The sequence below is a fragment of the Melospiza melodia genome, chromosome 22, assembly GCF_035770615.1.
Source record: "Melospiza melodia melodia isolate bMelMel2 chromosome 22, bMelMel2.pri, whole genome shotgun sequence".
NCBI lineage: Eukaryota > Metazoa > Chordata > Aves > Passeriformes > Passerellidae > Melospiza > Melospiza melodia.
Window position 1 is genome coordinate 13349591 of NC_086215.1, and position 286113 is coordinate 13635703.

Genomic DNA, 286113 nt, shown 5'->3' on the forward strand with positions numbered 1-286113 from the left:
TCTCAGACTGTACATAAATACCACATTTGAAGCAGTTTTATCAGAGATTTTTATGAATAGCTGCCATCGTAAACTGATACAAATCTCTAAATTTTTCTTTTATTTTGATTTCATGTTGATGCGGCTATCAAAGCTCTACCACATCAAGGCAAATGTAGTCTGTTATGATCAAAGTCCATAGGATTTCTAATGTAATCACCATCCAAAACCTGAAAGAAACATTATGGGAAGGATTAGTTTGGTTTCAGACAACTGAATTAGAAACAAAATTCCCCTTGATATTCAGTAGCATTTTGGCAGGTATGTCCTAGAAGCCCTCCGGAAATCCTGGACCAGGCCAGTGGGTGATGCACCATTTCAGCACTGCGCTCAGTAATTTTATCCTCAAACAATTTTAGTTAGGGGCACTCCCAACATCTATCTCACAAATTACTGGTGGAGTCACATCCCCTGCAGCACTGCTAGGATATTGTATCATGCATCTTTTTTAGCTTATGACTGGAAAAGATAAGATCTGAAAAGAATTTGGTGGTGAGGTAGGTGATGAAATTCTGCTGCTGTGTTTGAATACATCAGGCAGGAATTGTTTTGAGTCCTGAATATGTATTCGATTTCCACAGGCTTCCAGGTGAGCGTCTTTTGCAGAGAGAGTACGAGCACTGATATGCAGATAGAGCACAATAACTATCAGTAATCCAATGACACCTAAAAAATCAGGGAATACATTATTCCATAATAGTAGATGAACTAAGAGCCGTTCATTTCTTTAATATTAGATGCCTGTGTTGTCTCAAGCCTGGTTCATATGGATAGGTAAATACAAGTTAAATAATCTCTTTCAGGATGCTTATCAACCTCTGCTGCTCTTTGCACTAAAGGTGTAATAACAGTCATAACAGCAGGGGCAAGGGCATGGACACCACTGCAGTTGTGACCTCTCTCCAGCTCCTCGGCGGTGATCTGGCAAGGGCATACTTTTATTTAACCCACACCACTGGGCATTGTTCCTTTGGTGTTTAGTTCAGGTGTGAACACAGGCAGTTGCTTGGATGGATATGCAGAACAAATGCACTTTAGTCATCACATACGATAAACTGTGGGAAAAGCAGCCAGCCGCTGTGGCACTCTTGGTAGCAGTAGCTTTATGGAAAGGGGGACACAAGGCAGTGATTTTCTGTAAGGCCCAGTAGGTAAATTCTGGGAAACAGGTAACCAGCTTAGGCCCTAATGAGACAAGCATAGATCGCGCAGGTTGTGCTACGTCTTGCTGAGGCACAAGTGGGTAGTAGCAAATGGACATGCTGGGATCTGCTTGCTGGCTCCCAAGCTGGGAGAAAGGTAACCACAAAAACAGAGAGTGGAAAAAATTATTCTATGCTTTTAGGGCACCTACATCAAACACATTGGGGAAGTAAAGTTCCAGCACAGGAAAACAGAGAGCAGCGCTACTTTCTAATCACTATTTTCTGATGGCTTGTCTGCTTGCAGGTTAGTCAGACTTGCCTGTTCACTCCTGCATGGAGAGTGATCTGCCAGAGGAACTGCCAAATTATCCTGACACCTTACAGCAGGCAGCCTGTTACCTGCACATGAAACAGGCTTTGCTTTGTGGAGAGGGTCCCGTCTGCAGAGCCCTTGCAGTGAGGCAGCACGACTACTGTGACAGCCTCCTGCTACACACCCCTGTGCTGAGGTGGGATGTGAGGCTCACAGCTGAAATGTGCCTTTCTCATCCCTTTTATGTCACAGTGCATCTGTATTTCTAGGCAGGAGCATTTTCCCTTCTTCCATTTTACCTTACAATAAAGCAAAGCAAACAAAGAGGCATCAAGGGGGAGACTACACACGTATGCTCGGGCTGTCCGGGCTCTATACCCAACGCGGTGTGACACAGCAGACGCAGCGTCCCCATTGTCTGGGTGACCCCAGCTGAGCTGGCAGGAATGGCCCAGGGCGGGGGAGAGAAGGATCAGCTGTGGGCCTGATCCCAGCTGCACCAACCAGCTTTGTGACAGGCAATAAAGGGCCAAAGAAAAGACTTTTGTCCTCGATTGCGAGAGCGACGAAGCTCCTCTCATTGGCAGGGATGACAATTAACCGCAGAGGATTCGTGCATTGTCTGGCACTCGAGATCTCCCAGCAGTTGTCCACTCCAGCATGCCCAAATAATGGGCGGCACCTTGGTTTTGCGAATGGCTCAGTCAGCTTTGTGTGCCTGTGCCAGACTGTCAGCCTGGAGGAGGCTGTGGCAGAGAGATCTCGCTGAGATATGGCTGTGCTGGAGAAAATGTATGAAAAACACTGCCAGGCCAGGCTGAAGAGTGAAGTGAGGTCTCCTTCCAGTGAACCTGGAATAAACAAACAGTGCCGGGCTGACAAGCATTTCATGAGGGCTCCATCAACCCATGTATAAAATCCTTTCTGAGAGGACATGCCAGGTAGGCTCCTTATGCTGAGACCTCTAGCTTGGAGTGAGTGTTATGGAAGAACTCTTGACCCCTGGAAAAGGGCATAACATGAGAGCAAAAAACAACACTGCAGCAGCCCTCCGTGCACTTTCCTGTAGGAGCAAGGACTTCCCACCGGCTCGGCTGGGGAAGAATGAATCCCATTCAGGGAGGGAAGCTCGGACTATTGAGGCTGCCACCAGACACCTCTTCCTGATGCTAATCCTATTCTTCTGCTGTGGATCAAGTAATTCTTGTGTGAGTATTTTTCATGGGCTAAAGAAAAAAGATATTTAACCACAACAAACCTGCTGCCAGCAAATGTCAATCTTAGCTTCTGGGGTCTAAATTATAAGCACCGGCTACCAATTTCTGGCTGTCATTTTTACTGCAGAGGTACCTCACACATTGACATGGATCTCCTGGCAGTGCCTGTGCTTTGCCATCTTCCTGAAAGCAAGCACATTCTGAAAGCAAGCGGTCCTCCAAGACACAAGAGAAACTTAATCAGGCTTAGTGCTAGAGGGCACTGATAGCTATGTTTTAAATAATCTCTTGCAATACTTGTTTGGAAGTGCAGGAAAATTCTCCTTGCAGAGAAATGGCTTTGCTAATTTGTGGAGTAGAGAAGTACTCAGAGGATTTGAGCCTTGCTCGGTCACCAGCCTGCTCCTCCTCCTCATTCAGGCGACTCGGTCATTCTAGCAGAGGCTGGAAGGGGGTAGGGTCCTCACAACATCCTGGTAAAACAGTGCAGAAGGTCAAGAGTGCCCCATATCCTTGTGAAGCAAAGTTCTGAAATACGTTTTCAAAAATCTTGTTGCAACACTTCCAGCAAACCAAATGGTTTATGTTTTGTTATTCATTTTTCCTATATGAATGCTAGCAAAAACTGTCCAAGCCATGAAGCTGATCTTCCACTGTGATAGAGAAGGGCCCTAAATGTGGATTTATTGCCCTGATATCAACCCCTAGGTTCCCAGACCCTGCCAGGGAGTCCCATGCTCAGCCTCAGAAAACAACAGGAGACTTGGCATTCTCTGAGGTGTCTCCCGACCCTGACCAGCGCAGCCCACAGGCTCCCACCCACGGCTGGTCAAAGGAGAAGGACGTGTTTCAGCACCTCTCCCCAAGGGCAGGGAATCTGAGCGGCCTTGCAAGCGCCCCAGTGACCCACACCTGATGAGTTACACGTCTGAGGGTGGAGCAAATTGTCAGCTTGACGGAGCCACTGCTGTGGATTGTCCTCAGCACGCTCCTCTGGCGCTGAGCCGCTGTGGGCATCTGCCCGCACGCCTGCTATCTTTGAAGTCTTGCAGCATATAGTTAGGGCTGATGACGAGAATTGGCAATTGCATCATTTTACACCAGGCTGCCATCCTCTCGCACAAATGTCTGTAAATATTTCCTTACCTACCAAGGCATCTTCATTTTGCCACCATTATCAGACCCAAACTCAGCCAGAGGAATTGATACCTCCATGTACACTTGTGACTTCTTCCGAGTCCAGTTGTAAGGTGCACTTGAAAATCCAAGAAATGAAGTGGCTTCCTGTAGGTTTCTTTTGCTAAAGTCCATCTTCTGTTCCCATAGCTTTTCATTCTTCATTGTCGAGCTGGTGTAAGATTAATGTAGAAATTGCTGCTGTGCCCCTGGGTGTGTGAGGTTCCTTTCTCCAGTTTCCCTTCAGTAAGCCCAGGAAATGCTGGTCAGCAAAGCTGGCATGTAAAGTTACTATTCAAATAATGAAAGAGAAGAAGGAAAGATGAACCCTATTTTGTTTCTAGCCGTGATAGACATTTAGTATATGCTACTTGCTTAGCACTGCATTAAATTTTGTTATTGCCCTTTTCATGGCACTTCTCAGGACACAGCTGGAACTGGGAGGCCAGAACAGTATCAAGAAGAACAGTTAGATACATTCATTAGAAAGATGGTTTCAGCATGGGAAGATGCTGCTTTGTAATAACAGCAGCTGGAAACACCAAAAGCTGAACTATGGTAAGCAGAACAATGTGGTAGTTAACAGGCATAAAGTATAAAGTTTTATAAAGCCTTCAATGTATGTGCCTTGTTGGAATTTACAATAATTTAAGGTGCTTATTATTCCTTCAGGCATGGAACTCATAAATATTACTCAGTGCTATTTGTCATTGGCTTCTCTGTCATGCATAAAGCAAAATTAAATACTTATCTCTATATCGTTAACGTATTAAACATTAGGATTTATGGGGTTTGAGATTTTACTTGCTCTGAGAACATTAACTTCCTGATGAAAGATCTAAATGCAAATAGAAGGAATGCCAAAATACCCTGGAACATAATTAAGGATACTGAGGTGCGAAGAAGCCCCAGGCAGAGGAATGTGCAGTTTTCTTATTTCCACTGTCATGGTGGGCTAGTTTTCTTTGTTCTACATTTTTGCACACTGCCCCAATGTGCCACCTTGTTTCTTTCTCATCAGGTGAAGAACATATTAGTTCATTCTTACATAGATTAACAGTTAAGGAGTTTTCCTGGTTTAAAACATATCCTTGCTACCTGTACTGGGAAACAACAATTCTGAAGTGTCTAGAATTTTTTAAAAACATCATTGATCACTCTTTTCATGGGAAACAAAAATTCTCTTGGTAGCTTTACTTGATTTCTTGCTTCAGTTGCTACTCAGGGTTCCTGCAAACAGGAATTGAAAGGGACAATCTTTGACCAAGTGTATATTTCTGCCGCAGAAAAGATATACTTTCTGTGCTGATGTGCATCTGTAACTAAATCTACATCCTGTTTTGTCCCCACCATTCAGAATGATCACTGCCACACTTTCTGTCCTCTTCGCACGATGCTAAGCTATGTCCCAGCAGCAATGTTGGTGGCCACTCCAAATAGACAGATAGAGCTTGCTGGCTCTGCAACATCCTGTATCTCACCCCAAAGGACTAAAGTACTTTATTCAGAAGACATTTTCTGCTCTACCTTGTTCTAGTAGATTTAAATGTCCTTAGTCATATACTTGACACTTCGCTTATGAAACTTTCTCACAGCCCTGCAGATCTCACTGCCATTACTCATTCTTGATAGAATGATAGAATGATAGAATGATAGAATCATTCCATTTATGATCCTGAGTAACTCCTCTCCCACTTATAAGTCTGCTATAACATCTTACCTTTTAAGCCAATCAACTTCTGCCATTTTTTTCTTCTCTCTATTGGCCTATTTTTAAAAATATTTTGGTTCTTGCTAATATTTGTGACTATTTCCATTTAAGTACAAGTAAGTAATGGTATTAAATGACTCGATAAAAAACCCACAAGTTAATGAGCTCAATCTTCAAACTAACAGTTGAAAAATCCAAACTGAAAACTCCCCACTGCTGATGAGAAGCAGAGAACACTGGGGGGTGTTCCACTGCCACCACTCACCCACGGTACTGCTTTGTTCTATGCTGTATGGTTGGTTCCACTTCTGTTCATCTGCCTCTTCTTGTCCTTGCTGAAGTCCGAGAGCACCAGGTGTCTTTTACTAACACATGCTAAGTACTGGAGTTACATCTTGCTGCTTGAGCACCAGCTTCATACCAATACACCAGTTGGAAAAAGAGGGCAGACACTGCAGCTTGCTTCCCCTCAAGGCAACTGGGGGGGAGGACTTGCATCATCCATGGAAAGGCAAACACGGGATAGATTTGCCACATCTGTGCAGAGGATTTGCAAAGCTTTGTGCTGTCCTCCATGGACGAGCAGCAGCCAGCGACCATTCAGTACTCAGCAGCTGGGGGAGCTTCTCTGTGTCTTGATAAAAGTGCCTTTCACAGGTGGCAGGAGTTGATTTAATCAGACTGTCCAAGGGAGCTCAAAAGAGTTTTCCTGTGTACAGATCAAAGTGCACTAGCACTGTCTTCAGAGTAGTGATGGTTGTCAGACAAACGATCTCCCAGCTTTCTCCAGGTCACTGCTGCATCTGTGACAGTCTCTTAACTCTCCAGAGAGCGTGGCACACACAGAACCCTCCAACCTCACCATGCTGCTGTTCTGAGCCTGACCTGTGACAAGAGCTTCCCAAGGCTGTGCTGACCTCCCTGTGCTCCACAAAATGCCTCTGAAAACCTCACTCTAAACTTCAGGGTTTATGCAGATTAATGTATTCACAAGTCAAATTGTGCTCCTGTTCCAGGCTGCTGTAGATGCATGTGGTGAGATTTTGAAGGCAACAAGACACAGGTGGCAGCTGACTTCAGCTCTGCTTGGTCTCTGTGCTATTTTCTAGGTTGAGGTCAAAGAGCTGTAACTTCCCTGGTTGCTTGTATTGTGCACAGATTAAGGACCTTTATTACCGATTAATAACTAAAAGAACAGTGATATCTTCACATGTCCAAAGTAAAAGATTTAAAAAAAATTAAAGAATCTCGAAAGATTAAAGAATTTGTTTTTTGTTGGAGATTATAAAATTCAAAATGAATACTAAAATGTCAGCAACAAGATTTCCAGTATACCAGTCTTTTTTAAGGAGGCCTTTCTCATTCCGTGCATTACGGATGTTTAAATGAAAGGTTACTCACAGGGTCATCATCAAGGCTCACAATGCCTCCAGCCTTACAATACACTCCACTTCAAAGGGATTGGCTGCATTCCTGAGCCTTGTACCAATAAGCACTAATAACACTGAAAAATGAAAACTGAACCAGATGTCTCCAATAGCATTGATTCTTATTAGCTGTTCACAGCTATTCTTACACCTCTGGGCATAACGAGGCAGAGCCGCGTTGGGTGTGTGGCTCTTGAGCCGGTAATGCCGTTGGAATGCTCTCACGCTGCTCTGAGCTGCATTCTTGACAGACTGTCTCCATTATGATCTTAAGAAAACTTCTTTAAAATGTCATTTAAAAATGCATCAAATACGTAAACTCTTAGTCAACCAGGATGGGATTTGACAGTAACATGTACCTAAAATTAACTGGAAAAAGTGACCAAATGGACAGCAGAAGTGATCCATACACTTATCTGTGCCTTGCTGCTGATCCCAAAGCAGTTGAGGCCACCCAGAATGAGTTTAGGGCAGGTCTGTGGCAAGAGAACAGAAGAATGGCAATCAATAGCAAAAACAAGTGTGCTGCCATGCTGTAAATACCCCAAGCAGACAGGTAACAGCCATAAGCTCTTTATAGAATCTGCTCAGTGAATGGAAGTGAAGCTGCATTGGAACAACCCACAAGAACAATGAGTATCTGTATCCTTGTCCAGAAAACCAGAGCCTAAAATGCACACCTCTTTGGGTTTGCAGAACTCACTTTCCTGCCTGGTTTTCTAGTACCCTCTTGTTCTTGGACATCATCTTTCTGCTTAGGAGGAAGGGCAGCCCTGACAGACAGGGAGTCCACAAGGAACAGATTTTAACATCATTTAATTCACATGCCACGAAGATTGCTCCTGCTGCAGAAGCAGATAATACTTTTATTCTGAAGGTTGATAGTCCAAGAACACCTTTCAGAGTGCACCAGCAACCTGTGTGACCACAGGTAAGGAGAATAGATATTTATTGTGTTCACTTGGATGCACTGATGAATAGCAAGTGGAGAATCATTCAGCTAATTGGATGAAGCTCAAGGTAGACAGACAAATTTAGGACTTAACCAGAATTAAGAAACCCTGCAATGACTTGTAAAACATGTCTGCTGGATCTTGGCTTCAGCCATCCCCACTTTTGTTTGTAAAATCCATTCCACAAGTTCTGTATTGGGGAATACTCCAAATGAGATTATTTTACACACAGCTATGTTTAATTTGCAGTGAGGGGAACACCTTGGTTTGTTTTATGTCAACATGCCTGTTTAATTGGGCTTCTGATTATTTAATGTCACTGCTGAAGAGGTAGTTTTTATGAAGCACAAAAGAAAATTTAATGAAAATTATTCACAAGCCCAACTTCTGACTAGTAAAACCAAGAGCTTAATGTAAGAGCTGAAGTCCCCATCTGCTACTTCTCTGAAAAGAGGAGCCTACATGAAGGATTTATTGTGACATTACAATGCTTGATGTCAAATAATCTAGCCAGAGGAACAATATTGCCCTAAAGAGAGCCATCAGGTCCAGTGTGACATGGGTATTTGAAAGGATTAACTGCACTTAAATCAATATGGGCAATGAAAACAGAAATAACCAATCTCTTGGCCGCTCAATTATTTAAGACTGTCTTTAGTCCCCACAGAATGGAATTAAACGCTTGTTTAAGAGGACTGACAATTAAATCTATTTCTTTAATGTCAAGATAAGAACATGGGGTCTGTGACTGCAGTACAGAATGAGGAAGTGGAGTCTCCCAGAGGGGAACGTGTGAAAAGGAGAGGTTGGGTGTGGCTGGCAAGGGGCTTTCCTGGAGGGACCCCAGCTGCTCCCCACGGGCACAGCCCTGGGTGCTGCACACACACTGGGTGCTGCACACACCCTGGTGTGGCTCTGAACCACAGAGCCACTCCAGGGATCAGCTGGCACGGGACCACATCGGGTCACCCGCTCCAGCCTCCCTGCCCAGTCACTGCCATCCTGGAGCGCATGGTGCAGGATCGTGTCCAGGTGGTTCTGGAATATCTCCAGAGAAGGGGACCCCATAACCCCTCTGAGCTCTGTTCCAGTGTTCAGTCACCCCTCTAGGAGAGAAGTTCTTTCTCGCATTCAGGTGGAACTTCCTGTGCATCTGTTTCTGTCCATTGCCTCCTGTCACTGCTCAGCACCACCAAGAAGAGCCTGAATCCATCTTTTTGGCATCCTCCTTTCAGACATTGATGAGTTCCCCTCTCAGTCATTTCTTCTCAAGGCTGAACAGGCCAACTCCCTCAGCCATTCCTCAATAAGAGAGACACTTGTGTCCTCAATCAAATCTGTGACCCTCCGCTGTCTCTGCTCTGGGAGCTCCCTGTTTCCCTTGTGCTGAGGAGCCCAGAACTGGGCACAGCGCTCCAGGTGTGCCTCAGCAGGCTGAGGAGAGCAGCAGGATGCCCTGGCTGGGCCCCGGCCACGGCAGCCCCTTGGTGTGGGGGCAGCAGGGGTCAGGGCTGGGGCTCAGCCAGGGGCCGGCGCTGCCAACCCTGCCCCTGGGCACTCGGGAGCAAAGGCTGCACCCACACACAGCGCCTTGCTCTCATCTTCCCTTCCTAGTGCTTTGCTTTAGGAGTTAAAACGCAGGCTTTAAAATTCACAAAGACTAATAACTGAGTGTTATTGCACCTGACAGTACAAATGTAAGATCATTTAATTGAAGTGGACTGACAATTTCCCAGTTATTTGACTTTTGAAAACTTTGTCAGACCTACCCCAATATTGTTTTCAAGACCTTTTTAAAATGTTTTACAGAGCAACCACTGTGACCTTTCCTGCTGATACTATTTCTCTTGAGGTGTTTGTTCATCTCAAATGCAATGAAAAAATTCCTGGTGTGAAAACTTTTAATAAGAAGTTGTATTTTCAGGCAATAAAAAAGAGGTAACAGAGCAGGATGTATGCAAAGCATTGAATGTTCAACCATCATATTGCAGATACCCTAGGCTACAGGGAAATATCAGATGCCTGCGTGCGGTCAGTTAAAGTTCCTGGCCCGAAAAGCTGAGAGATGTTCTTAAATTGGAGACAACTCATTGCACCAGAAATATGAGGAAAATAACTAGTTCTAGTCACTGTTGTCCATCATGAATTTCAGTTTTTCCAAGGCTTCTGTGAGAGGCAGGACAGATAGAAAAGTCTGGTTTTTATTTTTACGCTACTTCAGAAGACAGCAAGTCTCTGCAGAAGCACTTTCCTGCTTGCTAACCAAATTATCACAGTAATTCTCAATGTGCCATAAGGACTTCTTGCTGCTGTTGAGCTCCTAGTGATGACAGAAAAGCTCTTCCTAGATCTTCTGCCCTTTTTATGTATTTTTATCTCTCCATTAAAATATAATTTGGTATTAATTCCCTTTAGCCAGGTAAAAAGGTGCTGTCCAGAAAAGCTGATATTTTCTAAGCACTTTTTTACAAACAATTTGTGAAAATGTATTGCTGAAAATCATTACTCATAATCTTTGTCTTGGCAATTATAAGCATAATAGCTTGGAGGTATTGTTGATTAATGATTTCTGTTTCCTCTGATGTTCTTGTCCTAACTTGTCCACATTTTGGAGTCATAGACTAAGGCATAAAACCAAAAAAAAACCCCAAAAACAACAACAAACTAAAACAGTTGTCATTTTGTAATCAGACACTTAGATTAAAATCAGTAGATTTTATGGTTTATATGTGCCCTGACAGCATTGCATACAATTCTCAAATTCAACACTTGCCATTGATCCAATAGCTGCAATGCTGAGCCTTGCACTCTGCTCATTACCGGTTTTGTGTCACCTCACTAATTATTTTCATGCCATTATTTTTCTGATCATCACAAAATTATTTATTTCCTCATCTCCTGTATCATTATTACAGAGTTGTTCATTCTTCTTTAAAGCATTTGGACCACTTTGTCCTTCCTGCCCTGTTACTCTTCACACATTTCATGGCAGTTCCACCACGGCTGGCCACACATCTCTCAGCCACACATGAAGCCCTCTAAGCTGCAGTTATACTGATGCTAGCATTATTATATCTGCCTGATATGCTGGCACTCCTGATATAAGACGATTCACAATAGGTAAAGATCACAAAGATCGGCAGAACATCAGGTATCAATCAGGTGATGCTGGTCCACATGGGCAGAGCAGTCCCAACACATCTACAGCTGAAGCACTGCTGATGCTCTGACAGCTACAGGTGTGTGTTTGCCATGACAGCCTGTGCCTGCAATGACAGGGTGCACAGAGAGGAAAAGGGACCTGCCTGCAGTGACAGGGGGCACAGAGAGGAAAAGGGACCTGCCTGCAATGACAGGGTGCACAAGGACAGGGCAAGGGACCTGCCTGTAGTGACAGGGTGCACAAGGAGAGGAAAAGGGACCTGCCTGTAGTGACAGGGGGCACAGAGAGGAAAAGGGACCTGCCTGCAATGACAGGGTGCACAAGGACAGGGCAAGGGACCTGCCTGTAGTGACAGGGTGCACAGAGAGGAAAAGGGACCTGCCTGTAGTGACAGGGTGCACAGAGAGGGCAAGGACCTGCCTGCAGTGACAGGGTGCACAAGGACAGGGCAAGGGACCTGCCTGCAGTGACAGGGTGCACAGAGAGGAAAAGGGACCTGCCTGCAGTGACAGGGTGCACAAGGACAGGGCAAGGGACCTGCCTGCAGTGACAGGGTGCACAGAGAGGGCAAGGACCTGCCTGCAATGACAGGGTGCACAAGGACAGGGCAAGGGACCTGCCTGTAGTGACAGGGGGCACAGAGAGGGCAAGGACCTGCCTGCAGTGACAGGGTGCACAAGGACAGGGCAAGGGACCTGCCTGTAGTGACAGGGTGCCTGAGGAGAGGAAAGGGACCTGCCTGTAGTGACAGGGTGCAGAAGGACAGGGCAAGGGACCTGCCTGTAGTGACAGGGTGCACAGAGAGGAAAAGGGACCTGCCTGCAATGACAGGGTGCACAAGGACAGGGCAAGGGACCTGCCTGCAGTGACAGGGTGCACAAGGAGAGGAAAGGGACCTGCCTGTAGTGACAGGGGGGCACAGAGAGGAAAGGGACCTGCCTGTAGTGACAGGGTGACTGAGGAGAGGAAAGGGACCTGCCTGCAGTGACAGGGTGCACGAGGAGAGGGCAAGGACCTGCCTGCAATGACAGGGTGCACAGAGAGGAAAAGGGACCTGCCTGCAGTGACAGGGTGCACAAGGAGAGGAAAGGGACCTGCCTGTAGTGACAGGGGGGCACAGAGAGGAAAGGGACCTGCCTGCAGTGACAGGGTGCACAGAGAGGAAAAGGGACCTGCCTGCAGTGACAGGGTGCACAGAGAGGAAAAGGGACCTGCCTGCAGTGACAGGGTGCACAGAGAGGAAAAGGGACCGCCCTGCAGAGCTGAGCACTCTTCCTGAGCCACAGTGAAGGCCAGGCACAGCACCCACAAGGGAAAGGACACTCTGCTCTGGGCATCTGCTTTGCACGAGCAAGTTCAGGTGGCTAGATGAGACCTGCAGTCCCTTTTCCAATCCCTTGGAAACAGTTAAACAAAGCTCATGGTCTCATGGGCTGTTTTCTGTCATAAAATTTCAAGGTACTGATAGTCATGCTTGGCAAAATTTGCATTAAACTATGTGTTTATACAGGTTAGAGGCAGAAAAGGCAGATTTGATTTGTTTGTGGGTTTCAGAATCTCAGAAGTCAGAACTAAGGCAAAGTTTCAGAGGAGATGAACGGCTCTTTTTCCAGCATGGACTTATTCTACAAATTCACATTTGGAGTATTCACTCCGTACTAGCTTACTTCTACAGCTCCTGAAGTGTTTGAATCTTGAATATTTATGATATTTCTGGCATGATGTTGGAGCCTGTGGAGCTGAGAATGATCCTGATGCAATGAGCAGCAGACCAGCACTGAGCTGTGCAGCCATGGGAGAGGCTGGGCAGCACCAGCCCCTGCACAGCACCCTGGGCCCCCTGCGCTGATGTTCGATGCCAGCGGAGCTCCTGGGCACTGGAACACAACGGGAATCTCTCCCTCGCTCTCCTGACTTGAAGGCTGGATTTCAGCCACACTGACACAGGCTCAGAGAGTTCTGTTTCACTTTCCATCCTCTTTTACTCAACAAGAGTCATTGTTACTGCACATTGCAAGCAAACGCCATTAACAAATGCTGGCTGCAACCTAGGAAATACTTGTGCAGAGCGGGTTCCAGGCTCCTCCCCTTCCCACTCCTTGACCTGAAGGCGTTTTCTGGTTCCCCTGGTAGGAAGGCACAAGTCTCGGCAGGAGAGCCTGGGCTGGGTCGAGGAGGGATGGCTGTGGCTGTGTTTCCGTCTGTGTCCCGGTTGTTCTGACCCAGTCACCTGCAGCTGCTCTCTGCAGGGCGAGTTGGTGCCTGCCTCTTGCCACTCGCTGAGCCAGAGAACTCGCTCAGGCTGCGCTGTCACTGTTACTCACCTGACAGCAGACTGGTCTGACATGGTTCTTGTCACTCAAGTGGTGTCGAGCACAGATCCCTTTAATCCATCTAACAAGAAGTTCTCTTGTCTTCTCTCAGCGCCAAAGCTAATTACAAAGCAAACCACAAGTGTGTGGTTTCATGCAGCAATATAAGGAAAGAAAAGACAGTGTTTGCATGAGGGTGTACAAAAGAGCCAGACATAAAGTCTGTCACATTTTGCCTCCTTTCGGCCCGTTTCCTGCGCCTGAGAGAAGGCTGGGCGCAGTTTGAATGCAGCTCGGTAGCGAGAGCCTCAGCTGGGCTCGCCTCTCCTGATGCCGAGCCTTGGCGCTCTGTGCCAGGTCAATGCTCTAACTCCTGACACGGATTTTCCTCCACAGGCTTTGCTGTGAGCTGCGGCAGACTCTGCCCATGGGTTCTGTGTCCTCCTCATTCGCAGAATGGTTCAAATCATGGATCCCCTTCACAGGACCCCAAGTTTTCCACCTATAGGCACATCCCATTGCGACCACTATTCCTGCGGCAAACTGAAGCTGATGTCTTCAGTTCTCCGTGCCAGGGGTCAACTCTTATTTTTGAAGTTTCAATAGAAGAGAGATTCAGTTTTTTCCAGATGAGAAAATAGGGATGTTTTCCCCATATTAATTATTCCTGCTGGTTTTTAGCATCGTAACAAACCTGGAGCATTAGACTTTAATCCACTTCTTTGTCCAGCTGTTGACAGATGGACAATAAAATAAAATTATTCAAGACAAGAATTCATCCAATGCCAGTGCTTGTTACTTGTCTTGGTAGTTGAAATCTGTGCAAAATAATTGGAAATACAGTCATGTCTGCTTAGGCAGAAAGACAAAGAATGAGCAAGAAGTAAAATAAGAAGTCTAATCTTCCTAATTGTTCTCAGCCCAGAAAACAAAGGGCCAGGAAGGAGGGAGCTGATGGAACAGTAGGTTACTTATTCTCTTATGAAGAAATCTGACTCGGGCTGTGTGTTTTGGAAGGAGTGTGCTGGACAGGTTTGAAATCAACATTTTACTTTGTGACTATACTGTTAGTATATGGTGTGAGCACAACTATAAGTAGATGCACAAGAGCACAGGATTTGAATCAAATCTCTGTCTTTTGTAGCTATCTACTGCAGAAAATATATAATTCCTGTCTATAAGTTACAGAAATGGAAAGGATGTAAAAGAACAAGCTATAAAATCCAAGGCATAGATCAAAACTCCATTCCAAAAAGCAGCAGTGTCTTTGTGTCCTGCATTGCTCCTATGTTAAGAATGCAGTTGGCACTGCCCTGGTGCCAGCCGTGCACCTATAAAGGTTCCAGTGACCCCTGTTTGTGGGAAGGAGAGCCTGTGGCTGGAGAGCTCTCAGGGCTGAACATTCCTCCTGCAAACCACCAACTCACCTGTTTTGAAGCTGGGCCCAAGCTCCGCTCCTCACCAGCACCCCTCATCCTATTTGTTATGGAAAATGGTGAGGATGGATTAATCCACGGTGAAGTGGGCTGCTGGTAGCCCTGGGGCTGCCCCAGCTGTGGGATGGAGCTGGCACTGCTGGGGGAGGATGGCTGATGAGTTTTGCACCTTGAATCTCCATGGGCCTGGTGCTCCTGCGGGGAAGCCCATCTCAGATCTGAGACACATCTCAGCCCAGGCTGGCCAGGCAGTGCTGTTCTTGCACAATGCCCTTTATTTGGTTCATTTGTCAGGACAGAACACAATCAGGAATCCTTCAGAAATCTCACCTGATGTCTCTTCTGCATTAATGTGAACAAAATTCATGGAATCCAAAGTAAGATACTCTTTGTTAATAAAAGGCATGGCACATCAGAGTGGCATGGTATTTGTGGGCCTGTTTGGAATCAGGGGCCGTTCTGAAGGCAGCAGAGAGGCAAAGTGTGTTTGTGCATACAGTGAGAGAGAGAGGAGGGCTGTTCTGGCCTCTTTTTCCCAGAAGGAATGGAAAGCACCTGCAGCACATCACGATGGACCTCTGAGGGTCTGCTGGGGAATGGGCAGGTTCAAACTAATTCTTATTTCTAGAAGCCAATAATTCTGCTTGTTCCTATATGAAACAGAGGGAGTGACTTGAAATGTGATCCTGCTTCAAAATACACTTTAGCTCAATAAAGCAACATTTCTGAAGTGAAGTCTGTCCTGTCTGTCACTATGGCAACCTGTGCAGTGTGGTGCAGCAGAACCTGCGCTGGGGCTGCATCCCCTGCTCGTGTCTGAGGGCGATCCCCTATGGCAAAGAAGCAAACACTGCTTAACTTCTTCAAAAAGGTGTTGAGCAGGACTTCTCAGCAAACTGAGGATTGACAAACAGCTGCCTGTAAAATTACCATTTGGAAATCCTTTCTGACCATGCCACTCCCCCAGCCCCTCGCTGCTGTGACACAGGGGTGATGGCTGGCAGCTGGGCTTTGGAGCAAGTCCAAGAATTGCAGAATTGCTGCTTGCATATTTGTAAGACTACTAAGAACTTGTTAATATTGCATTATTTAATATAAAATAGCAAATTAAGCAAAAAAAACCCCAAAAACTTTTCAAGAGAGAACTTCTCGGATAAAAGGCTTTAGAGGTACCAGAGGCTCGGAAATGAGAAATCACATTCTGCCTTTTTATTCTATTTTTAAGGAAATACAGAATGATTGCATGGTCTAAAGACAGATGTTTGTAAACATTTCTGCTGGCAGCCCAGACTTGTCAGGAAAGCACCAGTTTTGTTTCACCACTTCTGACCAAAGCATATTTTTCTTAGAACATCTGCATTGAAAAGTTTATTCCAGGTTGAGAAAGGGAAAGAGAAAAGGTCTTTTTCAAAAGAGATCCTTTTTCTTTTGTGATGTCTGAGGATATTTACAGATTATTAAGTTTTGAGATTATGAAGTATTTTATGTTTTGTGTTACAGAAATTAAAACCCTTCAAGAAGTAAATTCAGGCATTTTGCTGGAAGCAAACCTCCTGACCTGCAAGTGAATGCCAGTTCTGCAGGTAGAGTTCTCAGTGATAAACATTTCTGGCACTCTTACTGAGGCTGATCTGCCGTTCACCCAGGGTCCACTCCAGAGTCTGATGAAGCAGACAGCAGCCTTTCCCTAAAGCCCCATGAGGTGAGGTCTGTCCTGTGTGCAGACAGCCCTAAAAATGAGTCCTAAATTGCAAACATATCCACTAAAACTTCTATTCCCTCCCCTGGACCAGAAGCAAAACTGCCCCTCTCAGCATCCTGGACAGGCCATCTGTGAGCAGAACATTCAGACTTCTCTTTTAAAGCATGGAGACTTAAAAATACTGCACAAATAGATGAATAACTCAGTAAATGTGCCATAACTTATAAAAGTAGCAGAAATAAGTCCATGTCTCCCATAAATAGAAAAAGACATTCTGTTTGTCTCATTCAAAAAATAACTCTTCAGAAGTTAGAAAAGAAGCATTGAATGTACAAAATGTACCATATGTAAGATTAATCCCTGCAGGTGGTTTAAGGATGTGGGTGCTTTGTTTCTAGCTTCGGGGAGCTCCTGAGCTGTGTGAATGCAAGGCTCTCAGTCGGGCTGGAAACAAAGGGTCAAATCCCTCTTGAGTCTCGGATGACCAACCCCAGACCCAGTTCTAAGCCTTGTTCTGGTCTTTTCCTACAAGTGAGGTCCAGCCTACGAGGTTTCATGCTCAGCAATGCTGTTACACAACAAATGTTGAGGTATTCTTCGCAGCATATTTGGAAATCCCATTTTAAATTTATGCTGGGAGAACATTAGCAGCAAGGTTGCTTGGAAAGCTGGTACCCATTCTCTGCTCTGAGAACACCGTGCCCTACAGATGCAGCCAATTGTGCTGAAGGTGACTTGATCAATTGCATTTAAAGTTTTTGGGTTGTCAATTATGTTTGAAAGTTTTTAAAGTTGATAGAAGAAAACAATAATATTGTTTCTAGAAAGTGGAATAAGGTCATAATTTTGCTTGTGGGTATTCTACAAACAGGAAAGAGGACACATTTACTTAATAAAAGATTCATCATGAATTAGACACCAAATATAGACAAAAATAAAGTTCATTAACACAGTCATGACTCAGCCTTCATGGTTTCAGCTGTTGCTTTCTCTTTGAAGTGGCATTTTATTAACAAAAATCAATAAGAAGATATTTGTTGCTTTCTTATTATCTCTATGACCAGTGCAATATAATCTGCTGAGATAGAGGACCAAGAGGTAAGAAAGAAGAACCCCAAATGTAGGCTCCAGAATTTCGGTGCACAAAGGCGAGGCAGGGATGCAAATTAAGTAAAAATTATTCTTACACTGAAAAGGCATCTAAAAATAATAGTGGACAAATAGTGTCCTTTAGACAATGCTCCAGAAGGTGTAACAGGATCCCTAGAGAATTATTGGAACTGTGGATAGATCACTGTGTCTCTTAGATGCTCCATAGAAGCAATTATTAAAGATTATTAATGTTCCAGTCATAATAACCACGTCCTTTCCAAGCAGGTCACTCCAACTTCCCTTCACTGATTTCTCTTTAGGCCTAGTTGTGGAATAAAGCAGGTTGTTACTGGGATGAATTTGTGGTGCAGATTACTTTGGAAAGAGCACTGTGAAATAACTGGGCAGATATTTTTATCTGCACACCGCGGGCCTGGGGCTGGCCCAGAATTCCAACTGCTGGACATTATCTTGCACAATTATGGACACAAGATTGGCTCTTGGTGCATTTCTGTGCTCAGGATTTATAGAAGACGCGTTTTCATTAAAAATGGCTGAGTGGTAAGATGGAGACAAAGACAGTGAAGGTGAACAAAAAGACCTGTATATTTATCAAAAGGTTTGGCATAAATATGGTGTTGGTAGAGGGTTTCAGCTGTTTTATGTCTCAGCAACAGTTTAGACAATAACATTCATATCACAGAATGGTGTAGATAATATCTGCAATAAAACCGTGTCTTTTATGTTCACGAGCAGACAAAGCCGGGGAAGCACATTGATAAATGAAACGGAACCTCTGCATTTCGTTGTGGAGGAGCTCCCTCTAGCTTATAGCATTAACCCCGTGTCTGTAAATCACATTTGCTCAAACTCCTACCTCCATTTTCAGGGTAGAAAAGGCTTCTGATTCTGTATTCTTGGAAGCATTTATGACATTTATAATTCGTCTGAAAAAAACAAAAACAAACGTAAAGCTGAGCTGCTAGCTGAATGGCATTAACAACAATGATGACTGTAAATTCCAGAGTTTTTAAAAAAGCAGTATGGAGAAAAAAATTGTGGTGTCGGGGGATGTGATTGTCATAAGCACCTTTCTGCCTCTTCCAACTTTATTCTCTTTTATTTTCACACATAGAAATATACATATATATCTTCATCCGCTTGGGTGAGACAACTAGCCATTTTAAAATGGCAGTGAGAAAGCTAGGGACATTTTGCTAGGTAAATTTATTTGTTAAATGAATAAAGGTGCATTAAATAACAAATTAGTCAGAAGAATCACAATTTATCCAAAAATAGTCTATTCACCTTTATTTATTGGTAAGAACAAATCATAAAAAGTAATTAAGGAATATCTTAGTCTGATTAAGGTATCACCATCACTTCTTTTGTGCAGAGTAGTTTCTTTTAGTTGCAGATTCCACACATGTTCCTCTCTTTAGGATTCATCTGTTTCTCAAGGCTGAATTAATGGGTGTAAATACTAACTACACATTTAAAAAAAGTGTAGTGAATGGTCCATTATGGAAACATTGTTTTGCTGAAATGCTAATTTGTGTAGATTAAGAAGACATTTCTGAAGAACAATATCCAAAATCTGATATGAAGCCTAAATAACTGCTGAAATGATAAGCAGGCAGAGCTACAGGAGAAGAGTTAATTAAAAATCTCCAAGGCAACTTATATTCCTTTGTCACAAAAGAAAGGCTATGCTGCTGATACGTACCTGGAAACTGAAAAATCACCAGCTGCTGTAGCTAAGCAGAGAGTAGGAAAGGATTTGCTGGTTAGCAAAGTCACAAATATTCTGCATTTTAAATGCATTTGGCCACATTGCTGCCTAAATATTGCTCCCTGGGTTTTCTATTTAACTTCAAAACTACTCATCCTAAGCTCCTTTACACACCGAAAAATTGGGTTCACTCATGTTAAAATTACCAACAAAGAATTGGCTTATTACAGACTTTGAAGAATCTGATTCAATAAGAATAAATATTAAATTCTTATTGAACACTGAAATAAAATAGATGCTTGTTTGGGATTCAAAAGCCTAATGAAAAACAAAGCTATAATACTCTTTAGGGCTGAAACTGTGTCTGTATTATTATTGCTGCTTCACCACCCCAAAGAATTAATATATGAGATTAATTTTATTTTTTAAAATTAAATATGCTATTTCGATGTGTTAGTGTGCTGAGATTTAGGAACTGAATGCTCTGAAAACTCTTCAATCAGTGTGCCAATTTATCTGCTAAACTACAGCACTGATAAGAGATAAAAGTCTAAAAAATGTTATTTGCTGCAGTTTTACTCTTTATTAGCTAATGGGAAGTAATCCTCCACGGAAACTGCTGTAATTCAAATTACATTTTGATGTATCCTAAACAGATAAGTAAAAAGAGAAAAATACTGTTTTAAAGGGAAGAATATCCCACTTTGTTCCATCATTTCTTGTTGTAAATGTCATGGATCTTCTCAAAGTGTTTAGATTGTATCATAATTAAGAAAACACAAATTAGATTAAAATGTTGTCTGATACATGCAGTGTAATTTAGGATGAGTTTTACAGGTAGAACTCCATAATCACAGCTTATTAATGATGGAAAATTAAAAGAAATAGGTCTTTTAAAAAACATTTTTTCTGTAGCGGGCAGTGTGGGTGCTCCTGTTTGGAGTATCAGCATGACAAGGAAATGTGACAAAATTCCTTGATTTACTGCCCTCATGTTATATAAAGAATTCTTGGCCTTGAACGACTCAGTGTCAAAATTGCACATCCAGTTTTGTGGACTTTTTGACTGAGTTACTTTCCTGTTAGATGCTGAAATCAGTCTCTGTCATCAAAGTTTGGAGGAAGTTAACAGGGCAAGAGTCTGATGCTTACCATCCCTCAGAATTTAGGGGAATTGTCTAATTTCAAAGCATTTAGTCTGCATGTGATCTAACAAGATTCTTTTCACCTTCTTGTTTTAAAGTGTGTCACACAATTTAAACTTAAAAACAAGTGCAGCTTGCTATGGAGGTCGGTAATCACAAATTCTTTTGAAATGGGTATGATACTTGGAACCACGTCTCATCATCCTAAGTACCAACAGATTTGAGAGTCATGCACAGGAAGAACCAAGAGGCTCTTTTCATTAAACATATGATTAATAAACTTGTGTTCCTTAATTCAGGCTCAATACAGAGTATTTGCAGCAGATTTGTAACTGTTGGCCGTCCTTAATGATCTTCTGATAAAACAGAAATTGCTCTAATGATTTCAAGAATTAATTGAAGTTTTTTTTTTTCATAAAAGGTAACTATAATTATACACTGCAATACTTTAAAAGGTCAAAAACAGAATAGAGAAGTTCGCACAAAAATGTGTGAAATGACACTGTGTCAGTGCTGTAAGGTACAGTGCCTTGCTTACATGAAAATACCTTATTTTTGAAAGATCACTGCTCTGAAAATGCTTTGCAGTTGATATGACTAGTCAAAAAAATTATTTATTTTGTAGCACATGTAGAGAGAGATGTTATAAACATGCTCACATCCAGCTTGGGTTTGCTGTGAGCTTAGAGTAATCAACACATTGGAAAATTAGAAGAAAAACATGACAACAATAGATAAAATGCTGCAGTGTGCAATCAGTTGGCTTAGACTGGAACAATTTGGCACAAACATAGTGTGTTTATTTTTTAATCCTTTTCAGTAAACATTTTCAGACTACATAAACCAATATTTTTTTTATTTAATGGCTTGCCCTGTAGTTATGCACACAAGTGACTTTATATACAAAATATAAGACATAATTGTAAAAATCCTTTCAAATTTATATTTTAAAAGAAAATTGTTCTTACCCAATTGAATATTATAATTTTATTCTGCGGGCTCCTTGTAAGGACTTCCTTTTATCTTAAAAATTCTGTTAAGACTAAACCTGCAACTTCCTGCTTCTTCTGGACTATTATTTCATCACTAAAACTATGGTGCTCCTGTGACTGAGAAACCTATAGGGAAATTCTCTTTTTCTCTACTTGCTATATTTTCCCTACTTGCTACAATAATTTTGAAGCTTCCAAAATGAATTTCTAAACTGTATATAACCCTGAAATATTTGCCCAGGAGATGACACAAATCAGGGCAAGACAGGACCTCTGAGGAGAGAGAACATGCACACATACATCCCATCAAGTGTGTTATGCATGCTTCCACAGACACAGGAAGCCTCTGTATACACAAGAGCGTGGAGAACCAGGGAGATAAAAAATAAAAAAAAAAAAACAAAAGAGACTGCAAGAGCCAGCAGGAAAGGCAGAAAGGCAATGCCACTGCTTCCCAGGCAGGGCAGGGCTCCGGGATGGGCCATCACAAGTGTCATTATAGATCACCTACTGCACAGGGATAGGGTGCTTTGCAAATGAAGAAGACAGCTAACATGAATTTTAAATTAGCTCCACAAATAATTTGCCTTACTCCGGAGTTTTGAGCTGTTTGCCGTAGGTAAATACAAATGGCCAGGCCAAGCAGGAGCACGGTGGCTCCTGTCCCTGGCTGCCTCCCCAGCCCAGAGAACAGCTGCAGGGGGGTCCTGGAGGGGGCTGTGCCTCCTCCTCTTTTCATCAATTACATGAAATCATGAGGGTAGCAGCAATAATTTTATTTCTTGGGCTTCATAACTCCTATGTACTCTGGGAGATAAATTGTTTGAACTATTTGTTTCAATTTTTTTAGTTGATAAGTGCTACCAATTTTTCTTTAAAACATATTTTTAAATATGTAAGAGCTAGAAAGGTGTGTATCAGTTAGTAGATAGCGCAAGGGGGAAGGAGACCCACAATGATACAGTGATACTGGGATATTTCACTGACTGATTTCTGGACAGCACTCTATTTGTGTGTGTTTTCCTTTTGTGTTTCGTGGTAACTAATAGGGTTCCTTTTTTCTAATTCTAAATTTTCTCTTTGGAATTAGACATTCAGCTTCTGCATTTTAACATTCAACAGCATTTTTCAAGTTGGAGTATTCATAGAAACATTCTTAAAAACCAGGCATCTAAACTCTATCACATGCCTTAAATCAGAGACCCTCTTTTCTGCTCACAAATGTTGATGTCTTCTGTAGAAATGCATTTTTATGCCATGTGCAGATATCACGTTCAGCAAAACTAGTACTGCCCCAGATTACAAAACTCATATCACTCACAGCTGAGTCCTTGTTCTTGGCTGGGTTCTTGTCCCTCTTCATTCTTTGCTCACTGAATTTTCCTCTACCTCAGCCGGGTTAAACCCTGCCCTTCCCACGCTCAGTGGCTCACCCTCAGTCTCCACAGCCTTGGGGCAGTTTGTCCAGCCGCAGCGTGTCCCTGTTTGCCTGGGATGGCGCTGGGCGAGCAGAGCGAGCTGCCCACGCACCTGGGCCAGCACAGGTGAGAGCACCAGAGAGGGGCTGCCAGGATGGGCAGGGAAGGCAGCCAGGCAAGAGCTCCCATTTGCACTTACACCCCAAGCTTAACAGATTGAAGCAGTAATAGGCAGGTTATAGATGAGCTATAAATTTCTTTGCAAACATTTGCCTTAAGGAGAAGAGACTGATTTTTCTTGCATCCTCAGAAACAGGATCTGTTGCTCCACAAAACTGTATTTGAGCTTGTGAGCTTAGTTTAAAATGGGATTATTAACAGGCAGATCCAACTTTAGAAAAATTGTTGGTTTACACAATTACTACAGGATTTAAGAAAAAGTAATGCAAAGTGCACTGACCTGTAGTCATACTTGGGTTGAAGATCTCAGCAGATGAAGGCCAGCTCCTCAAGGCAGATAATGTAAAATAACTTGCCTCAACTGTTCTTGGTTAACTCCCATTTGAAGGCACAAAGGCATCCTTTTCCTAGTCAACTAGCAGGCAGTAAAAAAAAAAATGGAATCAGCTAATGGAGAAACATGGGGGGGGAAAAGTGTCCTTAGAAGGAGCTCCTCTTATGTGGGGAATGTGAAGTGCGTTACTTTTTGTGCATTAATTTTCCAGTGTAATTTAGCAAAAGGAAGAGGTAAAAATTGTCCTCAAACATAGTGTGGCAACTGTGCCAGGCCCTCAGCAGGCTGAGTGGGCTGGATCCCTTGGGCTGGTGCTGCCCCGAGCACAGGCAGCAGCAGGAAGAGCCAGAGAGCTCCGGGAGCACTCCCAGCCCAGCTGCATCTCAGCCCTGCCTGCAGAGATGCGGCCTCAAAAGCAGAGGTTTGCCTGTGACCTCTGAGGGCTGTGACAAGCTTGGCACCTGTGCTCTGCCTCCCGCAGTGTGCCCAGTGCCACTCTGGATGGGCTAACAGGCTGCAGGGCATGAGCAAAGGAATCTCTCCTTTCTTTCCCCAAGTCCATCTGCAACCCTCAGTCTGAGGCTGAGACACAGTCTGATAACAGCTTCACTGAAAGATTTCTGGGAGCAAGGTAAGGACTGTCATTTCCCAAATGCCACTGCCATTTAGAAGAGTTTATGTATAGCAAGCATAGCGTCATCTCTTTGGGGTTTTTTTGTTTTGTTATTAAATTGCACACGAGCTAACAACTGAAATATAAATTAATTTATGCTGCACATTTGGCTTTGGAGTATCAGCATGACAGGGAACTGTATGAGCCCGTTTTCTGCTCAGTGAGAGAGCCAGCAGTGATGTTTCACTCAGTGCACTCTCTGACAGGCCGGGTGTGCACACCGAGGGACCAAGGCAGTGTCCCTGCTCTGTGCTCACCCACGGCCTGGGGAGAGGGAGCTCTGATCTGTGAGACAGCACAGCTTCCACTGCACAAACACAACCCTGGGCTTATGCAAAGCTTTTCCCACTGACATTCAGATTAGCCCAAAAACACTGTGAAAGAGCATGATAGTGTGGCCAAGGGGAAAAGCAGGAAAGCCGCCCCTTTGGAGAATGGTGAACCTTAACAAGGGATGTAAGGAAAAGCACGACATTATTTCTTAGGGAAATAATCACCATTCAGCTGCTTTTAGAGAAATGCGTGGGATTTGGTGAGGTGCTTTAATGTTCAGCCGTCAGGATGCAAAGCAGGGGTGCCCCCTCCCACACCCCAGGCACCCCTGGCCCCCTGGCCCTGCTCAGGGGCAGCAGCCGTGGTGCCCACATGGTGCCCAGCGTGCGGCTGGCCTCGAGCTCTGCTGTGCCCACCACCAATCTAACCTGACTGATCAGGGCACTTCTCCATTAAAAATATCCTCAACTACAAAGTTCAAAATAACTGTGTTGTTATTGTAAATAACAGGGTGTTTATTAATGAGTGAATGATGATGCTAATAAATTTTGATATATATAATCATTAAATAATTTGCCAGCACATTCTAAATGAAATTTCCTAAAAAATGCAATGAATGGAGCTGGAAAGAGTAGGTGTATTGAATCTCTCTTTTCCCTCGCAGTTCTGCTTAAGCAGAGTGATGAATCAGGAAAAGACACAATTTAAAGACCCTCATGGCCTTGTCTGTGCCTTACACGCCGTAAAGGACCATTGGCCAGCACTGGAAGGTGCTGCAGCTTTTCAGAAGGATGAGAATTCATTGATACAACCTTAAAGTCATAGCTCAATGCTAATTTCTGAAGAATAAAGTCAAGAAGAACCAGTATAAATTCAGAGGCACTTTAGTGTGACTGAAGCCAAGAGAAACTGATGTGTGATTTAAAGAGCTCATAAAAGCAGACAACTGGCTTTAGAATCTATGGAAAGCAATAAAGCAGTTAAAAATTCTCCCAGTTGCAATGCCTATAGATTTCCTTATCTGAAATTCTTTGGCTAAGCCCCTGGAGCAAATTGCAGGGCACGTGATGGAGTTTTGTCTTTCAGCCCGGGGCTCCGGGGCAGCTCCGGGCCCCCCTTGCTGACCCCCTCGGCACACAGTGGCTCCCCGATGGGGGAGCTCGGCTTGGCGGCAGCGTCTAGACATTCCCAGCTACTATCCTTCCTGACAGTCTCATGCCAGTGGTAATTTAAAAATTGTTTGGGATAGGCTGCGCCTCATAGACGCAGGGAGCCAGCAATAACCCCCAGTTCAGTGACCCTGGTCGGATCATCAAACAGGCCGTACAGGCAGGCGCGGTTCAGCCTTGGGTCAGGAATCATGACCTCCCCTGACCTTTTTTGTAGATTTAAAATTGTTTTGAGAAAGAGAAGAATAAAAAAAGATACAACTCCAGGCAATTCTGGAAAGCAGTCCAGCTTCCTGTACTGTACACATGCATATAAGTAACATGTTTAAACAGATGCAGCTCTGGCAGGCCTGAAAAATTAGGATTTAGGTACTTTGTGCATTTTTTTTCTAATAGAGTGCACATTGCTTCTATTTACTTTGAAAACTTTGAAGTTAAAAGAAACTGTATGAAAATATTATCTTCGCTACATTTACTAGCAAGGCAGAAAAGAAAAGCAGGTAAATTTATTTTTAGAAAAATTACAAATAAGATAAGCAAAATAGAAAAATCACTCTACGTGGGAATTTTCAGATGTGTTACAGAAAATTGTCTGGTGTATCAGCAGTGTGTACCAGATGAAAAATATTAACACTGAGATTACTAGACAAATTACCTTGTAAGAGTAATATGCATACAAACATAGGCTGGTTGGTTTTCAAAGGTTTCCTTTGTGTGCATAGTATTTGCAGTCACAACCAATAAAACAAAATATACTGGCACTCTCTTTGTGGTTTTGGTTTTGGAATTGCATAATGGTGACTAATATTTTCTCAAAACCTACTTTATAGTGTTTACTTAGCAGAATTTTCATGCACTGTACCTGGAAATTATGAAATGTACTTTGTGTGCTTCCAAAGGGTTGTGAAGGCTTAGGAAGAGGTTTACCAGTTTATGGAAAGAGAGCAGAAACTATTTCTCCTCTCTAGGCTTTCCTATGGGCTGGTACAGATCAGAAACGCGTCAGCCAGGAGAGGCAAGGGAAGAGTAAAGTTACGGGAGCTCTCCAAGAAACATAAAAATATCAAGTGGGAAAATGAACTGCATGCCCCAAAATGGCATAGGATTTTACAGGGGCAAACTCAGTTTAACAACACCAAGGACATCAATGTTTTTGCTGTTTTACAAAAGAAAAACATGTAAATTTCTGTTACATCAGTCACTGGAGAAAAGCAAATGAGAGAAGCAGGTGATTCCAGGAACTTGCCTTTTCTAGCACACTATCTGCCATGGGCCTGACTCTGCTCAGTCTACATGATGCAGGGCTCACTCAGCAAAAACCTTTGCTATCACTTTTTAATCAGTAATGGCAATTTAAAACAGTAGTTGTATGGTTTCTCTCCACCCTGTTTCAAGTGTCCCAGCTCCAGCCTTACCCTTTGCTGCCAGAGTACGTGCTCATTACGATGTGCAATGACAGTAAACCAGCCCAAGCTCACAACTCACATTGACTGAACACAGCAAAAAGTTCTGGTTCACAGGGACTCCTGGAAGCTGCAAATTATTAAAGATTACCTGAAATTATTGTTCTCTATGCACCCAAAGATAAAGTCATCCTACTTGAGGAAAGCAGCACGGGAACAGCCCACCCCAGAACTTGTGCTACAAAGGGGCTTTCCTGTCTTGAGACCTGAAGATATTGTCGTGCTTAAGTAGGAGTAAGAGGAGAAGGCAACAGAATTCTAAAGGCTAAAGAGATCATGGAATTGTGTCAGGGGACTTATACGGGGCCCGTGTCAAGCTGCAGCCCATGGGATAACCAGCACTTCCCCATAAAAGGTACAGAAATCTGAAAACCATCAGTAAAAGAGGAAAATCAGTTTTGAGCGAGATGCCTCCAAATATGAGGCCGCAGCAGCACGCAGTCAGCAGGGTTTGCAGGGCAGTGAGAAGGGAACAGCATCCCGAGCAAGAGGAGCAGCAGTGCCGCGGCAGGGCCTGGCTGGGGACACGGCCCAGCACGGGACACTCCAGCCCCACACACCCCCGGACATCTCTCCCAGCCTCTCTGTGTCTACACCTCTCATGTTATGCTGGAAGGTTTCCCCTGTGGCTGCATCAGTAGCTGACTGAAACACAAATGCTGTGAGTCTTTAGAGCACCCAAACAATAGGAGTTATGATGGCTCTGGAATCTACAGTGCTACTGGTGCTAATAATTAGTTGCTGTAATTTAAATAAAATATAAGTAGTGTAAATAATTAAATCTGCATGAAAACATCCATCAGGAGACCAAGCAACAAAAAGAAAATCGCTTCTAAAACTTAACATCAAATTGATTCAATTTTAAGGCCTGAATTTCTGCTTCCCATGGGGGCTGGTATGGGAGAGCGAGGGCAGAGCCAGCGAGATGCTATTGTGTTTCTATAGCAACGGGGGGTTTCAAGTAGCCTCTGCCATTCCCTATGATTGTTAAAATCACTACACAGTGTATAGAGTGGCCAAGAGAAGCAACAGCCAATAAATGCAGAAAATCCTTAAATCAAAGAGACACAGAAATAAGAGATGGAAACAACCTGTTAGACCATCTTGTTCATTCCCTGAGGCCCTAAGCAGCATTATTAACAGTCTCAAGAACCTTGAAAACCTCTAAAAATTCCATCCAAGACAACATGTAAAAACTTACTGAAAGAGAGAGCAATATTTCAGGAAGATATAAAAAAATCTTTCTAATCTGCTTTCAGTAGGTGTGTGCAAACCGTACTGAGCATGCTGAGATATCAGGTTCTCCAGCATTTGAGAAACGGGATGCAGGGGCGAGGTTTCATGGCATTATTCACCATAACACAAGTACTTTTGCCAAAGATAAAACATCCTATAAAAACATCCTGACAGCTATATCCCTCCAAATTCTCCCCTCCTTGCCATGGAACAGATTTCTGTACCCTAAAAACAGAAGAATTATTTTGAAGAACCTGCCTATCCATTTCAGATGGTAGTTCCAGGTGTCCCATTGTTGAGCTGCAGAATAAACTTAAAAGAGAAAGAAGATATTTTAGATAAACATTTGTGTGACAGGTATAGCCCCCCTCCTTTTCTTTTGCAGTGAGAGTGAAGGGAGGGATTAGACTGAGCCAAATTGGTGAGACTCTTGTCAGGACGACAGAAAGAATGCCTGCACATACCAAAGCATCCTGGGTGTCAGACTCTGCAAAAGCACACATATTCCACTCTAAAAAAATAATAAAAAAAAAAAATTCGTATGTATTATTCAGATGGTACAAGACTGGAGAAATGTACCTCGTCTTGTTCTCAGTATTGCAAAGCACTTTAAGACATGCTGGTGGAAGCCAGTACCCTCTCACCCATGTTTTATGCCTACCAGCCCAAATAATTGCTCTTACACAAAACTGTGCTGCTCCAGAGTAATTCACTAAGCAAATAGCATTAATATAGTTTTGCTCAGGTTAAAGGAAGATGCATCTTTTCCATAGGGATTATATGTTGTCTTCAGGCAGAGCTATGACTACAGGTATGATTTCAGCAGCAGCACAGACATATCCTGAAGGAATATAGAAATATCTGGGAATGTAGATATATCCAAAGGACTGCTACCTCCACCTTGGCATTGAATTATTGCTGTGCTACGTAACACAGTGACCCAGGCAACTGCAGGTTGTCTATAGCTACATATCTGCTGTTAAGGGGCACATGTCACCCAAAGTTCGGGAAGAGGCTAAATATTGGGAAGATGAGGTAAGGGCAGGACTGTATTTCCTTCCCATGCTTACCTGTCAATCCCAGCCTCTCCTGAACTGCTAGAGCTCAGTGACGACCCAGAGCAGCACCAGGCTCGTGCCATTTTCCAGTGGTCTACACCTCTCCAATCTCGCCTCAGATACATCCCTTTCTTTCCCAGCCTGACAAAGGCTAGCGAGGAAAAAGCAACTCATCTCTGGAGCAGGAGCTGCCAAGAGAGTTCTTCTACAGCTGCTGATCCAAGCTATTTTAATCTGTCAGCAATAGGTGAGGAGGAGGAGTAATGCTCAGCAGCTGACACAGAAGTGCTGGTATCTTTGCACATGCTTTATTCTCTTGCAACCATCTATTGGTAACACCTGGGCTCTCAAGAAAAGAAGACATCTTGTCTCATATTTTTATTTCCATGTTTTATCCCGTCTGCTGTTCTTTCCAAGTGTGAGACCCAGATCATGTTAATATTCAGGACAATTTCCTCTTTTGATAAAGATATGTGGACTTTGAAGCTAGCACAGCCTGGGATCCCATTACCAGGCTAGTTGCATTTCCAGTGGAAATGGGTCTCATTTTGTTTACAGATAAAAAATAAAAAAGAGGTATCATCTATTATCCCAAGGGCATTGTTTACATTAATTTATCAACTGCTTCCAAGGAGCAACAGAGTTCAAGAGCATTACAAAACAACGAGAACCCATCCTGGATTGAGTTACTGAAAGAATTACAGCTGACACTAAGAACTCCTTGAAATGTCTTAAGGGAAACTGCAGACAATGGGCTGTATTATTTAGCAGAATAAAGGTGATACAGGGGATGCTTGAGACCAAGAAGGCAGTGTCAGTGAGTCTACCACAAGCATCAGCTCTGGTTGTACTAGCAGGAATCCCAAACCAAGGAAAGGAGATGTTAAAGTCAAAGAAAGCCATTCTGCTGAAAGCTCAGTGATTTTTATTCTTTCTTCTCCAACATGTAGCGACATACTAGACTGACAGACATACTGTTTGCTTACTGTTTTATCAATACTTTCCTTATAATCATTAGTCCAAAAGATGAAAAAGTATTTGAGTTATTAAATAAAATCACAACATATTTCTGGTATTTCACAGGCAGAAAATGAGAATATTTGCTGGACATTATTCTCTAGAGTCCTTATAACTAGCTAAAGACACCAAGCATAGGGTGCAAAAGGTAAACGAAAATGTTTAGTTCAGGTTCTGATGTTGATTTACTCTTGGGATACTTCACAACTCTCCCATTCCAAGCAGAGGTGGTGAAATTCCTTTCCAAGACAGATTCAATATTTTCTTGACAAGTATCAAGTGGAGGCAGCACTCTGTTATCAATAGCGCTGAATGAATCTCCTGTCTGTAATTAGCTAATAAAGCATGAGAGTCTTAAGCTCTGTTAGTGGGAGAGCTTTATTGCATTGTGGGTAGCAACAGTAGGCAGAGTTTTCCCATTTCACACATACTTGTAGCTCTTGGCTTGATATTTCTGCACTTGGCCAGTTTGTGGAGCACTATATGAAATTTAGTCAGATGAGTCTTTTTACTGCCACGGTATCAGGGTAGTTCTCAGCCTCTTGAGAAAATCTACAGAGAGCAATAAAGCCATATTGTCCAACCAAGCTCAGTAATTGGGTCAAAGCACTGTTAGGGGGTTCAAAATAATTTTTCACTCAATGCTTTTTATGAGTAGTTGCTCTCTACACCGAGGGGCAGCACGTGCCTCCCTGCACCTTTCTGAGGCTGGAGAGTGCAGGCCCTTCCCCAGGAGCTGCTCAAGTCCTCGTTTCCTGCACAGCCCCACTACCCTGTGCTGGTCCTGCTTTGGGAGAACCCAGGGGTTTTCAGAAAAGTGAGAAGATATTTTACTCTCCCTTCTTATTGACACAATTATTTGACTGGGCCGTCCTGCTGAGATCAATCTCTCCTTTCCTGGGATGGGGTGTCTGTTCAATGCTTGGTTTCGTGGAGCAGAGCTGGGCTGACTGCTCAGATCTGTGCCGCTGTTGTGGTGCTGGCTACCCCCTGCCATACCCACAGAAATCCTTCCATATTCAGAGCACACGTTCTGGCATGCCATCTGATCCAAATTAGAGCTGCTCTGCACTGGGTTCCTAGCTCAGCACTGAATTCCAGCTGCGGTAAGCCACTAACGCTGTTACACCTAGTCTCTAATTTGAATGCATTTTACATTTCGATATATTATGTCTGAACGTTAAAAATGTCCACAAGAGGTGGACTTTTCCTGTTTCATCACCTGCAGTGCAGTCAGCCTACAGAAAGTCAAGGCTTTATGCAAATTGTCTTCTCTGCTGCCTGGCTGAGAAGGCAGAATCCCAGCCAGAGGGTTGAGTGGCCGCAGACATGGGACTTGTCTGCCACCAGGGACAGAGCCCTTCAGTGATGCTGCTGAGATCCCTGGGCCGTGTCCTGGGCTGGGGTCCACCTCCAACCCACCAGGATGCAGTTGTTCAGAAGTCAAAGACAGCAGCTTATGGAGGCTTTTTGAATTGTGAAAAAGTTGAAAACACTGAGGAAACACCTGGCTTGGCTGATTTACAGGTGCAAACTGATTGCCGATGTGGCTTTGGAAGCAGATTCCACACACCAGTAGATGCACTTGGTCTGACAGCTTCATGTTAGATTTTAATAACCTAATACCTGGGTGCTGCTCCACGGGAAGCGCCAGACACCAAGTCTAGGTAGGCCAGAGTTACACTGACACACAGGTGTTAAACTAACTCGCAGGTGAATTTGTGGGCAGTGTCTCAGCCTTCTGCAGTGCTTCCCTCTCCCTGCTGCCCAGAGCACACAGCTGGGAGGAGCCTGTGGTGCACATTGGCTCCTGTAAGAATAGCTCCACAAGAAGCTTGCAATGCCAGATGAAATTAAGATGGAAAGACAATCTGTACATGGACAGCTTTTCATTCAGGTCAAAAAAATATTAATGAGAAAGGAAGTTTGAAAACAAGGTCAAGAGGGACAAGAGAAACAAATGCTCATCTTAACAGAAGCCAAAAGCAACTTCGGCTTACAAATTCAGAACTTATCTTGGATTAGAATTGGTTTTAGCATAGGAAAACAATGAACTTAAGAGAACACAAACTGGCTGTTAATTGCACCATGCTTATTTTCAATTTTCCTTTCAGTTGTCCCCTGTGCCCTCAGTTAGTAGAAACCTGGTATTCTAGGCAAGGAAAATATCTGTTGAGTTGAATTTCTCCCCATCCACAGTGAGGAACTCTGGCTCCAGTTAGATCTGAAGCTGAACAGCTGAGAGTAATACTGACAGCAAATTCAGAGCCCTAATGTCCCCAGAACACTTCTTGTCTCACCTAGCATCAGGGTGGATTCACAGTGAACTTCCTGCAAGAAAAGGTGTATTAGGAATTCCAGGAAACCCTGAAATAGATGGAACAAGTGGCACACAGGAACATGACATTTAGTTTTTGTAAGTTCATAGTGGCTTATTAAAATATCCCTGTAGACTTAGAAGTCATACAGCATCAGCGGTGAATGTATTTTTGAGAAAATGTGATTTAAGTTAGAAATGTAGCAGGTGGCGAGAAGTAGCAAAGGCCAACTGCTTGCAAGGGGTGGGGACAAAGTGACAGCATGACTGGCAGTAAAGGGGCCTCTTTAGCTATAGCCTGTCCTGGAGTGTCTGGACAAGGAGGCACAGCAGGACAAGCCCAGGGAGGGCAGCCGACACCAGCAAAGAGCCCGGGTCATCCAGCGAGTCTGTGGCAGTGAGGGAGGTCCCGGGCCAAGACACAAAGTCAATCCACAGCTCAGGGTCACGTCCAGTGCAGGTAACTAGCGCCAGAGACGTGCTTTCATCTGCCTCTGCAAATTTCCTAGTACAAGATACTTTCCATGTTAGTTACATTAATTTTAAGAAACTAAAAAAGGGCAGGAAAATCACCCCCAAAATGAACAGGTTTATTTCAAAAAATTAAATGCAGCATAAATAAATAATTAATAAAGAATAAACAAAACATATGGTGACCATCCTGCCCTCAATCTTCATCCCCCTCCCCCGTCAGGGTGGAGGTCAGGAGAATGGCTGGCATAAACTGTGTGTAAAATGCTGGGGGGGTGGCTAGATCTTGCAAATCTTGGAGGGATGAGTACAATGATGGCATCGCAGAGAGAATCCTTCTTCCCACTTCTCCTCACCTGTGCCCTGTAGGCACCACCTTTTCCAGAGCTGGAGGGAGATAAAATGGCTCTCTTGCAGCACGAGGACCTCACATAGTGCTGCAGTCGAGTGCAGTGCTGAGCCTGCTGGGCACGTGGCTGACCAGCCCCAGGCAAACCCTGCTCAGTCTCTGGGCTACCCCGCCACAGAGCATCTGCAGCATCACTTGTGCAAAGACAGGAGCAGCCCCTGTGCAGCCCCCTGACAGAGCCCAGGCAAAGCTCCTGCGTCTGCTGACTGAGGAGGTGTGAGGCCAAGCACAGGAGCTGCCCATCCAGCCAGGTACCTTCTCCAATAACCTGCTCAGTGGAGAAAGCACCCAGCTCCAATGCCAGCTCATTGGAGGTTGCAGGTGATTTGATCTGTATTTCAAAAAGAAATTACAGCTGGTTTGTTCCTTCGCTCCAGCTGAATACTGCAGCTTTATGCTCAGCAGATGTGCAGAAGGGAAGACAATTTTCCATGACAGCAAAGCCAGAAGAACTACAGGAACTCTCTCCTCCCAGGCAGCTCACCATTAAGACTGACCAGTCTCAGAAGAGGGGAGCCAGCACGGCGGGTAATTCGCTGAGAGGGGGCGTGCATGGCAGCGGCAGCAGCAGCTGCTGCTTCAGCTCCTCCCAAGCTGACACTCACACTGCTGATGCACATTTTACAGGAGCAATCTTAGGGGTAGAGAGAGTGATGGAAGGTAAGAAACAAGGGGGTTAGGACGAGGTTCTGGTTTCTGTAACTGTAAGTAAGCAACTTATAAAAATAATAGCAATTTTGAATGTTTCAAGAAATTAAATCAAAGCCATAAAATTGAAATAATGAAAATGAAGTTGTTTAAATTTTACTTTAAACACTATAATGAAATTGCTGCAATGGGTAGCTTTTGTGGAATGTCTGCAAATTATTTGCATCGATCTGCTAATAATAGGATATGGAATGCTTTTCATCACCAGAGAAGCTGTAGTTATTAGTCAGCCTTAAGGTTGTTGGTTCAGTTCATTATTCTCAATTATGCTAATGGAAAAGCAGGTGTAGAGAAATGAGGCGGTTGATTTTCCCCCAATTGCTGGAACCCAGCAGCTCTAGGTACCTCCCCAGGTCTTTGCTCTTACCAGCTGGTTTTGTTCAGCTGGTCAGAATGTCCTGGACCCATGGACAGGAAATACGGATGTTTGTTTTTTTAAAAAAGTGAAATATGTTCTAAAGCAAGGCAACCACAATCAACCTAAGCAGGACCCCCACCTCACCTGCTGTTCTTCTAAACTATACTGTGGAGCTTATCTAGGCAATAGCTGAAATGAAAATATCCAAGTCAGGGAACATTTGTTTTCCTAAAATCTTCCTGTTTGCAGGCAAAATTCTTTCAGTGGAACAAGATGTTCACATGCTGTTGTGGAGCCAGGAATAAATGAGCACTCAGGCAGGTAGTCAGCAGCTCCAAACCTCCTTCGCTGTTGGTCACTAGGAAAGGTTCAGGATGTGGCTCCCTTGCCTTGTGCCATAGCTCAGGACACAGCAAACAGTGACAGGTGACTCTACATGGCACTTACAGCAAGCACAGCAAGACAGATTATGTAATGGGCTGGATTCGCTCTACTGAATAATAGCCACGTCCTTTCACCACTGGGCAAGGGGCAGACAACAAGATAATTAAAAGTAATCAATAAAAAATACGGGCAAATAAGTAATTTTATAGTGTTGCATTTCTATCAGCAGGTTACAAGGCAAGGCACTTCAGAATTTAAAACAGGTCAGAAAAAATGACAAAACCCAAAATGATGCAGAGAGAAATACATAAGTTTAGGCAGTGATGCAGAAAGAAGCATGCTGTGGCGTGTAAAGTGTCTCTCTGCCTATCAGAGGTACCTCTGGGCCCCTACAGCTGGCACAAACTGCAGTGAGAATGGTTAGGGGTGAGATGGCACCCACGGGACAAAGGCTGCAGTGAAGGTAGATAACAGACCCAACCCAACTGGAAGAAACTGCTCTCCTCTACCAAGTGTTTCAGTTGCCAAAATCTCTTGAGATTCAAAGAGCATTTGTGTGTGTATACACACATATATACACTTAATGTATTCCCACATTAGAACTTAATCTTCCGCTACAGTTTCCTTCTTAGAGCTGTTCCTATTTGCATAACTAAAATGAGGACAGGACAGTCTTTTGTGCATTTATTTTTTACTCAAGACAGGGGCACCACCTAACGGCCACTGGATCCTGGCTTGGCTTCCCTGCAGCTGGCAAGGCCTCCCCACTGAAGCTACAGCTGGCAGAGAGGAAATCCAGCTGTGCAGCCAGGTTACCAATCACCAGTCCTGCAAACCAGCAGGACTGATCAGGGCCCCTTACATCCCACGTACGCGCACACCCACAGCGCTCAGCCTGCACGCACAGCTGATCCTCAGAAAGAAAATAAAGCCTCCCTGATAGCGAGGCCCTGGCACAGAGCAGGGACAGCTCTGGCTCTGAGGGCTGGGCTGGCACAGCAGCTCCGGAGCAGCATCCCTGAGGGCCGATAGCTCTCCATCCTGAACGCTTTCAGCCCTTTTGCTTTTGTGGCTGGGCACCTGAAACACCCTTCAGCGGCATGCGCTCTTCCCTTCAGCTTTAGATAAACCGCTGGTTTACAGCATGCTCATGGGAAATTCAGAGATTGCTCATTTTCTATGGCCATTGGCAAGGCACAATTCAATTCTTGCGGGTTTGCCAGCTTGCTATACACACCTATACAGGAAAGCTTGTCCCAATTTAAAGTGCCTTTAGGAACTACGGGGAAACTTATGCAACTAACCTAACAATTACATCAGTAAAATTACATGACAAAAAGGGCACCATGAAAGACTTTGGGACACACTTTGGGACTTGGGAAGGAACATGCTTTCTGAATAATTTCTCACAATAAGCCATAAAAACTTTTAAAAAGTAATACCCCTTCTCCTTATGCTAATAGGGCAAGTCTAACTCCAGGCAAATTTTGAATTTGTGTAAATGTCACCTGTTAAGCTGGGGGGAATTCTTCACCTGTACCAAAATGCTTCTTACACAATAGTCTTTTGCCATCCACGTGCCTAGACATGCTTCAGCTTATCATCTTTGCATAGTCATCATTCTCCAATTAACTTGAGTTGTGGACAGCTACTATCAGGATCACTAACTCCTGCATGAGTCTCTCTGAAAGTTTGGTCATTTTCTAAAAATTTCAGTGGCTTTCTAAAAAGCAATCCCCCAATCAATCTCACTTATTTAGCATGATATGCTAAGGAAGCACTTTCATTTTAACATAGTCTGAAATTCATAACAAAACTTTTCATTTTATTTTTCTTATAAATATGACAAATACTATTTAACTTCTGAGTATTACATAAAAAGGTGGGAAGTTTCTGTGCCTTCCTTCTTTGTTTTCAGAGATCTACTTGTCAACCAAAAGTAAAAAATATGCCACAATTATTCCAGCAAGCAGGGGCTTCTGGAGTACGGAGCGAGTGCCAGAGACACTGCCACTAAGCGTGTCCGAGCTGCTTGCTTAGCCACAAAACCTCCTTAGTAGCCAGATGAAGATGATTACCACCCAAGCTGATGAAAGTACACTGTATCGCTTCTACCTTTTGAAAATTGCCTGGCTTTGTCAGATTTGGCAAACAGGGACCTAACCTGATTTTAGCCTTAACAAAGCAACGGTGTGGGCAACTTCCTCTCTTTTTGTAAAAGGATATGAGGAGTCTTGACTGATATGACCTTCACTGTAGTGCTTTTTTTATAGCTTTATATCACAAATTCAGTTTGGACATAATTAATTGTTTTCACTGCCAACAGGATGTAAAATCTGCATGTGTCCTACATGCACCACAGCAGCAGCAGGCAATGCTCTGCACTGCTGCAGGAATCAGCTCAGGTTAGGTCACAGCAGGTCAGTAAATAATCTGTAAAGCACTGAATAATTCAAAGGGTAATTTGGTGGTCAATGAATGTCAGACCCTTGAAATTCCATAAATCATCTCTGCAAATAATCAATAACTTCCATTAAACAATGAATTTTACAGTTTCTTCATTGCCTGTCAGTCCCGCATGAGTATGAATTTGAGGCAGGTAATTGTATATGCTCCAATAATTTTGATGATTTGCATAATAAGGAAACCAAGCTGAGTATATTCACTCACATTGAGGAAAATGTGTAACAGTGTCCTACCCAAAGATAATACAGATGGTAGGACACCATCTCATGAACACAGAGGCTCCCAGACTTTGAGATTGCCGTGGCCAGGTTCATTTGTGACACTTTGTTCTACATAAGCTTAATTTTTATTTCCCAATTTGCTTTGAAAAAAAAGGAGAATCTTAAAATCATGAACTGCCTGACTTCTATGGACTATACAATGGGTTATGTCTGCTACTTAAGAGAACTGAATCTGAATTTTAAAAGTATTTACATCTAAATATACTAACTTTATTTTGACTTCCTATGAAGATTTTCCCCAGCATACCTAATAATATGTAACAGTATCTTTTAACTAATCTTCCTTATATTGGTCCTTTAACCTTTTCAAGTGGTCATGTTCTTTTTCTGTGCTTTATTCCAAGTAAATTTGTCTCCAACAAGTAACTGCAAGGCCAGGGATATTGACGCACAGACAAGGAATGGGCAAACCACGAAAAGAAAAGCTTAGTGACATAATTTCCAGCTAAAGCAGAATGAGGGTGCCTCAGTGTCCCCAGTGGCCCAGAGCAAAGCACAGGTCCCTTCAGCCCCAGAGCCAACAGCTCTGCTGGGCACTTGCACCTGGGTAAGGCGACCTAACACTGAAGTAGAGCTCCCCCACCCAGAAACACTGACTCTCTCCCTGGGCAGCACAAAGACAATTCGTGGGCAATAGTGATCCTTACTTCTGAGGCTTGTTAATAGACTCCACAAAGCATAGCAGACAGTTATGGGTTCTTTTTTGTGGCGCTGATTTTATGTTCCCATTGCTATTATAAAACATTGAAATCTAGAGGAAACTAATATATTCATTTATTTAACCTAGAAAACTGATGAGCAGATTACCCAAGGTTACTGTACCTGCTTCAAAGATTAAACATCATTTAGAAGTCAAAGGGCAACTATTTATCGGCTGCAATGTATTTAATTCAGAGCCTTGAGCAGGATTAAATTTCTCATGGGTATTTGTGCTAATTTCAAAGGCTAGACTGACAGACAGTGTCTGAAAACAAAATTAAAGAGGGATGGATTTAAATAGAATGTTTTTCTTTCCAGAATCCAAAGTGGCCTTATTTTTCAGTTGCTGGACTGCAAAATACTTCCACGTCCTTGGAGGATCAAGGGCTATCAAAACAGACAAAAGGAAGATCTGTGATTTAGTGGCATCACAGTTCACATGGTTTATATTTCTACTAAGCTCCCTGTGCTGTTTCACAGACCATGTGGCTTGGGATTGCTTTCAGACACAAAACTATGCACGGAAGTACAGATTTAGATACAACCTAAGATACATCCACAGATATTTGGTGCTTCTGAACAATCTGTATTGAATCAAACCTGCTTATATTAAAGTATTAAATACATGTTGTCTTTAGAAATTTTCAAAGGCATCTTTGGGAAGTTGTTATGTAGAAAATGTAAGTAATTGCTTTAGACCAAAAGGACACTATGCCATCTGAACAAACAGAGCCTGCAGAGTATCTTTTAGAGTGAAGGACTATTTCACTTGTAATTACTACAGCAGCAGCATTGGATCTTATTACTCTAGCACATGCTGTCAACAAAACATATTTTTCAGTTCCTTCTTGATTAAAACAACCATTTTTGCATTTATTCAGTTATCACAATGCACTCTGAGGAAAAAAAAAGCCATGAGAGAACAGTCTGAGATAACTCAGGGAGCAGAGAAAGTGGAGAGTATCCCTTGAATCCTGAGAAAGTGCTGAATTTTTTACCTGGGAGGATCCCTCGGGTGAGCTGGAAGTCTCAGCTGCTGTGTCATGTTGTAGGTTCACCCTGGCAGCAGCTCAGCCCACAGAGACATTCACTCACACCTCTCCCCCTGTGGGATGGGGAACATAAGAGAATTGAGAGGGCAAAAGTAAGACTTGTGAGTTGAGATGGAGACACTTTAACAGTAAAGCAAAAGCTTTGTGTGCAAGCAAAGCAAAACGAGAAATTGATTCAGGACTCCTGCGGGGAGGCAGCGTCCAGCTGGCCAGGACGGGAGGGCCCCGGCACGCGCGACGGTGGCTCGGCAGGACAAGCACCACCAGCCCCACGTCCTCTCCTTCCTCGCTCTTCCCCAAGCTTCTGTTGCTGTGCCACGATGAGGGACACCCATCACTGGCCAGCTGGGGCCAGCTGTCCTGGCTGTGTCCTCTCCCACCTCTGGGGACCCCAGCCCCTTGTGGCTGGGTTGGAACTAACCGCGCTCACCAGTAACTGCACACTGCTTGGGCCGCACACTCAGATCACTGCACCGTACCAGACACTTGGAAGAAAAGTAAGGTTATCCCAGTCAAAACCAGTAAAATGAAGTACCTACAAAATTTGTTGGCCAACCATACGTAATCATAGTGAATTCTAGGAGAACAAAAGGATTTGTAAGAGAAAAGAAAAAGCATTTTGAAATTAACTAACCTCCTTTTTGAGAACCTGCAGTGAACAAGAAGATCCAGCTTTCAGCCTTGCAATGGGCATCTGAGAGGGAAGCGTTAAAAAATCTTTGGCTGGATTTGAAGATTTCTTCTAGGGAGCTATAATCAGTGCTGTGGGCACTGGTTGTAAATTAATGACCAGCAAAAGGATTTGGCTTGGAACATGAACTGTAGCAACTTATTAATTCTGTAAGCCCCTGAGCCAATGTTATGACTACTATGAGCACTTGAGGGTTTCCATTCTGTTAGGAGTCAGGCTCACCCAGCTTTATTTGCAGCGCCACTTGCCAGAGAAGGCAGAGCTCATGGATGTGTGCATCACTGGCACAGGTATCCTGCCCAATGCACTCTTTCAGGTCAAGCCACTTCCACAAGTTCATTGCACAACCTCTGACCTGATCCACTGCCAAAATCCTGGTCAGAGGGAGCTTGTTTTGTTTTTCCTTACAGTACTCATCACCTACAGAGACAACTCTGCAGGAGTAGCTCACCCAGCATGTATAGCAAACATTGCTCCAGCACTTTGGGCCTTTTCCATGAGTCTTTTGTCTAGACTGTGAGCTCCTTGGAGCCTATACCCTCAGTAGAAGCAGAGGAGACTAGATTCAGACATTGGAGTTACTCAGATTTTAGTTCCATTGCTAAAAATAAATTGCTTTGGTGCTTTTCAGTCCCTTGCAAATTTCAGAATTCCCAAATCTGGGACACAAACAGTTTAAAAGGCAGAAAACTGAAGCTAGACCCCTTTAGTTTTGCACAAGAGCTGCTAGAAGTGAGTGATTAGTCAAAACCAAAGAGCAGATCTGTGCTGATGCTGATTCCTCCTTCTGAGTAGCTCTGATCACAGCTGCAGAATTTAACATGCCTTGTAGGATGCCATACCACACTATTCACATTTTAACTTTACCAGCACCCTCCTTGATCTGTCTTCTGCTCTCTGCAGGGCACTGCTGGCTGTCACAAGGCTTTGTCATGCATAGCCACGCACCTGCAACCTGCACAAAGACAAAGCAACAGCAAATGGAATTCTCAGTGTAAAACAAGAAGCAGGACTCTTGGAGAAATAGGCAATTGCAGGGCTGCTGTACAGTACCTGCAGCGTCCCTGTTGCTCGTTCCCTGGCCGTGGTGTCAGGCACCCAGGAGAATCCTCTGCTGTGCTCCGTACTAGCACCTCTGAAATGATGTGTCTGGAGAGCTGCATGCTGGTTCAGATCACTCCAAAGCCCCCTTAGTGCTTAGTGCTGTGGGACATTAGTTCTGGATGACTAATTATTTGGTTTAAAAACAGGTCTTTTGTTTCTTGGACTATAAAGACAACATGACCACTTTCTGTACTTTTGACCCCCGGGAAAGAAAAGCCACAGATAATAGAATTAAACCCTCATTTCACTTGAGATAATATTTGTATTAGCTCCCTTAGTAAAATGTCATGTACACTGCCAAGTCTTCAGGTTATCACTTCCATAGCTGGAGTGTTTGGAGACAGGGCTTGGAAATAGGGGGTATTTGGGGGAAAGCTCTGAGAATTATAAGACCTGTAACTGTAGAACTTTTTTCCTACTCGGTCTGACATTTCCTTCAGGACTTGAGCTCAGACAAAATAACAGTTAGGATATTTTTTATTGGCCCAACACTGAAACATTATATAAGGTTTCAAGGCCACACCGATGATTTTTACCTTTTTTTTTAGGGCTCTCTGTAGACTTTGCAGGGAAAAGAATCAACACATTCAACTATGATTTCAATTGTGCTCATCTTTCAAGGGATTATTTTAAAATTTTAAGCATGAAGGAAGAGCGCGAGTTCTCCCCATCAGTACTCAGAGCTTTTTCCTTATAATTCTGAAATCAAAGCAACAATAATAAAGCTTCTTGGCCAAATATTAGTTTGAGACATTTCATTCCATTCCAGGGAAGAAATGACCACTCCCTCTCTTTTCCTGCTGCAGTCATGTTGTGTTTGGATGCCCAAATGGTTTCAGGTAAGATTAGATTTTTCCATAACATGGGAGCTAATTCTTTCACTGCCTTCACCTTTCCCCAGTATGTTATCTCTTTTGCTTTGTAAATGGCAGTACACATTCTGAAAAATAAACTGTTGGTAAAGAGGCAATTTCAACCTCTGACACAAGTGGTATGCTGAGCAAGTTGGGTGATCAGGTAACACAGAGGTTTTTAGATTGGCTTGTAATGAGGAAATGAAGATTTCCTCATTACGAGTTGAAGATCTTAGCTTGAGAAAGTACAAGCCCATTCTTTAAATATGCCCTGTATCATCAGCACTTCTTTGCTGCAGAACACCGCTCCAACCTTTCCCATGGAGGAATCTAAACTATCAGTTCTCTATACTTTTCAGGGTGTGCATGTTCGTTCAGTCAATATACAACAGTGTAATATTTTCCTTAATTCACAGCTCCCAGTTGTTTTTCCTTTCATTTTATTTCCATGCTGGAGTTGTAGAGGTAAAGCACAGGCCTGGTGTGCCTTCACCCACAAAGATGGTTTTTGCGGGCAGGGTAGGGAGCACTGCTGAAGCTAGTTGAAGGAAAACAAGGGAGAAAGAAAATATTTTCTCTGCTTTGTGCCGTATGCTTTGGTGTCTGGTTACAGAATAGTCAGTCTACAGTGACAATTTGATTCCCCATACAATGCCACAACTGAGACCTGACACAGTGTGCAGGTGGTGTTTAACCAGGGCATATGCATATACTGACCTCTTTCATTCTGCATACCCTTCACAGGTCAGTGTCTGCTGTCAGCTGCTCTAGAATGTCTGTTTGAAGCACTTGTCCAAAACCACAGAGAAAGCTGACCCATAAATAAGCTCTGGGAATGGAATGGACAAGGGCGTGAGGGAGAAAATCTGCAGAAGGCAACTAAAGCAACCTATATTGCGATGACTTATTTGCAGAATTCTGGCATTGGAACAACATGAAAAATATTGGAAATAAACAGATCCTGAAGTAACTCCTCTTTATGCTCCTGACAATGGCCAGTCCAGCAATGCCAGCCAAAAAGAATCATGACCTGGCACCGAGGAGCCGGGCCTTGTCGCTCACGGTCACAGCCAGAAGCTGTGACCCCAAACCGCAATCACGGGAGACAGGCGCTCGTCAGTCGGGACAGGAACAGCCCCAGCTTCAGGCAGTGGAAGCTGGAGCCTCTACTCAGCGCTGCTCCAGGATGCCTGTGCTTCCAAGGGTCCTGTGCACTGTGTCCCCAAAATATATTTTTCCATTGATTTGATGCACGTACGTGTGTGTGTATGAGCACAGGTGAACAGACACACACATAGATTTGTCTGGCATTATCTCAGGAATTTGGATAGATGTTTACCAGAATAATAGGCTGTGTACCACTTCAAACCTGGCACACAGCCCACCTCTGCACCCCAAAAGCAGGCGCTAGATAGAGGAGTCTGTGGTCTGGAAGGACTGCTATACAATACACCATTTTTAAGGGCATAAGAAGACTTCTGTGACTTCTTATTATACACTGTGCTATAATAACAAATACAACATTAAAGGAAAAGCATAGGATCCTTTGAACAGAAATCTTCAAAATAAGTTTAAAAACCCTATAAAACTTTCCACAACAGTTTAAAAAGATTATTTAAAAAAATAACACTATTAGTAAAGCCTTTAAAAATCCATATGAGAAGGATTCTTCAGTCAAAATCCCAGAGAGCACTTGTAGATAATTTCTAGTTGTCTTACTGTTCAAGCAGAGTTTTCCCCAAGAATTTCCACTACTCATCCTCTGTTTCCAAAAGAAAAATCTATGAATGATTGGTCTTCGGGGTTTTTTGTATTCCAAATACTTAATATTGAGCAATACACAGGATCCAGAAAAAAAGAAATCTTTTACATATCCTTTTTCAGCTTTAAAAATGCTGCAGAGGATACAAACACTATTTCTTCTCTTTAACAGGTCACTTATAATAGACAAGCTGCTTGTGATGCATTCCATGCTGGGACCAGCTATAAGCCATGCATCTGCTGGATTTGGGAATAAAGAGCTGGTCTATAAAATGTGGAATCAGAGGAGTGGCCTCAGGGGCATAATGGTGCATTACTGCTGTGAGATCAGAGTGTTTCACTGAAAGATATATATTGTTACAGGAAAAGGGGTTCCATGGTTTTTGATTCTGTCATTATTTATTGTTGCCAGTGCTCATTTTCTGTGATGCTGGATCACATGGCAGGGAGAACTGCAGAGTGCTCTGCAGCTTGTACTAGAGCTCACGTTATTTGCCATGACAAAGGAATTTTTTCTTATTAGAAAAAGTTGTGTGCAAGAACTTTAAAGCTACTGTTCATCTAAGTACTAAAAACATTAAGTCTAGGAATAGCAAGACCCCTTTACTTTTAAGAAGGTCAGAGACAGGTATTGCTCCTTACCAGCTTGATGAAGACAATCAGGATGAAGAGAGAAGAAGGATGAGCAGGACCATGATTGATCTTCCAAAACAGACAACCTCATTTAACATTACTCTCAGACACAGTTCAAGCTCTCAGCAATTTTTGATATCAACAAAGGGCAAATACCCATTCTGCTTTGCTCAGACCTTAATTAATAGAAGTCCCCAGGCCCTGGGAGGAGCTTCTTACCAGCTGGCCACTATCAGACTTAATTATTTACTGGATACACCTGGCTACTGTGACATTTACAAAGCAAAAGCCAGTGACTAAAGGTGGATACATTTTCTAGCCTTTTCCTTCTGTGTGTTATTCTCAACAGTGTAACTCATAAGTGTATCACTCCTTAGCTTTGCTGGATTAAAAAAATATTAATTAAAAGTTGCTTGAGTTAATTATTAATTGAACTAGGCTCATGAGTCATTTAAGTCCAGGAAGAGAAACGTGTCTCTTTAGAATCAGGTATCTGTATACATTCCTACAGCTGGATGTGCAGATTTCTGAATGCTGTTTGGTAGTTCCCAGGCTCTTGGAACTGCTGTGGTACCTGCCTGCTCTGAGGCTGCTCTGATAGGCTGTTCCTCCTTAATAACTTCATAGATTCAAGTAGCCTTGTCCAAAAAGACCAAGCATGGCTGAGTGACAAGCGGGGATGGGTTCCACATGTTGGGAGCTGTCATTTTCACTAGGTAAATCAAAACCACGTTTCCCTTGTTATCGTGTTATCCTATGGGAGGACAGAGTATGTTAGCATGGGACTCTGCCTCGGCTCCTGCCATAGTGCAGCTTCGTAAACCTCTGCCCTGCAGTGCTGTCACCTGTTGGAAAGGCTGTGGCTGGCTTGAAGATGCTCATCTAGAATATGTTTGGGTATTTTTTTCTGGATAAAATGCAGACAGTGGCTGCATGCACACTGGAGGGCCAAGGGTGGACCTTTCTGCTGGTAAGTGGTCCCTGTGGGTTCCAGTTGGCTGATGACTGATAAGACCAGTCCCACCTGAAGCTGATATCACTAAAAGCACCATAAGCTTTGCTCAACCTCTGCTATTTTTTGGCTTCTCAGAAGGTCCACTGATGGGTCAAGGTAGGATTTCTGAGTATGAATTCACAATTTGTGCCACTGCCCAGAGATGATTTTGGGAGTTACAAACTACGCCAGAAAAAAGCCGACAGGAAACATACAGAATAGGGTTACTAGATAGTAGCTAAATCTAAGACACTGCCTTCTTTAGTCCTTTTTCAATCACGGGCTGAATGCTTGCAATTTAAACGTTTCTATCAGGAGAAACCCTGCCCCTCCTAGCATGTATCCCAAGTCCTTAGAAGGGAGAGGTGTTAGTACAATTTCTTCTCAAACTTTTACATAGATTCAGTTGCATTCAGTTATGTTTCCTAGGCCCTAGCTTTGCCAGGGTCACTGCAGAAAAAGGTGCCTGAGCGGGATGGTGTCTCTGGAGGCACTGAGCCTGCAGATCGGGCAGCAGTGGCAGCGCTTCACCTGCTGTCATCACTGCACACCTGCACTCCCGCCCCGCAGGTGGGCACAGGGTGTGGCCATCGCCCTCTCCAGGCACCGAGGGCTGCCACGAGCAGCCGCAGACAGGCAGGTGCATCTGCAGGCTGCGTGCAATGCCCAGTACCGCGCACGTGGGGTGCTTCTGTGCCGCACATCTGGTTTGCAAAGATGATGCTTTCATTGTAGAAAGCCTTGCCACTGTCACACAAGGTGTTTTTTATTTCTTCTGAGCAGTTCTTGGCATCTACAGATGGAGTTTCTCCGTAAGATGTCAAAATGAACTTCATCTCTTAATCCCGGATCAAGGAAGGGCATCCAGAAGATTAATCTAGGAATTTTCTCTGTCGGGCTGCTCTTGGAGAGCTCCAAAACAGACCCAGAGACCCCAGTTTGCTCTGATTGTTTAGGTCTCCCATTTTTATTTTGGGCCAGGCTGTTAGGAACAAGTGTTTTAAACATCTTGAATGTGGCCTGTACTGACCCTTTTCATCCCCTGTCAGTCTGCCTCTGTAGAAGGGGGACTCAGCATCATCCTCCCACTGAGGACAGAGATTTCAGACTGAAAATTATTGTTAGAGACTGTGTGAAGGGTTAGAGGCTAAATGGGAATTTGTTTTTTATAAAACAGTTTCTCCCGCACTACTTGTCAAATGCTGACCTCAGGGTCCTATGTTTCCCACATTAGATTGATGATCTCATATATTCTGCTAAATGTGGTATCTATTCTGCTAGATATGGCATATTCATATTTCTTTTGAGTTACATTTACCTTACATTCCTGCTAGAGAAACAACAGCTGAGATTTTTGTATTGCACTGGAATTTGTTGTGTGTTTTTTGGTAAAAGTTTGTGAACCTCATTTGAAGGTATTGGGGTTTTTCCCAAATCAAACATGGATGCCTGAATATACTGCAAGATATTTCACTGTGGCCATGCATTAATATTCTGAGAAGGTAACAGGTTGGTCAATGCCTTTAATACAAATGCCATATGAGAGGATATAAAACTTAAAAATGGCATATATATGCTTGATATTAAGACAGAACCTCAGCAAGCTGGTCAGAAAATGTAATTACAGCAGGATGTAATTCAGAGAAGAGGTCTGTACCGCTGCAGACTCATCCATGGGCACATATCAGATCAGCCAGCCCTAATCCACTCCAAAAATCAGTGCTGAAATGGCCAAGTCCCTTCTGGACTTAGAACAAAGAAATTAGTTGCAGAAAGAGAACTACATCCATTTTGCAAGGATGAGTACTAGGCTATGGGTATTTATACCTTTTTGTAAAAAACTTTCTTGAGATGGTTATTCTCCTGAACAGCCAAAGCAGACATCCTTCAGACAATGGAATTTGAAACTCCAGAAACAGTTCAGGATCAATCCCCTGTTCATATACATCCTTTATTTATTTTAAAGCTGGGTTTGGGGGAATTGGTTTTGATTTGGGTTTTTTTGGTATTTTTTTTGGTTTTTGGGTTTGGTTTTTTTTTTTTTTTTTACCTTGAATTTTACAGCACTACAAGGAAAAAAACCCTCACTATTGATCCTTTAAGGTTAAGAACTCAGTGCACTTAAATTATTCTAACCCAGAAAGTTGGAAATTTATAGTCCCTCTTGAACCTTTCTGCCTCACCAGCTTCCTTGGGAGGACCCTACTACAGGCTGCACGCCAACTGCAGTAAAATTTAAAGAGGTGAGAGAGAAACTTCCCAGAAAATATAAACATTTCATGGAAATGAAATAAGTCTTCCCTTATAGGAACTCACCTCAGCAAGCTTTAGATAAATGAAAAGGTATTCAGAATTTTAAGTGGATGTAAAGCGTGGTGGTTTAGATACATTTGTTTGCGAGCAATGCAGAAGTGGCAGGTTGTCCTGGGAGGGTCTGGGGGCCATCGTGCCCCTGTCGCGGGGTCCGTGGTGGGCGTGGGTTTGTCCGTCCCTCCAGGCCAGGGCTCCGCAGGGACATCCCTGCCCCGCTGCGGCCCCCGGCATCCGCACGCCCTGACAGCAGGGAAAGCTCAGAGATGGGAACCTGGAGAAACAGCAGCGAGCAAGGCACGGGAACGCGCCCTGCGCTCGTGTTCGAGATCTCTGCTGACACAACACAGAGGGAAGGCTCACATGCCTGTGGGGAGAAATAAAGTGTGAGCACTAGGAGGGCTGTAAATTCCTCACCTCCACTTGCTGGGCACTGGCTCCAGAGGCTCACTCCTCCTGCAGCCTTCTGTGACCCACGTTTCCTCAGAAATCTCAACACATCTGTGGAGGGTCTCAGAAGCTGCTGGGAAAATGACATGATGTAGGCAAGAATGGATTTTTCAGAGGGAAACTTTTTTGGCTGGGCAGATGTTGTAAAATTCAGATCCAGCGGTGGTTTGGAAACACCAAGGGACTGATGCCCACACGGCGCTGCTCTCTGCCAAGGTCCTTGTCAGGAGAGGCCTCTCAGGCAGACCTGATGTGGCTTTTCTGGCCATCCCTCTCACGTGGCCATGCACTGAACCAGCAGCGACTTCAGCAGAGACGTGAGCTCACGCTGATCCGGTGTTAATGATGTAAAATAAAAACATGGACAACATCACAAAGCCTGGCATTTCCACGTGCTCTCACTGATTGGAATGGTTCTGAGGTCAGGTTTTCCTTTCCCAGTTGTTTCTCCAGAAATGTGTAAACTCAATTCATTTAGAAACCTAAGCCCATGCAGTATTTGTTCATAAGAAATAATTCCGTATTTGGCTCAAATTTTTCTAAAGACTTCTTATTTTTTCTATTTACATACCAGTCAACCCCAGACAAACCCTTGCTAAACAATTGAAAGCTGGCTTCATATTAACTGACATTACCAAGGGTTTTCAGAAAATTCTTTTTTAATTAGTTTTAAGAGATAATAAGAAGCCAGCTTGAAGAAAGTTGACAAAACATATGTATGGAAAGGGGACAGTGTCAGTCTTCTGCATGATAATTTGGGAAATGGCCCTAGGGAGATTCATCACAGGCCATAAATCTGTATTTTAGCCTTTTAGCCAAAAGCCCTATCTTTCTAGTCAGCTATTGGCATTTTGACAGGGCATGTAGCTGAATTTATTTAGAAATTTCTTTCTTTAGAAGTGGAGCTGGGGAGACTGCAAGAAAACTCAGTAGTTTAGTGGCAATATTTTTCACACCAATGTCTTTGAAATGGTAGCACTGGTGGTGTATGTCCGCTCTTTCAGAAAAGTTTTATTGTCCAAAATTTATTTTAGATATTTTATGTGTGAAGATGAAGCTCAAGCAAGGGCATCATTCTTGAGCCAAAAGGGGACAGGGTATGGACAGAGGAGTTTGCAGCGCCCCCATGTCCTCTCTGTGCTTCTTGCTTTAAAATGCAAGCCCTCCCTGGGCTCAGTCTGGGGCCCTGCGTGCCAGCCTGGCTGTGCCCGCTGCTCCCTGCAGCTGCCGGGGCCTTGGGGAGGCACAGGGACGGCAGCAGGTGCAATTTCACTCTTCTCTGTGACATATTACATCCAGAAGAGAAAATATTGCCTTGTAGGGAGCATAAATCAGGGGCTGCTTTCAGCTTTTAAAATGACGTAAAGTTTGTATGAATATAATTATAGCCTCTGATGCAAATAAAACAAGATGTGACAGATAAGGAAGGCTGCCACTACTAAGCTAATGTTATAAAACTTCAGTAAGTGACTAGCAGCTGGCAAGATGTTCAAAGAAGGTTTTACTCTCCCTGACACTGATATGGTGTCTAAGATATCTCTTTTTAAAGATTTTCGTTGAATTTTATATGCTTTTAAAAACAGTGATTAGCTCAGATTGCCTTGAGCTCCATCCTTTAAGCCAAATTTATTGATTCCAAAGTACCAAATAATTTTCTTCGGTCATTGAAAACAAAGGTATGCTCTCTGTGTGTTTGTTTCTTGGCAGTGATGTTGCATTTTCATATGGCAAACATATATTCTATTTTCCAAATTCAGACTAATTGAGGTTATTACCCAATGTCTCTCTGAAGCCAGTCTTACCTTAATTGTCTGAAAGACTGTATCACTCCACATATGCCACAGACTGACACCTATACACAGACGTATGTGTTCATACCCAGCAGCAATGAAGAGTTCAGCTCCTCCATACCCAAAGAAGCTCCCTACAGGGACTCTAAGACAAGAGCAGCTGTCCTGATTTGCATTTACTTTTGTATTTTTTAATAGATTGCTTTCCATATGTGTGTAGTAAAGGAGTGTTTAAATACTTAGGCAATGCTCTCTGTAAGGTGTGCAGGTTTCATAAGTAGATATAACACACACACACACACATATATATATATATTTTCCAGATAAAGATTGGACCAGGTACAGAATATCTGGAGAACTGTCCTGTCAGGAATTTGCAAGATTTAGGGGTTCTCTATAAGAAGTTACACAACTCTTCCCCATTTGACTGCTCAGATACTCACCAAGTAATCAATTACTATGACTCCTCACAAAGATAACATTCTGAGCAAGAGTAAATTACAGAGATGAAATCTCTAAGGGAGTATTTAAACAAACTATAATTACAAAAGTTTACTCTCTGTGACACTTTAAACTCCTTATCACAAAGTCTTCTACAATTTGTTACCTTAATTACAAGTTGCCAAATTTCTCTGATCTGACCTCTAAAATGATCAGAAATAAGAATGCCTGAAACAGATTCTATGTTTTTCAAAGCCAGACACTATAAGGGTCATAATAATGATTGCCATAGTGGGATGCATCATTGTCATAGAGTTTTGCACCAATGTCTTGCATCGCTTTTATTTCAATACATATTAGTTTTGTTGGCACACTTTCCCCCCCTGCAAATAGAGCCTGGTGCTGACTATACTGGTCTTCAGTATTATCTCTGTGCCCCTCTGTGACAGCCTCTTTTCGGTGGCAGGTGACATTTACATCTCAGGTGATTTACATCTCATGTGATTCCATCTTGGAAAGGTTACTGTAAGCACAGCTGCTCCTGCCCAAGCAATGTCCTCTGCAAGCTCAGAGCAACACAGAACAAAGAAGCAGGTTTTGCTCCCTGTGTAGGGGCATTTTAATTTTAACTTTCATTCTGGGATAAGCATTCTATGAGCTAATTCCACAAGGAAGCCTTCCTTCTGTCACCGGTATGCAGCAATTCCTGCAGATCTAAAGCAGATCTTTCCATACAGTGTCTGGCACATATTTCAGTGTCAGTTCTACTCTAGAAAATGTCTCTGACCTGTGAGAATGAGATCTCAGATCTACACAGGACAAGGAGAACCCAGCAGCCCACAAAGATGCTGGGATGAGTCACCCCAGAAGGGAATGAGAGTCTGGTACCACTCAGTGTAAATGTCAGCTTTTGTGCTGTCAGAGAAGAAGAGGATAGCTATAAATCTCTGATCAGAAAAAACTAGAACCTTAGACCCAAAGAGTCAGCAGGCAGCCACAGGTTTGAGGTTTCTGGTCCATTGCCTTTACCAGTGTTAAACCCAAAGCCAAACCCAGAGGACAGGTGTCTTGCCTTAGGCTGCAGAGCAGAGTGGATGCAAAAAAGGACAGGGACACAAATAGCTTGCACAGGCTAACAGGCTGCTTTAAATCTCAGGTGTAATAGGAGCTGCATTGTTAACTATTTGTCTTCCTTAGGTCATTGGAGCAAAGGCAAGGGGAACGCTACCAGATGAAAAATAGAGTACATGATGTAAGAGCTGGTCATATTATGCCCTGTACTTCAGCTTTATCTCTCACTATTGCAGGCTATTTGACTTTGCAGGCAATATGACTTTCACCAAGGCATTTGCTGTTTTGACTGTAATAGAGGTTTGCAAAATGCCCTGTTTTCAACTGCACTGAATGAGATTACTGAGTAACCTAATGTTGGCCAGTGCCAAAGAGCAGGTAACCTTCCTCACTGCCAGCTCAACATCACTCTCCCTGACTCAGCACCAACTCCGCTCTGAGATGCTATCACAGCTCTCCTGAAGCATTTAGAGTCAGAGTGACAATGGCAGCAGATCCCAGCTCTGGGCAAAGTAAAACACGGAGATCCAACGGCCATAGCACAACAGCTGGCAGCAACTCGCCCCATTGGTGCTGCCATGGCAGAAGCTCCGGGCCAGTGCTGGGAGGGCAGTGCAGCAGCTGGGGTTCCCACTACTCAGTGAACAGTTAATACAATCAATTACTTCCTAAGAATGTCTAATGAATCGCTGCGCCATTAACCTGAACAGTCACAATGTATATTCCCAACATCAGTTTTGCTTGAATAATCCCCAAGGGAATAATTAGAAGTGCATCACTTGGAAGAATGCGTTGTATGTAATGCATTACTGGATCCTAATAAATACAGTGACTCCTCAGCATACTGTCAGGGATTTAGAAAGAAGTCAGTAGATGGAGGAAGAAGAGGTCAAGAGAGAGAGCATGATGCGAATAATGCCTTGTTATGAGTTTAGAGAATTTGTGTATCTCTTTTTTGGCATCAAGATTAAAGATATGAAGCAGAGAAGGAAAGAAGTTACATAAATGGTCATATTCGTTCTTGACATGTGATTTAGTCCTCCCTGTGGCTAACCTACCAATCTAACTTGCTCCTTATTTAATGTAGACCCTGGTGTCTGCATAACCCAAACTTCAGTTACAATACTTAAGTTCCTTCCTAGTTGCAGTTAATTCCATCCTTAAAGTAACCTAAGCAAAGCTAGAGCTAGCTGACTAATTCACATAGGGAAGAAATTATACTCCAGGAAGAAATTATGCATGAGAAATGCCTAATTTGCATGAGACACAAATTACTCTGCCTCTGTCCAGGACAGGCCCTGAGTACTACCTCAAAAGCATTCAATACACCTTTGTGCCATGCCACAAAGCACAGAACATTCATCCTCTATGCAATGTCTTAAAAATCATCTAGCCCCCCCACACCTTCAATTACTACAGAAATTGCAATTAGTTGTTTTGGGAGTACATGGCATGCAAGGAAAACGTGACCAGCTTCTGCAGGTATGGATACATATGCTCTTTCCCAAAGGACACTAACCATGAACAGCACAGACATGAACTACAGACAGAGCAGGATTGTGTATTTGTATGCTACGTTTTCCCACCCTCATGAGTTACTATTGGTATTAACATTTGTTTAGTTCAATATTAAGGCCCAAGCTGAGCTCAGCCTTTGTCCCTACACAATAAGAGCTGGTAGGCACAGTAGGATGGAGCTATGACCCTAGGAGTCAGTTATTGCAAAATTAAGCTAAGCTAGCTTCTCAAAACCTCCCTTGGGTGGAAAAGCTCCCTTTACACACCTAAGACTATGAGAGGACATAAATAATTAATTGTCCTGTATCTTTCTTACTGAAGAAAAGATTTCAAGTTATGCAAGTGTAAAAACGCAGATATATATCCACCATCCACATCTTTTTCCTCATAAGGAGGAAGAGTATATTAAGTGACCTTCCACTCCAATAGGATAAGAAATCTAATGCCAGCTTAGGAAACTTAAAGTTATTAGTAGTTATATATTGCTGGCAACTTATTTTACACCAGACATCTATGAAAAAAAAAAGTCATAAAAGTGCAATTAAATGTCTGAACTGTTGCTATTTTGGAAGTTAAAGCAACACACGCTGTCCTTGCTACAGCTTATATTACTTACTTATGATTTCTGCAGTTATTTTCACCAGTTTAACCATGCTTCTTTTCCATAAATGTCTGCTGTAAATAGGTCCTTTGGGAACCTTGAAAATAACAAGATCTGTAATAAAAAAATTAATAACACTGAGAGAAAACTCAGGTTGGAAAGGCATTTTTAGAGCATATTAAAGGGTCTATTTAAAAAAATTACTTGCAAGAAACACCCCAGTGCACTGTAGCAGGTAGATCAGAACTGTCACTGCTGAGAAGTAAAAGAAGGGACACCAAGTTTTCAAGAGATTCAAATTTATGGCTGGTGGAAATACTACTAGGCTTTCCAAAGCAGCATTAAATAATAAAATACCATTGCGAATGAACAGTGTCAACAGTCATGTTTACACTATTTCTACATATCAATTCTTCTTGTGCATGAAAAGTTCTAAGGCAGCACTCCCCGATTCAATTCACAAAGAAGAAGGTAGAATACAGATTCGTTTACAGTTATGAATATTCCAATTGGAAAGTATAAGCTAAGGGAGAAAAGATAATTATATCAACACATCACAGAATATTGCTAACAAGTAGCATGCTGAATCCTGGGCTTCTATGGTTTCATAAGGCAAGAGTTTGGTGTTTCTTGTTACACAAAATTTGTCACACCTTTGTACAATTGGGACATTGGTGTGGTATACAGTAAGGCTACAAAGAGTTCTGAAGACTAGGCAGAAGAGCCTTTCCTGTCCTCAGCTGCATTTGTTCTTGCATTATGAGCAAGGATAAATGGGAGTGTGATTTTCTGTGGCCTTTTTTTATTTCTCATTATTACATTCGCTCTTATTCATCTCTTCTCTCAACAAAACCAACTTACAGTAAAATTGAACACTTTTTGTTGCCTGCCTATGGACTCACTGATATTTTCATTGCATCATTTTAAGAATGAGAGCAGCCCTAGAGCTTAGATTTCAGAAATATAATTCTAACAATTTGTAGTAAGTTTGTCCAATTTTTATGAACTACTTTTCTTTGACTAAAGGTTGCAGTTTGTCTGCAGAATTTGCTCTCCCAAACCGTTTTTTCTCCTTGCTAAAATATGTTTTCACTCCTCTCTAAGACAGAGGGCACTCAAACATCCTACATTCACAGTGTCTGCACTTCCATAGATTATACTTTGCAGTGACTCCACATGTGAATGCCAGCAACTCCTGGTGAGCATTCCAAGAATGCAATCCCAGTTTGAGCACCACTAGACTTTGCTGTGCTTTTACATCTCTTTCCTTCACTGTAAGCCTTCTGTCACCAGCAGCACCAATGCCAAAGGCACCTTATCACCAAAGTAATCTTTTCTCAAAATATGTCAGTAGAGTACTTCAAAGCTACACTTACTGTAAAAGTCATACTTGATCCCAGATATACTTCTAAGCTACATTTATTTTAAAATTCATACTTGATCCTAGATAATGTCTCATAGTATATTCACGTGTGTTTGTTGCAAATTGTCTTTTTAGATCAGTTGCTCTGTCGTGTTTTCTCTGGCAATCTGGCAACACCCACTGACCAGCAGGAACACAGCAATAAGTCATCAATGGTTTTATGAATTGTAGCTAAGAGCCATCAGTTCATCTAAGATGTAAATAGCCTTTACCAGCCTCATAAAGGCACCTCTAGCATCTGCTCTGCCCAGTGCAAACAGCTGAGGGAAACATCACAGTTCCAAGCCACTGTCACAGCACAGGGCTGGGGTACCAGCTGGCGATGGCTGCAATGTGACAGCCAGCATGTACCTGTGACAACAGCTACCCTGAGTGTTGAACAAATGCTGGAGGACACAACAGGGCCATTTCAGCAGAATGCTAGGGATCAGCAATAAACTGTAGCATGACCACTCTTCAGGCTTATGATAAGGCAGGCTAGCTAGAATTGTATTCTGCTAAACATGCCTTTCTTCCCTGTGAAACCAGCAATGAGCCTCCAAAGGGAAATTACACAGGGCAGTCGCCTCACAACAGGCAACAGTGACCAGACTCCATGTTCTGTGAGAAAGCAAGGAGAGTTACAGATCCGATCCTTTCACTGTCTCCATCCACCATCCTTAAGCAAGATTTAATAAGGACACTTTTTTTCAAGCTTACTGGATGATTCATTCCTGTAAAAACATTTCCAATTCAGTAACAGTCTGTACAGAAAAAAAGTTCTGCTGTATGGCTAAAACAAGAGCCAGACGGTAAAACATTTTTCTAGCTACACTGTGGCAGAAGTCCTTTTGTACTACTAGATAGGACTATAGAGTCCTATCTCTGTAGTTTTATCCTAGGTGGAAGGCTTGTTAAAGGGACTATATGACTGCCTTTTCTACCACAGTCCTGTCCATTGCCTGTGCATTCTGCACTGAGATCTGAGGGTACACGTCCTCCCAGTGCTTGGGGATTGTACTAGGGGCTGGTTCTTCATCACCACTTCTTTTTGAATATACCTACTGTCAGTGCTGACAAATATGTAAGTCTGCCTTCAAACAATAACTGGAAATATTACTGGGATTAGCTTGCATGTCAGTGTCACTATCCAGTCACTTAACAATCACTCAAAGAAATGATATAAAATATCACTTTTTTACATAGATGAATAATAGAGTGTTTGTCAGTCACTTCTAGGCTGACTGAGCCCCTTTGACTTGCTGAAACTAGAGTCCTTTTTTTTTTCTAAACCTCACGAGAAAATGTTGACAAAACAGGCAATTTTCTGTAATTTCTCTGCAAGCTTCTGTCAGCACAAGAGGCAGCCAGAGCCTGCTCATTTCAGATAACACCACAGGGTAACCTTTGACATCCTCCCCCTCGCTGTCGTCAGAGGCTCCTCTAAGTGCAACAGTTGTGTCTTTCAGGTTGCAGGATGCAGACCCACAATTTGGGCTCTTGTTCATTGAAGGCAGCCTTTGTTTCCCAGCTGACTAAGAAGCTCTTATAAAAGGGATAAGAAATGTAGTTAATAGCTTGAGAGTGGCCTAATCATCGGCTGCTATTACCCCTCCAATATTAGGGAGGATGACAGACCTATCAATAACAGAGCCCCAGGTGAGGTACAGCAGCTGATAAGGTGAACTTTGGCTTGATCTTTGCTCTGCAGAGCACAGCACTTATTTGAAAGAGAAGCCAGAACCTATTTTTTTTCTTCATATTGTGCTAAAAATCATTCAGCTGAGCAGCTTCTGTTGTGTTTTTCTATCTTAAACCACAGTGATTTGACCAATTTAACTTATAAGCAGAGATGAAAACTGAAGAACTCCCTATCAGATCATGGAAGCTAGAGATGCGCACTTGGGTGATGTGTCCACTCGTGTGAAAGTAAAAGGAGGCAAAATGAGAAAGCAGGTCTCCACATGCTATTCGTCTTTACACTCGCGTGGCGCAGCCTCGTGCGTGCACAGATTTGCACATGCACACGTCATACGCATACCGGCTTCCAAGCAGTTAACTTTTCCTTGAGTAAACAACACGCAAAAGCTAAACATGCAGAAAATACATCATAACATCATTTTATGGTCACAGCAAGCTAAAACACAGGCAGAAACTACAGACTAGAGCAACTGGATACACTCTTGCTTGGAAATAAGACTACCAAGTTACTTTTAGTACCACATAGTCTCAGGAGTTACCAGCACTTCCCTAAAAGAGGAGGGACTGGGAGGTATGGGAGAAGAAAGATGAAGATCCAAAGTTGATGAGAGGACTAGCAAGACAGGGCAGAGAGTGGATATGATGTTTCACTGACCTCTCCCTCACTTGCGTTCTCTGCTTTAAGTCTGGAAAGGAATGGAGAACAGGTCCTTGTTACCACAGGCTTAGCTCCATCACTCTGGAAATGAGTGTGAGTCCTTCCACTGCCTGCATTGTGCTAGGTCTGGGGCTGTAAGGAACTGGTGCTCGAGCAGCTGGTACTGGGACTAACTCACCTTCCATCAAGACATTTAGAGAAGATGCAAACCACAGAGTCCTCAGCAGGCTCCCACTATTGCATTGAATGGAGGTTAGTATTTAGAAGAGATCACAGCTAAGCAGCTTTCTTCATTGTCAAACTATGTTTACTTTGGTGGGTTTTTAAAAATCTGTTTAATCCTTTTCTTTTAAAATAAGGGAACTTTTAATATAACCAAAGTGGATACTGCTTTTAAATAGATCCAGTTTTTTGAGAATGTTTTTTTCATCAAGTATTTAACCAGAGTTTTGTTACTAATTCTGGACTTACAGTAGCTAAAGCCAATATAATACTTTCCTGAAGAAATGCTCAGAACTACTTAAGCTAATATTTCCAAAGCCAGAATTCTTTAAAAAGCTATGGGCACACTCTCAAATGGCTCAGAGCCATGTACTTCAGAGTCTGACACTGAAGCGGTTTTTTTTTCTAGGCAAGTTCTTAAACTATTGTGGCAAATCTTGCATCACTTTCCCTGACAGCAGCCTTCTTCTGAGCATAGTCCTGGCACTCTGAAAAGCATTAGAATTTATAATCCCAACACTTATGAGAGAATGCAGTGAACAGATTAGGATCTAAACCCAAGGAAACACTAGCCCAGAAGAAATAATCTCTGTGAATTCTAGCAGCACGCAGAGGTGAAGGAACCTCCCTGGCTGTGCTCAGGGGCCCTCCATGATCTCCCGTCTCAGAGGATTAGGCAGCTCCTTGCACAGAGATTGCTTGACCCTGCAAACACTAACATGGTCTGGGAGCACAGAGGGGAGCAGCTTTGGTCCGAATGTCACTGTGGTTCTGGAGGTTCAGCCTGGTCACCGCCAGGGCCTGGGGCAGGCCAGCACCACGTCCACAACACCTGTGGTCCCCCTTTTGGCAGAGCTGGCTCCCGCCATGGGGCACTGGCCTTCACTCTGCTCCACCCAGGCTGGTTCTGTCCAGGATGGCCTTGTCCCTTGAGAGCCTCAGTGGACCGGCAGCCACGCCATGGCCGTGGGCTGGCCGGACACCAACGAGGCCTGGACACAGGGTCTGGTTCGCTAGGACAAGCGAGAACCTGGCCAATCTGGCTGTGCTTTTTACGTGCACTTCCACCAGCATGCAGCTGGGTAGCTGCCACATCTTGTCAAGACCAGGATATGCACTTGGAACAACTTTCTTTGCCTGCTAAATTCTCTCTGTTCTCTGTGTGTCAGGGTCGATGTCTCCATTGTGCCATAGCAATGCCATTGGTTATATTAATCATCCTCCACCCAGAAATGACAATCCAGCATATCTCCAAATTAGCCTTTTTATTGAAATCAATAAAGGAGAAATCACATGGCACTAAACTATTTGGTGGGAGCTTTATTACAAACTCATTACTGGAAAAACCTTTTAAGAGACCTTTAACCACAACCATTGATTCCATCACAGCAAGGGTGATCTATGGAGTTAATCAGCTGAGTCACAGCAGAAAGCCCTGGCTGTGTGCTGTCCTGCCTGAGACTTGGCCACATGTCAACAAAAACTCTTTATGTGCAGTAGAGTTGTGGCCTCACAAAAGCAAGACTGACACCACCACCAATCCCCAAACAGACTGATTTTAGTGGCAGTAGTTCACCTTCCAGAAAAAAAAAAACCAAAAAACTAAAAATATGCAATTTCAGTGTCAAACTGGCTGGCAACACTCACTTTGGCCTCTGAAAGTATTTAGCCTTGGGGGATGATCTGCTTTCGCCAGCACCAGGCCTGGGGTTGCCGCAGGTTTTGGACCCACACGCCCTTTGCTAGGGTGCCCAGCTGGCTCCTTGCCCTGCCATTAGCTCATTCACACAGCCATACAGAACCTGCCCTGCATGAGCAGGTCTCAGCATACCCCCAGTGTGAGCAGTTCTCCAGAGATATGCTTTTAGGAATAGAGCAGATGTTTAAGAGGATCCATTCACAGAGTCAGTTTTTGCAGGGCTGACCCTTTCTGACCCTTTTTGACCTTATACCAGTGACATGATCAAAGTTGTAGCCCTTCATTTTTGGATAACTCTCATACCTGTACATGTGAGGAAAGTTTAACATGGCTTCTTTTCCTCAGTAACCACACATTCAAGCTCCATTTGAGTTCCTTTTTCATGGAGGTTGCTGAAATAATAGACAGGACCAGTACATACACAGAGCCCTATGTCTTGTTCCTGGCCTTGTGACAGATTTTTGACAGTAAAACACTTCAAATCAGATTGCTTCACAAGAAAGAATGAATTGAATTTTTGCAGGTATCCAGTATCTAAGAGCTTTAAAGAGCCAGCTTCTGATAACAAATGATTCCTGCAGGAGTCTGGTTTCAGTTTATTCCAAAATAGGTGTCTACTTGCAGTCATTGGCATCAAGCTGCTTCTTGAAAATACCAGGATCTAGCCTATGACGCCAAATAATTTTTTACCTTTTTTTTGTCCAAGGTGCTTCCAGAGAGATATCTCCTCATAAGTGCCTGTGCAGTTAAAACAAAACAAAAAAAAACAGGACCAAAAGAAATTCAGATGGAATGCAAAAATTGTGTAAAGAAATATGTGAGAATAAGGCACTTTTTTTGAGACACATGACACAGAATTTTCTTTTTACCTCTCAGAAAACCTCTATAACAACCACCACAATTTAGTAGTAAATTTTGAAGTAGTGCTTCCAGCTACATCTGCCCTTTACATGCAGTGCCTCGAACAGGGTGGGATAGGACAGCCCACATGCTCAGCACTTCCATGTGCCTGTCCCACGGGCCTGCTCAGTGCTGGCTCTGCTACCTGCCTTAAAGAGGCTCTGTCCATCACCAGTGATGGGCAGGGCAACCTTGCACTGGCCAAAGCACCCACCTCAGCATCAGAGATGCATCTTCCCCCTAGCTGCTCTATTAAAGCTGAGCTAAAATGTATTTCTACTTTATAGATTTTTCTCAATGAATTTTCCCATACAGGCACTAACTTCTTTTTACAGAATTTTGTGATGATACTCAAATTCATCCTAAGGAGTGTTTATTCTGTTTGCTCAAATGAAGCCTGACTGTTTCCCCTGGGAGCTTTCTGCAGGTTTCTCCCTGGGATGAAATTAACTATTTTTACATGAAAACATAATTAATTTAAAGTTCAATGGCCTTTACAATCAAAATTTGGATTAAAAGATCAATAAAGATTTTCAACACTCAAGATAGGAACAAGTTTAAGACTTACAGGCAGGTCTTATTATGACTGAGCGGCTTTTCATGTTCTGGTAAAAGAAAATCCTGCTTCCAGGCTGTTCCCTACTTTATTGTGACTGAGATGCTGAAGTCTTCAGGTAGCAACAGAAACAGTCCCTTACTCATATATCCTGTGATGAGAAGATGATTTTTTTTTTCTCAGCCATCTGTGTGCAATACTGCTTCTTTAAATTTTCTCCTTTCATATCCCCTTGCATTCAAAACTTTCAGTAAGATTATTATTTCTTCTTGACTGTGTGTCCTGGAATGTTATTAATTTAACAGTTTGATTCTGAACATCTTCAGTTCCCAGTGATCAAAGTTTCAAAGAGTTGGGTCAAAGCTGCATCAGAACTTTTAACTGTGAAGTGCTTTGGGACCCTCCAGAATAAGAGCAGATGGACCATGCCTGGTAGTATCAGATCCTGCATGTCCTTGCCTCATGTAAAACTACTAAACTTATAATAGAAAAGTACTTTTTCTTCCTACTTTTTTCTTGAACTGTTAAACTGACCTTGTTGCTCAACATCAGTGTTTGGCAAATAGGAGGTCAAATAATTTTTCAAGAGTTTCATTTCACCCCTGAAAAGATGTGACAAAAAACTAGGCATATATTGATCCAATATTCTCTCAGATACCTGGGAAATTTAGGAAAGACACAGTGGATCCCAAGACTGGAAACACAGCCCACAGAAGCATACTGTGAATCTTGTTGAGAAGTTCCTAAGCTACACATTTTACTTGAAAATTACATCCCAGTTTTCAGGTTCAAGGACAGTGGCTTCTCTGGAGATAGTCTGGGCATGTCAGGCTTTGATCCCTCAGTAAGTTCAGAGGAAAGGCGATAAAAGGCAAAGAAAGCATTTTATTCAATAGCCAAATCTACCTTATTCTCATTGTATTTCAGAGTCTACTCGACTCCATTTCAAAGTGGAAGAAAGGAGACACTACTTAAAAGTGCGCAGACTCTGATTTAATACTGGAACAGACTCATGCACCTATCATGAGAGATATATAAATGCAAAGCTTACAATAGTGCACACAGTGCACTGTAATGTGGTCTATGTTCAGATACAAATATAATAGATTTTTTTAAAAATAAAAATGAGGAGAAATATACAGATACTCTGTATTCCAAAATTCTAAATTTTGATCATTGCTTGTTTTTTTTATGATCGAGCCAATATCCAGCAAAATTAGATTTAGTGTCCTTGCTTCTTATGAAATTACACAGAGGCTGCTGCTTTATTCCTCTCCAGGACAGTAAAAAGCAATAAAATTCTTGCAGATTTCGACAGCAGGCAATTCAATAAAAGGCTATGTATATTTTATAAGTACAATAAAAACAAGCCTATAGCTGGATCATAAATGGAGGTTTGTTTGGTTGGTTTGTTTTCGGCACGCATCAATGTTGGGGTCTATTTTCAACACAGGATGGTCTTCTCAGCACACAGCCATCCCTTTTTGGGGAGAAGCAGAATGAAATTTATATTTTTATAATGTATTATTTAAGCTTTGCTCAAGGGACTTTGCAATGTGTGTCTGTTTAAAATTTAAAGGTGTTGTGGAACTGAATACCTTCCTGTTCTTGATGAGTGCTATAAAATTTTACAATTCTTTTTCTTACATTTTAAAGTGCATCTGTCTTATCATTGTGGCATTGCCTTTTTTATGAGCAAACAATAAATATTTGATACACACATCATTATTTCCCAGGCTTCCATTAATGCTCACTGGTTTTTTAATTCTTCAATAATATAATGGGGAGATCAATAGATTGTTGTATTGCTGAGCAGTAGTGCTACGATGCATTTAGAGACAGTGCCTGTCTGTTGAAATATAAAATTTTATACAAATATAAAACCAAAACTAACAACATGCAAATGACCCATCCTACATAATTACAGCTGTATAAATTTTTTCTTCTCACTTAGATAAAGAAATTTTAAAACTCTGAAGAAGCCCATTAAAGAAAAAATACCCTTCCTATTTGTCTCTGAGACAAGTTCTCCAGCACTGCAAATCAGCAAAAGGTTCATCTGAGCAGGGTCTGTGGCATTGAGGCTCAAGTCTTCTGGAGAAGGAAACTTTTCTGTATAACTACACAGAATCCACAAGTACTGGTTTGCCCTTCTGAGTAGTTTTGTAGTTAAAATCTGACTCGTATGGCAAAGTATAACCAGTGTCATCTTACTAGACGTACCAAGAATACAAACTTTCAGAATACATGAACATTGTAGGACAGACCTAAAGACATTTTTTTCAGAGTGAAAAAATCAGAGTGAAGCTAAAGAGCTGTTATCCTCAAAATTGTAGAATTTTATCATGCAAGAATTATAGAGACCTTTTGTTAACAAAGACAAGGTGATGCAGACTATCTCCATCTCAAAATCCAAACAAGTATGCTTTGGAGAGACACCTGTGTCAGCCTATCAAATCTCAAGAAAAAAATTCCCTTTCAGTTCACTTATTAGAACACTGTATTTCTTGCTATAACAGAAAAGGTATAAAACCCACTGCCTTAAAAATAAATTATTTAAATTAATCACAGCAGGGAATACAGAGGAGTTAAAGAACATGTTACAAGAAGAAAAGCATTCAAGGGAGAAAAAATATAGTCACTAAGCTTAGCTGAATGATCATTCATGAATTTGACCCAAACTTCCATAACCTCAGGAAAAAGTAAAGCATACAAACATCAGTTAATGCTGTTTCCATTTGCTTCCTTTGTAAAACATAAATTTTGATTTAACAAACTAGCCTTGACCCTGCAGCCCTGCTCCTGCAGTCAGTGTTGTCACATGAAGACTCCAGAACTGATCACATGAAGGAAATCCAAAGTGTTTTTCATGCCGCACTCATGTTTAATGCTTTGGTTTGCTGTGTGCTATTTCATCTCTCAAAACTTCCTTGCCCTACTGCTTATCATTCTTATGTTATGGTTTATTTGGTCATGTACTCTCATAATGCCTGTAAGAGAAAACTACATAATTGTGTTATGTTAAACATCTTCCCTCTCTTTTCTAATTTCTGTATTACAATTTTTATTAGAATTCCAGTCCTATTAATGTAGGAAGGATATGTACTTAATATGTGAATGCACACTACCAGAGTTGAAAATACACCAAATTCTGTTCAGATATAGTACTTGCTAAAGTGGGGATGGCTTCTGTCTAGGAGAACTCCTTAAGCTCCCATGAAACAGCTTGCTCTCCTTCCTACCCCAGGGTTTTAGCACGTTCTCTTGCTCCAGTTCAGCCACAGGAAACCTCTATGGCTTTCACTCAAGTGAGATTTTCAGGGGCACGAGCTGAGAGCTGGGACGGCTCTGTCCCACAGAACCTCTTGCTCCGGTTCTGAGAGCTTTGCCGAGGCTGCTGCCGCTGCCCAGGTGTGCTCGGGGCCGCTGCCCAGGTGTGCTCGGGGCCGCTGCCCAGGTGTGCTCGGGGCCGCTGCCCAGGTGTGCTCGGGGCTCTGCCCAGGTGTGCTCGGGGCCGCTGCCCAGGTGTGCTCGGGGCTCTGCCCAGGTGTGCTCGGGGGTCTGCCCAGGTGCGCGCGGAGCCGGCGCACACGGAGCCAGCCCGGGCTGCATCGACGGCTGCCAACCAACCGGGAAGGACGATCCAGCTGAAGTTTTTGTGATGCATTTAAAAACTGAGATATTGTCGTCCGTTTTTTAATAAAATATTAAAGATGAAGCCTAATTAATACTAATTTTTTATCAGTTTATTTGGGACATTTTCCCGCAGAAAGGGGCGGATTTCGGGCCCGGCAGGCAGGGCCGGCCTCTCTGGGGAGCGGCGCCCTCTGCCGGCCGCAGCGGGGCAGGACCGAGCCCGAGCGGTGCAAGGGTTCCGACGCGGGTGTGTTGGCCGCGTGCCCGTTGGAACGGCTTGGCGGTGGGACAAATCCCGCGCCCCAGCACACCAGGGATCTGTGCGGAACACGCGGGCCGCGCCAGCGCCCGGCGAGGACGGCGGGCTTCACTTGTACTGTCTGTGGTCCCCTCCTGGCAGTGCTCACAGCAGCGCTGAGAGTATTGGCCTGGGGAGCAGCTGCGGCACAAAGGGACAAGACAGGACAGGACGGAACAGCACATCTCGGCCCAGGGGGTTTTGGGGGGCGAACCCTTCCTACTGAGCGCTCCGGTCAAATCCATCCGCTCCCAAACGGAGCCAGCAGGGGGCGCCGCCACCGCCCCGGGTAAGCGCCCCTGCGGGCGGGGAGCGGAAGGGCTGGGCGAGCGTCACGTGACCGGGACGCGGAAGTGCCTGCAGGAAGGGGGGCAGCTGCTTCCGGTGCGGGCTGGGGCGGGCGCGGGTAGGGCCGGGCCGGGGCCGCAGCGACGGCGCCCCGCTATGAGAGAGACGCCGCGACCCGCAGGTGAGACGCTGCTGCTCGTGGACCCCGGGCGGCCGTGCTGCCGCTGGCCCCGGGCCGCGGGTCCGCGCTGGGGCGGGGCGGCGCGGCCCGCGAGGCCTTCCCGCGCCCCGCGGCCGCAGGACCCGCGCTCTCTCGGGCCGGGTCGGTGTTCCCGGTGCGACCGGGACCGGGATCCGCTCCTGCCGCAGCCTGCCGGCGGGTCCGAGCGGCCGCGGGAGGCGCTGCGGCCCGCCTGGTCCCGCGGCCGCAGCGGCTCCCCCGGGCCCCGCCGGCAGCATCGCAGGGCGCTGCGAGGGCGAGAGATCAAGGTCTGCGGGCCTGCGCGTGGAGAGGGCAAGGAGCTCCCTGCTGGCGCTTGTTAGCACTAATGGTATCCTAAAGCAAATTAAATGTGACTTGTGTGTTCTACTCAATGCTCCAACATGGAGATTGTTTTTTAAATTGTTATTAATTGAAGTAGGAAGACTTTTTTCTGTATGAGTTTGGAGTAAAACTGCAAAACAAAACAGATTGTAGAAGGAGGGAGTGAAACTCCTTTTGAAAACCAGTTTGCTTGACTTGTATGGCTTTTCTAATTGAAAATATTTCGCTTACATTTTGTCTGCATGACAACTTAAAATACAAAAAAGTCTGCTATCATCTGGAAATGTTTTTGTGGTCACATGCTGACTCCCTGCTGAATGATGGCAGTTTAGATTATCAGTAGTGGTATATGAATTCTGCAGGCATCTGTTTTTAAACTTAAGTTGAACATTTTCTGAAGGCTTATTTTTTTATAGGCAGATATTGAAAAATAGAATCTTAAATCTGAGAATATTCTGAAGGGGGGTAAGGAACTGCATTAGGATTGTTTCAAAAAATGGATGTAATATACACAAGGTATAAGATAACTTGAAATGCTTAAATAATTATGTCAAATTGTTTTAAAACAAAGTGGTAAGAAAACTTAACAATTGAACTGGCAGGTGCAGTATTCTGTTGCTCACTGGAAAAGTACTGGTAGCTGATTCAGTTGTGAAGAGGGTTGGTGGTTTGAGGAAAAGAACTTGAGGAGTACTGAAGACAGTAAATTTTAAGGTGGTCTTCTGCAATTATGTGGGTGGCAACTTCATGGACCTTGACCACTGAAACCACTTGCTGCTCCATGGCTCTTCAGAAATCCCATTGCACTCAACTTACTCATTATCAAATAGAAAAATTGCACAAGTTTAACTTACTCCAGCAGTTAATGTTGGTTTTTCATAGTGGCATTTAAACTAATGCCATTTCAAATTACAATAACATGCAAATTTATCTCAAATTCAATTTAAATTTTCAAGTATACATTTGAAAAAGTTGTATTACTGCTATAAGGGCTGTTAATCTTTTTGTAAGACATCTGGATTATGTGAGAATACACATGTGAAAATCTGGGAGCTCTTAGCTGAGATTCTGTCATGTAATTATTATGTTGTTACAAATACACAAGGAACAAGCAGGAAAAGTTCTGTGTGGCAAAGGTATCAATTTCTTGATCGACCTTTTAAATTCTGTATGATTTCTCTAAAAGGAACATTATAATCCTGCCCCTAACCCAAATATCTCAATAAGCTTGGAATTAAAATCCGTACAAGCTGTTGCTGTTCCACCTTTCAGTTAGTGAAACAATGGGGAAATATGTGAGAAGGGTCATAAACCTTACTCTTAGTGAGGTTCTGCCTGTGCTTCCAGTGTCATCCTGTGAGTTGATATGGTTGCTTTTGAAAAATTAATCTTAAGTGAAATATTCATGAGTAAAATCAGTGTTTGTTGGGTGACAAATGAGATGATTTTGTTGGCATTTGAAATATAAAATCTTTCATATGCTGGTACAAACTGTGAGACATCCTGGAGTTAGAACTCTGCTGTATCATTTCATGAAATAACGGTTTCATTAGCCTAAACTCGTGTTTGAAATGCTTAGTCTATCCCAACTGGATAGTTTACTGTTTGTAGCTCCTGCTGTAGTTGGTGAGTCCTCTTGAAGAGGAGAAACAGAGCGAAATATTCTAGCATAGCAATTTATGGCCTTAGTACAGCTTTCAGAAGAGAGAAGTGAGATGACTTGAGGGGATAAAACAGTGGCAAAAGGTCGAGTTCCATGTGAGTCTGTTAAGAAAAAAGAATAAAAATGTAGAAGAAAATGGAAAGGTCAATACTTGACCAAGGAGAATTTCTAATTTTATTTCTTATTTTTATTTTATATTTTCTTCTTACAGCACAACACTAAATTTGTAATGAAATGGAGTCTGGGTCAAGCTCCTTTCGAGTGGAATTTCCAGATTTTTCTAGCACCATTTTGCAGAAGTTAAACCAACAGCGCCAGCAAGGACAATTATGTGATGTGTCCATTGTGGTTCAGGGCCATCTCTTCAGAGCCCATAAAGCTGTTCTTGCAGCTAGTTCACCTTATTTCTGTGATCAGGTTCTCCTGAAAAACAGCAGGCGAATAGTCCTGCCTGATGTGATGAATCCCAGAGTATTTGAAAACATTCTTCTGTCTACTTATACAGGCCGGCTGGTAATGCCTGCACCAGAAATTGTTAGTTATCTGACAGCAGCAAGTTTCCTTCAGATGTGGCACGTAGTGGATAAGTGCACGGAAGTGCTTGAGGGAAACCCAACAGTTCTGTGTCAGAAGATGAATCATGGCAGTGACCATCAGTCCCCAAGCAGTAGTAGCTACAATGGCCTTGTTGAAACCTTTGAACTTGGCTCTGGAGGACAGACAGAATTCCACAAAGTGCAGGAACTAAGAGACGGTGAAAATGAAGAAGAGAGCTCTAAAGATGAACTGTCATGTCAGCTGACAGAACATGAGTACCTTCCCAGTAATTCTTCAACAGAACATGATAGACTTAGCACTGGAATGACCAGTCAGGATGGGGAAGAGGGAACTAGTGATAGTGCAGAGTACCAGTATAGCAGACCAATGTATAGCAAACCCAGTATCATGTCTCACAAGCGGTGGATCCATGTGAAACCAGAAAGGTTTGAACAAGACTGTGAAGGCGTTGATAACCCTTATGATGAACACCAAGTTTCTGAATCCATGAATACCATCCAGGCAGATCACTCAATCCAGTCTTCAGGTGTTGAAGATTTTCACATAGCTGACAAAAAGATGGAAGCAGAATTTGATGAACAGGCAGATGAAAGTAATTATGATGAACAAGTTGACTTCTATGGCTCATCTATGGAAGAATTTTCCGGTGAAAGGGCAGATGGAAATTTAAGTGCTCACAGACAGGATCTTATGATGGCAGCAGGCTATGGTGAAAGCATTGATATGGCTGCTGGGATTAAAGAAGAAACGTCTCTCACTGGATTCTCCCACGCTGATAAGCTCTATCCTTGTCAGTGTGGAAAAAGCTTTACACACAAAAGTCAGAGAGATCGGCATATGAGTATGCACCTTGGTCTTCGACCTTATGGCTGTGGTGTCTGTGGTAAGAAATTCAAAATGAAACACCATCTTGTAGGCCATATGAAAATTCATACAGGCATAAAACCGTATGAGTGTAACATCTGTGGGAAAAGATTTATGTGGCGGGACAGTTTTCATCGCCATGTGACCTCTTGTACCAAGTCCTATCAGGCTTCTAAAGCTGAGCAGAGTACTACTGAGATGAACTAAGACATTAGTGCTTACGTTTGTTTAGTAGAGTAAGAAAAATAAACTAATTATGCAAATAATGTCTGGTACTTGCTATTGTATGTTCTCAAAACAAAAGTTTTAATAAGTATGCTGGTATAAACAGATGAAATGTATTTTGCTTCCTGCAGTATTACTTCAGGTGTTTATTGTGGGAAGTGTATGTGGTTAATCTGAAATGTGCCTGCAAAATGAGGTCTGAGATGGATTGTAATCCCAGCAGTATTTAGAAGCCATCTTGTATTTCCAAGACCTCTAAATTCACAGTAAAACTCAGCTCTAAATTGACAAAAATCGTGGAAATACTTAGATGAACGAGAAATTCAGGTAGTACTCCTTAAAGGAAAAGAAAACTAAGAGGACCAAACTGGCTAACACGATTCACATTTAAATGAAGAAAAAATGAAGAGAATTCCACCTCAGGCTGAAGCATCATTGGGTAGTGTGCATCATTCAGTAGCCTTTGTTGTATTGCTTTATGAAAGGCAGTGGTAAAGGTGGTTTAGATTTCAGTTATACATCTTTTTTTTAAATTTATCTTCAGTAAAATAAGTGTCTAATTTTGTGCTGATTTCTGTTTAGAGTCTGTAATGCACTTAGAGTTTTCACTACATAAACTTAATGTATACTGAAGTATACTTTCTATTTGCTCCTCTAGGGTCTAATGCTGTACTTGACTTCATTAGATTTTAATTACTGTGTTATGAGAGCTTCTAGAAGTGTGTGTAATAAGTATGTCTTACTAAAAAATAAGACACCAACTAAAGTAAAATGTAACATTTGGAACTTAGTCAAAATAATCAAATATTTAAAGTGTAAATTTCTGTTCAAAATTTGTGGCTTACTACAGTAGCAAGTACCAAACTCTGGATTCATAAACTGACTTGTTATTGGTACAAAAACTTCTGTGAGAACTTTTATCTAGTTTTAGAAACTTGCTTTAGGAAAATTACATAGTCATTGATAGGTATTTATACTTTTAATTCTTTACTATTTGAATAGTATATAATACTGATTCTTGGTACTGAACTACTGTGACTGATGATCACAAGCAGAGTTGTTTGCTTCCTCAAAGTTGCTTGTGGAAAAAAGTAGGAAGTATGTGATTTGGATCTTCTAATGGTACTGCAGAACATGGTACCATGCTTATGTCTGAAGCTGGTATTTTTGCTGGGAGTGACACTTATTCTATGTTAAGATGAGGATCTGTGTGTGGGGCTCTCATTCATGGAGATAGATGGAGGAATGTGTATAGTGCTAAGGGATGCTGCCAGCTCTGCAGATTGAGTAAAGGCATCAGTTGAAAAGGTGACAACAGGATTTTGGGGTTGAAAGCTTAATGCAGTCCAATGCAAAAGCAATTGCTTCTTGGTAAGCAAAAGCTTCTTTGTAGCTTACTGAAATATGACAAGGAAAGAACATACATAGAATACAATAGGAAGAGGTGATAACGAAGTACAGTGCTGTCCACATGGGGAAAAAGTTAACCAGCATTAAAAACCTAAGCCTGTCTGACCCCAATTTCTGTATTAAGCACTGCTGTGTGCAGGATAATGTACTGAACAGATGACCCTGTATGGTGAAGCAAAACCACACCAAGATTATTACAGTTCAGATTCTTTTTTGAACTCCCAGTTACAAATTGTCTTAAGATACAACTGAACTGTATCCTGAATGTCTGCTGCAAGCTGAGGGTTTTCTACTCAGTGAGCTGTAATTACTGTAATTTCTTTACTGGCATTCTACTTAAAAACTTCTTTTTAAGAGGCTCTTAATTATTAATCTTCTAGTGATTCAAATATTTTTTCATATGGAATTTTGTTAAAACAGATGTTCCCAAGTACAATGAACCCATTGCTGGCAATGGGCATTAATAATCAGCACCACAGAGTTCCTGTTCTTAGCACTTAATTGAACTCTACAAATACCATGGTGGCCATGTTTAACCTTTGTGATCAAGGTACTGAAACAGGGATTTTGCTCACTAACACTGTAACCTGCTTAATGTATAGCACTTTGTATTTAAACAAAACAAAACCAAAAAAAAAAAAAAAAGAAAACCACAAAAAAAACTAACAAAAAACCCCCCAAAAACAAAAACAACTAAAAAACCAAACCATAATACTTAATAAGTATTTTTTTTAAACTTAGAAATTATATTCCCTCTATGGTTTGTTTACACACTGTTAACACTGTCCTTTTTAATACTAAAAAATACTATAATGCTTGCCTGTTTACATGAGGGTAGAGGAAAGGGTTCTCGCACTCGGTGGCCCTATTTTTCCATTCTCCAAGGCCTTACCACATACATGGTGTCATTTCTGCAAGTACCATCATCACATTTGAAGGAAGGCATTCGTTTCATAGAATGGTTTGGGTTGGAAGGAGACTTTGAAGGTCACCTACTTCCAACCCTCCTGCCATAGGCATGGACACCTTCAGCTAGGCCAGGTTGCTCAGAGCCCCATCCAACCTGGCCTTGAACATGTCCAGCGTGTTTATTCTCGTACTCATTTCAAGAATGATCTTGTATATTACATTGGTTCTCAGCCCCTTTCCAATTGTCACTTTAGTTTTGCATAAAAGGTTAAGGGTGCCTCTTCCCATTTAACCATAAAAAAGGCTGGACAGAAATACCAGTCTGAAAACTGTGGTCAAAAAAAAAAAACAAAAATGTTGAACGCAGACCATACTACAGAGCTGCCAGCAAAACTGTTTCTTTTACCAGCTTGGAATGACTTTTATATGGGATATTTCAAGGTTTAATGTTACTTCTATTTGCAGTTAGATTACTTTGAAATAAAGCTTTAAAATTAAATGTACTGCGAGAGACACTTTAAAGATTTTATAACAGGTTCAGTAGATCATATTATAGAACCATGTCCTTTTTTAATGACTTAGCATGAATAGTAACTTTTTAGTATTTGCCTCTTGCTGTTTTACCCCATATTATGGCATTGTCTTGAAAGTCCAGCAAATGTTGCTCCACTGATTTTTGTAGCACTTGGCTTTCTGCTGTTAATTTACATGAAACCAGTTGATTGCAGGAAAATAGTGATCTGACTGTCCTGAGATCAGGTTGAGAGGATTGATGATTGAAAGACAGCTTGTGACACATGTCTAAAATCCTTACTTTTGCATGTCACAGGTGAAACAGTTGTCTTGTGGTGTTTTTCTTGAACTCAGTTTATTGCCCTTTGTCCAACTTCTAATCACCAGTTCAGGTACTGGGCGGGGGGAGGGGGGAGAGATAAAAAGTCACTTAAACCATCTTTCTCAGGCTCAGCTTAAGTCTAACACCTCTTCTCCCTGCCTTTGTATTTTCAGTTTCCCTTGCTTTCACCAAGAGTTGTATTCAGTTCCTGCCATTTCCTTTAGTAAGGTGGCCGGTCACAGAGGAGGTTGGGGTCCTATGCACACTTCCTTGTCTGATGCTTTGCATTTCTTAGTGGGGTTCCTCTGGTGCTTTGGCCTGGTCAGTGTCACTATGCATAGTGACACTGGGCCACAGTCCCTTGAGGGATGTGTCTGTTCCAGCTTGGTTCTTCTGTGGAACTCAGTTATTTCAGAGGTGTACCTGCTCTGGCAGGGCTCAGCTGTAGGCCAAAGTCATCTTAGAAGTGAATCTCCTCAGGCAGGGAGCGTGCCCTTCTGTGAGTGTGTCTATACATGTTCTCAGTGACTTCTTCAGGTGTTTTCCCAAGAGCAGCTCTTCAGTTTCTCCACCTGTACCCAGGAGTATCTTCTCCATGTGTCTCCCTGCACCTCTTGCTAGCAGCTGCCTCTCTTCCTTAAATATATTTAAGCAGAATCATTATGTGCACGTCTGGTTGAGATTTTGGCTTGCATCCATTTTTTGTGCACGATGAACTTTTTTTGACAAGTGCAGGGCAGCCTGCAAACGCTAGCCATGTGTCACCCCTACAGTCCCTGCCGCTGGTGGCCAGTGCAGTTGAACATAGCAAGCCAAGATATACAGATACAGCCTCTGTCAAGCTTCTGATCTTTGCTAATGGAGTGGTCTTGTTCAAGGTATGGAAAATTATTTCTTATTTGTGGGGAGGAGGGAAGCAATCCATATATATATATATATATGTATATATATAATATGACTGCGTATGTATATGATGAATTTCATTAATCTTCCCATATGCTTCATTACCTTTGATGATGTGGCTGTTGGCTGTAGTAAAGTGAGTGTCTTCTGAAAACCAGAAATTTTGTATACCCAGATGGCTTTCAGACTTTCCTGCTGCTTCAAAGCCATTGTCCTAGTAGTGGTAAGAAGACTTAATGATACTACAGCTAAGCTCCTTTTCATTCCATTTTGTAACTATGATGTTAATTACCATGGAATCCGTGTAACTGCCATTCTGAAAAATTCAACTGTTGGCAGGGTTAAAATCTGCTTAGGTGTATACCGGACCCTTTTGAGAGAGAAAGTTCCTATTTCACACACCAGTGTTGGTTTGCAGAGTGCTTTTTTGTTGTTTCATTTTTTAAACTTTCCTTGTTAGTTTTATGGGTGAGGAGATAGACCCTAGGAGATATTGTCAGTACAGTTTTTGGTCAGCTTTTTTCATCTGAGGTGTGTCTAAGCTTGAGAAACTGTCCTGTGTCATAAGCAAGGCAGATGATCAAAGGCTGATGTGTCGAGTGTTCCAGTATAATTGATCGTGAAAGAATGGAGGCATATCAGGGTTTGTAATCTCAATACTTTTGCCTGGCTGCCAGCAAGATGACTGTCTCTGAATTATGAGAGCGCACAGCAGTACATTGTGTGTTTTGCTATAACAGAATTAGGACCTTTCTCAAAGCAACAAAGGAAAGCTGGGGTTTTTTTGTCTTTTAAATGCTTCATTGGGTAGCTTGGCTTATTTAGCTATTAGCTGTAAACTGTCAGTGGCCTAGGGGAAGATGCTGGAAAAGAAGATGGTGTATTTTTAATGTGTTTAAATTGCAAGTTCTGATTTTTGCTTGAAGCCTGTGTCTGTCGGTTGCTGCTCCTTTTTTTTATTCATGGGATTCCATATTTCTTTCAGAAATGTAACTGTTTATGCAAGTCAAGTGAATCTTCCTTAATGAGCTATAAGTTTTTATTCTAAACAAGTCATTTATAATAGTAACTTTGCATATCTTGATATTTTGTGAGATGTTATGCCTGTATTGCAGAGGTTGGATAGTTTTGTCTATAAATATTGCTGTCCTAATTGTACAGCATGGTTTTAATTTAATTTTACTGTTCAATATTTTCTTCTTATAGAAGAGTCCCATGCCCCTTTTTTTCTATAACGTTTTAATAAATGTTATCTGTCAACTTTGTAAATGTTTTCTTAAGCTTGAATGAAAGGAATGCATGTCTAGTACTAGTATTTAATATTTCACTTTGCCAAAATAAGTGCTCAAAAGTACAAATTCCAAAAGTTGTTGATATATAACTTTATTAAATATATTAAAAAGTGTATCTAGTAATGTGTCTTCTTGAAATAATGATAACATGTCAGCCTAGTCTAAGAAAACATTAAACTAAAACCTGATTTTTATGACACAGTAAGTTTGATGAATTTGTGGAATTAGACCCATTTGTTTGCTGCTTTAGGTAATTGGCTTCCATGCTAGTTCAAATTTGTGAAACAGGTTTTGCTGTAACTGTGTTTTTGCAGAATGGTGATCTCTGAAGTTACAATAGAGAATGTACATGCTGATAGGAAAATTCCAGAACACTCACTTCATAGTAGCAGCAATCACATGTCCAAAAGGCCTCTTGGTACAGTTGAAGTAGGTACAGATAACATAGATTTTTTTTTTCTTGCCTAAGTATGAAGGAAATTTCATGCTGTGAAAAGTACTAAAGATAAAGTTTCCCTTACCTTCCTGTGAGGTTTCTTTCTCTCCTTGACTAAATTTAGGTACTTATACTGAGCACTTGATTTTGTCCAGCCTCCATCTGCTCAGTCCTTGCAGAACTGTCCCAACCACTGCTTACTACGTAAGCAAAAAATGAGCTCACTCTCAGTGAAAGCATGTTCAGTTAATACCCAGAGAAGTCAATATTTATGTAAGACATTCAGTCTTCAGCAAATTCAAATGGAATATAGTACAAGAAAATTATTTTTCTATTTTGGTTACATTTACTGAACACGGAATAATGAGCCAAATGCTTTTTGCCTGTTCAGAATTAGTTGTTTGAGTGCTTTTTCTCTGAGTGAACAAATAGAGTTTGTGTTTGTGTTATTAAACTCTTGTTATTTGTGTCCTGGCCAGGATGCTTCCCAGACCACTGCTTTATTTGATCAGCATTCAATGCCTAATGTATGAAGATTCTGTTCTGTGTCTTAAAGGGAGAGGAAGACATACCTCCAGAAGACAGAATGTGGTGTCTGGTTAGACCGGGTGGATATCGCAGCAGGACCTACTGGCACCAGTCACTGACTGTTTTCAAGTAGTACATGATAACCCGTACATGAACTGTCTGGTTCATAAACTGAATCGTTGCGCTACCTGACCTACAAGCAAATGCAGTATAACAAAAAAAAAAAGTTTGCACATGCTTGCTGAAGTGATTTCTGTGAGTGACAAGGCCAGTATAGCACAGGTGAATGTCTTAATTCTTTTCTCAATAAAGGTGTCAGTTCACAGCTGGAGTGGGGGATGTCCTCCCCCAAAAGCTCCCTCGCTATTTCTGCGACTGCCCATCGGGGTATGGCTCTGGGTTCTCTTCTGGAGCTGCACACGGTGAGAGTTCTCGGAAGAGCTCTGCCCACGTACGCCCCGGCCTCAGCCAATGCTCAAAGCCTTCTGCCTTCGTGAGGAGTCGCGCTGCGAGGGCAGCTCCGCCCTACTGCGGCCGGGGGGAGCGCCCGGGCTCCGCGCCGAGAGCGGGGCGGGTTGCCGAGCGGCCCGGGGGCACCGCCCGCTGCCGGGGCGTCGCCAGGAAGCGGAACGGCCGCCAGCGGAATCAGTTCCGGGTGCGAGTGGCTGTGGGAGCGGGCGGGAAGCGGCGCTGGGAGCGGGCCGGGCCGGCCGGGATCCGCCATGTGAGAGCCCCAGACAGCCCCAGGTGAGCGGCGCGCGAGGGGCGCTCGGCCCGGGCGGCGCGGCGCTCCCCATGGGACGGGCCGTGCTCAGGAGGGGTCCCGGCGCCTGACAGGCCCCGCGGGGGCGGCCACCGCGGCCCGGCGGGCCGTGGCTCGGTTCGGCTGCCTGGAGCGGCGGCAGCGGCTTCGTCGAGGCGGCCTTCGCCCGGCCGTGCCTCGGCAGCAGCTGTCGCGTAACCCGAGTCGGTGGTTCTGGTGCAGCTTTGGCGTGCGGGGAGGGAGGGCGGACGCGCCTGTCTCGGGGTCTGCTGCTAACCCGAGCGGGGCGTAAAATCCCCGGCGCGGCGGACTGGAGAGGAACGAACCTGGCCCCGTTCGGGGAGGTGTTCATTGCCAGGAGCTGGGGGGACCTTTCAGCTGCTGCTGTTCCATCAGAGAAGGTGGAAGTTCTAGTGAAACCTCAGTCTCCGTAATGCAAAGGTCTTTCCAAATCCCGGCAGGCGTGCACAGCGCATAGAGTTGGAATTGGCTTAGAGTAAATCAGAGTTGAGAGTTAATTTGAAACAAACCTGAACAGTCTCAGAAACATTAACGTGAGTGAGCCTGGTTTCCAAGGGAAAACAAAGTGCGATAGGATTAGCTGCACTGCAGTTGTTACGTGTTGCAGAATACTCAACATCTGGATCAGAATGTGCTTGTGTTTCATTGCCGGTCCAGGGACAGCTCCAAACAGTTCCACCTGTCCCGAGTAGTGTGCTGGGAAAGTACCACGAAAATGTGTTCTTTGCAGCTTGTAAATCTACTGCAAAAAATGTTGCTGATAGCTAGAGAACATAGTCACTTCATTACTTAAAAGAAACATCGGAGCCAAAAAGTCAACAATTTGATGAAGAATGGCTGCTGTTAAAAAACAAATAACAAAACCCCACCAAAAACAAAGAAGAAAGCGGACAGATTAAAATGCACAATAGTGATGAAGTATTATCTTGATAGTAAATAAAATTGTAATATCAGGAGGTTCAAGAGTTCTCTTCCCACTCTGTGAAAGTTCCAGCTGTGTATATATCCTCACTCTCAAAATACAGGCTGGAGTTCTTTTATAATGGAAGTGGCATCTCAAAGTTGTCAGGTATTTGGAAAATGTGGCTATTTAGCATTACATAATGGGGATATTGTGAAATTTGTGCACAAAATAAAAGCTTTTGATCATTACTTGTAAGATCTTTTTGATTTGAAGTGTATGTATCATCAACATGCCCCTTTGTTTTATCTGGCAGAATATATTTGTTCATACTGGAATCATAGACACATAGAATAGTTTTATTTAGAAGGCACCTTTTGATCTTGGCTTATCTCCAGTTTGCCTCCTGGTAACTTTTTTTTTGCATTCAGAAATAGATGTGTGCCTGCAATTACTTTTGTGGCAATTTGATTTCTAGAGTCAAGATTTAGAGATTATTTCTATTGAGGTTTCTAATTCTTAGGTGGAACTGGTTTTATGCATTGATAGGTGTTTCATTTTTTCCTTTTCAATCACTTCCACACAGACAAGCAGTTTGAGGAAGACAGTTAAGAGAATGAGGGATGAAAGTGTCGCTTGGACTTCTTATCTGCTTTCTGTGGATATTTGCTCAAATAAAAGGGTCCTTTTTTCTATAAAATCCTAAATATGCAGTTCCAACAATATCTCTGCTGCGCCATGCTGACCACTGAGAATGAGTTTGCAGCATTGCTGGTACTGGCATGTGTGTATGTGTAAATACTTTTAAATTTTTGTTAGACAAATGTTTGAATTAATGAAGCTTTACTGAACTGAGTGTCAGGGGTTACTGCTTTGCTCCTCAGGCAGTTAGTGAGGTTGTGTCCCACAGCACTGCCAGAGACCTCACCTGCCAGGCAGGAGCTTTGCTTGTGGTTTCACTGCAAGTATTCAGTACTTTGGTAGAACGTGGCCTGTCTGGCTGCAGAGAAGGAATAATGATTTTCACTGGATGTTCAGTTATCTACGGATACAAGAATGTAAGAACTAAGTTTTCTAGTAACTACAGTTCAGCCTGTATTAACTGGCTTGTGTTTCTGAGGAAGTGGGCATTTCCTGCATTTTTAGGAGGTAAAGTAATAAAGTTTTAAATTGTTGTGTAGTTGTCACCTAACAGATTTTGTATTGTAGTCCTAACCAGACATGAAGCAGACTGACTTTCAAGGCTGTTTTCCAATTAATAATATGCCTCATGCACCTTTTGTGTATGCTTTCCTACAGATAATTTGGCCAAACTTCCTCTATCTTTGTTGGTTCCAATGGGCATTTTGGAGGAAGTGATGAATTAATGCAAAAACCAATTCTACATATTTGAGTAGTGCTGCTTGTATTATTAGAAATTTGTTGTACTTCACTTGTTGGGAGATTATGTAGGTTTCTTACCCTCCTTTAGTTTTGGGGTTTTTTATTGGCTGCAAAATTAAACTGTTTTTTATCAGTGGGGTAGCTTACCCTCCTTCAGGGATGGAGTTTCAGTACAGCAGCAATGCTGTGTGGCATGTTATTTAAGGCCATCCAAGAGCACTATATGTTGACTTTTAAGGGATAATTAGTATTTCACTGTTATTAGAAGTATAAACTGGTAGAATGTTCTATAATCAGTCACTCCCCTATTTTCAAAGATTATTTTAAGAGTGTCTTGGAGACCCTCCCTAGCCTGTGACATACTTGATGGCCGTTTTCCTTTGATACAGCTAGTGTTAATTAGTGTGGCTGTTGTAAATCTGAAGAGTGATGCAAATGCATCACTGAAAAGAGTAAGAGTGATGAAGACTTTTGCCCAAAAACTTCCATGATCATAGCTGATAAGGTAACATTCCTAGGTTAAAAGTCTCTTGAATTATATTTGCAGTGATGTCCTGAGTTCTCACACAGATGGTGCAAATACTATGTCCTACAAAATGCAAGGGAGGAGTGCATTGATTTATACAAATACCTGCTTATTTTCTTGCCCCTTCTCTGTATTCTGAGCATAGTGTATGGAGGGAGTATCACAGAATCATTGAAGTTGAAAAGACCTCCAAGATCATCGAGTCCAATCTTTAACATCCAGTCATTTCTTTAACACCTCCAGGGATGGTGACTCCACCACCTCCCTGGGCAGCCTGTTCCAATGCTTAACAACCCTTTCAGTGAAGAAATTCTTCCCAGTTTCCAAGCTGAATCTCCCTTGCTGCAGGTTGAGGCTGTTTCCTCTTGTCCTGCTGCTTGTTGCTGGGTAGAGGCATTTTTGGTGTCATAGAGTACTTTGGTTTGGTTTTGTCTTAACTTTCATTATGACCCTCCTGGCTTTTCTATGCATTTCTGTTCTCAGATGTGCTACAACAGTAATGGTTTGTAATGTGGGTTTTTTTCTCAAGGATTCCTTGTTGCTGAGCTAATTTAAGAAAATGCACGGGATCTTTTTTCACCTTAGTGTGAGTTAAAATGAGTATAATTTGTGTCATTCACCTGCCTGTGGGAACGGTGAATCATACTTCAGTGAGTGAAGGAAATTAAACAGGTGCAGACTTAGAAGCAGAAATTAATACTATATTGGCAGACACACAGCTTCGTGTTATAGTTATATGATGCTTCTCCGCTGCTACTGTATGATGTCAGTAAAATTAAATACCTAATGTGGTTTGTCAACATCTATTCTTGTTTTTTAAATTAAATAAGCGTTTTCATAGAACATAATTTTTAAAGGAAATTTCTTTTGAAATGTAATAAGAAATGTTATCCTTCTGATGTTCAGAGGTACTTCAATGAACACTTTTCTTTAAAAACATAGGGCAGCAACCCACTACTACTAAAGCCATTTTATGGGCTGTATTTGCTGTATAAAACCCTGATGAATAAATGTAGTGCAGATGCAAAGAGAATTTATATGATTCTTTTGAGTGTGACTGCATCATCTGCTACAAAATAGACATGAGACTCAACACAGAGCCCTTCTAGGACTTAGTGAACCGGGTGTGCAGTTTTGGCCTGTGCCTTTAGCCAGTTTCTTGGATACATAATAGCTATGAAAACTTTAAACACTTTGACCTACTTTTGAGGAAAGGTTAAGAGAGGACCTAATTGTAGACAGGTGCCAGACTCAAATTTTGCAGGGCTATGCCCTAACTTTACACTAACTCCCAGGCAGGGATGAAAGCTAAAGCAAGATAAAATGCATTACTTTTTAACAATGACTGTACCTGACACTGCTGTGACTTTACAAAATCACAGAATATTCTCATTTGGAAGGGATCCAAAAGGATAATTGAATCCAGCTCAAGTTGTCTGAGTTCTCACTACCCCCCAAAATGCTCAAGTTTATATATTGCAAATAAAACTGTCATAATTCTGAGCTATTGTGTATATGACTGTACTGAGCCTAAATAACACAGGTTCCCTCTGCATGTGCTGAAATACTGTGGAAGGTACCGAATGGGACTTCTGACTGAGCATGATTTCTTTTTCTTCTTCACCTGTGCTAATTCTGTAAGGAATGTTATGTGTATAAGTTTCATTATGACTGTCTGCTTAACTGCAGACATATTTCTTTTTTCTTTAGAGCATACAGTGGATGTGTCCAAAGTTCTTTTGTATTTTAAAGTACCTTCTTGTTCGGTTTAATGCTATATGCCTGACCCCAAAAGAGAAGAGGTTAGGGAGATGTTTCAACTTGAAGGAAGCTGTTAAAAAGCTTGGGGGAGGTTCTTATTAGCCTTTTCAAACTGTAGTGATCTTCCCAGATTCTTTCAGAAATGTTTCAGCCATAAATACTATTGTCTTGAAAGTGCTACTGCTCTGCCAGCACTGATGAATAATTGAGTATTGTTATGGTACAGTACCCTGCTGAACATTATTTTGGTTAATGTTACTAGAATTTTATCATGGAGCTGCTAAGTTGATCCTATATACAAATAAAATAAAACCTTCTTGTGTATGGGAATATAATCTATGGATTACTTTTATTTTCTAGATAGTGACATTAGGGACTTTTGTGAATAAATAAGATCATTTTTCTCCTGGCTCTTATTCACCAATAAAACATGGCGAGTGATGCCTGCTTCTCTGATGTGTGTAATGCCTAGATTTCCCCCCCAGGTCTTGCTTTCCTAAATTGATGTGAGGAAGTTGGCATGCTCTGGTACTAACCCTGCCAAAATTACTGCAGCCTCAATGCTGTCCCTGCTAGGGGGAGGGAGGCCTGCTCCAGAATGGGATGTCCATTGGTAACTGGTCACTTCTCTTCTAGCTGGAGATTTAAGGTTGTGGCTGAAATTGGAAGAAGGGTTCCCTTCTGTCGACTGCTGCTGTATTTCAAAATTCTTGTCATTTAACCCCAGTTTTCCACAGATGATTTCAAGGTTACAGGAAGCATGTACCTGCAAAGGAAGGAACTAAGGTAGAAAAGTACTCAAAAGAGTATGCTGTAGCTTGCTCTCTTTGCTTTTTAAGAGCAGCTGGGTATAGAATCTTGTTGTGCACTGCCTTTTAGACAGTGTGTACTTGACCTGTTTGCTTGCTCTCAAAGCAACACTGTATGTTCCCTTGATCCCTCTTGCAGGGCTTTTACTGCTTTTCTGCTACACTGATGAACAGACTTATAGACCTTTGACTCCATCATCCTCCCCACTTGTGGCCAGAATGTGCTGTTTACTCCTAGCATCTTAAGGAAAATAAGCTTCTTTGTTTCCCAGAAGAAAGATGAAACAACTCTGAGAACACCGATATAGAGTTACTTACAGATACATATATGCATATGAGAGATAGTAGGGCGTTCTAACAGTCATGATAGGCAAGGATCACAGTGGATTCCTATCTCCTTGGTGTCTTTCTGGTTCTCATGCTTTCTCTGGTATGTGTTTGCAGTCCATTTTCAATGCATGGCTGCATCCCAGGGACCCTGAATTCATCTAGAGATTCTATGATGAAAAGAACATAATTTTTTCCCCTCTATCATAAGCCATAAAATGTCCATCTTCTTTCTTCTCAGGTGCCTATCCTTAATTCATTTATTCTGTCTGAACCAGTGCTAGTGGTGACAATTTATATTTTAGTATTTTCTCCAGGAGTAAGTTATTCTCCATTTTGCTGGGTGAGAGCCCTTAGGGAAGTATAGGACAAGGAGGAACTCCACTGTCACAAATACTTTCTGTACATCCTAGACTAGAATGCCAAATTATTGCTGCTGGAGGCTGGTCTTTTGGTTTTTACACAGTTCCTGACTCAGGTAACTTGTCTATTCATGTCACTTCTACTCAACACAAACTCTTCCTCAATTTAGCAGAGAAGCTTAATAAGGAATGGCTGATATTGCATCTGTGCATAGCTAATAAGCCCCCTTTAATAAGCAAATTAAAGGTTGCCTATGTTGGGTTTCTAAGAAGCTTATGCTGCCCTGTCAGGCACAAGTGAAGGTGACAGATTGTGATGGGGCATTCCCTCCTCCCTGGTGATTCCTTAAGTGACTTTAAAACACTTGTAACACAAACATGTATCCAACTGCTGAAACTCCTGTGTTCTGCATGGGACTGGGATAGTTATTCTCTGTACAACAAACAGGGATGCTCAGAAAAGCAAAGTTAATCTTGTCATGTAACTACCCCACAGCTGGGATAGGTTATGTGTTTGCTGTTTGATTTTTTACTTATATCAGCTCATAACTCTGATTTGTTTTGTAGCTTTACTTGCTGAATAAAAGAACTGTCCTGCCAAAGCCATCTCTGAAGAGATTGCTGCAGTCATATCACTTCTGGTAGCCATCTTGCAGTCTTATTTCTCACCTCAGATGTAAGAGCCTAGAAAATGTCTTTTTTCTCACTTATACATCTCAGCCAAAAAAAACTCAAATGAAGTCCCATTTACCCATTTTAATGGGTAATGACACTGGTAAGTTAGAGAACATATTTAGCAAGTCTGATAACTTGATATTGAATGTTCTGTGAGAGTTTTTGCCAGTTTTCTAAGTCAAACATAATGTCAAGACAGGAAGCTGGCTTTCTTGTGTCTGCTGAAAAGAAGTTCTATTTTTGAAGGTTGTGAATGTTAGTTTTAAGTGAGGGTCAGCTGCTAGAGCTCCAGTGCTTCCTTTTAGGCTTTTAATCTTATTTCTTCTTGTCAATTTTCTCTTTAGAAACCTGAATTTTCATAATTTGTTTTAAATTGTTCCTGTGTCCCATTACAGCATGTAACATAATAGAAAAAAAATCCACTAGTATATTGTGATACATTGGATATGCTTCCTGCATCTGAAGTCAATGGATGATGTTGAGATCTGTTTGTTCAATTGGAAAAGCAGGTATGGTGGCAATATTATGTCTTTAGACTTCTGCATTAATAGGAACTAGAATAGCAATAAAAGTCTGAGGGTTCTGGGGCGCTTGATTAGTGTCCAGTCTTGGAAATGTAGGGTAATGTTGCAGATCAACATTCTCAGGCTGATAGTGTGTGTGTATATGCTTTTTACAATAGTAATCTGTGAAAAGTCCTTTTCTTTAGCTTTTGTTTGGAGCTCTATACATCTCTTTAAGGCCTCTTTGAATGTCATTTTCCTGCTGTTTAAGTACCCATGGCTTTTAAGTTAGGTTAAAATTTGAATGTCAAATTATTCTAGCTTGGAAATCACTGCTGTGTTAGATGAGCTTCAAAGTTCACACCATGGTTTGTTAAAAAAAAACAAAACTAAACTAAAATTACAAGAGAAATTGTTTTTTAAAAAATTTGAAATCCATGGGTGGCTCAAACATTTTTCTTTCAAATCTTTCAAAATAAGACTGTATTTTTTATTATATGGAGTATTTATGCTAAATGTTTTGTTGTAATGCACCTTTAACAGATCAATGGGGTGATGTGACTTAAACATTTGCAAGCATTTATTTTTGAAATGGAGAACTGCGTATTCATTCTCTGTTTTAAATATTTTAATTTTTCTTTCAGATTGCTCTTTACATCTGTAGAAATGGACAGCAGCAGTTTCATTCAGTTTGATGTGCCGGAGTACAGCAACACTGTTCTGAGCCAGTTAAACGAACTCCGCTTGCAAGGGAAACTCTGTGACATAATCGTGCACATCCAGGGTCAGCCGTTCCGAGCCCATAAAGCTGTCTTAGCTGCCAGTTCTCCATATTTCCGCGACCATTCAGCATTAAGCACCATGAGTGGCCTATCCATATCAGTTATTAAAAACCCCAATGTTTTTGAACAGTTGCTTTCTTTTTGTTACACTGGAAGGATGTCCTTGCAACTGAAGGACGTTGTCAGTTTTCTGACTGCAGCTAGCTTCCTACAGATGCAGTGTGTCATTGACAAGTGCACACAGATACTGGAGAGTATTCATTCAAAGATCAGTGTTGGTGATGTTGATTCTGTTACTGTTGGTGCCGAAGAAAATTCAGAGAATCGTAATGGCGTTAAAGACAGCAGCTACTTTGCCAACCCTATTGAGATATCTCCTCCCTATTGCTCTCAGGTGCGACAGTCAACAGCAGGCAGCGACCTTCGGATGGAAACTACTCCAGGCAAAACTCTTCGTAGCCGTCTGCAAGAAGAAGGGCATTCAGACCGAGGCAGCAGCGGGAGTATCTCTGAATATGAGATTCAGATTGAAGGTGATCATGACCAAGGAGACCTGATAGTAAGGGAAAGTCAGATTGCAGAGGTGAAAGTTAAAATGGAAAAGTCTGACAGACCAAGCTGCTCTGATAGCTCTTCCCTTGGTGATGATGGATATCACACTGAAATGGTTGATGGAGAGCAGGTGGTCGCAGTAAACGTTGGTTCCTATGGGTCTGTCTTACAACATGTTTATTCATTTACTCATGCCTCATCACAGGTGACAGGTGTGTCAGAAACCTTTGGAAGCATGAGCAATACAAGTCCTTCAAGGTCAATGCTGAGCTGTTTCAGAGGGGGTCGTGCACGCCAAAAACGAGTACCTACAGGTCACTTGCATAGTGATGTCCAGGGCTTGGTGCAAGGGGCTGACAGTGAATCCATGGTGAGTAATCCAGGATATGAAAATAGTCCACGGGAAAGAAATGCAAGAGGTCATTGGTATCCATACAATGAGAGGCTAATTTGTATTTACTGTGGCAAGTCTTTCAACCAGAAAGGGAGCCTTGATCGACACATGCGATTGCACATGGGAATAACTCCTTTTGTGTGCAAGTTTTGTGGAAAGAAATATACCCGTAAGGACCAACTTGAGTACCATATTCGTGGTCACACAGATGACAAACCCTTTCGCTGTGAGATTTGTGGAAAATGTTTTCCTTTCCAGGGTACACTAAACCAGCACTTGCGAAAAAATCACCCGGGGGTTACAGAAGTGAGAAACAGGGTTGAGTCTCCAGACAGAACAGAAGTGTTTGGGGAACAGAAAGTAGATAACGATGCTTCAGCTTCTGAAGCCATGGATTCTAGTATGGAAATCCATGCAATGTCTAACACATCTGATTAAAATCTTACATCTAAGTGAAACAGACAAGCACATTACTAATGTATTTTTAAAGTATTTTATTCTTTTAGTAATCTTCAGTACAAGTGTAACAGCCTTTTCATTTTCCTGACCTTCTGGAAATCAGTTAGAAATGGTTTTTGGAGAAGACTTCAGAAGTATTCTTTGTTTTTGAAGGAGGCTGAATTGTTTGGGGTTTGGCTTTTTTGTATTTGAAGACACTCAGAATATAAAGACAGTGTACTGGAGAAAGGCTAGGAAGAGTCTGGTGAAGTATCTCTGCTGATTGATCTGGTGAGATGCAAATGCCAGTGGAGAAAGATATTAGAATAAGATTGGCAGCTCTGCTGAATGTTCAAAGAAGCTGTAATTTCCTTTATTTCTTAAATCCTGTTGCTGGTAATGAGTTACACAGCAGTTGGGAGAGAGAATATTACAGCTTTGATTCCTCTCCTGTTACAATGAAATCTGTTCACTCTTACTAACTGGCTTTGTTAGTGAGACTGTTTATATATATAAATTTGCTTTATATATATAAAATGCTTTCACTTTCCCTTTTCTGTGTCAAAGCTAATACCATATGCCACTTTGTCAACTGTTAGGACTTCTCTCTGCTTAGGGTTTAGAACTTCGGACTTTGGAAGGATGGTTTTGGTTTCAAACAAATGTTGTTTGGTTTTCATTTTATTAAACTATTACTTTGTGTGCAAAAGTGAGCAAAGTGAATTACTTTGTTTTAATAGCTTTGCTTTATAACATATGTAAACCAAATGCCATAAATCTATTAACTATGGTTAAATTGTTGAAAGGTTTTGTTGTCTAGAATGCAAGCTGGACAACCTGTGGTGCTGACCTTTTTATATATATAGAGATAGATATATCTATATATATATATAGATATACACATATATATATATATCTATATATTAAAAAAAAATATTAGCAAACCTAAAAGTAGCATTGTGGTCTAAAATGTGTTTTTACTGGCCTCAGAATCTACCTTCATTTTGTACTGTAGAACCGTACCAGGTAATTAAACTTAACTTCATCACTCTTCATGGTTGGTTAAAACATGAGAGAGATGTAGTTTAAATCACAGTATTTCCGAGCAGTATTTTAATAGGTCTCTTCACAGAGAGCTGCTTTCAGGTGCACGTTGGCTTCCTACTTAAATTTCCGAGTGATATGCCAGCACTTGGAATTTGTACTTTTTTGTATAGAAAAACAAATACTTTATGGGAATTTTGAGCAATATGTTATTTCATGTGTGAGTATTACAGAGTTGCTATGGCTTCTCTGTTTTTACAGTGGTTTTTTCTCTATAAAGAAGCTACCAACAACTTTAAAAATACTCTAAATCTTTTTTGTTTCACCAAATACGTGTTTTTAATATGGTGCTAACTTCATTATTTAGGTCAGTATAATATATAACATGTGAAACATAATGATCAAGGGAAAAAAATCCCCAAAAACAGACAAACAAAAGCCCCCCTACACAAACCAACTTCCCCAAGATCCCAACCAAACAGAAAAAAAAGGAAAAAAAAGGAAAAAAAAAAAAAATAAAAAAAAAACCCAATCCCATACCACAAAAAACCAATGGCTTAAAAGACCTCAAAAGCATGGGCTGGCAAACACTACTGTTTAACATTCTACCTGATGAACAGAATTAATTATTAAACTAATCACATCGTTCTTTAGAATACAGGTTTTATATTATTGGGTCCTATGTTTGTTTAGCTGATACTGAAAATCTGTTTGTGAACGTGCTGTTTAACTTACAAAAATTAGAGAATAAAAGTGCATTTCTAAATTATTGGAAAGAAAAAGGTAGGTTTGCTATCTTGTAAAACTTTTTGGCCTCTGTGAAGCTGGGACGTATTTGTGCAGCGGCTTTATTAAATACACTAGTTCTTCATATTGTGACACTCTGCAATAAGAATTAATCTCTCAAACATGGATTTACAACCTCCAACTGCCGAATTGGAGCAGTTTCAGTCAAGTTAAGTGCATCATTTGCCTCTTTGTCCTAAAGCTGCCTAAATAAAGAGGCAGGGGGTGGGGAGATGTTTCTCTCCTTGAAGCAACAACAGAAATTTTGTTTCCAGTGAGGGAAGGGATAGTCTGTGTCTAAAGGCAGGTAGTCTGTATGTTTACTCACCTAAAAACATGGTGTTTCTGATACAGTTTTTCCTTGAGTGTTTGTTTTAAGTAATTAAATGCAAAAAGTGTGTTTTGGTAAATTAAGTTTGAGACATGCAAAATCCAAGAAATGTACAGTTATTCTTAACCCTTTATCTTGAACCTGTGCTGTGGTGCCTTTGGTGTGAATTTTTCCCTGGAAGGATGACTTGAGGATAGCAGGATATGGGTACAAATTTATATTTCTTGAATTTCTGTGTCACAATCTTAGCATTGTTTAAATCTAGTTCTTCGTATTTGTAAATGTATGAAAATGGTTTGAGTTTACCAAAGAGTGACTTATCCAAAATTGTCTCAGACAAAAGCAAACAAGAATACAACATCATGTTGATTGTACAGGTTCAGGTTCAAAACATTGTAACAGACTGTTAAGGGGCAGGAAATGATCCGTTTTCCTACAAGCCGTGGTTCAGCAGTGTGCAAGTCCCTCCCCGCGCGGGCAGCGTTCTTGCCTCCAAGCCATAGTCCAGCTCCGCGGTCCGGCAGCGCTCCGGGCTCTGCCGGGCACCGCCGTCACCCCTGGCCGCGGCACTGCCACTGTGCCTTGTCACATAGCGGGGTGCCAGGATCAGCACTGGCACAGACACGAGGCGGGACCGCCGGGCAAAGGCTGGAAACGCTGTACAGTGTCTCGTGTCTGTGCAGTTCTTAGCACAGGGCTGTTACACGTTTCATTTACAATAAATGCAGAAGTCAATAGAATATGTGAAGAAAATAAGTAATGAAATTATACAGGCTGGTTCATAATTGAGTCTCTTCTTAATCTACCTTTTAAATTCTAGACAAATGTGAAAACAGTGACAGTGTCCTTTCCTCTAGATGCTTAACCTATTCTGATAAACTGTGAAAATAAAGGATTTTATACCTTTGCTAATGTTTCTGGTTTAAAACTATTATTGTAGTTTTCTTTATCAGTTATCTCCCATATTACTTCTTTTAAACTTGTAAATACGTTTAGAAAATAGCTTTGTAAATACTTACCAGTGTATTACAAGTTCAGTTTGGTCACTAAGGCCTCAAGATTGGCTCTGCTTTTTGAGTGTGAAATCTTTCTGTAGCATAAAGGATACTGTCAGTTCACTGTCAGCAGGGTAGACTGTAGGCCTAAATTTAGTTTTAATGCAGTCTTCTCCAGCATAAATACATGTTTTGTGCTGAAGCCTTTGGTTTACTTTAGACAAAACAATGAGGCCTCATAATGTTTAGGCTGAATTATGGGAAGAACAACAGGAATAAAATCAAGGGCTGGGAAAATATTGAATAAGCTTTACCTTTAAATATATATATATTATTTTAATTTTTGTATTAGTTTACTGTGATTCTTTTATTGTCATTTTTCTAAACAGGTTTTACATGAAACCATTGAAAGGGACTCAAATATGCAACACCTAATCTATTTTCCAAGGGAATTTTACCCTTGAATGGTGCTTTTTGACTGGTCAGGGTTATTTATTAAATTTTATATTTGAAATATTTGGGGAATTATGTAAATTCTTTATATGAATCTCTTTATTTCATGAATTGTAAATTTCATAATACTCAGTGATCAAATTGGAAGTTTAGTAAAGTCATTCAAAATGTTCAAACTTTATAATCTGTGTGCATTTTACATATGTTTTATCAAGTGCCAGAATACTTGTATTTAATATTGTAGATTTAATACTACTTGCACATCCCTGTGGCAGCATTAACTTAAGTTATGCAAGTTTACATAAAAAAAAAAAAAAACAAACAAAACAAATAAGTAAGCCTGGGACATGTGTTCCTGTATTTCTTCAGGGGTTGTGAAGCCACGTATCACTGACTGAGCAGGTTTGCTTCCTGCTCCTGTAGCTCACTCCTGCTATGGCAGATACAGAACTGCTGGATCCCATTCCCACAGGCCAGGGATTCAGCCTTTGAACTCAGCCTGAGAACCTCTGGTTGTAGATCTAGTTAGAGGTAGAGCTCTTGCACGATTTTAACAGTGTTTGTTTCTGACTGAAAATTTGTATTTTAAAATAAATTTTATTTGTATGGTTATTTTTCAAGATAAATAGTTGAACAGTTTGAATGACTTGACTTGGTGTCATTATTTTGCAATATAAACCGGGAACCTCACACCTCCGCACTTCATCGCCACGTGAAGTAAATGAAGCTAGCTAAGCTGATGCTGTAAGAATTAGTAACTTGCCATTAAGGATTATTTTACAGCATGAACTTTAAAATATTTATTCAGATGATATTTTACTCTTGTATTCACTTTGTTTTTAGATTTGTGACATGAATATTTCTGTGCTGCTTTATTTTGTTCTGATGAATTTGTTTCTTGCTTGTAAATTGCCTTTTTTATGGTATAAAGTCAATTGGAATTGCTGTTTGTAAATTAAAATGCTTCTAGAGCAAATCTGCGGTGTCAGTGTCTAAATTTAGGTATTTAATTAGTGAGGAGTTTGCATTTTGGATGCTATTACTGGACTGTTACAAGAAGCATTTTAATACTGATCTACCAACTAGAAATCAAGTCATTAGAAACAACTACTCTGTCTGAAGTTTCTCTGTTTTGCCAGCATTAATTGCTTCATTCTGAACAGATGATCATTTGAGCTGTGTACTCCAAAACCTCATCCAACTTTCAGAGCAAAACAAAAAATCCAGCCAGATGGTGGCAGTCCATCCTTGCCATTCCAAGGCCGGTCTGTTGAGGAGGACACCCTGCTTCGTTCCTTCAGCAGCATTTGCGTTTTATGTTCTGCTGCTGACATCAGTAGGGGTGATGCTGCTCCCAGCAAGTGTAGGTACGCTCCTTCTCACCCTCGACGTTGAATTTGACAAGAGCATCCCCCCTAGAGTGCAGCTGTAGGCCATGGTTATCTTGACTGGCAGTGGGATTTGGCGGGACTGGAGCTGTGTGGGTTAGTCCCTGAGTCCCTGTTGGTGTCAGAGTATTCCAGCAAAACCTCCCTTCAAATCCCCTTCTTATAATGGTCTGAAATTTCAAGTAATGCAGAATGGGGTAAACAAGACCTGACTATTAGGAGTGGGATAAACATACTGTTGCACTGGTATCCTGGCCACTGAGATGATGAGGTGTCCGGAGCATCTCTGCTATGGAGCCAGGCTGGGAGAGCTGGGGGTGCTCATCTGGGGAAGAGAAGGGTCTGGGGAGACCTCAGAGCCCCTTCCAGCACCTAAAGGGGCTCCAGGAGAGCTGGAGAGGGACTTTTATCAGGGGCCTGGAATGCTTCCCAGTGCCAGAGGGCAGGGTTAGGTGGGATATTGGGAAGGCATTGTTCCCTGGGAGGGTGGCGAGGCCCTGGCACAGGGTGCCCAGAGCAGCTGCGGCTGCCCCATCCCTCTAGTGACCAAGGCCAGGCTGGACTGGGCTTGGAGCAGCCTGGTCCAGTGGAAGGTGTCTCTGCCCATGGCAGGGACGTGGAATGAGATGAGCTTTTAAATCCCTTCCCAAAATCATTCTGATTCTGTGAGTGTTCTGAAATACCTGAATTTCTCTCAACATAGCTGGCACATCTGAATTCAGCATCAAGGGAAAAACAGACCCAGAGATTGGATACTTGTTTAAAAAGTGCTACAAAATACCACTTTCAGCAAAGCAGAAAACAGAAGGCAAAGATTTTGTGAAAAAGTTTTATTAAGATGGCTACAGGGAAAACTTGGTTTATGTTAAAAAGAACCAGTTCTGTTCACCTGATCTTTGTGTACATGCAGACTCAGGCCTCATTGCTTAACTTTTCATAATGCAGACTTCTTGAAAACAGGTTGAGGGAAAGGTAGAATAGCCAATGAATATGGCATATGGAATTTATACTCTTCCAGCAATAATCATGGAGAGAAAATGAATCCAAATCCCATGGATGTTACATTTCATGAGCTATATGAAATAGCATAGTACATTTGTATTGTGCATGGGTTTAGGAAAAATTTAAATTTAATATTATGTCAAAAGTCAGTTGAATTATAGACAGAAACATTTCATTAAAATTTAGGGAAATTATATGGCTGATGCCATTGTCTAAAGTAACATTCCTTGTCTATGCATTCTTTTCCACCAGAGGGTGCTGGCTTATTTTTAAAAATATATTATGTAGGGGTCATTTAAGGCACTGTACATAGCAGAAGCCTAAAATAGGAACAAAAAAAGAAGTTTCCAGTCCTCATTATGACCCCTCAAGAGGAGCAGGTGCTGGGTGATTCCATTGTTAGCAGAGCAGTGTTTATACCCAGGATTTCAGAGGCTGTCCTGCTGTGCTACATGAGACCTACCTGGGCAGCGGACACCACCATTTTACAGTACTTTAAGCGTCAGTTTAGTGACTGTCAGAATCTCATAATCATTTGGATAAGAAGTTAACTGGTTTTCAGATAGTTTTTTTCCAGATTCCTGTAAAAATACTAGTAACTAATGTATATTTTCCAAAGTCTGTAGCACATGGATTGCTGTTTTAATGTTCTGGCACAGTGATACAGGACAGAGAAGAAAATATTTTGCCAGACAGTTCTGTACTTTTGCTCTAGTGGGAACTGATTCTATACATATTAGAGGAAAGTGTGTTGCTTGGCAGTACACCAATAGGATAGACTCAAATAAGAATTAAATGTTTGGAGATTCATATGAAATTAATTTTCTTTAGCCTTTCTGAGGGGCAGGGAAGTGTAGAGAGAATACCTTCTGTGTAGTGCCTTTGGCTTTGATATAGTTATTGGTGTTGTGATCATCAGGACTCATATCTCAAATCTATGTTTAAAGTTATTTTTACAATTTATTCTCAAATTGAATTTTTCTGCTCTGAAAAGCACTCTCATAGACATTTAGTCGTGATATATGAAGATGTTTAAACTGCTCTGAGTTTGATAGGTAATGAAAACCTTTGGTAACCAGTAAAATTGGGAAGACACCTTATAAATGTATTCGGGGCATCATGCAGTATCTCAAAGCTTCCTCTGCATACCCTCACTAGGCTTTTGTTCTCTAACATGCAAACCTGCAGGCCAGTCCGATGGGCTGAGTGGAATCCTGCATGTACCTGCCAGTCCACAGAGCCAATGTTTTCCTGTAGCTATGCCTACACACACTGAGGCTGAGCATTGCTTTTATAGAAGCTGTAAATCAGAGAAAGGTGCACCATCTTTTTGCCTCTTTGCTTCAAGTACCACTCTCAGTTACCAAGAAGCCCACAAAGCTCTATTTTATTGCCTTGGAAGAACACACAAGGTCACTGCGTGACCCGCAGCATCATCACCCGGACCTGAACCTGACCCCGGATTTAGTTTGGAGGTTCCGAGAGGTTCGTCGATGCACCGGGAAGGGAGAGGTGCAGCCCATGCTGCGGCGAGGGGACGCGAACGACCGGCACTTCACTGACTCTTCTCCGGGAGCGACCCGACCTGCTGCTCGGGGCCGGGCCGCGACCGGGAGGGACGCTCGGGCTGTTCGGAAGCCCTGCCCGGACCCCCGGGCTCGCCCCCTGCCCGCACCCCCGGGTTCTCCCCTGCCCGCACCCCCGGGCTCGCCCCCTGCCCGCACCCCCGGGCTCACCCCCTGCCCGCACCCCCGGGCTCGCCCCCTGCCCGCACCCCCGGGCTCGCCCCCTACCCGCACCCCGGGTTCTCCCCTGCCCGCACCCCCGGGCTCACCCCCTGCCCGCACCCCCGGGCTCGCCCCCTGCCCGCACCCCCGGGCTCGCCCCCTACCCGCACCCCGGGTTCTCCCCTGCCCGCACCCCCGGGCTCACCCCCTGCCCGCACCCCCGGGCTCACCCCCTGCCCGCCCCCCCGGGCTCACCCCCTGCCCGCACCCCCGGCTCCCGCCGCTCTCACGGAGCCGCCTGCGCAGCCGCGCTGAGACCGCCAGGGGGCGCGGGCGGGGCGGGCGCGGCCAAGGACGGCGCCGCAGCACCTGCGCTCGCGCGCTCCCGCCCCGCCCGGGCCCATTGGTGCGCGCTCCCGCGCGGGGAGCCGGTTGGCTGTCGCGCGCGTCAGTCCGCGCGCCCCCGCCCCGCCCCGCGGTCCCCAGCCGGGCCGGGCCTCGTCCCCGGCGGCGCTGAGGGTGCCTCCCTCTCACCGAGGGAGCTCGTGGGCGTTGCTGGAGGCATCAAGTCCCGAACAGGTGAGTTGCGGGCAAGCTCCGTGTGCCCGGCAGAAAAGGTGAGACAGGCCGCACAGCCCCTCGTCCCTCTGCCTTCTGCCGGCCCCGCTCCGGGCGTGTGTTGCGGGCGGAGCTCTGCGGCGACAGGCCCAGACGGGCGCTCACCCTCCAGAGGCGCCGCTAGCGGGAGGCCGGCGGCTCCCGGCTCCCCGGGGGCGGCGCGGGGCGCTGCCGCATCGTCGCCCACCTTGGCGGGTCCGGGCGCCTCCCGCGCGGGGCGCGGCAGGTGCGCGGGAGGCGGGGTGGGCGCTGGCGGGGCCGGGCGGCGCTTCCCCGTCCTGCGAGCGCCCGACCGGCCCCGCGGCCTCGCTCGGAAAGGGCCCCGGGCCCCTCCCCGCCCGGCGATGTCGCTCCGGCGCGGGGCCGGCGCTCCCCACGGCCCTGCCCGCCGGCGGGGCTCCGGGGCCGGCCCGGTGCGGTGAGGCGCGGCGGGCACGTGCAGTCGGTGCTGCGCGGCGCGAGTCCGGGCGGACCGCGGGAGCAGCCTGGGTGCGGATGTGGGGTCTGGGGGGAACAGATGGAAAACACCTAGGCTTGGCTACGTCCTCCTGTGTCTTTAGGAATAAATTTGAAAACTATTGGCATATCATGTGGATGAAACCGTGCGGATCTTGTTAAGAGCCTTTACTGCGATCTGTTTTCAATTCACTTCAGATAGTTTTTGGTCTAGCTTCTGCAGGCTTATGTCAGCCTGGGGCTTTGGCATGTAGTGGATGGAGGAATGGATGTTGAAATTTTTGGTTGTAGAAGTACATCATGCCTTTTGTCTGTGGTTTGTTGTTCTGAATCCAACTAAATGGAGCATATGTATTCTTGTCATACTAATTATTGAAAAAATTGAAACGCGTTGGTGTCTCTGAAATACAAAAGAATATTTCTTGCCTCAGAAACCTTATCTATGAATGTTGCAATTTGTCTTTTATGTATAGCTTTGATAGTCAGATATTTTTTCACTTGTTGAATATTCATGCCATGCCTGGTAGATATGCTTCATGTCTCAGAAGGACAGGAAGCTGTTGTAAAGGGCAGACCTACACACGCTTGTTTGTTCGTTTTCTGTATGTTGCCTATTCTGCATGATGTAGCACCAGTTTGAAGAAAAATGAGTACAAAACACTTTCAAACCAAGTTATTTTATTCGTTTTTCTGTTTATTTGCCTTATTTTAGTGAAGACATCTAGAAGTTCATGCGCATAGGAATTACAAGGTTTGCCCTTTATTAAAATGCCACATGATGCAGGGCAGACAACAAGCGTCATGTCTGTAATTTCACTGAAATACTTAAATGGTTGCTAACCCATTTTTAACTTGTCATTTTGATTATTCTCTGAACTAGGATCATTTGCTCATGCAAGGAGTGCCTACTGGATGAGTTTTGGGTGTGTCAAAAGAATACTGCTTTTCTAGCAAAAGATAGTTTGCTTTGATGCCAGTAGGAATTGTGTATAGTTATAGTCAAGAAGAGAGACTTTTTTAAGGGAGAGGTTCTCTAGTGATAGAACAAAAATAAAAACTGTAGTAGAGGCACAGTAGCACCAATTGACCTGCCGTTATTTTTACCTTTATCAAAGCAACATGGGCTTTAATGAGATTTTCATGTCAGTCTATATAAAAGAAGCTGTCTTTGAGATTATTTTCTTCTCATTTGATGTGTAATTTTATTAAACATTAGGTTTTATAAAAGTTGGTATAAGGCAAAAGAGGAGAAAAGGGAAGGGCTATGCCTAAAGTAAATATCCCCAAAATGAGTTACCTAAGCAGTATTTTTCTCAGGTTTGTAGCTGATCATGTTTGTTGGAAGAGCTTTGGCTTTATTTGCTGATACAGAGATAAAAGAATTACTGTATTTGGATTTGTGTCTGTTTTGCTTTGTTTAATTAAGCCTTGAGGAAAATGGTGTGAGGATGAGTAGCATTTACAATTCATAAAGCACCTTGAAAGAAGCGAGTGAAACCAATAAGTAATGTGTGTTGGCTTGGACCTTGTGTTGACTGACAGAGTGAGGGGGAGTTACAAGCACATATTTGGAGTATATGTAGCTATGAAACTTATAATACATTGCTCTTCTCTCTGTGATGTATATGTAGTTCTTTTAAGTTTGGGAATTTGTCAAGTAGCAGTGAAACTAGAACGGGGAACTAACAATGGAAGTTGTGAGGGAGACGTAAGAATAAAAATACTAGAGCACATGTTTCAGGTGAGGAGTGCACAGTTTGAGAATAATTGAGTTGTAAAATAAATGAAACTGTAATCCTGTTTCCTGGTATTTACAGGAATGTTATGCTTTTAAGCAAGAGATAAAACTGCTGAAAAACCAGAGCTAGACCCAGCAACGAACTAATGGAGATGTGCAGCAAGATGGGTTGAGAGCACGGCTGCCTTATTCCACTGTAAGTATGCAATTGTATTTAAAGTTACAGGTATTTCATATTTTCACCTATATTTGATAACCAGAGATAACAGAAGCATCTGTCAGTTCTCTTCTGTTTAGAGAACTTGAGTTGTAGTAGTATTTTACTATAATTTGCAGATATATGTTTCTTTTCCTGCAACTGAAGATTTTTTCCTTTCATGAAAATTCCCTTAAAGTAAAACTTCCCTAAACATATATCTTGGTCTTCTAAGATATTCAAGTTTGCAGACTTGCTTGAAGGGTAATGACTTTTGAAGGAGAACTTCTGCTGGAGAGATTACTGCATTTCTGTCTTGATATAGAACCTTGATGTAAAGATTTCCAGACACAGTTAAATTCCAGTCTATGCAAAGTTCTCCAAATGGTTTCTAATAATTAGAAACCCATACTGTATTTCTTGTCTTAATTTGTCTAGGTAACCAGATGGAGATCTGTCTACTATCTTTACTTAATAGAATTCACTTTATTGTACTTTTTTGGCTTATACAAGTAATTTTGATCATACTATTACTTTACTTCCTGATGCAGTAAGTAATGGTGCAGATAGAAGAATGGAGAGAAGAAAACACTTAAAAGTAAATTTGTAAATGTAATAAATGTTCATTAGAATGAGCTCAGTAATAAGTGAATATAGTAAAGATGTGGGGCGTAATCAGAATAGCATTGGACATTCAAGCCAGCATTGTCAGCTTCCTACTCTTTCATGGTTTTAGCAACTGAGGATTGTGTGAGATATTTCAAATAACTTTTGACAGCCTTTTGCTATGAAATTTTGCACACATCTTTTAAACTGGAAAACTGAGACATTGCATTCCTTATAATTTTGAAAAATAAGACAACCTTATTTTTATTCCACTTGTAGAATGTTAGCTTACCTTTTTGGTGTAGTGACTGCCACATATGTCTTTGTATCCAGGTTGCCCTATGACAGTTAATTTGAAAAGCTGGAATTTTAATTGGAGGGCAGCTTAGTGACAACAAAGGGACCAATGGCTGTCTAGTGTAACATGTGACAAATCAAATAAAGCATGTCATAAATGCATGACTTGCGCATTAGGTGTTGTTTTTAATGTACTGTTAGATATAATTCAGATCAGTTGTGTATTAAGAAAACCCAAGAGTTCAGGACTTGGATTCTGAAGTTGTTTCTTAAACTCATCACAGCAGCTGCTTCTCTGCTCACAGTCAAACTCGTTTGAGTATGTGCGCTGGAGGGGTGGAAGTAGGAGAGTTGAGAGAATTTTAGAAAGGGAAATCAACTTTGAATATACTTTTTCCAGAATTAGAATTGATCCATTGGCAGCTATTGGGAAATGATGCAAGATTCAGGTTTTTTCAGCCTGTTTACTCAGGGACGATGCATGTTATTGAGTTATTTACTTGAGTGATCTCAGTTTATGGTCAGCTGAATTAATCCACAGCCCCATTTTATTTCTGTTACATTTTCATTAGTCATCATTAAATACAGTAAGAAGTTTCTCAGAAAAAGGTGTGCATGAAACTGCTAAATTGTTCATAGTGTATTTTATCTATAGGTGGTAGTGTTGCCTAAAGCACAGTGAAATATATTAGGGTCTCCCTGGTGAAATGGATACTGAAAATACACAAGTGTTTGCTTTGGAAGATCTTTAAAAAGCTATCACATTTCTATGACTAATATTCTGTAGCCTAATTGCTTTGTTCTTAATGAACTGTTAGTAGGCAATTATTTAAACCCAGGCTTTCAAATACACTAGAATTTCTCATGTTGTCCAAATGTCCACCAAGATTTATTGTTTAATTACTTCAAAAGGTCCTTTTGAAATTAAGATATTTTTCATATAAGGCATTATGGTTACTTCGTTGGTTCTAACCATGTTTATCAGTGCCCAGGTAGGGTGCTAGTGCACTTTGATTGCTCTCACTGAACCAGTTGTCCAGCTAATTTAAGCTTAAGAAAGAATATTTATCTTTTGTTAGAATGCTGAAGTATATTTTCTTAAAAGCATGTTGCAGCTCTCAGTTCTCGATTCAGTGTTATTAGGAAGACCATAATCAACTAATGAAAGTAGTAAGTAAACAGTTATTGAAATCAACTCAGCCAGTTGACTTGTGGAGTCTGGAATGGCTGAATTAGGGGTAGTAAAAGCATATGTAGCTCAGTATTTTTCCCTTCAGTGAAAAAAAAATCAATAAGAACAGTGGTCATCAGTGGTTGCTGACATGGCGATCTTTGTATTTGCTGAAAGCAATGTGAACAGTCAGTGACTTCCTCAGATTGCTCTGCTAGCATTCAGAAATTAGAGCACTTTAGTGGACTTTGTTGTGAACAAAGTCCACAAATTAGTGGACTTGGTTGGCCAGAAGTGGTTTTCTGTGCTTAAGTGTCTCCGTGACTTTCTTGTGAGTTTGGTAACTAGTACTGCGACTGAACTTATGGGCACTTTGACTGCATTACATGCATGTTACTAACAGCAATATAAAATTTGCATTTTGCTTTTGAAGAATGTTGCTTCTGTAGCATAGATAACAAGATTCGACAAATGATGGTAAAATAATGGCTCTAAGGTTTGCTTCTGTGCTTGGTTTTGATGGTGGTATTTTTGGGGTTTTTTCCAGTTGTTTTTGCACTGTCTTCAGTTTTGCTTCAGAGAGTGCTCTGTATCTAAATGGGTTTGTCAAATTGGCAAAGAAGAACAGACAAACTCCGGTGTCTGTTGCATCCTGATTTATCCACTTTGCTTCGGACGGCCTATGAAGGAGATCTACTGCAATGTGCCTGTGAACCTTCCGTGCAAACAGATAAGGTGTTTCCTTAGTTTTGATTTTTAGCACTGTTTGTGAAATGCATCATTTTAGTGATTAACCTGAGCAAGTTGAAAGAAATTGTATGAATCAAAAGCTGTGAAAAGAAGTTGTATGTCATTTAAGTGGCTTCTTACATTTTATTGCCAACATTTTGGGCCTCTGATAATTTCTGGGATTTGAGAAATTTCTTTTTAATCTAGTTGGGGTGAAATATGGCAAGTACAGGGGAATATTATTTTTAACATCTTTATGTTGTTTGACAGCCTCTTCATACCATGGGCATAGTATTAGCTCCTGTGTTACTTTGTATGCAAAGTTATGCATTCTGCAGGTGGGGAAACACTTCAAATGATCAAGTGGACTTGACTAAAAAGGATAATTGCTTCCTATGACTTTCATAAAGGTAGCAAAACAAGTGTAGAGAGGCATTTTTTCATAGACGTGAATCTTGAAGAAGTCTTTGGACGTATGAAAAAGCAGTGCATTTTAAATGCTTGTGTTATATTTGGAACATTTTGGGGGGAGGGGGTAAGGCGAGGGGAATCTGTTTTGATCATGTCTAGAATGAAAGTTTCTAGCCTTGCAAGATTTGTGTATGTGCTGAATGTTGAAAGGCAAAAGTATATTAGTGCTTTTGGGTTTAGGTATTAAAACATTTTTGTCTCAGTTTGATATAATGAACATTGAAACTTGTGTAAAACTGAACTTGGGCATGATAAAAGTTCACATATGGGATTTTTCTTTCCCCTTTCACATTGTAATTGATTCCTCATGTCCTGGAGAACGTATTCAGAAAGGCAGGGATGGAGGCCAGAAGAATATTTTTGTGGCCTTAATTTAAATGCCACATGTTAAAGAAATTACATCTACATAATTACTTTCCACTTCAAGATTGTAAGGACTGTTAAGAAGAGCAACTCCAGACCTAGAAATACTTAGCAGTCTGTTAGTGCTCAAAATGAGTTAAACTTATCAGGAGAAAATATAAAGGAAATTGACTTTTGCCTTGTTTAGCAGAGAAGATCTTGGCATTATTTGAAGCAAAATTAGTGACTTGTTTCATGCAAGATCCTGGGGAGAATTGTTTGTTGTTGTAGGAATGAGAAGTGAAGACTTCATCTTTCGAAAGAGAGTAAAATAAGAGGATATTTTTATTCTTAGCTGTTTTATTTTCTGAGGCTTTTTCTGTTGGTGTGATCAGTGTTGTGGGAGGGAACGTGAGGACGCAGAGGGAAATGTGGCAGTTTCCCTTGCTGCGCATATGAGCAGCTACAGCTGTTGATGAAAGAGTCCATTTACAGGAATCAGTGGCAGTGCCTGCCATGGGCTCATCCATGTGTGCTGTGGGGAATGATGACACAACCATGCTGTTTGCTCAGTTAAAGAGAATCAGAGCTTGAGCTGACTTGCTAGTTCTGTAAGCAGTTTGTGATAGCCTGCAGTTTCTGAGACTTTGTCCTGCCTGGGAGGGACTTTTATATAAAACTTAATTCAACATTAATGACAAATTATACAGTTTTTTCCCCCGCCTGCATTTCTGGAGTTGAGTGGAGGTAAGGGTAAGGACTTGGCATCGCTTTAGCAATATTCAATTGTACTCCTTTGCTGGTGGTACCTGGAAAAGAAAAGAGCATCTATCTCCTAAGATAAATCTTGTTTCCTAAGTCCTTTGCTCTGAGTAGGAAAATGAAATATCTTGTATTGCTGGGTTATTTTCTGTGTGCATTTTGGGTTTTTTAATAAATTTGATTTATTCCACAAATAATTTGCTTTGCAGGAGTTTCTGTTTTCAACCAGTGCTGGCTGAGCTGAAACTTCCTGCACCGTGTGGAGAGCATGTATAAAAGGAATGACTTCATGGCCAGTGTGATGGTCACCTCTGCCACTCCAGAGGTACAGTTTGTTGGGTTTTATTAGCTCCTGTATCAAAATAGAAATTTTGGCTTGTTTCAGCTTTCACAGAAGCCCTTTCCACTACTAGTCATATACTAGTAGCATTTGTAAGAAAAAGAACCAACATGGCAAGAGAGTAATTATAGAGCACTTCATGGTTTTTGGTGTTCACAGCCATGTTTTTTTATTGTTGTTGTTAATGATTATTCATTTTGTTTAGTTTTAAATGGCACTTTTGACCTGTTACTCTGTAACTTAGAGCAGCCATGTATTGTTGGTGAGTTCAGAGCAATGTAATTTACCATCAAAATGGAGTCGGTAATTTTGAGATTAATTTAATCATTCTGCAGATAAATCTACTATATTTTCTTTTTAGGGTAGTAGCAGCTCAGATTCCCTGGAAGGGCGAAGTTCAGATTATGCCAATAAAAGCTACGATGCAGTTGTATTTGATGTGTTGAAAGTAACTCCTGAGGAGTTTGCTGTAAGTATAAATGTTATTTTTGCATTTAAGCTTGTATAATACTCAGGGTTACAGAGTACATTAAAAATATGTTAAATATTTTTTCTTAAAAAACCCCAGCTTTTAAATAAACCTCCAGTGTTTTTGAAAACAAATTTCTGACTTTATCAACTTCAATAAAATAATCCTGTCTTGGGATTTAATCATGTAGTGCTGACCTGACACAGCATATTTGTTTTACTTTGCATTTTTTTAAGTCTTTAAGGGACCCTAGCATAGGCTAGTTCTGGTTAGTAAGAAGTATGTGTATGGATTGTAGTTACTGAAGGGCAGATAGAAATACGTCATTGTTAGCTCTTCATATTACACGATGTAAAATTCTGTCTTCATTTCAGAGCCAGATAACATTGATGGATATGCCAGTATTTAAAGCTATACAGCCTGAGGTAGGTTTTCTTGAAACATCTTGGGAAATCAGTGCCTGAGAAAATGTGATGATTCAAAGAATGCTTTTTTTGTTCAAAAATGCTCACTTTCTTGCGCTGCACTAATGTTTTTCTAGGTATATTCCCTGTTAGTACTGTGAATCTTTAATCCAGCATGAGTTACTTTGGTTTGTCATCTGTTGCCAAAGGGGATAACTATGCTTTTCTGGAAGTCTTCTTGTCTTGCTTTGAGTGGAGTGTTTCTTCAGGATAAGTTTATCAAGTGTAAAAATTCTCAATTCTCCCTTCTGCTGCTGTTTTTCAATTCATATCTGATTTCAGACTTTTGATTCCTGCCTCTGACCATAATCTCAATTTTAGACTGCATCAACTGCTTTATAAGCTTCTTAATTTTAAGATTCAGAATAATAAATGCTGGGATTAAATTAGCCCAAACCCTTAAAAGTTACTCTTTTAAGATTTTAACCTTTTTAAAAAGATGCATAAGGGAACCTGAGGCCTGTTGAGGAAAAGCAGTCAAAGTTAACCAAGACGTTTGAAAATCAGTAGTAAGAACTTGAGAAATGAAGAATAAAAGTAGGTGTCAGAATATGACAAATTTGCGTAAAATATAATAAATTTATTTACTGCAAAAGGTACGAGAATCACGTGACTTCTGCTTCAGATGTTTTGACTATAAGACCATGTGTCCATTGTGGCTTGTTGTCTTCTTGTTCTAAGGTTGGAATATCATGGTTTTATGAAGGGCAGCCTGTGCGCCCCCATAATGTCAGCAGAACTGAATTTCTGAAAACATCAGTAGGGGCAGTCAAGTTTACAAGGTTTTTAGTGGAAGGTTCAGCCACCTAATCAGGTCACTAACAAAACAAGTCATCATTTATTATATTAGTTCAGAGAGATTAGCAGACTTCTATTTTGAGAAAATATAGGAAGGAAATAAAAAATTTGTCTATCTGTTGTCTGTCCTTCCTGTCAGATAATTCCTTTTTTTCCCCCAAGAGCACCAAGAGAGTTATGTAGCTGAAAACGCTTTCACGCTTCTGCAATTACATGTGTGCTCCAGGCTGTTGGGGAGAATTTTCTTTCCTGTGGGGAAGAAAATGGCAAACAAATAATGCAATAAGAAATTAACAATGCCCATAAAAAAATCAGAAAAATCTGCTAGCAAAAAATTTTCAATATGTACAAATTGATACATAGATACTTTTCTACGAGGAAGTTTTGTTTCTACAAATATCAGGACAAAACAGTTTTTTTTTTTTAATTCTAACTACCTTTGCCAAAAGCAGAGGTAGTGTCATACTCTGAGGACAACTGAACAACAAAACATACTCTGAGAACAAACTGAAAAACAAAATACATAACTATAGATGTTCATTGTTAAAGCAAATTTTGAATTTACTTTAGTTGCTATGAAACATGTGCCATAGAATTTTATAGCAAAAAATATCCCAAAACAATTGATTTGCCTTTCTTCTTTTCCTTTGTAATTGCTTCATTTTGCCTTTTGGAAATGAAATTCCCTAAAGTGCTACTCTGGCAAGTAGGTATAACTCACTGAAGAGTGATCAGAAGGAAAACTATTGTATTTCTAGCTTCTGCTAGAATATAGATCTTTGAATATGTAGCAGTTACCATGAACTATTAGTTGTTAATTATGCTTCCTGATTTTCATTTTATTGGAATCATCAATATAGTTTGTTTGCCAAAAAGAAACAGCTGTTTCTCTCCTGAATTCTGCCAACTGTAGGACTATGTTTTAAATCAAGAAATAGTCTGTGTATTTGTCATGAAACTCTCCCTTGCTATTAGGTAAGTTATTAGACTAAGAAAGTTAACATTTTCTCGTTGAAATTTAAGGTTTTATTATTTTAACATGGCCTTATGCATGGATGGAAATACCTACAATTTTAGAGTTTTGGTTGAAAAGTCTTATCTCAAACATACAAACATCCTTTAAGTGTGGTATTTGCTGAGGCTTTTTCCTGCTCTTCAACAGCTATTACTAAGAAACACATCTGCATTTTACTTTGCAGAGTTTATAAAAAGGATGAGTAGTTAACAATTCTTTGTTCTCCAGCAGAAATAATTATGCTTACATTTTAGATTTCTATGTGACTTCATTTAGATTTTTTTCCAAGTCCTGAAATTGTAATCTCCACCACAAATTTCAGGGTTTTGCACACTTGATGGGAATGTTTCCTCTGACTGTGCTCACTGAGAAAACTGCCAGCATCCCTCCATACAAAAAAAAAGAAGACAAAGTGTAATTCTCAAACACACAGGGGCATTTTGAATCACTCTCTTTTATCAACCTTCCTGTTCAGTCTGAATTTAAATCTAGTCAAATGATTTTGCCATACACAGGATTTTCCCTCTTGCAATCGCTTAATATCCTTAGGTTACTGATCTCTTCCACTTCTAACAAAGGTAAATTTTGCTGTCTCTTGTAGAATATCTGAGGTTTTTTTCCACATAAATATATGATTTTTAGTATCATATGACCAGACATGGACTTTTCGTGTGGAGAATCTGTGTCCTGACAGATGCAAATTGGCATTTTTATCTGCAGAAGTTTTAAGTGCTGGAGATGGGGATTCAAAATGTGTTTGGAGCTGGAAATGCTTTTCCTGCTGCTCACACAAGCATGTACCAATCTCTAGAGTGTGTTCCATTTATCAGCATTACAAAGAGGCAGAATTCTCTTTGGCTGACTCTGCCTTTTCATATGAAGGTGTCTAAAATTAGTAGTGTACATTTGGAAAGTTGAACAACATTTTGATTGAAATTGAGACTTGTGGTTCTAAAAACCAGAAGAGTGATATAGAATTAGTGTTAAGGAGAACTCATTTCTGTTTTTAAGGCAATTTTTAAATGTGTTTCCTAGGAACTAGCCAGCTGTGGATGGAATAAGAAAGAAAAACACACCCTTGCTCCAAATATTGTTGCCTTTACTAGGAGATTTAACCAGGTATATAATTTGATTACTGTGATGAACAGGTACTGTTTGACAGTTGTCTTTGAGTATAAAGTTAAACGGAACTACTCATGTGAATTAAAACCTGTTTTCCCAAACGAGGATTAAGATTTTTAAATTACAACTCCTGTTTTCAATTGCTTTGTCCACATTTTCATGTTGTTCCTCTAGACCACTTGTTCCTAATTATTAGTTCCTGATTTGTTTTGCTGTGGTGCAACATTAGCAATATTTTTTTTTTTTCTGGGTCTCACTTGCGCATTCAGTTATCTTGGTGTTGTCTCACTTCTCTACCTATGCTGGTAATGCTTCAGGGCAATTGCAGTGATACAGGTGAGAATTCATGGGATCAGAAATCTTTTCTTTCCTTACCCTGTTTTCTTCCTGGAGCATTGTGAGAGTGTGCAAATATTTCATCTAATAGGCTAATAAAGTCCATTTTTTTGGTAATAAATTAAAGTTGTATGTGTTTACCTTATAGGTCAGTTTTTGGGTTGTACGAGAAATATTAACAGCACAGACCTTAAAAATAAGGGCCGAAATACTGAGCCACTTTGTGAAAATAGCTAAAGTAAGTGCAGATTTCTTACACTATCATTCAAAACCTTAATTCCTTCGTGTTTGTTTCTGCACTGCTCCTGTGAGCCCTTGTTGGATTGCAGAGGGTAACAATTCTTCTTTTAGCACATCTGTTATGTTGTACTACATGATTAAGATAAAGGAAAGGAATAAGAACTGTTCTTTTCTATTTGGTTAGATGAACCTACCCAGTTCGGTGTGACTCATCTTGTACCTCTACCTACCAAGTTTAAAAGTGATTTGAGTTGTTGGTGGCTAATTGTGTGTTGACAACATCAAATGTGGTTGTAAATGTTTCTGGTTTTTGTTGCGCACCGTTTTAAAACTTAACTTTTATGAAAAGAAATTCCTTGCTTCTAAAATAGCTATTGTGAGACTTGTATTCCTGCTTGCAATATGTAGTTGCTGGTATAAAGCACTGCTGTTAAAGCTCTGTTATTTTATTGAGTTTGAGCACTGCATTTTACACTTAACTTTAAAACAAACAAATTTTAAAATATTTATCACTTTCACGACCTGCAGTCATTCTGTTTTATGTGACCCTGAGTGACACAGCACTTGGACCCAAGTCCCAAGTGTGAATTTTGTATGTGTGAAATTGCATATGTGTGTAGGTAATTAAAATAATATTTTCCATGTAGTAGAAAACAAATTTTCTATTGTGCATATTTCCAATCAATGTACTTAGCAGTTTTGTACTTTTAGAAGAAAATTTATCTGAGTAAGTTACTGGAACAAAAAAATAGTCCAAGTAATAGGAGAATGTTCGACTTGGAAGTCCTTGGTTGTTCTTAGAAATAAGAGTTGTGTTGTTTGGGGTTTTTTTTAGCCTGCACGAGGGGGAACACTGCCCTCTTTCCTTCTCTTGCTTTTTTACTTTTCTTGCTTTTCCCTCCATAAAGTCCAGATCTTCCTTAAATGCTTCTGAGCAGTGAGTAAATGGATCAGTCAGGGATGAATCCAGTCTCTTATTAAGCTTCACAAAGAAGCTACATGACACAGTTCTCATTTTTGTATTTTACATTTTTATGCTTGTTGTAGCAAGCATTATCACCTTGACAGTTTTATTCCAAAGTATTGTCTGCCTGAGATCAGTGTGTTTTGAGTAATTGTCAAAACACAGAGTAAATTCAAAATAGATTGAAGTGAGGTAAATTTTTCCTATGCAACAGATTACAAAGGTAAAAGTTGTGTTAATTCTGAGAGCATTGTCAGCATCTTCATTGTCAGCATCTTCATGTAATGTTTTTGCTTGATTAAATATTTGATTTCTAAAATTATATTACTTTTTTCAAGAGCAGTGCATCAAATACTTTTTTCCTTTTTTCTGTTCCTGAAGGAATAGCCTTAGAAAATAACAAACTGAAATCAAGTACTGTTTGTATTCTCGAAACTGAAATGCCTATTATATTGATGGGTATACTTGTAAAATTAGCAGCTCTTAAAGTGGTCTTAAGAATCTTGCACATGACAGCATTGGGATAATATTTTGTCTGCAGTCATAGATAATTTGTATTTTATTAATGAAAAAATAATGGTTTATTAATGCAACTTTTATATTAATTAATCCTGCTTCCATTTCCAATATGCTAAAAGCTATTATTCCCTTTTTTCAGAAGCTTCTAGAACTGAACAATCTTCATTCTCTTATGTCTGTGGTGTCAGCACTGCAGAGTGCACCTATCTTCAGGCTGACCAAAACTTGGGCTGTAAGTGTTGCGTTGACCCTTGTCCCTTCTGTCCTGTTTGAATTCTGAGGGTCTTTGGAATTTGTCATATTGTAAAATCTAGAGAAATATGCTTTTATGTTCTTGTTTTTGTGGTACTGTAGCAGAAGTAGTGGTCTGTTACATGTTTTGTGAAAAACAGAGTTTTGGCTGCATCTGTTTTCCTGTAAATTTCCTGTTTCCCTGTGTGTTCTAGAAGCCGCTGGTTGTATGCTCAAGAAAACTTCTGTTGATAAGTAATCTTAGAACACCCTTGTACAGAACGTGTATCAGTGTCCCCTTATAAAACATAGCATATCATTTAATACATTACCTAAAAGAAAGGAGAAAGGCATGTTACAAATATACAAGCATTGATGTTGTGATTATTGTGTGATGCATTTCAGTTTTTATTTATGTTAGAAATTAAAAGCATTGATAATTCTATTTTCAGAAATTCCATCTCTGGAAGGTAGAATTTCTTAGCCAAACTTAGAGTAAACTTAAATATTTCTTTAAAGAGGAATACACAACTATAGGTTACTTCTACTCCATGTAATGTTTAACTATACAAAGGTTTGGGTAATTCTCATCCATTCCACACATGATGGATCGATCACATTGACTGTTCAAACCTTATAAGTCTTATAGTTCAGATCTTACGTCTTGGATAGGTTTATCAAGCTTTTAAAATGCTTGCAACTATCTTATGATTTAATTGCTCAGCATGAGGTTATAATCTAATAAAAATGTAAATGTCTGATGTTTTGAGCAGCTCAATGAAACTAAAAATAAATGGGGAGAATTGGAAATAAATAGGGAAGCTGGAAATAAATAGGGAGAATTGCTCATGTGTGAAATGAAGTATGTGACTAATTTGACTTAGACCTAAAGAGGTGCCAGGCTCTTTGTAGGCAGAGTAGTTCAGAAATACAATACATTGCGGTGGCAGGGCCTCAAGCAATTCTCAGTGCTGCTAAAAAAAGCCAGCAAAATTATTTTGATATATTCATTTCTATCCTTTCTGTTATTTTTTTATTAACTAGACTTAAAAGCTAGGCAGTACAAGAACTGGAATTTTCCAGAGGAAAAGGTGTATGAAAGAATGTGCTATGGAGCAGCTGTCTGTTGTCAGAAAGGACACGTGCAAGAAGCTGGTGTACAGTGCCATAATTCTCCACTCACTCCTAACTCAACTGGCTTTTAAGACCATTTTAAAAATATTGCTGGGGTTTCTTAAAACAGCTGAAACAGAAAATGTGTTCTTATAGCTACAGTTGTGTATTTTGTTTGCTTTTCAGCACCCTATGACTAGGATTTTTGCATTCTTAAATGTTTTTTCTAGATTTCTGCAATAAGTCTTATAAATTGAAAAGATGGATTTAATAGCACAATAATTTATTTTCCATATACTTTTTTTCTGAAAAGTTTTGTCATACTTTTATTAAGGTACTGTTGAAATGGCACAGTTTGCATTTATTTAGAGGATTTTCCATTGCTCTTTGTACTCTTAAGTTTAGAGGATTTTTAGCATCTCTGCTAAGTTATGAGAATGTTGGTGACTGTATTATAACATACTTTTTCCTCTAAAAATGTAATATTGCTGAGGTTATTCAAAACTTACCTAGCGATATGAGAATCACTGACAAATTAGTCAGAAATAGTGGTCATGTTTTTTCATAGCTTAAGACCTACACTAAATGGCCTTTTTTTAAAACAGGTAGCATGTTTTCAAACATTGTGCTGCTTTGGATGATCATGATAAATTTAATCTTAACTAGACTGTGTTCTCCTTTACTCTGGGCAATTCAACAAGTTACTGACTCTTAGTTTTGTGTGGATTTGTCTTTGAAAATTTTATGATCTCCATTTTCACTGTAGCTTTTGAATCGGAAAGACAAGACCACCTTTGAGAAGTTAGACTATTTACTGTCTAAGGAAGATAATTATAAAAGGACACGAGAGTACATCAGAAGCTTAAAAATGGTTCCTACAATTCCATATTTAGGTGAGTGTGAACAATTACCTTATTTATCTGTAGTTCATTGACAGATGAGTGCTAATGTACCATGTTGTGCCCCTGAAGAACCCTGTATGTAGAAGAATGGTTCAATACATTTCACATTTGGGAAAATTAGATCAGGTTGAGATTTTTGGGCTATACATATGTTTACATACTTTTGGAAGGAGTTTTTCCCTCAGGTGCTGAATAAATATACATGTAATTCGATGTGAAAATGTATTAAAAGGGAGACCTGCAATTAAAGTGCTGTCCAGCCTTGATATTGTCTCCTTTTCTTCTGTGACGTGCACGGAGTAGCCATTTGATGAATTGGTTTTTTGGTTGGTATTTCACCTAGAAATATTTCTGCACAAAGGTTATTGTTAATGAAAGTAGTACAATATAATGAGCTATTTTCTGGCTTTATTAGTGATTTAGTCAGATGCTAAACTGCAGCTAAAAAGAATAAATGTTTTTAAATTGATGACCCTGGGTAACAAGAGATCAAAAATTCTGCTTAGCCTTCCTGTGCCACAATTGCTATCTGTATTGCTAACCCCTAATGCCTCAGTAGATTTATCTTCTGTCAACATTTGCACTCTTGCTTTAAGCACACATAAACTTGCATGTGTAACACCCAGCTGGCAGGATTTCTTCAACTCTGTCCAGTACCACATTCTTTTGCTTGAATTGAACATGGTAACTTTTACCTTCACTAGATAAACCCTACCTTGTTCCTTACACAGCTTGAGACTACTCCTGACATTATGGACTTCAGTCATTATCTGTTGCCTTCACAGTAAATCTTCAATTACCTCTCTTCCAAAAGGAAGAGTACTTGGATTTCTTGATCATGTCTTGTACAGATGCCACTTGGCATCCTTGACAACTTGCCTGGGCAGCGTTTCAGTCCTGTATCCTTTTTTTAGGGGAAGAGGGTGCACATGAAGTGTACTGCCTGCAAAATTTAAGATAGAAATGCAGGTTATGTTTTATACAGTTAATTCAGGAAGCTTTTATTTAATAAAACTGACCACCACTCCTAATGGCCATACTTTTAAAACTGTATTGAAAGCTTAGTATCAGTTACTGAAACTGCTTTGTAAATAATTTCAGATTTGAATGAATATTTAGCTTATCAAAAGAGAATATTCAGTTGAGACTTGTTTCAGTGAATAAATGTCTTCGCAAGGAAAGACAGCATTACTTACAGAACAGCTTCTTTATTTTGCGTAAATGAACAAGTAGACCAATAGATGACTTTAGGAGTAACTACTGAATATAAAACAACTGAATTGAGAATGACCAGGAGTGAGGATTTGCAGAGTTCTTGGGAATCCTCTTTGATGCTGTAGAGCCTCTTCTCTCACTGCAAGAAATATACTTGGTTGTGCGAGAAGGATTCTTATTTCATTTGTGGAAGCCTGAGATTGTTTGATATGAGCTAGAGGACGTACTGGGAAATTAAAATTGCCACTGAAGTTTTCCAGTTACTCTGGTTTATAGAATTAGCTCACAGTCTTGTGTAAGAATTGTTTTAATACTACCCAGTTATTACAAAATCACTCCAAGCCACTTTTATACAAGATTTAAAATATTTCTGAAATGAACATGTGTATTACAAGCCTAATAAAAGACTTCGGTAATGAAAGGAAAAAATCTGCATGTTTCCTTCCTAATCCAACTTGAATCTGAAATTCCTGCTGGTCTTTAGCCAGTCTCCTCGAGACTGAATTCTCCTGCATATGTTGTATCTTATTTCATACACGAGACCCTCTTCCTGCTGATGGCAAAGACTAGGCAGTATTGCTCTTCTTGTAAAGTAAGGCTTTCCCTGCATTCTGAGAGGTGCAGTTGGACATTTTGTGTAACCAGATGAATACAGGAGACAACTACTGTTACGTTTCCAACCTCAGGCTATAATATGAGAGACTAGAATTTACTGTGTTTAAAAGTACCTGTTAAACATCCAACAGTTGTTTTGTTTTCAGACAGGTCTTTCAATTTTTAAAAGGGAGAGAGAAAGAAAGAAAAAAACAAATCATGAGATTGGCAAGGCTATGATGTGAACTGTTGGAAGTGTTTAGCCACAGTGTGATTTATGAAAAAATAGCACTCACATTGTTTTGAAAATTCATGGCTGTAATTGCTTGTTATAGTGTTTTCTTGTCTTCACTGCTGGTGATCTTTTAGATTGCCTCTGTATGTCACAGAACAAACAAAGTTGGGCATGATCTTATAATCTATAGATTTGTTGCACTGTTTGCTTCTTTTCCACTTGGAATGTAACAGTGGGGGTAATTATGATAACTTTGAATGACAATTGAACAGTTTCAGGAAAGAATTTTTTGGAAATGTGTATACAAAAGAATAACTAGTTGTCTTCTCAGGTTACATCAATCTTGTGACAGCCTTTTGTCTAAATGCTATAGGTGGAGCCCCATTGTTTCATTCCTGATACATAGATAATGTATTAGTTTGACAGCATCTTCTTTACACTTCTGAAAAAGGTAGAGATATTTCAAAAATTCAGAAGAGCAATGTCAGTTTCCTATGGCACAGCTTGAAATGGAGATTTACAGGAGAATTGCAGTTGCTAGTGATCTTCTCTATAGGGCTGCAATTCTCTCTTGCATAAAGTCACCTAATGTGCTTTTGCTAATGATAGGAATGGTATCATTTTCTAATGAAGTGTATGGTATGGAATTTTTAGACTGCAGGGTTGCCGAAGATGTACATTTGGGGAGCAATGAAGTAATGTAATTGAAAGCTTTGGAAATAATTAGGGAAATGGGATAAACTAAGGCCTTTCACAGTTTGTAGTAATGTCATCTACTACAGTAGGTGGACCTAGTGCACCTATTGTGTGTGTTTTTTGTTTTTTTTTAAATAAGCATAGTGAAATCTGTGGTTCTGCCAATGTACTTGCCAATAACTTCACAGTATAAGTTCCAAATCCCTAATGTTTAATTACTTTTGATGTGCCAGGCTCTGTGTTTAAAATGATTTTATGCAAATATACTAATTTTATGTAAAAAATTTCTAAGTTCTTTTCTCACATATGGTATCTCTAGGTAATCATGGACTGACTTCTTTGCATTATCTTTTTTAATTACATGGATGAGTATCTAGGTAAATGACTCACCTTTTAGGTAAAAGGTTAAGAAATATTATTATTTTAACAAAAGACTGTCAACTTGAATGCGGGTTTAAAGCCTATTTTGAGTGTATACTATGAAGATGCATTTGCAGCCATATCTCCAGCTACAGAAGAGCAACTGTAATAGCTTTTCTAGTGGATGCCTCATCTTGAGATCTGCACAGTGGTTACCTGAACTTCTCTGTGTTCTTTCCTCAAGCCAAGCATGAAGTAGCCTTAATGCTAGTAATTGTAAGAGTACTGCAGCCAGGCTTTATAAAGGGCCAGTAGGTGCATTTAATATTTCTAATCTAAAATACAAATCTTTTCCAGAATTGAGTAGATAACCCCATGGAAGATAAAGCTTGAATACTTTTTGGAAAATGTGAATATTTCATATAACCCTCAAAAAGTTGCTCCTCCTTGGGCTGTGTGGAAATTCTGTATTTTTTTCAGGTGAAAATTGTTTTGCCTTTTTATGTTACAATATTTCAACATTTCACACACATCAACAGTGGTTGCATATCAGAGTTTGTTTGAATCAGAGGCAGACTATTGTGTAGTAATCTGAACTACAACAAGATGAAATCTCAACATGTCAAAATAACATTTGGTACTTTATTAAGGGTTACAATATTACAGGGGTAATCTAATATATTAAAAACCCTACTTTGAGTTATATACAGCACATGCTACATCACACATCATACTGTGGTAAAGATGTGATGAGGTAATAAGGGAAAAGTATGCAAACACACACAAACACTCAGTGTCATACAGGTTGACCAAAAATATGTTGAACTTCTAGAGGCTTTCACTCTGCCTCTTTTATGCATTCTTTAACTTGTATTTTTTGTAGTAGTTTGTTTGTTTGTAATGGGTGTGTTGACAATGTGTTACAGAAACCTATCTCAGAAGAATATTAGAATTACTCCAGTCTGTATTTCATAAGTATGACTGACCTCTAAATATGAGTAAATCTGTTTAATAATTTGACAGTAATAATTGTGAAATATGTTTAAAATAACTTTTTTTGCTATGAATAAGTTCTCTATATAATTTTTTATCTAAAGGCTAAGGTTATTAAATAGCTTATAAATTGGTATCCATCATTTGCCTGCAAAGTTGGATAGACCCTTTAATTTATATCCAGCCATTTCTGAATATAGAGGCTACACAGCAGGTAATCACTGAAGTCGGGTACAAAATACCATAACAGTTGTGTAGTATAACTTGTTGGCTATAGAGCACAGAATACCTATTATAAATCTGGATTAATTTCCATATGCAAGTAGCTACTTCATTTTGGTAAGAAAAAATTAATGTTTTTAATCTAAAATATTTGAATTAATGGTGAACTTTTATAAGAGCAGATTATTTAAATGCACATAGGGAAGGGAAAAGGCCAGATTTATCAGGACAATAATGGTTTGAGTATCTGCTCTCAAAACAGAATTATATAGTTCTAACTTTATTCATGGTAGTTAACAAAGATTACATAATCATTACACTAATGTACATATACCAGCTACCTAGTTCAAAGGATATGATTCCTGTGTCAAATGATTGCTTATAATAACAATAATAATAATAAAACTCTTACTGTACAGTTTGTAGTATTTCCTGTATTTGAGAATATTTATACATAACATACAAAAATACTTAAATGCGGTGGCAATATTTTTATCATCCAAACTTAATTTACAGGGAATAAAAACCAGGAAGTTTATCTACAGTTTTCATCTAAACTGCAAGTTCCAATAGGACCAAGAGGTGTTCTGAATGTTATTACAGTTCCTTTTCTTCAGCTCTTTTTCTGGGGATGATTCTTGAAAATATAATATACAAGCCCTCATACCTTATCAATAAATGTACAGTATCTTACATTCCTCATTTCTGAAAAGATAATTTCAGGTAATAAAATCATAGCTTTATGTGATTTTTAGAACAACAAAGCAAACCAAGAGAAGAGTTATTTCAGTGAAATGTGTTAGGGTTAGGTCTTATCATCATAACAACTTTCTTTAGTGAATATGATCCTCCCCGGAATTCAGCCCAGTAAACACCATCCTGATATCGACTGCGGTAGTGTCCTCCACGATACCAGACTCCATTGAGATTTGAGTGAGCACATGCATTGTACCACCATCCTCCCTTCTGGTAATGAGCACAGTTACCTGCAAAAGAAAGCTCCAGTTCAGGCTGAGAAGTAAATGAAAACTCTTAAAGCAAGCAAGCAAAGTACCAGACTTCACTGTCTGGATGGTTGGCTGGTTGATCTGGGCTTTTTTTAGTATGTTTAACATGTAGGTATCCTGTGGTACAAAGTGAACTTGGGCTTCTTCATGAACCAGCTAAGTAGTTAGGTTCTACAGATAGAACCTTTTTTGTTACTTTCTCTTGCCTGAAAAATCAGCGGGTGTTACTGAGTCAAGTAACCATTCATAGTGTATTTTACAGACCATTGTCTAGTGTAAAAACTTTTAATTTTGCTGTTAGTATATACAAGGGTTGACACATCAGTTTGTATTTCATAAGGTACTAATTGACAAATCCCTTTGTAAGTGCAATTTTTTTTTTTTCTGTATGTATGACCATAAGTATTTTTCCTTTTTCAAAAGAGATAAAAGGGGGTGGCAGGGGACAGGGATGTAAACGCAAAGATGGCAAGGCAGCTGAGAGGGACCTCCTACCTGTATATACGTCGTGGTCCCGGTCTAGCGTGGTGAACTGTTTGCCGTTGTGCCAAGTGAAAGAATCTCCCGCATTGCCGTTGTAGCGTCCCAGTCTCAGCTTGTAGTACTCACTCTCTGGCTCCAGTCTGAAGCTGGCATATTCAGCAAATACTTTTCGACCTGACCAGTCTTCCATTGTTATGAGCAGTTTGTAGTTGCCTTGATTTGTTAACCAATAAATGTTTTCTAATCCAAGCCAATATTCTCCATCTATATTACCAAATCCTTGCTGTAAAGGAAGCAAGAGAAGCAGGTTAATATCCTGCATCTGTGTTAGTGGTAAATCTGAGTGTATTCTTAAGTAGAAAACTGCACTAACTTATTTTATAGAGACTTCCTCTTCTGGAAGGGTAAACACACAAGCTCTTTTTCAAGTAGGCTCTTGGCCAGACTCTAAAACCACCCGTTTAAATTAACTTTATCAGTAAGTTCTAGAGGGTGGAAAATATTAATTGGCTCTCTTGTCCTAACCTTGTATGTTTCCCAGTTCCTGAAAAAGTTGACAGAGCCGTCCAGCCGTCTCTGAATGACAGTCCAGCCACCGGGGTCATGCCGTTGGTCACACCAGACCTGCATAAGCTGGTTTGTGTTTTCTGGTTTTACAAGATAGATGGAGCTTGTGTCATGGCCGTCTTCTAATGCTTGTAGACAGTCTCTCCAGGGCCCTGTGTCAAAACAGAAAGGCTCTGCATCAAGCTGCCACTGAGCATTTCTTTAAAGCAGGGCAGTATTTCAGTTGGTAGCTTTTTGTACTAGTTTGGTTTCACTGAATAGCATATTTGTTTTTCCTCTTATTAAAGGACGAGTATCCACCAAGTGTTTTCAAACCAATCCATTTATTGTAACATTATTTCTGGAACATTTCATAATGAGTTACTGGTAAAGGTAGATTTTGAAAAAGAAATACTTTTAAGGCAGCTGCACCGGTACTTTTACCATCAATTATATATTCAAAGAAACTAAATAGGAATGACTGCATAGATAAGTAAGAATTTACTTTAGACAACAAAACAGTAAGTTTGACCTTGATTCTGTCTTTGAGAAATTCAGCTTTTTTTATCCCCAAAAATGTCACTGGCACAGGCATTAACTGTGGAAGCAGCAACATAAATTCAGGCTGTAGGTCTTACTGCTGCCACCTTAAAAAATTACTAGGTAACATAGAAATTAAGATTTTTTTTTCTTTTTAACATAGGGTGCTTGTGAGAGAAACTTTATATAAATGACAGGATTCGATATACTTTGAATTCACAGAAATTGCAGTTAACATAGTCTTGTTTTCAGTTCAAGAGAGTCTGTAAAGAGCTTATGCTTTTTGAAAGTATCTTATATTCCTGTTTTTTTCAATAAATTTTCTCCAGTGGTATAATAGATTGTGTTAATGATTCTGAGATATTCAGAAATACCACCTGCCTTGATTCCTCAGCAGAAGAGTGAAGTCAACAAGAATCATCAAGATTAGAGATTAGAGCCCCTGGATTGATACTCCCTGCCCACTGAAGGAGTAAGGCTTGTCAGATCGTCTGACTAAAAGCCTTACTGAAGCATACAATACTATCAAGAGGAATTTCTGTTTTAAATTATTTCAGTCCTACTGTTTTTCATATTCATTGTCCAACACTACTAATGGTACTCAACAAATGCGTTAGAAATAAATTAGTTTTATAGAAATAATCTCGGTGTTTTGGAGATTAAAGCACTGAGGTTTTGGTATTTTTAACTATTTTAATCAGTAAGTCAGTGTACAAAGAGGAGTTCCAAGTCTTTGTTCTGTGGCTGCTGTGTTCTTGTTGCCTCAGTCATAATCAGAGACTGTACCTGGAGCTGTGCTTATAAGACCCTTCTCCATTTCTTTTGGGGCTGTTTAGATTTCTGTCAGTTAGATATAGATGCCATGCTCTTGTCACACCCATTGCATGGCTCTTTATGAGAGGTGGGGAAAAAAAAGTTAAACCAGAGCAATTTAAATTATTAGTACTCATTATTTTATCACAATGTGTAGTGGCACTGACTAAAAAGAAAAAGTAAGTAATTATTGAAGAACTTCTAAATAGTCAAACAGCTTTGACCTTGTCTTTGTAAAAAAATATATAGCAGTACGCAATGTAGTATTTACACTTTCTTTTATGGCACACAGCAGCAGTGCTCTACTCCACGTGAATCTTTTTTCTGAAAGTGATTTAAGATGAACTATTAGAAGTACATCAAAGTAGAATTTGCTACTACTTTTTAGTGACAAGTACTTTTTTGTCAGGTAGTAACCTTTTCAAAATTTTAGCTAGGGTATTTTCCCATGAAAAAGTGAGAGCACCCTGACTTTCAAGGGAGGTAGTTTTGATAAAATTGTCTTTAGGGAGTTGTAGAATCACAGAAAGGCTTGGGCTGGAAGGGATCTTAAAGTTTGTTTCATTCCACCTCCTTTCCACAGGCATGGACATCTTCCACTAGACCAGGCTGCTCCAAGCCCCATCCAGCCTGGTCTTTGACACTTTCAGGAATGAGGCATCTACCAAAAAAAACCAACAAAAAAACCACAACCAGAAAACAGTGTGAACAAAGTTAATAGTGAAGCTGCTGAGACTAGTAAGACTGTAATAAGACTGTAATAAGTGTGTGATAGAGAGAATAGTGGTCTACTACTTTTTGAGAAAGGGAGACTTTCAACAGATTAATAGAAGATATTTACTATTTTTCTTGTATTTCACTCCTGTTTTCATTGCACTTGTTGGCTGTGATCAGGTGCAGGCTTTGCTGCACTATCTTTGGCAATTCTGTGAAAATACTGCTTTGTAGCAAAATGATGTAGAGACTTATAGACTCAAGAGACTCAGTGCTTACTTGCTCAAGTTTCTTTCATTGTGAATATTTCCATGGAGAAACAATACAGGGGTTGTTTGGTTTTGAACATGTGGCAGTTGCATTATTGGGTAGTCCTAAAAGTTTGTTGATGTCCATTGGAATATTTTGCAAATAGCCATGAAATATATTGAGTGCAGTTCCCCTGCATTACTCTATTTCAGTTAGCTCTGAGTTCAGAAATGTCTATGACTCTTATCTTTTTTCTGAAGAAGGTACGTGTTGTCCACACAGGGAAGAGCACTGAACACATACCTGAACGGGTGTGTGTTTGGATTTTTTGTTTCAAATGGCGGACCATAGGTGAAAGTGAGTTCTTTGCCAGTTATTTTGTTATCACGTAGATCAGTTGATCTCTAATGTGATTGCACATCATCAAATCATGCTTGTGGCAGAACTCCTAAGACTCTTAATAAGGGCTGTATAATATCCTGTTATTATTCTACCACTTACTTCCTTTTGCTTCTGTCTACAGCACAAGTGTTCCATATAAAGTAAGGAGATACTTACTCCTTTTTTAATTACACAAGCACATTATCAGATGCTATATCAAAAAACTTGTAATAATTTCTTATGTTTACACAGTGTCAAACTCCTTCAGATGTCATGAATTGTAGCAGCTCAGTCTTGAGCAAAGTAAATAAGATTTAGATTACTTGAACTGTAAGATTTTTCTGAAAATCCTTTATCTTATACATGTAATATAAATGATGGGTTTGTCTTAGCAAAGTAACATGAGAAAAATATGTGGGGCTTAGAGTGTCTTCAACATTCATAGGTTTTTTTTTGCTTTCTTTCTGTGTTTCTACTACAGCATGTATGTAAAATTCACTAACTAAATAAATACTGACTACAATAAAAATGTTGCACACTGCATATTAGCATAAAATAATGTAAATGTATCAATAATATTACTTACCAGATGGTTTATCAGTTGAAGTTGGAATACTAGTAACTGCAGGCATGGTTGGTAAGGTAGGTGGCAGAACCTTTAAGTTCTGATCACTTTGAATCTCATTAGTAGATATCTGGTTATTAATGCGATTGTAAGTAGGAGGCTGGTACACTTTAATTGGTGGTTGTGGAGTTTGTGGCAGTGGCTTTATGGAGGGCATTCTTTGACAATGTTCTTCCAGCTGGGCAATTATTATTGTCTGATTGTTGGCGATTGACATCAAATGTTGATACTTGTGCTCTAAGTCTTTGTATTTGTTTGCAAGCTGCAACATGTCTGCAGTTTGGTTCAAAATCTTATTTTCAAGTTGAGAAAGTTCTAAGGCATTGTCACGTTTTCGGATAATTTCATGTAATAGCTGCATGTAGAGTTGTGTGACACGAGAATTCATATTTCTGCTCTCTTTTCTTAACAGTTTAACTTCATTAACAATTCCACCATCCACCTCTACCAGTTGCTGAAGAGTTTCTATTTGTCTCTTTTGTTTAAGAAGTTCATTGTTAAGTAACTGTAGTTCTTGTTTATTTACCCTGTTTTCAAGCAGAACTTCAGGCTCCTTAGAATTAACACAAATGGCACCTGTCACTCTCTGCTGAGGTACAATAAAGGTGTAAGTGCATTTGTCCTGTGTGTCACTGGAACGCTTATATCTATTCATATAAATGAATTCTTGAGCTTTTTCCTTGTCATTGCCTTCAAATTCCTGTGTTTCATTTGTAGTAACTCCCACAACAGTTACTAGTATTAAACAGATGAATCTTGTTGTCATCATGATCCTCTAGTTCCGGTCAAATATTCTTCTGCAAAGAATTTAGTAAAATCTGTTTTAAAATAAATTTAACAGTAATGAGTAGGAAATAAGTGTGAATTTACAAATTATCATCTCTTCTAAAACTTACAAAATAGTACATAGTAACTGTTTGTACAAATGAGGTCCAGCATCAACTTGTGTTGATTAAAGGGGACATCATGAGGAGTAGTTGTATCTTTCTGTGGTCAGAACTGTAGTTACTAGTTGCTAGTTCATCTAAAGCCTGCCAAGAACCATAAGAAAGTAAGCAATAAATACAAGGATTTTAAGATTTCTTACTTCCAGGCAAATACCACAAAAGTTTCCAGGATTGGCGTTTTCATTTAAATATTAATTACACTTTCCATTTTTTACAGTTATAAATACAACCTTTAAATGTAAACATAATGTAAGTTAATATATGTATTAACGCTGGTAAAAAATTCTAAAAATATCAAACTGTTAATTTGCAGTATTTTAGAACTGTATATACATTGCAAGACATACAGCTTAGGTGACATGTAACAATTTTACTTTATTCAGCAGTATTGAATCTCCATTGCTTTAAAAAAAAGGAAAAACTTATTTTACATTGGTCCTTAATAACTGTAAGTTAAAAACTCTACTACTCAGATATAATAGGCAGTAAAATCTGTTATTTTTCTAGACTAGTAGAATTTATAACTGAAACATTTACTGTGACTCTCACTGGAGACGGTCTCTAAACTCAGCCTAGTCATCTCACTTCAGAGGCCCTTCTTGAAAGGAGAAAAGTAGCTGCATATGTGCATGGTGGACAGTGGCAATGCATGGTGATTTAAATCAGCTGGAAGTGTCTACTGGCATACTGCAACAGTTGCCCTTCGGTGAAATTGCTTTAACTTAATTCTCCATGCAGATTCATATTCAAGGTGGACAGCTGAGGCCCTCACAATCTGTCAAAAAATAAATCAATACCAGAACTTTGTGGGCAGCAGTAGACTTGGAAATATGGGCTTAGCATTGTCACTGCTGCCAGAAATACCCTGTCACAAACCACTCTCTTATCAGCTACTTGATCAGCACTTTGATGTCATGTACTTCTAAAACCTTTTCATTGTTGATTTTTAATGCTCATGTGTATATGCAACCTAGTTTTCTTAAATAAAACGAATGAAAAATGCAGTGTTGGAGTTTTTTCAGTGCATAAAGTCAGATACTTTTAAACCAAGGTGTAGTGTTGCTGTAGCGTTATTTCTTTGCTTCTAAAATATTTCTCATGGAATAATCATTGAATATTTAAGTATCTATCACCTTACTGTTTGCTCATCTCTGGTACATTAGTTTTTTTAAATTGCATGAAATGGTGATAGTAACAGCTGTGAGCAACTGGAGTGAGTCCAGCTGAGTACACCCAGCATGGCTAGCTGGAGGCTGGCAGACATGATGAATGAATAGCAGCAGAAAGAGAGAGGTTTGTGTAGCCTCCAGGTGAGAAGGTAAAGAAAGACACATGTTCAGCTACTTAAACGGTGTTTGTAAAGAAGATAAATTCCTTTTGGAAGTGCAGTGAAAGGATATGGCGGATACAAATTACCTCAGGAAAAAAATGGGTTTTATTTGAACTTCACTGTGAGGGTGACTGAGGACTGAAGCAGTCACCCAAATAGGTGGTAGAATCTACATTCCTAAAAATATATGAAGTTTTGATTTAGGTAAGGCTATGAGCAGGCTGATCAAATGCTGAAACTGGACTTGCTCTGTAAGACGAAGATAAGGTCCCATCCAATCTAAACTGTTTTATGACTCTAGGCAGCTGCAGAGTTTTAAGAGGTTTTTTTTGGTTTTTTTTTTTTAATGTCAAGCTAGTGCTGGATATACATCCTTTATTATTCTTACTGAGAAAAGATATGGTTGTCATTTGTATTTTTCTGTTATTATGAAATAAATAAACAATAGATGTTTCTGCAAAAGATTCAAAGTGACTAGAACTTAATCCTTCTTAAAATTTTTTGCTATATACTTTTGCCTCAGTTTCTTATTTGGAATAAACTAATTTTAATTTTGCAAGTAGAAAGGAGTTGTGCTGTACAGGACTTTTCAAAAATCTTGAAAACATGTCAGATAAAAATCTGGAGTTTGACATGGTTTCTGCAAGTAAAGCAATGCTATTTGGAGTCTTGGAAAATAGGGAACATAAATTCACCCCAGACAACTTTAACTTGCATAATCAGCATTTGCACAGCAGGTCATACTTGGAAAACCTGAAAACCTGGAAGTTTTCCAGGCCTCCTGTTCCTGCACAGATGACTGGTTTCGCAAATGTTTCTTGCATATAGGTGTAAAATAGTTTTATTTTGCTGTTGGAGTTCTAATATCCTTCCCCCCCCCCACCTTATTATGTACTTATTGTGACTACTGAAAAGAAGCTCTTTTTTCCTCAGAGTTCACTTCTGTCTCTTACAGCATCTCATATGAGCATCTCTCTGCTTTGAGTATGGCTTTGGGGTGCCCATACTTTTCTGAGCTGAAGAAAGAGCAACATGTAACAGATTTTTCTCCTGATTTTTTAAAGAACTTGTGTAAGAAAGTAATGGGCCAGAGTTCATCAGCCTCATTATAACGTAGCATCTCAACGATCATCTAGTCCCACTGCCTGACCATGTGCGTGACCCCTCTCTAGGAAGCCTATTCTAGGGTTTGAGCAGTGGTTGCAGATGGCAGGCCACTAGTGAATGACATCAGCATAATTAGACTGTCCTGAAATGTTTCTCTGTCATGATCTTTCCTGCATGTCACCTTTTCTAAGATGTTCTTCTTATAAGAAAAATCAGTGGAAGGAAAGTGACATTGGATAGAGAATGCCCCAGTACAAACAGAAACAAGAATCATACTGTTATCTGCTGTCCTCCTTCCTGCAGTCTGTATATGATAACTTTGTAAGTCTCTCACTGTTTGTACTTGTTTGGTTAAAAAAAACGTGTTTAGTATCAGGCCTATTTGTTGCATATTGGGAACGACTACATGAATAAATGGCATTCCTTCCTTTCTGCAGTTGGATTAAAATGAAGTTCACAACATGGTCAATAGAGCAACTCTCAATGATTAATCTTTCATGGACAAAAAAGCTTTCTGGAATAGAGAAAGTAGGGAGGGAAGCCAGAGAAACCATTTTAAGGAAGGATTTAAGGCTTTTTTTAATACCTTCCTCTTTGAGTAGCAGAACATCAGATTCTTAGGACATTACAATTCCTTCCCAGGTAAGAGGAAGGTCATATCTGACGTCTAGGACATTAACTTCCAGTTTTCTCCTGTGCCCTGTAATTACACTCCTTGTACTTGACTGCTGACACTCCTTGTACTTGACTGCTGCCATTGCTTGCTGATCACGCAGCTCTTCCTGTTTCTCTGGCTCCTTTCCCCTTGCCCTCTGCCAGTAGCTCTTCTGCAGGCGGGACTGAGTGGAAACTATATCACTAGGGCCATATTTGTTCCCAGTGCAAAATTCCACTTGGGCAGCTGTAGACTTTTCAATCTAAAAGCACGCTTGCAGGTTTGAGGGAAATTTTCATTATTACTGGAGATACAGCATTGTTTGTCTCTTATCCTCAGGCATACTGACCAAACTTTAACACACAAGCATACAGGTGAATGAAGCACATTTAAAAAGTAATTATTTTGGTTAAACATCAAGTTGAAGTAATTTCATTATTTTATTTCTAGATTCTGTTCAAGATGCATACTCATAAAAGCATTTTTCATAGCAACTGAGTTGGGGCAAACTTGCCCTAGTGCAGATGTACCTCAGTTTTTTGTATATCTACCCTACTTGGCAGTATATTTCACTTTTTATTGAGGCAAAATACTTTTTTTTTTCTCCTGTTTGTCTTTTACCAGTATAACTGCATTTGTATGAAAATGTTTGGCAGCATTGTTGTGTGGCATATAATTGTAGCAGCTTTATACTCCTAGCCAGCACAAGTGCTTTAGTTAAAATTTTGGCTTGTATACCAGCTGTTTGCCTATATATGTATATAATTGGAAGTAGGTGGTTTGCTTATTCATTGTTTATCCAAGTAAGGATATTTCCATGATCTGGTGACAAAAAAGGAAATAAATTTTCTGAAAGGGATATTGGATGTTTCAGCACTTGATTGCTTTTTCTGTCCTTTAGAGAGAAAATGATAATAAAATCTTATTTTGGCTTTGCTTTGAAACATTTTTCTGTCCTGTATTCTATCTTGTTTATATGCAGCTTTTCATTAGCCAAAATGTGTTGCCTTTTAATTTTTACAAATATCTTGAAATTTATGTACTTCAACAGGATTTCAGTATTTTACAATATTAAATTGTAGAAATGTTCATAACGTATTGTTTAATTGCTATTGTGATCCTAAAATTTTAAAGGTAAAAATATTTCTACATGAAAAAATTACCATTTTGTAAATATTAATTTCTATTTTTAATTAGCTTGCCTTAAGAGGGAGCAGTAAAGGTATCAATGTCAGCACAATGGTCTTTTTGGGTTTCAGCTACTTACAATGTGCATAATATTGGATAATCCAACCTGCATACCTTTTTTCATTATTTGTTGGTTTTGATGCCATGCCTAGGAGGATCTCATTCTTACTAAAGAGATAGGCTGTCTCAGGTTTTATGAAATATTTTGCCTGTGGGATTCTCTGTACAAGTGAAGATCTGTCTCCATGAGATGAAAAATATTACTTAAAATAATCATAGAATCATTAAGCTTATCTGAAAATGCTGCCAGTAGCTTTTCAATGCTATGGCTGGTTTTTGTTGAATGAAATTTGTTCATAAAAGAGACACTTGCCATATTACTCTGGAAAGAAATGTGTATATGAAAGCCTGAGTGTATAGTGTCAACATTCTCATCTCGATCTCAAGTGGTTTTGCAATGTTGAGTCTTTCAGCCATTAAGAGATTGGCATTTTGTGTCTAGGAGTTTATACTATGTCCTTTTTATATCTTAGCTTTTCAGTGTCCTGCAAAAAGTAAGAGCAGGAAGACTACTGGATGGTGGCTGAGCACTGTACTTTATTATGTGTTGCTTAACATTACAAGTCAGTTTAAGGAGGAAAGGTTTTGATTCTTAAGACATTACCTGTACTATAGCATTTTGGAAAAGTACAAAAGCAAAATAATGATCTGTGTGAATCATGCGTGGAACACCTTAACTAAGACCAATATGAAAAATAATTACCTGGATGTCATACCAGAATAGAAGTTTTGTATCTTAAATTGCATCATTATGGCTTATTTCTACAGATAAGGAACATAACAGATCCCAGTAGGTAAAGGTAACAGAATTGCTTCTTGCTGCTGCTCTTGTATTTCTATGTATAGTAAACTGCAACAAAGCCAGAGAAACATAGATGTGACATTGTGATGCACTGATCCATGGACAGGCAGCTTTCAAACATGTGATCCATGGCACTCTCGCTACCCTTGGACACTGCTTTACAGAGAAGGCAATTTTCTGCGCTAAAACTCAGATGTTACAACAAGAGCATTTCTGGGGACTTGAGTAGCTATTTGGATTGCAGTATAGTTGAGTTTGCTGCAAAGATAAAAAACACTACCTGTTTCTTTTGTAGAAGTGATAGTGAGAACCTGGTATATGAAGAACACAGCAGCAAACTTTAACAAGTTAGAAAGATTTTTAGTGGCTTGTATGCTGCAGCTGAGGAACTAAGGATGCATTAATAGTTTACTGGGCTATGATAATTACTGTAAACAAGGTGATGCAGTAGCTTTTCTACATTACTTACTCTTACGCGGAATGCTCAGAAACTAAACTAAAGCAGGATTCTCCATTTAAGTCATTGCATCTTAGGGATAACAACTGTTGTTTTTACAATAATCATTGTCACTCAGCCTCCCTAAAAAGGCTCCCAGAGTATTACATACCTTAGAAGTTAATTTCAGGATTGTGGGGTTAATTTCTTTTAATATTTCACTCCATTTTCTGCGTTGGGTTTTATTTTTGTGGTGTGAGTTGGGTTTTTTTTTTTTTAATAGGTGACTTCCATTTAATTAAAGAGTGGATAGGCAAGGTCCGACACTCACCATTTATTTCCATCTCTACAAATTGCTCTGACTGAGGAAGGGCTTACAGTCTAGAGGTTGGATTGTTTAAGAGTTCATGTAGGTCCAGCATGCCAGAACTGAATGCACTGTAATTCGTCTCACACATCAAAGCCTTTCAGAATACCCAGATAGGTGAAAAACACATACATAAAAAGGATAACACACATACACTTTCGCATAACACTCATATTTTCTGAAATGGTTGCTTTGACTATGAAGAAAAAAATGATACCACACATACAAATGAGTTCATTCAGCTATGCTAAACCACTGTTAATCACTGTTTTTTGTGCTGGTCATATTTAATAAACAAGGCCAGGAGTCCTTTTGATGGGCTGTCTTTTCCTCTGTACCTCTGATATGCCATCTTCTGTGCAGAATCCTCAGGCAGTGAGGCATATAAAGGAGGCATGTTCACAAAAGGCATAGTGTTAACTAAGACAGCATTTATTCTCTTGAAGATAAACTGCTGTATTTTATTGTGAATTCATACATAATTTGATAGCTGTGCATTCTAAAGAAGAAACATGAATAGCTAGCAACACATCTTCACTGTTTAATACTTTTGTCTTTGATAATGAAAGGTATTTTTATATTAGTGCAGTTTTACATTTTTATTGCATTATAAAAGCAAATGAAGCAAGGGTGTTGAAAATGTAAAATCCTGCTATGAAAAGATCAGAAGGCTTGGTTTTGCGTTTTTTTAAAACAAATCTTGGGTTTTTGCTTCTACAGAATCCTTTGATAGCCAGTGTTTGTGGACTTACAGTTAGCTGGCATGTTCCAGGCACCAAGCCAGTAATATGATCTGGATTTCACAACACCATTGTGATAAGACAGACAAGCATGAATTTTTTGAATCTGCTTGCTTTCCTACTCCCTGTCCCTTGTCTTGGAGGTCATGCTCTGTTTTTCACTCCTTTACACGTTTTATTCCATGGAATTATGTTAAATTATCCTGTCAATTTTTACCTCTCAAAGGTAATCTTAAAACTTAGTGTGAAATTTGCTCTTTTCTAAGAGGAGGGACGTCCACTGCTGCAGAGTTTCTTTTAGAATAAGCTCACGTCTTAGCTTTTCGATGAAAAGTATTGCTGTGAAAAATCTAGTGATTTTCTTTGTTTGTTTGTTTTTGTTTTGTTAAAGGAAACAGCAATTCACAGTGAAAACACAGCACAGTAATATGTAGACCACATTTTTCCATGTATTGGAAAAAACCTTTAAAGCTGGGCTCTAAGTTTTAAAGTAAATACATAGGAAAGGGCTGACACATAGTAGCATGCAGTGCTAGTTTATGAAAACATGATACAGAACTGAATTGAAAAACTTAACTCCAAACTTAGGGGGGGAATCACTTTTGCAGTTTTGCCACTAGTTCCTTCCAGTGTAAAAAGTGCCACACTGGCATTAACTAATTAATTCCTTTAAGACACTTGAGTTAGAAGACATTCTCTTGTCAGATTTTCTGCCCACTTAAAACTGAAATTTTAGTTCAAGCACCAGTTCAGTTTTCTTAAAAGGTAATACTTTTTCTAATGAGGGGATTGGATGATTAAGCAGCACATCGGAACGAAAGTGTCTTCATGAGGTCTTGGAAAACTTTTGTTTTGAAATACTATCGGTTGCTGCAAGAAACTGCAGAAGTTTATGTATCTATTGTTGCCGTGTAACTTTCTTCAAGTTTTGGCAAAAACTTCAGTTACAAGAAGTACAAATATTCTTGATTACCAAGAATTTTAGTTGTTTGTGGATTGTTCTTTGTGCTTTACTAAAGTTCTGTCATAGATGTGGAATGTAATTACTGAAAGAAAGCACTGCTTTTGTTGTTGCTTCCCTTAACAGTGGCCTCACCTTATTTTCACTTAATCCAGTCACTACCAGAAAGTGCTCACACTGTGTGTGCTCATATGTGTGCATGCACATTGTCCGTAACAGCCTTTAAAGAGATTCATATTTTAATAAATGTGACTCATTTTACCCATGAAAAATAGCAGTTAGACCATGTAATACTTTGATGCCTACATGAATGTACTCATAAATGCTAGTTTCTTTTTAAAATTAAGTTTTTGTGAAATACTTCAAATATTTCCTTTATAGACTGTTTAAGTATCAGAAAGTTTTGTATCTCCCTAATCGGACATGAGTGTAAAAAAGACTGAATGGAGGTTTCAAAATCTTTAAGGCAGATAGTCCTTTGGAAAATAGTATGTCCTAGAAAAATTCTTGGATGGCAAGTTTAAGGAAGTGTGAAGATCAAAGAAAGGCACAAAAATACGATTTAAAAAAAAAAGTCGTACTCTTGAAAATAATACCAAGGCTCTCACTGCCTGACACATAATGTCTCAGCTATATTTACAGCTTTTATTTTAATATGTGACTGATTTTTGTTTAGGGTCGGGGGTATTTTTTTGTTCTTTTGAAGTGAATAAGCAGGCTTGCTGCTTTATCTTAGGGAGCAGTCCTACTCTGATAAGCTTGCATTGGCTCCCTCCGTGCAGCGGGAGCTGTGAGCCGCGCGTACGGAACCCGCCGCACCCGTCCGGCAGCCCCCGGCAGTGCCCGTCCTTACCGCGGCTGCTCGGCTTCCTCGCTGCGCCCCTCGGCCGCTCCCGTCAGCAGCTGCCGCCGCGGCCCGACCGCGGTGACATCGCCTCGGCGACCCGCAGCCCGCGTGCGCCGTGCTGGGACCAGACGGGACGTACTGGGGATTCTTTTCCTCTTCTGCAGTTCTTTTCCTCTTCTGCGTTTTTCTTGCTCAAGACGGTTCTGGGCTGCGTCCCGCGTCCGAAGCGGCACGTTCCCGCGGGGCGCTCGGCGCTCCCGGCCGTCCCTTCAGGCAGCCCGGAGCTGCCTCGTTTGAACCCCTCCTCTTTGTGGCAGGCTTATCCTGGCCGGGAAAGGGGAAGAGAAGGCAAAGCAGCGGCGAGCTGCCGGGCGCTGGTTGGACGGGCCAGCTGCCTCCGCCCCCGGGCAGTGGGGCTGCCGGGAGGAGCTTCGTGCCTCGGCCACCCCGGCTGAGCCCTCCCCGCCCGGGCTGCGGGACCGGCCTCGGGGGAAGCCGAGTTTCAGCCGCGAAACACGGCACATGCCGGGGTTAAGGGGAAACTGGGGAGACCGCGAGCAACGCCCGTCCGCTTTGTTAGATCAAGGGCAGTGAGGGTGGGTAATTGCACGGGACTCAGCCCCAAAATGTCGGGGGCCGGGGGGGCACTTCCTGCCTTCGGATCTCGTCACGGCGTGCTCAGGGATGTGGGGATGGATGCTCATCCCAGGCGCTCGGCAGGCGCCAGCGGAGCCAGCAGACAAGCTCTGTGTACCGCTGAGGGGCTCCTTTCTTAGTACTTCCTAGGTCATCTTTGTCAGGCAACAGCTCCAAAGAAATAGGGGACAATAAATTTGTCCAAATTCAAGCAAGCTCTTTTAAAACATTCTAATGCAGATTGTGAATTCATTATTTGGCTGAACCTCCGTGCATTTTGAATGCTTCTTCATACTTGTCCTGGTAATCTAAAGCCTGTTTCTCATTTGAGTGATGGGAATTCCTGCAATTTTCCTAAAACCTCTAAAAATTTGCTATTATAAAACTCTGCGTGTAGAACGTTTTTGGTTATTAGCTATTAGCTGTGGGTTTAAAAAAAGGTTTGTCAAATGAATGAATGAATTTAAAATCTGCCTTTATAACTTGTTGGGGATCCTACAAAGAAATTAGCAAATTAAAAGTGAAACTTTACAACATAAAAATGGCTTTTTTTATTACAGTTTAGGAAACCAAATGGTTGTTTCAGTCACTGTATATCATTGGCATCATAAGAAAGCTGTATTGTACTAATGGGGTGCATTGTAATAACGGGCTTGTTTGCAATGTGTCAGTCAGTTTTGAAGATATTTGGGTTTTGTAGAATTGGAGGAAACCAATATGAGGGCACTTGAGTTAACCAGAGGACAAATAGAGAGGTTTAAAGACACTGTATTAAAACCAGTTCTGTTCAAGTTAAAACATGAACAAGTAGTTGTTTCTATAATGACAGATTATTTCCATCGTAAAAGTGAATGTCAGAAAAACCCTCACGTCTAAACTATATTACACTATCAATTCAATATGCCTTAGGCTTTCTAAGTTTTTTGTACCTTCCCTGTATGGCCTGTGATTCCTTCAACTTACTATTGTTATGTTAATTATTTTCTATTTTAACTCAGAAGCTTATTCCTTTCTGAAGAGGGAGGATCACTGACTGGAGTGCCATTTCAGTGCTAGTTAGGAGCATAGTCTGGACGCTTGGGATTAAAGCAGTCCAAAGCTTTTCCGATTTTATTCCAGTTTTATACTGAAAAAGCTGGCTTAATAGAATCAGAAAGTGATAATTCTGTTAATTTTTGACCGATTTAGCAATATTCCCGTTAAACTTTCTTTCAACGTGAGTATGATTCACACTCCTTCCTTCCCAAGGTGCTTTTTCAGCCTAGGAGAGCGCTGCTCAAGGGAGGGAAGTGGCAGCAGGAAGAGCAAAGGGAGTGGGTTGCCATGAATGTTTGTCAGGATATTAGAGTGGTTGTTTCCTGTCGTCGTTTCCTGATCAGTTTCTCCAGTTCCTAAGTTGCTTGTAGAGCTAGATAGGTGATTCTCTAGCTAGATTACTACTTGGGTGGAGTATTTAGTTTTCATTTTAAAATGGACAGTTTTAGATTCTTTGCTTTTATAGGAAAATGCAGGTTTCTAATTTGAAGGTATGCCCCACAGCACCAAGGTTCTTGAAAAAAACTATTTCCTGAGGATGAGGTTGTTGATTTAGGCTCATATTTATAAAGTATCCATAACCACTTTTAAGCTCTTTAACGTATAGTTTAGGTCCATTGATTTTAGGGCACTTAAATAAATGCAGTTAAATGCCTAAAATTTTTACTCAGTGAAGGAGCCTAGAGACTTTTCTTGTGGTGGATTTTTAGTCATTAAGCGTTCTCTTACAGGTAATTATGTTATAAATAAAATATTTGAAAAATCAAAATTAGCCAAACTCTGTTTCTGTGACTGTCCTCTTTGCTGAACAAGAAGCATATTTTTACACAGATCAGCCTGATTAAGTACTGAGTGCTTTTTAGTCTCTTAAAAGCTGTCTAAATAACCTGTAAGCTTTTGTGTATGGCTTGTTCTAAATAGCATATGACAAAGCTTATTTCTTCAACCTGTTGCAGTTTTGTCTACAGGGAAAAAGAGAAGTTGTGCCGACTTGATAGATGACAGGGAGCTTTTATTTGGATGTGCCAGGTGTTTGTAGCATAGCTGAATTGTTTGTATAACAACAGGTGTTTGCTCCTTGGGAAGGACTGAAGAGAAAAAACAGGATTTGCCTTTGTGTGGGCATTCTGCTTGGACCAAATGGGCATACCTTTTCCTTGGATTTGTAATGCTGTGAAGTGCAGTTCACTGTTTTTTTTTAAGAAGCTTTACGCTGAATGATGTGTTTTGCAAAAGATTTCATAGTTGATTTCTCCTTCATCCTCCGAATCTCAGCAATCAGCTTGTATTAAAGTCTGTGATTAGAGAATAAAACACCCTACTAGCAGAAAGGTACTAACATCCAGTTATTTCTGGCTGTGAAGTCTGACAGTTGTCTTCAGCAGGGTAATGCAGTTGGCAAGGAGTGGTTTGAAAGACTTGGCTTTGAGAATGATTGAAAATACTATGAAACATCTGGCCATAGAAATTAACTTTGAGTCATCTGAGTGATCAGAAATTCAAGGTAAGCAGAAAGAGATAAGAATGTGCCAATCTTAAAAAGGTAAACTTTGAGAAATTAAACAGATTGTTTTTCCAGACAGGGTGCAGTTAAGTTGCCAGATTCATTTGCCACAAGATCTTTCAATCTCAAAAGTTAAAAAAGGAAAAGTGCTTTTGTAGGAATAGCAGGGAAAAGAAAAAATTGATGGATCCAGAGAAAAAACATTGTAAAGAAAAATTACCACCCAGACTTAAACCTGAAAGTGTTTATGTAAGATCTGTCTCAGGAAGTCTCTAACCACCACTTGCTGCTGACAGGAAGCAACATCTGGAAAACAGCTATTGTAACTTTGCCTTTTTCCTATAGTCTTTTTTGAAGTATTTTCTGCTTTCTGACATTGGATAGCATGTGTTTAAAAAGGTTAAAATGCATCACTCTTAAAGCATTTAATCTTCTGTAATGTATTTTTCCTAATTCATGGAAAATGTATTAGGAAATAGCTGGGCTTTGGGGGAAAATGAAAAAAAAATTGACAGTATTCTGGAGAAAATCTTATTTGTTTAGGGGGAAAACTTTGGTAGAAAGGTCCAGACAGTTTCAGAATTATTTAGCCTGTTTCAGTGGATAACAAAATGATCTGCACCAGTCAGAGATGATTCACGGTACAGCTTCTTGAATGTAATTCCAGTTGAGTTCCTGGTAACATTTTCTTTCACAAACTGGTATTTTAGTTTGAAAGTTCCTTGGGTTTTGCTGCACTTATTGATCTGATTTTCTATATTAGGCTTCATTGCTGTGGTGACAAATGTGGGATGATTAATTCCTGGGGTTGAATAGGGTGAGATTACTCAGGAAAGACTGTGGAATCAACATCAAATTTTAATTTTGTTAGTTGTTGTTGCTGAGACATAATGAACCAAAATAAGGTGCCCTCTCTAGCTCTACACTTTTATAAGGTAAATTTTGCTTATATCACATGATAAAAGAGATTGCTTGAAGTACTCACTTTATTCACAGTTAAAATTAGGGTCCATTGTCTGCTTGTATGTGCAGAGCCTTCCTGCTGCAGCAAATTAGTCCATAAAACTGCTGTACTCCAAATTCCCCTTCAATAATAGATATGCAGGTATAGGCCAGCACATTTTTCAAGCTTGTCATAGAACAGTAGAGTTGTGGCTTGAAGAGATCCCTGGAGATTATCTTATCTACCTTCTGTGGAAAGCAGGGCCATAAATTAGGTTACCCAGTGTCCAGTCAAGCCATATCTTGAGTATTTCCAGCAAGGGAAATTGCTGTCCTCCTCTGGGAAACCTATTTCAATATTTAAGTGTATTCACAGAGAAGAAATTTGCTTATATGCAGATAGAATGCTCCCCCATCACTTCTTGACCTGTTGCTGTCACTCTGGAGAGAGTATTTCCATCTTTCCCGTGACTGCTCTTGTGTACTGGAAGAGCAGTTAGGTTCCCTTCCTGCCTCTTCACTTCTCTAAGCTGAACAAATTCAATTCCTTTAGCCTTTTTTCATATGGCAAGCTTTCCAAACCTGTAATCACCTTGACGGCTGTCCATGGGACCATGTCATAAATGTGTGAAGTCTCTCTTCAGACATTTTATGATGAATACATTTCTGTATGTTACAAATTATATGATGTTGCCTTAGCAAAGGTTTGTCTTCAGGTTTTTTTAGAGTATTCCAATCCTACCAAGGTTAACCAGTATATACATTTGGTTTTGTAGAAAAATTTTCCAGTCCTTAATCCTTGGAAAATATCCAGTCTTCTTGAAACCAGCAATACCACAAAACAGTTGGCTTTTTAGCCTATGAGCTAATCTCCTAACAATGGTGTCTTTGGTTTTACAAACTGCTGACTGTAGTAGTTTGGACTTTCTACCACATAGTTAATTGATAAGTTACTGTCCCTCTGTCCTCTGCTTTGTTTAGTGTGATACAACCACGCTACTGTATGTAGGAAAATGCTTTCATAAATATACTTGACTACAAATTGGAAATATATCCTTGTCTCTTCTGGTCCTCCTGTCAAACCAGTGTCATTATTCAATTTGTGAGGAGCAAAAATGGAAAATAATTACTTTCCACAGATTCTCTTACTTTATGTGTGCCAGTTACTGCATGTCTTGCAGACTCTGCTTCCTGTGCTGAAGGAATGCTCTATGCCCAGACATCTGTGTTACACAGCAGCATATGTGCATTCAGGGGCTGTGAATATTTAGAAGTGTACATGATTGTAAATAGGGAACTAAACTGTTCATTAAAACATTTAAGGGTTTTTTTTACCTCCTTTTACACCATGTGTTTGTTCACAGTAACAGTACAATTTACCAAATAACTGTGATATTTATTATAGTACATGATCAAAATGTTACCTAAGAATGATAAATTGAAGTCCCCAGGCTTGTGTGAAATACTTCTCTATCAGCTAATTATTTTTTGTTGCAAAGTAGGGAATGTCTGACTGACAAAAATATCATACATCAACTGTTTCCTAGCTTACTTGCATTTGCAGAATTGCACAGACCCTTAACAGACCACTATGCATGAAAGTATATATCAAATATGCAGTAGTGGGGTGGTTTAACCACCTAATTTTTTGTTTGTTAGCCGTACTATTTTTCAGTATAGTTTTATAGTCATTATAAAAAAAGTTTAAAAAATTAAAAAGTAAAAAAGACGCAGTTGATCATGATGCAAGTTTTCAGTCTTTATCTGTGCAGATGTTTTTTATGATTGGTTTTGCAACAGTGTATATTTGTGAAACAATTTTAGGTGCTGCAAGTTTTGGATTACACCTCATGCCTGCAAATTGTCATAAACCCCCCAAATTCTGAATTGTTAGGAATAAATGTTGCTGCTCAGGTAAAAGAAATCTGTGGCATAGCAGAAAGCTTGAACCCAGGCTTTCTAACTTGGAGGAAAATGCCAAAAAAAACCAGATTCCTCTTTGTTTCTGTTACTGCTATTTAAAGTAATACCTGCCCAGCTTTTCTCATTAGTATAAATTTGTACGTTATTTACTTGACTGAAAGTGTTTTGTCTTTCATAGCATGTTATGTCCGTCTTTCTTAATGAGGGACAAGTTGCGTGCTGTAGTTGTTCATGAACATTTTAAAGCTTACATGCTCCAGTTCAGGTTCTTCAGAACTAAGTGAAGCTGAATAACCATTTGTTTTTTGAGGGCTTGGGAGTATTTTTCTGAAGACCTCTTTATTAGTACCCATCAACTCCAAAGTATGCTTATTTATTATCTGTCCCAGTGCTACTTTCTCAGAAGCTTTGAATATTGAATAAAGAAAATAATAGGAGAAGCTTAACTGTAAATCAAGACATAAGTATATAGACTTAGGTTTGCATCCTGCTGAACACTGCAGTTCTCCATAAATATTTTTTCAATAAAATCTAGCCTTGGAAATTGTTGTCTGGTGGGTGGAGGACTCAAGATGTGGCATTGATTGCTACATTTGAAGTTCACTTTTTTGCCATATTAATGTTTTCCTGTCTTTAAACTGTTACTAATATTACTTCTTTGTTTGAACTCTCCAGTAGAAGTTTGAAAGCTTGGTATCTCAGGTTTGGTTTTCTTTTACCAGCTTAAAAATAATTTGTCCCCGTTACACAAAGTGATTTTCATTCATAAATGTAGTCCTGGATTATTTGGCTTTGCTTTCCTTAGCATGTGTTGTTACTTCCATAGGACCATAAACTAATGTACGCTGTTGTCTGCATACAATATCCAGCTGCAAAATTAGTTCTGGTGATAATGGAGGAAAGTGAGTATCACTGGAAAATGATACTTGCCTGTGGAAGAAGCTGCCCATGAGCTCACCCTCTGGAAAATATCCTGGTGGCCTCACATCCTAGCTTTTTTCAGTGCACAGTAGCACAAATGTGAGCCAAAGTTTGAAAAGTTAGTGCTGTGTGTTTGCTTTGGCATGGGGCAGCCCTGAGGCTTTCCTTTGAGAAGCGGGTCTTGAAGTCTTTTGCTGAAGGGAATAATTTTGTCATTCCTCTGTGCAAAATGAACTGATTCTTATCTATGCCCACGATTGCATCAGATATATAGAAGAGTTTTAAATATCATTGCCAAGATTAAAAAAAAAATCATAAAACTTGATTATCCTTCTTGCTTTAAAGGAAGAGAGGGAGAGGAGCAATATGGGAAAGGGGTGGCTTGGTGTGTAATTACAAAAAATGTGTTCTTTTATATTCTAGCATATTACAATCAGTTTAATTTTTTTGACATCTGTCAGTTTGGGTTTTTTCTTCCTGCACCCCACTACCTACCAAAAGCCCATTTCCTTACACTTTTATTTGGAATTTGCAGGGCCTAGGCTAACACCTTCCATCCTTTTTGGTGCTTGTATTCCTTGTTGGTCCTCATCTGTATGTTGTCCTGGAAAATAAATTCTTTGTCCTGAGAAAAATGCTTACAACCACTACTGCAGAGTGGAAATGTGTTTATATCTTTAATATCAATGAGAGGCTACAGACTTCCTCAAAATAGCTGGAAAGTGGCCTTGACCCAGGCTGCCATAAGGCATGTTGCAGTGGAGAGGCTATGAGCAAATAGAAACTTTACAGTCATAACTCTAACTACATTTTGATGTGCCACTTGACAGGAGAGGACTGTGAAGAGCTGCTGTATGGAACCTCAGTCTAGGTATGACCTCTAGGTCATTGCAAAACCTTGGGGACTCAGGATTTGCTCAATGCTAAACTGCTACAGAGCCACTCTAATATTAGGGAAATTGGAGTTCTTCCCTCATTCTGAGGTATAAGGTGCCTGGTCTGTGCTGGCCTTGTGGAGGTGTTAGGGTCTCTCGAGTGTGTGGGATGATGGCCAAAGCAGTTCCCAGTGTGGTTGAAACCCTTGTTCAGATAAAGTTCAGAAAAGGTGAAAATAATAATTGGGTTTGGTTTTCCCTCTTTTAACGCTAAGTAAGACTGAGACGTGGAAACAAAGCAGCTCAAAAGTGCTCTTTATATTTCTCTGGTATGATAAGTGAAATTTAGTATGAGATAAAATAAACTGGTATGATTAATAGCTTATCTTCACAAGAGTGGAAAAGGACAAACAAAGAGTAGGTATTGCTGCCCTTGACAAACTTGTATAAAATTGTCTTCTAATCACATAAAGTCATACTTTTTTCCTTTTTGCCTCTCTGCTTTTTGTATGTATTTTTTTATCTAGGAAAGCAAACCCCAATTACTCCCTCTTCCTTTAAACTCATCCTTTGGCTTGAAGAATTACTCTAGCTGAGAAGTAGAATGACATTGGCATACTTTATCAGTAGGTCTAAAACTACCAACTGCTAATATAAATTACAAAAACAGAGGGGTTTTTGTTTTGTTTTGTTTTAAGAAAAGGAAGCAAATAAAACAATAATTCAAAGCATTAATAACTTTTGATTATGCATCATTCTGTCTTTCTAGAGGTAGAAATGTGTAGAGAGAAAAATGAAGATAAGTTGAGAACGGTTTTTAGAAGATACTTTTTGGGAGAAAGCAATAAATACTGCAGGTTACTGTTAAGATAAAACTGTTAAGGTAGTCAGAGTCATATGAACCTCTGGTTTATAAACTGTACTTATATTTATGAGATATATAAAAATATATAAATATGATTATATATAAAACATACAAAATAATTATACAGCTATATAAATAAATATATAAAAAACGAGATATATTTCATCAAGAGAGGATTTTTAATATGGGATGAAAATTATCTGTGTCATTGCAGAAAGTTAAACTAGACTATAAAACTTGACCTGATTTCTAAGGATCTTTTTCTTTGTTTAACCTCCAGCATGACTGGAAATTCCCATGGTTTGTATGTTGTTCAGTTGTTAATCCAGCTCTCTTCCACTCATTTACAAGGTCTAAATGTCCCTTTTGGTTTTGGTGGGATTATTAAATTACCTTTAGTCTCTGGAGCACTCTCCTATTTATCATGTCAGTGGGTCTAATGGGCATATATGGTTCTTTCATAGTCCAAATTCACAGATTGCTGCGCACTTGAGAGACAGTTATGGCCTTATGCTTTCCAGGCAAAGCATTAAACAGTTCATAACAAACTGAATTTGTTCTGGCTTGTTGTCGCCTCTTTGTCTGTCTCTTCAGTTTTCAATAACAGGTCATGTGATTTCTTCATTCATTCCTCCCTAAGCAGTGTAAGGCTTTTTCAGAATGCATGAATGAATAAGGTAAAAACCTAAAGAAATTAGATATTGCAACCTGGCTAATGCTGGACCTAACACAGTGTGATCCAATGAGCAACGTACCGGTCAAGATGGTAGAGATCTGAGGAAACAGATGTGTGGCGAGCTCAGCTTGAGTGAGAAAAAGACTTGCAAAGGATTTCCATAAAGTATTCCTAAGTCTCAGGGCAGAAAAGTTAATGGAGCTCTTCCCCACTGGTGGCAGACAAAGGAGGTATTGCACTGGTCTCTGGTCATGGGAGCCAGCAGCACTGTGTCCCCCCACTGTCAGCACCACTGCCTGGGGCAGCTCTCATTCTTTTCTTAGTGTCCTTTTTATGGTCCTGCAAATTGCTCATAGTAGGCAGTAGCCCAAGTGCAGAAAAACTTTTCTTTTTAAGGGGTGTCATGGAACTCAAGCAGTAATTATGGAAATTTTCAAAATGCAAATCCCAAGATCTCCTTTGTTTAATGGGCCCAGAGCACAGGGGGGGTAAACAGCTATGTTCATTAAAAATTATGCAACTGTTTCTGTTTGAAACACTAGATCAATTGGTTGATTGATTTGTTTGTTTCAGGAATTTATCTCTTGGATTTAATCTACATAGATTCTGCATATCCTGCTTCAGACAGCATAATGGAGAATGAACAAAGATCCAATCAAATGAACAATATTCTCCGAATAATAGCTGATCTGCAAGTATCCTGCAACTATGGTTGGTAAATGTTGTTGTGCCTATCAAGCCTTAACTAAAATTTCTTTAGCGCGAAATTGTGGAAGCAGATTCTGAGGGAACGCAAGAGGCTAATGTTGGTAGAGTTGAACACTAGTAAGTGATGTAGCTTCCACTTCTGTGTAGCTTCAGTCTTACCAGCAAATTGGGCAGATAAGCATGTATTCAAAATTGTAAGATCTATACAGAGGTTGTGTAGAGTTTACTGTTACATGTGGGGTACAAATGACATACTTTCAAGTGCAGCTATTGCCTTTGGCTTATATACTGTTTCCACCAGGGGCAATCAGAGAGATTATCTTAATATCTTCCCTTTACTTTGCAGTAGATACGATGTCTAGAGTGTGGAATGTGTTCATTTGGTTATCATTTTGTTGTTAGCATCCTGGTGATATAGTTACAAAATGAAATACAAATATTTCAGTCTACACTTGGTTGTTCAATGTGCTAAGCTTTTGCGTGTGTGTTGCTACTGGATGAAGTCAGGAAAAGGAGGGGTTGTTTCTTTTTGTTAGCAGAATTTTACTCTAAAAATAATTTCTGCAGTTCTAGCCTGCTAGTGAAGCTGTATATCAATAAATGTGCTGGTTTTGGTGTCTTAGTGAATACTCAGTGTACTCTTGGTGACTTAGCACGACTTTTCATTGGTTAAACTTGAAACAAGCTGAACAGCTTTGAGTGCAGCTAAACAATAAAATTCAGAAAATTTAAAAGCTGAAGTTTTGGAGAGCTTAAAGAAAAAGGATTGTTAGATTGTGAAAGAACAAGGTGAGATGTTAACTGTGTATGCTTAAGTATCCAGCCCTTTTTTGTCAACTTCGGTATTTCAAAGTATTTAAAGGTAAGAACTAGGCATAATTACGTATGATTCTGAACAGCTAGATCATTCAGGTACCATTTTCTTATTGTGAGTTTCATATTGTCTCTGAAAATTTTGGATGACAAAGAAACCTCCTTATTTCATTGACCCTTTCCTTTTTACAATTTTGGTAGCTTGCTGCAGTGCTTTGCATTACCTTTGAGTCCTTTGTTAAAATTAAGATTAAAATTAAAATACGGCCTTGAAACAATATTCTGCCATAATGGATGCCTTTAAAACAGTTACCTTTACAAGACCGCAAAACTTTAGTTATGTACTACAAGGCATGTTCCTGTCCATGCGCCATGTGTCAAGTGGTTTTTCTGTCATTCTGAACTGTCTTTCATTCTCCTCAGTTCATGGACATATGAGAACCACTAATACCTATGGCTAAAGGCTTTGATTTTCCCCAGAACAATGAACAAAAAATTCAAGCAGTTTTGCAGCAGAAAATTTTTTTCCACCAGCGAGATAGCATCTAATGAAATCCACCAGCTTTCATGATGATGAAATGCATCTGTATTTTCCTTAACAACTGAGAGCATCACTTTTGCTCAGTCAAGTCTTAAACACCTTTTTAGGGTCAAAGTATTAGTTCTGCCCAATTTACTTTTTAGGGAGGTTCAAATTCTGTTTCCATGAAGGTATCATAAGATCCAGAAAAAGAAATCACCTGAAAAAATTATAATTCTGAATTACATAAATGTTAATGGTTTTTGTTTGTTTGAACATCCCACAGATTATCTCACAACACTTCCCCATGTGCAGAAGTATTTGAAGTCTGTCCGTTACATTGAGGAACTTCAGAAGTTTGTAGAAGATGACAATTACAAGTAAGTACTGTTCTTTTCTTCAGGCATTGAGAAATGTAACAGAAAGATTACTTAGTCATTAGTTTTATTAAGAACTGAGCAAAAAGCCCTTGGCTGAAGATGTTTTAAGATGTTTCTGCTAAGTAAAATCCAGAATTACTGTCTTTCTTTATGACTATAAGCAAATTTACAAAGTGAAATGTACTAGTGCAAAGTAACAGTTTAGAGTAGATGAAAATCTAGTCTTTATTCTATTAATTGATGATTGTGTTCTGGGAATTTTGTTCAGTAATACTAAAGTTATCTCCAAGATGTCCAGCATTGACTCTACAGTATTATGAATAATACATTGAGGACATCTACCAATGTCAAGTTACTGTTTTTAGTAAGTTAATACTAAGTTTTGGGGGTTTAAGCATATTAAAACAATGTTTACAAAGGACTCAGAGAAGAGTTAACCCACACAGAGGTTTGAAGCAGATGCCAGAGAGCTCATTGGTCAATATGTGAACATGCTCTAGTTAAAAGTGATAATCCCTGGCCAGTAATTCGGAGAGAACTAGAAAGTTGTTATAGGCTAAGGAACTGAGGTTTTAAATAGCTCAACCAAGCTAGATGCAATGCTATACAATTAGCTGTTGACAAATAAAGTAACTATTTAAGCAGAATTTGAAGTATTCAAAGCAAACATATGTTCAGTCACACAATGCTAGTATAAAATATTTTAGCATATGTTTTAGAGAGTAGGGTGGTAATGAACTTCCTTAAAACCGGTCTTGTTACCAGTTTTGTTAAATACTTCAGTTAAGAATTTTGTCTCAGAATTTATGTGTACTTAGACCATATGCTAATAAGACAGTGATGGAAGGGTTCATTGAAATAGAACGTGGTTTGGATACCACAAAGAAACAATCTGATGGCTAAAATAATAGTGCCAAAAACCCTGGAATGTTATATAATTATTCTAACACTAGTTTATAGATGTTGATCAGTAGATAGCTGTCACAGGTGAGGTACAGCACTTGACTAATTCATCCCTACTCTCTATCAAATATAGTGTTTCTATGAAAAAATAGAGTTGTTTATACTGCTTCAGAAGAAGCTGGTGAGAGCTTACATGGAGCATTGTATGCAGTTCTGGCCATCCATGCTTGCATGCCTGAGGGTTTAAGTAAATGGTGGTGCAAAGGAATGTGTAAATTCCTTTACTCAGTCCCATGACATTGTATATGTTTCACTCACAGACACATTGTGCAAGAGATGCACACTGACCATGAGCAGTGCACAGAGTCTTTGAAAAGGTCAGGAGGTCCAAGACTTTTATTAAGGGTAGTCTGAGATTTAAACCTCAGTGTTGAAATTTAACAAATGGTCTTTCTTTACTAATTTTGCACAAGCTTCTGTGCTTCATTCAAGTTGTGAAGACAGAGAAAAATTAAACTAAGCAGTCGTTGGCAAAGGTGAAGAACTGTAGTTATTAGAGGCTTTACAACCCCTGGATTGGATTAAAGAAACTGTTCATATTGTTAAATTTGATTTTTAGATGGAGTTTCCTGATGATGCATCAGTGTTAACCCCATGTATACAATATCTTTCATGAACTGTACTATTTCCAAAAAAATGAATTAAACAAGTGTTTTCCATAAACATATGACACCATAATATAATATTTGTAAAAACTAGAAGTAATTCTATTTTAAATTTGAGTATTAATGTAACTTTAGTAGCAAGCTTGCTAATAATGCTTGAAGACATTTGATATATCTTAAAGATCATGTAATCCTTAATTTTTAAAATTTAGTTATTTGTGAGATTAATACAATCAAGTTTAGTGGTTTTCTTTCCAGGCTTCACTGTGGCAAGGAAAAACTGGAGTAAAGTCGCAAAAGGTATTAAAAAGAGGGAAAGATTTGATTCTTACCACAGGAATGTTGCTACAGCTTATATACATTGGAAAACTTTGATCTTTCTCTACCATGTTTGTTGCATCAGAATAAAACTAATTAATTAATATAACTAATTAAATATAACTAATTAATAAAATTAATTTAATTAATTCATCAAAACACATCACATCTACCCTTAAAGAAAGCTCTCATTCCTCTTCCATTTTACACTAGGTAAGAAGTTTTTGGATTTTGTTTTAAGTATTTGATTTCACATTTTCCTCTTAGTCAGTTTCCCTTTAGTTTCATAGCATTTTCTGGTCCCATGCCAGAAGAAACTGTAAGCTTTAAAAATGCAGAGAGTACTAAGCTTTTAGAGTGGGTAAGAATCTCTTCTGTCTTTTTCTTTGCAGTGACTGCACTTTTTGAGCCAGGGACAGCATTAGGGCTCTCTGCAGAAAAATGTGTGTCACCTTTGGCATGAAGAACAGAACTATCTCAGTACCAGGCTGTCAGGAAGAGACACTTAGATAGTTGTCCTAAAACATATTGGCAGAATCTCAACATGTGTTTTGCCAAATGAAAACCTCAATTACACTGGCAAGGAAAATATGGCAGCCACTTTATATAAACAAAGCTTTTCTCTACAATTTTTTTTGTGCCAGTCCAATTGCTTCCTTTAGGTTTGTGCTTGTCAGCAAGTAGGAATGCTCCAGAAAACCCCTGACAATGATGTCATATCCTAAAAATAACAGATCTTTCTTGGTCAGCCCATGTACTCTTTTCTGCAGAAGCTGCTCAGTTTTAGCAGTATGTAGTATTGTGGCACAATGCCTTATCCTCTCCTAACCAGACATACCTTGCAGCCATTCCTATAAAGTTTTTTTTTCTGACCTTTTGGCATTGTTAGGTCAGGCCTTGTATTCTCACAGTTGTTTCTTGAGTGAAACCATTTTGAAGACTGTTATTTGTCTTTCAGTATTATCTGTCGGGACAGGACAGGATCATCAGGCTGCTACCTATGCCTATAACTTGGTTCTTCAGAGCATATTAGGCAATAGAGTAATAAGATGACTTACAGAAAAATCAGTTCAAATTTAAGTTCAGATAAGGCAAGATGCTGTGGGAAAACATTCAAGAGAAATTGATTGGCAGTTAAAAGGCTATACTGACTCCTAGCAATGCTGGTGCTATAGAAGTCCTAGCTGTACCGTGTTAGTTCCAGTCCTATGGGAGCAAGTATTAAATGGCAGATGCTTAGTACTTAAAGTGAGTAGTAGTACTTAAATCAGTACTTGAAGCAGTGAACCTTGGTTGCAGTTCGTCTTCAATAAGCCTCCCAGGCAGCTGTATTCCCTGGATCTTTTCCACCAAGAGTTGTGGTGAAAGGCGGGGTGGAAAAAAACCTTCATTGTTAGTCTGAGATTCATAGTGATCCAGTGGCCATATGGTTCAGTAGCTGTAATTGTGGCTTGACTGCCTCTTCCACAGGACGCAAAAATAGAATCATAGAAGCATGGAATCACTAAGGTTGGAAAAGACCTCCAAGATCATCAAGTTCAACCTTTGACCGATCACCACCTTGTCAACTAGACGAGGTAAACTGAGTGCCACATCCAGTTGTTTCTTGAACAGCTCCAGGGATGATGATTTCACTACCTCCCTGGTCAGCCCTTTCCCAATGCCTGACAACCCCCTGTGTGACAAAATTCTCCCTGATGTCCAACCTGAACCTCCCCTGGCACAGGTTGTGATTGTTCCCCCTAGGCCTGTTGCTGGTTGCTCCCCAGCTGGCTATACCCTCCAGTCAGAGAATTGCAGAGAATTGCCTTATCTTTTGGGTCCTTTCCCAGCTTTGTTGCCCTTCTGTGGTCATGCTCCAGTACCTCAATGTCTTTCCTGTGGTAAGGCTCCCGGAGCTGAATCCAGGATTCTAGTTTTGGCCTCACCAGTACAGAGGGAGAATCACTTCCCTAGTCCTGCTGGCCGCAGTACTTTTGATAGAGGCCAAGATGCCACTGGCCTTCTTGCCCACCTGGGCATACCCAAGCTTATGCTCATCTGTTGCTGACCAGCACCCCTAGGTGCCTTTCTCCTGGACCACTCTCCAGCCACTCTTTCCCATCCTGTAGCAATGCATGGGGTTGTTGTAACTGAATTGCAGGAACCAGGACTTTGTCTTGTTGAACCTCACATCACTGATCTCAGCCCATGAATCCAGCCTGTCCAGATCCTTCTGCAGAGCATTCCTACCCCCCAGCACATCAACACTCCCACCCAGCTTACTGATCTTACCAAGAGTGCACTCAATCTTCTTGTCCAGATCATCAACAATGATATTAAATAGGACTGTGTGCAAGACTGAGCCGTGGGGAACCCCCATTAGGGACTGGCCCCAACTGGATGTGGCACCATTCCCTACCACTCTCTGGGTCCAAGTCATCCAACTTCACATCCCAGTGAAGAGTGCACCTGTCCTAGCCTTGGGCTGCAGCCTCTCCAGCAGCAGGAGAATATTGGGGGATACTGGGGGACAGTATCCTTCCAGGAGAAGGTCCCAGGAACCTACTGTTGCTTGACCTACTGTCATAGGACCTACTGTTTAAATGCTAGACAGGCAGCCCAGAGTGTTCAGATATGCCAGACCCGTCTTGTTTGGTATGCAAATAATGGTCAGAAGTGCCCTAAGGGACAGCTTTGAAGACTGGAGTGCTTTGATGCAACTAATATCATCCTTGTTTCAACAAAGATTAATAAGTTTTGTTCAGCCTCCTCATGGAGCAGCTAAACTTCTGTGAAAGACTATTCTTTGTCTTAATTTACTTGCTTGATACAAGAAGAATTGAGTAACAGTGGCTGTACTGTCCTAGCAATAGTTTCATCCTGTACTGGAGAGCATACTGCCATGAGAAAGAACTATGTTCAAGACTGACTCTCTAATTTATTTTCTGCATTATGTTAGGTTCCTCTTTTCCTGCTTGCTAGGAAGGTTACTCTAAAATGAGCTGTATGGCCCAGTAGCAGTGTTATTTAAAACGAGGTTGAAAGAGAGGTCCATCCATCTTACTTTCCAGAGCATACCTGCCCTAACATGTTCCAGAAAATATTTTGAGTATCAGGCTTAAAAAAACCAAAAATTGTTCAGTCATCTTTCTACAATCCAAGAACAAAGCCTTCACATACTCTTCTGCACTTGTTCGTGTAGAAGCTTTGTCTTAATTTCGGATGGTAGATTGGTATTTGTTAATTCAGCAAATCTCTATGCTGATTTTTTTCCTAGAGATTTTACTTTCAATTTTTGTTTGACCTTAGATTATTAATACTAACTCCTCAGTTTTGAAGTTTCAGTTTTTGTGGGCAGTTTCTAAGGCTGATATCTAGGATTTATCCTGATGTGTCTCTTAGCTGAACTCTTGCAGTATAATTTTGGAATGTTGAAATTTTGTATGTCAGCATTTAGACCATGCACTAAAACTAGGCTTCCTTACCATGGTAAAACAAAGATTTGTTTTTTGAAAAGGATTCCTGAAACAAACAAAAAAAAATCTTAATACTACTGTGATATTGGATGAATATCACAGAATAGTGACTTCTGAGATTAATTTCTGATGTTACACAGGGGCCAACACAAAACAGAGTGTCTTTATGCCTTATGAGTGGTTTATTAGGCATGCTGGAACCAAGGTAGTTTTTTATTTAAAGTAATGCTAGTGATTGACATTGAGCAGTCAGCTGTGAGAGTGTCGTTAGGTGTTTGTGGATATGGATGATGCATGTTGGTGGTAAGCACATCAGGTCTCAAAGTATGCACTGATCTATTGAAAGTATCACACTAAGCCTCTCAGGGGCCACACCAGATTCTGGCTCCAGGGTCCTCTTTGGGATACACGGAGCATGTGTGTGCATGTGTGGAACTTGTGCTGCTCCATGGAAAATGGAGTGTCAGAGGAATTGCAAAACTGAATTTAGGTGGTGGCAAACAAGCCAGGACTGATTGAAACTGTACTGACTGTCAGTATCTCTTCTTGGAAATAAAGAATGTTTTTTATTACTTCCAGCCTTGTGGAGGAGAGGGGGAATAGAGGAGAAGGTGACTCAGGAATGACATCTCGTTGTCCGAATATATTCCCTTTTCTCAACAGTTTATTTTAAATATAACATGTCAGCATGAGTATTTTATATTTACCAAAATACAATTATTTATATTTACCAAAATGCATTTGTTTGTTCTTCTTTTAATACATCTGTATTTTCATAAGTTGAAAACAGATAAATTGCATTCTAGTTTTTCTGGAAATATTGCAGAATTCTGGCATCATGGAAGTCAATGTCCAAACTGTCAGAGACTTAGAAAGGGCTAAGATTCAGAGTGCCATTTAACATAACCAAACAGATAACCAACATTATCTAGCTTCCCATATTCTGGGGAGATGACCAGCGGAGAGTGATGTAATCTTATTTGATAGCACTGGAGACTCATTTGTTGCTCTGTTGGTGAATTCCAACACAGAAGTGCAGCACAAAACACGCATGCTTTCTAAATGGTGTAACCATAGCATAGCTCTTCCTAAAACCTTGTTAAAAACATGAAGGTTTTTCTTCCTTCTGTTATGTTCCTCTTTTCTTCCTCACAAGAATAATTTTAGGCAGAAAGAGAGAGAAATAATATAGTGCAAGTAGTTGCATGGAAGTTGATCTCACTTTTGTCACTAAAGAAGGTGTAAGAATGCACTTGCCTTAAATCTTCATTAAGGACTTCATTAAGTTCTTTTGTCTTTTTTCCATACTGAAAAAGATCACATTCCATCCATGTGATCAACATTTGAATCTTGCACTGACTTGTATTATTGTAACTTTCTAGGAGAGTTATGTTACTGATTCATGGTCACAGAAATCAAGTGGACAGAAAGAAACGTAGTCTGGAAAGGAATGATTCATTACCTACTTGAAATACATTACTTTGGGTAGTTAAAAGAATCTAGTACTGTTAGAAGAATAGAAATCCAAAAACATGAAAAGGACTGTAGCTTTGTTACCTGACTTCACACTAAAACATAGTTGACAATGTTGGAATATTGTAGAGAAGGAACTGAAAGCTATTCCCAATAAAGAGTAGTAAGGAAAGTGATAGCTGAGCCATACATGATATTTTGAAATGCTGTCATAGGTTTGTCCCTCCACCCCTTTGCATGTTTTTAATGAAGTCAGAAAGCCTTTCCTTGGGGTGCACAGCAAGGTGCTGAAGCTTTCCAGCTTTCGTGTGTGTTCACTGCTGGGCAATGATAGCAGTTATTTTCTTTGGATTTATGCCTAGTCCATTAAAGTTTACTTAACATTGTAGTCCTTCATACCTTTTTGTCAGACTGGTACAGAGCAAAGGACCCATGAATGTCTAGTTAAGACTGCCTAAACTTGAGAAATGGCAGAAGTGATGTGCATTGGGAGATTGAGGTTTGTTGGAATGCTGAGAGCACAAGAGTGAGTACATAATAAAACACGTGGAGTGAGGCAGCGTGGCATATAATACTTTCTTCTAATCACTTTCTTTTACTATAAGGTGTTGGTCACTTTGCTCTATTAAGCTTCTTTTCTGTAATTCACAGTAACAAAATAGATATTTCTGTGTGCACATTTCGACATGGTAACAGGAAATTTGCTTTCATGTTTAGAGGGAATAAAATGTTAGGTTTGTATACAAATTACTAACTTTTTGAGTTTTTTTTTCCCAAGGCAAAAGACTGGATGAACTTATGTTTTTGAACTGAGAGGGAGGATTAAATAATGATTTTTCCTTCTGCTTTCATAGACTTTCCTCAGAGTTTCTTTCTTGGTTCTTACAGGTAGTGATTTACTTTTAAAAAAAATTGTTTGGTTGCATCACAGAATAAATAACTACACTTCCAAGACAGTAAAATGCTAGTTAGCACTGCCAAAATAATTACGTTTTCAATTTCTTTCAACTTTTATTGAGAATTTTTTTTTTTTTTGTTAATTTCTCTAAAAACTTGTTTTTCCAGATTATCTTTAAGAATTGAGCCAGGTAACAGCTCTCCTCGACTGGTTTCCTCCAAAGAAGATCTTGCAGGTATAAAACATCATTTGAAAATTTGAGTAAGGAAATAATTTTAATTACAGAAATCTTCTACTGAAGTATATAGGAAAACCCAAAGGTTCATCAGTAGCATGAGTCAGCAAGAAAGATTGCTGACTAGTATGAAAGCAGTTCCAGTTTAAGGGATGTCACAGAGTGTTTGCTAGTTCTGGAACAGGTGTCAGAATATGGGATTTTTTTACAAATGCTTGTGTTTTCATCATTATTTAATAAGTGAAGAAAAAAGAGCCCTCTGGCAATAAAAAAAAACCAAAAACTGTGCAGTGAATAACACAGGAAATTCTTTCTTCAGGTTTCTCTGTGATCACATACATTTGAGACAATTTCATTGTGGACAGCAGGAAGACAAAAAATTTGTAGCAACAATAGCTTCTAGAAACATCTGGAAAACTGGAGTACTATCCATAAGTTGACAAAAGCTAATCTGCTGTTTATTGCTGTGACCAGACTAAACTAAAATCAGGCTATGTGAAATGTACTTCCTGCTATATGAGCTAGTAACTCAAAAGCTGTTCTGTTTTAATCTCTTGAACCTGAATAGCCAATTTTCTGTTTCATTATGTAAAAAACCATGTGTGAATGTAAAAACCCCAAGGAGTCCAGACCACAGCTGACATGCATTTATTTAATTGGCATTCAAAATGTCTTTTCTTCTCACCAATGAAAGGCAAAGTAAATGAGAGAAAGAAAAAGGAAGACGCTAAATATAAAATAAGGAAAAGGCCCATGTGTTTTTCCTCTGCATCCCAGCTCTTCATGTTGGCTGCTGTCAAATGACCAGTTGTTTATAGGGAACCTCTTGTTGGTCCTAGTATTGTGATTGCTATTGCCAGAGTTAGATAAACATTTGGCCTGGTCTTCAGTTTCTTTAGGAAGGTGCTTTTCCTTTCCCTGCTTAATGCTCAGTATTATTAATTGCTGCATAAAGGAATAGTTCACAGGATATTTTGGGTTTTTATTAGATGAGTTCAAAAGTAGTTCGTAATGAACACTTTCTTCATACAGAAATGCATTTGGAAGTTAACTTCCCCACAGGAGCCATAAGAGTGTTGTTCTCAGTATCTGTGTCTGGAAAGGTGTTGATAAGTTACCAGGCTTCTGCTAAGCAGTGCCCACTGCATCAAGGCTATCTCTCCAAACCCAACACCCTGCCAAAAAGGCCAGTGGGCTGGGGATGGTCAAGAGGTTGGGAGGGTACATAGCCAGGACAGCTGATTAAAGCTGCCAAAAGAGATATTCTATACCATATGACACACTCATCAATAAAAGCTAAGAGAAAGGGGGGAGTGAGGTATTTATTATTAAGGTGTTTATCTTCCTAAGCACGTGCCACAATGCTTGGGTTAGGCCGTGGCTTCTTATTGCCCTCTGATGGGAACTAGATGGTAAATTTTTCTTGTGATTTCTTCTTCTTCTGCGCACAGTGCTTTTAAAAATTAATTTGCCTTTATCTCAGCCTACAAAGGTTTCGTATCTTATTTTTTTCACCTTGTCCTGTGAAGGCTGGGCAGTACTGACAGCCCATGAAAGTCAACCCACCACATCATGCCACATTTTCTTTTGCTTTTGTGAGGATTTGATTTTTCATACTGGAGACTTGAAACAAAGTCATTGCCTCTCATTTTATTACATATTTCTTACATTTATAAAGCAGACAAATAAACTCTTTTTGTTCTCTGACTTTTACTTTGTAGTACTCACGTCTGCATGCTCAACTCTTGAACTTTGATGTTAACACTTCATTTGTATGATTATGGAATATAATTTCAGTCCTAGCAGCATGGCATGTGATCATCGCCGGTACTCTGTAAGTCTTAATCAAGGGCTGAGACCTTATTAGAACTCTAATGGAAGGCAATTAAAAATACAGTTCCAAAGTTGGAAACAAGAATTTTGAACTTGTCTGATTTAGGTAAGGAATACAGCATGATACTGCAGTGAGCTCAGCTGGAGTCCACAAAAATTGATTGGGACAATGTTCAGCAGTACCTACTTCATTGAATATGGGATCCTATAGTATCTGGTAGTATTAGGAGAGGGTGAATTTTCCCTTCTGAATCTGCAGTGCCCTTAAGTGCTTCTAAGGTTGTTTTACTCAGAGTGAAAATTAATGTGATGACTAGAAACCAAGTGCTGAGTCATTCCTATTGCTCCATTCTTCTGTTAGTATTTCCTTCGAAAGCTTGACCCTTTTGTGGACTACTGTATTTATTTCTTGCTCAGCTAGAGAGTTCTCACTTACTGCCAATTAGACAATGAATGCCATCGGCATTCTGTAATACCCACAGGAATTTTTCAGTGAGCTGCACCTGTGTGACTGGAAAAATGCTGCTAAATGGAATCGAGTACATTTTACTGAAAATATATTTTACTGAAAGGAGAAGGTTTATTAAGTAAGTTAGCATGAATTAAAATTGAAATCTAACTAATCATGAAGGCATTAATTTATTGTTTATTTCACAACATTAATAAATAGGAGTATTGCCATATGTTAGTTTTGAGTAATTCTGAACAAAAATACTCAAATATTAGTAATGCAATATTTGAACATGGAGAATTAAAAATAGCACATTTACAGGTATTGCTGTCAATTTTATTTGGATTCAAATTATACCTTGAAATTAATTTCACTTTGGACATTGTATGCCATAAGTAAGTCCTTTGCAGGTGGCAGGCTACAATGATAATAGATGATCTCAAAATACTTTGGGCAGTAGTTTAATGTTTCAGTTAATGGTTTAAGGCGTGGGAGTTTGATAACAGTGATTTAAAGTTGAAGGTTCTTAGCCCATAAGGCCAGTAATCAGTTCAGTTGCCTTGATAGTACAAAGGTTAATGCATTACTAATAGCAATAGGTCTAGTTGAGTTTTGCCTGTGACATGCTGCCTTCTTAGAGATCAGCATGTGTTTCCAGAGACAGAAAAAAAGTTCAATATCATTGGTAATAATTCCAAAGCCTATGATGGGATTAAGTGCAGGGAATAGTGTCATCTTTGTGTTCTAAAATATAATTCCATGTGTTGATGATGGAAATTGATTTTACTTGCCAGCACTCCAAATTTATCTTCCACCCAGTTTTCTCTCTTTCAAAAAAATATTAACAGTTTACTGTAGCCAGAGACATTGTGGGTTTCTTTTTTTCAGTTAAGTCCTGCAGCATTTCTGTTTACAAAGTGCTGGAAAAACCATGTGTCCATTTTCCACTTCTTTTGCCAACTAGTTTTCCAGTAAATTCAAACAGGAGGCAGGCATCTGATTAAAGTGACTGTCTCACAACAAGCTATGTTTTGTATATTAGTGGCTAAAAGGGCCTCATTTAATTACCAAATGCATATATAATTGTGAATAATGCTTTCACCGGAAGATTTAATGTCTTCCATAATGCTGCAGATTCTTGTCCCTCACAAGTATCATTTAAGAAAGAGCTTTAAGCAGTTAAGTTGAATGCTTTTGGGAACCGTGTGATTCACACAACTTCCTTGGCAGCAGCTTAAGTATGTTCATTCTGCCTTGCTGTGGTTTGAGAGAGAGAGAGAGAATGTAGCTGGAGAGCTTATAGTATGCTAACTGTTCACAGTTTCTAGTTGAATTAGCTGTAAAAGACATCTCTGTTCTTGCAGTGTTAGCTGAAAGGTGCTTGTCATTTATGGTATGGCTGTTAGGTTGTTTTGGAAGGTATAACTCAATGGAATTTCCCAGAACAAAGGAAAAGATTTAATGCAATATATGGTAAATGTAAGCCTTCTAAGCAACTGAAGTTCCTCAGAATTTGCACACCAAATGTAGCTCAGTAGAGAAATGTTCTGTTATGCATAGTCTTTCTCATCATGTTATTTGGAAAAGTTCAGGGTGCAGTGCTAAGCAGAACATACAAAGTGGTTCACTCATTCTCTGAAATATAGAATATTTACTCTATCTTGAAAAAAAATATAAAAAGTTCAAATAATGGTAAAATAATTAGCATATCCAGAAAATTTCATCTAATACTAAGTGACTCAAAGACTGGTCATAACAATTCTGTGATTTTTAATGAACCCCTTCATTAAAATTAACACCTGGCATTAAATTTTAGCAACAGCCAGGCCTCTGCTGTGGGTAGCCCTTATTTTGGGGCATTTATTATCATTTGTTATGCAGTAGTCAGGGATGGACCCTTACCCCCCCCCCCCCTTTTTTTTTTCCTTTTTGTTTTTTCCCCCCAAGTAGGTCTTGGTGTAATTCTTGAGGGGAAAATAATTAGACCAGAGGTTTTCTGTTACCATCATACAAGGAATGTGGAATAATTAATCTGAAACAGGTATAATCTCTTCTTTGTTACTCAGGTAAAATTCAGCCCATATTGCCAAGTTCATTCAGCTTTGAGAGCTAGCTCATAACAAACTTTTAGAGTATATATTTTAAGTAATTAGAAGAGGGCAATTATTGGATGTAGAGTATGTGATATATAGGAGTTGAAAATCTAGAAACAGAAGGAAGAAAGATTGGGGATGTTTGCACATTTGTAACCCTCTGAACTAACTATACTACATTAGTGATATCTCTACAGCAGTTACAGCATTTTATAATAAAAAACCCCCACACCATCATTTTCCATGTAAACACTGAGTTTGACATTTAGTTTTGCCATTTGTTTTACTGGTTGCTTTGGCAACTAATAAATAGTTTGTGTTAAGTGCTTTAGCAGCCAGTCATTCTGTGGAAATGAGGATTGTCTAATCCTTGTGCAAGTTCTTGGTCATTTGCTTCATGTGCACCATGTCTGCTTTTCTTACACAGAACTTAGAGTAGAAATAGAAGAACTAAGTTTTCTTCATATAAATTTACGGACTGTGTAGAAAACTTTACTCTTTGGTTTACATTCTCTTCCTCTGTGATACTTTCATGAGAAACTTTTACAAGTCACTGGAGTATTTTTGAAACAAATCAATACCAGACAAATCAGTGGATTCACATGTTATCAACTACTAAATCCAGCTGGAATTAGTGTACTGTGGGTTTTTTCTTAACATACCAAAGCTTCACAAAAATTGTAGAAGAACATTCTGTCAAAACAAATATGAATTTTCCATTGAGGGAGTGATTGGGCTCGGTTTTTAATTTCCTCGCTTTCTATTACTTTCTGTGCCTCCTTACTAAACAAGTCTAATGTCCTAGTTCATTGATGCTTATTTTAACTACCAAGCTATTATCCTGAGGAATGTTACAAATATAGACCAGCCAGAGGACAAAGGGCTTTTCTGCCTTGTTTTTTGGAGGTTTAGTTGGTTTTGGTCTTTTGGTTTTGACTCTTTATTCACAGCAGTCACCTGAAATAGTTTCTGTAAAAAGTTGGGGGTTTTTTTGTTGTTGTTTTTTTTTTTTTTTTTTTTTTTTTTTTGATTGACTGGTTAATGTATTTGGTTGAACCCAAACTTTAGTTTCCCTGCAGCTATGCTCTCACAATGGCTGTCTTCATTGCCAATCTTGATGTCACCCAAGCCCATATACTGCCTTGTAGATCCAACTGCAAAAACTTCAGTGTTTTTACTGAAGTGTAAGTCTGGGGTTTGCACATTCCACTGGTACAGAATATGTAACACAAATGCTGACAATTAGTGATTCCATAAAAGTGTCACTTAAAATTGAAAATACCACTTCTATACAGGAAGCATTTGAAGGAAATACACTCAAGTGTGCTTACTGTGCAGTCAGAAGTACGTGTGTGTGTGAGTGTGTGTGTGTGACAGCTTTTGGGGAGCTTGGGGGAGCACGGGGAAGTTCAGTCAAGAACTCAGATTCTTATTTTTAGTTTGTTCTTGTCTGAGAAGCAGCCATAACAACATTACATGTTTTATGCATTAGGAGTCTTTTGTTGAATTGTAAAGCAATACTCTGAAAATTAAAACTGCTCTTTTACAATAGCCAGCATTCTAGGTGTATTTTTTTTTCTGTCATTCTTGATTCTGTGCACAAAATTATTCTAAAGTTATTGATTGTGTATTTTGTAAGTAGATATTTCTCTTTGCAAGTTTTAATTATCACATACTGATTAAAATGGAAACAGCAGTAAAAATTTACAGTGAATATTTAACTAGAGAGTCTGTAGATTGGAATGTCTTTATTTTTTAGAAACAGAGCTAGTAAGTTTTACTTCTTAACTGCTCAGCAAAAAATAGTGAATAGTTGAGACTGTTCTACTTTCCTGAAAAATAACTCAATTCTTCATCATATATTGTTTATTGATAGCTGTTTAGTGGAGAAAAATTGTGAACTGTAACTCCCTCACCCTACTGCTTTTTTTAAAAGCTCTGGAGACTGTAAATGTTCACATGTTTTACTGAAGGATTGCAAAAGTAACATTCATTTATAACATTTGAAGGATTATTCATGGAAAAATTATGCAAAGGAAAAAACAGTGAGATCCTTTGGGATATGTGTAAACTTTTCCAAATGTTCTTGCCACAGATCTCTGAACAGCATTTGACTTGCTCTGATGAAGTTGTCTCACGTTCCCTAATGCAAACACATTTTTAATAACATTTTAATATTTTTATACATCATTCCTGTGTATGTCAGCATAATCTTGAAAATGATGCTGAGAAATAATGAAAACCAAACTAACCCTTGTTCGTGCCAGCTGACTGGAAAATCCTGCTAAGAGTGCTTTGTCTCCATGAAAGGCAAAATAACAGAGTAACAATCATGGTAACAGTATGCACTAGGAGTGGAGCCAGAAGAGTAAAGACAAGAGTTAGCAGTAGCAGATGACTTCACTTATTGGAAAAAAGGGGCAAAATAACTCAATCCGAAATGAATTTAAGTTTTGGAATTTTGTTATCAGCAGTATCAGGCATAATTTCCCCAGCTAATTGCTCAGCAGTCTGGTATGTCCATAGACGTCCCTTGGTCTGTGCAGTTGTCATCAGTATCTCACTGCTTACCCTCTTTGGCATCCTTCGTGACATGAGCTCTCTTTGTCTCTTACTCCTTTACAGAAATGAGGTCATCTGCTCTATGCCCCATAACTCATGCTGACACTCACTACACCCCAGATTTCTTGCTGAACTAAGTGTAGCCAGCTGAAGAGAACTCTATAAACTTAATCATTCTTCTTCATAGACATTTGGCAGCAGAGCAGATATAAAGACTATGTAAAGATGTTTCAATTCAGATTCTTATTACCTTAGCACAGGGCTAACAGAGCTCAACTGTATGGATTTCCTTTTCTTGCCTTGGAGAAAAGGAGGATGCAGAACTACATTGAAAATGGTCAGTCCAGCCATAATAATACCAGCACAGATGATATTTCTGTTTTCATCTGGTCCCACAAAGCATTCTGTTTTCTGCCATCAGGAACTTCACTGAAGACACCTGACTGGGCATTTGAATAAGTCACAGAATCACAGCATAGCTGGAAGAGACCACAGTGGGTCATCTAGTCCAAGCTCCCTGTTCAAGTAGGGTCATCCTACAGCACATGGCACAGGACTGTGTCAGATGGCTCTGGAATGCCTCCAATGAAGGAAGCGCCACAAGCTCTCTCTAGGCAGTGTATTCCAGTGGTTTGTCAATCTGGGTCCATTTCCTTCTTTGACAGGACTGATGCAAGCAATTGTGATTGCCATACGTAATAGCATGGAAGCCAAGCTGGACTGTTTTCTTAAGTTTTAAGACTCTTACACATATTTCCGCAAACTCTGTCACCCTTGACATGTCACACCTTAAGCCTGGCAATATTTTTTGTGAACTGAAATTTTAGTCCCTAATATAATTTTTATATTATTCATAATATTCCCTAGTATTATATTATAATCTGAGATGTGCGGTCCTTTTAGACATGCTACGTAATTTGTTTCAGGGGGAGTATGGCAGTTTATCAAACTTTTTCTGTTAAAAGCTGTCCAGGTAATAAAAGCTCTTACTTAAATCAAGCAATTATCATCTTTACAATGATCAATCTTTAGATAATTTCATGTTGCAATGGTATTAGAGTAAATTTCAGTCCATGCTCCCTAAAGAGAGGGAGAAAAAAAGGGAGTGTAGAGTGAAAAGTCTCAAACTATTATTTCTTGCTAGATAATATCTCTTACTCTTTGTAGGTTTTGATAGTAACATTTGAACCTACCTGGAGTCAAATCCAGCCAGCTTTGATTTTTTAATAACTTGATTGTGTCAGCATTGGACTTCTTATTGTGCTTTTCTTTCTGATAAAGTAATTTTGAAGGAGTCTCATGCTTTTGTTTTGTTGCATATCAATGTTTGGAACAAAATTAATCAAACTGCTTTCAGGTCTCTGATTCTCCACTGTGAGAAACTTAAACTTTGAACTATTATGTGTTACAAAATTTAACAGTTATTTCTACATGTGGCACAATGTCTGTGTGAAGAAGGGCTGCACTGTACTGATAATCCTCTAGGGCTAGGCTTTAAGATTGCTACTATTTCACAGGTTGTGGTTTCAGTAACTTGTTAAAAATAATACTTCAGTAGCATTCAGTGAACTTAAAAGAACTTAATGTCATTGACTTGAAAAAAACTTAATGTAAATCAAGATTGAGAAGTGGCATCAGAAACACCTGAATGGCACAGCGGGAAGCAATATAAAAATGAACAAATCCTGCAACCAAATTAAGGGACAAGCCTCAGAGTGGGCATATTAACGCTGAAGTTTATGCTGAGTTTCAGATTAAACTCTTGCTGATAAATGCTCATAATTTTCAGGGAAATTCTCTTTTAGCTGCCACCGTCTTTATCCTGGGTTTCCGTTCAAATATATTTTAGGCTTCTTAGCAGGTAATAAATACCTCAATAGTCCTAAGTATTTTCCTGTTCACAAGTTGAAAAGTATCTGATGGAAAGGCACTACAAAGAAAGCATGTAGAGCAAACTCCTTTTTTGGGAACCTAGTCCATCAGAAGAACTGGAGGTTTTCAAACTAAAGAACTTGTAATAATTTCTGAAACTTCTGAAGGCATTTGTTTTGTCTCTGCATAAATTTTAATTTGTAATGAAAATCCATGGTAAAAGACTTCAGTGAAGTGTATATTCTTGCTACTAATGCAGCAGATAAGATTTTTCAGACCTAATGGTGAATTATGAATCCATAGAGTTTTTACATTAAACTAGGAAACACATAATTGCATTCATAATCATACTTCTTCTTGTCCTAATTTGTGCTTCACCTCCATGGCAGAAATGGAAGATGAACTGCTTTGGTTTTAGGGAAGAAGCTTCCAGTGTTGTGTTACAGCCCAAATGCATCAAAATTTTAGTTGTATGTGCAGCAAGAACATTGTACTGTGCCTTCTCCAACATCCCAGATGTGCGTCTTTAGGTGAATCTCTGGATGGATTTTTGTAGTTCATTGTTAAAATGACTGAAAGTCATTTTTTAAAACTGCACATGGCCATTAGGTATAAGACCTTCTCTGAAGCTGCATATGCCAGTGATTGATGCTGTGACTGTTGTGTTTCACAAATTTACAGTTGTGTGATGGTAGCAAAGATGGGCAGGCAAAAATGCTGTCCTGATGATATATATGAATGAGGCAGAAAATATGCCTAAAAACTGCTTTATCTTTGTTGTCCTACTAAATTGATGGTCTGATGAAGAATACTACTGAAGGTTCCTCTAACAAACTTGTCCATCCTCTCTGTATTGCTAAAAGAAGTTGTGTCTTTTTTGCTTGTCTTGGGGCTCCCTTCATTATTAATTAAGCAGCATAATGAACTGTTTGCTCAAATATGCAGAATATTGTTGATTAAATCTTTCCCCTTACTGCTAGGGAAAACCCTTTGCAATTTTTCCTAGTTACAATCCAGTTCGCAGTGAAATTCCAGTGTCTGGGCTATGGTGAAATAAAAAGACAAATAATTTTGAATTAATTTCTTTGTTTCCTACAACTTGACATAAGTCTATATTGCAGAGTGAGTATGGGCAGGAAAGCATCTTGCATTTATTTGGGGGGTTTTTTTGCCTCTTACTGGGACAAACTCATTACTGGTTCTCCTGTTCTTGTGTCTCATGAATCCTCAGTTCAAGACAGAAGATGATACCTTCCTTCAGGGTGCTTCAGGGTAGAGAGAGCAGCCTGTATAATAAATAGAAACAGAATGTCTCAAGTAAGGAGAGACCTCTAAGGATCATGGAGTCCAACTTCCTGCTCCTTGCAGGGCTCCGTAAAACTAAATTATATCACTAAGAGTGTTGTGATATAACCAGACTCACCGTATACTCTGACAGTTTTGGTGCCATGACCACTTCCCTGGGAAGTTTTGTCTCTCAGAACCATTTCTGTTAAAAGTTCGTGTTCATCCTGTTGTCATACTGTGCTGTGGAATGTTGGTGGTTTGGATTGGTTTTGAGGTGTTTTGGGTTTTTTTTCTGTTTTAGTTTATTACTTATTTGATGCCAGACACTTTTGTAAATATTCTGATGATGATTGTACATGGCTTTTCACATCACAAAGTTTCTTCTTGTGTCAACCTCTTAATGAGTGGTTTTGGTAAGAGTCCAGAAGCTGACTAAGCCCAGGTTGCTGGAACCTCCGAGAAGGGATTTTTGTACTATAGAGGAAAGTCTGTTCTGCTAGTACCTGGACTGTCCCAAGGAGAAACACATGGGGCAGATGGCAACTTTGATGACCACTGTTCCCACTTTCATCACAAGCACCAATGCCATAACTAAGTGTTTAAAAGCAAAATCTCAGCTGTTTGCTGTGAAGCCAAGAAGAGCCTGGCATTTACTGAGGATGATGATAGTCCGTGTTTTCCACTGTATTGCAAAGGTCACTGCCTGCCTTTTGTGAACAGCATCGAGGAGCTGGAACAAAACTGTGTTTTCTGTGAGGCCTCATAAAATCTGTAAATTGAGAGGAAGAATGATCACAGTGAGACATCTCTAGAGCTCATAGATCTTTGAGAAGTAATGCATCTGTCCATCCATTGGGTATATGAAGAGCCCTTCGTTTTTCTTACATGCTCAAGCTGTGAGTCAGTATGAGCAGATTGTTTACAGTTTATTCACAACATGAAGTTGTGAACAGAATTCAAAACACATGTGAATGTTCCTGTTCACACCTGAAGTACAAACCGACTTTATGGCTCTGCATGTTACACTTTGGCACATCCAGCTGTTGTAAGGATGCCGAGAGTTTTTGTACTTCATTGTTAAAAGTATGAGCAAAACTATTTTTAAAATTACTCCAGGGAGTTCAAGATTATGGAGATGAATTTATGACAAAAATGGATGGTGTAACCCTAATGGGCAAGAAACAGTGCTTCAGAAATGGTGCCATTTGGTTATCTGTAAAAATTAATTTTAATCAGTTCCTTAACATGCCATTGAAATTTTTGGGATTTGCATCAGTCCAGTGTTAAATAATCTCTGTCTTTTAGGTCCATCTGACATGTCAGCAATTATGAAATTCAGCAGGAGACCCACATGTCCTGATGCCTCAGTTGCAGCAAGTCTACCTACACCTCCTGTACCAAGGCACCGGAAGAGTCACAGCCTAGGAAACAAGTGTGTAATCCCAGCTGTCTCATGCTCAGGCAGTTACATGCATGTGTCACAAAAATTTAAGATAGTAGCAGAGAACATGCTAGTATTTGTCCTTTCCATTTCTTGTATTGCAAAAGTGTTTCAGGCTCTAGTACGTATTCCCCAGGTTTTCTCTTGACACTTTTGTCATTTTGGCTGACTCTATTCTCTGCTAGCGCCAGACACTGGCAAGACTTGAAAGCTGGTTATCCACTTTGGTCTGTGGATTCCTGGTGTGTCTCCTTTTTCTAGGTTTCTGCTTTTGCTGCCACCAAGGATGTTCACGTTTTGTACGGAGAAGTCAAAACACTTACAACTTCCCAGCTACAGAAATTTAATAATTATTACTGACAAAGAGAAGTAAAATCTGAAATGCATTTTGATAGTAAAGGAGCATATGTACAGTACGTGGTAGCGTATAATTGCCTGCTCCTTAATAACCTGCTGATGAGGCAGAGGCTTAGTGGAAATAATGTGAGCCAAGGGTTGCTGTTAGATGACATAAGAGGGGTTTCACGTTTTTCTCTTCTTCCATGTTCCAGTATGATGTGTCAGTTGAGCGTCGTGGAGAGCAAAAGCGCCACCTTCCCGACGGAGCGGCCACGGCACCTGCTGGACGACAGTGTCCTGGAGTGTCACAGCCCCGCGCGCGGCCACGCGCCCAGCGCGCGCCTTGCCAACGGCCTCTCCGTCGGTACGTCTGACACCCCTGCTCCCATGCCCGAAAGTGGAGAATTAGGGAGATCATTAGTTCCCTTGCAAAGACTGATTGTTTTCATGGATGGAAGTAGATCAGAACTGCTACCTGGTCAATGTAACATCAGCTTTCCTTGATTATCCACTGATGCTTTTGGTAAAAGCGGCATGAAAGAAGATTGGTTTTGTAGATGCTAGGTGTGTGACACAAAGTGTTTATCAGCTTTTACCAGGGGAAAGTGGATATGTATTTTAAAAGCTACCTTTACACAAATAAAGCTTTAATTTTAACTATATGTTTTAGAAGATGGGGGATTTGTTTGGTACAACTGTCTAAGACTTATAAAGAAACGTAAAATGAACACATTATAGTATTATCATTAATAAAGAAATTCTTATAATATCAAAAAAGTGATCAAGAAGCTGTGTTCTAAGCAAGAGAAGGCTACCTTACAAGAGACTCAGGCAATTTCTACAATAAGAAATTGACTGTGAAAGATAGCACTTACTTGACCAAGAGCTGGACACTGAGATGATCTTTTCACTTCTGAAAATAAAGGAACAGCTCAGTGTGTTAAACTGAGCATTAGAAGAGCAGTCCTGGGCAAATTAAAACTGTGAGCTAAATGGCTGTGCCAGAAAAGGAGGGACAAATGGGTGATGGGCTCGAAGGAGAGATAGGAACTTTAGTTATGAATACCATCATATATGTATATATTTTAATAATTCCTAGCAGCAGCAAACAGCTGACATATCCTCTATTAGAGGTGTGTTTGCTTCTTGAAAATAAAACGTGATACCATATCTAATAACTTCAATTGACTTATGGATATTGTGCTAGAAATAGTCTTACAAAGGAGATGGATTTTATGTACCTGAAGTTCTCAGGTTCTGAAGTAGAGGCATGATGAAAATAAAAGTAATAGTATTAAAACACAGCAATAACATGAATTAAGAGTGAGATTCTATAAATGGAGAGGCTCATGTAAGCCTCTTCCAACTGAAGATTTTACCATGAACTCTAAACACTTCTTCAAAACATGATTTGAGTAAGCGGTGTCCACAGTACTATACAAAAAAGTATTCTGGTGATCCACATACATTGGCTTTGTATTTTCCCATGGGTGGTTTTCTTACTCCTTCTCTGTACTACTCTCTTTCTAGATAGCAGTGAAAGCTCAGAATTTAGTGAGGAGCTGCCATCAGGGCTTGAAAGGTGAGTGAGTCTTCATGTACACTCACTGAGCACTCTACAGACTTAGCTAAGAAATTCACAAATGATCCCTAACATAGGTAAGCCCTAAATCAATAGTTATTTTTATCAAATTATTGATTAGTTAGGAAAAGGCAAACATTTTGAAATAAAGCACTGTAAAGGTATTGGACCTGAAAAGATTAGGAGCTATCTCTGTCATATTTACCAAACCCTTAAGAACACCCCTCATCAGATATTTGCATTCACAAACAGGGGTCGTTTATATGCCACGCTGGGTCCTAACTGGAGGGTACCACTCAGGAATTCTCCTCGGAGTCGAAGCTGTGTCTACAGGTACAGTTCAGGGTCTGCCTCTTTAATTGTATGGTGCTAAACTTCAATTTGGGTCTTTACGCTTTCCTAGTAATGTATTTTGGGTCCAAATATCCTTATATGACCATGACAATTTACGAAGTCTCCCCCTCCTGCTTATAAGAACTCCTGTTAATGGCAAAGCAGGGTTATGGCTCATTCAGATGAAATGCAGTTTAGCTGTTCATTTAACTAACGTTGTCTGGCTTCCATTTTGCAGAAAACTAGGCTTTACTTAGAGTTTTATGAAACCTCTGTGGAAGCAGGTTTGTCATCAAGGCCATCTTTGACTCCCATTACAAGTGATGATGTTAGAAGGATACCTTCCTGACCCTTTCCAACAATCTATTTCCTGATTTACCAGACAGCTACCCATAGTATCTGTCTGTGTCTGTGTGGTCTGTTGATTTTGGTCAGTAAAAGGGTATGACCTTGGACCTCAAGTAAGAGAGGGAACATCCACAAGCCATATCTAGCAGGTGCTCACAATGTTGCTAGTCAAATAAGAAGTGGACCTACTAGAAGCAGGCCTAAGAGAGGTGACGCTGAAAATTTTTTTAATTAAGAAAATAGGGCCCAGAATCAGTATTCTGCAAACACTGTGATTTAGTTGCATTTTAAATCCAGTCAGATTTTATTTTGTTTAAATTAATTTGCTTTAGCCATTGTAGAAGTAAGTTATCAATATAATGTATAAATTACAGCTGCCTTACTAAATTATATTGCTTTCTTATCATCTTTATTCTGCTGAAATACATTGAGGAATGCTTTGTCTCTCCAGCCCAACAGGTGCATGCAGCTGCACAGCAGGTGGTCCCACAGGAGTCATTACCATGGAAGGGCCTTTAAGAAGAAAAACACTGCTCAAAGAAGGCAAGAAACCTACTGTAAGTTATTCTAATTATAATTATTCCTATGGTCCTAATTCATTAGTGGCTGGTTTAATTTTCAGAATTATATTAAACCTGCAGCTTGATACCACACAAAGTAATGGTTTTATCAATTGTAATTTTCTGATCAAAGTTATAACCAGGTTGTAACAAGGTTGTAACCTTTGTGTGTCATTTGATATACATCAGTTTGAGTGAAGCAATTGTGTAACTAGCAAGTAGTGTGGTGAGGGCAGAAATAAATCTTGTGGCACTGCCAGGTGACCCAGAGCATCCTGATATTTTCCAGCTAAATAAGCCTGACAAAGGCAGATATTGCAAGATGGACAATGTCTGCATTACATTTCTGTGACAGGAAGTAGATTAATATATATTAATGAGCTTGTAGATTACAGAACTTGCAGTGGCACTCATAAAAGACTGAAGAGGGAGATCTTCAGTACGGAATTTTCAAGGGACGGTACAAATTCAATTGAATATATTTCTACAATATATTTTGGTGCTTTTGAGATACAGCATTAAGATGGAAAGGCTGCAGGGCAGTCCCCATAGCACCAAAGTCATGGTAATTCATAGTTAACCTGAATTCAAGGTTTCACATGGTTCTAGTCCTATGCATTTGATAATGTATTTGCTTTCTGTAGGGTTGATTGATGTATTTCACATGCAACCCACTGCAGTTCAGAGCGAAAAGATTTGAAGAACTGAATTGCAGAGTCCACTCAATAATTTTTTTTAATCAAAAGTCTAAGATCTGTACAGCAGAAGGCTGCACACTATTCTTCTCTAAACAATCATTACTGATATTTTCATGAGATACCCAACAAAGAAGGCTTGTATTCACAGCCAGCCATTAAGCTTTAGGTAGCTGAGCTGATTTACACCGGGAGACACTCTTTATCTCCATTCCCTGCTTCTAGAATTAACTTTGGTAGCACTTGGACTTGCCTGTGAATAAATTTTTGAAATGTCAGAGATATGCAGAGTTTTTCCTAATTTTTTTCCTTTTTCATTCAGCTCTCCTCATGGACTAGATACTGGGTCATGCTTTCAGGATCAACTCTTCTGTACTTTGGAGCAAAAGCTTTAAGAGGCACTGAAAGAAAACATGTAAGCTTTAAATTTATTCTAAAACCAAAAATTGAATACTCATCAGTAGATCTGGAATGGCATCCAAAGTGTACTTTCTGTTCCAGGCTAAGCCATATTTCTGCACAACTTCTACAGTCAAAAGTTAATCTCTGCTGCAGTCTCAGCTATGACCGATTTGTCTCTCTTTTCCAGTATAAATCTACACCTGGGAAAAAAGTCTCCATTGCAGGCTGGATGGTGGCATTGCCTGATGACCCAGAGCATCCTGATATTTTCCAGCTAAATAACCCTGACAAAGGTAGATATTGCAAGATGGACAATGTCTGCATTACATTTCTGTGACAAGAAGTAGATTAATATCTATTAATGAGCTTGTAGATTACAGAACTTGCAGTGGCACTCATAAAAGACTGAAGAAGGAGACCTTCAATACAGAATTTTCCTGGGAAGGTACAAATTAAATGGAACATACTTCTACAATATGCCGTGGTTCTCCTGTGCTGCCTGCAGAGATTCATTTCTTTTGACAGTTACTGTAAATTTCACAGAAATTCCTCAGCTAATATGAGATTGCAGCCCATCCGTGTATCTCCATACATTGATCTACAAGTCTCTGAATAGCTTCCTTAAAATCAGTCAATATCAAATCTTGACTTACACTGAGGTCAATTAAAATATCAAACCATTTACTAAAATAAGTCTGCTAAGTAATTATTACTTTTTAATAATTTATTTTGCAGTGCCATAACTCATTTCCCTTCATTAAACTTCAAAAAATAAGAAAACTCCTGGAGTTATTTTGCACTTTGAGTGGCTGCTTATAGGTTCTTGAGGCTTTCTTCAGTTTCCACGTTTTCAGCTTTGGTGCTGGGTATGGAGTCCCATCTACTCTATGAAGTGCATCATCTGGGAGTTAACTAAAATGCACAAAATATTTGATTGCAGGAAACAATTTGCAGTAGGACATTGAAGAAAACTAAGTTTACAGAAGCCTTGATGAGAAGAAAGCCAGGATTAAATTAGATCTGACCTGCGGTGTATGAATGATGCACAGTCCCCAGTTGTGGTATAACCAGAAACACTTACTAAAAGTGTATATAGTTTTATAATATTTTCAGTATCAGATTAGAATATCATGTTTCTGGATAGCCAATACGGTAACTGTTGACACGTCTGTTAACCAATAATATAAGGAATTGCATTCCTAGTATACACGTCAGCCTTTTTCCTTTAAATCAAGTGCTTGTATAACAATTTTTTCTGATAACTACTGAGGTTCTGCTCCCTGTTACATTTTAGAAACTTTGTTACATCTCTCCTGCCTTGACTGAATAGTTCTTGTTCTTCTTAACCAAGCAGGCTTTGTTCTCTTATTACTAAGCGTTCTTTGTTTTCTTGCTGCACACCGACCTACATGGTCTTTTCTGTGGCTGTAATTCAGCCTTTCTGCCTATGAGACCACATATGTTCTCATACTTGCTTCACCCAAGAATTGCTGGGTAACATGGCTCACATGGGCTCTCTTATATTAGCAGCATCATGTTTGAGCATTTGAGGTGCAAATTAATTTAAGAGTTTAATTCAGGACTTTGGCTTCTGCACAGAAATCGGAGTCCTTTGAAACTATATGTCTGTCTGTAAATTCTGAGTCTTTCATTTTCTTATTTTTGTAGGCAATGTTTACAAGTTTCAGACTGGTTCAAGGTTTCATGCAATACTATGGCATAAACATCTGGATGACGCGTGCAAAAGCAACAAGCCTCAGGTAAGGCATTTCTACCCACTTTTTTCTATTTTCCAGAAAATCCTTACTAGAAAAGCTCTTTCAATCTGTGTGCACACACCTTCCTGTGGGGACAGACATAATTCCTCATTCTGTACGCTGATCAATTTTTTTCAGTGGGAGAAAGAAAGATTATGTAAAATTAGAGAATTCCCATCAAATCAGGTTTTGTGCAGGTCTAGCTATTGGTTTGGTCACCTTAGGAGCATATAACCTCTACTCTCTTTAGATAACCTCATCTCTTCTTTAGAAGGGACTGTCTCATGGAAAATGAAAGCAACCATACTAGGATGGACTCAATGATCTTAGAGATTTTTCCCAAATGTAATCATTCAATTTACAATCTCTTCTAGGTACCTGCTAATCTAATGTCATTCGAATAATTTCCTCTCCTACCTGCTGTGACTTCAAGTGCCAAACTGAAGAAACAGGTTATTGTTCTCTAAGGAGGAAGAGGAGAATGGTTTTCCTGACATGAGCCAGCCACAGATATTTCAGCACTTTCCCATGTAACTTGAAAGTGATTCTGACACAGCTTTTAAAAGCAGAAAGTGAATGTTATCCCTAGGACCAGATAAAGTCTCATGCACTGAGTGAAAGCAGACAAGTTAGATGGACAGAAGATTAATCCTCACTCCTGCAGGATTCTAGAGCCCTCAACTGTTTGTGGTCAGAGACTGCATGAACTGATATTTGGCCGCAAACTGAGCATTATATCTTCTGCCTGTTCTTTTTCAAATGGTTCTTTTTATTGTTAAGCTGCTTTGTGTGACTGAAGAATATTTGGCCCATGTTGGGTTTCAGTTCTTTCTAATGCACAGAATGATTGACAGTGTTAACTTGCTCCAAAGTGTCAATTAGAATAGAAAATTGTGGAACAACATTTTTATAATCTAAGTGCACCGAGTTGCTTGGCAATGTGGCTGCCTCAAATTTTCTATCAAATCTCTGGACAATATGCTGTTCATATTTGAGCTATTTGGGAAAAATGTATTTTGGCATAGGACAGTTGGATTTCTTTTTTATTCAGTTATTTTGCTCAGGAATACACTGGTAGTAGATTTAAGGCTGTTTCAATTTATGTTGTGCTGAAGTTTGTTTTTCATTCTTTTACCAATGGCATAGATGCTCATAAATTTGGTGTTTTGGTTCAGTCTGAACATTGTTCATTTCAAATCCCTTAGCATAGGGAAGCAGGTAATCAGGTGTTTTATATCATGTGGTCCTGGCTCCTCAGAATGACTCCATATCATTGTTTCTGTTCTGTCCTTCTGTGGATGACTTGGCTCCATTCAATTCCAGTATGTGTTGTGACTTCAGGACATTAGTACTGGTACATGGTACTGCTATTATGAAATCATGGTGGCAGTGAAAGACTGTCAAGTAGTGGAGCAAGTACAAAGAAGTCTCCACATCAATATCCAGAGAATAAATGAACAACAAAAGAAGTGTAACTGGACCTTCTCCTCTGAAGGAACGCTCTCTGTGCTGTATTCCTGCTGTACCCTGGCACTCCTGCAGTCAGAATCGTTTTCTGTTCATATGTTAAATTCATCACTTTTTCAAACTCTTTTGCTATATAGCATCATTATTTCGACTTCATCAATCACCAGAAAACCTCTTCTGACTTTCCTAAGATTGCGTAGAGGAGAAATTTGCAAGTCAGCCTCTAACTTACAAACCAGGAACACCATGAAAGTCAGTTTAAGTGAACAGAACCTCTACTAGAACAAGCTCCCTGGCATTAGCAGTATGTATTCTGTGGACTTCATGATTTTCTGCATTTTAATTTTGAAACTTCTCTAACAACAAGGAGAAAAAGCCAACTGTTTTTTAAATGAAGGTCAAAAGTAAATTTATTTTTCTTTTAAGAGTTCATGTTACAATCCTGAAAGCCTAATATATACCAGGTTTTCAAGAAAAACAGTTCCTGATAACAACTGTATTTAGATCCTGGGAAGTATATGTAAAGTTGACAAAATTTATTTGATAACTGAGGAACTCTATGAAAAGAGTGGTAATAAAAATATATTTGTATTGTTTTTCTCTTTCTTTGCTAACTTAAGACAACTTTGAACTAGGAAATACATGGTTATCTGCAAGAGCAGAGCATCGAACACCATTAGAGATGGTATAGAAGCTTTTGAATGTGGTAACATCCTGTCAGCAGTAAATGACTTCAGACTGTTAGGCTATGATGTAGTCTGAATTACTCTACACGTGTGGATTTTTGTGATTAGTCATCAATATGAGATTTACGATCTTTTCTGCATAGCACAATTGTGAAATTGCTGCAGAGTATTGAGAAATTCAGATTGATGGCAGTGAAAGAATACTAGTAAAACATCTTACACCAATTTTGAAATAGCCTTTAAATAATAAACAGTTCCTAGCTGCTGATTAGAGGTGTTATGATGCCATTTGGTACCATTTGCTATTACCAGGTACTGCTATGGTTAATTGAAAGCTGCTAGTGAAGAACAAAAGGTTGCCTATCACTACTAATTGTTACTGCATTTCCACCAAAAAATCACAAACCATACAAGTTCTCCTCCATCAAAGAGAACAACTACGATAGTTATGTAAAAGTAAACATTATAACAAAATTGCCATTTTCAGAATTGTGAAGATAAAATAACTATAGGTAATATTATTCGTTTATTTAATGTATTAATTTATTGAATTGATTTTTCTTTTTATTATTTATTTATTATTTATTTATTTAATTAATTAATTTTAATGTAATTTAGTGCCAAAATGCATATTTTTCCAAATAGCACTATAACGAGGCAAAGAAACTAGTTTTCAAAGTGAGATTGACTTGTCACACTATAATGTGAATCAATTTCAACATTTTGGTTTGTTTTGTGTGGAAGCTGTTGCACTATTTTTTGCTGTATTTTCCAGCAGTCCACTGCATGCCATTTGTGTAAAGGATTCTTTCTAAAATTCTTGTGAACTGTCTCACCTGTAAGAACTCTGGTGTTGGAATCTCGGTTTTTGGCAAAGTATTTTGTTACCTCAGTCTTGTATCGAGTTGCTGCATTTTTCAGTTTGTTACATTGATAATAATGATTGTTTTGCTAATTAAATACTTTAATGTAAAGAACGTTTGTTTACTACAACAGTAATAGCATTTGGTTGTAAGTTTAAAAATGTGCGGGGTATGTATGCTGTTGACAATAAAATATTCTGAAAAAGGGGAGGTACAGAAGGAATGTTTTAGCTCAAAGGCAGCATGCATGTTTTATTTGTGAACGAATGGTAATATAATTGAACAGACTTTATAGAGCAGAGAGTCTAGCCATTTAGTAGTATAAATACAACAGAATCAACATTTCTAGGATAAAATTGAAAAAGCCTCCAAATTTGTAGCTTTTTCAAGTGAGATTTTGGAAGTCCAAAGAAGTAGAGACAAATTTAAATTTCTTTGCACTTCAAATTTAACTCAGCAGGTTTGCAGATGACACCAGAGTGATGCAGTGGCCACACCTGAAGACTGGGGCCTGGACAAGCTTGATGAGAGGCTCGGGCTGACATAATTCTAATGAAAAGATCAAGAGAAACTCTGCTGAGAAGGACTTGGGGGTGCTGGTGTATGAGAGGCTGGACATGTTCTGGCCATGCATGCTGGCGGCTCAGAAGCCAGCCATGTTCTGGGCTGCATCAAAAGCAGTGTGGGCAGCAGAGGACAGAGGTGATTCTGCCCCTCCACTCAGCTCTTGTGAGACCCCACGTGGAGTGCTTCATCCAGCTCTCAAGTTCGTGGTTTAGGAAAGATGTGAACCTGTTGCAGTGGGTCCAGAGAAGAGCCACAAGAATAATCTGAGGGCTGGAGCACCTCAGCTAAGAGGAAAGGCTGAGACAGATGGAATTGTTTAGCCCAGAGAAGATGTGCCAAGGAGATGTTATTGCCACCTCTCAGTACTTGAAGGGGACTTAGAAGAAAGATGGGGACAGATTTTTTTAAGTGAGGCCTGTAGTGATTGGAGAACGGATTGTAGTTTAAAACTAAAAGAAGGTTGATTCAGACTAGATATAGGGAAGAATTTTTTTGCGGTGAGGGTAATGCATTTGATTTGTGAACTGGATCAGTGTATCTAGGAAAGACACTTTCAAATGGGAAAAAAAATGTGGTCCACACAGGGTGGTTGAGGCCTCAGTCTACTATTTTCTACAGGTATTTGCACATGGTTGGGAAGCACCTAATAGCACTGTTTACATGTCTTTGCAGGAAACTGGTGTGACATACCTCTTAACAAGGATACATCCCTTTGGAGATACACAGCTTTGGCTCTGCAATTTTAAATGTAAGAATTACATTTTAAAGCATTTCATTGTAATAAGCATTTTATTCTGTGTTCTCCCCAGAAATAAAGACACTCTCTGTGGAAGATCTCTATAACTGGAACAAAGGTCCATAACTTACAGCCTTTGGCAGCAGAAAAGAAAATCCCACCAGAGAATTCCTACGAATGCCAACCTTGTATTTTATTGTAGAAATGATTCAGCTATCATGTCTATCTCTAAAAGTAGACAGGACTCCATTTTTTGAGTTTTTATCATTGGGTAATTATCAATTTCCCTGTACTTTTTTGAAATTGACTTGCATTTTGAAAATATAATGGCCAGTTTGTGTTTCTCCATTTTACACAAGTTAATTTGACAGTTAGGCATCGGGGTCGAATCCGGAGACCTCCTGATGTCCTTCTTTTGCACTTGTGCCGTCTATGCCGTTCATTTCCAGGATGTGGCGTGTGGGAGCGTTCCCCCCGGCGCACAGCATGTGCACCTGGGTAATCAGCGCTCCGGGGCCGTTGGCGTCCGGATCTGCGGCGGGATGGGCAGGTTCTGCTCCCCAAAATGCGCCGCCGGCACGGACCGCCGGCCCTGGCGCTGACGCGCGTTAGGGTTGCCCCATTCGCGGTCTTACATGGGGCCTCCGTCACCGATGCCTCGGGGAACCTGGGAAAATGGCGGGAGAGGCCAGAGGCGTGGCGGGCAAGGCCGCGGCCCGCCCCGGGGGTCCCCCCGGCCGAAGCCAATTCCCCGTCGCTCGCCGAACGAGACCTTTGGAGCCGCGCTCCGGTGGGGCCGCTCGCCGACCGTCGGTGCCGATGCCGTGCACAGCAAGCCGCGCAGAGGCACCACCACGGTTCGAAGCGACGAGCAGCCGCCCCAAGCGCGAGCGGCCCCACCTGGACCACGCCGGGCGGGGGCTCGTCCTGAAGTAGGGCCGGGGCGGGGGTTCGCGGGGTCTCCGTGGCCATAGCCGCCGCCGCGGCCGCCGCCTTCCCGGGCGGGAGGTGAGGGGACGGAGCGCTCCCGCCAGCCCCGGGCCGTAGAAGCGTGTTGCGGTTGCTTCTGTCGGTACCGCAGAGGGAGCCAGGTACGCGACGCGAGGGTTCCAGTAGCGCCGACCCAGCTCCGCGCGGCTTTCGCGGCGGTGCTCGCACGGGACTCCGGCGGCGGCGGGGCGCTGCGCACCCAGCGCGGGAAAGGGCGGGTCCCGCGGGACGGGAAGCCGGACGCGCTCAACCTGCCCGCCCCGTAGTGGAGCTCGGGCAGCGGCACCTGCTCGGGGTCCTGTGACTGGCAGCGCTCGCGGGAGAGGCGCGACAGATTCGAGATTTTATTTCCACTCAAGAAATAGTAGGATGGTGATCAGCTGTAGCATTATTTTTCACTAGTGGGGTTAACCGCTTAAAGGTAAGTTAAAGGTACCTATTAATTGTCCAAACCAGGTTTTCTGAGTTTCTGTCTGAATTCGTACTAAGGGTGGAGATTAACTTTAGATTTGAAGAATGCAAAACTCCTCCAAAGCATAGTTCCAGTGTATGTTGTGAGTTAATTGGAGTAGGCAGCTCAAGCCTCACCCTTCTTCTTGCACTGGGATGGGGGTAGAATCAGAAGGGTGAACGTGGCAAATCCTATGGGTTTTCCCAGAAATAAAGACAGTTTAAAAGGTAAAGCAAAGCAGAATGCAAAACGGAATGCGTCATCTATCCATTATGTCCCCTTAGCAGGCACGTTTCTAGCCATTTCCAGGAAGGCAGGACGTGGTCAGGTTTAGCGCTGACTTGGGAAACCATGTGCTGTCATGTTGCGTGTTTCCCCCTTTCTACTTCTTCACACAGCTTAGATGGTTGAGCATAGCATCATATGGTGTGGAATAGGCCTTTGGTTGGTTTGGTTCAGAAGTCCCAGCTGTGTTCCATGCAAACTTTTTGTGCCATCCACCTCCTGGGATAGAAGCCAAAGAAGAAACAGAAATTGCTTTGACTCTGCGTGAGTACTGTTCAGTGATAGCTAAACATCAGTGTGTTTGAGGCACTTTGTTTGGTAACAAAACACAGCACTCTGCTAGCTACTAGGAAGAAAATTATCTCAGTCCCAGCTAAAAAAGAACAGTGTGAAAGAAAAAATTTGAAATAACAGTCTTTTAAATGTCATGCAGTTTTTGTTTTGCCCAATCTGTTTGATTTTCAAAGGACACAAAGTTTAACTGTTTACAATAGGAGGAGTTTGGCTTAGGGATGTACAGCAGATTATAATGGAGAAGTTTCTGAGTGTATATGCGGAAGTGTGGGGTTTGTCAGTTCTAATGTCACAAAATAAGTACAACAAGTGTATATTGTTGTACAACAACTGTATGACAGCACTGTATATTGTTCTGGCTTACTGTCTTTGTATTTAGAATAGAAATAGACACTTTTAATTTTTTTAGAGTAGTATTTTATTAGTGGAAAAATACTGCCTTCAGTTTAATCCTTTAAACAATATGCTTTGGACTTTGGATCTTATAAAAGAGGAAGGACATCTGGTGTGTCAAAGAACCTTTCTGAAAAAAGTAAGCTATCAAAAGATTAACAACAGGCAATTGAGATAACGATGGTAAGTTATTGTTCATATTTGTTAATATTAACACTGTGTTAATTACATACTGATCTGTGGTTTTGCCTTTGACAAAAATCATAAACTAAAGGATAGAGAATAATATTTTTCAAAATGGTAAGTTTTGTAAGGCTGTTTTTCTAGTGGGGGTCTAGTTAGACCCTGAATAAACAAGGATTAGGTTGTTTATTGTTCTTATACTGCTGAAGCTAATACTTCATGTTAGCAACTCAAACTCTGCAGTCACCTCTTGTCCTTTGCCCTCTATCCTTACCCTAGATTGGGAGATAAAGTAATAAGATGAGAGTTATAAAAAACTTAATACAATGTATTCATTGTCAAGATACTGAAATGAGCAGCATAAATAGTTGTCAGCTGTCTGCAAGTGAACAAAACAAATTACAAAGGAAGGCCACAATGCATAGAGGATGTGAGGGAGATTAATTATTACTCAGGAATGATTCTTGAACTAAATTAGCAATTGGTACCAGCTTTTAGTTAGGACGGTGCTAGTTGTGGAGGGTTTTAGAAAGATGATGGAAAAGACGGTCTGAAAATAGAAGTTGGACAGCAAAGGTAAACACAACATCCAATTTGAAGGCAATACAAAAAAAATGTAATTTCAAAATTCTAAAAAGACAAGATATTGAAAGAACCTGTAATGGGAGATTAATAAATGTGTTTGTGAGCATAGTGGTACAGTGTGGCTAAAGCATGAGTGATTCCTTGGTTTAGGACGGGGAAAAAAAGATTATTTAAATATATGAAAGTTTGTAAGTGTACTCTTGATCCTGTGCAAGGTTTTAGAGTAAATTTTAGCAAGACTGTGACCACTGAAATAAGGAGAGACATGATTCATTTGAGCAGCTCAATCTAGTGAAAGATGTCTCACCTACAGCAAGGGGATTGGGACTAGATATTTTAAAGTCCTGTCCAACCCAAGCCATTCCATGATTCTAACCGTGACAAGAGCTCTTTATTATGACCTTGCTGCAGAAGAAAACATTGTGTAACTTGCCTGACTGACTGGGCAGATATGTCAATTGTAGGCTGATGACAAGCTAAGATTTATTGATGCAATATGTTGCATCTCCAAAAAATGAAATCCTAGCACACATTAAGAAAGAAAATTTCCAACAATGATGAGGGCATATTAACTTGCCACTTGCAAATGGATAAGGTACAGGCATTTCTGGTCTCTTGTACTAGAGAGTAATGGAAACGGGGCCAGCTGCAGAGAAACACTGGGTGAAGGAAAACTGTTTCTTATGATATGGTTTTACCTTTCATTCAACTCTTTTGTTGAATGAAAAGCTAATGAAAATGAAGATGAGGAGGTGATATTACTACAATCTGTCAGGATGGTGGAGAGTAAGAAAGTCTGTTTACAGTTAAGTGGAATACAGCAAAGTAGCCATTGATACCATTAGCTAAATTTAGTATTAAAGCAAATCTGCATAATTTGTGACATGCTTACTTGCATATTAATTGGAATTAAAAAATGCAAAATCAAAATGAATTGTTACTATAAAAGAAGAGCATTTAAATATGCTGAAAGCATACCTTTAAAGTTAAAATTTGCCATTTCACCCTTTTTATAGTGAGGAAGTATAAATGTAGTGTTCTTAATTATACTGACGTATTTTATGACTACATATTTGTGCTGGTTATTTCAGGCGAGCAAAATTAATGAGTTATGTTGCGGAAACCATGAATTTCACTCCTCAAATTGTACGTATTTCTTTTCTTTAAGATTCAGTGTTCTGATGTGTCTTTGACCTCTCGATTTTGCTCTTTTTCTTAGCTTCTAGAACTCGCTGTTGTTTCAGCACTCTCTCACAGTTCCTAACCAGAATTTGTATCTACATGTTCTAACTAGGCCTTATAGCATGTCATGAAAAAAATGTTTGTCCAAGAAATGCAAGTATATATAGTGTATTTTTCTAGTTCTTTTCTTCTTCTTAAGTATGTGTGTGAACTGGGTTTATATCAGCATGCAAGATTAATTTTCAGAAGAAAACTTAAGTAGCCTTAAAAAATCCATGCAAAATGTTTGATTTCCTTCAGCAACTCCGTACTCACTTGTAATTTAAATTAAGTTCTTGCAACACAACTGTGTTTCTTTGCTCAAGAGAAGGAAAACTTGTTTTTCTGGTAGGTGTGGCTGCTGTTACTGACATTAGAAGAGCAACGGCTATGGGAAATAAAATGTGCCAGGAAGTATCTTAGGTATTGTACCAGTGTTTCTCCTCACAGTATTGTTCTGTATTGAACAATTATTACCATTTATCTTAAAAGTATTTATCTGTTTAAAATAAACAATTAGTAGATTATTTTATCAAAAAATGAATGGAGGACTGAACAGAACCTCACTCTGCTATCTACTTTAAAAGGTACTTTTTCCTTTCCGCTGTTCGCTGTTCAAAATGCAATTGAAAAGACATTTTTTTTTCTTGTTAGTTATTTATTGCTAGAAAAAGGAGAAGAAAGAACAGGTACAGGTAATAAATTTATTTTGTTATTTACTGTTGATGTGTTTTGATATTTCTTTAATTAAAAAATATTTATTCTATAAGATAGATCAATATTTTAAGTCATAAATAGATAAAAACAAGGGGGAAAATGTTAAATGTGACCTTCTCTTTGTAAGAATGCTAAAATATATAACATCTTTGGAATAAGAAGGCTTGGGGAAAACCTGTACTTTAGAGCGTGTCATAAAAAGACTTTAAAAGTTTGACTTGTTTTCAGTCACAAATCTCCAGCTAGAAGTCATACAGCAATGGCAGATTCTTACTATGTATTTGTTGTTCTGTTCTCATTTTAAGGACTTATGGGGATACTATCTTCATTTCAGAGACAGAAGAGTCAGTGCTTTCTGCTGCTTCTTTTCTGCTTTGTGCCTAGTGATGCAGTGAGATTTTTGGTGCCCCTATAACTATTCTCTTCTGCAGAGAAACACTTGGTATCTCTGCAGAAGAGAGATTTCTTGGTAGCTAGCAAAGTCTGCTGTAAATCACATCGGCCTTGGCATATGGGACATTTTCAGGGGTATGTTGTGACTGTGGTTCTCCCTAATTCACTTTTTCATGAAATAGCAATTGTTAAAGTACACTACATTATTTTGAGGGCACAGGCAATTATTTTTTGCCTGCTAGAAACATTTTTGTCATCTTTTGCAATAGCATCAGTTCATTCCATCCTGTCATTTTACTCCACACTTCCTGCTGGCAGTTGGGGAAACTCTCTTCTACCAATGCAGTTTTCTAATCTGACATGAATTTATTTAATCTGGGACACTTTTTTTCCCCAAGAATCTCTGTGGTACAAGCAGGCCTTTGAGGAGACTTGCTGTCACTTTTCTATTTATGGATCATATTTGAATACCTAAAGGTGAATTTGTAGAAAACACTTTCATCTAGGCTCCACTTGCAGAAATTAGTGCTTGAGAGTGCCATAAACTCCCATTCAGGCATTAACACTTGCTAGCACAAATGCTGCTAAAGACTTTGGTCGCCCAGTTACTCAGGACTGCCTACCTGTACCTGCAGCAGCAAGAGTTTTAAGCCCGAACCCCCAAATCATGCCAGGAGCTAAGACAGCATTGATCCATTGTAAAGAGACCCAGATCTCTAGTAAGCATTAATATGAGATGACCTTTCCTGCAACTCCTGCCTCGTACCAGGGTTACGTGGGGTAGAGTGGCAAACTGAGTTTTATACCTGCATTGATTTCACCTGTCTTTGCTGCATTGTATGAATTGACTTTCCTCTGTGTGTATGGTTTCTTCTGTAGTGATCTGCAAGTTAGGGAATTCATACATTAGGGATTATGTCTGGACCATCATGTGTAATCCCCAATTAGCATATTTATTATGAACTTGATTAATTCTATATACATTTAATTTATCTGCCTCTAGCTTGTCTGTGAGAAGTCCGGTTGAGTTTGGTTTTTTAAAACATAATTTACATACAACAATGCCTCAGTGGAAAAAAAAAAGTTTTGCTTTGCTTTAAGAATTACTGCCTAGTTATTAAATTGGATATTCTAAATTCTGGATTCTTGAAAAAAAAAATTCTCCTTGTATTGCTGTATATAGACCTGTTATATTCTTCTACAGAACGCTCCATGCAGAGAAAATTCTCCACACATCTGACAAATAGAGGCATTCAGAGTGTCACATATCATACATACCATTAAATGCATGTTCTGTAACTAGATTTTCATAAAAGCACAGTAGCTGGGTCTCTGAGTAAGTCAGTGCACCATGATAGAGACTTACCCTCATCTTGTTTGTGAAATTCTTGAGCAATGATTGTGAGTATTATCTCATACTGCCTTTTCTTTTCTGCAGATAAGGCAGCATAAATTACAAGGATAAAGAAATTTGCATGGACATTTAGATCCGTTCAAAATGATGTGTGCTGGGAAAAAATCTTACTTTGCTGCTGCTGTGTGCATTATGACTGTAACTTCAATGCTTGCAGTTTCTTATCTGAAGTTACAGAGACCTTCTCATCAGCCAAAAGTAATTCAAGAAGGTAGAAGATGTAGAGGGAAAATTGCCATTAGCACAATAACAGCATTAGAAGGTAACAAAACTTTTATTATATCCCCATACTTTGATGACAGAGAAAGCAAAGTCACTCGTCTGATTGGGATAGTTCATCATGAAGATGTAAAACAACTGTACTGCTGGTTCTGCTGTCAGGCCAATGGACAGATATATGTATCAAAAGCAAAAATTGATGTTCACTCAGATAGATTTGGATTCCCTTATGGTGCAACAGATATAGTTTGTTTGGAACCTAAAAATTGTGATCCAACACATGTATCAATTCATCAGTCTCCATATGGAAATATTGACCATCTGCCGAGGTTTGAAATTAAAAATCGCAAGCCTGAGACCTCTTCTGTTGACTTCACCGTGTGCATTTCTGCCATGTTTGGTAACTACAACAATGTCTTGCAGTTTATACAGAGTATGGAAATGTATAAGATTCTTGGAGTACAGAAAGTGGTGATCTATAAGAACAACTGCAGCCATCTGATGGAGAAAGTCTTGAAGTTTTATGTAGAAGAAGGAACTGTTGAGGTAATTCCCTGGCCAATAAACTCACACCTCAGGGTTTCTTCTTCATGGCGCTTCATGCAAGACGGGACACACATTGGCTACTATGGACAAATCACAGCTCTAAATGACTGTATATACCGTAACATGGAAAGGAGCAAGTTTGTGGTCCTTAATGATGCTGATGAAATAATTCTTCCCCTTAAACACCCAGACTGGAAAACAATGATGAACAGTCTTCAGGAAGAAAACCCAGGGGCTAGTGTTTTCCTCTTTGAGAACCATATCTTCCCAGAAGCCGTATCTTCTCACACGTTCAACATTTCATCTTGGAATACTGTGCCGGGAGTTAACATATTACAGCATGTATACAGAGAGCCTGACAGGAAAAATGTAATGAATCCCAGGAAAATGATAGTTGATCCACGAAAGGTGATCCAGACTTCAGTCCATTCTGTCCTACGTGCTTATGGGAAGAGTGTGTATGTTCCCATGGATGTTGCCCTCATTTATCACTGTCGGAAGGGCCTTCAGGGAAACCTTCCCAGAGAATCTCTCATCAGGGATACAACACTGTGGAGATATAACTCATCATTAATCATGAATGTTAACAAGGTTCTATCTGAAACCATGCTGCAAACTCAAAATTGAAACCTCAGTTATAAGAAGTGAAAGTGGAGGGCTACCTGTATTGTGGGAAGACAGAGGATATAATTTAAAAATCACATTACATTGATTTTCACATGGAGTCTACATTTTTCTGCAATGATTTAGGGAATATATAGCAAAGCCATGAATCGCTTAATGATGATACCAAGGGTCAATGCAGATTGTAGCATCTCTTCTGGGAAATGTATAATTTGTTTTCAGTTAATAACAAAAATCAGTATTTGTCAACTGATTCAAATAATGCAAAATAGTTTTCAACCTATGTACAAAAAATTCAAATACAATCATTAGTATAAAGGTAGCATTGCTTAATTATTGCAGTTTGTATGTCACTGGGTACTAAATTTGTATGGATCAATTTGAATTAAAGGTAGACGAGTAATTGAGTACAATCTTCCCTTCAGTTGTAAAAAATTACCCCTTATGTTCTTGGAAATAGTGTATGTTAAAGATGTGATGGATTGTAACACTAAACACAGCCACTGGAGTTTTGCTGATAAAAAATGTCTTGTTCAACTGGGCTTTGGAGACATGTAAGTTTGAGAAGACTCATTGCACCTATTCCTGAATTACTAAAGTGCTAAATGCTGAGTTGTGTCAGAAAGCTTTAATAGAGGCAAGGGAGAGATATTCATCTTAACGAAAAAGATACTTTTGTGAACCAGAAAGAACCTATTTCAAGGAGGAAAAAATAGATGGCCAAACAACTTTTATGAAATGTAATATTTTGTTGGGTTTTTTTCTGGCACCTTGAAGCCTTGTAGGAAAATATTTTGTGAAATTTAGACACAAGTTGGATTTTAGTCCTTTATGTGATGGATAAGTTGAATTACATTGCTTCCTTGGTAGGTGTAAGGGTACAGAAACTGCATTTTTTCTTAACTCTATCTGGAAATAGTGCTAAGTAGTGACTTGCTGAAGGGCCAGATGGAAACCAAAGCAAACAGAAAAACCATTTGCTCATTTTTGTTTCACAGTTTCAGTTTCACAGTTTCAGTTTCTGTTTGATAAAACCCCAAAACTACATGCATTGCATATGTTGTCACATTATACTACAGCCTTCCTACTGAAGGCACATCTGAAGGCAGCGATAGCCTGACACTGGTGTCTAACAGACAGAAGTGTGTGTGAGCACAAGTACGATTTTTAAAATTTCTGCATTAGTGTCATGCTTTCATTCCTTTATCTATTTGGTAGTGGTACATACCTGTGCTCTTAAAGAGCTCTGTCATTAGTGGAATAGTATCATTAGCAATGTCCAAAGGGAACTTCTACTTCGATTCAGTGATTGCAGCATCTCCCAGTCTGTATCAACAAACTTGCAGCTGTATTAGGATCTGGAATGCCCGCTCCTGTCAGTCATACAATCTTGTCCATTAAGAATTTCAGACTTGCCGTTTAGAAAGGGCATGTGAAAGTCCAGCTCCCTGCTTACAGCATGGTGTGCTCAGGGCTTTGTCTAGGAAGGCTGGGCAACCTGTTTCAGTCTTAAACTAAACTCACTGTGGAGAATTTCTCTCGTCACAAGAACCTTTAACTATTGTCTTGCTGCAAGATGCCAAAATGAGTCTGACGCTGTTTTCTTTATAGCTCACTAGTTAGCTGGAAACAGTAGCAGTGCCTCCGCATCCCATGCCCACCACACCTTCCCGTCTGGAGGGCTCAGCCTGGGTCTGTTTCTCAGACATCTTGTGCTCCACCTCTCTGTGGACTCTATATAGTCAAGGTCACTAAAAGAAGTAGTTAACAAAGATTTCCTGATTTGCTGATTTGGAAACAAGGACATTTCTGGCACGCCTCTGTTTAATCTTTCAAACTTAATGCAGTGCTGTATAGGTGGTTCCTTTAGAAGCACACATCATAATGATACTGTTAATGTTACTCCCACATTAGGAATGCTGAGAACTGGTTTCAACACAAGTTACTGAAGTTAAGTTATTGAAAACATTCTTCTTCATGGAAGCTTTCTTCATTTAGGAGTGAGACAACAAAAGCTCACCTTTGTGAGCTCATCATTTATGCCCCACACAGTGCAGTTTGAATTGAGAGTTGTGAATCTGGCTTCTGGTTGATAAAATCCTTGAGTACAGACAACATTTTTCAAAGTAAATTGATGTGACTAAAGGTGAAAAAACTGAATGCTTAAGAGTCTGGCTTTGTATTTTAGAGACTGCTCCACTGTGACTTTAAGCTACTCCTACGGCATCCTCAAATACTGATTCTTGCATATGAAAACTCCCCTTCATTGTTGTAACTCATACCACATACCTTTGGGAATCATGGCCTTCATTTAGTATTAAGTATGAAATCAGGTCTCCTTGAATAGTGGGAAGAAAAAATCACACTAGTAATGCTAGACAGTTTTGTCCTCTGAAGGGCATGAGCACCAGCTTCATGAAAACTCACGTTTTCAAGTTGCGTGAAAAAAAAATGACATTAAGGCAGGAGGGAGGGAGGGAGGGAGGGAAGGCAGGAAGGAAGGTAGATCAACCTGAAGCATTTCTAAAGCATGTGATGTAGATGCAGCTTTAAAGTACATGTCAAATAGCACAAAAATATGTGGACAAATACTTGTTAAAGGACTCGTTTGATTCTTCTGGTTCAAAGGCTCAATATTTAAAGCTGTCATATGGAAAAACATTTTGAAGAGAAAGATTCTGGAGAGAGAGAGGGTTTGCTGTTTTCTCATTTTTGCTAAGCTGCCATGCACTGCAACCAGTATTTGCTATTAGATGTACAAAAGTCTATGGTTCTAAAACAGTAGCTTCAGCTTCCGTTTCAATAGAAAAGAAAAAGATCAGAAGTCAGGTCAAGCACAACTTGATTTCAGACTTGGTAGCAGATTTGAACGGTTTAAACATTACAAGCTATACTTCAGAGTCCAAACAGGTATATTTAAACATGAATATAGACAAAATTTTGTGGTGGATACTGTTAGCATGCTGCATTGCATTATTTCCAAAACAACCCATCCCCAAATGCCCAAATAAAAATAAATGATTGTGCATTGCATGATGATACCATTGGATGTGCAACTTTGGTTCATGCAAAGTCTCATTTTATGGACACACTGCTGATAAGCCATAAATTCCTGAAGATTCTGTATGTGTGAGCTTTTCAGCCATGTTCTTTCCATAACACCAAATGGATACTATGGTCTGGCATACTGGTGGCAAAAACCAAGCCTGTATCATTTTGGCCATTTAGTCCATTTAACCAAGACATTTCACCAGCCAAGAAACTTGAACCTCTCTTTGACTTTCTATATTCTGGTAAAGGCCAGCGGCTTATCAGTTTTTCTGTCCTCAAGTCCATTATGTACAGGTATCTGTTGTCAAACAGTAGAGCAAATATCTCTCCAAAGCCCAGCAACGATACATTTGAGAAGTCTGGAGGTTTGATAACCCTAGAAGACAAGAAAACAGTGTTAGAATCTCCCTTACAATGTTGTCATGAGCTTGAATTACTAAAGCGAATCCTGTATGTCTACAGAAAATGTGTCTAAAGTCATCATTCTGAAGTAATTTAGAAAGAATTAGATGCAAATCTTTCAAATTAAGCAACTGAACACTTTAGCTACAGTCAGGCCTGTGGTTTCACTTCTGACTTTATATACTCAGGACAGACCCATCTGAACATAAGTGAAGGCTAAGGTTTGAAAGGGATTATTCTGCAGAGCACAAGGAAAAAAAAAGAGCCATTTCTACATACAAATGAAAGAGCAAATGTACTTGTGTTTTACAGTAAATTTCCATATGGATTTCAAGCCTCAATATCTTTACACTAAGAGGTAAAAGCTGTTATTATTCTTTTGATCATCACTCTAAAAGGCAGAAGTAAAACAGAGACATGCCTTCTTTTGATAACCAGGTTTGATAAATCATCCTAGTCCTTAGAATGCTGTTTTACTGATGTTTTATGTTAAATTAACCATGGGAAGAAATTAAAGTATTTTTTAGTTCCCCAACACCTTGATGGTGGCTTCCCTTAATAAATAAAACATGGAACAGAAACTGAAGAGTTGAGTCTTCCACAGCTGCCTGCATGTTTGATCATAGCATTACATAAAGCAAAGAACTGAGGCACAAAAATATGTGGGGATGAAAATCTGCTCTCAGCAGTAAGAGTCCATCTTTCTGTTTTGAAAGATGGGAGAGTAAACTAAGAGGTGAAATTACTCAGTTATTCTTACTCATAAGAAGCACTTCTGGAGATCTTTCAAATATCCACAATTATTCAGGGCATTTGTATTAAGGAGTCTGCTAGCAGTTCTAAAATGCATTTTTTTCCTTGAGTAAATTACTATCTTTGATGCCACCATTTCCAACTCATACAGCTTGATTCTTTATGTGGAAATGGAATGCCATCATGTTCAGTCCCTCACTGCAGTCTGATAGATTTCACTGTCATTCCACAACATTAGAAGGAGTGACAGATCAGTGGTGCTATAAGGAAAAAGAGACTTTTTAATTTCTTGTCCCAGCAAAGGACCCCCAGAAATTCCTGCTTGGTTCTCTGTATAGCAGTCTCCATGGTAACATTAGCTTTGCATCACTACATTTCCACATTCACAACTACAGCACTGCAGTCTGGTTTAAGTCTATACTGAACCACTTCAGCTTACAGAATGAAAATATGGAAGAGAATTAGCATGTGGCCAGAAACAAAGACAGCAATGAAACTATTCATATTATCAGATGACAAAATTAGAATTAAACTGCTCGATATGTGTAAAGCAAGATGTTTACAGGATTTTATTCAAGATTCTTTTGGTCCACATTTAAGGTAAGTTAGTAAAACTGGTTAACTACTTTTTATTTATTTAATGAAGACTGAATCCTAAACTGAATGGTTTACCTGAGAATATCATAGCTGGCAAAGTCCCACTGGTATAATCCTAGTGCTGAACTGCACACTATGTATTTACCATCAAAGTGCAGCCTAGGCTGTAGGGAGATGCTGCGGTCTTCAGAAACAGACAATGTTCTTAAGCATTTGCAGTTTATTTCCCTTCCAATAGGCCAAATCTACAATTAGAAAACAGTTATAACTAAGACCGTAAGAAATACACATTATAAACTGTTACATAAATAGAGCAAGCCTCACAGTCTCTTTTTAAGCATCAGGTAAACGTGTGCATGAGTTTTTTCCAGAAATATTTATCTTTTTCAGGTAGAAACATCAATTTTTTCAAGTGACTTGTCTTACAATGCAGCACATGTTGTTTCTAGCCTAAGAAATTCCCAGTGAAAATAGGTACTTTAAAGAATGGGAGGAAAAAACAATCAACCATCCAACTGGGACAGAAATGTAACTGTTTCAGTTATGAAACACTTCTATAGACACAAACTTACAGCACTCTCCAACCCCGAAGTCCCCAACAGTAACAGTATTTGCATTTATCTGTTTCACTGTCACAACTTGGAAGCACCAATTCTTTGCATTACCACTGTTGTAGAGCTATCATTTAAAACTAAATGCTAAGGCAAGCATTGAAAAATTAGCTTCCAAAGAGTTTCATGTTCTGCACGCAGCCTCTAAAGCAGGAAACGTGGGGAAAAACTAAATCCTATTGTTTGTAAACAAATCCTATTGTTTGTAAACTTCAGCAAACTACTCAAGCTTTTTGCTTCCCAATGTACCGAAATAATATATGCATGATATATGGTACATACCTTGATTTCATACTTATCTGCACTTAGGAGAATATAATCCCCAGGACTATGCATAAGAGATTTGACTTTGCATTTCTGCAAAACGACCTGTAATTGAAGGATGGTAATGATTTATATTGATGCTGTTAAATAAATAAATTTTCATTTGCATTTTTCATTTCACTGACCACCTGCATAGTGTACCCATCAATATAGGCAGTACAAATACTTTTTAGCAACTGAAGGAAAACTACAGTTTACACTCTTTTGTTCCTACTAGTGACAATTTACTGTACTAATAAGCAAACATACATACTTCATCTGTACACCCCTCATCTTTCAAGTTCTGAAATAACCAGAGGAAAAATATTGTTTCATGATCAGATTTTTGTTATCAAGATCATTATATTTTTACATAACTTTTAAAGCTATCTTTTTTCAGAACCAGTTTTTATTCAGTCTTTGAATCAAAACACTGTTTCCTAGTATTAGCCCAGCTACTTTGGAATTGAAATATCTTCAATGGTCTGAAAGGTTTAATTACATCTTAAATATTTTTTCTCTTGAAATGTTATTTTGTAGTATTTCCAGATGTTCTTCAGATTCTAAACCTACCTGCAGGATTAGGATTAGGAAATAAAAATTTAGAATGTGTTACAAATTTAGTGCAAATAAATGTGTGAGATTAATTATATATCAATTTTCCCACCTTAGTGACCCATTCTGTGTGTCCAGTAAGGGTATTCAGGCACGTTCCTGTTGATAAGGCCCACACTTTCACAGTGAAGTCTGCAGAGCCACTGACCAGAATATCAAGTTCATCATTGTAATCCACACTAAAAACTTCAAGCAAAGAGGGAACTAAATAAGGAATACCAGTCTCTATGCATGCATTTTTCTGTGAGACACTAGTAGCATCTGTATGAATTTAGCAGCTTCTAAATTCATATGCTACTACATCCTTAATTGTTCTTGAATTGTATAAATGAATTGTTGCTCTGGATGCCTAAGTTTACATTGCAAAATTACTGGGTTTTTTTGCCCAAATTAAGAGCATGTATATCAGTGGTTCCTTTGTGGCTGGATTGTGGCAAAGTGTAACTTAAGCTAGTTCATATTTCCAGAGTTTTAGTAAGATAATTCCACAGGATTAGTATATTTTATAAAAACAAGGAAAAAAACTACAGCTGAGCTGAGAGTATTTCTAAGTACACGACAATGAACTGAATTATGAAGGCAATGCAAATATCTATTCTCAGCTCCCATTTTGCTCTTTGCTTTAAGCTCATGTCTAATATGGGAATAGAAAAAATGGCCATGGCCATGTATGCCCTGCTACCTAAGATCTGCACCTCTTTGAGACTTGAAGCTACTGAATAACCGTGGCATTTATTGTTACTTCCATGCAATTGGAAAATGCTACATGGGTAAGCTTTGGCATATTCAGGGACAAGTGTCTATCTGTTCTGGTCACTTTCCCTGTTGAGGGAAACTGAGGGGACTCAGATGACAGAGAACAGAGGCTGAACAAACCAATGAAGCTAGTGTGCAAAAAGCTAAATTTAATTATATTTTGTTTGATGATGATGATGTACATTACTTCACTGGTGAAATTACAATTTTAAAATTTCAACATACCTGCACCAGTATGTCCTCTGAAATGCTGTGTCTTTGCCCCAGAGCTCCATTCCCAACAGGCTACTGTGTTATCGAAAGATCCTGTTACAAGCTTTTGTTCATCAAACTTCACTGCAGCACAAGTGTGTGTCTGGATACCATATATGCACTGACCTGTGCTTACATCCCACAGTTTTGCAGACAAGTCATCTGATCCTACAATATAAAACAACAGGATAAATGCAAGATTGGTAGATTCTGGCACTGCGTCTGACTGATAGTGTCTACTGAAACAGATGAATGGAAATTTCATGTGACACATCACTCAGGTTTTGACTGTACTGCAAGCCTCAGTTTCTTTCAGGAAGGAAAGGGTTCCAGCAAACTTTGAAATATAGATGAATACCAGGCCTCATATCCTGCCACTTTCTTTTCTCTACCTGAAGCTCCTCTTTTTTCAACTGCTAGCTTTGGAGAGCAAAATAAAGCTCTGGACTCCTTACATCTGCTTTTCCTGGAGGTTTCAGTACAAAAGTTGTCAGAAAGTTTTGACAATGCTGTTTTCTGTGTGTAACATTCACTACTGAGTAGATAAGTGAAAGACTGGCTAGAATCTAGTTGTTGGCTTCTAGTTAGCATCCTACTGTACCAACAAATGACTGACTGAAGGAAGTATTCCCAACTTTGTGTGTAACATTATCATTCCAAATTACTGGAAAATCCTTGGAATATGCTCTGACAGCGATTCCTTGTAACGGTTATTATTCTTTCATACTAAGGCTTCTGTCTGTAACTTAAGTTCAAACTGAAATACTGCAGTCTCTACTCTTCAGGGAGGAAGCTGAAATTATGTGCAAGTCAGACTAGTAGCAAGGTTAAATCTAGTTTTACAGCACTTCATAAAGCACTTATGGTAGGAACTGAAAGTGCTTACAACCTTGTTTCAAAGAAGATAGGATTTTTCTTCCATGCTCTGAGAGACTGAAGTTCTCTCACAGCCTAAAGTCCTTTTAATTGAAAGCTATCTCTAAGAGGATAGCTAACATATCTGTACTTTCCAAATGGGCTTACTCATAGTAACAGCATGATCAAAATCATAGAGCAATCTGGATTGGAAGGGCCCTTAAAAATCATTTAGTTCCAACCATGGTGCCATTGGCAGGGACAATGATACCTACTGTTACTATTTCTTTATCAAACAAAGACATTGGTCTCCTTGTGTTCTTAGTAAAGTGACTAATGAGTTTATTAGTACACCAGGTGTTTAAAAAATTGAAAAAATAAGTAATTTTGAATTATCATCTGTATTCACACTATGACAATAATTTGTCTGGTAAAAGAAAAGCAAATTGTTTGTCATTAATCTTATGAGGGGGAAGAGAAAACAAAGAATTTTAAGACTCCCGAGTTGTCTGTCCTTCCTACCTGTACACAGAAGTCCATCTTTATAGTAAAGTGCATATACTCTGGCACTGTGTCCAATTAAAGAGGATGTCTCAAAGGCTTCGTGGTCCTTCAGTTGCTTCATCCTTAAAATAGCTTTTAGGTAAATCTTCTTCCAATGTAGAGGATCCTGAACAGAGTCATCTATCTGCCAACCCAAATTCTTACAGGCAGTTTGCCACACCTCTGTACAGGCACTTATAACCTTGTTCCACTGCTTAGAGACGAGGCAACATGTGAGTAAGGTCTGCGGATCAAGCCATTTTAACAGATAAAAACTAAGTTCCAATGGAAGAAGTTTGAGGAAGTCCCTCTTGAGTAGAATCTCTAGATTATTGGAGAGGTGCCTGAGCTGGACTGCTCCACTCAAGCTAATCAGGTGATCCAGAATTTCATTTTTCTGCAAGTCCGTCAGAGAAAGAAATGCAATAGAAATGTTATCAAGCCATGCTTCAAAGTCCTTTTTCTCCATAAGGTTATGGAAAAATTTACCTGTGATACATCAAAATACTGTATTAGTTCCGTTCAGAAAATAAGGCATGAATCACATCTTTATTACTGGTACATAAGTATTCCAAATGGCATGTTAACACACAGACAGAAGAGACCAAATGCATTTTAAAATATTCTTTAGGTTAGGACTAAGCATTTGCATGCACCCTGAACTATCATTTGTCCCACAGCAGACTTACAAGTAAACTGTATCTAGCTAGTGAATGTCAGCATTCATTATGAATGTTAACATATTTCTTGGTTTAGATTAACACTTTCAAACTCTGAGTCCAATAAGGTAGGGGTTAGTTGAGGTTTTACACCTATTGCAGCAGATAAACACTGTCTTAGAGTTTACTTTTACTCATGGATTATTCTGATAAAAGGAAAAAAAACAAAACACATAAGCAGAGTGATAAACTAGTTACTAACATAATGTACTCATACCTTCCTCCTGAACTATTTTAAATACAAAGTAGATAACTAGTTAAGTTTTCAAAAAAGTATACAAAGATGTCTGACAAATTGTGCTGAGGGATACGTTAGTCTTTCTAATTTTTCTATGTGGCCCACGTAAAGGCCTGAACTTGTGCTGGTTTAGCATCAGTTTTGATGTGTCTGCACCACCTTGACCTAAATGCATTTTAAAAATCCTGTTGTTGTATTTTTTTTTTCCTATTTCCTCAGTTTATTTCCACTGGGACTTAACTGTGAAATTCAATACCACCCCCTGAATGCACTTATACTATCCTGTGACATCTCAAGTTCCTTCAGCGACCTGGGACTATTGATTAAGAAGATAAACATCAGATAAGCAGTTAAAAAATAACATACATTTATTTTCTTTGGAAAGTCTAATTCATTAGATAACTGTCTGAATTTCACAGCACTCCCAAACTGAAAGAACTGAGGTACCTGAGTGGGACTCAATAGCATGTTTATTTCTATACACACATTTTACCATCATAGAATTAGATCTTAGAGCACACCTTTTAACAGGGCATAGGAGTACAGAAAATTACAGTCATCTCTATAAAAGGCTGCACGTGGCATGCAGTTGTTGGTAAAACACACAAGAAGGTTCTGGATGTCAAATCCACAGAACCAGCTGCTCCTATTAAATCACAAGTTCATTACAGTAACTTTTACTGCAGACAGCACTTACCAGCTCTCCTCAACACACATGGCAGTGAATACAGTTGCTGTTGAAACAGGCATGTGTTAAAGTAAAAAATTCTAATAGGCCGGCTACGAATAAAAACTCCGTGAGCCCCAAGGCGTTCGTTGTATTCAATACGTGAAGATATTACTGAAATTAAGGGCTGCTGTGAGGCCGCTGAAACCAGTGCTCGAGCCTCTTTTCCAGGTGTTACGCAGCCAGCCCTATCCGCTCCCCCCGACCGCTCCCAATATACCTCCACATGCAAAAAGCACGGCGAGGACTGCAGACTCAGCGCCGCTGCTGCCGATAGCTCCGCGTCGCTCACCTCAGGTAGCAGCCCGGTGCGGGGTGTCCGTCGGCGGGCAGTCGCCACGGCTTGCGCGGACTCCCGGAGTCCAGCACGGCCGGGTGCTCCCCTGCGGCCATCGCTCCTACGGCAGGACCGGCTCTCAGCACTTCCGCAGCCCACGCCACAATCTGCAGGCACCCACGGCAGAAGGGTCACCCCCCAAGAGGAGACCAGGGCCTCACGACCGCCCGACGCTGAAGGGAGGGGAGGCTGGGCCAAGCCCGCGCTGGGCGAACCGCCGGCACCGGAGAGAAGGCGCTCCCTGACCCGTCGCTCTCACGAACAGGCGGCTTCCGGCGCATCCCAACGTCATCGTTCCCCGCCGCCGCGCCCAGCCGCTTCCACCCGGCCCGCTTCTGCTGTCCGGCGCGCTCGTAGCGGCGCCCCGGCGAGAGGCGACCGGGCACGGACGCGTCGACGCTTCCCCACAGGCGAGACACGGCTGCTGAGGAATTTGGCTTCATGCTGGGTTCCGCCGCTTCCGACTCATACCCGAGGTTTTGGCAAGTTCTGTTTGTTAAGAATATTCCTGTAATCATTATGATGAAAAATACACTAGTGTTCATCATACTGACTTACAGTCACGTATTCTCTCTCCTTGTGGTAGAGGTACGGTGTCGGTGGAACCATGCACAAATCTAACGTGAAAACTGCATCCCCCTTACTTGATTAATTTGGACATAATTTACTTTTTCCTACTTAACCTGCATTTATTTTCTTCACTTTTTAATTGCAGGTTTTGCCTTTGCCTGGGTCCAGCTCCATGGTTGCTGATATCTGAAATCTTCCTACTTAAAGCAAGAGGCGTATCTAGTGCTGCTTGTGTGTTAACCAACAGGGTTATGGCCTTCTGAGGAACCCAAAGAATTTCGGGATTGTATAGTAAGCATTTTATAGTAAGCGAATTACACTTATTTCTTCAGTTCCTGTGTTCTTTTAACCTGGTGTACTAACTGTAATGGCCATGTGAGAATATTAAGTGATTGGGGCCAATATCTTTTTTTTTTTCTAAGATGTAAAATAAAATCTAATTTTATAAATAAATGAAATTTCCTTCCTTAACTCTACCTTTTCCTTAGGCTGCATCTTACAGTGAAGAGTGCACAACATAGCCTGGCTAATGTTAGTTTCAGACTGCAGTACTTGATGTTTGTGTGGCTGTTATTTCTGTTAATTCTGACCACAGAATTAAGTCCTAATCCCAAATGAAGATGAATTCTTGGCTTTCGTGGACTTAAGCCTTTTTTCTTATTGTTGTCAAGGTGGCTAGGAATGCATTTAAAAATGCATTTAAATTTAAAGGGTTGCAGCTCTTAAGAGAATGTCTTTGCTACTTTGGGAAAGATGATTTTTCAAAAGGAATTGCAAGGTCTTGGAGACAGTAAGAGTACACACTTAGCCAGAAAGGGAGAAAAACTAGTTTGCAGTGTTAGTTTACAGAGTAAAGATCCCCAATTGAAGCAGGTCTCCAAAAGTCTAAAAGATGGCTGGAAACATAAACCAAACCTAGATTATGGCTTTTATCAAAGACGGGTAAAGCTTAAGACACAAACAGCAATCTCATAGGTATGATACAGCACTTCAGAAAACTCAAATGGGAAAAGCAGTGCTGTGTGTTAAGTCCTTTTTCATTTCTCGTCTTTTTACTTAGCAAATTTGAAAGTCATTAGTCCTGCGTGTGTGAAACAGGTGAAAGAAACAGGTGGGGTCAAATTTATTGTTTATTACAGATGAAGAAATAAATAATGTTTCTTCATCACAAAGGTGATAAACAGTACTTAAAACACTTTCAGATGTGATAGGACTGTCTCTATTTGGATGTCGTATCTAAAATACAAACCATACATGCTATCATATGACATTAAAAAAATGGTAATACATCAGCATTTAAGACCAATGGTAAAGTCTTTGATCACAAATGTAGCAACAGTCTTAGCAGTATGCCATTATTAAATTACAAAGCAGTCTGCTACCATTCAAAGACAATTAAACTGACATTCTAGATTGATAACGCTCTGCATAAATCCTTACATAGCATTTTCCATTCAACCAGGTAAATATGCAGAAAAATATCTCCATTTTCTCTTCAAGTCAGATGCTGGTACCACAATTTCCAGTAGCAAAGAGGAGTCAGTCAGTTACAGGTCTGCAACAAAGTGAAGCAGCTAAACAGTACACAGGCTGGTGAAGTTGCTGTGCTCAAGTAATAAGAGTAAAAATACTTTGTAACCTGCATGCAAGTACAGATGTTTGCTGCACAATCTCTTGAGCCTTCCCATATTGTTAATATTAGGTTTCCAGGGTATAATTTAGTCCTTCACAAAAACAGATTGAGCCTATCAGAGAAAACAGTGCTTTAACAGAATAAGCAAGCACTGTGCATATGAACCATGACATCAAATTTTTAAGAATGAAAATAGCATGATACCCATTTTCACACACAGATGGCAACGTAAATTATTCTGAAATACCTTATCACTTGCTGATGGGATTTTCTCTTCCCCTGCCTTTTATGACCCCGTTACTTTAATTTCCTATATATATAACTCAGGATTTTTAATCCCTGAAAATTTACAAATATATATAACTATATATGTATATATATTGAAAATCAAATCCAAATGAAAAGGGTTATATATTTCAAATGCAGACTAAGCCAGCAGCTCTGGAAAAGCCACTGCATCTGCAAGGAGTGTTATAGACCCACACCTTTGGAAAAACATGTTCAAGCTAGCCGTTACTGGTCAAATATACTTAGAACAGCAGAAAATATATGTCAGGAGTAGCAACCTTAACCATATGTAACTCGTTAGGCAATAACGCTACCCATTCCCTGCCCTCTTAAGTACTGTTTAAGTATTTATTCAGTTGACTGTCAAGTACAAAAAAATTCAATCTGAATCTATCAAGTACAAATACATGCACATTTATAGAAATAAATGAAAGCAGAGAACAAACCTGCTGTTCATTCCAGGTGCATACTTGCATGTATGTTCTGCATTGAAAAACAATGGCAAACCAACCAAAAAAAACCCTAAACAAACAAAACAGCAACAACAACAAAAACAAACAAACAAAAACAAAACAAAACAGACAACAAAAACCCCCTCAACCCAGCAAACCAAACCCCCCCTCCAAAACCTGAAAAAAAAATCGCATCCAAGAAAGCAACAAAAAACCAGCCCACACCACTAGCCTTCAGAAACCACACAAACCAAAACAAAGAAGAATCCCCGCAGCACCCCCAAACTAGTAAAGGACTATAACTACAACAGGCCTTACTTTGCAAACCAGGAAACCGAATGCATGCATGCATTCACTGAACCTAGAGAGCAGTTCTCTTGCTACCATGAATAGCCATAGCCCTTTCAAATTTCACGTGGGTTTTTGTTTCGTATTAGAAGGAAGTGTTTCGTTACTTTCAAACACTTATAAAATATTTATGTGTACTGCACTGCCACTAGAATAAGGAACTGGACAAAAATGACTCTGTACTGGTTTCTAAAGCCCAATCTGGCTTTAGAATAAGGCTCATCAAAGCCTTAAGGGCTCCATATTGTGTGTGTGTGTATGTGTGAATTAACTTAGCTCATGTGTCTGGGGGTTCTTAAGTCCTAGTAACACTTCAAAGTTATGGTGATGGTCTATATGCATGCTGCAAATGAAATGCAGGACAAAGATGACAAGTAGCCCAAAATTTTGCATATCCATTTTGAACAGATTTTTGAATGGTGGTGCACAGGTGTATGTACTGGACTAGATGATAACACAGTGGTCCTTTCTACCCTCAACTATTTTGTGATTCCATGCATCATTAACCATGCTGGTGAGAACACACAAGTACATTCTAAATTAACTACCTGTACAATCTAATGCTTGCACCAATGTAAATGACATTCCTATAATTTAGTCAGACTAAGGCACAGGGATGAAGCGGTGACCAACACCATTTAGCCAGGAGTTTAGAGCCCTGCTGCTGCCTACAAATCCAGCACATTGGGATAGAAAGTATTTCTTGCAGAAACTTAGCCAAGGGTCCAGAAAGGGCCTAAACTTAGCCTGATAGCAAGTGTTCAATCTGGTAACAATTCTTCCTTCATGGAAACAATTCCTTCCTCCCATCCATCTTTAGCAACATTTTTCAGTTTTCCTATCAGAACAATACCCATCTTACATAGTAGAGTCAAAGATTATCTTTTCTCCTAACCATAAGATGGTCAGCCAGCATCAAGAATGCAGCCTACAGGCAGCTTTAACACCCAGTGTGAAAGGAGAAAGGGTTATGTTTACAGTGGACATGGCTACAATTTGTGCCCAAGACTACTTTTTAAGTTTTACAGAGTATATGCATGCACAGGCTGGAAAAACAGAGGGCAAACAACATGGCTCCAACACTGGAGTGAATGACACTATAGCCATCCCAGCAGCCTTTCAACAAGCCTTGTCATCTTACGCTAGTCTTAAGAAGGAGAGGTTCTGCAAGTGTGTAAGAACTTTGCCCTTTATAAATGATGCACAAGAGCTTTGGTATCAATCCCACCAACTGCCTCTAGATTTTCATTAGCAGTCTACATAGTAAGGATGATGTTTTGAGAGAAACAATGGCTAGAAGCTAGTTCTCCTCACATGAAGAGACACAGAAATCATAGTGGTCTGTTCAGACTACTAAAAACGTCAAAGAAGTCGCATCCTTGTACAAGGTTGTGTACACCAGCAATTTCACGATTGTGTCGGTTATTGGGTTTTTTGATACAGTAAATGTGATAAAGACCTTCACAGAATTTGGTTCCCGTGCCTTGTGTCAAATAAAATTGGAATATTATTTCTATGTTCTCTGCCTCCTACCTATGTTCTGGGCTGCTCTCCTACAATAAGTAGGTAGTAAACTACAGATACATGGCTCTAAAGCCTCAGCTACCAACTCCAGGTGTCATCTAACCCAAACAAAATGTTGTTTCACTCTCTACTTCTTTAATTAGATGTTATCCCTCTATGACACTCTAAGTACAAAAGCAAAAACTTAACAAGGCACTTACTGGATACATTAAGAATGAAGACATTATTTTTTTTCCCCAGGATTCAGCACCTTCCTGTCCTACATGAGCAATGATCTGTTAAGGTCTGGTAGTTCCTAGTGTGACTTGCTTAGCAGCTTGTACCAGGCCCATTAAGTCAAGCTACAGCATAAAAACAGGTAGGAGGTGAGCAGGGATGCAGTTGCTGCTGGGCTTCCCTCTTCAAATGATACCAATATCCTGTTCCAGGTGTGTACCATGAAGCCAGTATGATCTAGTTTTCTGCTTCCAGTAATCCAGTATCTGTACTCCTTACAGTTCATTTGCTAGATGTCATCAATACTATAATTACAGGCAAACCTTCAAAGGGTCTTTTTTTCTCTCTCTCTCTGTCACACACACACACACACACATTCCCACCCACCCACCACCCACTCTCTTAATTAGCGGTAATACTTTACAGCCACTACTGCACTTCTGGTTCAAGAAAATGACTCTTGCTTTATAGCCCTTTCTTCTATAATCATGTTTAGGATATAATGCAAATGCTGTATCTATATGCATTCTGACTGCCATCATAGCCAGTAGTCAAGCTTTCTGTCATGATCTTCTCATTCTTCTTATTCTCCCTAGTGCTCCATCTCTAAGGCTATACCTAAGGATGTGTTTGCTCAGGTTCTTCAAAACAAGTTTAAAAATCTCCATATATTGCTTCAACTGCTATCAAACAATGGTTAATAATTTTAAATCATGCTGTGATGGCACAGGTGAACATCTGGAGTATATTTAAAATCCAGTATCCTAACAGGGTAAAGCAAAGTTTCCAGTTAAAATTTTAACTAAAGCCCCAGTTTTGAAACACACTGGTACAGTCTTCAAAAATATCCACAAACCAGAAATCAAATACTACATTGAGAGAGCTGTTCTTGGAAAAAGTTGGTTCTTATCCTTTTAAAAAATATGTAAGTGCCAGCAGTGACCCCAAAAGTGGATTCAGAAGCGTTTACAACCTACAGGAAAATAAGTACCGCATGGTACTTTCAGATTTTCTTTAAACCTTAACTGTCCAGATAAATAAGGATAGGGTAAAGTAACACAATCTCTGGAAACAACATTCTAAAAGAATAATTACAAGTTTTTGCAAATACTTCAGTCTGTTACTTCCTTTTAGATGCTTGTTGAGGTTCACCCCACATATCTACGAGTGCAATACCCACTAAAAGTAATAACAGCCTTCATCTCCAAGACTAATTATTGTTATTGGAAATATTGCTTCTTCTGTTGATTAGCCACCCCAGTTGAGAGTAAGAAATTACACTTCCAAGTAAGACCTTGCATATTTTCTTATGTGAAGCAATTCAACCATATTATATAATTAACTGAGAAAAAAAATCACTTGGCAATCACCAGTTTTACATTCAGACAGATGCCAGCAAAAGGCACACATCTCCAGATGATCATGCTTGAACAAAATTGAAATCATGACATACGGGTAATATTATGAAATAAAAATCAAGGATACAGAAGTATATATTCAGAACAAGAAACACTTGCTAATAAAGCTAAAAACATCATCTATAGAAAAGCTTTCATGAAAAAAACCCCCAAACCAAACAAAATCCTTGCAAAGGTGTTCTAGAGGAAAGGGTTTAAAAAAATTAAAAATCAAACTTGAAATATAAACCCCTTTAACACAGTAAGAGACAAGATCACTGTTTCATCACAGAAGACTACCTTATTAGCACTGAAATTCCAGTCTGCATCCAGTTAGAAAATTACAACTATTTGAAATAATTACTTATACTGTTGGTGCAAGCACAGACAACAGCTAATGATGATGTCTGCATAAGAATCTTTTTGTAGTCAGACAATTTGGGTTGGCTCTTCTGCCTGTAATGGAAAAATCTGCAGATGCACTACAATAAGAGTTTTCCAGTAGATGGACCTAAGTTTTTGTTTCCGCATTTTTTGTTTGTTTGTGAGTTTTTTAGGGTTTTTTTTTTGTTTGTTTCAAATTTCCAAGAAATATTCTGCAAGTTTGTGTCTTATAGAAAGGTTCTCTGCTCAGGGATTTTTATGCCAAAAGAGTTTTCAAGTTTCTCTAAACAATAAGCCAAGGAAACACCATCTTCATATCTCACCTGATTCTTCAGTGAACATACCACAGATGCATCAATTTAGGGACTGACTCCAGTGTTTGAAATGACCTTGCCTGCAAGCCTTTTTTTGTTGTTGTTGTTATGTTTTTCAAAGACTGAAAAACCAGGAGTAGTGATCTGTGTTATAAAATTCCTCTTCCAACATGACATACACTGTTGTAAAACAACTCATGATAGTTATAACAGCATTTAACTTTGCTGCATGTCATTTAGGTAAGTCAAATTATAAGAAGCTTAGAACAAGTAATTCTTTTTGTTTACATCAGTTTCAGCCTAAATCTCCCACTGATTACCTACTGTTAGAATGCCATGAAAAGTAATGCTTCATTAACTGAGAGAACATACCTATGTCAAAGATAAAAGCATTGCCAAATCAGGCTGTGCTAACCAGAACATGGATTCCATAAGGATTTATCACCAGTACTTCCAGCCACATTTTACTACCAGAAGCAGTGTTTGTGACATTGCCATAGAGCTTACAGAGCTGTAAGAAAATGTGAAGTAAGGAAGAAAGGTATTAAAAGTGTCTTCATTTTAAGTCAATGATGTCTTCATCATATAAAGAAATCAGCTGAAATGGATAGCTAGATGGTGAGTTCTCCTCCCTGTTTGCTGAAGTATCAGGATCTGAACTAGTGGAAAGATGACGTCTTTCAGAATAGCCTTCAAATGAGCTTGAGATTATCCTGCAAAGAGGAATACAAAAGTTACTAAAAAAAAATACAGAGGTCAGGGCAGGAAGGAACAATGGCTACTTCTAGATCCAATTGAGTTATCCTGAAGACAGACACAGACCATTACAACTAAGTTTTCTCCTGTTTTACTCTACTAAAAATGATCAAAAGGCACTATTAATGAAGCCCCTCACCCAAATAATTTCCAAGTAGGGAAATATATCAAACATAATTTTACACTGCGAGAGATTTTTTTGTTTTGTTACCGTCAGTCTCCTGTACCTTGCCAGTATTCTGTATTCTGCCAGTACTCTAGGCAAACATAGGTTATGGAAACAATGAAAACAAGAGAATGGCATTGGGGGTGTCCTGGTTCAGAGCAAATTTGGGAGAGTGCCAAACAGACAAATGCTGCAGTACTTTTTCACAAAATGTATTCTGAAAATAGCAACACAAGAGCATACAAAGAAAACAAGAGTCTGCACAGTGCAGCTGCAGTAGTCCAAATTTTTATAACAGGTTCAGCTGCAGCAGGTCCCACAAAATGCCATTTAGTCTTGTCTTGCATTATTATCATTATTATTATCATTAACATGTCTTTAGCAAAAAGTGTAACTGCTTCAGTACTTATGGTATTCAGATACTCCAACAAACACATTAGCATGAAATGCACATGGATATACAAAGGTTTCAGTCAGCCTCATGCTAACTGAGATAAGCATGAGCAATCAACTGAAAATATTTATAGCCTAACTTAGGCTCTTTTCTAAAGCATATTTACCTGTCACTACTAGTTGATCTTACAGCTCCCTGCTTAGGGTCTGACTGTCTTCGAGAAACCTTTTTCAGCTTCTGTGCACTTTCTGTCTTGGGTATAGGCTCATCCAATAGACCTCAATAAAGGAATAAAAGACTTAATACTTTCAACATAAAACAAAGTACTCATGAAAAGGTTAAGGTATCTGTTGCTGGTTTCCATTACTAACAATTTCTACCTAACTTAAAATATAGTCATCTTATACATGATCAGACAATGGCTATACTATTTGCAAATAGTGCTTCCTCGCTGTTTCCTTTTTGTATTTTAATAATTTATGAATACTACTTGCATGTTACAAACCTACCTGTGATGGTGCAAAGATTAGAAAGTATATGTTTGGCAACTGATATGTAACACTGAGGAATGAGGAGAGTTTACCCAGCAATTCTTTACGTGTTCTGGTTGCAATTTCTTTAATTTCCATACGAGATAACGGTAGTGAGTGCAAAACTGGAAGAGAGGTAATGCCACTCGATGGTGTAGTAGTGATGACCTTGGGAGCCAAAGGTGACTTCAGAGGTCGTTCAATGCTTCGCCCAACCAGATTGCTCAGAGGTATTTTGTACAGGTTTTTGCATGGAACTTCACCTGAAACACAGAAAGAAAAAAGAGCATTACACTTGCACAACAGAATCAGTTCTTAAAAATTCCAAATGAAAAGTTATAAAGTCAAACTTTACTTGTTGAGCTGAGCACTGAAGTGACAAAAATCTTCTTGCTCTAGAGATCTTTCAATACAAATAAGCTAGGAGAAGGAAGAAATACAAGCAATTTGACTTAAGAGAGAAGAAGAAGATTGACTCTTGGCAACACGATGACTCAGGAGCGGAACCAGGAAGTCAATTTATATGACCTGTGGCTGGTACTCCGACTATTACACTGCACTCTGTGCAGTATTTCCCGTGTGCACTGCAAACACATTGGAGCCTGGATCCCAAGCAATTTAAATTATGACTCCTCCTCTTAAGTAACACAAAACATCATGTTTTCTTAACTCCTAGAAGAAAAACAAAGTCCCAAACTTATCATCAAATAAAAAAATTGTGATTACCTTCTTTTCCTATCTGCTAACAGTAAAGCAGCAGATTTAAGGGAGAAAAGTGTACACACATCTTACATTATTTAGCTGATACTCCCTTGTTTCTCCTTTATTGTTACACTATAGACTGACGGCTCATACATCATGTTACACTAAATTGTCTGTGTAAACCTTTTCAAGACTTCTTACTTTTTTGCAAAAGAGTTTCAGCCATTGAGTGGTTATTCTGCTTTTCTTTAATGAAAGGAATAGCGTATGTGAAATGTCAAGCTTTCTCACAATTTTATGCCCCTTTTTGCATTATGACCAAGATACTGAGATTTAATTCTTCCCTTCCTACAGAATTTATTTCTTCAGAACAGTGCTACCATGTATTCAGAAAGGATACTACAGTGCAAAAGCTCAGCCAAGTGCTTTATATGTGTGGAAAATAGAAAATATCTTCTCCTCCACACTTTCAGGTAGGAACTCACATTTTTTGACCATCTTTACTTAAGACCAGCCGCACCAAGATTTGATAACTGTTGGAATGATCAGAGATCACATTACCTTCTAGAGAAGGAAGAGGTAATTCTGGCTTTTCGTAAGCTGTTGGTGTTTGAGCAGAACTCTTTGAACTTATTTCCTTAGAGCTGCTGTCACATGATCCACTCACTGCAGCAGTAGCTTTAAAATAAATATCCGACTGAAATGACAAATAACCCATCATTAAAACAGTGAGACTTTCTTAATCTTCTTCTGATTCTCTTTGTCCTTGATAAACTAGGAGCAGACAGATGAACAATTATTGCAGATAAAGTAAGCATGAATTTTGGTTTTGTTTGTTACGTTTTTAGCGGCAGCAACTTTTTATGTAAATTAGATCCTAACACATCACAGAAATAGTCAAACAATATTTTTTTGTCTTACCCTTGATGCTACAAGCTGAAGCTCAGGCACAACTGCTGTGTGGACTAAGTTCCCATTCACCACTAATCGGATCTCAATGGAATCAGTAGTGAAGGCAAGAACATAAGGGAAAGCACAGACTGCAATGAAATAGAAGTTATTTGGCAAGGAAAAATGGTTAAAGCAAAAGTTTCTTGGATGCCCTACAAAAACTGTTCTTGACCTCCTCTGGCAAGTTCCTTTCTTATGAAAAGTGTTGTCTAACATACTGAAAAAAATTTCACTCTTCATGCCTGGCAGAATATAGAGGGAATGGAAAATGAGAAACACAAAAAAGAAAGGGAAAAAGTTCAACAAAGGATGAACTTGGTACCAAGGCTCCACTTTTCAAAATTATCAGAAACTTAAGTCAAGTGGCATCATGAATGTAACATGCTTATTCCCAGAACACTGGAATTCCACCAGAGCCAAGTGCAGGCAAAAACAGCAGCAAAAAATCATCTACTAAAAAGAGAAATTTTCTTACCAACAGCATAAGGAACTTGATTCCAGCTGAAGTGGAAGTCATAAGCTGATGGCTGGACAAGTGGAGAATGTCCACTGAAAGGATATACCTTTCTGTACTGACAAACATCTGCAGCAAAACAGAAAAAAAAAGGAGCATCCATCACTTTACACTCTAAGCAACCACCACCCATTTTATAGGGAGATTTTGCAGAAGGGTGGACATTATTCACACAATCAAACATTCATGTAAAAATCCCTCTATAGCCAAACAGCTAAGCAAAAGTTGCTTTCTCTGTGAACACACTGGAAAGACCAAAATAAAAGACCTATGTTTTAATAAGTTGTCATACTTCACAAAGTATTACTGTTTCAACAGTTACCAGGTCCCTAATTTGTCTAAAGATATAGAAACAGGCAAGAAAGCTTCAGAAAGCAGTGTCCGCAGAATTGTATCTCTCTGCCCTTCAAGTAGCCATATGTTCATGTAATTTACATTCTTTGAAGACTGTTATGCACATGGGTTATTACAGACACCAAGATTTCATTAATCATATAACTTGCACATGTATAAAACAGCTAGTATGACTAAAATACTTGCATTTGTAATTTCTCCAATGTGTTTAGGTTCCAAAGAATGTATTTTGACAAATTTTCTATGAAACACTAAAATTTATTTTCAGATACAGACCTAGACTCCAATGAAAGAAGATCTACATATGTAGATTGAGCGATTACCATTTTTGGCCTTCCCTAAACACTTACAGTTATAGCACAACAGTAGACCAGCTTCACCATCTTCATATACATCAATAGCTGCAACAAAGTTAACCTGCAAGGATAACGGAAAAGATTAACAAACAGGCAGAGAATACTGTGGATATTACAACTGGGTTGTGACTAACAAGCAATACAATCAGTTGGGGAAGTGCACAACTACAGGTAAAAGGGGAAAAAAAGGAGAAATAAACAAATAAATTTATAAAAATAGCTTCCTTTGTGATGTAATTTTCAGGATGTTCTCAAGATGAAAATTAGTTTCCTTTGTATTTGATTCTGCATAGTACCGAACATTCATAACCATACCACACTGTAAAGCAATAAAAACATAACTTGTTTAGCAATATAAATTTTGGGAAATAGGATGATTTCAAAAAGCTGTGAATCAACATGGTACGTTAAAGATAACAATTCTTTTCAAAAAGTGATCTTCAAATGCACATCATGACTAGCAAAAAGATCAGATACAATTCAAAACCACTAACATTTTACAGAGGTCAACAGGGATGTACCTAAGGATTACTGAACAGTCTGAATTTACAAACTGAAAAGCAACGTTGCTTAAACCACAGTATTTTTTACATAGATTAGGCTACATAAATTCTCTTAATTAAACTTTGGTTTTGTCTTTTACGTTTAGATTAAAAACAAACAAAAACAGCCACAAAAAGTGGGATATCTGTTCAGGAAATGAGATCTTATTAGTGAAACGCATCAGGTTACATTAAGACAAATGTTTCCCAAACCATATATACTGCTTGGACAGGGAGATGGCTGAGAGACCTGATTCCATGAACAGCAGTTCTTTGACTTTCCTTCATTTGGGATTACTGTGCAGGTCAAGAACTGTTAAGAAAACCTGAAAGTTTATGCATGCATACCAAATGCATTTTGACCCGTCTTTTGTAGTGACTGGAAGCCACTGCTGCTCTGTTGTGCAGAGAAATAAGCAGGCAACCCATTTCAACATCATTAAAATCACTAGCTCAGCTCATATTAATTGTCTGTTTTCTTTGTCTTCCTAAAGGAAATAAGGATTCCGGTGCAGAAAAGAAATGGGAGTGGTGGATGGTGATGTACTTCTCCATCCCCATTCTTTACTTCTAGTTCCTTCTCATCCAGATTAAGATTGATTCCCAGTGCTGTGGAGAAGTTTTTTATACTTGATCAGCCATGCCAGGGGCACCTCTTCATCACCAGATCCAAATAAAAATAGAGACGATTTAAAAAGAAAACAACTTTATCAAGAAGCATCAAATGAAAAAAGTAGCCCCTTATCTCATTAACAACAACAGATTACCTGTGCAAAATATTTTTTTTTTAATTGGGTCTAAAGCTACATGTCCACATCTCTATTTAGAAACTATACGGGAACTTTTTTCTGAAAACAAAGACATTACCTGAATCCTCTCCCTATGTCCCAGACAGATAGATATTCAGTTATTAGTGGACTGGGCAGCAGTTTCTTAAATAGAATGATAAACAATATGTAAACATTTTAGCTACATGCAAATAGGCAAATCTGAGCAAGATACTGGTGGTCAACCACTGAAGTTATTTTGCAGCAATTTTTTAAACAATAAAATACTGATACCACAAAAATAAAGCAAAAAGCTAACTACTGGCTAAGAAGGAGAAATTAACTTTTGACAACAAGATTCCAACAACACAGACTTTTTCCCAATGTCATATCTTATAACTACGTCTCTTGGGAATTATCATGATGTATCCCAAAAGGAATAAATACCTCAGAGTGTCCTAAAGCAAAAAGTAGCACACATGAGCTCCTTACCCTCCTAGGAGATCAGCACAGCACGCACTGAGTCTGCAACAAATTATGCTCAGTCAGGGTCTGCAAAAATGGTTTCAACTGATGAAAACTTACCCTGTTTGTTTCAACATGATGCAATCTATAGGATTCCCCCGTACTCTCATTGATTAAATCAAACTGATGCCGATATGCTACACAGATCATATTGTCACTGTCTCCAGTAGGTCCATCCACCAGCGTCATAACCACTGGAGGGTCAGAAAGGCATATTTCCTATAATGTAAACAACAGAATTACACTCTTTTTCAAGTTCCTAGTGTGGGTGCTGCAGGTACTCCATGATTTTAAAGGGATGTTTTCTAAGCACAGAAGCATAACATAGAACAAGCAGAAATAATTCTTGAAAAAATCTGCAAGTTTTATTTAGCATATATACGACTGATTTCCACCATATGTCTTACTTTTATTAGTCTGTGGGTTCAGGAAGATGATAATGCACACTCTGCCTTCCCTGAACCCCCTATACTAGCTGAGTGCTGCTCAGTGTGTTAAGATAACTAGTAACTAGATTACACATACCCGGATGTACTGGAACTGCTCTACTGGAGATGCAGGAGACGATAGCAGAGAGGTGCTGATTGAAGTGTTGCTCGAATTATATTTCTTTGTGACGAGAAGTAGTTTGTTCCGAATAGCTGCAACAATCCTCAGTTCGCTTCCGTGGTGAGTATTAATGGCATACAAATGGCAGCCTGAGGAAATAATGGTCTAGACTCTAAGTGGTTGTGACAGGATCTGATTTTTTGGTTTGTATTTGTATGATGACTAGTACAACAGGGTTCTGATGGATGACTTGGCAACACAGAATTAAAAACTCCTCAATAGGATTACATCGACTTCTAGGAAAAGACAAAAGCCTATCACCCTTCTGAAACCTACTTTTAATCCGAAGCACGGGGATTGTCAGTATGCTGCACCTTCCAGCTTTTCAAAGCAGCGTACTTCTGAAGACCAGGAAACATTGATTTCCACAAAAATAATGGGCAACACCCAGACTGATCTAAGCACTACTGTTTAATAGGGTATCTGCCAGCGTGCCAGTCCAGCTTCAAGTGTGCTTTATTTCAGTATAACATCCTCACAAAATTCTTCTCATATCTCCCAACCCTGAAATCTTATTTTTCCCTAAAGCTTTTCATCATTAGCAATTTCCATGTAACATGGCTTTTTTACAACATTCAAAAATGCCATGCTGGACTGTACTAGAGTTATTTTCAAATATAAGCTTAGCAAAGGTTGAATTGACTTGTCCAGAGAAAAAACCTACAAGTGAACACCTACACCTGCCTACAAAGAGCTAACAAGCCCCGGGGCAGCTACCAGCATCAAAGCACAGCGGATGTTTTTAATACAGGATAAGGATAACAATATCACCTTTTGTTCTCTCCAGTTTATTTTCTCTGCAGTCATATTTGCTTCTTATGATTTTTTTAGTCTCTATATCTTTTTGGACAGCACTGAGTCTGAAGACAAGGATACGAGAGTCTTTCCCTGCCGTATGGAGAAAACCAGGAAAACAGTTTAAAAAAGAACATGGTAGTTTGAAATTAATACTTCCAATGAGAAGCAGCGCCTAACCAACAGAACAAAAGTAAACAAAGCATGATACCTCCCTGGAGACAGAAGACTTACAAACTCTCTAGGATTTACAATTGTAGTAATCAACCCCTTCAGTACAGTAGCCAAGTTTCCCACTAGGTGGTGCTGCACCAAAGAACGATCTGAGATGTTCCAAAGAGTGAAATGCACAATATTTTGCAAATTCATGAAATCTTGCAAAATAACTAAAATACAATAGATATAAACTACAGGACAAGAGTAAAAGGGTTAACTTTAACAGCTGGAACCATCTAGGTGAGCAACTGAAAACTGGATCCTCAACAGAGTTTGAACCCTTCAGGATACAGAAGGGTTTTCTCCAGAAATTTCACAAACTGATTTTTGATATAACTACACTTGCCAGATCCTCAGAAACGTCACCCATTCTCCAGGTGTCTTGAAAGAACTGCAAATGGCTCTCACGTAGTTTGAGCTAGTTCTGTAAGATCTCAGGGTGAATTTCACCAGATGCAACCAAATTGGGCAACTCCCAGTGAGACAGAAGGAACCATGTTTTACCCAAAGCTTGGGCAAGCAGAGCTTCAGCAAATACTGAGGAAACAGACATAACAGGGTAAAAAATAATAAACCAACCATATCTGTAATGCTTTCCTGAGTTACACATAAAGATCCTGATCTTGCTTTGTGTATGTTTCCCTTTATGAAACTCAATCACAGACTACTCTTTTATTGGATAAAAACCACCTCGCTAAAAAAGCGCACATTTAAGCCTTCTGAACGAGACAAAATTGTCATGAGACATACATATCCGGCAATACCCGGAGTCAGGCAAGAATGTAAGAACAGGGACCTCTCCTACCTTTGTCTGTTCGGGCAATCAAAAGATCCAGAGCTTCCAACACATTCATCTGCTTTATTTGGAGAGTTTTATCAAATACTTGCACTGACGGTTGACCATCTAAAAGAGAAACACATATGTATTGAAAACCCTACTAAAACTTACTAGATGCTGGTTTTGAACCATTTCTTTCTTCTAATCGAAGTCTTGGGTTTTTTCCCTTACAAAAATGAAGAGAAAAAAACCCAAAAAGAATGGCACAAAGCGCATACATGTGCTACAGCATCATAGCCAATACTTCCTCACAGGAGAGTTTTATTATTGTCATGAATCAGATAAAGCAACTGAAATCTAAAAGTGACATTCCTTTGGCAAGTTTGAGAATTATGACCAAGGCTGAACTTCATTCCCTCAGTCCCGCTGGCCTTATGTAGCACACAGAGGATTACAAGGGATCAGAGTAGCAATATCAATGCTAAGGGAAGAAGTATCATTGTCACATAAGCCCTTGGCTTCATGCTCACTATTATCAAGGGCTAAGAAAACCAGACAAGCCATTTAGACACCTCTTGAACCTGGATGCAACCTCCTACAGCTTTTCAGATGGTCAAGAAAACAACATCTGAAATAAGAACACATTCAGAAATCTGCATTAACACTAGCTCACCAATATGGCTTGATTCTACTGCAGAATGAATTTTTGCAACTGGGTTACATAAATGTAATAGATTTACTTGGAATAGTAACTATCCCCCTACATAAAGACTTACTAACACCTGAACCGAGTTTATGAACACATATTTTCAAGAAAATGGTCAGATACATAAAAATTGACACAAAAACACTAGATCATTTACTAACCATCTATTAACAAGATGCCAGCATCTGTAGAAACCAGCAAGGACTGGCCCCAAGAATCTGCACAGACAACCTCATGAGGAAAATTACTGCAGAAAGACTGAGATTCCCAAGGCTATGAAGTAACATAAGGGATACATATTAAGTACACTAAAAAATACAGATCATACAGACACAGAATGTGATGGACAATGGCAATAACACGTAAATGCTTTTGGCAGGATACATTTCCAAACAGTATATTGCTGGAATTAGAAATATCAAAACTGAAATAATTTCTGGCAGAGGACTTCCTGCATCAATTCTGGTTTGGAGACTAGTAAGACATATCCCTGAAACGCTAGAATTAAAACACATGCAGCTGCAACTCAGTGCAACCATCACGCAATAATTTTTTTCATTTAAAAATCCCAAACCTATATATTTAAAATGTATGTACCACTACACATACGCAGTTTGCTTATATTTTATGGTTCAGTTTGTGATGTTTAGCGACTAGCACATGGTACAGTTTCCGCCTTTCTGCCAAATTGTTCTTCCATCCCGTGTTCTCTGTACTTACCTCCCAGAGCCTGCCCCTCCTCTCCCAATTTATATATTAGTTGAATCTCTGAAATTCTAGAAACACTTCTGAAGCTTCTGTATATAAAACACATGCAGAAGAGGGCAGCTGGCATATTTCACTCCCTAATGACTTCAAACCAAATCCAAACGAAATAAAAGAAAATGAAAACACAACTGAATCTTATTTCAAAAGTGCTGAAATTAAAACAAAAGATGATTGCATATGGAAGATATCGCCTTCATTGAATTTTCTCAGGTGTAAAAATGTCCACACTTGCTTTAACTTTTGGGAAGTGCTTCTGCCCCCAGGCTCATTCTTTATTAATCTAATAGTGACTGCACAATCAGTTTGACACTGTACCTTTCCTCTTTTCTGCTGCAGCATCTAATTACAGAAGTAAATAAATATATACCATACTACATAACGTTTAATGTTCCATAACTTCTCTGACAGTTTCACTCACCTCCTTTTTACAAAAGCTTGTGGTTGCCAAGTTAGCTGTGGTATCCCCTTTCACAGTGGTTTTCAATTTCAATGCCTAATACAAACAGATGTTTTATTTAAACTGAGTTTTTGTCAGCAATACCCAACGTAAAGACTATATTAAAAGGACAATTTAGGACTAGAAAGTAATTCCAGTTTGGAATTCCTATGCGATTTTAAGTAATGAAAAAAGAAGCAGAATTCTGCATCTTCAACAATGTCAAATGGTTATTAGGTATCTTAGCCAAAACATATCTTGGCTGTTTCTTGGTTAGGGCTTTTTTGTTTGTTTGTTTTTGTTTACTTGCTTTCTAAATGGCAACCCAGAAAAGAAGAGTCAAACGCAGTAACAGAGAAAAACCTCCACCTCAAACTACAGAATCTAACCATCTACACAGTTTACTTTATTATAAGTAGCCAGATAGAGGATCCTCTTGTCAATTATACAAACTCACCTTTGATTTGCAAAACTTCCTAACACTAAGGCTAACTATATAAATGTCTGTCTACATATACTGCCAGGCATCCCCCTAAGGTACGATTTTTACAACCTTCATTTAACTCATGTACGATATAAATATTTCTACATGTATATCTCAGGCGTTACAGATAAATACTTCTATTCATGTTTTATTTTAATGTAACTTATAATAATGCAATACTACAAAACTATTTCTGGTCACAGAAAACTGCATTAAATCCCAACATAACTGCAAGGTAATCAAAATTTAACAAAAGGAGTGGCACAGTCTTTGTAAACATAGCTGCATACCTTCTACAGTGATCCTACCTGACCAAGCCGAACAAACTCTGCTTGTCGAGCTTCCTCTTTTTTCCGTGTTGATTTTGGGGACTCTGGTAACACATCACTGAAGGATCTTCTATTAAGCATATTCTAAAATAGAAAATGTTTCTTCCTAACTGCACAGCTTCCCAGGGAAGAGAAACTGCAACTCTTCCAATCCTTCAGTGCTTTACCTTACAGCTTGTCATACTTTATCACTGTCATGTTCTGTACAATCACACCACATGAATATGTGACATGAATATATGAAAAAGAAAAGTTTGAGCAGATCTATATAGATAAAAGAAATAAACACTGGTCAAAAAAATAGTACCTTGTTAGTTTTAGAAGTACAGAACTTATTTTTAGTTAGTTAAGAATCACCTTAAGTCTTCATTATCCAAAATAAAGTTACCTCATAGATACCCAGGGTTAAGAATCATCTAAATTTACACATAACAGAACAAATGCAGATTTTTATGGTGATGAGACTAATGCCTTGTATTTATAGTATCTAAATTCCCTATTCCCTCGCTGCAGGTAAGCTTACACCAAGTAGGACATTTTTATGCTTCCCCTCACACCTGGTGAAGAGTCATGTCCAGAAAGGACTGTCTGTCAGCTTTCATATAACTGTAAAGTAAGTTATACAACAATCAGTATTTAGCTTAGTCATATGCAATTCAGTGCTCATTAGGACTACAGTCTTTTAAAGTGACAGAACATTCAAGCTACTAGTTAGAACAGGACAGCACATGTGAGGGATGCAGAAACTACTGACTTACATTTCCCTTGTGTAGGTCAGGCATCATGTCTTGGTATAAAGAGCGGATCAGCATGTCTAGAGTGCGCTGGCGTTTCTGAGAAAATGTTGGTGTTTCCAAGGTGGCTTTTTCACCATTTATTACTAAATGATTATGGAAAAAAGAGACATTATGTAAATTAACTTCAACAATATCCACCAACTCTACTTTGCCTCTGTATCAAAACACCTACTGTGTCCCTATGAATTTAAAATTGCCTTCTTTTTGCCTTTTTAAAGAATAACTCTCCCTTCAGTTAAAGGAGAAAAATTGGTAATAGAAGAATTCCACAAGGCATCAGAATAAATACCTAACTAATAAAAAAAAAATGAAGACAAACTACCAATCAACTTAAGTACTAAATAATTTAAATACACAAAATGAGCCATCAAGCTCCTGTCATGTTGATTACATTTGATACAATTACCAATTGTAATCAACATGGTCATTTTTGAAAAATTCCTTTCTTGCTGATTTAGAAGGGCCAATACAGGTCAATGAAATTTGGAACTGAATGATTACAGAATTAAAAAGTGCTGCACAGGCATCCTTCAGCACCTTTAAGAATATATTCAGAAGAGATGCTATTTTCAGGTTTTCGGAGCTACTAAATTAACACCTTCTATTACTAAATAATGAACAGTATATCCTTTCAAAATCCTTTCAAATCTCCCAAGCCCTTTACAAAAATGCAAAGCTAAATATGGCTGCATGTTCTGCAAATGTGAAAGTTAGCCTCTGTCTAGTGGCCTGAGAATTTTTTTTTTATCTAACTGTAACAGTTTGATGGAACTGACATCCCAACTATGCTACAGATATGAAAAAAAATAATTGGATACAGATCAGCAGAATACACAAGAAAATGCATATACATTTTAAGCACCATGAATTTTAATTTGTTTGCACAATTATTTAAAGAGTGTTTCTAGCAAAAGAAAAACTGACTTACATTTCACCAACACAAAATCCCTGAATTCCTGGTGATTTGTAAACACAGGTGGGGATGGAAGAGGAGGCCCAAAGAGAGGAACGCTTTCTTCTGAAAATATTTTCAGCCTATTAAAAGTACAAATCTTTATCTATATGGAAAATCACATCAAACTCTACCTTTTTTATAGACACTATTCGTAACCAAAGGGAAAAAAAAAAAAAAGAAACTGTTATCTGGGTGTCTTACATAAGAATTTCAAAGGGCATAACCAAAAAAGGTTCACTTGGAATTACTCAGCAAAGTTCTGTTTCTTAGAACATAGAAGGGACATAGAATTAGAACAGAACCTCGCAGTTCTACTCACGCAGCAATAGTTTTAGTGGCACTAGCAAAATATAGTCCTATTCAAAAACACTGTAAAAGAACAGGTCTTCACGTACAAAATACGTTCTCCTTACAGATTTCCCCTTTCCCTATCCATTCACCACACACATGAAATATTTTATGCTTCCAAAGTAACAATGGCTTACAACATAGGAATCTGTAGCTTGGGAACAGCAAATTCATTTACACTGACGAAGACAGAGTCAGAATAACTTCCATGACAGCTGGACCTGCCAAGTTGTTTTGATCCATAAGGAATCCAGCATAGCAATATTGAATGGCAGGTACAAACCCACGCCTATCTGTTGACCAGGGCATAGCTTCTTTAAGATAAGTAATAATTCTTGGCTATTTCAAGTGATAGTTTGCCAACAAGTCTTCCAAGTGGCATGCGCAGATGACACGGGCCACAGCAAGTTCAGTCGCAAAATTATAGATTCAACCTGTATCTGCTATTTTAGAAACCAGACAGAATTTACTTTCTCCAAAAGCGAGCAGCAACTGACTGATATTGAGTCTAATGGATCACAATGCCTTCATACAGTCTTTTTTCCTGAAATCTTAGGAACTGCATACAGTATGAAAGGCAGTACTACATTTGCATGAATATTGATCATCTTAATATTTGTTACACATATTTGAGACACAGTTTCATAGATGCCCTATGTCTATTTAATTACGTCCAGGTAAAAAAGCAATCATTTATAACTACAAAAGGTGTGAAATGTTCCTTAACTACATCAGAATGAATTGTAACAGGGAAAGCCATAACAGAACTGACTAAAAAAATAGACTTCTTGAGTGACATAAAATATAAAGGCATTCTAAGCAGAAATTCAGCATTAGACCTCAGAGTGGTAATGCATTTGAAACAAGGAAAATTTGCCTTGAGCATCCCCTATCCTTTTTTTAGTGAAATTTTGACCACTTGGAAGACTGTCTTCACACACACACACACAACAGTAAGAGAAAGAACAAGTTCTATTCAGGCCTATAATCAAATGACAGAAGGAAACATAATGGGGGCAAGCTGAAATGTAATGTTTTAAGGTTGTCATACAGGAAAAAAATACTATGCGACATGTACTACAAGATGTATCAAGACTGGCAGAATGAAGCAATTAAGATGGACTGATCTACTAAAAGCTGCCAGTTACTTAATGCAAGAGAGAAATTTATCTTATGTACTGCAACTCATTTCCTTCCCCACATAAACAGCAATATAAAAAGCATTTTACCATGGCTAACCCATCTACAGACTATCAGTTTACAATCAGGACAACAATGACTTCTTAAAGGGTAATGAGGAATGTATGCCCAGGTTTCTGTCTCAAAGCAAGAAGAAAAAGAAAGAAGTGACTGCATTTTCACTTTGGAATCATGAACAAGTTTTGAACATCAATTTAAACAAATTTGCAAGAGGAAGCTGACAAGATCATGTAGCAAAATAAAACTATTCCTTTGCTTAACTGCATTACAGACATGACCCCAAAGAAACCTCAGCTGTAAATAAGAGGCAGGGGAAAAAAACTCCCACACACAAACTGAAGTATCATTCTTGTCTGGAGTTAGATTTAATGAAATGCTGAAGAAACACAGCGATATGTAAAATTCTGGCAGGTTTTAAGTACGTGACGTTCAACTATACGAGTACTCTATTAAAATCACCCAAAATGAACTAGTTTGCTCAGTTGCAGCCAAACTGCGATTTGTAAGGACTTGTAGTCCATGGCTCTCACAGCATCACATGCATTAAATAACTGTCACCATCCACATAGTTTACTATGTCATTGATCTCACCAGGTATGAAAGTTCCAAGCCGATCTTTCATCATTTTTTATATTTCATCTAAAAACCAGTTTTGGGTTTCCTTAGCTTATGCCTGTTGCAGAATTTAATGTTTCTGATTTTAAGAAACCTGCTACTTATAGCCAGTTTAGTGACATCTACATGCAGGTCCACATTGCTCTTCAGTTTCTAAAGCACATTTGGCTTCCTGGCATACAGACAGGCGGATCTGTCTGTACGCCAGAAAATTCTCCCATTGCCAAAATGTTTTCCCATTTTCTCTAAATCATCAGTTATTCGTTGTGAAATTATTTATTACAATCAGCACTTACCTGTAACTATCATTCTGCTTATTATATCTCACTAAAGCAAAAATATCTGCCATACAGTTAAGGAAGCTAAACCAGTTCTAATAAAGCTCACATGTATTTTAATAAACTTTTCTTTTTGCGCAGTACATTGCAGATTTAATAAAGGTACAATATATTAATCAAGTCAATGTAAATATATAAACAACTCTAGACAATATAGATTTCAGTGTTTATAAAAGGGGTCCTATATCAAAATGTTATTGCTTGATCAACAGTTTTAAAAACCAAGCTACTAACACAGACACAGCATAAGACATACTATAGAAGTTTGTCTTACTTGTATTTGATATATTTGTGATTAAAAATACTTTTAGGTGATAAAGCAGTACTGATACTGACCTTTGCTTATACCAAAGCTTCCACTGAAGACAATATTCCAATGAAACAATTTAGCCAACAGAATTATAGGAAAAACGAGAGAATGATTTAAAGTGCAAGCTATACTAAGGCTGATGCTCTATTGTAGAGTTACATTGATGTGGTAAACAATTCTTCTTAGTTTTTAGGTTCCTTTGATATGTAAAGATTTTTATTATTTTTTCAAACTTTGTTCATTTTCATTCACCCCTAGCAAGTCGGTTCTAGGAACATTTAATCTGCCTGAGAACTAGGTATGGAAGTCTAAAGCTTTAAAACTCAGCAACAGAGTATAGACAGAAATTAGAGTTTTCTTCTTTTAATTCATTTTTCCTCATTCCATTCCATCTAGTCTAACACATGCCAGATTAGGGTCTACAGATTACTACTATTGTGACCCCATGTTAATTGCAAGATATTGGCCGCTGGTTTCTGCAATCATATAGTCTTCAAAATGTTTTCAACCAGAAATCTGGAAAACATAAGCTGTTGAAAAACTGGAGAATATATGGTAAATAGACTGAAAATTTTGACAAATACTGATCTAAAATACAAATTTAAAATGAACAGCATCTAAACATTGAGAGGCAATATTGAGTAAAATGCCAAGATTTAATGCCAAAATAATTTACAAAGCCAAGAGAAATTAATTTATAAATTTGTATTTTCTGAAAAGGTATAAAATTAGATTTGTGAAAGGATACAAATAAATGCTTTCAATAAAAGTATTTAAAACTCACATTCTTGCTTTCACCTTATCCTCTAAGGGATTTAACAAACACTGTTTGATGCTGCAGACTTGGAAACTCCTAGTTAAGAAGCTGAAGGTCAAGAAGGCAAGAATGCAACTGTCTTTGTAAAATAATTTTCACTTCCATAAACCGCATAGAGGGGGGAATTCAGGGCAGAAATAAAAGTAATACTGATCTTAAAAAAAAGAATAATTATTAGAAAATATCAGGAAAAAGATACGTGTAAAATGAGAGCGAATCATGGATGGCTTGAATGCTGGAGAAGACTCTTCACCTTCCTGAAATATGATAGTGACAATGTCATTTCCAATATGTCGCTTCCTTTCTACCTGGAAAAAAAAAGGAAAACAAAAAAGGAAGAAAAGAAAGAAGAGCCAGGAAAAAAAGAGATAGACAGTGACTTACGAGACATACGTAAGTATCTTAGCAATTCTGCGACAGAACAATAGAACAATATACCTGAACTGCAAACAGAAAAATTACAGTCAATACGACTGAGAACAGTATAAAACCATTACTTAACTATTAGCAAGTAAACCTAGCAATGACATGGTGCACACAACAAGGCAGGTTCTAGAAGAATAGATATTGCATATGTTTAGATAAGCACTCATAGTTTCTGTAATTAATATTAATGGACTGGGCATGGAAACGTTAGCATTCCAAAAAAAGCAAATCTATCGTTTGAAATAAAAGGACAAAAAACTCTGGTGCTGAAGTATTCTTTTGAAAAAAATATTCTGATCCATTTTCTTCTGTGATCTTGTCATCAGTCCAAGCAAAAAGCATGAGAAAACTGCCATATGTCAGAATGCATAATAAGAATAAATGTAAGAATGCATAATAAATAATAAATCAAGTAATTTGTAAGTAATTTAGGTAAATCATTATGGATGTATGATGTATAGTAAACACATGTGCCCATAAAGTATTTTTTTCATCATAAATACAAAGAAAGGGCTGAGCAATGAATGACAGCACATTTGAACAAGAACCCACCTAGTTAATCCACAGCGGTGTGACAGCACTTCTTAGGTTACCAACCTTAACATGCTCACAAGGGGAATTTCTTTCAAGCGACACTAATTGCTACTCAAGCAGGAGTTATGCATTACACATGTGAATATTCCTACAATTCACACACAAGGCTAAGTTCCAGTTTTCCTAAAGTCTTTGAGGTAATAATTACAGCAGTGAAGCTCTTCAAGTCATCTGAACACCACACTTAATCACTTCTCAGTGAAGCAATTTAGATCTTCACAAGTATCTTTTGTACCTTAATGGAGATGATAGCATGCATTATTTCTAATAAACAGAATGAAATTTTCAGGATCAGGTAGGATATTGAGGAAAAAAAGTGCAGATGTCTCAAGGCTTACATCTCTCAAACATTAATGGACAAGAAGTCCTTTATTTCTTACCAAGTTTTGGAGTTTGTGATTTAACAAATAAATAGGGAAATAAAGAGAGAACCGTGTACCTGCTGCTTGTTCTCTCTAGAATATGGTAGCATGGTTGAAACATGGAACATAATTTCATGCCCTTGAAAAACTGTATAGATGGAAGAGGTTCCTGTTGTATCATCTGCAAGGGAAGGCAACATTTTCAGGAGGAGTATCTTCTCCAAGTTTTCTGAAAATCAAAAGATATTTCAAGTCTTTCTACCCAATCTTCTTCAGTTAGCCTTTTCTGTCTGATCCACTTTAGAAAATGCCCACACCACATGTTTCATGTGAGTCCAAACCAAGTTTGCAACTTATCTGCATATTCACACTTAAAACCTATTACACCTTTCACCTCCCCTCCTGAAATTACACGGGTCTTCAAGCCACAATGTCCTTCTACAATGAGGCAAGTAACATGTCAGGTTATTGTGCATCTCATTCCAACTTAAAATGAAACTGTTCACCTTGATAATACCTGTCATAACTGCATTCCATACCAGTGACTTAAGCTAACCTGACTTGTTGCTGGTAAACGAGTTCTACTTCTGGTGAAGCAGAGCATTTAATACACGTACGAAGAAGCCCGTTTTGGGATTTTTTCACAACCACGATATATACAATATGCACTACACACAATAAGAAGAAACATTTAGACTGCAGCTCCACCCTCCTTTCACTGCTTCAGATGAGTTCTTACTTTTAGTGTCCAGTCCTCCTCTGTAGCCTGACCAGCCTTTCAAAGTAATTGTGTCACCCAAGAGATGCAAAAATCGTTGAAAGCTTTCACTTCCAGTTTCTACATGTGAGAGGGAGAAATGTTACCAAAAAAGTGCACCCATAGTAATAGAACATATCTCAAAAATGACCAAAATGAGGAAATGGGTCCTGCTTCCAGGACACAAGTTTCAGCTGAGTTAGTTTCCTTTCATGTCCTCCAAGCCTACTGCCTTTCCAGAAACAGCACCCCGACCATGCAGAATAGGCATCATCACATAACATTAAACAGTGACCTCTTTTGCTAGCACCAATGCTGTTCAAGCGCATAGGAGAATGTGATCATGCTGTAAAAGAGTGAAAGAACTACAAGCCGTGAGGTAATGAGTTGCTTGCTTCAAATATCTCTTTTTTCTAAATGTTCACGTCACACAGTCTGTTTCTAGAAGAGAGATTTCACTCTCTTTCAAGCTGTAACAATAGGCCTCCTACTGCAACTTCTTACAGACATAGAAGGCCCTATGCAACAATTTTTCACCCAACACATGAAACCAAACTAAACGACTGTTCATATAACCATTGCCTCCCGCCCTGCTTCCTGCTGTAGGCACTATCTTGCTTTTTTTTTTTTTTATTCAGATGAACAAAACAATTAAGGAGAAGGTGAAAAACTCACCATTACTGAACATTTCATCATCTGTAAGCTGACCATCCTTAGCATAAAGGACTCCAAATTTAAAATTCACTGATCCCTGGGAAATAAAACCAAACATTATATGATAAACAGTCAAACAGAAGACATAAAAATTTATTTCCTCTAAGGACTTTCACGTATGTTTTCACGTACGTATGTATCTTTGTATACATCCTACAAATTAGAACATACACTTTGTAACATCTCTTAATACATAATAATTTACCTTTAAACTTTGATAGTATAGCATAAAATTATTAACTTAAATTGGTGATCTATTATTATTAAGTTTGTGCTTAAAGTTATTTTTGCTGTCATGTTCAAAAAAACATTAATTTTTTTTTACTGTAATGAGCAATTGATTTCAAAGTCATCATAAGCCCATCAAAATACAAAGCTGTATTCACTGGATGGGTCTGTGAGCTAGAAGTAGTTAGGCTTATACCTACCTCTTGCTCTTCAAGAACCAATAAATCCTGTAAACAAAAACAGTATCTTTAGCCCACTCTTATTAAAGATTCTACAAGGATGATGGTTTGATTTGTGTTTAGAAGATTTGATTTGAAATGGCCAGTTCAATGGATAAAGACAGTTTAAGTAGTATTACAACATTATAACTATCATCATCATCATCAGCTGCTACTGGAAGAAACAAACCAGTAGTATCTATACCTAATTACTTAGATTTCCAGAAAATAACAAAGAACCAAACAAAAAAAAGTCACTTCCTACCTTTTGTATCTCAGGATGAAAAATTTCTCTTGGGCTCTTCTCAAATTTATCAAGACTCATAGCACTGAAAGGCAAACAAAATAGTGCTTTAGAGAAGGGTAAGTACACATTTCAAGGCTGAACCACCAACTGATTGCAGTGACAGTGGTTACAAAATGAATGTTTTGGAGAGCCTCTGTTCAATGGAATGTTCTGTGGAACTGCCATTTCTTTCCCAAAATACTAACTTCCAAGACTTTCTAAACTTATTTTTTATTTCAAAGACAGAAATTAGTAAGATTCTGTGTGGAGATGAGGTTTAAATTTATTTCCTTCTAAAGCACAGAGCTCTGTTCCATCACCCTTCACTTCAGTTCTACACAGGATCACGGTGAGCATTTTAGGAGGGCTCAATAACCAATCGTATTTCTCTCTTTTTCTAGTCCTCTCTCTTCTTAAATAATTCAAGGCAAGTCAAATGAAAAATGAGAAGTTCAGCATCAAATTCACACTTTTTCCCTTTTTCTGGTCAAGAACAGGCTTTAAAACCACTTATTGCTGCCTTCAATGATTAAGACTTGCAAAACCATTTTTACACGTTTTATAGATTTATGATAAAAACCACAGAACGCAAGCTCTGAATTACAGGAAAAGGTATACAGGCAAATATCTAAACTCATCACTTATTTGTAAATACATACCTTAATATAGATTTCACTGATAATGTTTTTGTGGGACTGTAAGGGAGACATATTTTCTGAGTACCCTGTAAACAAGAAAAGCTAGGATATATTACAGGACATACCCACTTTTTCTGCATATTCAAATAGGATTGTTAATAAAAACAATTAAGTCAAGAAAGAAGGAAGAAAACCAAGGTAATTTTACTCAGCTTTATTTACTGCTGATTTAGAGAAAAAAAAATTCACGGGTGCTGCAAACAAAAAAAAAAGTGAACCATAAATGCCTACAGTAGAATTTTAAAACAATTGCTTGGATAAAGGAATCTCATGGAACATTAAGTAGAAAAAAAGTGAAACCAGTATCAGACCTGCCTATTTTCTTACCACTGTACAAGAAAATCCTAAAAGCAGTATAAAGTCAGTGCCTAAAACTGATCATAGGATGTAACCAAGAACAATTTAGGCATCATTTCTTAAAAAAACAGCTGTTGGAAGAATTAGAAAATAACTAACACTACAGATTTCTGTCAAAAATATTAGTATAATGTTTAGTGTTATCTACTATGGTAGAATGATATGTTCTTGTTATACAAAATAAAAATATGTAATAAATACTGGAATTCTGAAGAAAGCGGGAAAAGCATATGATAAACATATCCAAAACAAACAAAAGTCAGAATGGCAGTTAAGTATTTGTTTCTTACTGTTCTTCTCCAAAGTATTGAATGGTATTGAGGAATGCGCTGATTATTATGCTCAGACAGTACAACAGACAGAAAGAAAGGGTTCTTCTCTGCATCTGTACCTACATAATTCTGATGAACTGTTGGAAGAAAAACAAGCAGCACCATCAGTCATAAGGAAGACATACCCATTCCCTCGTGCAGAATCAGAGAGACACCTGTAAACATATGCATTCATACATCAAAGTATATAACTGTCTGCATAAATAACTACATACTTATATACAGCCATGTAAAAAAAACACCCAAAGAGACCGATACAGTTTTCAAAGCCATGAAGAATTTAAAAACATCCCTTTTTGGTAGCAAGAGTTTCACTCCTTACAGATACCCATCCTCTGTTTTCAGGTTAAAGACACATGAAGCAAGGACTTGTTTCAGGTACAGGACAGAAAATGTTTTAATACTAAATGAACACCATACCTTTTTTCATATTGAAATAGTAACAGTTCAAAACTACAGAACAGCAACAGCATTTTTGCAAACTACATTTTCATTGGTCCAAATTCCAATCCATCTGCAAAAAAATATTTACCTTTCCCTAAAAAATACTTCAAGTACCATCTTGTATGATACTCTGGATTTTCCAAATGCACATCTGTTCTGTGCCACGTACCCGGAGCATAGTCCATATTCTGAAATCAAATTGGGAGACTGTTACATGCAATACCAAGTAAAAAAAAAAAAGAGGACAAAATATAGGCAAAAGTAAATAAAGAGTGAAATTTTAGCTGTACACTGCTACTTAAAAAGCAAGGATTTTTACGAAGTCAGTTGGTGTGTAGCTGAAATAAAAATTTCTACCTCTCATTTACCCTTTTTTCTAATTTCTCTGTAAGTAGGTAAGTCTTGTCCTACTGTACCACTCTTAGGGGTAATGTCAGAATGTCAGTGAAAAGAAGGTCTTTCAATGTGGAATTTGAAGACAAACATTTTTAAAACTTAAATAAATTAATGCCTTCAGCTTTCATTTTCTCAGTTCTTCCCAAATTAATCCCCAAAGAAGTCTCCTTGCTTGACCAAAGCATGCTTTGGAAGTTCTTCAGTGCTGTTTCTCATAAATTAAGGTAAATTCCCAAGCGTCCCTCAAGCACTTTCCCACTAGGACTTAACATGCGAAGAAAAAGCCATTCTCCGCATTCATTGACCATGCGGCCGTCCACTACCCACTCTACGAATCTTTCCATGATATGAGCTAATCAGCTTTTGAACTGCATGAAACTGAGCTAAAAAGACAGAGGACCAAACACAACTCTCCAAAGAATCAATGCAGAGTAGTTAGTTTGCTTTCAACTCTGCAGCCAGTGCTGATAGAAGCATATGATCAGTAACAGTTCGCTGTTACTATTAGTTCAATACACACTTTACCAAAGCCTTACAAGTATCTCTAGAATATGAGGTCTTCTTTCTTCCAATATTAAGATGGGATTTGATGAAAGTTTTTCAAAGGAAGATAAAACATGAAGGTAAGTAGAAACTTAACTGTCACTGGAGTAGCTGCAGGACACACTGCAAGTTTAGCAGCAAGAAAGATGAAGGGAATTACTCTCCAAGGCTCCACTCAACCTCTTTCTCTCTTATTTAAAGATAAGCACAGCTGGCAAAAGACAGCTAAGGGTCAAAAAAATGAAGCTAAACCTCAACAAGCCAAGGAGCAAACTTTAAAGCACAGAGGTCAGCTTGAACATCATAGTACCAACAGGACAGGATAGATATAGAGATGAACTAGAGACTGGGAAGCATCAATTGGAGATATTTTTCTCCTAACACGATCGAGTGAGCAAAAATGTTACCAAAACGAAATGTGAGAGTTTTTCAAAGTCCTCTTCCTTAGAAAATGACTGCAAATGCATCTTCTGTAAGTGAAAAATAACTGAAGCTGAATCATTTTCTTCAGCATTCTGTGAGTATTTTTGGGCACTTACCTCACCAGAGGAGCCATTTTCCACACGGAACCGTCCAGCTCTTTGAATGGCTCCATCAGCATCACTAGATATAAGCTATAAGAGAGTTTAACACAGAGGTTCTATTTCAAAAAATAGCCATACCAGCAGCCATCAAAACTTACTACCATTTCTATTTGTTCCAGCAATCAGGACTCCCCACAGAGAAGGGATCACTCTAGCTATTACCAATTTGACTAAAGACTTTGAATGACCCGGTAAGAACTCTGAGACAAATCAGATGCTTCATGAAGCAAGAAAAGTTAAGTTTGAAACATTTAGAAATTTGAAAGGGCAACAAGAACCTTTAAACATCTGTACTCCAAAAATGATACACTTCCATAAAATGCTAGCAGAATTTTTAAGAAAAACAACCAAGAAACAAGACCATTCATGTGAATTTACTGTGAATTAATAATTATAAATAACTTTTTATTTTCCAGCAAAAGACTTTAAGCACTAGGAATGAAAGAGCCTCTTATCAGAAAACCAATTACTTGTATTTTTGGATTAAAACACACATCTTTTATGTAGAACATATGGAAAGAAGAGAAAGGAACATGGTGTTCCCACAATACAACTTCCAGCAACTAGGCCACCATTTTACACCCAATTTACACACACGTTACTAAATATACTAACTTTAAAATTACAACTATAGTTTGTAGAAAACTTGTGATTGCATCCCATAGTAACAGAGCTGGAGATAATTTTCTTAACTCCTCCCCACTTCCATTATCCTACAGTAAATTCATGTCATTTCATTATGACCTTGTAATCAGAATGACACCGCTGACATATTTTCACAATGCATAAGAAACTGACATATGAGAAAAAGACAGTGCCAACCTAATCTCTAAATTTCAAGAAAATGCAGAATAACTGACAGAGTCTACGGAACCATTTTCAAAATCCTAATTCTGACTAGGTCATTTAGTTTTCAGCCCTCTCCCCCTACTATGAGTCATGTACATATAAAATTACATACACGTGTATGTACACACATAAGCATGTACACACTTTAGAGCTTACGTAATTGCTAGTACTTCATTAAATACTACCCTAATATTTTGCCATCTTCAGTTTCTAAGAGGAAAAAAGGCTCAATTTCCATCTGGAGGTAAACACAGTATTTATATAAAGCTTCCTTTCCTGTTACAATGCAAAATTAATTAATAAGGTAGTAAAAAGATGTCCCATCACAGGTCTGATATATATCAATTCAGAAGCCACTTTATATTAGCTTATAACTTTCAAGTCTAGCTGAGAATGCACATTTTCCAAACTAGATCCAACTCTTTTACTTGGAAAAGAAAAGGATTAGAGCTCTGCATTATAAGCTGATAAACTGAAGGACAGGCTATGTGTACTTACAAGCTCCACAGATCCGTAATGCTTTCTGCTAAACTCTCCGCGTCTGCAACCCAGATCTTCAGAGACGGAGCTGGAATAGAAACGCTTCATCAGTGTACACAAGTCAACTAGTCTTACATTTCCTGCAATGCTACACCCTGCCATTAAAAAAATTATAATTTCTGCTGAACAGGGTTCACAGAACATAAAATCATTGCTGCAGGGAACACTTCTTACAGCATGCACAATCTCTAGCAGCCATCGCAGTCTGGCTTTCACATTACACCCAAAGCAAATACCCATGTGCTGACTGGAAGCAAAAGCTAGGATTAAATTAAATACTAAGGCATGACGCAATCAGAGTTCCAAAGTAGGTGGTGGCTCATAACCACGTTCGAAAAGTAAACTTAAAGCCTCAAAGAGGACAACTGCACTGTACAACTCAGTAAGACCACATTTAGTAGGTTGCTACTGATTTTTTCAGTCTTTTCTCAGCCCACACACAATGAGAAAAGAAACCAGCACTTTAACTTAAAAGCAGCATGAGGAAACAACAGCATTTCAAAGGTTTCCCTCCACCATCTTGACAAAGATAGCAAACCAAAGTAATACTGGAAGGCGAAGTGCAAAATCCACCCGCAGTACCAACCTTGTACCACAGTATTGCATTACTCACCACCTCTTCACAAACTACATTCCACTAATTTGAAGACAGATTGCCTTGCCCCAAACCACACCCTCTCATGTCAAAAGCATTTTTCTGACAGCACTCTCAATAATTCATAAAACACGAGTATATCTGCACTAATTATTAAAACAAGACTGCTTAAATATCAATATTGTCATTTGTGTCCCAATTCTAACCACCTAAACCATACCTAAACTTCAAACACATTAGCAGTCCTTTTAAAAATCAGAAATATACCCAAGAGCAAATCTCTGCCTCTTCTCAACCTAACTACTTTATATCACACCTCACCTGCTTCATATCTTGTAATTAAAGCAGACTCTCACATCAACACAAATGCTACAGACACAACCTCATAAAAATTAGGCTTCAACTTAGGTACAGGTAAGATTCACATTATCATGCAATTTGCCTAAGCGCATATAGTCCCTAAGGAATCCTTGTGCCTGCATACCTCTCTGGCTCTCCATTCTCGGTTACCACCAAGATCTGTACTCGATTCTAACATATCACATCTGCTAATTTAAAAAATACACTGTGATTAAAATCAACTGTTCATATTAATTTTCTTCATTGAATTACATCCTTCCTCAATCCTGATCTATATAAGAAAAAGGGCTGCTCCAGTTATGACACTTTTAGAGTAGTTTTCATCTTATTAAGATGAACTGCCAGCACCGAGCAGGTTAGTTCATCAGTGCTTCGCATGATGTGGGCTTAATAATTTAAAATTTACTTACATTGCAAAATATTTAAATACAGATGCACCTTCATTCATATGAATACAACTAACCAGCTTACGTGCATTTGCACAGCATCTACACGGTATATTCCACCTCCCTTTCCCATTTTTCTGGAAACATAGGTGCAGTTGTATAAATTAACATCAACAACGAAGGGGAGAGAGGACTAGCTTCTTCCCGTTTCAAGAGAAGCTCCTACAAAACAGTCCTGAAAGTTGATCAATGCAGCAAAATTAAACACATTTGCTAATCTAAACCTAAACGTTTTCTGGATCCTAGTGCCAAATCACAAGTTTTGTCTTTCAGAAGCTCGACACTGGAAAGCGTTTTACGTGGGGGTCGCGAGGGTAGGGGCAGAAGGGGGTGAGTTTGCAGATCGCACCTGTGCGATCAGAAGGATACAGCCTGCATGCTTCTCGGGCTTGCCATTCTCCTTGTCATTTATGTGTTTATTAGTCACTACCGGTACATCTGTTTTCATTTAAGAAAGAGTCACAAGCACTAACGCAGTCAGCAGCCGTGTAATTCCAGCGATATCGCAGCGCTATCTGCTCACAACGCTGAACACGCTGCGAAGCCGACTCCGCAGCTGCTCGTCCGCCTCCGCCCGCAGCACCGGCAGCAGCCCGAAGGAGACGGCTGCAGCTCGGGGGCTGCTGCGCCTCCGCCAGCCCGAGGGCAGCCGCCCCACCGGGACCGCGGGAGCGCCCGGCGCCGCTCGCCCGGGGCGGCTCCTGCAGCTCCCGGCCCGCGGCAGCAAAGCACCGCCTCGCCCTCCGCCATCAGCGGGCGGCAGCGCTCCCGCCCCGCCCGAGCTGGGCCCCCGCCCCCGGTACCGCTGAGTGAGGCCGAGGAACCGGGTGGAGGCCCCTTCCGTGCTGCTCAGCTCCATGCGGGCGGCCAGACGGAAGCTTCGCCCCTCCAGCGTCGCTGCCGCGGCTCCGTCCCGTGCGGGAGAGGCGCCGGGAGCTGCCCGCGCACATCCCGCTCTCGCAGCGCACGACCCCGCGCGTCCACCTCGGCCCGCTAACCACTGATGTGCCGCGTCGGCCGTTGCGTCAGACGCTGCGCCGTCAGCAGGGCCTGCCGGGAGTTGTAGTCTCGGGCTGACAGCCACCGGTCCGTTCCCCGCCACCGACAGCTGCAGTCCCGCCAGGGGAATAAAACGGGTCCTTCGCTCCTGGGTGGGGAAGGGCCTTAGGCAGCATCGCCCCTCTCCAAAGCATCACCCAGGGTCTAAATGTGCCATTCTGCCTTTTAAAAGTACCAACATCACAGGATTTTTCTCAGGTTAAAGCTTCCATGGAGTCGGATCTCTCAAGCCGGGCCCTTGAGAATTGTGGGCCTTCTGTGAACTGGTCTTGCCAGAAGGGCTTGCTGAGTTTTCCACTGTGTGGAAAAGAGATCCCATTTGGAGCCTGAAGCCTCGTGTTTCCTGTAGGATTTCCACTCCTAGAATTGCACACTTTGAAGGATTTCTTATAGCAGAAGTTTTCTGGGAGCTAGGACTCTGGCTGGATTAGGGTCTCTGGACTCTCAGGTGAAGTGACCTTGAGACACTAGGGCATGCAGATTTCCTTGCTGTTGAAAAGAGCTATTGTTGGCACCCAGGAGCCATGGTCTGAATGGGGGTGTCACCTCTTAAATTTGCAAATGTAACAGGATTTCTTCTAAATGAATGGTGCTAAGAACATAAGGTCTGGCTGGCTTTCGACTTAGAGGCGCCTCCTCTAAATTGGTCTTCAGATGCTAGGTTGGAAAGTGTTCCTACATATGCCAAATAGCCCTTGTTATGCAGTTAATAAGCTTCAAAGTACACATGGAGTTGCTGCCCCTGCAAAGATTTTGGCAGAGCCTGGTTGTGGTGCCCCATTCCACTCCACCCCCCTTAGCAGGTCCTTATGGTTGTATGGGGAATCGTTGTGGAGCATGCCAACCCAGCTCCATCCTGGGAACAGCACCTGTATTTTACCCTAAAATTTCTGTCCCATTATAGCTCCTGTTAGGATACAAATGTAACTCGGTTTCCACTGAAACAGCACAGCTGGCTGGCATGCTTTGCTTATGAGGGGAGACAAGAGAAGAATCCCTCTGCTCACACCAGACCTGCAGCTGCCAAACCTCACCAAAGCACCTGAGGAGCCCCCAGGGACTGATGGTACAGAAGGGAGGTGATGGAGGACAGCACAGCAGGCAGCCTGCCCTCCATCTGGGTGTGAAGAAGGCAGGGCTGGGAACTAAGCAACATCCCAGCAGGTCTGGCTGATGGTGCCACCCTGAGGGCTTCCCCTGCCTTTGGGCAGTCCCAGCTGCTGCAGCTCACTTGACAGAGACTCATTGTCTATACTGTGCTTGGCTGCACTGGAGATGATGAAGCCGAGGACAGCAATGGTTGCCTTCGCATCCCCTGACTGCAGATGGGAAGGAGGGCAAGCTCTGTCACCTTGGGAAGGCATCTGCAGATTCATTGCTGCCCGTCTCTGGAGCATGGCTCCATCGGGGGATCGTGGTAAGGACAGCAGTGCTCACCTAACTCTGCACCTGAGGACAGCTTCAGGACCTTGTCATACTGTGGGAGAGCAGAGCTTCACAGTAAATACCAGCTAACATACTTAGTACCAGTGTTAACACTAACAATCCTTACCTAAATATTAATACTAGTAACACTATGCGTATTATTAGAGGCTGGTAGAGTTCTTAAGGCTGAGGCTTGCATGAAGAACACAAAATTAATTAACGTTGCTGATTATGCTATTGTGTTGAAATACTTGGCCTCCACTGCAGTAGCCCCACACTAACCTCGATGGCCTGCCCCAGCAGGTCCCAAAACACCTGGATGCAGATCAGCTTAAGCTTCACTGATGTGATAAACAGAGTTCATTCTTTAAAATTTTTAAAAGTTTATTAAAGGATAAAAGGACAAAATAATCCAGCACTGGGATGCTTTTAGCACACAGCCAAAGAGCACAGAGGTAGCTTAAAAACATGTTCACTATATACTGTTACATTGCTGAGGTTACATGCATATTCATTAACTTACACATTATTCAAACATTCCTTTGACTTTTTGATGTTCCAGGAACTCTCTTGTTTGGTTTTAACCTCTGACTTGTCTGCAGAACGTTCTGTAAATGAGGTCTACACATTTTATTTCTTCCTGTAGTTTTATCCTGTTGCTTCACACTCCCTGATAATACCGATAAGAGTCGATAAATGCTTCCTGGATGCTTAAGCTCTTTTTGTCACTATTATCACTTGGTAGGGGCAGTCTGCAGTTATAAGAAACAGAATAATTGCTTTACACCATTTTCTGAGTTAGTTACATAGAAGTACTTTAGTTTCTATTTCAACATTTTGCTAAAGCCTACGATATATTTATCAGGCTACTATTCATATGAAATATACAGTGCATACATAAACTGGCATATTACACTATACAAAGCAGTTCAAAGTAAGTATAAGTTTTACCATATCAAAATACTTGTAATGCAAAAAGCTAATCTATGAATGTGAAAGCCAATATTGTTTTATCATCTATAACATCCGACGACGAGGGTGAGCAGCGGGCCCGCAGCAGGCGGAGGGCGGGCAGGGGGACGCGGGCACTTAACTTTGGCCAGGGTGCTGATCTCGGCCAGTCGGGGCAGGCCAAGTCCCCGCAGAAGCGGAAGCACTGCGGTAGAAGAGGCACCCAGAGCCCGCAGCGGGCGCTGCACGCCCTCCCCGCTCCCGAGCCCTCTCCTCACCAAATCGCCGCCGCTCCCTAGTCCGCCCTGCTGTCGCAAAGACGACACGGAACCCCTCCCGGGCTACACTCCTCTCCGCCTCCTGCCCCGAGTGCCGATGGGGCTCTCCGGTAGGGGCTCTGCGGGAGTCTTTTCGCCGGGACCTGGGCACGAGAGAAGGCCGGAGAAGGGGACGGGGGTTTGGCGAGCGCGGCCGCCGCCGCCGCCGCCGCCGCCGCCGCCGCCGCCGCCGCCGCCGCCGCCGCCGCCGCCGCCGCCGCCGCCGCCGCCGCCGCCGCCGCCGCCGCCGCCGCCGCCGCCGCCGCCGCCGCCGCCGCCGCCGCCGCCGCCGCCGCCGCCGCCGCCGCCGCCGCCGCCGCCGCCGCCGCCGCCTGCGAGCTCCGCCCCACGCTCCCACGGGCCTCAGCCTGACGGCTCCTAAACCTGCCAATCACGGCCCGCCTTTCTCCGTCCGCCCTGTCCAATCACAGCCGCCCTTTCAAACCGGAAGCGGTCCCGCCAATCTCAGCCCGCTCAGTCGCGGCTCGCCGCCTCAGACTGGCCCCGCTCGCCCGTACGTCTGAGGCGCCGCTCCCGCCACCGCCGCTTTGGGAGCCGGCGGAGCAGCGTCCCCGCTGCCGCTGCCTCGGCAGGCGCTGTTGCGGACGGGAAGGGCGGCCGGGAGCTTCCAGTTCAGGTCCTGGTCGGGATCAGGTTCTGGTCCAGGGAAGCGGGCAGGCGGCGGGGAGCGGGCGGACGCGGCCACAGCAATGGCGGCGGCGGGAGCAGCGCTTGAGGGGACCGCGGGGAGTCGCGGATCCGAGCGCGGCGGGAATTGGCGGGCTGGGATTGGTGGAGCCGGCAGGCGCTGCCTCGGGTTGTGATTGGCTGGCTGTCCGCCCGTGGGGCATAAATAGCGGGCGTTGGAGAGGCAGCGGCGTCAGTTCGGCGGCGAAGCTGGGAGCGACGGGAGCTGCGGATGCGCGGTCCGAGGAGCGGCGCTGCGGCAGGACGGGACCCCCGCGGCAGCTGATCCGGGGAGCGCTGGTGAGCACGGACGCGATGCCTGCGGCCGTATCTGGGGCCGGCCGTGTCCAGTTCTTTCTGCCGCGCCCTGCGTGGCTCGGGTAGCCGGCGGCTGGTGTGGGGCCTGGAGTGGCGCGGTGGGGGGGGGGGGGGGCACCGTCTGCTGTCACTGGGGGCTGGGAAGTAGCCGTTTTGTGGTTTCTGGATGTAAAGAAATGTTCAGAATACGAGGAATAAAGCTTGATTTTGTATTTTTATTACTTTATTTTGTTTTTACTTGTAATGTTTTTTTTCTTAATTGTGTTATTTTATTATTGCCTGTTTTAATACATCTTTTTGGTTTGATTTGTTTTCTTTACTAGATATGTCATGTTAATTTGGTAAGGGTTGTGGGACTGGGGCTGAAACACCAGTTGTGAGAGCAGTGGGGACATAAAACCCCAGGGTGTGGAATAATGATTTTGGCATGAGTCAGGCCCAAAACAATGTGGAGTGGTGGAAATGCTGAGGCTAGATAAATGCCATGGGAGGAAGGCATGGAGCTGCAGCACAGGGCCTGCAGGTTATGCCTGGGGGTTCCCAGCCCCTGCCCTGTGGTAGCAACGAGGGGCTGAGGGTGTGGGGGCTCAGAGGGTTCTAGGGCCCAAGAACCAGCCCAAGAGTGCCTTTTGGGATGGGGGGGCAGGAGTCCAGTGGCTATTCCCAGCCCCTGCAGCTGCCTGAGGGGAGGTGAGGGGGCCTTTGTGCAGGTGCTGGGCTAAGAGCCAGGGTGAGGGGGAGGGTGGATGTTGAGCTTCAGGCCTCCAGTGTCCCCAGAGTTGGGATGCCACTTAAGGTTGCCACTTAGGGCTGGGTGGGTGGATGGGACAGCTTCTAGAGATACTGAAATTGTAATGATGGCAGTAACTGATTTGTGGCCTTATCAACAGCCCCAAGGTGCAGTGAGAAGCATGAGCAGCATTTAGCTGCAGCCAGTAGGAAGCTGAGGAGCTGGAGCTGAGGCAGCAGACCTGGAGGAGACAGAAATATGGTAGGGTTTGGTGTAAAACCCCCGTGGGGCTGGGATAGGGATGGTGGAGCGGGGAGGTGAACTGCATGGTTGGAATTGAAATTGCTGTAAGGGCTGTGATCAGAGCTCAAGAACTAGAGCTAAAACAAAGATCCTGTCCTGAGAAGCACAAGTAGTATTGTGTGGCACTACTGTGAAGATTTTGAGCAGAAAGTGCAAAAGAAGAGCTGGCAGTTAAATAAAGCTTGTGGGACTGGAGCTGAAATCACTGGGGCCGGGGTGGGGACGGCAGTGCTGCAGAAAGAGTCACTGCTACAAGGGATACTCACTGTGCATCTGAGGACGAATCGCAGAATGGGACACAGAGCTGGAAGAAGAGAGCTGGCAGTAAAATAAAGCTTGTGGGAAAAGGGCTAAAAGAGCTGGGATCACTGGGCCTGGTCTCGTCATTGTGCGGCTGGAATTGCGGCTTAACACATCACATTAACCTTAGGGCTGGTACCTGAGACTGTAGTGTTCCTGCGCCGAGATCACTGTAGGCCTGTGACACGGATGCAGGGGCTGGGTATTGCCACTAATAGTAGAACAGGATGTGTGGAGTGGGGAAAGGGGGCGGCAAGCTCGCGCCTGAAAACCCCGTCGATGCTAGAATATTGCCTGCGCCTGTGATGGCACCTCTTGGGGTGCGGCTGAAATCTCTGTGGGGCTGGGAAGTGCACTGCGGGGCTGGCAATTTGAATGAAAATGGCAAAGGCACTAGACCTGTGAACGGGGCCGTGGGCATCCAGGACAACTTACGCAGGGGTGTGCAAAGTGACTGGGGACTGCTCGGTGGGGGCTAAAATCACTGCAGGGCTAGCATATGGATGGTGGGGTGGGCTTTCGGAGGCTCGTGCCAGAGCTGAATTGTTGCCCAGCTGGAGCCAGATGCTGGCATTTGAAGCTGGAGAAACAGAGAGCTGGAGCTGGAAGAAGAGAGCTGGCAGTAAAATAAAGCTTGTGGGTCAAGAGCTGAAATCACTGGGCCTGGTCTTAATCACTGTGGGACTGGGATTGCAGCTTAACACATGACAGCAACCTTAGGGCTGGTAAAGGCAGTGTATTGTTCTTGCGCCGAGATCACTGTAGGCCTGTGACATGGATGCAGGGGCTGGGTATTGCCGCTAATAGTAGAACAGGATGTGTGGAGTGGGGAAAGGGGGCGGCAAGCTCGCGCCTGAAAACCCCGTCGATGCTAGAATATTGCCTGCGCCTGTGATGGCACCTCTTGGGGTGCGGCTGAAATCTCTGTGGGGCTGGGAAGTGCACTGCGGGGCTGGCAATTTGAATGAAAATGGCAAAGGCACTAGACCTGTGAACGGGGCCGTGGGCATCCAGGACAACTTACGCAGGGGTGTGCAAAGTGACTGGGGACTGCTCGGTGGGAGCTAAAATCACTGCAGGGCTAGCATATGGATGGTGGGGTGGGCTTTCGGAGGCTCGTGCCAGAGCTGAATTGTTGCCCAGCTGGAGCCAAGAGCCAGATGCTGGCATTTGAAGCTGGAGAAACAGAGAGCTGGAGCTGGAAGAAGAGAGCTGGCAGTAAAATAAAGCTTGTGGGTCAAGAGCTGAAATCACTGGGCCTGGTCTTAATCACTGTGGGACTGGGATTGCAGCTTAACACATGACAGCAACCTTAGGGCTGGTAAAGGCAGTGTATTGTTCTTGCGCCGAGATCACTGTAGGCCTGTGACATGGATGCAGGGGCTGGGTATTGCCGCTAATAGTAGAACAGGATGTGTGGAGTGGGGAAAGGGGGCGGCAAGCTCGCGCCTGAAAACCCCGTCGATGCTAGAATATTGCCTGCGCCTGTGATGGCACCTCTTGGGGTGCGGCTGAAATCTCTGTGGGGCTGGGAAGTGCACTGCGGGGCTGGCAATTTGAATGAAAATGGCAAAGGCACTAGACCTGTGAACGGGGCCGTGGGCATCCAGGACAACTTACGCAGGGGTGTGCAAAGTGACTGGGGACTGCTCGGTGGGAGCTAAAATCACTGCAGGGCTAGCATATGGATGGTGGGGTGGGCTTTCGGAGGCTCGTGCCAGAGCTGAATTGTTGCCCAGCTGGAGCCAAGAGCCAGATGCTGGCATTTGAAGCTGGAGAAACAGAGAGCTGGAGCTGGAAGAAGAGAGCTGGCAGTAAAATAAAGCTTGTGGGTCAAGAGCTGAAATCACTGGGCCTGGTCTTAATCACTGTGGGACTGGGATTGCAGCTTAACACATGACAGCAACCTTAGGGCTGGTAAAGGCAGTGTATTGTTCTTGCGCCGAGATCACTGTAGGCCTGTGACATGGATGCAGGGGCTGGGTATTGCCGCTAATAGTAGAACAGGATGTGTGGAGTGGGGAAAGGGGGCGGCAAGCTCGCGCCTGAAAACCCCGTCGATGCTAGAATATTGCCTGCGCCTGTGATGGCACCTCTTGGGGTGCGGCTGAAATCTCTGTGGGGCTGGGAAGTGGACTGTGGGGCTGGCAATTTGAATGAAAATGGCAAAGGCACTAGACCTGTGAACGGGGCCGTGGGCATCCAGGACAACTTACGCAGGGGTGTGCAAAGTGACTGGGGACTGCTCGGTGGGAGCTAAAATCACTGCAGGGCTAGCATATGGATGGTGGGGTGGGCTTTCGGAGGCTCGTGCCAGAGCTGAATTGTTGCCCAGCTGGAGCCAAGAGCCAGATGCTGGCATTTGAAGCTGGAGAAACAGAGAGCTGGAGCTGGAAGAAGAGAGCTGGCAGTAAAATAAAGCTTGTGGGTCAAGAGCTGAAATCACTGGGCCTGGTCTTAATCACTGTGGGACTGGGATTGCAGCTTAACACATGACAGCAACCTTAGGGCTGGTAAAGGCAGTGTATTGTTCTTGCGCCGAGATCACTGTAGGCCTGTGACATGGATGCAGGGGCTGGGTATTGCCGCTAATAGTAGAACAGGATGTGTGGAGTGGGGAAAGGGGGCGGCAAGCTCGCGCCTGAAAACCCCGTCGATGCTAGAATATTGCCTGCGCCTGTGATGGCACCTCTTGGGGTGCGGCTGAAATCTCTGTGGGGCTGGGAAGTGGACTGTGGGGCTGGCAATTTGAATGAAAATGGCAAAGGCACTAGACCTGTGAACGGGGCCGTGGGCATCCAGGACAACTTACGCAGGGGTGTGCAAAGTGACTGGGGACTGCTCGGTGGGAGCTAAAATCACTGCAGGGCTAGCATATGGATGGTGGGGTGGGCTTTCGGAGGCTCGTGCCAGAGCTGAATTGTTGCCCAGCTGGAGCCAAGAGCCAGATGCTGGCATTTGAAGCTGGAGAAACAGAGAGCTGGAGCTGGAAGAAGAGAGCTGGCAGTAAAATAAAGCTTGTGGGTCAAGAGCTGAAATCACTGGGCCTGGTCTTAATCACTGTGGGACTGGGATTGCAGCTTAACACATGACAGCAACCTTAGGGCTGGTAAAGGCAGTGTATTGTTCTTGCGCCGAGATCACTGTAGGCCTGTGACATGGATGCAGGGGCTGGGTATTGCCGCTAATAGTAGAACAGGATGTGTGGAGTGGGGAAAGGGGGCGGCAAGCTCGCGCCTGAAAACCCCGTCGATGCTAGAATATTGCCTGCGCCTGTGATGGCACCTCTTGGGGTGCGGCTGAAATCTCTGTGGGGCTGGGAAGTGGACTGTGGGGCTGGCAATTTGAATGAAAATGGCAAAGGCACTAGACCTGTGAACGGGGCCGTGGGCATCCAGGACAACTTACGCAGGGGTGTGCAAAGTGACTGGGGACTGCTCGGTGGGAGCTAAAATCACTGCAGGGCTAGCATATGGATGGTGGGGTGGGCTTTCGGAGGCTCGTGCCAGAGCTGAATTGTTGCCCAGCTGGAGCCAAGAGCCAGATGCTGGCATTTGAAGCTGGAGAAACAGAGAGCTGGAGCTGGAAGAAGAGAGCTGGCAGTAAAATAAAGCTTGTGGGTCAAGAGCTGAAATCACTGGGCCTGGTCTTAATCACTGTGGGACTGGGATTGCAGCTTAACACATGACAGCAACCTTAGGGCTGGTAAAGGCAGTGTATTGTTCTTGCGCCGAGATCACTGTAGGCCTGTGACATGGATGCAGGGGCTGGGTATTGCCGCTAATAGTAGAACAGGATGTGTGGAGTGGGGAAAGGGGGCGGCAAGCTCGCGCCTGAAAACCCCGTCGATGCTAGAATATTGCCTGCGCCTGTGATGGCACCTCTTGGGGTGCGGCTGAAATCTCTGTGGGGCTGGGAAGTGGACTGTGGGGCTGGCAATTTGAATGAAAATGGCAAAGGCACTAGACCTGTGAACGGGGCCGTGGGCATCCAGGACAACTTACGCAGGGGTGTGCAAAGTGACTGGGGACTGCTCGGTGGGAGCTAAAATCACTGCAGGGCTAGCATATGGATGGTGGGGTGGGCTTTCGGAGGCTCGTGCCAGAGCTGAATTGTTGCCCAGCTGGAGCCAAGAGCCAGATGCTGGCATTTGAAGCTGGAGAAACAGAGAGCTGGAGCTGGAAGAAGAGAGCTGGCAGTAAAATAAAGCTTGTGGGTCAAGAGCTGAAATCACTGGGCCTGGTCTTAATCACTGTGGGACTGGGATTGCAGCTTAACACATGACAGCAACCTTAGGGCTGGTAAAGGCAGTGTATTGTTCTTACGCCGAGATCACTGTAGGCCTGTGACATGGATGCAGGGGCTGGGTATTGCCGCTAATAGTAGAACAGGATGTGTGGAGTGGGGAAAGGGGGCGGCAAGCTCGCGCCTGAAAACCCCGTCGATGCTAGAATATTGCCTGCGCCTGTGATGGCACCTCTTGGGGTGCGGCTGAAATCTCTGTGGGGCTGGGAAGTGCACTGCGGGGCTGGCAATTTGAATGAAAATGGCAAAGGCACTAGACCTGTGAACGGGGCCGTGGGCATCCAGGACAACTTACGCAGGGGTGTGCAAAGTGACTGGGGACTGCTCGGTGGGAGCTAAAATCACTGCAGGGCTAGCATATGGATGGTGGGGTGGGCTTTCGGAGGCTCGTGCCAGAGCTGAATTGTTGCCCAGCTGGAGCCAAGAGCCAGATGCTGGCATTTGAAGCTGGAGAAACAGAGAGCTGGAGCTGGAAGAAGAGAGCTGGCAGTAAAATAAAGCTTGTGGGTCAAGAGCTGAAATCACTGGGCCTGGTCTTAATCACTGTGGGACTGGGATTGCAGCTTAACACATGACAGCAACCTTAGGGCTGGTAAAGGCAGTGTATTGTTCTTGCGCCGAGATCACTGTAGGCCTGTGACATGGATGCAGGGGCTGGGTATTGCCGCTAATAGTAGAACAGGATGTGTGGAGTGGGGAAAGGGGGCGGCAAGCTCGCGCCTGAAAACCCCGTCGATGCTAGAATATTGCCTGCGCCTGTGATGGCACCTCTTGGGGTGCGGCTGAAATCTCTGTGGGGCTGGGAAGTGGACTGTGGGGCTGGCAATTTGAATGAAAATGGCAAAGGCACTAGACCTGTGAACGGGGCCGTGGGCATCCAGGACAACTTACGCAGGGGTGTGCAAAGTGACTGGGGACTGCTCGGTGGGAGCTAAAATCACTGCAGGGCTAGCATATGGATGGTGGGGTGGGCTTTCGGAGGCTCGTGCCAGAGCTGAATTGTTGCCCAGCTGGAGCCAAGAGCCAGATGCTGGCATTTGAAGCTGGAGAAACAGAGAGCTGGAGCTGGAAGAAGAGAGCTGGCAGTAAAATAAAGCTTGTGGGTCAAGAGCTGAAATCACTGGGCCTGGTCTTAATCACTGTGGGACTGGGATTGCAGCTTAACACATGACAGCAACCTTAGGGCTGGTAAAGGCAGTGTATTGTTCTTGCGCCGAGATCACTGTAGGCCTGTGACATGGATGCAGGGGCTGGGTATTGCCGCTAATAGTAGAACAGGATGTGTGGAGTGGGGAAAGGGGGCGGCAAGCTCGTGCCTGAAAACCCCGTCGATGCTAGAATATTGCCTGCGCCTGTGATGGCACCTCTTGGGGTGCGGCTGAAATCTCTGTGGGGCTGGGAAGTGGACTGTGGGGCTGGCAATTTGAATGAAAATGGCAAAGGCACTAGACCTGTGAACGGGGCCGTGGGCATCCAGGACAACTTACGCAGGGGTGTGCAAAGTGACTGGGGACTGCTCGGTGGGAGCTAAAATCACTGCAGGGCTAGCATATGGATGGTGGGGTGGGCTTTCGGAGGCTCGTGCCAGAGCTGAATTGTTGCCCAGCTGGAGCCAAGAGCCAGATGCTGGCATTTGAAGCTGGAGAAACAGAGAGCTGGAGCTGGAAGAAGAGAGCTGGCAGTAAAATAAAGCTTGTGGGTCAAGAGCTGAAATCACTGGGCCTGGTCTTAATCACTGTGGGACTGGGATTGCAGCTTAACACATGACAGCAACCTTAGGGCTGGTAAAGGCAGTGTATTGTTCTTGCGCCGAGATCACTGTAGGCCTGTGACATGGATGCAGGGGCTGGGTATTGCCGCTAATAGTAGAACAGGATGTGTGGAGTGGGGAAAGGGGGCGGCAAGCTCGCGCCTGAAAACCCCGTCGATGCTAGAATATTGCCTGCGCCTGTGATGGCACCTCTTGGGGTGCGGCTGAAATCTCTGTGGGGCTGGGAAGTGGACTGTGGGGCTGGCAATTTGAATGAAAATGGCAAAGGCACTAGACCTGTGAACGGGGCCGTGGGCATCCAGGACAACTTACGCAGGGGTGTGCAAAGTGACTGGGGACTGCTCGGTGGGAGCTAAAATCACTGCAGGGCTAGCATATGGATGGTGGGGTGGGCTTTCGGAGGCTCGTGCCAGAGCTGAATTGTTGCCCAGCTGGAGCCAAGAGCCAGATGCTGGCATTTGAAGCTGGAGAAACAGAGAGCTGGAGCTGGAAGAAGAGAGCTGGCAGTAAAATAAAGCTTGTGGGTCAAGAGCTGAAATCACTGGGCCTGGTCTTAATCACTGTGGGACTGGGATTGCAGCTTAACACATGACAGCAACCTTAGGGCTGGTAAAGGCAGTGTATTGTTCTTGCGCCGAGATCACTGTAGGCCTGTGACATGGATGCAGGGGCTGGGTATTGCCGCTAATAGTAGAACAGGATGTGTGGAGTGGGGAAAGGGGGCGGCAAGCTCGCGCCTGAAAACCCCGTCGATGCTAGAATATGGCCTGCGCCTGTGATGGCACCTCTTGGGGTGCGGCTGAAATCTCTGTGGGGCTGGGAAGTGCACTGCGGGGCTTGCAATTTGAATGAAAATGGCAAAGGCACTAGACCTGTGAACGGGGCCGTGGGCATCCAGGACAACTTACGCAGGGGTGTGCAAAGTGACTGGGGACTGCTCGGTGGGAGCTAAAATCACTGCAGGGCTAGCATATGGATGGTGGGGTGGGCTTTCGGAGGCTCGTGCCAGAGCTGAATTGTTGCCCAGCTGGAGCCAAGAGCCAGATGCTGGCATTTGAAGCTGGAGAAACAGAGAGCTGGAGCTGGAAGAAGAGAGCTGGCAGTAAAATAAAGCTTGTGGGTCAAGAGCTGAAATCACTGGGCCTGGTCTTAATCACTGTGGGACTGGGATTGCAGCTTAACACATGACAGCAACCTTAGGGCTGGTAAAGGCAGTGTATTGTTCTTGCGCCGAGATCACTGTAGGCCTGTGACATGGATGCAGGGGCTGGGTATTGCCGCTAATAGTAGAACAGGATGTGTGGAGTGGGGAAAGGGGGCGGCAAGCTCGCGCCTGAAAACCCCGTCGATGCTAGAATATTGCCTGCGCCTGTGATGGCACCTCTTGGGGTGCGGCTGAAATCTCTGTGGGGCTGGGAAGTGCACTGCGGGGCTGGCAATTTGAATGAAAATGGCAAAGGCACTAGACCTGTGAACGGGGCCGTGGGCATCCAGGACAACTTACGCAGGGGTGTGCAAAGTGACTGGGGACTGCTCGGTGGGAGCTAAAATCACTGCAGGGCTAGCATATGGATGGTGGGGTGGGCTTTCGGAGGCTCGTGCCAGAGCTGAATTGTTGCCCAGCTGGAGCCAAGAGCCAGATGCTGGCATTTGAAGCTGGAGAAACAGAGAGCTGGAGCTGGAAGAAGAGAGCTGGCAGTAAAATAAAGCTTGTGGGTCAAGAGCTGAAATCACTGGGCCTGGTCTTAATCACTGTGGGACTGGGATTGCAGCTTAACACATGACAGCAACCTTAGGGCTGGTAAAGGCAGTGTATTGTTCTTGCGCCGAGATCACTGTAGGCCTGTGACATGGATGCAGGGGCTGGGTATTGCCGCTAATAGTAGAACAGGATGTGTGGAGTGGGGAAAGGGGGCGGCAAGCTCGCGCCTGAAAACCCCGTCGATGCTAGAATATTGCCTGCGCCTGTGATGGCACCTCTTGGGGTGCGGCTGAAATCTCTGTGGGGCTGGGAAGTGCACTGCGGGGCTGGCAATTTGAATGAAAATGGCAAAGGCACTAGACCTGTGAACGGGGCCGTGGGCATCCAGGACAACTTACGCAGGGGTGTGCAAAGTGACTGGGGACTGCTCGGTGGGAGCTAAAATCACTGCAGGGCTAGCATATGGATGGTGGGGTGGGCTTTCGGAGGCTCGTGCCAGAGCTGAATTGTTGCCCAGCTGGAGCCAAGAGCCAGATGCTGGCATTTGAAGCTGGAGAAACAGAGAGCTGGAGCTGGAAGAAGAGAGCTGGCAGTAAAATAAAGCTTGTGGGTCAAGAGCTGAAATCACTGGGCCTGGTCTTAATCACTGTGGGACTGGGATTGCAGCTTAACACATGACAGCAACCTTAGGGCTGGTAAAGGCAGTGTATTGTTCTTGCGCCGAGATCACTGTAGGCCTGTGACATGGATGCAGGGGCTGGGTATTGCCGCTAATAGTAGAACAGGATGTGTGGAGTGGTGAAAGGGTGAAGCTTGCGCCTGAAAACCCCGTCGATGGCAGAATATTGCCTGCACCTGTGATGGCACCTCTTGGGGCGCATTGTAGTTCCAGTACGTTCCAGGTACGGTCTAGGTACAGTTCTAGGTTTCTGAGATGGTCCTGAGTCGGTGCTGAGATGGTGCTGAGAGGGTGCTGAGATGGTCCTGAGTTGGTGCGGATTGGTTGCTGGGATGATTCTGAGTGGGTGCTGATTGGTTGCTGAGATGGTCCTCAGTCGGTGCTGAGATGGTGCAGAATTGGTGCGGATTGGTTGCTGGGATGATTCTGAGTGGGTGCTGATTGGTTGTTGAGATGGTCCTCAGTCGTTGCTGAGATGGTGCTGAATTGGTGCTGAGTGGATGCTGCGATGGTCCTGAGGGGGTGCTGATTGGTTGCTGAGATTGTATGAGTGGGTCCTGATTGGTTGCTGACATTGTTATGAGTGGGTGATGATTGGTTGCTGAGATGGTTCTGAGATGGTGCTGATTGGTGGTGATATGGTGCTGAGTGGATGTTGAGAAGGTCCTGAGATGGTGCTGATTGGTTGCAAGGATGGCCCTGAGTGGGTGCTGAGATGGTGCTGAATGGGTGTTGGTTGGTTGCTGTGATGGTCCTGATTAGCTGCTGATTGGTTGCTGAGATGGTGCGGATTGGTGCTGAGATGGTGATGAATGGGTGCTGAATTGGTTCTGAGATGGTGCTGAATGGGTGTTGAGATTGTGCTGATTGGTTGCTGAGATGGTCCTTAGTGGGTGGTGCGAAGGTCCTGAGATGGTGCTGATTGGTTGCTAAGATGGCCCTGAGTGGGTGCTGTGATGGTGCTGAATGGGTACTGATTGGTTCTGCGATGGTCCTGGGTGGGTGCTGATTGGTTGCTGAGATGGTGCTGAGTAGATGCTGCGATGGTCCTGAGGGGGTGCTGATCGGTTGCTGAGATGGTGCTGAGTGGATGCTGCGATGGTCCTGAGGGGGTGCTGATTGGTTGCTGAGATTGTTATGAGTGGGTCCTGATTGGTTGCTGAGATTGGTATGAGTGGGTCCTGATTGGTGTCTGAGATGGTGCTGAGATGGTGCTGAGATGGTGCTGAGATGGTGCTGAATGGTTGCTGAGATGGTGCTTAGTGGGTGCTGATTGGTTGCTGAGATGGTGCTGATATGTTTCTGAGGGGGTGCTGATTCATTGCTGAGATGGTGCTGAGTGGATGCTGCGATGTTCCTGAGCAGGTGCTGATTGGTTGCTGAGATGGTTGCTGAGATGGTGCTGAGTGGGTGCTGAGATGGTGCGGATTGGTGCTGATATGGTGCTGAGCGGGTGCTGATTGGTTGCTGAGATGGTCCTGATTGGGTTCTGATTGGTTGCTGAGATGCTGCTGAGATGCTGCTGAATGGTTGCTGTGATGGTTGCTGAGATTGTGCTGAGTGGGTGCTGATTGGTTGCTGAGATGCTGCTGAGATGGTACTGATTGGTGGTGAGATGGTGCTGAGCGGGTTCTGATTGGTTGCTCATATGGTGCTGAGATGGTGCTGAGAGGGTGCTGCTTGGTTGCTGAGATGGTGCTGAGATGGTACTGATTGGTGGTGAGATGGTGCTGATTGGGTGCTGAGATGGTGCTCAGTGGGTGCTGAGATGGTGCTGAATGGGTGCTGATTGGTTGCTGCGATGGTCCTGGGTAGGTGCTGATTGGTTGCTGAGATGGTGCTGAGTGGATGCTGCGATGGTCCTGAGGGGGTGCTGATTGGTTGCTGAGATTGCTATGAGTAGGTCCTGATTGGTTGCTGAGATTGGTATGAGTGGGTCCTGATTGGTTTTTGACATGGTCCTTAGATGGTGCTGAGATGGGTGCTGATTGGTTGCTCGATGGTCCTGGGTGGGTGCTGATTGGTTGCTGAGATGGTGCGGATTGGTTCTGAGATGGTGCTGAATGGGTGTTGAGATTGTGCTGATTGGTTGCTGAGATGGTCCTTAGTGGGTGGTGCGAAGGTCCTGAGATGGTGCTGATTGGTTGCTAAGATGGCCCTGAGTGGGTGCTGAGATGGTGCTGAATGGGTACTGATTGGTTGCTGCGATGGTCCTGGGTGGGTGCTGATTGGTTGCTGAGATGGTGCTGAGTAGATGCTGCGATGGTCCTGAGGGGGTGCTGATTGGTTGCTGATATTGTTATGAGGGGGTCCTGATTGGTTGCTGAGATTGGTATGAGTGGGTCCTGATTGGTGTCTGAGATGATCCTGAGATGGTGCTGAATGGTTGCTGAGATTGTGCTTAGTGGGTGCTGATTGGTTGCTGAGATGGTGCTGATATGTTTCTGAGGGGGTGCTGATTCGTTGCTGAGATGGTGCTGAGTGGATGCTGCGATGTTCCTGAGCAGGTGCTGATTGGTTGCTGAGATGGTTGCTGAGATGGTGCTGAGTGGGTGCTGAGATGGTGCGGATTGGTGCTGATATGGTGCTGAGCGGGTGCTGATTGGTTGCTGAGATGGTCCTGATTGGGTTCTGATTGGTTGCTGAGATGCTGCTGAGATGCTGCTGAATGGTTGCTGTGATGGTTGCTGAGATTGTGCTGAGTGGGTGCTGATTGGTTGCTGAGATGGTCCTGATTGGGTTCTGATTGGTTGCTGAGATGCTGCTGAGATGCTGCTGAATGGTTGCTGTGATGGTTGCTGAGATTGTGCTGAGTGGGTGCTGATTGGTTGCTGAGATGCTGCTGAGATGGTACTGATTGGTGGTGAGATGGTGCTGAGCGGGTTCTGATTGCTTGCTCAGATGGTGCTGAGATGGTGCTGAGAGGGTGCTGCTTGGTTGATGAGATGGTGCTGAGATGGTACTGATTGGTGGTGAGATGGTGCTGATTGGGTGCTGAGATGGTGCTGAGTGGGTGGTGCGAAGGTCCTGAGATGGTGCTGATTGGTTGCTAAGATGGCCCTGAGTGGGTGCTGAGATGGTGCTGAATGGGTGCTGATTGGTTGCTGCGATGGTCCTGGGTAGGTGCTGATTGGTTGCTGAGATGGTGCTGAGTGGATGCTGCGATGGTCCTGAGGGGGTGCTGATTGGTTGCTGAGATTGCTATGAGTAGGTTCTGATTGGTTGCTGAGATTGGTATGAGTGGGTCCTGATTGGTTTTTGACATGGTCCTTAGATGGTGCTGAGATGGGTGCTGATTGGTTGCTGCGATGGTCCTGGGTGGGTGCTGATTGGTTGCTGAGATTGTTACGAGTGGGTGCTGATTCGTTGCTGAGATGGTGCTGAGTGGATGCTGCGATGGTCCTGAGGGGGTGCTGATGTGTTACTGAGATTTTTATGAGGGGGTCGTGATTGGTTGCTGATATTGTTATGAGTGGGTGATGATTGGTTGCTGATATGGTGATGATTGATTGCTGAGATGGGTGCTGATTGGTTGCTGCGATGGTCCTGAGTGGGTGCTGATTGGTTGCTGAGATGGTGCGGATTGGTGCTGAGATGGTGCTGAATGGGTGTTGAGATTGTGCTGATTGGTTGCTGAGATGGTCCTTAGTGGGTGCTGATTGGTTCCTGAGATGGTGCTGAGTGGGTCTAGAGATGGTCCTCAGATGGTGCTGAGTGGATGCTGTGATGGTCCTGATTGGGTGCTGATTGGTTGCTGAGATTGTTATGAGTGGGTCCTGATTGGTTGCTGAGATTGTTATGAGTGGGTGCTGATTGGTTGCTGAGATGGTCCTGATTGGTTGCTGATTGGTTGCTGAGATGGTGCTGAGTGGGTGCTGAGATGGTCCTGATTGGGTGCTGATTGGTTGCTGAGATTGTTATGAGTGGGTCCTGATTGGTTGCTGAGATTGTTATGAGTGGGTGCTGATTGGTTGCTGAGATGGTCCTGATTGGGTGCTGATTGGTTGCTGAGATTGTTATGAGTGGGTCCTGATTGGTTTCTCAGTTGGTGCTGAGCGGGTGCTGATTGGTTGCTGAGATGGTGCTGAGTCGGTGATGATTGTTTGCGGAGATGGTCCTGATTGGTTGCTGGTATGGTGCTGATTGGTTGCTGAGATGGTGCTGAGTGGGTCATGAGATGGTGCTGAGATGCTCCTGAGTCGGTGCTGCGATAGTGCTGAGTGGATGCTGCGATGGTCCTGAGATGGTGCTGACTGGGTGCTGATTGGTTGCTGTGATGGTCCTGAGCGGGTGCTGCTTGGTTGCTGAAATGGTCCTGAGATGGTGGTGATTGGTTGCTAAGATTGTCATGAGTGGGTGCTGATTGGTTGCTGAAATGGTGCTGAGTGGGTGCTGAAATGGTGGTGTGATGGTGCTGAGATGTTGCTGATTAGTGGTGAGATGGTGCTGAGTGGGTGCTGATTGGTTGCTGAGATGGTGCTGATATGGTGCTGAGTGGGTGCTGATTGGTTGCTTAGATGGTGCTGAGATGGTGCTGAGTGGATGGTGCGAAGGTCCTCAGATGGTGCAGATTGGTTGCTAAGATGGCCCTGAGTGGGTGCTGAGATGGTAGAGATTGGTTGCTGCAGTAGTCCTGAGTGGGTGCTGATTGGTTGCTGCAATGGTGCTGAGTGGATGCTGCGATGGTCCTGAGGGGGTGCTGATTGGTTGCTGAGATGGTGCTGAGTGGGTGGTGTGAAGGTCCTGAGATGGTGCTGATTGGTTTCTGAGATTGTCCTGAGTCGGTGCGGATTGGTTGCTGAGATGGTGCTGAGTGGGTCCAGAGATGGTCCTCAGATGGTGCTGAGTGGATGCTGTGATGATACTGATTGGGTGCTGATTGGTTGCTGAGATTGTTATGAGTGGGTCCTGATTGGTTGCTGAGATTGTTATGAGTGGGTGCTGATTGGTTGCTGAGATGGTCCTGATTGGTTGCTGATTGGTTGCTGAGATGGTGCTGAGTGGGTGCTGAGATGGTCCTGATTGGGTGCTGATTGGTTGCTGAGATTGTTATGAGTGGGTCCTGATTGGTTTCTCAGTTGGTGCTGAGCGGGTGCTGATTGGTTGCTGAGATGGTGCTGAGTCGGTGATGATTGTTTGCTGAGATGGTCCTGATTGGTTGCTGGTATGGTGCTGATTGGTTGCTAAGATAGCCCTGAGTGGGTGCTGAGATGGTGCTGAATGGGTGCTGATTGGTTGCTGAGATGGTCCTGATTGGTTGCTGATTGGTTGCTGAGATGGTGCTGAGTGGGTCCAGAGATGGTCCTCAGATGCTGCTGAGTGGATGCTTGATGGTACTGATTGGGTGCTGATTGGTTGCTGAGATTGTTATGAGTGGGTCCTGATTGGTTGCTGAGATTGTTATGAGTGGGTGCTGATTGGTTGCTCAGATGGTGCTTAGGGGCTTCTGATTGGTTGCTGAGATTGTTATGAGTGGGTGCTGATTGGTTGCTAAGATGGCCCTGAGTGGGTGCTGAAATGGTAGTGATTGGTTGCTGCAGTGGTCCTGAGGGGGTGCTGATTCGTTGCTGAGATGGTGCTGAGTGGGTGGTGCGAAGGTCCTGAGATGGTGCTGATTGGTTTCTGAGATTGTCCTGAGTCGGTGCGGATTCGTTGCTGAGATGGTGCTGATTGGGTGCAGAGATGGTTGCTGAGATGGTGCTGAGCGGGTGCTGAGATGGGGCTGAGCGTGTGCTGATTGGTTGCTGAGATGGTGCTGAGTGGGTGGTGCGAAAGTCCTGAGATGGTGCTGATTGCTTGCTAAGATGGCCCTGAGTGGGTGCTGAGATGGTGCTGAATGGGTGCTGTTTGCTTGCTGAGATGGTGCTGATTGGTTGCTGAGATGGTGCTGAGATGGTGCTGAGTGGGTGGTGCGAAGGTCCTGAGATGGTGCAGATTGGTTGCTAAGATAGCCCTGAGTGGGTGCTGAGATGGTGCTGAATGGGTGCTGATTGGTTGCTGAGATGGTCCTGATTGGTTGCTGAGATGGTGCTGAGTGGGTCCAGAGATGGTCCTCAGATGGTGCTGAGTGGATGCTGTGATGGTACTGATTGGGTGCTGATTGGTTGCTGAGATTGTTATGAGTGGGTCCTGATTGGTTGCTGAGATTGTTATGAGTGGGTGCTGATTGGTTGCTCAGATGGTGCTGAGGGGCTTCTGATTGGTTGCTGAGATTGTTATGAGTGGGTGCTGATTGGTTGCTCAGATGGTGCTGAGGGGGTGCTGCTTGGTTTCTTAGATGGTGCTGAGATGGTGCTGAGTGGGTGGTGCAAAGGTCCTGAGATGGTGCAGATTGGTTGCTAAGATGGCCCTGAGTGGGTGCTGAAATGGTTGTGATTGGTTGCTGCAGTGGTCCTGAGTGGGTGCTGATTCGTTGCTGAGATGGTGCTGAGTGGATGCTGCGATGGTCCTGAGATGGTGCTGATTGGTTGCTGAGATGGTGCTGAGTGGGTGGTGCGAAGGTCCTGAGATGGTGCTGATTGCTTGCTAAGATGGCCCTGAGTGGGTGCTGAGATGGTGCTGAATGGGTGCTGTTTGCTTGCTGAGATGGTGCTGATTGGTTGCTGAGATGGTCCTGATTGGGTGCTGATTGGTTGCTGAGATGGTGCTGAGTGGGTCTAGAGATGGTCCTCAGATGGTGCTGAGTGGATGCTGTGATGGTACTGATTGGGTGCTGATTGGTTGCTGAGATTGTTATGAGTGGGTCCTGATTGGTTGCTGAGATTGTTATGAGTGGGTGCTGATTGGTTGCTGAGATGGTCCTGATTGGTTGCTGATTGGTTGCTGAGATGGTGCTGAGTGGGTGCTGAGATGGTCCTGATTGGGTGCTGATTGGTTGCTGAGATTGTTATGAGTGGGTCCTGATTGGTTTCTCAGTTGGTGCTGAGCGGGTGCTGATTGGTTGCTGAGATGGTGCTGAGTCGGTGATGATTGTTTGCTGAGATGGTCCTGATTGGTTGCTGGTATGGTGCTGATTGGTTGCTGAGATGGTGCTGAGTGGTTGCTAAGATAGCCCTGAGTGGGTGCTGAGATGGTGCTGAATGGGTGCTGATTGGTTGCTGAGATGGTCCTGATTGGTTGCTGATTGGTTGCTGAGATGGTGCTGAGTGGGTCCAGAGATGGTCCTCAGATGCTGCTGAGTGGATGCTTGATGGTACTGATTGGGTGCTGATTGGTTGCTGAGATTGTTATGAGTGGGTCCTGATTGGTTGCTGAGATTGTTATGAGTGGGTGCTGATTGGTTGCTCAGATGGTGCTTAGGGGCTTCTGATTGGTTGCTGAGATTGTTATGAGTGGGTTCTGATTGGTTGCTAAGATGGCCCTGAGTGGGTGCTGAAATGGTAGTGATTGGTTGCTGCAGTGGTCCTGAGGGGGTGCTGATTCGTTGCTGAGATGGTGCTGAGTGGGTGGTGCGAAGGTCCTGAGATGGTGCTGATTGGTTTCTGAGATTGTCCTGAGTCGGTGCGGATTCGTTGCTGAGATGGTGCTGATTGGGTGCAGAGATGGTTGCTGAGATGGTGCTGAGCGGGTGCTGAGATGGGGCTGAGCGTGTGCTGATTGGTTGCTGAGATGGTGCTGAGTGGGTGGTGCGAAAGTCCTGAGATGGTGCTGATTGCTTGCTAAGATGGCCCTGAGTGGGTGCTGAGATGGTGCTGAATGGGTGCTGTTTGCTTGCTGAGATGGTGCTGATTGGTTGCTGAGATGGTGCTGAGATGGTGCTGAGTGGGTGGTGCGAAGGTCCTGAGATGGTGCAGATTGGTTGCTAAGATAGCCCTGAGTGGGTGCTGAGATGGTGCTGAATGGGTGCTGATTGGTTGCTGAGATGGTCCTGATTGGTTGCTGAGATGGTGCTGAGTGGGTCCAGAGATGGTCCTCAGATGGTGCTGAATGGATGCTGTGATGGTACTGATTGGGTGCTGATTGGTTGCTGAGATTGTTATGAGTGGGTCCTGATTGGTTGCTGAGATTGTTATGAGTGGGTGCTGATTGGTTGCTCAGATGGTGCTGAGGGGCTTCTGATTGGTTGCTGAGATTGTTATGAGTGGGTGCTGATTGGTTGCTCAGATGGTGCTGAGGGGGTGCTGCTTGGTTTCTTAGATGGTGCTGAGATGGTGCTGAGTGGGTGGTGCAAAGGTCCTGAGATGGTGCAGATTGGTTGCTAAGATGGCCCTGAGTGGGTGCTGAAATGGTAGTGATTGGTTGCTGCAGTGGTCCTGAGTGGGTGCTGATTCGTTGCTGAGATGGTGCTGAGTGGATGCTGCGATGGTCCTGAGATGGTGCTGAGTGGTTCCTGAGGTGGTGCTGAGAGGGTGGTGAATGGTTGCTGAGATGGTTGCTGTGATGGTGCTGAGATGCTGCTGAGTGGGTGGTGCGAAGGTCCTGAGATGGTGCTGATTGGTTTCTGAGATTGTCCTGAGTCGGTGCGGATTCGTTGCTGAGATGGTGCTGATTGGGTGCAGAGATGGTTGCTGAGATGGTGCTGAGCGGGTGCTGAGATGGTGCTGAGCGTGTGCTGATTGGTTGCTGAGATGGTGCTGAGTGGGTGGTGCGAAAGTCCTGAGATGGTGCTGATTGGTTGCAAGGATGGCCCTGAGTGGGTGCTGAGATGGTGCTGAATGGGTGTTGGTTGGTTGCTGTGATGGTCCTGATTAGCTGCTGATTGGTTGCTGAGATGGTGCGGATTGGTGCTGAGATGGTGATGAATGGGTGCTGAATTGGTTCTGAGATGGTGCTGAATGGGTGTTGAGATTGTGCTGATTGGTTGCTGAGATGGTCCTTAGTGGGTGGTGCGAAGGTCCTGAGATGGTGCTGATTGGTTGCTAAGATGGCCCTGAGTGGGTGCTGTGATGGTGCTGAATGGGTACTGATTGGTTCTGCGATGGTCCTGGGTGGGTGCTGATTGGTTGCTGAGATGGTGCTGAGTAGATGCTGCGATGGTCCTGAGGGGGTGCTGATCGGTTGCTGAGATGGTGCTGAGTGGATGCTGCGATGGTCCTGAGGGGGTGCTGATTGGTTGCTGAGATTGTTATGAGTGGGTCCTGATTGGTTGCTGAGATTGGTATGAGTGGGTCCTGATTGGTGTCTGAGATGGTGCTGAGATGGTGCTGAGATGGTGCTGAATGGTTGCTGAGATGGTGCTTAGTGGGTGCTGATTGGTTGCTGAGATGGTGCTGATATGTTTCTGAGGGGGTGCTGATTCATTGCTGAGATGGTGCTGAGTGGATGCTGCGATGTTCCTGAGCAGGTGCTGATTGGTTGCTGAGATGGTTGCTGAGATGGTGCTGAGTGGGTGCTGAGATGGTGCGGATTGGTGCTGATATGGTGCTGAGCGGGTGCTGATTGGTTGCTGAGATGGTCCTGATTGGGTTCTGATTGGTTGCTGAGATGCTGCTGAGATGCTGCTGAATGGTTGCTGTGATGGTTGCTGAGATTGTGCTGAGTGGGTGCTGATTGGTTGCTGAGATGCTGCTGAGATGGTACTGATTGGTGGTGAGATGGTGCTGAGCGGGTTCTGATTGGTTGCTCATATGGTGCTGAGATGGTGCTGAGAGGGTGCTGCTTGGTTGCTGAGATGGTGCTGAGATGGTACTGATTGGTGGTGAGATGGTGCTGATTGGGTGCTGAGATGGTGCTCAGTGGGTGCTGAGATGGTGCTGAATGGGTGCTGATTGGTTGCTGCGATGGTCCTGGGTAGGTGCTGATTGGTTGCTGAGATGGTGCTGAGTGGATGCTGCGATGGTCCTGAGGGGGTGCTGATTGGTTGCTGAGATTGCTATGAGTAGGTCCTGATTGGTTGCTGAGATTGGTATGAGTGGGTCCTGATTGGTTTTTGACATGGTCCTTAGATGGTGCTGAGATGGGTGCTGATTGGTTGCTCGATGGTCCTGGGTGGGTGCTGATTGGTTGCTGAGATGGTGCGGATTGGTTCTGAGATGGTGCTGAATGGGTGTTGAGATTGTGCTGATTGGTTGCTGAGATGGTCCTTAGTGGGTGGTGCGAAGGTCCTGAGATGGTGCTGATTGGTTGCTAAGATGGCCCTGAGTGGGTGCTGAGATGGTGCTGAATGGGTACTGATTGGTTGCTGCGATGGTCCTGGGTGGGTGCTGATTGGTTGCTGAGATGGTGCTGAGTAGATGCTGCGATGGTCCTGAGGGGGTGCTGATTGGTTGCTGATATTGTTATGAGGGGGTCCTGATTGGTTGCTGAGATTGGTATGAGTGGGTCCTGATTGGTGTCTGAGATGATCCTGAGATGGTGCTGAATGGTTGCTGAGATTGTGCTTAGTGGGTGCTGATTGGTTGCTGAGATGGTGCTGATATGTTTCTGAGGGGGTGCTGATTCGTTGCTGAGATGGTGCTGAGTGGATGCTGCGATGTTCCTGAGCAGGTGCTGATTGGTTGCTGAGATGGTTGCTGAGATGGTGCTGAGTGGGTGCTGAGATGGTGCGGATTGGTGCTGATATGGTGCTGAGCGGGTGCTGATTGGTTGCTGAGATGGTCCTGATTGGGTTCTGATTGGTTGCTGAGATGCTGCTGAGATGCTGCTGAATGGTTGCTGTGATGGTTGCTGAGATTGTGCTGAGTGGGTGCTGATTGGTTGCTGAGATGGTCCTGATTGGGTTCTGATTGGTTGCTGAGATGCTGCTGAGATGCTGCTGAATGGTTGCTGTGATGGTTGCTGAGATTGTGCTGAGTGGGTGCTGATTGGTTGCTGAGATGCTGCTGAGATGGTACTGATTGGTGGTGAGATGGTGCTGAGCGGGTTCTGATTGCTTGCTCAGATGGTGCTGAGATGGTGCTGAGAGGGTGCTGCTTGGTTGATGAGATGGTGCTGAGATGGTACTGATTGGTGGTGAGATGGTGCTGATTGGGTGCTGAGATGGTGCTGAGTGGGTGGTGCGAAGGTCCTGAGATGGTGCTGATTGGTTGCTAAGATGGCCCTGAGTGGGTGCTGAGATGGTGCTGAATGGGTGCTGATTGGTTGCTGCGATGGTCCTGGGTAGGTGCTGATTGGTTGCTGAGATGGTGCTGAGTGGATGCTGCGATGGTCCTGAGGGGGTGCTGATTGGTTGCTGAGATTGCTATGAGTAGGTTCTGATTGGTTGCTGAGATTGGTATGAGTGGGTCCTGATTGGTTTTTGACATGGTCCTTAGATGGTGCTGAGATGGGTGCTGATTGGTTGCTGCGATGGTCCTGGGTGGGTGCTGATTGGTTGCTGAGATTGTTACGAGTGGGTGCTGATTCGTTGCTGAGATGGTGCTGAGTGGATGCTGCGATGGTCCTGAGGGGGTGCTGATGTGTTACTGAGATTTTTATGAGGGGGTCGTGATTGGTTGCTGATATTGTTATGAGTGGGTGATGATTGGTTGCTGATATGGTGATGATTGATTGCTGAGATGGGTGCTGATTGGTTGCTGCGATGGTCCTGAGTGGGTGCTGATTGGTTGCTGAGATGGTGCGGATTGGTGCTGAGATGGTGCTGAATGGGTGTTGAGATTGTGCTGATTGGTTGCTGAGATGGTCCTTAGTGGGTGCTGATTGGTTCCTGAGATGGTGCTGAGTGGGTCTAGAGATGGTCCTCAGATGGTGCTGAGTGGATGCTGTGATGGTCCTGATTGGGTGCTGATTGGTTGCTGAGATTGTTATGAGTGGGTCCTGATTGGTTGCTGAGATTGTTATGAGTGGGTGCTGATTGGTTGCTGAGATGGTCCTGATTGGTTGCTGATTGGTTGCTGAGATGGTGCTGAGTGGGTGCTGAGATGGTCCTGATTGGGTGCTGATTGGTTGCTGAGATTGTTATGAGTGGGTCCTGATTGGTTGCTGAGATTGTTATGAGTGGGTGCTGATTGGTTGCTGAGATGGTCCTGATTGGGTGCTGATTGGTTGCTGAGATTGTTATGAGTGGGTCCTGATTGGTTTCTCAGTTGGTGCTGAGCGGGTGCTGATTGGTTGCTGAGATGGTGCTGAGTCGGTGATGATTGTTTGCGGAGATGGTCCTGATTGGTTGCTGGTATGGTGCTGATTGGTTGCTGAGATGGTGCTGAGTGGGTCATGAGATGGTGCTGAGATGCTCCTGAGTCGGTGCTGCGATAGTGCTGAGTGGATGCTGCGATGGTCCTGAGATGGTGCTGACTGGGTGCTGATTGGTTGCTGTGATGGTCCTGAGCGGGTGCTGCTTGGTTGCTGAAATGGTCCTGAGATGGTGGTGATTGGTTGCTAAGATTGTCATGAGTGGGTGCTGATTGGTTGCTGAAATGGTGCTGAGTGGGTGCTGAAATGGTGGTGTGATGGTGCTGAGATGTTGCTGATTAGTGGTGAGATGGTGCTGAGTGGGTGCTGATTGGTTGCTGAGATGGTGCTGATATGGTGCTGAGTGGGTGCTGATTGGTTGCTTAGATGGTGCTGAGATGGTGCTGAGTGGATGGTGCGAAGGTCCTCAGATGGTGCAGATTGGTTGCTAAGATGGCCCTGAGTGGGTGCTGAGATGGTAGAGATTGGTTGCTGCAGTAGTCCTGAGTGGGTGCTGATTGGTTGCTGCAATGGTGCTGAGTGGATGCTGCGATGGTCCTGAGGGGGTGCTGATTGGTTGCTGAGATGGTGCTGAGTGGGTGGTGTGAAGGTCCTGAGATGGTGCTGATTGGTTTCTGAGATTGTCCTGAGTCGGTGCGGATTGGTTGCTGAGATGGTGCTGAGTGGGTCCAGAGATGGTCCTCAGATGGTGCTGAGTGGATGCTGTGATGATACTGATTGGGTGCTGATTGGTTGCTGAGATTGTTATGAGTGGGTCCTGATTGGTTGCTGAGATTGTTATGAGTGGGTGCTGATTGGTTGCTGAGATGGTCCTGATTGGTTGCTGATTGGTTGCTGAGATGGTGCTGAGTGGGTGCTGAGATGGTCCTGATTGGGTGCTGATTGGTTGCTGAGATTGTTATGAGTGGGTCCTGATTGGTTTCTCAGTTGGTGCTGAGCGGGTGCTGATTGGTTGCTGAGATGGTGCTGAGTCGGTGATGATTGTTTGCTGAGATGGTCCTGATTGGTTGCTGGTATGGTGCTGATTGGTTGCTAAGATAGCCCTGAGTGGGTGCTGAGATGGTGCTGAATGGGTGCTGATTGGTTGCTGAGATGGTCCTGATTGGTTGCTGATTGGTTGCTGAGATGGTGCTGAGTGGGTCCAGAGATGGTCCTCAGATGCTGCTGAGTGGATGCTTGATGGTACTGATTGGGTGCTGATTGGTTGCTGAGATTGTTATGAGTGGGTCCTGATTGGTTGCTGAGATTGTTATGAGTGGGTGCTGATTGGTTGCTCAGATGGTGCTTAGGGGCTTCTGATTGGTTGCTGAGATTGTTATGAGTGGGTGCTGATTGGTTGCTAAGATGGCCCTGAGTGGGTGCTGAAATGGTAGTGATTGGTTGCTGCAGTGGTCCTGAGGGGGTGCTGATTCGTTGCTGAGATGGTGCTGAGTGGGTGGTGCGAAGGTCCTGAGATGGTGCTGATTGGTTTCTGAGATTGTCCTGAGTCGGTGCGGATTCGTTGCTGAGATGGTGCTGATTGGGTGCAGAGATGGTTGCTGAGATGGTGCTGAGCGGGTGCTGAGATGGGGCTGAGCGTGTGCTGATTGGTTGCTGAGATGGTGCTGAGTGGGTGGTGCGAAAGTCCTGAGATGGTGCTGATTGCTTGCTAAGATGGCCCTGAGTGGGTGCTGAGATGGTGCTGAATGGGTGCTGTTTGCTTGCTGAGATGGTGCTGATTGGTTGCTGAGATGGTGCTGAGATGGTGCTGAGTGGGTGGTGCGAAGGTCCTGAGATGGTGCAGATTGGTTGCTAAGATAGCCCTGAGTGGGTGCTGAGATGGTGCTGAATGGGTGCTGATTGGTTGCTGAGATGGTCCTGATTGGTTGCTGAGATGGTGCTGAGTGGGTCCAGAGATGGTCCTCAGATGGTGCTGAGTGGATGCTGTGATGGTACTGATTGGGTGCTGATTGGTTGCTGAGATTGTTATGAGTGGGTCCTGATTGGTTGCTGAGATTGTTATGAGTGGGTGCTGATTGGTTGCTCAGATGGTGCTGAGGGGCTTCTGATTGGTTGCTGAGATTGTTATGAGTGGGTGCTGATTGGTTGCTCAGATGGTGCTGAGGGGGTGCTGCTTGGTTTCTTAGATGGTGCTGAGATGGTGCTGAGTGGGTGGTGCAAAGGTCCTGAGATGGTGCAGATTGGTTGCTAAGATGGCCCTGAGTGGGTGCTGAAATGGTTGTGATTGGTTGCTGCAGTGGTCCTGAGTGGGTGCTGATTCGTTGCTGAGATGGTGCTGAGTGGATGCTGCGATGGTCCTGAGATGGTGCTGATTGGTTGCTGAGATGGTGCTGAGTGGGTGGTGCGAAGGTCCTGAGATGGTGCAGATTGGTTGCTAAGATGGCCCTGAGTGGGTGCTGAGATGGTGCTGAGATGGTGCTGAGTGGTTCCTGAGGTGGTGCTGAGAGGGTGGTGAATGGTTGCTGAGATGGTTGCTGTGATGGTGCTGAGATGGTGCTGAGTGGGTGGTGCGAAGGTCCTGAGATGGTGCTGATTGGTTTCTGAGATTGTCCTGAGTCGGTGCGGATTCGTTGCTGAGATGGTGCTGATTGGGTGCAGAGATGGTTGCTGAGATGGTGCTGAGCGGGTGCTGAGATGGTGCTGAGCGTGTGCTGATTGGTTGCTGAGATGGTGCTGAGTGGGTGGTGCGAAAGTCCTGAGATGGTGCTGATTGCTTGCTAAGATGGCCCTGAGTGGGTGCTGAGATGGTGCTGAATGGGTGCTGTTTGCTTGCTGAGATGGTGCTGATTGGTTGCTGAGATGGTCCTGATTGGGTGCTGATTGGTTGCTGAGATGGTGCTGAGTGGGTCTAGAGATGGTCCTCAGATGGTGCTGAGTGGATGCTGTGATGGTACTGATTGGGTGCTGATTGGTTGCTGAGATTGTTATGAGTGGGTCCTGATTGGTTGCTGAGATTGTTATGAGTGGGTGCTGATTGGTTGCTGAGATGGTCCTGATTGGTTGCTGATTGGTTGCTGAGATGGTGCTGAGTGGGTGCTGAGATGGTCCTGATTGGGTGCTGATTGGTTGCTGAGATTGTTATGAGTGGGTCCTGATTGGTTTCTCAGTTGGTGCTGAGCGGGTGCTGATTGGTTGCTGAGATGGTGCTGAGTCGGTGATGATTGTTTGCTGAGATGGTCCTGATTGGTTGCTGGTATGGTGCTGATTGGTTGCTGAGATGGTGCTGAGTGGTTGCTAAGATAGCCCTGAGTGGGTGCTGAGATGGTGCTGAATGGGTGCTGATTGGTTGCTGAGATGGTCCTGATTGGTTGCTGATTGGTTGCTGAGATGGTGCTGAGTGGGTCCAGAGATGGTCCTCAGATGCTGCTGAGTGGATGCTTGATGGTACTGATTGGGTGCTGATTGGTTGCTGAGATTGTTATGAGTGGGTCCTGATTGGTTGCTGAGATTGTTATGAGTGGGTGCTGATTGGTTGCTCAGATGGTGCTTAGGGGCTTCTGATTGGTTGCTGAGATTGTTATGAGTGGGTTCTGATTGGTTGCTAAGATGGCCCTGAGTGGGTGCTGAAATGGTAGTGATTGGTTGCTGCAGTGGTCCTGAGGGGGTGCTGATTCGTTGCTGAGATGGTGCTGAGTGGGTGGTGCGAAGGTCCTGAGATGGTGCTGATTGGTTTCTGAGATTGTCCTGAGTCGGTGCGGATTCGTTGCTGAGATGGTGCTGATTGGGTGCAGAGATGGTTGCTGAGATGGTGCTGAGCGGGTGCTGAGATGGGGCTGAGCGTGTGCTGATTGGTTGCTGAGATGGTGCTGAGTGGGTGGTGCGAAAGTCCTGAGATGGTGCTGATTGCTTGCTAAGATGGCCCTGAGTGGGTGCTGAGATGGTGCTGAATGGGTGCTGTTTGCTTGCTGAGATGGTGCTGATTGGTTGCTGAGATGGTGCTGAGATGGTGCTGAGTGGGTGGTGCGAAGGTCCTGAGATGGTGCAGATTGGTTGCTAAGATAGCCCTGAGTGGGTGCTGAGATGGTGCTGAATGGGTGCTGATTGGTTGCTGAGATGGTCCTGATTGGTTGCTGAGATGGTGCTGAGTGGGTCCAGAGATGGTCCTCAGATGGTGCTGAATGGATGCTGTGATGGTACTGATTGGGTGCTGATTGGTTGCTGAGATTGTTATGAGTGGGTCCTGATTGGTTGCTGAGATTGTTATGAGTGGGTGCTGATTGGTTGCTCAGATGGTGCTGAGGGGCTTCTGATTGGTTGCTGAGATTGTTATGAGTGGGTGCTGATTGGTTGCTCAGATGGTGCTGAGGGGGTGCTGCTTGGTTTCTTAGATGGTGCTGAGATGGTGCTGAGTGGGTGGTGCAAAGGTCCTGAGATGGTGCAGATTGGTTGCTAAGATGGCCCTGAGTGGGTGCTGAAATGGTAGTGATTGGTTGCTGCAGTGGTCCTGAGTGGGTGCTGATTCGTTGCTGAGATGGTGCTGAGTGGATGCTGCGATGGTCCTGAGATGGTGCTGAGTGGTTCCTGAGGTGGTGCTGAGAGGGTGGTGAATGGTTGCTGAGATGGTTGCTGTGATGGTGCTGAGATGCTGCTGAGTGGGTGGTGCGAAGGTCCTGAGATGGTGCTGATTGGTTTCTGAGATTGTCCTGAGTCGGTGCGGATTCGTTGCTGAGATGGTGCTGATTGGGTGCAGAGATGGTTGCTGAGATGGTGCTGAGCGGGTGCTGAGATGGTGCTGAGCGTGTGCTGATTGGTTGCTGAGATGGTGCTGAGTGGGTGGTGCGAAAGTCCTGAGATGGTGCTGATTGCTTGCTAAGATGGCCCTGAGTGGGTGCTGAGATGGTGCTGAATGGGTGCTGTTTGCTTGCTGAGATGGTGCTGATTGGTTGCTGAGATGGTCCTGATTGGGTGCTGATTGGTTCCTGAGATGGTGCTGAGTGGGTCTAGAGATGGTCCTCAGATGGTGCTGAGTGGATGCTGTGATGGTACTGATTGGGTGCTGATTGGTTGCTGAGATTGTTATGAGTGGGTCCTGATTGGTTGCTGAGATTGTTATGAGTGGGTGCTGATTGGTTGCTGAGATGGTCCTGATTGGTTGCTGATTGGTTGCTGAGATGGTGCTGAGTGGGTGCTGAGATGGTCCTGATTGGGTGCTGATTGGTTGCTGAGATTGTTATGAGTGGGTCCTGATTGGTTTCTCAATTGGTGCTGAGCGGGTGCTGATTGGTTGCTGAGATGGTGCTGAGTCGGTGATGATTGTTTGCTGAGATGGTCCTGATTGGTTGCTGGTATGGTGCTGATTGGTTGCTGAGATGGTGCTGAGTGGGTCATGAGATGGTGCTGAGATGCTCCTGAGTCGGTGCTGAGATAGTGCTGAGTGGATGCTGCGATGGTCCTGAGATGGTGCTGACTGGGTGCTGATTGGTTGCTGTGATGGTGCTGAGTGGGTGCTGCTTGTTTGCTGAAATGGTCCTGAGATGGTGGTGATTGGTTGCTAAGATTGTCATGAGTGGGTGCTGATTGGTTGCTGAAATGGTGCTGAGTGGGTGCTGAAATGGTGGTGTGATGGTGCTGAGATGTTGCTGATTAGTGGTGAGATGGTGCTGAGTGGGTGCTGATTGGTTGCTGAGATGGTGCTGATATGGTGCTGAGTGGGTGCTGATTGGTTGCTTAGATGGTGCTGAGATGGTGCTGAGTGGATGGTGCGAAGGTCCTGAGATGGTGCAGATTGGTTGCTAAGATGGCCCTGAGTGGGTGCTGAGATGGTAGAGATTGGTTGCTGCAGTGGTCCTGAGTGGGTGCTGATTGGTTGCTGAGATGGTGCTGAGTGGATGCTGCGATGGTCCTGAGGGGGTGCTGATTGGTTGCTGAGATGGTGCTGAGTGGGTGGTGCGAAGGTCCTGAGATGGTGCAGATTGGTTGCTAAGATAGCCCTGAGTGGGTGCTGAGATGGTGCTGAATGGGTGCTGATTGGTTGCTGAGATGGTCCTGATTGGTTGCTGATTGGTTGCTGAGATGGTGCTGAGTGGGTCCAGAGATGGTCCTCAGATGGTGCTGAGTGGATGCTGTGATGGTACTGATTGGGTGCTGATTGGTTCCTGAGGTGGTGCTGAGAGGGTGGTGAATGGTTGCTGAGATGGTTGCTGTGATGGTGCTGAGATGGTGCTGAGTGGGTGGTGCGAAGGTCCTGAGATGGTGCTGAGTGGTTTCTGAGATTGTCCTGAGTCGGTGCGGATTCGTTGCTGAGATGGTGCTGATTGGGTGCAGAGATGGTTGCTGAGATGGTGCTGAGCGGGTGCTGAGATGGTGCTGAGCGTGTGCTGATTGGTTGCTGAGATGGTGCTGAGTGGGTGGTGCGAAAGTCCTGAGATGGTGCTGATTGCTTGCTAAGATGGCCCTGAGTGGGTGCTGAGATGGTGCTGAATGGGTGCTGTTTGCTTGCTGAGATGGTGCTGATTGGTTGCTGAGATGGTGCTGAGATGGTGCTGAGTGGGTGGTGCGAAGGTCCTGAGATGGTGCAGATTGGTTGCTAAGATAGCCCTGAGTGGGTGCTGAGATGGTGCTGAATGGGTGCTGATTGGTTGCTGAGATGGTCCTGATTGGTTGCTGATTGGTTGCTGAGATGGTGCTGAGTGGGTCCAGAGATGGTCCTCAGATGGTGCTGAGTGGATGCTGTGATGGTACTGATTGGGTGCTGATTGGTTGCTGAGATTGTTATGAGTGGGTCCTGATTGGTTGCTGAGATTGTTATGAGTGGGTGCTGATTGGTTGCTCAGATGGTGCTGAGGGGCTTCTGATTGGTTGCTGAGATTGTTATGAGTGGGTGCTGATTGGTTGCTCAGATGGTGCTGAGGGGGTGCTGCTTGGTTTCTTAGATGGTGCTGAGATGGTGCTGAGTGGGTGGTGCAAAGGTCCTGAGATGGTGCAGATTGGTTGCTAAGATGGCCCTGAGTGGGTGCTGAAATGGTAGTGATTGGTTGCTGCAGTGGTCCTGAGTGGGTGCTGATTCGTTGCTGAGATGGTGCTGAGTGGGTGGTGCGAAGGTCCTGAGATGGTGCAGATTGGTTGCTAAGATGGCCCTGAGTGGGTGCTGAGATGGTGCTGAATGGGTGCTGATTGGTTCCTGAGGTGGTGCTGAGAGGGTGGTGAATGGTTGCTGAGATGGTTGCTGTGATGGTGCTGAGATGGTGCTGAGTGGGTGGTGCGAAGGTCCTGAGATGGTGCTGAGTGGTTTCTGAGATTGTCCTGAGTCGGTGCGGATTCGTTGCTGAGATGGTGCTGATTGGGTGCAGAGATGGTTGCTGAGATGGTGCTGAGCGGGTGCTGAGATGGTGCTGAGCGTGTGCTGATTGGTTGCTGAGATGGTGCTGAGTGGGTGGTGCGAAAGTCCTGAGATGGTGCTGATTGCTTGCTAAGATGGCCCTGAGTGGGTGCTGAGATGGTGCTGAATGGGTGCTGTTTGCTTGCTGAGATGGTGCTGATTCGTTTCTTAGATGGTGCTGAGATGGTGCTGAGTGGGTGGTGCGAAGGTCCTGAGATGGTGCAGATTGGTTGCTAAGATGGCCCTGAGTGGGTGCTGAGATGGTGCTGAATGGGTGCTGATTGGTTGCTGAGATGGTCCTGATTGGGTGCTGATTGGTTGCTGAGATGGTGCTGAGTGGGTGTGGCAAAAGTCCTGAGATGGTGCTGATTGCTTGCTAAGATGGCCCTGAGTGGGGGCTGAGATGGTGCTGATTGGTTGCTGATTTGTTGCTGTTATGGTGCTGAGTGGGTGCTGATTCGCTGCTGAGATGCTGCTGATTGGTTGCTGCTTGGTTTCTGAGATGGTTCTGAATGGCTGCTGAGATGGTGCTGAGTCGGTGCTGATATGTGGTGAGATGGTGCTGACTGGGTGCTGATTGGTTGCTGAGATGGTTCTGAGATGCTGCTGAGTGGGTGGTGCGAAGGTCCTGAGATGGTGCTGATTGGTTGTTAAGATGGCCCTGAGTGGGTGCTGAGATGGTGCTGATTGGGTACTGATTGGTGGTGAGATGGTGCTGAGTGTTTGCTGAGATAATGCTGACTGTCCTAAAAGGCGCCGTAAAGCGCGACTGTCGTAAAAGGTGCCGTAAAGCGCGACTGCCGTAAAAGGTGTCGTAAAGCACGACTGTCGTAAAAGGTGCCGTAAAGCGCGACTGTCGTAAATACGGCCGTAAAGCGCGACTGTCGCAATTACGGCCGTAAAGCGCGACTGTCGTAAAAGGTGTCGTAAAGCCCGACTGTCGTAAATATTGCCGTAAAGCGCGACTGTCGTAAAAGGTGTCGTAAAGCGCGACTGTCGTAAAAAGTGTCGTAAAGCCCGACTGTCGTAAATATTGCCGTAAAGCGCGACTGTCGTAAAAGGTGCCGTAAAGCGCGACTGCCGTAAAGCGCGATGTCGTAAATACGGCCGTAAAGCGCGACTGTCGTAAAAGGTGCCGTAAAGTGCGACTGTCGTAAAAGGTGCCGTAAAGCGCGACTGTGGTAAATACGGCCGTAAAGCGCGACTGTCGTAAAAGGTGCCGTAAAGCGCGACTGTCGTAAAGATTGCCGTAAAGCACGACTGTCGTAAAAGGTGTCGTAAAGCGCGACTGTCGTAAAGATTACCGTAAAGCGCGACTGTCGTAAAAGGTGCCGTAAAGCGCAACTGTCGTAAATACGGCCGTAAAGCGCGACTGTCGTAAAAGGTGCCGTAAAGCGCGACTGTCCGAATTGTTCCAGAGAGCCGAGGAGCCGAGTGTGGCAGAAAACAGCCGAGTTTCACCGAAGAGCCGATGATAGCCGACTGGAACCGATAGCTGAGTGTAGCCTACTTGAGCCGCATTTAGACAATGTGCCGAATATGACCGAGTTTAGCCGAACTGTGTCGAGTGCGGCCGAAGAGCCGAACTTAAACGAGTTTAGACCAAGACCCGAACCAAGCCGAGTTTCATTAAACAGAACCGAACGATGCCACAGTGCTGTGCCTGCAGTGCGCCTCTGCAGACGGCAGGTGGCGCTGTGCCTGCAGTGCGCCGGTGTAGATGGCAGGGAGCGCTGTATAAAGTAAGTATAGAATATCAACTATCTATAAGAAGGAATAAAAGCTCTATGTCACGTGCAGCAGTAGAAAATTTCAGGCTTCCAGGGAATAAATAGTTTTCTTTAAATCATTTTCGTTTTGGAGTTTTTTTTAATCCCAGGTAGCCTGAAAGTTACTACTGCTGCTTTTTTATTCTAAAGCTAGAAAGGAAAACCAAGATCAGAAATACAGGGAAAGAAAGAAAGAAAGGAAGAAAAAAAGAAAATAAGGAAAGGAAATGAAAGGAAGAAAGAAGGAAGGACAGGAAGGAAGGAAGGAAGACAGACAAAAAAACCCAAAAACCAGGAGGGCAAGGAGTAACCTAGGGGGAAAAAAAAGAAAAAGAAAAGAAAAAAAAACCAACAAAAACCAAACCCACAGAAAAAAACCTCGAGATGGGCGAGAAAACCGCCCTCCCCCGAAAAAAACCCCAAGATGGGCAAGAAAAATCCCAGAAATACCACAGAAAAAAAAAAAACAAGAAAAAAAAACCCAAACCCAAAACCAAACAAACAAAAAAACCCAAACAACAACAACAACAAGATGGGCAAGAAAAAAACGCAGAAGAAAATCCCAGGATGGGTAGGAAAAAGCCCAGAATAGAACCCCAAGATGAGTGAGAAAAATCCCAGAAAAAAAAAAAAAAAAACGGAAAATCCCCCAAGGAAAACCCAGGAAAAAAAAACAAAACAGAAAAGAACCCAAGATGGGCAAGAAAAATCCCTGAAAACAGACCAGGGAAAAACCCCAAGATGGGCAAGAAATAAAATCGCAACAAAAAACCAAGATGGGGAAGAAAAATCCAGGGGAAAAAAAAAAAAAGGCAAAGAAAAACCCAGAAAAAAAAAAAAAACCAGAAAAAAAAAAACCCCAAGGGGGCAAGGAAAAACCAGAAAAAACACAAAAATGGGCAAGAAGAAACGAAGAAAAAACCCCAAGAAGTGCCAGAAAAAAATCAAGGAAAAAGGGAGTAAAAGCCCCAAGAAACAAGGCAAGAAAGAGAGGCAATAAAGGCCACAAAAACTCAAGACAAAAAAAAACAAAACAAAAACAAGACATGCCAGAAAAAGGTACGAAAATGGTTCTGCCAGGTGCGATCAAGGTGAGCGGGTTCAGTTTCAGGTCCAGGAGATGAGCAAGTGTCAGATTAACTTGGGGCAGTGCTGTGCAATGCAGCCGTGACAGGATTTATGTTTAAATATAGTTTAAATAAATTGGGGATTGCTTGGCTTTTATTGGGGTATAGGCTGGAGATTTCATAAAAAATATAAAACTAGAAATCCAAATATACCATATATATGTCGATATCAATAAATATTTAATACATATAAATATCAGTAAAAGAAATCTATTGTGTCAAAAGAATATATCTATTATTATATAAAAAGGTATACTCTGCAATATATATAATATCTATAAATACAACAAATGAAAATTACAAATATAGATGTGAATAGAATTACGACAAACAAATTTATTTTTAAAATTTTAAATGTGTTTTAAATAAAGGGGTGTCTTTGCTTTTTATTTCGTTAGAGGCAGGGGTTTTATTTTAAATAATATAAGTACTATAGAAATGTAAATCGACATACAGAAATATATAATAAATATATAGAGATATAAAGATATAATACCAAACTATGAATCGAAATAGAAATAGAAATCTATGTAAGTAACATGAAGAGATGCAATATATAATATAATTTTTATTATACAGTAATATAAATTCTAAATATAAATGCGAATATAAATATGAAAAATATATGATGGGGGCTCGGAGCAGCCCAGGTATGAGCTGTTAGGAAGATGGGGGCTCGGAGCAGCCCAGGTGTGAGTGTGAGGATGATGAGGGGCCGGCTCCTGCCGGGGCGAGGCTGTTTTAGGGGGAGGCTTTGCCTCAGCTCCCTTTTGCATGGAGCTGCTGAGTGGAGGGGTTTATGGGGCGCTCCCGGCGCTGTCTCATGGACGGACTGCGAGAGCTTCTCACAGGGTCGGGGGGACACCTGGAGCCGCGCTTGGATACGTGGAGCATCGCTTAAAGGAGGTGCCGAGGGACGAATCTTTGTGCCGGGGAGCAGCAGCCGAACAGGTGAGCCTGTGTGGGTTTGGAGCGGGGACTTTTGTCCTTCCCCTTTGCAATTTCATCTTGCCAGTCCCTCCCCGGTTCCCCAGGAACAAAAATGGAGCTTGTGAGGACAAAAGGGATTAAGGAGAAGGAAGCAGCTCCTCTTCTTTTATTGTCTGCGTTTGACCTGAGGGGATCCCTCTTGACTTGTGGTTTTAAGGGTGTTGATTGCAGGAAAAGCTGCCTTTTCCAGGCTGTTAGAAGTATCCCGGATGTCACAGGGAATCCCTGCGTTCTATTCTAAGGGGAATGGGAAAAGTATTCTTGTGGTGTTATGGGTTTGATTTGAAGGCAGCCACCCCATTTTCATCACCCTCGGGTTTAAATGGAGGGGGCAGCCCTGGTGTCCTTCCTTTTCAAGGGTTTGAATGGAAGTCGAAAGCCCCCTTTCCCATCAGTCGAAGGCTTTCATTTGGGGAGCGCCCCTTCTTTTCTGCTGTCATAGGGGGTGAAATTTTAGGGGAGAACGCATTTCTTTGCCCTTGTTGAAGTGAGGTGAGCCCGCCTGCGGCGTCAGTTTCGGGGTTGGCTTGCGGGAAGCCGCAGCTCCGGCAGCCTTTGCAGGGCTGCAATGGGGCTGTGCCGCTGCATTGGAGGGCGCTCCTCGTGCCCGCGGCCCGGCCCGGAACGTTCCCGCTCGGGAGCGCTGCTGGCACGGCCCGGGCAGCTGCCGGGGTGCATGGGGGATTCGGCGCGGCCGGGCCGGCCAAGGGCGGCAGGGGCGGAGCCGCGCCGGTGCGAGCCGTGCGGAGCCGAGCGGAGCCGGGCCGGGCCGGCCAAGGGCGGCAGAGGCGGCGCGGGCGCTGCTGCGCCGGCCCGGGCGGTGCCGGCCGCTCCGTCCGCTCCGGGCGCGGGGCTCGGGCGCCGCCGGTAGCCCCGGGCCCGGTGCCGGCCCCGCCGGGCAGGGGCAGCGGGCGGGGCTCCCCGGGGCGGCGCCGGCCCCGCGTGCCGGAGCAGCCGCCGCAGGAGCCGCTTTCCTGCCGGGAGCCGCGCTCCGTCCCGTGCCGGCAGCGAGCGCGGGGTTCGGCTGCTCAAAGTTCGGCGGTGCCGTGGTTCGGAGGCGCTTTGGAGGCGTTGATTGCATCGCTGTGTTCGGTTTGCAGCGGGTGTACGCTAAGGGATATGGTGTTCTTCCTGAGTGGTACGGTTCTCGGTGCCGGTAGGGATGATAAAGGTTCGTTTCGGATTGAGTTTTGTAGTCGGATATATATTTTTTTTCCGGGGTATTATGTTTAGAAGGGCGCGCAATGGTTTTTACGGGTTGTAGCGTGAAGCAGCGGTTCGCATTTTAATTCTGTTGCGGTGGCTTTTATTAGCGTGAGTGTGTAGTGTTTGTTTTGGAGAGCTTGAGGTAGCGTCGTGTCGTTCATAGCAGCGGGTTTTTAATCTCGATAATTGCATGTGAGTTTATCGTTTTCCAGAGCTTTTATTTATTTGGTTTGTTTGGTTGTAGTGTATGTTTTATGGTTACGGGTAATTTGGGGAACATTGTTTATGGTTACGTTTGTCTTTAGTCTTTGTGTTTGTTTCTAGGTGGTATTTTTATTTTGATAGCTTGAGGCACTATGGGTTTATTCAGTTGGGAATAATTTTTTTGTTGTAAATTTAAGTTTATTTGGTTTTGGGGCTTTTTTTTTTGTATGTGTGTCCTTTGATGTATTTGGTTGTTGTTTTTCAGATTTAGTTTTGGGAATATGGGTATTTACATGGTGGGTCTTTTTAAGTATTTATTTGGGTAGTTGTTTTCTTGGTTTTTAGGGGTTGAATTTTTTTTTTCCCCATTTCGTTAATTAGTTCGGTTTTTAAAGTTATTTTTAAACAAAGAATTGTTTATTCTTTGAGTTAGTGTAGAGGTAGAATTTTGTTTCTTTTTTTTAGTAACATTCAGGATCAGTGGCACTGTTTGGAGTTTATTAGGCTGGTTTCATTTTTTTCAGTAGTTTCTGTGATTTGCTGTGTGTGTTTCAATAGGGTTTCCTTTTATTTTTGTTCCATTTTTCTGACCTGATGAGAATTGTTATCGAAAAGAGCGTTGTGTGTTTTTTTCGCTGGCTGTTGCTTGGCTGTTGGAGGTATCTTGATGTTTTTGGAAGATATTGGTGGGAATTCGATGCTGTTTGTCATTTTATTTAGGAATTGGATTTTAAATGTAAAATTTAAGTGTAACGCTAATTAAACAAAACAAATATATGTATTGAAGTGAGAATAAAAATCCTAAAATGTAAATCAAATCGAATATGTTAATAAAAATCCATGTAACATATATCACTATATATTACAATAAGATATAATTTTAATACAGGATATTATATATGTTTATAGATGTGTAAAAATAGATATTAGAAATAGAAACCCCAATCAAAAAATAAATATAGAAATGTATGACAAATATATGCAGACATATCTAGAAATAGAAAATATTCATAAATATGGAAAAATAAAAATTGATATAATACATAATGCAAGTAATACTGTATATAAAGTATTATAACATAATATAGGAAATATGTATAAAGTATTTCTAAATACAGTACATCAATATGTTATAATATTTAACAAATGATAAACATACATATCAAAATTATAAATATATATATATTTTTAAAAACAGTTAAATAAAGCGGGTTTTTTATTTGCCAATAGGCAGGGTTTTGACTTTAAAAATTACAAATACAAACAATATAAAGGTGGTAATCTAAGTATAGTAATATGTCATAAATACATCTAGATATGTAAAATTTAAAAATAGAGGAAAAAATTTGTTGTAGGAGTAGATATGACAAGGAATTTAAATAAGCATTTAAATAAACTTCTGGAATTTTATTTATATTATATATTATCATTATTGCGTCAAAAGAGACAATAAATATTAATCTGAATATAATTATACAAAGTATAAATTATACTATTTCAATGTCGCTTAAAAGAAAGGGCTTTTTTATGTTCATTTGTTTACTGATGGGGTTTTTATTTGGAATAATGGAACTGGTATAGAAATATTAATCTAAGTATAGAAATATGCAATCAATATATAAAGATATATATGAAAACACAACAGATAAATAAATATCAATAATAGGAATAGACGTAATGTACTATATCAATTACTTAACACATCAGTGTCCGGTATAAATATGCATGTGGATGTAAATATAAAAAATAGAAATATAAAATATATTTCAAGATGGTTTTAAAGGAAGGGGGCTTCTTTGGTTCTTGGAGGGTAAGAGGCAGGTGTTTGGCATTTATTTTAGAGGATTTTTGAGGGCATCGCAGCTGGTCTTCTGCCCGCCTTCCCCGCCCGCCCCAGAGCGCGGCAGCAGCGCAGCCCCCCCGCACAGGCAGCCGAGGGGCGGCGGCCATTACGCGTCTCTGCCGCGGCGCAGGCGCGATCGCGACCTTGGCAGCGGCTCGGCCGGGACGCGCTCGGGCGTCCCGAGATGGCGGCACCAAGGGCGGGAGAAAGGAGCCGCGCGGCCCGTGCCCCGGACCGGCTGTTGGGCACCCCGAGGCCGCAGCGGCGGGATTGTCCGTGAGGTACGCAGTGCCGAGCCCAGGGGCTGTGGGCTCAGCGGCGCCGCGGGCGGGCGGGTTCTGGGGGGCCGGTGACGGGCATTGGCGGGGGCGCTTCTCTTGGTCGTGGTACGTCCTGTGCTGCTGGAGAGGGGTTTTGTACTGGAAAAGCTCATTTCATTTGTCCGAATGAAAATAAGCTGCCCAGTATGGCCAAGCAGACAGCAGTAAGACACTTGCTTTGGTAGAGAATTCAGTGCTTCAAAGTGGGGGGTTTATTTCATTTTAGCATGGATGACTTAATAGTCGTGACAATGCCAGCGTTACAGCCAACGTTATCAGACAGATGTGGAGGAAAAAAATACACTGATATTCCTGTGCTGGCACGCATCTGTAGCTGGGAAACAGCAGAGGAGCTGCAGTGTACAGCTGTTAGCAGCAAATTGGGGAAGAACTGCTCTGGTGAAATTTGGGGTTCAGGTTGAGGATTCATCAGTGGCTGTCATAATGGCTCAGTGACTCTCCGCCAGGCTGGTGTGGCCTCAAAGGCTGCCCCTGCTGCTGGCAGAGTGTGTGGAGCCTCTGCTGAGCAGGCAGTGGCATCCCCCCGAACACCTTCTCACAGCAGGGACGGAGATGGGCCCAGCCCAGCGCGTGGAAATGGATCTCTCCAGCTGAACGCTCAGGTGAAGTGAGCAGAGAGCATGCCCAGCATGAACCAGGTGACCTGCACATCTCCAGGGTAATGATTCTTGCACCTTCAGAGCCACAGTATCGCTGAGCTTTTTTTTTCCCCAGGCTTTTAATCACCTCTCAAACAGACGAATACTCCCCTTGGAGGCTGCTGTGCCCTGTGCACAGGGGAGCCTGGCAGGTGGCCCCATTGGTGAGAGGAGGGCAGCTGCAAGCAGGCAGCCCCCAGGAAAACACGGGAGTTTCAGTGCTTTCTGATGCCTGAGGAATGGGGAGATGGCCTGAGCTCAGCAGGAGTTAAGCGCGGCCATACAGAGGCCTGGCTGTTATGATTTAAGATCGCTTATTGAATGTCTGTAGTTTCTATAGATATTTGTATATCTGTCAAAGTAGGATATAGAGCCTTGTGCAGGAGAAAAAGAACTCTTTATGTAAGATATGACCTGGGGGGGCATCATGCCAGGCTATCCCTTCCAGATTTGGAAGGCTTCAGTGTTTTGTGTGGCATGATGGGAAGTTTTGAAAATTAAGATTTTTCTCTTTGGTGCAGGTCAGATGGGTGACGCCTGGCAGCTCGTGCACTGCCACTGTGCTAACCTGTGTGCCTTCCCTCCCTGCTCCACAGGCAGAGCAACACGGGAGCAGCAGGGAGAGGTGGCTTTGTCCTGGAGGTTCCAGGAGCTCGGGGTGGATATGCGAGCCTGCAGCTCCAGGCTGCCGCAGGACCCAAGGGCTGCACACACCCAGAGCGTACAGGTACTCTCAGAAACGTGGGCTGTCGTGGCTGAGCCCTCAGGAGTTGGCAGTGCCAGCTGGGAGAAGAACAGTAACTTCCAGCCTTTTCTTTTGTCTGCGTTTCCCGTGTTCAGGCAGTCTGATTACTTCTGGGCATTTGCCCAGCAGGGTGCGAAATGCTTCAGGGGCTAAAGGGGAAAAAAAGGGAAAAACAAGCTATAATCTAACCCTCAGGAGGGAGAAGATATCTGTCAGGACAAACTCTTAAGAGAAATGGGCTGAAGAATACTTGTTTACTCAATCTTCCGTATCTGTAGCTAGTTCAAAGAGGTCTCAAAGTCCTTCCCATTAGCAGAGCAAAGGAAGAACAGAAAAGCCCTCAGCCTAAGCCATTAAAAGCATCAGAAACAGCAGCAGCTTTGTGTGCTGGAGTGTGGCAGGCATTCCTAGGTTGGCTTTTTAGTTTTGCATCTAGCACTGGTAGAGGAAAGTTCTTTGCAAGGTGATAGTTCCAGCCTTGTATTGAAATGTGAGCAAAGAGGAACTTTCTCAGTTGGATTTGGGTTTATTCACAGCACTTGTGAACAGAGTTAACATTCAGATAACATGTGCAGGGAATGTGCTGCGGGTTACCACAAGTGACAAAGGAAGTGGGACAGGGACAGGGCACTTTCCCCTTCAAGGTACTGTTTTTTTCTGGAAGAATGATGCGAGAGCAGAAAAGTTGCAATGGCATTGCAGTTCCCTGCACAGAATATACCCAGGGAGGTGAAGCACAGCCCAGTGGTGCCATTCACCTGCACCACAACTGGGAGCATCAGTGAAGTGAGGAGGACTGAGGAGCTCTCCCCTTTAGCAAACACAACAGTCATGTCAACCAGTGTCACCCTTTTCCAGACCACTGGCATGTGCTTGGGGACAGTAACCTGTGTTTTTTACAGCCAGGTCTTCTGAGCCGCTGCTCACAGTGAAAAGAAACTTGTGTACAGGCACTCTGCAAAATTGCCACCTCAGATGCCACTGAAGCACAGCTTTGGCTTTCAGGCATCTCCCCTACAAGCTGTCCCTTGTGGCGTTTCCGCACTGGATTCATTGTAAATTCATTCCTCCCATTTTTTATTTGTAATTTCCAAAGAATATCAGTTGACTTTTACGGCCTCTTCAGGGCTCCCCAAGCTTCACACCACACCTAAATGCTCGTTTTCACTGCCTGAAGGGCTTTTCTGACCCAAATGATTCTATGAATTTGGCCTGTACTTCAGCTTACGGGGAAAGCTGTACATTGATTGCATTTTGGAGAAAAAGATTTTACTGTCCAGCTGTAAATTTATCTTGTGCTTTGTCTTCCAGGTTCGCTCGTATTGTAATTTGCAAACGGCACGGCAAATGCCACGAGAGCAGCTGCGGAAGGTGGCTCAGAAGCAATGACAAGAATGTGCTGCAAAGTTGGGTCCAGCAGTCCAGCTTCCCGACACGGTAGGGCAGACACACCATTTGATAAAGCATCAAACGCTGTAGTTTTTATTCTTTGCATTTGTCTGTGCTCCCATTCTGATCACCCCTTGAAGTATTATTTTTCAAAATAAGTATTTATGTATAAGTATTTATGATAAGTATTTATTTATAAGTATTTATGATATCTAGGAGAGAAATCATGTTTATTCAGGGGGAGCCATAATTTTCATCTGTTTCAAATGCACCAGGTGTGTTTTAAGCCCTGCACACACAGCGAGAGCTGCAGAGCTTGTAGTGCAGTTCACTGCAGCACTGATTTATTCTGTATTCCAGTAACCGTGCGCTGGGGTGCCAGCTAGGCTCAATACCAGGAGCGGGAGAAGCAGACTGAAGAGGTGCTTTGATTGGAGCCCAGCCAGGTTTCAGGCAGCCTGCAGAGTCTGCCCTTGCAGTGCACACCGGTCTGCTGTTGCCGTCCCCTGGAAAAATCCCTAATGGATATTTCCAAACGTGGGGAGGAGCATCTGCTCCTGTCACGGAACTGCTGGGGGCTCTTTGCCCTCGAGCTCCGTGCAGTCTGCCCAAGAACAGCGTGTGCAGCAGGCTGTTAGCGCTCTCTGCAGGGTGAAGCACCTTCAGCCAAAGTCAGTCAGTGCAAGAGCAAAACAATCCTGCCAGCAAAACCTGCTACTAGAGAGGCAAACAATTATCCTTCCAAAGGAATTCATCCTTCTTCTCCCTTACAACTCTCCTGTTTCATCACACCACAGAATGGTTTGGGGTGGAAGAGATCCTGAAAACGACCTAGTTCCACCCCTGTCCTGGGCAGGCTCACCTTCCTCTCGGCCAGGGTGCTGTGCTGTCACAGATCAGGTGACAGATCTGTGGAAATTGTAATGATATTATTAAGGCGCGTCTCTTATCGCCTTGCCCTTCATGAAGCCCGAGGCTGTCTTGTCCTAGTTTAGCTTTCTGATGTGGAGGAACAGAGCTGCCAACTGATATGGAATTTGGTGCTCTCTGTGGAGTGACGTCCTGTAAAAATTCTGTCACGATGGCTCTGCTCCATAAAGAATGACACGGCCTGACTGTCAGCGATTTTTGCTTCTGCAATAGTGTAAAAATGCTAAAATTTGAACACTGCTTATTATTTCAAAAGAGAATATTTAAAAACGTGAAGCGATAGCTAAAATTACGCCTGAAAGGTAGCAGCAGCAAATACATAGAATATTTCTCCCTGTTTGTAGATATACTTTTCATTCAAAATTATGCTGATGGGGATATGCTTTTATGTATTTAGTGACCTTTACAGATTTCTTCCCCGAGTTTTTTGAGTTCATAGAATCATGGAATAATTCAGGTTGGAAGGGGCTCTGAAGATCACCTGATTCCAAGCCTGCTGCCGTGGGCAGGGACATGGTTCCATGGACCAGGTTGCTGTGAGCCTGATCCCAGAGCACCAATGGGCCTCAAACACTTCCAGGGATGGGGCAGCCCCAGCATCTGTGAGCAACCTGTGCCAGCCAGGTGCCAGAGGAGGAAGAAAGCCCTTCCCACCCGGAGCAGAGGCTGCTGCAGCTTCGTGCAGCCTCGTGTCACCGAGTGTGTGAGACAGAAAGGCCCTTCCCGTGGAGGGGTAACAGCACTGAAAGATCTTTTTTGGGAGAAGCGGAGCAATGGCACGCCAAAGCAGCCTTCAGTTCTTGCAGCAGAGTTGGGAACAACTTGAAGCAGCAGCAGAGCTGGCCTGGTGCCTGGCAGCTCTGCAGGCAGTGGGGATGGAGAAGCTGCAGTTATCTGTCTTCTCTGCTGAGTCTTTAAAAATGAGACACATTTCTGTAGTTTCTTTTTGAGCATTACGTGACAGTTCCCCCTAGAAGTCCAAAGGCAGCTGTTTTCTTAGCAGGAGGAAGTCAGGAAGAGGCAAAGCAGGCAAAGACATCAGATAAGTCTGGATAAAAATCTTGGCTAACCTGTTTTTTCCCCTTCCTCCAAACAGCCAATTCTGAAGCACTGAGCAGAGCCGATCTCTGAGAGCTGACACGGGAGCTCTGGTGAGGACAGCTGCTCCCCTGCCTCGGTGTGGGACCTGCTGAGCTGCCGTTCCTGTGGTGGGAGTGTTTCTCCTCTCATCCAGGCAAGCCAGAGACCTCCTAGGGAAGGGGCAGGTAAGGTTTAAGTGCCGAGATCTCTCCGGTAAGAAGTGACGTGACAAAAGGAAATGGCCTCAAGTTGCAGCAGGGAAGGCTTAGATTGGCTTTGAGGACCAGTTTGTTCACTGAAAGGGTGGTCAGGCGTAGGAGCGGGCTGCCCAGGGCAGTCCCCATTGCTGGAGACATTTAAAGCATGGCAAGATGTGGTGTTTAGGGACCTGATTTGGGTGGGGGCTTGGCAGTGCTGGGGCAGCAGCTGGGCTCGATGACCTTAGAAGGCTTTTCCAGCCTAAAGGGTCCTATGGTTCTGGAAAGCCTTGACCCCTCTGGCTCTAACACAGCACCTGGATGCTGACAGAAGGAGGCTGGTCATAGACCCTGGAGGTCCCTGTCCCCCAGGGAGGGAGAGGACAAGGCAGTGTCACCTGCAGGGAGGGTCTCGTCCCCAGAGAGCAGCCAGCGACTCCATCCCTGCCCGGGGCTCTGGGTGCACCCTCGGGGTGGACGCCTGCCCTCAGGTTTCCCTCTGGGCACCCGGGGAGGGAACCAGGTCCATCCGTGTGGCAGCTGCAGGGCCTGCAGGCTCTGGGGCTCTGCAGCTGTGTGCCTTGTCACAGGGTGGCAGGGACGTGACACTGCCCGGCCACGCCGCTGGCCTCGGATCCTTGCTGCTTTGCTCCTGATCCCATATGGATGTACCAGCAGTCTTCTGTCTTTTCTTTAAAAGTGTCCTTGGGATAGTTCAAAGAGAGGGTAATTAGTTATTTCAAAGCCTAAATATTTTACCTATTGGCATTCAAGAGAAAAGACAAAAACCTGCTTTGCATCCTTCTGCCTGGAAGTCATTGTCACACAGATAAGTGAGGAAGGGGCTGGCCGGGGTCAGCCTCTGCAGAGCCTCAGCTCTGGCTGCTCCTGCTTCCAGGGTAAACCCAAAAGCTGTCATGATCAAAAATGCAGGTAGCCCTTCTGTCCAGAGTCACAGGGGCCATTTCTTCTAAATTACTCAAGATGGGAAATCATTCTTCAGAACTTCAGAAGAAAGTTGGGAGCTTGGGAACTTCAGAAGAAAAAAAAACCCAAAAACATACATACGTTTATAAGAGTGTGTATATACATACATTTCCTTCAATAAGGAAGAAAATCTTAGAAATATCATGTCATGTCTGGCTTCCTAGAGAAGATCCTTAACTCTGGGCTTCTGAAAGCAAATGGCTGTGCATTTATAGGAGCATTATATGCCTCCCACAGTAATCTTCTACCCTTCCCCATGGAAAGGAGAGTTTGGTGATTTTACTGTTCTGCTCTCCCAAGGGTGTTGCAGGCTGTGTGGCAGGGAGCAAGGCCTTTGATGCTGCTCATCAGACATTTTCCCACAGAATTCTCCCTGCAATGATAAAATTAGACTTGTGTTAGTGAGCAGTCAAGTAGAGCAGGTAACATTAGAAAAGAATTGTTTCTGAGCGGCTGTTCACTAGCATGTGCTTCCCCTTTCCAGCAGAGTGCAGCCGCCCAAGAAAGGATTTTTTGTGGCTCAGCCAGATGTTCTCCTGCCTCCCGCCAAGACCCTGAGATGGAGCTGAGTTTGCATTCCAATTTATTGGAACAGAGGCTCATCAGAAGTTTCCTCAGCTATCTGAGGCACAGAGCCCTGGAGCCAAGTAAGCCTGAGCTGCTGCATGCTTGCTGTGAGCCTTGGGGTGAGTGTGCATCATTGCAGGTTTGGGATTGACTGATATGTGCTAAGGAAACCAGAGGGAGGGAGGGAGGGAAATCCTCTGTTAACATGTGCCAATTCTTCTGTCAAACTCATGACGGCAGGACAGCGTGAAGACTGAAATTGTAAGAAGATGTGGAGGGAAACAGAGAATCTGACGGGCGCATCGAACGCACAAGTGCACAAATTTTGCTTGGATTTAAACTCAGAAGTTGTAAGGAATTTGGGAATGAGAAGGGACATTTCAGAAGGAGAAGAAGTTGTTGTTACAGTCCTGGCATAATCTTTTGTTCTAGCTAATAAAGGAAGTTAGTTTAAATTAAAACAAAGAAAAAAATGTGGGGTTTTTTTTCTTCACTATTATATTCATTGGTGGTATATGGTGTGTTGTTTTATTTCTTGGTATTATTAACTCTGTGTAAATTGTTTTTGGAGTGAAGCTAACTTTCTGGATGGGTTGGTTTGTATTTGAGGTAGGATTAATTACAATAGGTTTCTTTAATAGAGTTCTGATAGGTATTACTTGGGTTTTGGTTTTGTTTGCTGTATATATAAACATACACATTTGGTAGGGCCAGCTTGGCTGCTGGAGTTTAGCAAATGACCTAAATTGTTTTTTTGTTACATCCTATGATCAGTTTTAGGCAGTGACTTTATACTGCTTTTAGGATTTTCTTATGCAATGGTGAGAAAATAGGCAGGTCTGATACTTGTTTGACTTTTTTTGTACTTAATGTTTCATGAAATTCTGTAAGCCAAGCGATCTACTGGTTAAACTATACCATCAACTCTTCCTCATTCCTTTGGGCCTAGATTCCCCATTTCCCATGTCTCTCTGTCTACTTGTTATCATACCCAGCTAGGCCTCCTGTGAACTGGTCTTGCCAGAAGGGCTTGCTGAGTTTTCCACTGTGTGGAAAAGAGATCCCATTTGGAGCCTGAAGCCTCGTGTTTCCTGTAGGATTTCCACTCCTAGAATTGCACACTTTGAAGGATTTCTTATAGCAGAAGTTTTCTGGGAGCTAGGACTCTGGCTGGATTAGGGTCTCTGGACTCTCAGGTGAAGTGACCTTGAGACACTAGGGCATGCAGATTTCCTTGCTGTTGAAAAGAGCTATTGTTGGCACCCAGGAGCCATGGTCTGAATGGGGGTGTCACCTCTTAAATTTGCAAATGTAACAGGATTTCTTCTAAATGAATGGTGCTAAGAACATAAGGTCTGGCTGGCTTTCGACTTAGAGGCGCCTCCTCTAAATTGGTCTTCAGATGCTAGGTTGGAAAGTGTTCCTACATATGCCAAATAGCCCTTGTTATGCAGTTAATAAGCTTCAAAGTACACATGGAGTTGCTGCCCCTGCAAAGATTTTGGCAGAGCCTGGTTGTGGTGCCCCATTCCACTCCACCCCCCTTAGCAGGTCCTTATGGTTGTATGGGGAATCGTTGTGGAGCATGCCAACCCAGCTCCATCCTGGGAACAGCACCTGTATTTTACCCTAAAATTTCTGTCCCATTATAGCTCCTGTTAGGATACAAATGTAACTCGGTTTCCACTGAAACAGCACAGCTGGCTGGCATGCTTTGCTTATGAGGGGAGACAAGAGAAGAATCCCTCTGCTCACACCAGACCTGCAGCTGCCAAACCTCACCAAAGCACCTGAGGAGCCCCCAGGGACTGATGGTACAGAAGGGAGGTGATGGAGGACAGCACAGCAGGCAGCCTGCCCTCCATCTGGGTGTGAAGAAGGCAGGGCTGGGAACTAAGCAACATCCCAGCAGGTCTGGCTGATGGTGCCACCCTGAGGGCTTCCCCTGCCTTTGGGCAGTCCCAGCTGCTGCAGCTCACTTGACAGAGACTCATTGTCTATACTGTGCTTGGCTGCACTGGAGATGATGAAGCCGAGGACAGCAATGGTTGCCTTCGCATCCCCTGACTGCAGATGGGAAGGAGGGCAAGCTCTGTCACCTTGGGAAGGCATCTGCAGATTCATTGCTGCCCGTCTCTGGAGCATGGCTCCATCGGGGGATCGTGGTAAGGACAGCAGTGCTCACCTAACTCTGCACCTGAGGACAGCTTCAGGACCTTGTCATACTGTGGGAGAGCAGAGCTTCACAGTAAATACCAGCTAACATACTTAGTACCAGTGTTAACACTAACAATCCTTACCTAAATATTAATACTAGTAACACTATGCGTATTATTAGAGGCTGGTAGAGTTCTTAAGGCTGAGGCTTGCATGAAGAACACAAAATTAATTAACGTTGCTGATTATGCTATTGTGTTGAAATACTTGGCCTCCACTGCAGTAGCCCCACACTAACCTCGATGGCCTGCCCCAGCAGGTCCCAAAACACCTGGATGCAGATCAGCTTAAGCTTCACTGATGTGATAAACAGAGTTCATTCTTTAAAATTTTTAAAAGTTTATTAAAGGATAAAAGGACAAAATAATCCAGCACTGGGATGCTTTTAGCACACAGCCAAAGAGCACAGAGGTAGCTTAAAAACATGTTCACTATATACTGTTACATTGCTGAGGTTACATGCATATTCATTAACTTACACATTATTCAAACATTCCTTTGACTTTTTGATGTTCCAGGAACTCTCTTGTTTGGTTTTAACCTCTGACTTGTCTGCAGAACGTTCTGTAAATGAGGTCTACACATTTTATTTCTTCCTGTAGTTTTATCCTGTTGCTTCACACTCCCTGATAATACCGATAAGAGTCGATAAATGCTTCCTGGATGCTTAAGCTCTTTTTGTCACTATTATCACTTGGTAGGGGCAGTCTGCAGTTATAAGAAACAGAATAATTGCTTTACACCATTTTCTGAGTTAGTTACATAGAAGTACTTTAGTTTCTATTTCAACATTTTGCTAAAGCCTACGATATATTTATCAGGCTACTATTCATATGAAATATACAGTGCATACATAAACTGGCATATTACACTATACAAAGCAGTTCAAAGTAAGTATAAGTTTTACCATATCAAAATACTTGTAATGCAAAAAGCTAATCTATGAATGTGAAAGCCAATATTGTTTTATCATCTATAACATCCGACGACGAGGGTGAGCAGCGGGCCCGCAGCAGGCGGAGGGCGGGCAGGGGGACGCGGGCACTTAACTTTGGCCAGGGTGCTGATCTCGGCCAGTCGGGGCAGGCCAAGTCCCCGCAGAAGCGGAAGCACTGCGGTAGAAGAGGCACCCAGAGCCCGCAGCGGGCGCTGCACGCCCTCCCCGCTCCCGAGCCCTCTCCTCACCAAATCGCCGCCGCTCCCTAGTCCGCCCTGCTGTCGCAAAGACGACACGGAACCCCTCCCGGGCTACACTCCTCTCCGCCTCCTGCCCCGAGTGCCGATGGGGCTCTCCGGTAGGGGCTCTGCGGGAGTCTTTTCGCCGGGACCTGGGCACGAGAGAAGGCCGGAGAAGGGGACGGGGGTTTGGCGAGCGCGGCCGCCGCCGCCGCCGCCGCCGCCGCCGCCGCCGCCGCCGCCGCCGCCGCCGCCGCCGCCGCCGCCGCCGCCGCCGCCGCCGCCGCCGCCGCCGCCGCCGCCGCCGCCGCCGCCGCCGCCGCCGCCGCCGCCGCCGCCGCCGCCGCCGCCGCCGCCGCCGCCTGCGAGCTCCGCCCCACGCTCCCACGGGCCTCAGCCTGACGGCTCCTAAACCTGCCAATCACGGCCCGCCTTTCTCCGTCCGCCCTGTCCAATCACAGCCGCCCTTTCAAACCGGAAGCGGTCCCGCCAATCTCAGCCCGCTCAGTCGCGGCTCGCCGCCTCAGACTGGCCCCGCTCGCCCGTACGTCTGAGGCGCCGCTCCCGCCACCGCCGCTTTGGGAGCCGGCGGAGCAGCGTCCCCGCTGCCGCTGCCTCGGCAGGCGCTGTTGCGGACGGGAAGGGCGGCCGGGAGCTTCCAGTTCAGGTCCTGGTCGGGATCAGGTTCTGGTCCAGGGAAGCGGGCAGGCGGCGGGGAGCGGGCGGACGCGGCCACAGCAATGGCGGCGGCGGGAGCAGCGCTTGAGGGGACCGCGGGGAGTCGCGGATCCGAGCGCGGCGGGAATTGGCGGGCTGGGATTGGTGGAGCCGGCAGGCGCTGCCTCGGGTTGTGATTGGCTGGCTGTCCGCCCGTGGGGCATAAATAGCGGGCGTTGGAGAGGCAGCGGCGTCAGTTCGGCGGCGAAGCTGGGAGCGACGGGAGCTGCGGATGCGCGGTCCGAGGAGCGGCGCTGCGGCAGGACGGGACCCCCGCGGCAGCTGATCCGGGGAGCGCTGGTGAGCACGGACGCGATGCCTGCGGCCGTATCTGGGGCCGGCCGTGTCCAGTTCTTTCTGCCGCGCCCTGCGTGGCTCGGGTAGCCGGCGGCTGGTGTGGGGCCTGGAGTGGCGCGGTGGGGGGGGGGGGGGGGCACCGTCTGCTGTCACTGGGGGCTGGGAAGTAGCCGTTTTGTGGTTTCTGGATGTAAAGAAATGTTCAGAATACGAGGAATAAAGCTTGATTTTGTATTTTTATTACTTTATTTTGTTTTTACTTGTAATGTTTTTTTTCTTAATTGTGTTATTTTATTATTGCCTGTTTTAATACATCTTTTTGGTTTGATTTGTTTTCTTTACTAGATATGTCATGTTAATTTGGTAAGGGTTGTGGGACTGGGGCTGAAACACCAGTTGTGAGAGCAGTGGGGACATAAAACCCCAGGGTGTGGAATAATGATTTTGGCATGAGTCAGGCCCAAAACAATGTGGAGTGGTGGAAATGCTGAGGCTAGATAAATGCCATGGGAGGAAGGCATGGAGCTGCAGCACAGGGCCTGCAGGTTATGCCTGGGGGTTCCCAGCCCCTGCCCTGTGGTAGCAACGAGGGGCTGAGGGTGTGGGGGCTCAGAGGGTTCTAGGGCCCAAGAACCAGCCCAAGAGTGCCTTTTGGGATGGGGGGGCAGGAGTCCAGTGGCTATTCCCAGCCCCTGCAGCTGCCTGAGGGGAGGTGAGGGGGCCTTTGTGCAGGTGCTGGGCTAAGAGCCAGGGTGAGGGGGAGGGTGGATGTTGAGCTTCAGGCCTCCAGTGTCCCCAGAGTTGGGATGCCACTTAAGGTTGCCACTTAGGGCTGGGTGGGTGGATGGGACAGCTTCTAGAGATACTGAAATTGTAATGATGGCAGTAACTGATTTGTGGCCTTATCAACAGCCCCAAGGTGCAGTGAGAAGCATGAGCAGCATTTAGCTGCAGCCAGTAGGAAGCTGAGGAGCTGGAGCTGAGGCAGCAGACCTGGAGGAGACAGAAATATGGTAGGGTTTGGTGTAAAACCCCCGTGGGGCTGGGATAGGGATGGTGGAGCGGGGAGGTGAACTGCATGGTTGGAATTGAAATTGCTGTAAGGGCTGTGATCAGAGCTCAAGAACTAGAGCTAAAACAAAGATCCTGTCCTGAGAAGCACAAGTAGTATTGTGTGGCACTACTGTGAAGATTTTGAGCAGAAAGTGCAAAAGAAGAGCTGGCAGTTAAATAAAGCTTGTGGGACTGGAGCTGAAATCACTGGGGCCGGGGTGGGGACGGCAGTGCTGCAGAAAGAGTCACTGCTACAAGGGATACTCACTGTGCATCTGAGGACGAATCGCAGAATGGGACACAGAGCTGGAAGAAGAGAGCTGGCAGTAAAATAAAGCTTGTGGGAAAAGGGCTAAAAGAGCTGGGATCACTGGGCCTGGTCTCGTCATTGTGCGGCTGGAATTGCGGCTTAACACATCACATTAACCTTAGGGCTGGTACCTGAGACTGTAGTGTTCCTGCGCCGAGATCACTGTAGGCCTGTGACACGGATGCAGGGGCTGGGTATTGCCACTAATAGTAGAACAGGATGTGTGGAGTGGGGAAAGGGGGCGGCAAGCTCGCGCCTGAAAACCCCGTCGATGCTAGAATATTGCCTGCGCCTGTGATGGCACCTCTTGGGGTGCGGCTGAAATCTCTGTGGGGCTGGGAAGTGCACTGCGGGGCTGGCAATTTGAATGAAAATGGCAAAGGCACTAGACCTGTGAACGGGGCCGTGGGCATCCAGGACAACTTACGCAGGGGTGTGCAAAGTGACTGGGGACTGCTCGGTGGGGGCTAAAATCACTGCAGGGCTAGCATATGGATGGTGGGGTGGGCTTTCGGAGGCTCGTGCCAGAGCTGAATTGTTGCCCAGCTGGAGCCAGATGCTGGCATTTGAAGCTGGAGAAACAGAGAGCTGGAGCTGGAAGAAGAGAGCTGGCAGTAAAATAAAGCTTGTGGGTCAAGAGCTGAAATCACTGGGCCTGGTCTTAATCACTGTGGGACTGGGATTGCAGCTTAACACATGACAGCAACCTTAGGGCTGGTAAAGGCAGTGTATTGTTCTTGCGCCGAGATCACTGTAGGCCTGTGACATGGATGCAGGGGCTGGGTATTGCCGCTAATAGTAGAACAGGATGTGTGGAGTGGGGAAAGGGGGCGGCAAGCTCGCGCCTGAAAACCCCGTCGATGGCAGAATATTGCCTGCACCTGTGATGGCACCTCTTGGGGTGCGGCTGAAATCTCTGTGGGGCTGGGAAGTGCACTGCGGGGCTTGCAATTTGAATGAAAATGGCAAAGGCACTAGACCTGTGAACGGGGCCGTGGGCATCCAGGACAACTTACGCAGGGGTGTGCAAAGTGACTGGGGACTGCTCGGTGGGAGCTAAAATCACTGCAGGGCTAGCATATGGATGGTGGGGTGGGCTTTCGGAGGCTCGTGCCAGAGCTGAATTGTTGCCCAGCTGGAGCCAAGAGCCAGATGCTGGCATTTGAAGCTGGAGAAACAGAGAGCTGGAGCTGGAAGAAGAGAGCTGGCAGTAAAATAAAGCTTGTGGGTCAAGAGCTGAAATCACTGGGCCTGGTCTTAATCACTGTGGGACTGGGATTGCAGCTTAACACATGACAGCAACCTTAGGGCTGGTAAAGGCAGTGTATTGTTCTTGCGCCGAGATCACTGTAGGCCTGTGACATGGATGCAGGGGCTGGGTATTGCCGCTAATAGTAGAACAGGATGTGTGGAGTGGGGAAAGGGGGCGGCAAGCTCGCGCCTGAAAACCCCGTCGATGCTAGAATATTGCCTGCGCCTGTGATGGCACCTCTTGGGGTGCGGCTGAAATCTCTGTGGGGCTGGGAAGTGGACTGTGGGGCTGGCAATTTGAATGAAAATGGCAAAGGCACTAGACCTGTGAACGGGGCCGTGGGCATCCAGGACAACTTACGCAGGGGTGTGCAAAGTGACTGGGGACTGCTCGGTGGGAGCTAAAATCACTGCAGGGCTAGCATATGGATGGTGGGGTGGGCTTTCGGAGGCTCGTGCCAGAGCTGAATTGTTGCCCAGCTGGAGCCAAGAGCCAGATGCTGGCATTTGAAGCTGGAGAAACAGAGAGCTGGAGCTGGAAGAAGAGAGCTGGCAGTAAAATAAAGCTTGTGGGTCAAGAGCTGAAATCACTGGGCCTGGTCTTAATCACTGTGGGACTGGGATTGCAGCTTAACACATGACAGCAACCTTAGGGCTGGTAAAGGCAGTGTATTGTTCTTGCGCCGAGATCACTGTAGGCCTGTGACATGGATGCAGGGGCTGGGTATTGCCGCTAATAGTAGAACAGGATGTGTGGAGTGGGGAAAGGGGGCGGCAAGCTCGCGCCTGAAAACCCCATCGATGCTAGAATATGGCCTGCGCCTGTGATGGCACCTCTTGGGGTGCGGCTGAAATCTCTGTGGGGCTGGGAAGTGCACTGCGGGGCTTGCAATTTGAATGAAAATGGCAAAGGCACTAGACCTGTGAACGGGGCCGTGGGCATCCAGGACAACTTACGCAGGGGTGTGCAAAGTGACTGGGGACTGCTCGGTGGGAGCTAAAATCACTGCAGGGCTAGCATATGGATGGTGGGGTGGGCTTTCGGAGGCTCGTGCCAGAGCTGAATTGTTGCCCAGCTGGAGCCAAGAGCCAGATGCTGGCATTTGAAGCTGGAGAAACAGAGAGCTGGAGCTGGAAGAAGAGAGCTGGCAGTAAAATAAAGCTTGTGGGTCAAGAGCTGAAATCACTGGGCCTGGTCTTAATCACTGTGGGACTGGGATTGCAGCTTAACACATGACAGCAACCTTAGGGCTGGTAAAGGCAGTGTATTGTTCTTACGCCGAGATCACTGTAGGCCTGTGACATGGATGCAGGGGCTGGGTATTGCCGCTAATAGTAGAACAGGATGTGTGGAGTGGGGAAAGGGGGCGGCAAGCTCGCGCCTGAAAACCCCGTCGATGCTAGAATATTGCCTGCGCCTGTGATGGCACCTCTTGGGGTGCGGCTGAAATCTCTGTGGGGCTGGGAAGTGGACTGTGGGGCTGGCAATTTGAATGAAAATGGCAAAGGCACTAGACCTGTGAACGGGGCCGTGGGCATCCAGGACAACTTACGCAGGGGTGTGCAAAGTGACTGGGGACTGCTCGGTGGGAGCTAAAATCACTGCAGGGCTAGCATATGGATGGTGGGGTGGGCTTTCGGAGGCTCGTGCCAGAGCTGAATTGTTGCCCAGCTGGAGCCAAGAGCCAGATGCTGGCATTTGAAGCTGGAGAAACAGAGAGCTGGAGCTGGAAGAAGAGAGCTGGCAGTAAAATAAAGCTTGTGGGTCAAGAGCTGAAATCACTGGGCCTGGTCTTAATCACTGTGGGACTGGGATTGCAGCTTAACACATGACAGCAACCTTAGGGCTGGTAAAGGCAGTGTATTGTTCTTGCGCCGAGATCACTGTAGGCCTGTGACATGGATGCAGGGGCTGGGTATTGCCGCTAATAGTAGAACAGGATGTGTGGAGTGGGGAAAGGGGGCGGCAAGCTCGCGCCTGAAAACCCCGTCGATGCTAGAATATTGCCTGCGCCTGTGATGGCACCTCTTGGGGTGCGGCTGAAATCTCTGTGGGGCTGGGAAGTGGACTGTGGGGCTGGCAATTTGAATGAAAATGGCAAAGGCACTAGACCTGTGAACGGGGCCGTGGGCATCCAGGACAACTTACGCAGGGGTGTGCAAAGTGACTGGGGACTGCTCGGTGGGAGCTAAAATCACTGCAGGGCTAGCATATGGATGGTGGGGTGGGCTTTCGGAGGCTCGTGCCAGAGCTGAATTGTTGCCCAGCTGGAGCCAAGAGCCAGATGCTGGCATTTGAAGCTGGAGAAACAGAGAGCTGGAGCTGGAAGAAGAGAGCTGGCAGTAAAATAAAGCTTGTGGGTCAAGAGCTGAAATCACTGGGCCTGGTCTTAATCACTGTGGGACTGGGATTGCAGCTTAACACATGACAGCAACCTTAGGGCTGGTAAAGGCAGTGTATTGTTCTTGCGCCGAGATCACTGTAGGCCTGTGACATGGATGCAGGGGCTGGGTATTGCCGCTAATAGTAGAACAGGATGTGTGGAGTGGGGAAAGGGGGCGGCAAGCTCGCGCCTGAAAACCCCGTCGATGCTAGAATATTGCCTGCGCCTGTGATGGCACCTCTTGGGGTGCGGCTGAAATCTCTGTGGGGCTGGGAAGTGGACTGTGGGGCTGGCAATTTGAATGAAAATGGCAAAGGCACTAGACCTGTGAACGGGGCCGTGGGCATCCAGGACAACTTACGCAGGGGTGTGCAAAGTGACTGGGGACTGCTCGGTGGGAGCTAAAATCACTGCAGGGCTAGCATATGGATGGTGGGGTGGGCTTTCGGAGGCTCGTGCCAGAGCTGAATTGTTGCCCAGCTGGAGCCAAGAGCCAGATGCTGGCATTTGAAGCTGGAGAAACAGAGAGCTGGAGCTGGAAGAAGAGAGCTGGCAGTAAAATAAAGCTTGTGGGTCAAGAGCTGAAATCACTGGGCCTGGTCTTAATCACTGTGGGACTGGGATTGCAGCTTAACACATGACAGCAACCTTAGGGCTGGTAAAGGCAGTGTATTGTTCTTACGCCGAGATCACTGTAGGCCTGTGACATGGATGCAGGGGCTGGGTATTGCCGCTAATAGTAGAACAGGATGTGTGGAGTGGGGAAAGGGGGCGGCAAGCTCGCGCCTGAAAACCCCGTCGATGCTAGAATATTGCCTGCGCCTGTGATGGCACCTCTTGGGGTGCGGCTGAAATCTCTGTGGGGCTGGGAAGTGCACTGCGGGGCTGGCAATTTGAATGAAAATGGCAAAGGCACTAGACCTGTGAACGGGGCCGTGGGCATCCAGGACAACTTACGCAGGGGTGTGCAAAGTGACTGGGGACTGCTCGGTGGGAGCTAAAATCACTGCAGGGCTAGCATATGGATGGTGGGGTGGGCTTTCGGAGGCTCGTGCCAGAGCTGAATTGTTGCCCAGCTGGAGCCAAGAGCCAGATGCTGGCATTTGAAGCTGGAGAAACAGAGAGCTGGAGCTGGAAGAAGAGAGCTGGCAGTAAAATAAAGCTTGTGGGTCAAGAGCTGAAATCACTGGGCCTGGTCTTAATCACTGTGGGACTGGGATTGCAGCTTAACACATGACAGCAACCTTAGGGCTGGTAAAGGCAGTGTATTGTTCTTGCGCCGAGATCACTGTAGGCCTGTGACATGGATGCAGGGGCTGGGTATTGCCGCTAATAGTAGAACAGGATGTGTGGAGTGGGGAAAGGGGGCGGCAAGCTCGCGCCTGAAAACCCCGTCGATGCTAGAATATTGCCTGCGCCTGTGATGGCACCTCTTGGGGTGCGGCTGAAATCTCTGTGGGGCTGGGAAGTGCACTGCGGGGCTGGCAATTTGAATGAAAATGGCAAAGGCACTAGACCTGTGAACGGGGCCGTGGGCATCCAGGACAACTTACGCAGGGGTGTGCAAAGTGACTGGGGACTGCTCGGTGGGAGCTAAAATCACTGCAGGGCTAGCATATGGATGGTGGGGTGGGCTTTCGGAGGCTCGTGCCAGAGCTGAATTGTTGCCCAGCTGGAGCCAAGAGCCAGATGCTGGCATTTGAAGCTGGAGAAACAGAGAGCTGGAGCTGGAAGAAGAGAGCTGGCAGTAAAATAAAGCTTGTGGGTCAAGAGCTGAAATCACTGGGCCTGGTCTTAATCACTGTGGGACTGGGATTGCAGCTTAACACATGACAGCAACCTTAGGGCTGGTAAAGGCAGTGTATTGTTCTTGCGCCGAGATCACTGTAGGCCTGTGACATGGATGCAGGGGCTGGGTATTGCCGCTAATAGTAGAACAGGATGTGTGGAGTGGGGAAAGGGGGCGGCAAGCTCGCGCCTGAAAACCCCGTCGATGCTAGAATATTGCCTGCGCCTGTGATGGCACCTCTTGGGGTGCGGCTGAAATCTCTGTGGGGCTGGGAAGTGGACTGCGGGGCTGGCAATTTGAATGAAAATGGCAAAGGCACTAGACCTGTGAACGGGGCCGTGGGCATCCAGGACAACTTACGCAGGGGTGTGCAAAGTGACTGGGGACTGCTCGGTGGGAGCTAAAATCACTGCAGGGCTAGCATATGGATGGTGGGGTGGGCTTTCGGAGGCTCGTGCCAGAGCTGAATTGTTGCCCAGCTGGAGCCAAGAGCCAGATGCTGGCATTTGAAGCTGGAGAAACAGAGAGCTGGAGCTGGAAGAAGAGAGCTGGCAGTAAAATAAAGCTTGTGGGTCAAGAGCTGAAATCACTGGGCCTGGTCTTAATCACTGTGGGACTGGGATTGCAGCTTAACACATGACAGCAACCTTAGGGCTGGTAAAGGCAGTGTATTGTTCTTGCGCCGAGATCACTGTAGGCCTGTGACATGGATGCAGGGGCTGGGTATTGCCGCTAATAGTAGAACAGGATGTGTGGAGTGGTGAAAGGGTGAAGCTTGCGCCTGAAAACCCCGTCGATGGCAGAATATTGCCTGCACCTGTGATGGCACCTCTTGGGGCGCATTGTAGTTCCAGTACGTTCCAGGTACGGTCTAGGTACAGTTCTAGGTTTCTGAGATGGTCCTGAGTCGGTGCTGAGATGGTGCTGAGAGGGTGCTGAGATGGTCCTGAGTTGGTGCGGATTGGTTGCTGGGATGATTCTGAGTGGGTGCTGATTGGTTGCTGAGATGGTCCTCAGTCGGTGCTGAGATGGTGCAGAATTGGTGCGGATTGGTTGCTGGGATGATTCTGAGTGGGTGCTGATTGGTTGTTGAGATGGTCCTCAGTCGTTGCTGAGATGGTGCTGAATTGGTGCTGAGTGGATGCTGCGATGGTCCTGAGGGGGTGCTGATTGGTTGCTGAGATTGTATGAGTGGGTCCTGATTGGTTGCTGACATTGTTATGAGTGGGTGATGATTGGTTGCTGAGATGGTTCTGAGATGGTGCTGATTGGTGGTGATATGGTGCTGAGTGGATGTTGAGAAGGTCCTGAGATGGTGCTGATTGGTTGCAAGGATGGCCCTGAGTGGGTGCTGAGATGGTGCTGAATGGGTGTTGGTTGGTTGCTGTGATGGTCCTGATTAGCTGCTGATTGGTTGCTGAGATGGTGCGGATTGGTGCTGTGATGGTGATGAATGGGTGCTGAATTGGTTCTGAGATGGTGCTGAATGGGTGTTGAGATTGTGCTGATTGGTTGCTGAGATGGTCCTTAGTGGGTGGTGCGAAGGTCCTGAGATGGTGCTGATTGGTTGCTAAGATGGCCCTGAGTGGGTGCTGTGATGGTGCTGAATGGGTACTGATTGGTTCTGCGATGGTCCTGGGTGGGTGCTGATTGGTTGCTGAGATGGTGCTGAGTAGATGCTGCGATGGTCCTGAGGGGGTGCTGATCGGTTGCTGAGATGGTGCTGAGTGGATGCTGCGATGGTCCTGAGGGGGTGCTGATTGGTTGCTGAGATTGTTATGAGTGGGTCCTGATTGGTTGCTGAGATTGGTATGAGTGGGTCCTGATTGGTGTCTGAGATGGTGCTGAGATGGTGCTGAGATGGTGCTGAATGGTTGCTGAGATGGTGCTTAGTGGGTGCTGATTGGTTGCTGAGATGGTGCTGATATGTTTCTGAGGGGGTGCTGATTCATTGCTGAGATGGTGCTGAGTGGATGCTGCGATGTTCCTGAGCAGGTGCTGATTGGTTGCTGAGATGGTTGCTGAGATGGTGCTGAGTGGGTGCTGAGATGGTGCGGATTGGTGCTGATATGGTGCTGAGCGGGTGCTGATTGGTTGCTGAGATGGTCCTGATTGGGTTCTGATTGGTTGCTGAGATGCTGCTGAGATGCTGCTGAATGGTTGCTGTGATGGTTGCTGAGATTGTGCTGAGTGGGTGCTGATTGGTTGCTGAGATGCTGCTGAGATGGTACTGATTGGTGGTGAGATGGTGCTGAGCGGGTTCTGATTGGTTGCTCATATGGTGCTGAGATGGTGCTGAGAGGGTGCTGCTTGGTTGCTGAGATGGTGCTGAGATGGTACTGATTGGTGGTGAGATGGTGCTGATTGGGTGCTGAGATGGTGCTCAGTGGGTGCTGAGATGGTGCTGAATGGGTGCTGATTGGTTGCTGCGATGGTCCTGGGTAGGTGCTGATTGGTTGCTGAGATGGTGCTGAGTGGATGCTGCGATGGTCCTGAGGGGGTGCTGATTGGTTGCTGAGATTGCTATGAGTAGGTCCTGATTGGTTGCTGAGATTGGTATGAGTGGGTCCTGATTGGTTTTTGACATGGTCCTTAGATGGTGCTGAGATGGGTGCTGATTGGTTGCTCGATGGTCCTGGGTGGGTGCTGATTGGTTGCTGAGATGGTGCGGATTGGTGCTGAGATGGTGCTGAATGGGTGTTGAGATTGTGCTGATTGGTTGCTGAGATGGTCCTTAGTGGGTGGTGCGAAGGTCCTGAGATGGTGCTGATTGGTTGCTAAGATGGCCCTGAGTGGGTGCTGAGATGGTGCTGAATGGGTACTGATTGGTTGCTGCGATGGTCCTGGGTGGGTGCTGATTGGTTGCTGAGATGGTGCTGAGTAGATGCTGCGATGGTCCTGAGGGGGTGCTGATTGGTTGCTGATATTGTTATGAGGGGGTCCTGATTGGTTGCTGAGATTGGTATGAGTGGGTCCTGATTGGTGTCTGAGATGATCCTGAGATGGTGCTGAATGGTTGCTGAGATTGTGCTTAGTGGGTGCTGATTGGTTGCTGAGATGGTGCTGATATGTTTCTGAGGGGGTGCTGATTCGTTGCTGAGATGGTGCTGAGTGGATGCTGCGATGTTCCTGAGCAGGTGCTGATTGGTTGCTGAGATGGTTGCTGAGATGGTGCTGAGTGGGTGCTGAGATGGTGCGGATTGGTGCTGATATGGTGCTGAGCGGGTGCTGATTGGTTGCTGAGATGGTCCTGATTGGGTTCTGATTGGTTGCTGAGATGCTGCTGAGATGCTGCTGAATGGTTGCTGTGATGGTTGCTGAGATTGTGCTGAGTGGGTGCTGATTGGTTGCTGAGATGGTCCTGATTGGGTTCTGATTGGTTGCTGAGATGCTGCTGAGATGCTGCTGAATGGTTGCTGTGATGGTTGCTGAGATTGTGCTGAGTGGGTGCTGATTGGTTGCTGAGATGCTGCTGAGATGGTACTGATTGGTGGTGAGATGGTGCTGAGCGGGTTCTGATTGCTTGCTCAGATGGTGCTGAGATGGTGCTGAGAGGGTGCTGCTTGGTTGATGAGATGGTGCTGAGATGGTACTGATTGGTGGTGAGATGGTGCTGATTGGGTGCTGAGATGGTGCTGAGTGGGTGGTGCGAAGGTCCTGAGATGGTGCTGATTGGTTGCTAAGATGGCCCTGAGTGGGTGCTGAGATGGTGCTGAATGGGTGCTGATTGGTTGCTGCGATGGTCCTGGGTAGGTGCTGATTGGTTGCTGAGATGGTGCTGAGTGGATGCTGCGATGGTCCTGAGGGGGTGCTGATTGGTTGCTGAGATTGCTATGAGTAGGTTCTGATTGGTTGCTGAGATTGGTATGAGTGGGTCCTGATTGGTTTTTGACATGGTCCTTAGATGGTGCTGAGATGGGTGCTGATTGGTTGCTGCGATGGTCCTGGGTGGGTGCTGATTGGTTGCTGAGATTGTTACGAGTGGGTGCTGATTCGTTGCTGAGATGGTGCTGAGTGGATGCTGCGATGGTCCTGAGGGGGTGCTGATGTGTTACTGAGATTTTTATGAGGGGGTCGTGATTGGTTGCTGATATTGTTATGAGTGGGTGATGATTGGTTGCTGATATGGTGATGATTGATTGCTGAGATGGGTGCTGATTGG

At 42.3% G+C, this 286113-nt stretch overlaps 8 protein-coding genes and 1 long non-coding RNA gene across 36 annotated transcripts; 5 read left to right on the top strand and 4 right to left on the bottom strand.

Moving 5' to 3' along the window:
• Positions 1 to 23506: 23506 nt before the first annotated feature.
• Positions 23507 to 40286, bottom strand: LOC134428224 (uncharacterized). The gene is made up of 3 exons (XR_010030345.1): positions 40156 to 40286; positions 39468 to 39574; positions 23507 to 23568 (listed from the first exon to the last, which is right to left on the bottom strand). It is a non-coding gene; the product is annotated as an uncharacterized LOC134428224 (long non-coding RNA).
• Positions 40287 to 65192: 24906 nt separating this feature from the next.
• Positions 65193 to 75591, top strand: ZBTB43 (zinc finger and BTB domain containing 43). Of its 3 annotated transcripts, none has more exons than XM_063174503.1 (3): positions 65193 to 65280; positions 67518 to 68747; positions 75218 to 75591. In XM_063174503.1, the coding sequence occupies exons 2-3, from the start codon at positions 67541 to 67543 to the stop codon at positions 75244 to 75246; spliced, it is 1236 nt and encodes a 411-aa protein (XP_063030573.1). In that variant the 5' UTR covers positions 65193 to 65280; positions 67518 to 67540; the 3' UTR covers positions 75247 to 75591. The 3 variants fall into 3 exon arrangements, with proteins under 3 accessions (XP_063030573.1, XP_063030572.1, XP_063030571.1); XM_063174502.1 differs by having other exon boundaries at positions 75295 to 75591; XM_063174501.1 differs by lacking the exon at positions 75218 to 75591 and having other exon boundaries at positions 67518 to 71775.
• Positions 75592 to 75927: 336 nt separating this feature from the next.
• Positions 75928 to 88624, top strand: ZBTB34 (zinc finger and BTB domain containing 34). 2 transcript variants are annotated; one of them, XM_063174499.1, is made up of 3 exons: positions 75928 to 76013; positions 83190 to 83303; positions 83942 to 88624. In XM_063174499.1, exons 2-3 carry the CDS (start codon positions 83263 to 83265, stop codon positions 85461 to 85463), a joined length of 1563 nt encoding a protein of 520 aa, XP_063030569.1. In that variant the 5' UTR covers positions 75928 to 76013; positions 83190 to 83262; the 3' UTR covers positions 85464 to 88624. The 2 variants fall into 2 exon arrangements, with proteins under 2 accessions (XP_063030569.1, XP_063030570.1); XM_063174500.1 differs by lacking the exon at positions 83190 to 83303 and having other exon boundaries at positions 75931 to 76013.
• Positions 88625 to 93661: 5037 nt separating this feature from the next.
• On the top strand, positions 93662 to 168726 carry RALGPS1 (Ral GEF with PH domain and SH3 binding motif 1). The gene is made up of 22 exons (XM_063174344.1): positions 93662 to 93768; positions 96081 to 96197; positions 98819 to 99006; positions 100785 to 100900; positions 101277 to 101384; positions 101759 to 101809; positions 104697 to 104780; positions 105268 to 105357; positions 106982 to 107074; positions 108953 to 109079; positions 138152 to 138289; positions 139906 to 139999; positions 147882 to 147949; positions 159353 to 159479; positions 160040 to 160191; positions 161358 to 161409; positions 161662 to 161742; positions 162542 to 162647; positions 163668 to 163760; positions 163935 to 164040; positions 165416 to 165507; positions 165879 to 168726. The coding sequence occupies exons 4-22, from the start codon at positions 100844 to 100846 to the stop codon at positions 165906 to 165908; spliced, it is 1749 nt and encodes a 582-aa protein (XP_063030414.1). The 5' UTR covers positions 93662 to 93768; positions 96081 to 96197; positions 98819 to 99006; positions 100785 to 100843; the 3' UTR covers positions 165909 to 168726.
• Positions 112811 to 128489, bottom strand: ANGPTL2 (angiopoietin like 2). Of its 2 annotated transcripts, none has more exons than XM_063174347.1 (5): positions 128208 to 128489; positions 118723 to 119558; positions 115419 to 115612; positions 114906 to 115176; positions 112811 to 114389 (listed from the first exon to the last, which is right to left on the bottom strand). In XM_063174347.1, the coding sequence occupies exons 2-5, from the start codon at positions 119528 to 119530 to the stop codon at positions 114190 to 114192; spliced, it is 1473 nt and encodes a 490-aa protein (XP_063030417.1). In that variant the 5' UTR covers positions 119531 to 119558; positions 128208 to 128489; the 3' UTR covers positions 112811 to 114189. The 2 variants fall into 2 exon arrangements, with proteins under 2 accessions (XP_063030417.1, XP_063030415.1); XM_063174345.1 differs by having other exon boundaries at positions 118723 to 119579.
• A 2331-nt stretch (positions 168727 to 171057) lies between the features above and the next one.
• Positions 171058 to 178555, top strand: LOC134428289 (uncharacterized). 4 transcript variants are annotated; one of them, XM_063174882.1, is made up of 4 exons: positions 171058 to 171234; positions 174096 to 174150; positions 174578 to 174648; positions 176774 to 178555. In XM_063174882.1, the coding sequence occupies exon 4, from the start codon at positions 176834 to 176836 to the stop codon at positions 178139 to 178141; it is 1308 nt and encodes a 435-aa protein (XP_063030952.1). In that variant the 5' UTR covers positions 171058 to 171234; positions 174096 to 174150; positions 174578 to 174648; positions 176774 to 176833; the 3' UTR covers positions 178142 to 178555. The 4 variants fall into 4 exon arrangements, with proteins under 4 accessions (XP_063030952.1, XP_063030951.1, XP_063030953.1 ...); XM_063174881.1 differs by lacking the exon at positions 174578 to 174648; XM_063174883.1 differs by lacking the exons at positions 174096 to 174150; positions 174578 to 174648.
• A 2410-nt stretch (positions 178556 to 180965) lies between these two features.
• Positions 180966 to 189112, bottom strand: FBXW2 (F-box and WD repeat domain containing 2). Of its 4 annotated transcripts, none has more exons than XM_063174877.1 (7): positions 188853 to 189112; positions 186856 to 187365; positions 185452 to 185646; positions 184523 to 184656; positions 183835 to 183921; positions 183017 to 183186; positions 180966 to 181565 (listed from the first exon to the last, which is right to left on the bottom strand). In XM_063174877.1, the coding sequence occupies exons 2-7, from the start codon at positions 187343 to 187345 to the stop codon at positions 181277 to 181279; spliced, it is 1365 nt and encodes a 454-aa protein (XP_063030947.1). In that variant the 5' UTR covers positions 187346 to 187365; positions 188853 to 189112; the 3' UTR covers positions 180966 to 181276. The 4 variants fall into 4 exon arrangements, with proteins under 4 accessions (XP_063030947.1, XP_063030948.1, XP_063030950.1 ...); XM_063174878.1 differs by having other exon boundaries at positions 188781 to 188903; XM_063174880.1 differs by having other exon boundaries at positions 186856 to 187273; positions 188853 to 188897.
• Positions 189113 to 190579: 1467 nt separating this feature from the next.
• On the bottom strand, positions 190580 to 223775 carry GARNL3 (GTPase activating Rap/RanGAP domain like 3). 5 transcript variants are annotated; one of them, XM_063174781.1, is made up of 29 exons: positions 223614 to 223775; positions 221368 to 221437; positions 219976 to 220050; positions 218586 to 218685; positions 218012 to 218130; positions 217326 to 217390; positions 216646 to 216709; positions 216363 to 216389; positions 215896 to 215971; positions 215203 to 215301; positions 214541 to 214644; positions 213281 to 213338; positions 211913 to 211958; positions 209427 to 209533; positions 208460 to 208581; positions 207681 to 207785; positions 206871 to 206945; positions 205846 to 205957; positions 205006 to 205104; positions 203961 to 204077; positions 203106 to 203278; positions 202641 to 202799; positions 200741 to 200807; positions 199998 to 200105; positions 199493 to 199611; positions 199133 to 199268; positions 197923 to 198132; positions 197506 to 197617; positions 190580 to 196736 (listed from the first exon to the last, which is right to left on the bottom strand). In XM_063174781.1, exons 1-29 carry the CDS (start codon positions 223667 to 223669, stop codon positions 196580 to 196582), a joined length of 2937 nt encoding a protein of 978 aa, XP_063030851.1. In that variant the 5' UTR covers positions 223670 to 223775; the 3' UTR covers positions 190580 to 196579. The 5 variants fall into 5 exon arrangements, with proteins under 5 accessions (XP_063030851.1, XP_063030850.1, XP_063030847.1 ...); XM_063174780.1 differs by having other exon boundaries at positions 214541 to 214692; XM_063174777.1 differs by having other exon boundaries at positions 213281 to 213389; positions 214541 to 214692.
• A 35814-nt stretch (positions 223776 to 259589) lies between these two features.
• Positions 259590 to 273341, top strand: LOC134428286 (uncharacterized). 14 transcript variants are annotated; one of them, XR_010030363.1, is made up of 8 exons: positions 259590 to 259604; positions 260492 to 260591; positions 264766 to 264882; positions 265459 to 265589; positions 266919 to 267044; positions 269023 to 269191; positions 270675 to 270876; positions 270998 to 273341. XR_010030363.1 is itself a non-coding variant. In XM_063174872.1 (8 exons), exons 1-6 carry the CDS (start codon positions 261793 to 261795, stop codon positions 269030 to 269032), a joined length of 708 nt encoding a protein of 235 aa, XP_063030942.1. In that variant the 5' UTR covers positions 261663 to 261792; the 3' UTR covers positions 269033 to 269191; positions 270675 to 270876; positions 270998 to 273341. The 14 variants fall into 14 exon arrangements, 4 of the variants coding, with proteins under 4 accessions (XP_063030942.1, XP_063030943.1, XP_063030944.1 ...); XR_010030361.1 differs by lacking the exons at positions 259590 to 259604; positions 260492 to 260591 and adding exons at positions 261663 to 261801; positions 263882 to 264164; XR_010030365.1 differs by lacking the exons at positions 259590 to 259604; positions 260492 to 260591 and adding exons at positions 261663 to 261801; positions 263882 to 264164 and having other exon boundaries at positions 264766 to 264862.
• The last annotated feature ends 12772 nt before the right edge of the window (positions 273342 to 286113 follow it).

Coding starts and splice junctions, on each gene's coding strand:
- FBXW2 (XM_063174877.1), bottom strand. CDS start 187,345: ATGGAGAAAAAGGACTTTGAAGCATGGCTTGATAACATTTCTATTGCA. Junction 185,647..186,855: donor AGATGGACTTCTGTGTACAG/GTAGGAAGGACA, acceptor TTTATATTGTAG/GATCAGATGACTTGTCTGCA. Junction 184,657..185,451: donor CAGAGGACATACTGGTGCAG/GTATGTTGAAAT, acceptor CTTTGCTTGAAG/TTTTTAGTGTGGATTACAAT.
- ZBTB43 (XM_063174501.1), top strand. CDS start 67,541: ATGGAGTCTGGGTCAAGCTCCTTTCGAGTGGAATTTCCAGATTTTTCT.
- LOC134428286 (XM_063174872.1), top strand. Junction 264,165..264,765: donor GCGGCGGGATTGTCCGTGAG/GTACGCAGTGCC, acceptor ACCTTCTCACAG/CAGGGACGGAGATGGGCCCA. Junction 265,590..266,918: donor CACACACCCAGAGCGTACAG/GTACTCTCAGAA, acceptor TTTGTCTTCCAG/GTTCGCTCGTATTGTAATTT.
- ZBTB34 (XM_063174499.1), top strand. CDS start 83,263: ATGGATGATGTTGAGATCTGTTTGTTCAATTGGAAAAGCAG. Junction 83,304..83,941: donor TTGTTCAATTGGAAAAGCAG/GTATGGTGGCAA, acceptor TTTTTCTTTCAG/ATTGCTCTTTACATCTGTAG.
- LOC134428289 (XM_063174882.1), top strand. CDS start 176,834: ATGATGTGTGCTGGGAAAAAATCTTACTTTGCTGCTGCTGTGTGCATT.
- ANGPTL2 (XM_063174347.1), bottom strand. CDS start 119,530: ATGATGACAACAAGATTCATCTGTTTAATACTAGTAACTGTTGTGGGA. Junction 115,613..118,722: donor TTCAACTGATAAACCATCTG/GTAAGTAATATT, acceptor GTTTTGACACAG/GGCCCTGGAGAGACTGTCTA. Junction 115,177..115,418: donor GGAACTGGGAAACATACAAG/GTTAGGACAAGA, acceptor CTTCCTTTACAG/CAAGGATTTGGTAATATAGA.
- GARNL3 (XM_063174777.1), bottom strand. CDS start 223,669: ATGGAGCTGAGCAGCACGGAAGGGGCCTCCACCCGGTTCCTCGGCCTC. Junction 214,693..215,202: donor AGGAGGACTGGACACTAAAA/GTAAGAACTCAT, acceptor TTTGATTTTCAG/AAAACTTGGAGAAGATACTC. Junction 203,279..203,960: donor TAAACTGGAGAGAACAAAAG/GTGATATTGTTA, acceptor TTATTTCCTCAG/GCTGCCATTTGTATGCCATT.
- RALGPS1 (XM_063174344.1), top strand. CDS start 100,844: ATGTATAAAAGGAATGACTTCATGGCCAGTGTGATGGTCACCTCTGCC. Junction 105,358..106,981: donor ACTTTGTGAAAATAGCTAAA/GTAAGTGCAGAT, acceptor CCCTTTTTTCAG/AAGCTTCTAGAACTGAACAA. Junction 161,743..162,541: donor AGTCGAAGCTGTGTCTACAG/GTACAGTTCAGG, acceptor TTGTCTCTCCAG/CCCAACAGGTGCATGCAGCT.